This window comes from Maniola jurtina, chromosome 6 (assembly GCF_905333055.1).
Source record: "Maniola jurtina chromosome 6, ilManJurt1.1, whole genome shotgun sequence".
NCBI lineage: Eukaryota > Metazoa > Arthropoda > Insecta > Lepidoptera > Nymphalidae > Maniola > Maniola jurtina.
The window spans coordinates 10,962,034-11,250,391 of NC_060034.1; the positions used below are offsets into that span (position 1 = coordinate 10,962,034).

Here is a 288,358-nt window from a genome sequence, read left to right on the forward strand (position 1 = left end):
GAAAGTTATTAGCTCTTTTCTAGTTACTGTAACCTTCACTTGTCGGGGGTGTTATAAGTTTTTAATTCACACTTGTGTTATTTTCATGCGTATAGTTACGAAAATTAACTTTTTTCTTTTATAAATAATGCAGTTAGATATAATAAGGTAAGATACCTCATTCAGTAGCCTAGGGAGCCAACCACATAATATAGAAAAAGTCAGGATTTATAGGAAGTAAGTAGGTACGAAATAATCACTACCGTTAAGTAAATGCGTGTTTGTTTGTTGATTTGATAGAATCCACTAGTTTCTAAACTGCATTAAAAATTAAAATTCGCGCGTTTGGAACCCTCGTAGCTTTAGTTTAAGGTTTACGTAATTAATTATCACCATTACATTATTTTCTTACAAATTCAACAATTTACGATCAAAAAGTGTAAAAAATAACGTCACTATACCTAGGTATAATAACGAATGAGGCGTTTTGGAAGGCCGGCGGGACTTTGAGTGAAAACACTAGCAAACGTAAACGACCACATTATTTCAAGTAGGCATTTTACTCGTAGGCATGTCGCAGTTAAGCTTATATTATTACGGCATCAGTACCATTCCGGAATATATATTATATCTTAGATACCTATCAGGGAAGGCAATAACTCCCATGACACAGTTTTCACTGTTTTGGGAGTTAGGGGTCCTAAGTATAACTAAGTAATCATAAGTTTTTTGCAAATAAACATTTAAACATTTATCTTCTTTTATTTAAAGAGCTGTATGTTGATTTCAAGTAGGAAAACCGTTGGAGATGCTTGAGATTACCTCTGCAACTGCAATAGAGAATTAGAAATCAAATCCCAATTTCTTCACGTCAAATCTTTAGATAATATGACGAATACTCACGTCTGTCTTCAATAAATTAAGTACTTACCTGAGCTTGAAGCATCTTTGTTACCAATATTTCGTGACTAATTATATCGTTATTACACATCTTTGTTTATAAAATTATTGTGGCATTGACTTCGCAGTAGTAGGTACCTATATAATAATAACAAAATTAAACACTTGGGACTCTATTACGATGGGTGCAGACTGTAGAGGTTGCAATACTAGGCTTGGCATATTTTAACATTTTTTTTACATTTTGATGTTTTTTATGAGAATAATTTTCTGTCTTAGCTGAAGACTAAAAATTACGAGTGTGCCAATCTCAGCCCAATTAAATAATTGAAAGCCAGCGGCTGTTTTTGCAACATTGTAAAACCGGCCCGCTCCGACACGTGGGCTCGGTTCGGCTCCATAGGCTCATTAAAAAAATTATGTTACAATTTCGTTTGACTTGCCTATTTCGAGCAGTTCCTTCGCGAGGAAGAAAAGCTTTGTGACGTCATTTTCTTTTTAATTACTTCCGTTTTATGATGCCTTTCGTCTAGGAAACTTGTCATGGGTTTTTTGTGGTCTTCTTTTCAGACCAAGGCGCGTTTGGCACCCTCGGAGCTTTAGTTTTAAGTTTACGTAATTAATTATTATCATTAAAAAATTCGCAATGGTAGGTACCCAGTTTACTTCAAACACGCTGTTTGTATGTTTTCATTTCATAGTAGGTGTGCTAGTCTCCTATATGCTAACCTAACCAAGCAATGCTGTGACGAATCTATATGCATAAAAGAGTATAGTAGTGAGTATAGTAATATAATAGTTTAATAGCTATGAGGAATAGTAATACTATTAGTTTTTACTAAGACCAAATATAATATACTAATGATATGGTTGCCTGGAAGAGATCGCTAGGTACAAAAAAAGTCTATTCTTTCATTCATTCATTCATATGGGCCGATTTTGGTCACATATTATTCAACCTTTCATCACACATTTGTACATTTTCCTAAACCCTTATTCACGCGTCGTCGGCGATGCTGTCGAGTAACCAACGAATTGCGATTCTTATACGATAAAATGGTTTTATTCAACCTGTTGGCTCGGAAAAAATAGGATATCAATTGAAGATATGAAAAATTCTCTACATTGCTGTATTTGAGATAATTCTAATAATAATATTTTCTTAAACAATGAGTTACTGTGAATATAGGTATAATAAATGCATGAGAATAATTAAAGTGCCTATTTAATGAAATTATTGAAAAGATCAACCTCCTCAAACCATATCCTCGTTTGTTCGAAATCAACAGACAGTGAATAATTCCCTATTAGGGTATCGTACCCGAAGGGTGCCAACGGAACCCTATTACTGAGGCTCTGTTGTCCGTCCGTAAGTCAGTCAGCGGACTATATCTCATGAACTGTAATTTTTAAAGTCAAAATTTTCACAGAACGTGTATTTTTGTGGGCCACAATAAGAACAAACAATAAAAATTTCAAAAAGCCGCCATGAAAATTAAAAAAAAATGACGAGGTGTTATGTCTTGCAATGATACGGAACCCTTTGTGTGCGAGTACAACTCGCACTTAACCGGTGTTTATTCGATAAAATATCATATTTTGTTCAGAACACGGAATCCATTTCTGTATAGTCCAATTTTAATAGAATATCCCTTTTTGCATTCGTCTGGGCAGTAAAATCACAGTAAAATCATGTATTTTAGTATAACTAATAACAGCTCATACCTACTAAGTTAAAAAAATTACAAAATTGGAAATCCTAAGTATTTTGAAAAGACACTCCGTATTTATCGAAAGCGATGCATCGTCGACATGTCTAATCTGCGAGCGGACGCGCCGTGCCGCCTCGCTAAATAACTTCCGCACCTGCCACCGCATTGTGCGACATTCCAACATGCATTCACCGCACTGCATATACCTGAGCGAGCTACCTAAGCTCATCTAAGCCATTTGAGCTTCGCATCCTTCGTGCCACAAAGACACGAGCACGCTTTGATGTGCTACGAAACGCTACGAATGCTTGCTACGAAATGGGAATCCTAGTAAAATCTTCAACTAAATAGAACTTAATGCTTTTAGCATGGCTGATGTTGTAAACAAATGCTTTCTTGATGAATACAGGCTGATTGCTGATCCGCCTCGGCTTTGCTCGGTTGAAATTTCTAAATATCCTTCCTTAGTTTCTAAGTTATTTTTAAACAGTGATATAAATATTCCACTAGATGCGGCGCTTCATAGCAATAATACCATGTTCCGACGAACATCTGTGTCCGCACCCCTGTCAATCGTAATGTGCTTTAGACGCAGTCGAAATGTAAAAATCAAATTTGTGCGATAACTCTAAATAATCATTCACGTTATTTGAGTAGGTATAGGTACCTTTAGTATAGGTCTACGCGGACAAAGGCAGGTATCAGCTGGAAGGCTATAAATTAAATTACATATGTACCGCGGATAAAGTCGTGGGCTAGCATAACATAAATTGCAAGAAGTTAAGGACTTGAAAATCACATTTTGGGCGGGTTAAAAAGTAGCCGTTAAAAGTACAGGAGGAAGAAAGTTGAAAGTAGTGTCCCATTGTAGAGGCGTGGCGCACGCGCGACGCCACTCCGCGCGCCGTGGCCGCCGCGGCCGCTCACGCCTCGAGATCGCGCACTGCGATAACTTGCATTGCGTCTCGCTACTCTTTACTTATCGGTAATGGAACTCGAAAAAAGAAGCTAAAACTTTTAAAGTCGATGAGTGGACGGTAAAAGATGTAATGTGGGGAGAGATGTGGTGTCGGTGATCGCGCGATGCGGCGACAGCAGCGCGCGTCTGCCGCGCGATGAGCGCGCGTCGCAAGTCCTCCGCGCGTTCAGCTCGCCTGCACGCGCGTCGCCTAGCGCTGCCTATGTTTAAGCTCTTGCTGATCCTGTCCTTAACGCCAGTTAAGTAAGTAAATATAGAGCTCGACCAACGAAAATTGTATATAGTTCAACTTTTATCCACATTTTTACAATGTCCTTTAATATAAGTGAGATCAGATTTCTGATTTCGGCCAAGTTTGTTTGATCTATGAAGAAGTTTTTTTTTTATGTTTCGAAAGTCTTCAAAACAATGAAAGTAGATTCTTTAAAAAATAAGTATATTAAACTAGGGTCAGAGGTCAGGATAGGTCAGATAAATAAACTAAAATAATATTTTATAAGTACATACATAATATTTTGTATGTATTAGGTATTTTGTATGTATTAGTACGTATAATATTTTGTAAAGAAAAATCAACTTAAAACTCGTAACGTAAACATGATAGAAAATTTTTTCTTTTTGATTATATTCGCTTGTGATTTTTATACATATTTTTTTGTTTTTGTTTCTTGCCATGTTCAAAGATTCCTGCTTTTGATTTTCTATTTTCAAAATTAAATAAGTGTTGAGTGTGGGTTTAAGGGTTTTACTTGTACATAATTAGGTACAACTTATTACAATCAACTCTTCATTTTTAAATACATAGTTTTTTACGACTTTCATTTATTTATTGATGCCTACAGTTTAAAAAATTGGGACTGTCATGTTTTTATCTACAATTCAATAAATTTGCACCAAGCATGTCAGGTTCCTCGATATCTCATCACAATAAGAATTTGCTGAAGGTTTTTAAAATCGGTCTGCATAAGTTTTCCGTCGGCCGTCGGCATCATGTTCAGATACTTATCTAAATTCAACGCTTGGTTAAACTTTAGCCAATTTCAACTGTACCTACCTACATAAATTAATCCAGTATTTTGATATTTTAGTAGTTTTTAAAATACGTAATTAAGTTTGAAAAAAATATTTTCGTTATAAAGCACGGGGTTATTATTATCAAATATCTGTGCTTTCTCTTTTTATTAAAATATTTTTGGTCTTAGTGGACGTCTTTGCAGCTTATATAACTTTACACAAATCTCGCTGTCTAATAGCTTTTCCAAACGTCATCATAAGTTAATTTCATATTGGATTTGGGGAATCCTCACGCTAAATGGCAATTCTATCTAAGCCTGAAGGAATCCCATTTAAATAGCCTTCCGTCCTCTAGGCTGTAATTTAATACGGATTTGTTGGCTGTTTATTCATATTTATATTTCGATGATAATTTATTAGATGTACGAAGGTAACTTTGTAAGACGGAAATAACTAATTTGTAATTACATAATCTTGTACTTTAATTTTTTTTTTGTTTTTGTTTTAAAAAAAGAACATTAGTCATGGCTAATATTTTTTCCCTATAATTAAGCGTAAAGCTTGTGCCAGGAGTGGGTACGACAATAGTGCAACGGGTGGGTTTTGAACCGCCGACCTTTCGGAATTCAGTCCGCTTCTCAACCGTTGAGCTATCGAGGCTGGCATATTGGCATATTGGGCATATTATGTATATTATACTTTTATGTAATTTATAGCCTATGTTACTTCTAGAGACAGTAGATTTATAACAGTGAAAAAATTATTAAAATCCATTTAGCATTTTGAATTACAAACAAACAAATATTTCCATTTTAGATATAGGTAGTACCTATAGATTTGAAAATACAGGATTATACTATTACGTTCCTACTGTAAGCCGATTGAAATTATAATATCATGTCAAATAACTTTAAAAAACTTAATTACCTACGTACCTACCATGATGCCAATAAAAATATTTACTTATCGAAAAATCATCTTATGCAACACGAATTTAACTTTTTTACTTTATGTAGGTATAAGTACCTAGGTAGGTTAAACGAGAAAGTATCTAAGTATAATATTTTAATTTTGAAACAGTTTTCAAAGATTTGGCAGTAAAGATTTGAGATTATAAACGCCTCGTTGTTGACAGGAGTGATTATATTCGAGTGTTTATAATTCATCTGAAGTAACACTATACTTTAGAAAGAACTTCAAAAGCTTAAAGGCGAAAGCGTGATTTTATCATAACAGAAGGGTAAAATGTTTCAACTCTTATTAATATTACATTGGTGGACGGCACACCGCTTTTACCTACCGCTTAAAACTTTACTAAAACATTTAAATATAAATAATTTTCGGGATTAAACGTCATCATTATTAATCTACTTTCAATAAGTGCGAGAAGTAACAATTACATACATAAATAATTAGGTAGGCACTAGGCATACTACGCCTCTGCCACGAGTGCATCTTATGCTAATACATAGTAGCTGACCCGCCCTCGCAATACATTCCGAAAATCCTGAAACCCGTACTTACTTTAGCTCGAAAGCCCAAATACCTACCAATTTTTATAGAATAACATAGAATTCAATACAAACTTTCCTTTTTCGTCATAAAAGAGCCTACTGTAATTTTTTTTAGAGGCGGTTTAGGATGTGCATTGATAGATCAATTTGCCAGGACGACTTTTAATTTGTATAGTTTGGTTTCAATTAACAATGAAGTTAAATGAGCGGACTGAAATGTAAAGAAATAATTATCTTCCTGGGTTTAAATTGTTGAACCACGCTGAACTATAAACACTTTTAGAAGCGTTGATTATGTTACTTAGTACACAATATTTTTCGTAGCCTCGAGCGTACTGCTACGGTGGATCGCTTGGAGAACGTAACGCATACCGTTACGCGAATACTTGACGGTTACGACATCCGACTCCGCCCTAATTTTGGTGGTAAGTTCATGATCTATAGTACGAATTCGAAAGCGTATCTGTCTGTCTGCTAGCTTTTCACGACCTATCAGTTTAAGCGATTTATCGACCGACATAGGCTACTTTTTGTCCCTGAAAATCAAAGAGTTCCCACGAGGTATTTAAATACCTAAATCTACCTCGACGAAGTCACGGACATCATCTATTTGGTACAAAGGTAGTGTGCATCCCAGGGATGGGAGTCTACTATTTATCCTGGGAAAACGAAAAAGGGAATAATTAATCAGTTTGGGTGTGCTAAGATTGGCTACTTATTTTTGTATGGAATAGGAAGCTTACCGATTAAACATGAACCGGCATGCAACACAACCAGTACCTGCGAGGCACCTGTGAGTGAACTGCATTTCATCCAAGAATATTTCATATTTTAAAACAACAAGCAAATTTTCAATATAAGAAGATATTTTGTATGTAATACCGAATTTATATTCCTTCGAATGCATATTGCAGTCCCCGAAGCAAGAAGACTCGGTATAATATTGAATTCACCCAGTAAACATACTTTGATTCGTCGTATGTCCTTTTAACTCACATGTGACGTATTTCCTCGCTCAAATGTTATTACTCCACAGGCGACCCGCTCTACGTCGGCATGGATTTAACCATTGCTAGTTTTGACGCCATTTCCGAAGTAAATATGGTGAGTCGGTGCATACTTATTGGTAAATCATGTAGAAACGCTAGATACAATAGTAAGTATATCCTTGGCATATGATTGAATTTTTACTTTTGAAATTTTAGATTGGGTTTACGATACGCAGTTGCGTTATGAACTGTTTGGTTACACTAAGACTAATGTAAAAGTTATAAATTAGGTATACCTTACGAAGCATTAAAAAACTCAGTACCTTCTCTTGACTTAAATCCGTTTGGGCATTATTCCCTTAAATAATAAAACCAATGTTGTGCCTACATTCCATTACACATATTACATTAATTAGTACGTATAAGAATCTTACCAAATGGGTACATAGTGAAAGATTAATATCCTGCAAAAAACGTGAGCTATGCAAATGCTGTGTGAACGGGGTCCAACGTTCCACACGAACAAAAGGTCAATTTAGAAACTACCATCTTATTTTATTTTTAAGTTTGACTTACAAACTTCAAGTTTCCGTGGAATTCCGGCCAAGGACCCTTTATATTTTTGCTAACTTTGTTCAAACTTCAAACATGATTGTGCGAACAATCCACCTTCTCTCCGGTTTCAGAGGCATTAAATTGGACAAGCCAACACTTTGCTATCAAGATAGCTTTTGAGCCAAAACAGGGACGCACTCGATCGCTCGTTGTAATTCATAATGCTTTTAATAGCGAAATGAGACCAAGGCCGTGAGCACTTGACACATATCGGTCGTCGGTGACCGAGGTCTAAGCTGACTTAGCGTATCGATGGTCTTCAACTACTTTTGTTTTTTAGCCCTCACTTACCTAAACATGATTACTGGCAGCTAAACACCTCCAATTTTGTTTTGTGATCTGGGTCAGGACTCAGGACCCATCCAAATCATTCCTTACACGTAGGTGACTTCAACTTGTGATGTTATAATATGGTTGTACTTACCTAAAGCACATATAGAGCAGCGATGGTGGACCTTGGCAATGATCTCTAGACACTTGTACCCCCTTTAAACTTAGTCTGAGTCAATTCTAATAAAAAACGTCACAGAATAAAATTACAACTATGGTACGATCATTACATTACAATTATTACTTTACAAGTGCCCTTGCCATAAAAAGAAAGAACTTGTAACAATGACAAATTTATGAATATTTTTCAGGACTACACTATAACACTTTACCTGAACCAATACTGGAAAGATGAAAGATTGGGGTTTGGCTTGCCAGAAGAGGTTTTGACTCTATCAGGAGACTTTGCTGATAGAATTTGGGTGCCTGATACATTCTTTGCAAATGATAAGAATAGGTGAGAACTTTCAGTAACTTAGAATAAATCGAGTTTAATCGTATTGCTGCAATGGTTGTTTTTGTATAATTATTGGAGTGTCAGGTGGCATATTTATTAGAGTAATATTTAGGGTTTGTTGTATAAAATCCATTAGGTAAGTATCTTGGAATGGTTAAAGAGTATTGCAATGATTTGCTTGACGACAAAGTTTGAGGCACTGCCCATATTACAAGGCACATCGCCAGGATCACAAGTTGCTGTTTCTATAAGAAAATGTTTAAGACGTCCGTCACCTATTCAGGAGGTCAGGAATTCGATTTCGGGCACACACCTCTAACTTTTTGGAGTTATGTGCGTTTCCAGAAATTAAATATCACTTGCTTTTACGATGAAGGAAAACGTCGTGAGGAAACCTGCATGCCTGAGAATTGTTCATGTTCTCAAAAGTGTGTGCAGTCTGCCAATCCGCACTTAGCCAGCGTGGTAGAGTTCAAATCCTTCTCATTCTGAGAGGAGTCCCGCTCCCGTGGTCAGTAGTGAGCCGGCGCTGGGTTGATTATGATGATAAAACTATTCACTATGCACTTTTCTTCTAGTTTCCTCCACGACGTAACGGAACGCAACAAGCTGGTGCGCCTGGGCGGCGACGGCAGCGTCACCTACGGCATGCGTTTCACCGCGACACTGGCCTGTATGATGGACCTGCACTACTATCCGCTGGACAGCCAGAATTGCACCGTCGAGATTGAAAGCTGTGTGACTCTATACTCTCACGAATAGCTCGGCTTCACGCTTGCGTTGCCTCGTCGGGCTTAGCTTACCGCTGCAGCTCATTACATCGCGCCATCATAACCTCGTGTTGCCGTGCTCAATTTGAAGTGAACCTTTCTAGTTGTGTCTGTAAAGATTTGACCGGTAGGACCACAAAAACCTCGGCATGATTTACATTGGGCAACGAAACGAAGATAATTTCTAAAATTTTACATAGCATATTGACCTCTATCTCCCCCTTGTAAATAACAAAATCACGTAAAAATAAACGCGAGAACGCCCGAGAACTCACTGACATTCAATTTTTTTTGTACGAGAAAATTAGCAGGTATTACTCTTCATTTACGAAGTAAATAATAATTTAATAATAAATAATGATAGAAGTCAATGTAAAATTTTAGAAATTTCCTTCTTCAATTCGTGGCCAATGTTAATAATCAACTCTTAACTGGTGGCCCGAAAATGATAAATACTCTTAGAATACTTACTCACATTGATAGCAAGTGGCTTCGGGTTTTTATCTTGCTTTAATAAATTTAAACCAAAAACGATTATACGAAACTGATTATATTGATTATTATATTTTTATAAATGAACGAGAATTTTTCGTCAAATTCTCGAGACGATATCTAAGAAAGTTTCACTTGTAGTGCTCGTACAAAAGTACAGTGAAAATTTCCTACTCAAAACTTGTCCAAAAACACAAAAAGTTTTTGCATACTTCTGCTAACGTTGTTGAAATTCAAACATTGCATTGCAATAAGATTGATACTAGATTAAAATATATCTACTACTTAAGGCGTTGTGAGCGAAGTTTCTCTCTCGTACATTCTAACATTTTCGATGATTGTGTAAGAATCATGAAGAATCAGTACACTTTTAACAAATGTGGTCCAGTCAAGTCCTAAATAATAATGCTACGTTTGTTAGTCATGTTATTTTTATAACTAGTTTGGATAGAGAAAAATGGGGATAAAAAATACTGAATGTTTTTCCAATTTTTCTCCATGATACTACTGATATGACAGTAAAGGTATGTCTAAAATGATTGTAATTTTATTGTTTAGGACTCGACTGAGCCATATTTGTTAAAACTTTACTGATTCTTTCACAATAATTGAAAATGATAGAAATGATAGAAGTGAGAGAGAAGGAATCTTCGCTATTCACAGCGCCTTAACTGACAAAAATAAGTTATAATAAAAAGAATACTTTTACACGAGCAGTTTGTGTTGTTACATATTAAGGTGCCCACGCACTCGAACTGAACTGCAGCGGAACTGCGCGTCGCGGCAGCGCCCCGCAGTTCAGTTCAACCTTTAACCATGTTTTTGTCTACAGCTATTTTTGGTCGGGCTAAACTTTTAAAGAACGAATGGAACCTGATCAAATCAAAATTTATTACTAATTAATATTTTTAATGGGTATTTTTGGTTGAAGAAAATTTTGTGTAGTTTCATCGATCGTTATACTTGTTTGTAACCATACTAGTAATTTTTTAATATTACCAATTCATGGGTGAACTAGTCAATTTCATTATTAACTGTGTTGCTCCTGGGCCTGAATAAATGTGCCATGTAGATCTATACAGCAATCAATATTTTTACCTAGCTATAAATTGTAAAAGATGTCGCTTAGTGTTTTTAATATTTACGTATTAGCATGAAACCTTTAGCTTTAAAGCTTATGTAAATTCATAAGACTAGAGGAAAGGCATTCGTGGTGTGAGAGATTTCTCAAACGCTGCCATAAGGCCCGCATAATATGGATTCGTTCGTGTTTTACAATAATAATTGACCGCTAAAGCTAAAATTATTCTTAAACGTCTTCACCATGCAAGTGATTTCTATTTACCTACTAGCGGATTATGTTGTTAAACATAAACCGGCTAACTTTGTACTAGTTAGTAATTTTTAGTCCCACCTGCACAAAGTTCCTACAAACCATGTTTCGATTAAGTAATCGACCAACGAATATTGAGCCTCTATAATCCAATAGCATCCTAACGTTATACTCAATATGCAGATGGCTACACCGTGTCAGACGTGGTGATGTACTGGAAGGAGACACCAGTACGAGGTGTCGAAGATGCAGAACTGCCTCAGTTCACCATTCTGGGGCATGAAACTAATGACAGGAAAGTACGTAAAGTTTTATCAAAAGTCTAATCCCCAATACCGAATGTATTAACCCTTGAATGGAATATCTTCTTATTCTCATGAGTTATGATGAGCTGTTTTAGTCGGTGTAGCAGTTTTCACCCATGTCTGCAGTCCGACAATGAAACGGCTCCCTATTTCATCTCTATAATATGGGCTCCAATTCCTATCTATAGATAGTAAAATAATCCCGAAGATATATAATAATTATTTCTCTCTATTTGTCAACACGGCTAAACCTATTTTGGCCGAAATTTTGCAGGCAGGTAGATGACTGATCTAGGTTTTGAATGAGAAAATAAAGGCGTCCTATGGGATTTATAAACCGAAATTCGCGAACGACGACGCAGGAAAAGCTTTTAAAATAATTGATGTGTTGCGTAAAGTAATTTCGTACAATATAAACGCCTATTACAAGAACAATTACGAGTACCTACGAGAATTCCTCAACTTAGATTATAAAGGTGTCAGAGAAGCACACCTGTTAAGAGTTTTGTAACATTCCAGGAGAAGTTGGCGACGGGCATCTATCAGCGGCTGTCACTCAGCTTCAAGCTGCGCAGGAATATCGGCTACTTTGTGTTTCAGACCTATCTACCAAGTATTTTGATTGTGATGCTCTCTTGGGTATCCTTTTGGATTAATCACGAGGCAACTTCGGCAAGAGTTGCTTTAGGTAGGTAACGATTTTGTGCTAAGAAAGCTTACTGAAGCATTAGTTTTAATACATTACTTAATACATACTTTCTTAATATCATAACAATCTATAAATAAGTAGGTACTTCTAATCTATCTTCAGTTAATAATAATTCGCCATCCAGTTCGATAGCCAGTGAGTGGTACCTACTTATCTATATATTTCTATTCAGGTATAACCACCGTCCTGACGATGACGACAATAAGTACGGGAGTGCGTAGCAGCCTGCCTCGTATATCGTATGTGAAGGCTATCGACATCTACCTAGTGATGTGCTTCGTGTTCGTATTCGCCGCTCTACTTGAGTATGCGGCGGTGAACTATACCTACTGGGGCGCTAGGGCGAAGAAACGGGCCAAGTTAAAAAACCGAGAGCAAGTCTCTACTAGCGCTAGTGTGGATAAGGAAATGAAGAACTCTGGTGGTAAGTTATAACTTCACATAGAAGACATCCCTCGGATTTAATTTTTAGTTGAGTTATTAATTGCTCATAATAATTAAAATATTTTTAATTGATTAGTAAAGGATACTGTCAGATTTGAGAATTATGATATAGCTTTTATGAACTAGAGCCAGTGCGTGCCAGACATTCGTTATTTTATAAAAGCTGAAAGTTTCTCTGCGAATTGCCCCCAGCACAGGGAGGAACGATCAGCGACTATGAAGTTTGGATCAGGTTCAAACAATCACATCAACTCCGTAACGTCAGCGAATCGCTTCGCTTGGCTCGTCAATACAAAATATCTCGAATGTAAATGGGCTTTACCCATTGTTTAATAGTAAACCTACTATTTACATATTCGCAGGGCCCCATTCTCCAGAGGAAATCATAGCACTTCGAGAATACACCACTACCACCGGCAGGGTGTCTCCACTGCCGAGCCTGCGGTCAAGGCCCCTTCCGCCTAGCACTGGGGCCCCACCATCTCTTCGTCTTCAACGAGACTACTCTAACTTACGTTACAGAACTCGGCCACATTCCAGAAGGAGTAAGTATTTGAGTAATACGTTTTTAGTAGAATCCCGAATAAGCAACATCTTAATGAAGATATTAAAAGAAACAACACGAAACAGCAACGTGTGTACCGCCGCCGCTAGTACACGGAACTGTAGGAAGAAGTTCAAACTGTGCACTCCGCGTAACTCTTGAATTTGTACGCGACAGGTCAAGATGGCAATTGGGGTGGGGACGCCCCGAACAGTCCCTGCGCTAACCTGGTGCAGGATAGCGCGGTGACGGGCGGGTGTGCAGGGCGTCCCCCCGCCTCATACCCCGATTGCCATCACAACCTGTCGCGTACCTACTGCAGTAGCCACGTTACTGCCGTAGCACAACATCACCATTGCGCTCTTCAGTGGTTACTGAACACACACACACACACACACACACACACACACACAGTGTGACTCATAATAAATTAACCTTCCTCGCGACATTTTCTAAATGATGGTGAAAACAGCACTGAAAACTCTAAATGTTTTTTTAAATTTATAGACTAGCGCTTGGCTGTTATCAAAAAATAAAGAAACTTACCGACAGATTACGGATAAACTTATCATTATTATCGTCGTTAATAAGCTTTATTGTCTTTCAGACAGTGGCAACAGGCCGAAGATGATGCACGCCCTGAAACGCGGTGCTACGGTGATCAAAGCGTCCATGCCTAAAATACGAGACGTCAACGTTATAGACACATACTCGCGGGTCATTTTCCCCATCTGTTTTCTAATTTTTAACGCCGTGTATTGGACCTTTTATATATTTGACTAAAGAACACGTAATTATAATTATTATTATAGATTAAAAACTAATAATATAATAAATTCCTCAAATTCACCTATTTTAGGTATTAATGCAATTTATGACTCGATTCTGTGACCAGCAGCAAGCTCTAGCGACTGGAGACAGCAACAAGCGACCGTGCCGCCGACCGCAAGTGACACTACTGGTTTCTATACGTTTTCAATGGTTTTGTATGAAGGTATTATATTCTGAGGAGATACCTATCTACGGTGACACTGCTGCTGCGTTCCCGCGCTGATGCAAACCTATACTGGTACATAAAATACATAGGAACCAGTAGTATCATTTGCGATCGGCAGCGCGGTCGCTTGTTGCTGTCGCCAGTTGCTGCAACTTGCCGCTGGTCTCGGAATCGAAGCTTTAGAATTAAACAAGTGCTACGTTGTCTGTACTTCTATTATAAATATAATATTGCTTAGTATGCTGTTAGTAATTAATAATAATACTCGTAGGTAACTTAACTATTTACTTATCAGTTATTCTTATCTACAATTCAACACGATATATATATTTTTCCAGTAGGGATGATGACTATGAGTCAAATCAGAGACATTTTATCAAAGGTCAAAAGCTCTCGTACTTGGCAGCTTGTAGGTATGAAATACATAGATGTGCATTGTGCATTCATAAACATTCAATGTAATTTTCCGTACTTTTTTAATTTATTAATTTAAAATGGTTAGTTAAATTAAAACTACCAGTGGACGTGGATTTTACGAATTTTGGAAGATCCTGTATATAATAATTATGTACTAAGAAATAATAAATTTTTGACATAGGCATTATCCCAATCTTTAGTTATAATATTATAATTTAGCAACACTGTGTAAAGAATTGCAAATTTTCAAGGTACCTATTAAAATGTAGAAAAAAAGGTGCGCAGTATATTAAATTCTTATGAAATTAAATTATAAGGATAATGTCCTATAATTGTATTGATATAGCTTCACGAGTGAATGAAATAAATTATTTATTATCAATCCTACAGATAGGTAGGTAATCTATCGAAAGTTTACTTAGCAACACTGTTATATGGCCGAAAATAGGGTATTGGTCTATAGTAATGAAATGATGTGATGTTTTGTATAGCGGTAGTTGGCTAGAATTCATTATTAAAGAAAATATTAAAAAAAAAAATGCCGCAAAAATTACTCTATTTTTAAGTTAAAAAACTTTGTCGTTTACGCATTTTGACGTCATTGATCGCCTTTTGTACAGCACGACGTTAATAATAATTATTAATTATGTTAAACATTTCGAAAAATCTATATATTTTTTTAAATTATTTTCTCTAATAATGAATTCTAGCCCCATAAGCTACTGCTATACAAAACATCACATCATTTTATTACTACAGTCCAAGACCCTATCCTTAGATCCGCAGGATCCTTATCTATCGATAGATTACTTAGCAACACTGTTATTTGTCCAAAAATTGTGTTGTTTTTTTTTGACAGATAACAACGCCCCTCTAAGTATATTATCGACACATTGTTTAATTATTACTATGTATTGTTCTTAGTTTTAGCCGTTTTTTTATTTAAAGTAACTAGATAGCATTAGTTATAGCATTTATACCTTTGTTATGTTCATTTGCGAGGAATTATTTATAACAAAAGTTTCTATCATAAAAATATTTTTTATTCGTACCTATCGTATTTACAAAAACTGCCATTAAAATATCAATAATAACTACTTATCAAAAATTATAGCTATTGCTGCGTGGAATTGATTTGATGTAATTATAATTTTTCTAATCTTCCTGCTTCATCTGTTTAGCCATGAAAAGGTAAAAAACAAACAAATAGTTAATAGATAGTAAATACTTTTCGCACTTTTAATTATTACAATACGAATAGATAAATTGATTTTATTTTTTCGGTTTCTACAGTTTTTTATTCCTATATGTCGTCTATAGCTATTATAGTTGGTTAACGGGGATATAGATTAACGCTTCCTATTAAGTATGTAATATTCCGAAAAGATTGCAACTCAGAAGAAAATCTAATGTAGGGTAAATCTTCATAGCTAAAATATCTTTACGCCATGGTTAATTATTGTAACGGCAGAAACACTTGGCAAAATCGCGTTTTCTCTATGTGCTGAAATTTAATGTCGATAAGTTACTTAGCGATGTTATTTATCAACAATAGCAGTATGATCTTTTTTGAGAAACGACAACGTTGCTAAGCAAACTATCGACAGGTTACAGATAGGTAGATCGATATACCTACCTAATGAATGTCAGCCGTTAAATGAAATCCAATCCAAATCCAATCCATTTTTGACAGTTTTCGAGACTGAATGTCAAGGAATAGCAACATAGGCAGATATACCCTTAGCGGAAATTCGGTTTAAATATAAGTTCATTTTGATGTTTTATGCTTGAACTAAAACATCCAAAAAAAGCTAATCTTTTTCGATTTCCAATAAAATATTAAGGTTTTCTTTACTTAAAACGCATTCAAACAAAGTTAATTTTATTCAGTCACTAGGACTTAACTATGTAGCATGTCCTAAGTAGTTTATTGAAATGGCTCTACCGCCTTTGGTATTCTTAGTATATCTACTTTAGTATATTATTTTGTGTAGGTACTCCCACAATCAACACGTCACGTTAGAATTGACGCGTTGTTGGGCAGCATTGCTAATGTCTTTCTGGCAAAATACATATATTGATTTTATTTCGTTAGATTTCTAAGAAATCGTGTATTGTAAATAAATTTTAACTAGGTAAGGAAAATAAATATGCTAGATAATAAAATAGAAAATATATTGATGTTTCTTTTAGAAAATTCAAGCTTCCTAAAAAGTTTATTAAAATGTTGTAAAAATTAAAGTTTAATAACGAATGTATTGCTGCTTTTGATTCCAAGTCGTCCAGAAAAAATCCGATATGTTTTTCCTTTTCAGGATCTTTTGCGACTGAAATTAATAAAAAAATAATCAATCTATCTTTAATCTGTCCATAAGTAACTTAGCAACGTTGTTATTTATCGAAAACCCCATACAATTTTTGACAATTATCAACGTTGCTATTGACCGATTTCGGATTGATTGATTATATTATTAATTTCAGCCGTTAGTTCATAGAAGAAACTATGTTAGGAGCTAAGTTAGTTCTACATCTAGAAGTTAGAATTTAACAAGCAGGCAACTCAACTTGAGATTCCAACTTGTTTGGAAACAAACCACGATTTGAGGCTACGAATGCGTTGCTAAAATACATCGTAGGTTCGAATTGATAGAGTAGTTTCATGGTTCGTGAACTAATTCGGGCTCAGTAAAATGTTTAAATGAACATAGAGGAACATGTTTTATGGGATCAGGTTGAGAACAATTTAGTACCGCGATTTATAAATAGGTGTAGCTGTTAGCAAAGAAATGCCTGTAAAATAAATACAGCATCTCTCTATGAAATAGCAGCCGATAGCGACATCTATTGAGGGGTTGTTGATGTAGGTAGCTATTATACAAGTGAGTACCTAATATTACACACTATTTTTGGATGGAACTGTTTTAAAGCTTTGCTCTCCACTCATTTTGCGATTTTATTAACTCCGCGTGTCTTCTTCGTCGATTTAACGCTGTCCCACCCACCTAGGTGGGGTCCGCTTTCGTACATTTTAAAGTGTCATCATGTTATTAAATTCGCGTGTATGACAAAAACTATGTCTGGCTTTATTTATTTTTACTATCGTACCTAATTCCTATATTAGGTGCTCTCATATCCCATAGTTGACCATGATTGATATAATACGTTAATATGTCAAAAAAAAAAAACCTTTAATTTATAAAGTTTTGTAGTGATAGAGACACATTTAAATAAATATTTTGATGTTAAATGATTATATCGATTACCGATTCATAGTTATTACAATAATTGTAAAATTGACTCACGTCCATTTAAATACCTAAGTATAATATAATTAGTGACATTTTTATTTGTCAAAAATCGTATTGTCTTTTCTGACAAATAACAATGTTGCTTAGTAACTTATCGACAAATTAAAGATAGATTGATTATTATTATTAATATCAGCCCTAAATAAATTATAGGATCATCTAGGCATGCATACATTTTTTTAACTCAAAATTTACAATAGCGAAGGCTAACTTAAATACTGATTACTGAGCTACAATAATCTACCTATCTAATAAGAACCGAAGTAGTATCACTATCGAGTACAAGTAGGGGTTTATTCAACTATATATTTATAAGTACATCGTCTATTTTCATCGACTGTTATTGAGGAACCGATATAAGTAACACAAATGTAGGCGACTGTTAAAAGGGACTTTAAATAGGAGCTAGGTACGGGCAAGTCCATTCATTGAACAGGCGCAGACTGCGCGGGACGGCCGCGGTGCGGGGGGCTGTACCCAGGGTCCAGATCGCCTAGTACCTTCCCAATCGCGCTACGGGAACACATAATGTTACGCTAATTAACAATAATACATAGAAAAACATTAAGTGAATCCCAAAAGCTACAGTGACTGCTTTACTATTTCCAAAGACATCGTTTCAGTGCGTTATTCAGTGTTTGTGTTGTGTCGCTTGGAAAATGTTGCGTCGTATTAGCAATTGAAGTACGGTAAGCGATCTGTTACAATATCATTTTCAGTTTTCATCATTGATTTGTAAAGTAAATAGTGAAAATAGTGAGAAAACTAAAAACAAAACGCTATTTATATTTGATAAACTAGAAGAAACATTCATGTGTTTAACTAAGGTTTTTCAAAAAGACATTCGTTTTCACTGTAATCTAAATATATAAAAAGAAAAGCTGACTGACTGATTGACTGACTGACTGATCAATCAACGCACAGCTCAGACTACTGGACGGATCGGGCTTAATTTGGCATGCAGATAGCTATTACGACGTAGACATCCGAAAATCCGGATTTTTGAAAACTCAACCCGTAAGGGGGTAAAATAGGGGGTTGAAATTTGTATAGTCCACGCGGACAAAGTCGCGGGCATAGTAATGAGATAAATATTAGGAGGAAAGTAAGGTATTTTATTGATTTACGGTTTGACGTGGTAAAAGATTTCATGGTCGTGAGAGTAGGCGGCAGGAGGCAGGCGTTTAGTTTCAGAGAGGGTAGAGTGCGCGGGAGGGCGTGGGCGCACCGCGCAGCCCTCTCGTCCGTATTGATCGCCCAGTTTCCCAGCTACACGGTAAATATTGTCATTATAAACTTGCTTTATATAAATGAAATATTTACTTATCCCCGAATACTGAAACGCATCTTAAAAGTTAAGAGGATCTAGGACAGTTGTTAAAATATGCCAAAAACATCAAAATACATTACGATCTTAACCGTTGAGTTTTCGGTGTTCGACCAATAACATTGTACCTATATTATAATATCATATTATATTTTTCGTTAATAAGTCTAACAGACATAATAATTCTGATGGATAGTATTAGTGTGTGCATATTATTATCAATGGTTATACAGCCGTAGGTAAGTAGGTATAGCATAGTCGGTATCTGCTTATAAATAGACTTTTATCATTCTTAACTGTATTATAGGTATCTCAGTTAGTGCTAAAGCAAGTATCGTGCTTTGAAAATACCAACTTACTTAATATTAATAATATAAACCCAATCATGTCCTAATCTAATAGACGGCATAAAAGTATTTTGTTAAGTACCTACACAGGTAACTAAATACTTTATCTCTTTACTATGAATTGAATATTGTGTCCTGTGTATGTTTATTACAAGACCTCGCCTATTTTTTTGCCCACCAATAAAAAATATAGCTGTTACGAGTATTATAGTGGATATTAGCCTACAGTAAGTACGTAGATACATATTTTAATTTAAAAACATTTATTGTAACTCAAAGTTCTAATGCAATTCTCAGAGATGGTATTTAGCACACACACTTATATTTCAAGTTTAAAACGCTGTTTTAATTAGATATCGTATTTCTTTTGCATTTTATCATCCAGGTTAATTAATTGGTAATATCAGCACCTAGATCTTAAGCTATTAAGAGAATTGTTTCTTTTTCAATTTAAAGTGCGAAGTGCGAGGATGTCGTGTAGACAGATCTTATAATTTACGAGGTGAACCAACAGTAGAGTTGTTAATCGGCTTTTGTATGGTAAAATAATATGTTTGGATGATTTTGTAACAGGTTCATTTCTCAAGAGTATCCTGTGATAGTCAGTCAGTCAGTCAGTCTTTGAGATGTGTGTAGTGTGCGCGAGCCCTAAGTCGTAAATTGCGCGGCTCGGTGCGTGGTGAATGGAAACGGGATCAACAAGTAGCGCGTAACCATTTCGGCGCATGCGTTTACATTATCCAATAGAATTGCGAATTTTCAATAAGGCTGCGTCTTTAAAAGGATTGCGTCTTATTATTGTGATATTTACAACATTCGGCTTTGTTTATTTAACGAATAGCTGATGCCTGCGACTTCGTCCGCGCGGATTAAAGTTTTAAAAATCCTGTGGAAACTCTTTGATTTTCCGTTGCTCCGTTGCGGCGTGATTAAAGAACAAACCAACAAACAAACACCATTTTGCATTTATAATATGGGTAGTGAATAGTGATGTACCTCCTTATCTATTACAAGTCACAAACACAGTACCCTATGTATTTTCAAAAAAGAAGCTATCTGTTAGATATGGATAAAAATATTTGCTCACAAAAGACATAGGTAGGTACGTACCTACGCCTTCCAATTTTATTTTTATTAAAATTTTATTAATTAATCGGACATTAATTGTTAGAAGTAGCCGAAAAATCTGTTAAAAATTTCAACGGAATGACAACATACAAACCACGAACAAATCATTTATCAAATTAATAAAAACCTAATAAAAAGTAAGAAAACAATAAAGCGATAATATTGGTGGGTTTCAGATAAGCGATGTGTTTCAAGCATCCTGCTTTTTGCGATATAGAAGTGTGACAAAACAACTCAGTGCTCAATTACACAATGGAGCAATTTGCATCGGCAATAACTCTGTACCGAGAATGAAATTATCTATTCTGCGCCGTTTATCTACCTATTTACTTCTCAGTAACCTATTACACTATTTACAGTAGGTAGCGCCATTGGATCGCATCACGCATTGAATCGCACGCGGTAGGTACATACGTAGATACGTAGCGAATGCGCCAATGTGCTAAAGACATGAAAGTACAATTTTACTTTAATATCCAGAAAACTAAATAACAAGTTTTACATAAATATTTAAACATAGCCCAGTTTAGGTGGGTGGTAGATATTTCATACTTTGAGTAGATTATTTTTATTTCTTTTTAATTTCGATAAATATCTCTATAACTGGGCTGATACTCCAAAATACTTCTGTCCTCTTCAATTCTAACTCAAGAATAACTGCTTAGATAGCACCTTACCTAATATTAATCAAATAGAAACATATACTATCTAATATTAACCCTAAAACTAGACTGCTTTCCCGACTAAGCTACTGTGTTTTAGATTGGGAAAGCCTTGTGCAAACTTCTGTGTAACTGCGCTGTATAGTCGATTTTAGGAAAGTGCGAAAAGTGGGATGAAGAAAGCGCACTTAGCACATCGCCCAATTTATTTTCGTGAGCGTAGAAATTTATTGTAGTCATTTTTTCGTTTATGCAGATAAGTGAACGTGTAGAGCGTTGTAGTGTGGTGAAGCCATGCTGCAACCATTGAGGGTCATATCACGCGCGGAAGCAGCTCAAGTCACCTAGATGGAGATGCGACGCTTTCTGCGGCAGGCCCGAGCGGCCTTGGTGCCGGCTACGATTGCCGTCCAATTGACCCTTTTGGCAACTTGTTGGATTTGCGGTAAGAATTGGTAGGAATTTTAGTCCCACTTCAACACTTCAATCATAAATCCAACTAGTACTGCCAAATCTCAAATCCGCTTTGAAGCTTTGCCATCATGGAACAGATTTGACTACACGTCTCCAGAGGGGCGACGTAACTTTATCATAGTTTGTAAAGGTCATCTATTTGCGACTTGCTATCAGATTTTATCTTCAAAATGATGATTTGTGCTTTAGTTGCTTTCTTTAAGAGGATTTTGCCTTCGTCTTGTCATGACAGAGACAGAACCATTGCCTTTAGTTAACATAATATTATGACCGACGAGCGTATCCAAGTTTCAGAAGTGCGATCTTTTCGACGACGCAGCTCTCCACTTGAGGTCTAGTTTAGCGCTAACCTTGCGCCTAACTCTAGCGCTAGCCGTGTGGCTATTTGCCTAACGAGGCTGTTATTTCAAAAATAAAAGAAAACTTTAAATTACAACAATTTTACTGCGTAAACCAAAATACCAGCATTTTTTTACATTATACATATTTACACGCTTGACCACAATCGCACCTGATGGAAAGTGATGATGTGACCTAAGATGGGACGCGACTAGAAGATGCCTCAATTTACTCTTGTTTTAAAGATACCCGGATTATAATTGGTAGGAAACACAGATCGCGGAAGAGTATTCCAAAGCTTAGCAGCTATGCGTGTGAGGAATGATGACGCAAAACGTTTCGTGCGTGTAGATGGAATGTTAATACATGTACAAATACAAATTATGATATCCCTTAGTTCTCGCCGATCAACCACCACCACCAGCGCCACATCCCCGCCCGGGTAATGGCACGGCGGAACCTCCGGACACGCGCTCCGCCATCGGCCGCGTGCCACCGTACCAACCACCAGCAGGCGTGGCCGGGCCCATACAGGTGCCCGGATTCCGACCACACAGCCCTTACACAAGAGTTGACTCTTGGCACCGTAAGTTATTCACAGTTGTTAAAACTCTAGGTCAAGCTTTCCACCTGGGATAGTATGTAAGATGGGTAACGCAAGGATCATAGATAAAGAAGAATGTTTCCATATACTAACCAGCCTGTTTAATTATTTGGTAGATTATGTTCATGCTAGTTTTTAATTTTGAATAAAAAACAAGATAAAGATAAAAGACGAAACAACCTATAGACTCCGTTGCTCCTCCTAAACTATAATAAGAATATTTTTGATCGTACAGCAGAAGTGAAATAACCTAATTAACAATACCGTCATAGTAAATAAGTACAGTTTTGCTCATACGCCCTGTGTCAAATGTTTTATCAACGTTTTCTTTCTAGCAAACGGTCGTATACACGTGAATCCTAAGGGATCCTATGTTGTCGCCGAAGACGATCAAGATACAGATGATGGCGGCTGCCACATACCGTGCTCCAAAGAATTTTTCTCGTGCCAGGTAAAACCACAGAAAATTAACTTTGCATATTCCTATTTTTTTATTAAAGTAGGTAAGTTAAATCATAAAAAATCATGTGGTACCTAATGGATTGTTAAATTGAAATTTTCATAGGTTCAGACACTTCACCTAGTTATATAATTAAAATTTAGTTTTTATTCAATCAGGCATCCTGCAAATGTATACCGATGGAGAAACGCTGCGACGGAAAAGTAGAGTGCGTCGATGCTGAAGACGAAGCAGGCTGCACGCCGACTTGCGACGAGAACGAGAACCGCACCATATGCCACAGCACGAGCGTGTGTATCGCACTCGACTGGCTGTGTGACGGAGACAACGACTGTGGGGATTTCTCCGACGAAACTCATTGTGGTAAGCGACGAATTTCAAGTTTGTAGTATGAACTCGACGAGGATGAAAATGGCACCATATGCCACCTCACTCGACTGACTAGTGACGGAGACGACTGTGGAGATTTCTCCGACGAAACTCATTGTGGTAAGCGACAAATTTTAAGTTTGTAGCATAAACGCGACGAGCAGGAGAAACGCACCATATCCATATGCTACAGCATCAGCGTTTGCAACGCACTACACTGAATGTGTGACGAAGACAACGACTGTGGGGATTTCTCCGACGAAACTCGTTGTGGCGAGCGACGTTTTTTTAATATTTTATATTTTCGTCTTCACCGATTGTTCTATGTGTACCCTACTGAATTGTAGATACTGTAGGCACATAAAATATTCATTGTTAAACTCTGAGATCCTTGTGAGTAAGTGATCCTCGGTAAGGAAACACCGAACTCTGTTAATATTTAGCTTTAATTTTGTTCTAGGTATATTCAGTAAACATTTCTGTTATACAGGCACTTCAGTAAACTGCACATCGGAGCAGTTCCAATGCGCCAATGGACTTTGCATACACAACGACTGGATGTGCGATGGCGACAACGACTGCCGAGACAACTCCGATGAAAACCACTGCCCCAAGGGGAAGTAAGTAACCTTAATAAATATTTTTAATACATATCAAAAATTGCGGAACTGGCAGGGATTGAACTATCGCGGCCATTGAATGCCTTAGTCCGTTTAGACCACGGGCCCTTTACTGCCGATGCTGTTTCGATATGTATTTTTAACCATCTAAGCGACTGGCATGGACATTTAGTAGCGCCACGTTGCAGTTCATGATCTTCAAGCGTGAGTAAAGTTCCACCCCTAAGGGAGTGGGTTATAGAGGGTGAACCTGTGAGCGGGTTGTATCTCATGAACCGTAGTAGGTAGAGAGATGAAATTTTCACTGAGTGTGTACTTCTATTGCCACTATAACAACGAATAATAAAAATTTAAATATAGCCGCAATGTAATTATGAAAAAGTTACTTATCTATAAAATTGCTATTTGCCTTATACTTAGTTAAAAATTAAAAAATACCTGTTTCAGGGGTTGTAGAAACTCCATCCCCAAGGGGATTAGGTAAATAGGGGACGAAGGTTTGTATGAAAGTCCCTCATTTTTTAAGTAGGTATCTGTCGATGAAAATTGCTATTTGGGCTTTCCGGCAAAAATGTAAAAGATAGGTGCGCGTTTGGCATTTTTGGAAATTACAATTTACACTCTTCAGACATTTTCAAAAATTCCATTCAAGCGAAGCTGGAGGGAGCCAGCTAGTGAAATATACATTGATATATAGGTTCCACGATCAATACGAACGAACACTTATATCGAGCGTCATCATAGCAAAACAAAATGCTTGAGTACCGAGCTATACCTACGTACTTATTGTGAGGAGACTGCAAATTATAATAGCTCGCTCCCCACCTACAGTGATGCCCCTCACTGTTAGCAATTCGACCATCGAGTGTTTTTGTAAGGTTTTACTTTTGTTCTTCCTTGTTTATTGATGGAAAAAGTTTAGGCCTGGCATAGGTAGGTATTTAGCTAGTGATATTTCAACTCTTAATACAATAAAAGGCACTTCCTCGACATCTTCAAGATTTTAAACGATGAAATGAATTGTTTGTTTACAAAAAAATCCCACAAGCCTCGAGTTATCTTCACAGACTTCCACTATGCTAATGCGCGAAGTGATTGAAAGTTTATTTTACTTTTAGCATACATCAAAATCATATATTCATATCATTCTAAAAATCGAATGGAGTTTAACTCCAGAAATAGCAACAAATGACGAGCCTATTCAAAAATAAATTAAAAAAGTTTCAAAAAAAAAATGAGAACAAAACTATTTACTCTAAATTGAAACTTAACACTAAAATTTGAGTAATTTTGAATATGACCGTTGGCTCATATTTTTCGGGTCGCATTTGAAGCAGTTATTTTATTTCAATTCATGAACATTGTTTTTCTATGCATGCTATAGGATTTATCCCCTTGTGACGTAAATTGACATAATGGTACTTAACGAATTTACCATCGTCACTAGTTGGGATATCAAAATAAAACAAGGGACTGATGATGACGCACGCTTGCAATTTGCTTAATTTGATTTGCTGAATAACTTGCCTGGTCTTGACGTCAGCTGTGGTTATGTATTCAGTCTTAGATGATCGTGGGAATGTATTGTAAATTGTCATTTATATAATGCTCGTGGCCTCGAGGAAAATAATTAATAAATGCGCTTACGCATAAGTTTAGCGTATAAGTACTTAGGTATCTGAATGTAGATGTAATTTTGATTAGGTACTGATTCCCATTTAAATATACCCAGGTGTATTTAGAAAAAATATCTGCCCTATTCAAATAAAAAAGGATTAATAATAGTTTTACATTGTCCTGTAATAATGATAAATATTCTTCTGTTGATTCGGGACGAACCACTAATAGACTAAGAAAATTGGATCACGCATAAAAACTTTTGCGTTACATCTTCTGTCATCATAATAATAAATAATTAACTCGTATTAGTATTTCGTTTTTAAATACAACAAAGTTATTCAAAAGTAATAGCCTTAGGGATAAAGCTGTTTTTACGATAGACTCGAGACAAATGACACGAGACAAAAAAGAGCAACTTTTTATTAAAATCCAATCAATTCAATAGTCAATTAAGTAGAGTTTTTTGACAATATTTTGTGATTTTTTTGACGACACCCCACAACCCTGCGTTCATAAAAAAATAATATGTTTTTAAAAAAGGTTTTTTTACAACTTTTAGTGTCATTTTTCATTTAAATAAGTAGGTACCTAAACCAAAATTTGAATACAAGTCAATAAAGATTTCAAAGTTATATCCGATCTTGACCGCCTTTTGAGTGTGTCCCTAGCTTAGCTAGGTCGGCCGAGAGATCAATAAGCGGGCAGGCGACGGGCGGGGGATGTACGGGGCTTGCGCGGGATGTGCGGCTCGCAGGCGGGGGCGCCCGCTGCCATGGCTACGCGCCCACGCTCAAGCCCGTGTCTTGTGAAGGAGAACCGATATACTTACCCGACTTCCGTGGGCGATCGCTTCATACAACCAAAACACTTTTTACACAATAATAACTTATCAGTACAGAGGGATGATGTACCACGACAAAAATAGCTAACTAGCTTTATTCAGTAATGAATATTACGAATCAATACCAAATTAGCCTTAGGTCTCAAATCTCAATCAATGATCTATCCAACCATTCGGAATTTCCTTCAATTAGTGTAGATAAACATTTATAAAATACATAGGTACAAAATCTTCTTTTAGGTAAGACGCAAAGAAAATTATAATGACTTTATACACCCTTGGGAACATGGAGAACTATAAGGCAGGTTTCCTTCACCGTTAAAACAAGTGATATAATATATTTAATTACTTAAAACGCACATAATTAACTCCGAAAAGATAAAGTGCGTGCCCGGGATCGAACCCACTACACTACACCCACAAATAGGAGCCCGAAGTCTTAGCACTAGACTATCACCACTCAATCCATTGTGTATTTGCATTTACGTTCTAATTTTCTTAGGTGCCGAGAAAATCAATTCACTTGTGGATCTGGCGAGTGCCTGGCGCTTCACTGGCGTTGTGACAAGGAGGCCGACTGTCCTGACAACTCCGACGAGGCTGAATGTCGTAAGAATAAACTTTTTCTTTCAGAAAATTAGAAAGATTATATTCGACTAAAGTCTTATGCGAACATTACTGTAATTGGATTTTCTAGAACATACATAATATGCCCTCATAGTCATACACACACAAGATTATTGTGTGTGAGTTTTTAGTTCTGTAACTCTGTTAAAAAAAATATTTTAATTTTATATATAAGTTCGCCAGAAGGGCGTTCCTTATCTTAGCGGTTCGAATTAACAACGAGGAGGCAAATCGCTTCGTACGTGCCCGTGGAATTTCGACTACGTACGGGTGCAGACTTTGACGATACCTTGCAGTACAATTAAACACAAATAAAATAAATAATTCTTAGATCTTTGGGACCCTTATTATCGACATTCGTTCAGGATATGAAATATTAAAACCTTATTTTTTCTAATAAAACCAAATAATGTACTAACTTATACCTATTTATTTTATTCCTACAGCCATAGATCTTCTACAATGTGGTGAAAATGAAATCCAATGCAATAACAAAAAATGCGTGCGCAAAGATTTTCAATGCGACGGTGACAATGATTGCGGTGACTGGACTGATGAGGATTCATGCCCCATTATACCTGGAAGCTGTAATTCTGCTGAATTCAAGTGAGTAAAACTCCATATTGAAGGACACTTACGCTGAAATTTAGAGCGTATCTACTTTGACTATACATAGACTTAACTCTCATTTGAAACGGCAAGTTAAGTCTAAGTAAACTCAGAGAAGAGTTAAAGTACGCTAAGATGGGCAGCAATAAGCAGATCAGATACAGGGGCAAAAAAAACCTACTACCATCCTGCCTATGGGCTAGTAAGTCATATTATCCTAACTTAAACTCCTACTTATGATTAATTTAAATTCATTGTTTTGTATTCAATTTCATATTCACGGCCGTATTCACAAACAATACTATGAGGTCTCACAGTGCGCTCGAACGCATAGTGTAGGTTCCACCAATCAGATCATTGTAAATTGACGTGATACAGTCATCTGATTGGTGGAACGGACACTGTGCGTTCGAGCGCACTATGAGACCTCATAGTAACGTTTATGAATACGGGTATCAATGTTGTCGAATCAGGTGCAGCGATGGTAAATGCATCCCCGACCGCTGGCGCTGTGATATGGAGCGCGACTGCGCCGATGGTGACGATGAGGCCAATTGTGACTCCCACGGCATGAGGAACTGTACTACCGACGAATATACTTGCGCTGACAAGCGTTGCATATCCGTAAGTGACCATAGCAATCTTTTAGCGAAAAATTACTCGAAGAAAGTGATTTGGATTGATCAGATAGCGTCACTGAACTGAAAATCAATCTGCAGGAATTGTCAACAGCTAACTAATTAGAATAGGTGTTATATGCTAATGACATTACAGTTGACGATTCAAATAACTTTCAAGTTAACATTTATTATGATTTTGAATTAATGTAACCTTTCATACCACCTAATTGAAAATAATTCTTGTCCTCTTAGAAAACCTGGCTCTGTGACGGAGTCCGCGACTGTACCAACGGCGAAGATGAATCAGATTGCCAAATATTTTGCGAAATGGACCAGTACATGTGTAAGTCCATCTTCAGCGACGCGTTTAGAAATTGTGTCAATAGAAAACATGTGTGTGACGGTATGAACGACTGCCCTCAAGGAGACGACGAAGAAAAGTGTCCTGTTAAGAGAAAATGTGGAAAAGAAGACAAGTGCGAAAAGCAGTGTATTACAACTTTCGATGGCTTACCCGCTTGCTCTTGTCCTTTGGGTTACTTGTTAGCTGAGGATGGTTACAGGTATGTCCAAACTCCAATTCCCATATTACTTTAAAAGTTGTATGTTGTATTTCAAGGAATCTGTACTCAAATAATCATCATTTTAGTTGCAAAGACATCGATGAGTGCATGTACGAACAGGATCCAGTTTGCTCTCAGACATGTTCCAATACCCAAGGCAGCTTCTATTGTGGTTGTATGACGGGTTACGTTCTTAGACCTGATGGTAGATCTTGTAAGGCCGTTGGAGAATCACCCACACTTCTATTTTCTAATCGAATTGGAATTCGTGAGGTTAGTTTTAGACAGTTAGTTTAGCAGACATTTTTCTATAACGAAATTTTTTTTCTAAGTTTTTCATATTTCAGTTCAACAGATATATTTTATGGTGATCTGTAATTGATATTTTTTCTAACAATATGATAAATTTTGCTGTCTAGGTTTGGCTTACTGGAGACAACTACATGTCAATTGTTAAGGGACTGCATAATGCAGTGGCATTAGATTACCATTACGAAAAAAAACTGGTGTTCTGGACTGAAAATAATATGAGAGTCATAAGGGTAGTTCGGTTGGATAGTAACAACATGTCGGGTAAGATCGATCGAGAATAAGCTCTTTCATATTATCTTGAAATCAATACAGATCCAAAATCTTATACTAGGACAGTCCAGGTGGTATAAAATGTTTTGAATTTTCAGATGTAATACGATGGGGCTTGGAAACGCCAGGTGGTGTTGCAGTCGATTGGATTCATGATCTGCTATTCTGGACTGATTCTGGAACCAGAAGAGTAGAAGTGGCAACGTTAGATGGATCTCAGAGAGCTGTGCTGGCAGCCAGCGACGTGGATAAGCCGAGAGCTGTTGCTGTTCATCCTGGTGATGCGCTGGTCTTTTGGACTGATTGGGGTAAAAATTTCTTAAAGATATTTAGTTGACTGATAAAACTATAATTTTTATTTATCATCCATTTTACGTATTTGTAACATAGAAAATTAAAAAGACGAAACTGATGCATACCCATAATATTGAGTGGAAATTCATATTTTAACGCAACATGAGTAGGTATTTAAGATTTGCATAATATTGGTTTAGGTCCAAATCCGAAGATAGAGCGTGCAGACATGGACGGAAATAATCGGAAGAGTGTTATTGTTGATCGAATATTCTGGCCTAACGGTTTGACTATCGATTACATGGACTCCAAGATATACTGGGCAGATGCTAAGCACCATGTCATTGAAAGGGCTACATTTGATGGTCGTGACAGAAAAAGGGTAACAATATTTTGTAAATAGATTTATAATATTTTAACTGACCAGCTGAAAATAAATATACAGTTTAAGAAATTAACTATGGATTTTACAGAAGTAGGTGCCTAATAAATTCTTCACATTATAAGTAATTAATTTTCCTCTAGATAACAAACAAAGGACTTCCCCACCCATTCGCGCTAACATTATTCGAGGATGCGATATACTGGACTGATTGGCATACCAAAAGCATCTCTACTGTTAATAAGAAGACTGGCATGGGCATACAGACAGTTCACGCAAGCCTACATGTCCCTATGGATATTCGGAGGTGACTGTGCATTAAATCTAACACATTTTGAAGTTTTTATCGATCTTTTGCAGTATTTAATGTTATTTTGGTACTCATTTTTAGTTTTCACCCTCTACGCCAACTTCGTACGTACAAGAATAGGTGCGGCGCTAACAATGGTGGATGTACGCACTTGTGCTTGCCCAATTCCAGTGGGTTCTCATGCCGTTGTCCTGTTGGATTCAATCTCAATAGTGATGGGTAAGTGACATTCCTCTGCGCACCTTAATATATACATTTTGGAACTAAATTTGACGTTAAAACTGGCATGGACGCTTAGGTACGTGTAAGGATGCCAAATATCAGGCCAAATAGCGATGTAAAAACGGGAAAATGAGGAACAGAAAACAGGAACAGGTGCTGGCTTAAGACCGAAAACATGCTATTTCTTCTAGCTGGCAAGAAGTGCATGTTCGAACCATGATATTTTTAGCAATAATTTCCTCTGACAATCAACTAACAATAATTTGACCTAAAAATTTCAGTCGAACCTGTGAACAGACACCAGAAAAACTGTTGCTTTATGCTCGACGAAAGGACATAAGACTGAAACAACTCAATCCACGGAAGCAAATGGAATCCTTAGATATGGTAATTATCGAAAAAAATATGACGTTCCTTATGGACGTTCCTTATGGACGTTCCTTGTAACTAATTGTCCAATATACCTACTTATATTTATTTATATTATTTATCTGTTAAAGAATGGTATATTGTGCTAATAAAGAAAATTAATACTAGCAAATGTTTTCTGCTTAGGTGATTCCCGTGGACAACATCAAATCAGCTGTAGCTCTCGACTGGGATCACAATAGTAACTCGATATTTTGGACTGACGTTGAAAAAGATACTATTAACAAGGCTTACTTGAACGGATCTCATCAGACTGTTATCGTTGGATCGAATTTAAGTAAGAACGAATAAAATTTCTATTTCTGTAAATAACAACTCTATGGAACTACTTGAATAAATTTTAAACAAAGACTCTCTGAATGGATTATATGTGATAAGTATGCTGGTTTATTGCTAGATTTAAAAGATTATTCAAGTTATAGAAGAAATTAGAAATTAACGACAAAAACAATATTTTCTGAAGTGATGCAGAAATGTGTCCACATTTCTACTTTACTTGTCTAAAAGCCTGTCAAAAAAGTGACGACTTAGTAGGTATCTTTGATGTTTTGATTTTAGTTTCACCAGCTGGTTTGGCTTATGATTGGCTAACAGACAAGCTTTACTGGACGGATGCCGGAACTAACCGAATCGAGGTTGCCAACGCTAACGGTACCATGAGAACTTTGTTAGCTTGGGAGAACATTGATAAACCTAGGGATATTGTACTTGATCCTAAAGGTAATAAAGCAGTTAATTTAGTCAATAAACGATTCATTTGCACTAATTGCAAGAAACACTCAAATACTACTACACAAGAGATATGCTATGGTCTATGGAGCATTTAGAAATTAGAGAGAAGTTATCATTTTTGTTTAAAACTAAATTATTTCATTATGCAAAACAGGTGGCGTAATGTATTGGTCTGACTGGGGCTCAACACCTTGTATTGAGCGTGCTGATATGGATGGAGGTAACCGCAAACGCCTCATCTTTGGCGACATGACTTGGCCCAATGGTCTAGCCCTCGACTTACTTAACAACCGCATTTACTGGACGGACGGTGGTAATCGCACTATCGAATACGCCAACCTTGACGGCACAGGGCGAAATGTTTTGATAGGTAAGCTTTGATAAGCATTTGTTTCCAAACCAGTTCTTAGGACATAATAATGTAAATCTGATGCATTCGTCAAACAATGTGGCTTAAAATTTTGTAGGTCAACATCTTCCACATCCGTTTGGACTGGACTTATACGGGGAGGAAGTATTCTGGACTGACTGGGACACACAATCGATTCAAGCAGCAAACAAGTTTACGGGTCGAAATCGACGTACCTTAGGTGCTGAAGTTGAAGGTCTAATGGATGTCAGAGTATTTCACAAAGAAAGGCGAGGCGGCACTAACAGGTAGATACTAATAAAAGATTCACTAAAATTATAAATAATTAATTATATAGGTGAAACTAAATTCAGTATTAGTTTTTTTAGAGAACCTGGACATTTTAATTTAATTTGTGTTATGTAACTTGTCCAGATGCAGCAAGAATAATGGTGGATGCTCTCATCTGTGTCTTCTAAAACCAGAGGGACGGTCTTGCGCTTGCCCAATCGGAATCAAACTAAGTGTAAGTCAATTTGCTTACAATCTATCAGTATATTATGAAATGTTCTTTATATTTTTAACTTTAGTTGTAATTGAACGGTTCTGTTTGTTTTGCAGAAGGATGGAAGGACTTGCACAAATGGTCCTATTAATTTCTTGATATTTGCTCATCGCGTAGACATAAGAATAGTGTCGCTAGATGTACCCTACTTAGTTGATGTTGTTTTACCACTGCCATCATTAAAGAACGCACTAGGCGTAGACGTTGATCAGAAAACAGGTAAGAACAACCAAGATGAGATTATAAAAATATATTTTACTCGTGTCAGAAGATTTAAAGATATTTCTGTATTGTAGGTCTTATTTATTGGACTGATACTGGAGAGCGAAAAATTAAACGAGCAAATAAGGAAGGTAAAGAAAACGAAACTATAATTGGACGGGGTCTCCATACAGCTGATGGTATCGCTATAGACTCTGCAGGGAGAAAGGTAATGTTATCATTTAACCTTTTTGTTTGTGTATAAGATATTGGAAATATTAAAATTAAATATTCCTTTTTGGCAGATCTACTGGACCGATGGTGGCAGGAATAGCATTGAGGTGGCAGAATTAGACGGAAGGAATAGAAAAGTTCTGGTATGGACTGGTTTAGGTAAGCACTTGACGCTTTTGATATGCTATATTAGGGCACAAAAATAGAGATGTACTTACTGTCTTTTGTATATAATTTTGTAACACATGACTTTTTATACTGTTTTAATGATACGCAATATCTTAAAGTCAATTGATTTGTGCTTAACTCTTAATAAGTTTTAGCATATTTTATACATTTTAGATTCTCCAAGAGCCATAGCTTTACACTATGAAAATGGATTTATGTTTTGGTCTGATTGGGGAACGTCCGCTAAAATTGAGAGAGCTGATATGGACGGCAAAAACAGGTAAATATTTCAGTTCCTCGGAATATAATAATAATTGATTAACAAAGACATACTTACTATGAATACACATAATTTGTTATAGACGAATCATTGTTGATAATAACATCAAATGGCCAAATGGACTTGCTATTGATCGAATTGAAAGTCGCCTTTATTGGAACGACGCTAAAATGTATACCATAGAGAGTTCTGATTTCAACGGCAACGATCGTCGCATTCTCCTCAGCCAAGTCCCGTATCCTTACGGCATTGTTATAGTTGGACAACATATCTATTGGACTGATTGGAAAACAAAAGCTCTTCATAGAGCTGATAAATCGAATGGAAAGGAGCAAATGACGATTAGAGAGAACCTTGAAGGACTTATGGATATAAGAGCTATTCAGGTATCAAATCCAAATAACTCGTAAACATTATAAAATGTGTTAAAATAGGTTCTTTGGATGTTACAATTGATTTACTTTTCAGGGTGATCATGTATTAGAGAACGCATGTGGAACAAATAACGGTGGTTGCAGTCATCTTTGTCTAAGATCACCCCATGGGTATTCATGCGCATGCCCCACAGGCTTATTATTTGAAAACGAAACCGAACCTTTTCCAAAAATCTGCAAACAGCATCCTGATAATTTCCTAGTGTTTGCTGCCCGAGGAAACATTGCGCTGATATCTTTGGACACACCTGAGCAGTGGGATATAACTCTACCAATAAAGGATATCCAAAATTCTGTGGCAGTAGATTTTCATTGGGAGAAAAGGCTCATATTCTTTACAGATGTTAATAACAATGAAATCAGGTAACTACCTACCTAATTGAAATTTTTAAAGATAATTTTACTGATGTCGGGTATCAATGTTCGATCTATCAATAATAATTTGTCGATAAGTAACATAGCCACGTTGTTATTTGTCATTTCAAAAATTGTATGGTCTTTTACGATAACTAGCAACGTTGCTAAATAAATTGTCGATGGATTGAATATTGAAACGAGACGTTACAAGATAATGTTTTTGTTATTAGATCTATTAACATGGAAAATATGAGCGAAACTAATGTGATAGTAAATACAGGACTCGATACACCAAACGGTCTTGGCGTCGATTGGGTTGCAAATAATATTTATTGGACTGATAATGATTTTAAGGTATTAATAAAAATTCAATTTATTAAAATTTACTTGTTTAAAATAAAATAAAATGATAAATAAGGTACACTACGACATACTACTTATATTTTTCTTATAGGTTGTAGAAGTAGCGAGATTAGACGGATCATCGAGAAAGACGCTAATAACAGGATTGACTGAACCTAGAGCACTTGCTTTGTTCCCTGCCAAAGGGTACGTATGATTAAGGCGCAACTCCCTCTAAACCTCAATTTAAGCCCGATTCACACCAATTGCGTATACGTGACACGTGCGTAGTCACGCGCGTAAACCCCTAACACACCGAGTTACGCATACGTCCATGCCATAGTTTATACAGTTCCATACATTACAACGCAATGGTACGTGCTACGTCTACGCTTACGCAACGCTGACGCAGCCTGTGTGAACGAGCTATTATAGATTCATTATAATAAACTCATATTTGAATTTTAGGTTTTTGTACTGGAGTGATTGGGGTGAAAGTCCTAACATCGAACGAGCTGTTTTAGATGGTAGCCAAAGGAAAATTATTGTGAATCAGGATTTAGGGTTTCCTAACGGAATCACGATAGACTACAAAGAGCGAAGGCTTTATTGGACTGACGCTTTGAAAGATAGGATTGATACGGCAGATTTAAATGGACAGCATAGAGTGCAACTTATTCCAGAGGCTAAAAATCCATTTGGGATGACTCAGGTAAAAAATGTATACTTTCATTTCTTTATCCGAAAATCATTTTATAAACCTTTATATTCTCGATGAGATTCAATTAATGCATAATATTTAAAAAAATCGTATTATTGCCATTGGCACCTATGGGTTTCCTTCAAACAAAATCCATTTCTTACAATGAAAATTGTTTCAGTTTAAGCAGTTCATATACTGGACGGACTGGTACAAAAAGTCAGTAATTCGCGCCGACAAAGACTCGGGCAAGAACATCACCGCAATACGGACGGATTTGGAAATGGTCATGGAGATAAAAGCTGTATCTTCAGAGAAACAACACGGTTGGAATCCATGCAAGGAGGATAACGGAGGATGTTCTCATCTGTGTCTATTTAGGGGGCATGATTACGTTTGCGCTTGTCCTGATGCCTTTGATGATAGAACTTGTGTATCAAGTAAGTTTACTTATATTGAGAAAAGAATTATGACTGTCTCGGAAATCGCTGATATTATTGATGCACGATAGCTCACAAACGGTTTCCTTAAAAATTATATCTGTTGCAGCTCCAAAATTGCGCGTCGGATTGAGAATGCCAGCACATTACCCGTCATTTTACGATTATGTGGATAGTGCTGTCGGGAGCACAAAACAGCCTACACGCACGCAAGCACCAAAAGCAAACTTTGGTGTTATTGTTGTTGGTGTGATGGTAGGATTTTTCATAGCCGTCTGCCTCTTGGCGGTCGGTTTTTTCTGCTGTAAGTATCTAAGGAGTTCTCTATCGTAACTGCAGATTACTATTACAGTCATTTTTAAATTTTAAATTACTGGCAATTTTTAAACCCATTTTAAATATAAAATAACATACAAACGTACCAATCAATGTTTAAAGACAGTAGAATGAAATAAAATTAAAATTAAAAATTGCCCGCAAAAGGAGGTTTCTACCTACTAATAATAATTATTTATTTACGAAATCCCTTCTTTCTCGTTCAATAGTGTTGGTTAGCACGTAACTTCTCGGTTTAAATACAGTGCAGGTAAAACCTGCAGGGAAAACCATCATCTGCGTCTTTTTAACATTATATTTAAGGCTGTGATCTCTGGCATATTGCTCGCAGATGCTGACTAGTCGTCTAAGTCCCCTGATTAAGAGACTACCATAGGGGAAGTACCATAACATCAGCATAGTTGATATTATTATTGCATGTTGTACCTATAAGACAATCTACTCTAAAAATCAGATCATTAACATAAATGGTGAAGAAGTCCACAGAAGTCAATCCTCCTTGAGGCACGCTGCATTCTAATATAATCATTAGAGCCAGCGTCATTTCACAAAATTAGTTTGGTTCTCGCGCCAATATCTCAACAGATCCACCATCTTATGCGATACGTTAGACATAGTTTTTGTCTAACTTTAGTAACTGATAGTTTAGTAGGTCAAAAGCTCTGCTGTGAAATAAAACTGTGCTGCTACACTAATGACTTTCCTTTATTGTTCAAGTAGTCAAAATACGTAGGGCACGTCGAGGAGAACTGAAGGAGAACTACCGAGATACCACGGGCCACATTTCATTCCATAACCCAAACTACAGCTGTACGACTACACCAGGGGAACCGCTGGAGAGGCGACAAACTCGATTCCAGGGCATATTCAAATATGACAAAAGCCAGGTACAAACTTTTGATTTGAAATATTTGATTTGATATTTGATTGATATAGTTGTCAATTTAGTTAATTAATTTATCTCTCAATACCAGCAGCCCTTGCTATACAAAACCAGTGTGTAGTGAGTTGAGCATAATAAAAATATTAATGCCAAGGAATTAAATTTTTTGCACATCACAAATCAGTAATCTATGATGAAGATCGAGTCTGTCAGTGTTTTAATAAATTCTGGTAAAAGGTATCATTCTGCAAATCTGTAACAGGGTCGCGTAACGAATGTGTACATCCCGGAGGGGACGAGCCTGTTGCCGCCACCCCCGCCTCCGCCCCCTCCCCCGCCGCACCGACGCCCGCCTAAACCGGCGAACGATGACTTCGAGCCCGTCACATTGCATCCATTCGCTTGAAACCAAAACACGACACGACTTTTACGACGCGACAGCTACGATACGGCCACGGATTGGAAGACGTCAGACATTCATTCAAAGAATTGTGGAATACCTCATACATACTGTTAAATCTCGGATGTGTGATTTCAAAAAGTTTACCCATTGAGTGAAAGCCTCTCGTTTTCCAATAGATTCTTCGAGTTAGTGCTGGTAGCTAATGGTAGAAGGCATAGAGTAGATAAAACATCTACTATTGTTAATCATTACAAAATCTGAGTTGTTAGACAACACTGATCCGGAGTTAGCGTATATTGTAATATCACAACAATTGAAATTCATCACAATTGATAATGACGACTATTTGTGTTAGGTACCTTTTGTTTGTGTGTATTGGACTACACAAAATAAAATTTTATTCTACTGTAGGTACATGAAGAATTTTTTTAAGTCTCAAAAAACAATGACTTCATTATTATACAACAGGTACCTAGTTACACGAGGGACAAATTAACCCATTATTAAAGTCAATTCCAGGAAATGATACATTTTGATACCTATTTAATGTAACTATAGATATATATCGTTACATTATTACACCTTAATTGGTTATTACTAATAACATTATGATTTAAAGTAAACTTATAATTATCACAAAATATGTGTGGGTAGTCATGAAAATAAATAACCATATTATGACATTATATCCGACACTTGATTACAATTAACTGTTACGTATCTCAAATAGTGTAGGTAGTTATAGAAAAGTGAAATCAGTACCTATGTAAATATATTATATCTTATCGGTAAACGTTATATGAATGTCTTATTAAAAGTATAACAGAGATACCTATTCATTGTCCAATATTGAAAATATCCTACACATACCTATAATACTTAATATCAGTTGGCAATTTTTTCCTCAAGCCAAATAATATAATTATTGATCTTGCTGTCTTTGTTAGGGAAATGACTTATTATTATTAATTTACCATTAATTTTTTTAAAGGTATCATATGCCATAAAATTAATGATAATAAACTAACACATATGGTATAAAATAGGTGTGTAAGGAAATCTTTGTATTATTTTTATATCTGTCGACCTTCACTCGGCTTCCCGGGGCTCACGGGAAGCGGGCGAAGACGACCGTTGTTAGAGTGTAATGTTATAATAACTTTATAACAATTATATAGATTTAAGGGGTTGGGGGTGAAAGGAATATTATTTTTACTTAAGCTAATGTGTGGATGGTATCCCCACCTCTTTACTTCAGTCAGTGTTCCGTTGCTGAAATATAAAATTAAGTTTAGTTCTATATGTGATTAGAAAACGAAAATTAAAGCTCTTAGAGTTAATTCACCACGATCATTGGTGACAATAAAATATATCAATGTAAATAATTAATTAGTACTAATCATGACTTTTTGTCTGACAGAGTGTATATAATAGTTTATTTTTATCACGTTGAAGTGAATATTGTTTTATTTCGCTTTTAACGTAACCTAAATCGTGGGCTGCCCCGTACAATGGTCGCCTCATATCATCATGATTGGTTTAATAGGTTAATCTAGATAATTATGTACCTATATCTGTTTATTTGATGTTACTAAATAAGTAATTTATGTTACAGAATCTGATGTAAAGATCATCGGCATATAATATGTATAGGTTTAAATTGATATTTAATTTTCGATTTCACAAAAAATCATTGTCGCTACCAGGCGGCGTACATGTCACAGGGTTTTTATATCTAAGGTAGATTAGAACGAGAATCAATGGGTAAAGTCTACCGACGATAAATATGATTTACAACGCACATAAAATTATTTTAATAATATTATGCTCGTTTTTATATATATCCCGCATAGTTTTTGCATGCTCAATAGATTTAAATAAACTGAGATCTTATTGTGTTAGAATTTTAAGTTAGGATAATATTAGACCGTTCTGAACTCTGAAACAATATTAAAGTTCGGTTTCGGGATGAATACATTTATTGAGAATCAAATTCTCTTGGGATTTTTTTTACAAGAAAGATTGTTTGAATGGACGCGAGCACAAATAAATAGATAAATATCATAAAAATAAAATATCCATTTTCAATTCTATTTGATGTGTCATAATTTTGTTGTTAACTTCATAGTTTATAGGCAATGCAAATCTTGAGATAGTTAAGCACTGTTCTAAATATTATATAAATATTTTGCATTTAGGTACCTAGGGTACATTTAAGATTTATTATGGTTTCAATAATTATACGTATTTATTTATTAATGAAACCGTAAAGTACATACTGGTAATTCATGTTTTGATATCGTTTCAACAAGTCCTAAAAATAATATAATATGTAGATTGTAGGTACGTGCCTACAATTTAATATTTTAAAAATTGTTAATATACAACATACAAATGACTCGTGTGCATTAGATTTTTGCTACACCTGAATACAACGTACACAGCGAGTCAGCTTAAACTGAAACTATATGTGCACCTAGGTACTCTATTCAAAGACTTGGCCGATATTTATGACTTTTTTAAATGAATGCGAATAGCAGCAATTATAAAGTAAATGTTCCCACAAAGCTGTAGATTTCTAAATATAATATCGTTGGAAGACACTCCCTAAATGGCTCCTATTAACGATGATAAATCTCAGTAATTGTGATCTAAATTATTACTTTATGACTATCATCATTTTTACGATTTACTAATACTTACATAAATAATAAAATAATATATACCCTTTATAAACTATAGAAGTTAGTGAAAAAGTTTCAGAAGAGGTTCGTGTTACTCAAATATATAGGTAAATATGTTTGGAAAAGGCAGAACTACTTAAAATTACTTACATCGATTACATGAGAGGTCCCTTGTTAACAGGAGCCCCTAGGGCTGGCGAAGTAAAGAGGATTGTCATGGAAAGTTTTATATGAAGTTTCATCTTAGTTATAGGATAGTTATTGTTATCAAATAAACAGATTGTCTTTATTTACCTCAGAAAATTACAACATGTATAATTGTAAATAATATAAAAATTGATTGATTACTCATCCGTATGAACAAACCACTACCTCTTCAAATCGATTTAACAGATATCATTCGTTGAAATAGTGAAAGATTTTACTTAGGCGAATTTTAATTTTCAAATCTATGAAGATAGCAGGCGAGATTAAATTATTTTATTATTTATTTATTATTATTATATAGCCTTTAAATACAGATATTATACCTAGTAAGACATAAATAACAATAGCTGCAGCCTGTTTTAGTGGTTTATTATGCGGATGAATCTTAACAAAAAAAAACAACTTCACTGAATCGAAAACTTCCGATATTTTATTTTTACTAATAGTAGTTAGTAAGGGCAAGAACGTTGAGTGCTGTGATAAAGATGCTTTGGATATTGAGTGGATAATAAATGGCAATTTTTTAATATTTTTAAATTACTTTTTCCACAAGGGATTCGAGTGTTTTCAGATCTGATGTAAGGTGCTAAAAACGCACACGTTTATTTATTAGACTAACTTTTCGTTTTACATTTTTAAAAATAACTTTATTTTTAAGTAATATAAGTACAGTGCCAATCGTGTATTTAATTCTTTTTTAATATTTTTTTCCATAATATTAATATAATATTTATTAAATATATGACGATATTTATAAGGTAACATAGACAAACAGCTTTTACACCTTTCGCCTCCTTTAAAATGAGGTGTCAAAACTGTTGGCAGATTTATTATTGTACTGAAATTTAAAATAGAAATTATTCGAATAATTTGCTGTTTTATTTCTTACCAGAAATAGGTACCTATATAGGCAAGTATATTTCAATTTTAACTGTGCCGTCAAGGACCTAGGCAAGTCTTATTAAAACCGATCCAGCAAAACGAAATTAAGCTATTCGAAGAGTACAAGAACAGTGAACATTGATAAATCGATACATTGGCCATCTGTCTCAATCTTTATATATATGTCACCATCAATCTATATAATCCGGTATTGTATAGAATACCTAGGCATTGACCTACACAGACAGCGAAGCGTGGTCGGGTTTAGTAGTAAATACTATAAAAAGAAAAGACCCGGCCTAAAGTCTTGGGATCTAAGATAGCTGAAAGAACCCCAGGCCTAAAATATGGAAAATGTGGTTAAAGTTAAATGTCCCGGGATTTTGATATGTTATAGATTTCAGTGGCCTGAGCAAAAATTTCTAGGGTGCTACCAGTTTCTGAGACCCTTTCTGAGTTTCAACTGATTTTGTACCAGATGACAAAGAATTTGTAAGTATGCACTTTATGGTATTTACTATTTATTTAAATAATTCACATTAGTGTGAACCTATTTTGCGATAAGCTGAACTGAAACACATTTGATTTTTTAATGAATAACCTCAAATTCACGGTTTTCGGATTTATTCCTTTACTTGTGCTATAAGACCTATCTACGCCAAATTTCATGATTCTAGGTCAACAGGTAGTACCCTATAGGTTTTCTTGATAGACACGACGGACGGACCCTAAAAAAGGCTTCCGGCTGCATTTGTCTAACGTGTGTAACGTTATAATACTATTTAAATGTTATTATTTTGTTTAATTTATGGGAAGTAATTGAAATAAAATTTTATTTAAAACGTATTCAGATCTTTAATACATGCATTATAATGGATACATTATATTCCGTTTAGATTTTATACCTAGTCAACGCTCAAAATATAGTATAATATATATATAACACTTAATAAGTATTTTTCCAAAGTCAAGTTCCAAAATTATTAATTTTCAATATTTAGTACTTTTTGTATTAGCAAAAAGGGCAGATAGAAAGTTAATACATTTATGTATCTTACAACTATATCTATTTCTTATATTGTGCAATAGAAGACAGTCAATTTTAATATAACTAGTGACAACATTAGTTATACTTACTGTATCCACGGAGGGAAGTTAATATAGGGCCCTCTCTGTTACATAATCCCATACAAATGACAAAGACAAAAATCAGTCGGCGTTAACCATTTGGAGTGACAAACCAATCACAAAAAAACCTGTTTTCCTATTATTAACTTGTTTCCGTGGGTAGAGTATTACAGAAAACACAGACTCGTTTATGATTGGTTGATCACTGAAAATGGTGTACACTCACTGACTCTTTCTTTTGTATGAGATTACATAAGAGAGAGAGCCCTATTTTAATTTCTCTCCTTGTATATAGTATAGTACTCGTACGTTTTTCGAATTTTGAGTTTTATACAATTCAGACAGTTAGGCCAATTTAATATGATAGTGTGCTACGACTCTTGCGCTTTGGTTTTGTCAAAGTTTCTCTATTACAGTACCCGGTAGAAAATATTCCACGTCAAGAGTGAGATAACGGTTTCGTAGACGGTTGTCTCTGTCGTTGAGACCGACAAAACGTCACACAGGTATGAGTGACAGAGACGACGCTCTACGAAGCCGAAATCTCTTTCTAAAGTTCGATGTGCATTATTTCCTGCCGCGTACTGTAATAATTTACACTATACAACTACCTACCTACCTATACATTGCAAAGTTCAAGAGGTTTTAATTCGATAGAGAAGTACTTTTTATTAAAAAATCAGGTTGTTTTTTTGTTGGCATCATTAAGTTATTTTTAATATATTACTTTATTATTATTTTCATTGTAGCATGGTGGCAGGTCAATGGTATTCATTATTATTTGTCCCGTCATCAATATCCGGAATTCATTGTTGAGTGTGGCCTCCGTTTTTCGTATGTTCCGACTTAGCCCACCACCAGTAGACTTACCCAGTCCCACCATATTTTCTTTTCCGTTTTTGATCTTCGCAGCGTGGTTGAAGATTATTTTCTCATTATAAGCGTAAGTACCAGGTAGGAATTACCTGAATTCCGGATATCTCCGGAATTACTGGATATTCCAGATATCGGAAAAAACAATGCCAATGGCAATTATTATCCTGCTGAATCAAACGAATACGTCTTATGTCATTTTTAATCGATTCTAGACTCTGAGAATCGTAACTTGATTTTACTAATTGAAAGAAAGAAGGAAAGAAAAATCGTTTATTGCTTGAATGTTGCGCCACACATTCCTATTGGACAAACTTAATTTTATTAATCGTTATTTACGATAATTCGATTAAACTTTCTCTGAACTCTAGTCACATCAAATTCTCTCGTGTTAAATTGTAGCCAGATCCCAAGATGAAATGTTAGGCGATATAGTAACGTTTATTTCTCCCGAAAACTATTAGTTATTTGTCATGATTTTATTTCGTTTAAGTGTACTTCTTTAGAATTTCATTATTCACTTTATTAGGTATAGTTAGTACATTTTCGGACGTGGGCCGACATTAAAAACGCTTCAATATTGACGGAGCAAGACTGGTGGTTTACAACGTCAAAACTTCTTATTGATAGATAATACAATTTTAGTATCATGAGTTGTAAAAATATTTCTACTGAATTTATTCAAATCAAGCCTTATATTTTCTACTAGCTTACGCCCGCGACTTCGCCCGCGTGGATTTAGGTTTTTCAAAATCCCGTGGGAACTTTTTGATTTTCCGGGATAAAAAGTAGCCTATGTGCTAATCCAGGATACTATCTATCTCCATTCCTAATTTCAGCCAAATCCGTCCAGTGGTTTTTACGTGAAGGAGTAACAAATATACACACACACACACACACACACATACAAACTTTCGCTTTTATAATATTAGTGTGATATTTAAATTTAAGTCAAATCAGACTCAAATATTAATTTATGAAATGATAAACTAACACTTGCTTGTCACCCGCACCATGCTACAACGAAAAAACTATACCTACTTAATATAATATTCCAGAAAATACAAGTTTGCACAAGCGAGATTCTAAAGATTGACCAAACAGAACTACGTATTTCGATACTTACTTTTACTCTACCGAATTAAAATAATTACTATTTGCCTCCAACCTTCCTCTATAAAAATTAAAAGTTAATAAATAAAAAAAAGATAAATGCTGTTTCTTCATCTAACATAGAAATATACTGAACTATATTTAAAATAATTATTTCAGCCTTAAAAACTAAGAGAAAAGTGAATTTTAAAAGCTTTTCATAAAAACTAGACAATAAGTAATATGGTAATCATACATAAATAAGTACCTACATATATTCTTATAATCCAGCCTCAATATTAAGTTAAAATAAATTGCATATTATTACGCAAGAAGCATGCAACAAACAAATATTAAAACTAACTTTGTGTATTGAATCTTCTTTGCGTAACAACGTCTAATATGGGTATTTTGAATACCACCTTATTTCACAATAGAAGAGTACAGTCAGCATCAGACACGGCTATAAAATGTGATAATATTATTAAATAATACAAATACCAAAAATATTAAAAAGTTGGGAGGTCCAACATAAGCAAGCGCTAATGTTACTAAATATATACTTACTTTACCATAGTTTACACAAACATACGTAGATATTAAGACAAATCACTATATCAAAATAATGAATATGTTATGATATTATATAATAATGAAATATAAGTTATAATATGTTACCTATACCATCTTCGACTAGTTTTCTTTATTTATAACATAGGTACATGCCATAGACCAACAATACATCATACAAGTATATGCGATAATGAACCCTTGGATATGTATAAAATGGCTTTAGGTTCCGGTGATCGCGTGGCATTTTTTTAAATCTATTTATGCATATATCTGATCCTGACTGTTTCAATTTATTTAATACTTAAGAACTTTGGAATGTGCTTACATCTATAATAATCTGTATGTAACATACTCGCCTAAATTTTAATATATATTGAATAGATAGATGTACATTAATCTTCTATTCATTAGACAAAATTAAAGACAGTAGGTATCTATGTTTTTTATACTCAAACATATTATTATAATATGATATTAATAACTTAGACATCCAGTTGTTTTCTCAAGTCAATGCGTTATACACATACATATTTATATTTATTTATTACATTTATGATTTTATTTTAAATTTTAAAAGGACTAGAACAACTTTAAAACACTTTTTTTAGATTTTTGCTAATCCATTTGCATCATAATTTGTCGATTTATTTCCTTAATTGGTAAAGATTGTTTCTGAAATTGTTTGATTATGTAGTCGTACTAAAAGAATCGAAGTTAAAATATTTTGTCAAATGGCCCAATAACATACAACCTATCATCATAAGTAGAAAAATAATTACGAAACGTCTAAACATTATTATCAAAATTAGTCTCGGAACAATCCAATACACATTCATTCAATGTCTTAGTGTAACACTTTTAAAATGGTTAATTAGACTAAAACATTTCTATATTATGTGTAATGACGATCCTTATTAAAATTTCAGGTACCTAAAAAATGGCACTGGGTCCAACAAAACATTTGTGTAGTGCTTAACTTACACTAACTTAATAACCCAGGATCGTAAAATAAGTAGAGAGCATAAATCTTGGCACACAGCTAATTTAGCTAAAGCGATCACAGAACTCATAAAACTAAGCATTTAGCTACATCTACATAACAGATAAAATATGAGAGCGATATTGAGATCAAATCTTTGCTTTATAGTTTATACCCACTCTGGCTTTATACGACATTAATAAAATAATGGTTATTTCAATAATTTCCAAAAAAAAAAATGGAACCAGAAAGTAACATACGTAAATTGAAGCAACAATAATTATGTTTGAATTATTCATATGGAATTCAAAAACTTAGGTGGTTCAAAAATAAAGCTTGTTCAATATATAAACGGAATGTATGAAATTGGTTGTTTCAAGAGTCCCTGTAGATATATTTTTCTATTAAATCTATTCAATCTACTTTAACTCACATTCACTGATAGCGCTTCAGCTCTGGAAATACTTCAAGTAGGACTAGTTCGAAGATTTCCTGTAAAATAAAGAAATAAGCCCTTTAATATAAAACGCTAATATTATGTGCTTGTGCACGTTGTAGTTTTGAGACAGCTGACGAGCGTCTATGTTGATAACTAAAATCGATCAATTAGTTTAAAATAACTTTCAAAATGTAATTTATCAAAATTGGCTCATAGCATGCTCATGCACCGTAGTGCTGTTACGCGGTGTCGCATCCCATCAAGCGCGAATTGATTAATAGGAAATGACACTTGAGCGAAGAACATTTTAAGAGCGTGCCCACATATCACCTAATTTTAGCTTGTGTGGTATCTATATGATATCGGTGCGAGCGTAAATTTGCGGAAGAATGTGCTGTCCCTGAAAACGTTAACCGTCTCACAGATTACTTTAAAACATTGTGTCGAAAAGTTGTTCAAAAAGTTCTACCATTTACAAATAAAAGTCTCGACTTGAAGCTAAAAATAAATACCTAGTAAAAATAAACGGGCGATTAATTTAAAATGTAAACATTTTTATTTAAACTCCGCGATGCCGATTCTTTTTAGTGCTGTGGCACTCCGAAAGACAGTTTTGAATAAATATGCAACCTGTGATGGGAATTTTATAGAAATAGTGGACGAAGTGCTCAAAAAAATTACTAATTGCAATCATAAAATGACATATTCCCATGGGAAATACTTATTACACTATGTAATTGAAAGTGAATATTTTTTCTTTTGTGTTACTGACAGGGTATGTATTCAAAAAAATTTTTTAATAATATTTAATTGAACTCTGTATAACTTAAAACCACAAGATTAAAATATATGCAACATAAGTAGTTAGTATAGCTGCAATAAACTAGATCTCCTTGTTTAGTAGATGGTCCGCAAATTATTTCATTTTGGGAATCAAACCCGCTCGCTTAGCTTTAAATATTTACCACTGTGCCAAATGACAGTCAATCGGACTAAAAATACCTGATGAAAAGCTACGAATCAGGTTTAAAATTATATATAGTAGTTATATAAAACTTGTGATCAAAATTAATTTCAGTAGAGACTGCGTGGGGCTGTCCAATACAAGAATTTTGGCTAGATTCCACATTTGAACATTATTATTATTTATGGTGTACTTTATATATTCTGAATATTATAGACAGGATTCCCTTCATAGAAAATATAATATAAAATAGATTTATAGTTTATTAGTTTATGCGAATTTTACCAAGCATTTATTTTGTAAGCGATTTCGTCGACATGTTCTGTCGAAAAGTTTCCTACTACATTTCAAAAATATAGTAGGAAACTTTTCCGGGGATATAAAGTAGCATAGATCACTTCCAGGCTTTTTCATAATACTTCTGCTGCTTACGAAAGTCACCAAAATTGGTTATGCAGTTCCAAAGATTAGCTCGTACATACAGATAGACAAACATTTTAAATGATAATATGGGATTATATTTGTAAACATGTGATTTGTGAACACTTTTGGAGTGAAAGTCAAAAATACATTTTATTCATTTTAGCTTTGTCAACGATCAAGAGCATTTCTTTTTTTGAACGAAATTAAACGACGGTTCGAGAATAACACGGCCGACTTTACGAGTACTTTGGCAGAACAAATGTATTGCTATAACGAGGATTCCAGCCAAATAATTATAAGGAATGGAGAATTAGATGAAGTTAATAAGATTGGCGTTGATAGCAGCGGTAAGTAGAATATTATTGGCAAAATTATTAAGCGATCCAAGTTTTCTCGGTCGAAAGAATTTTTATAGTATAAAAAATCAGTCAAGTGCGAGTCGGACTCGCACACGAAAGGTTCCGTACCGTAGTATAAGAAATAACACTTTTTTTTTTTTTTTAATTATATAGACTAGCGCTTGGCTGCAATCAGACCTGCTAGCAAGTGATGATGCAGCCTAAGATGGAGCGCGCTTGCCTAGAAGTTGCCTATTCACTCTTGACTTGAAGGTACCCATATTATAGGTGGAAAGGAAAACTGACGCCGGAAGGGCGTTCCATATCCTAGCGGTTCGAATTAGGAAAGAGGAAGCAAATCGTTTCGTACGTGTTCGAGGAATTTCGACTACGTACACTTTTTGTGATGTAACCACAAATTCACTCTTTGCGGATTTTTCCCTTTACTTGTGCTGCCTATAAGACATTGCTACCTGCCAAATTTCATGATTCTATGTCAACGGGAAGTACCCTATAGGTTTTGATGTACTTGACGGGTCTTGACAGACTAGATAGACAGACCATTAGACAGCGAAGTGATCCTATAAGGGTTCCTTTTGAGGTAACAGATTACGGAACACTAAAAAGTGGCTTAAATGTGAGTCTCTAGGATGAAAGCTATTTCTGTAACTTTGGTCAAGGTCGGTTCAGCGGCAGAGCAGTAAAAAGTAAAATGTTAAACCCATGCATGTGGTGAAAATTACAAATTGAGAAGGAAAGATACCTATACCTAGTTTAAAACTATGATTTTTTTATGAGAACTTTTTGTGAGATTAGAAGTGTAAAATGATTTAATCTATTGATTAAATGTTTTGCAGACAGCATACTTGGCGAGAAGTTACTTATGGTCAGAAACAGCAGCAATTTAAGTTACTCAGTAAGTACTTTAAAAATTTTCATGTATTACATATTATAACAGCTCACAATATTTCTGTAACTTCTAATCGATTTCATTATTTTATTTTCAGACTGTATCCTACATAGAAGCAAGACCTGAACAAGTTGTAATATCATTCAAGGAATCGAAACGAAATATTTTCGTAATTGCAACACTCATGATAATAGCAATATCATTGAGTTTTGTCTTTGGTCCACTTTCCATTGCTTTTGTAACTGTTGTTTTTCTACTCTTTTCTATAGTAAGTAAAAAAATATAAATATACTTTTGGCTATTTATTTACAAGAAACTCGTTAAAAATATAGGTTTTTAAAATCCCGTGGGAACATTTTGATTTTCCGAGATAAAAAGTAGCTTCAGGTTTCCAGGTCTTTAACTATATCCATGTAAAAAATGACACCGATAATAAGGTGGTAGGTGACAAGTGCGCGCCCGCTCGCTCTCCGTTCAGGTTCAAACGTGTCGAGCATTTTGTTAAATGCGCCGCTCATTCCGTCAGCGTGGTGCGCCGTCACTCAGAACACAGACTTATGCAGTTGAGTACTCACATAGAAGAGTTGTTTGTTGTGCGTGGGGTTCTGCAGCGTGGCGAACAGCTTGTGCGCGCCGCGCGCCGCCGCGTGCGCGCCCACCAGCGACGACAGCGTGCCCACCACCGCCTCGCTCAGCTGCTGCAGCGCCAGCGTGCGCGTGTGCTCTACCAACAAATACTAGACTGAACAACAAGGCCATAAAACAAGCCATTTTTACCTGAGACGATTTAAGTCGAGAGTAAAATACGTTTTATGACTGATTTATATACTCTTCTTTTCACTTATTTATCCGGGTATCTTTAAAACAAGAGTGAATAGGCACCGTCTAGGTAAACGCGTCCCATCTTAGGCCACATCATCACTTTCCATCAGGTGTGATTGTGGTCAAGCGCTTGCCTATAATGAATGAAAAAAAAAATAGCTCAAACCGCTGTCTAAAAACCTGAGATTTAGCATGTGCATTTTCTCTATAACGCAGACTTCTGGCCCTCCTTGAACAAGTAGCCTTGCTTCACTCTGGTAGTTTCTAAAAATCCTTTCTTATCTATGTTATCGAGAAAAGCTAAATGCAAAATCTCAAGTTTTTGTACGCACTAACGGTTTACGTTGTACGTCAATATGTCAACCATAGTAAATGACAATATGTGACATGTCATGTGATATTCAACTATCGTGTGAGATTGTTTTGAAAGCCATTACAAAATCTAGACTGCGCAGTATTAGTCTATATAATATATAAAACAAATAGTTCACTGGACGGATTGCGCTGAAAGGCAAGCAGATAGCTATTATGACGTAGACATCTACTAAGAAAAATTTCTGGAAATTCAACCCTTAAGGGGGTAAAATAGGGGTTTGAAAGTGTAGTCCACGCGGAAAAAGTTGCGGACATTAGCTAGTTTTAAAATATAGCCTTACCTTTATCTCTAATATTTCTGTTGGTAATAGTCTCGCTAAGTACGCCTCCCGGCCACCACGACTTCAATACTATACTAATGTAATAATGCAGCATTTGCTCCGAGAACAGCCACGATATTGTCTCTTTGATTTGCCTGTCGAGATATAAACACTTAAATACTCTGTTTACCTATTTCTTAAAAACAGTTAACTACAAAAAAATAGTTTTTGAGTTATCGCCCAAAAAGGTGGAAGTTTTCAAAAACTGCTATTTCTATTGAAGAATGCGACATAGGACCATTCTAAACACCTTGAGTTTTAGAGTCCTTTTAGGGTTCCGTTTCTCCAAAGAAAAAAAGAACCCTTATAGGATCACTTCGTTGTTCGTCTAACTGTTAGATGAATAACGAAGTGGTATAAGTGAATAGCAAAATTGTTGAAGGAGTGTGTTAGACTCTAACACACTCCTTTAACAATTCTGCTATTGATACTAAATAAAAAGTTCTAAAATAAACTGGTGTTATACCTGTTAATAGTCCGGCCGTAAGTGATTTGTACGAAAGTGACCAGCGTTTTTCTGAGCCATCGGAATACGCCTCGCATGTCAAACACTTCACTGAGCAGTGCGTACAGTGGTTCCGCTATACTGTCTCGCTCCTCGCTTAGGGGACCCGCCCCTAAAAATTCAATTATTTATCTTACTTTGTCCAAGCAAACTCACTCGATAATACATGATAAATCAGTCAGATGATAATTATTTCAAAGCCTTTAAACAAAAACATTTCCGATTATTATCTAGGGCTATTTATTACTGGTTTGATTTAAACACGCCATTGTCTTATTGCTATTTCAATGTTGAAACCGATTGTCATGACAGTAAGACAGAAAATTGCAGAAAAATTGTTTTACTGACATTTCTTACCCAAAATGGTATTTTTTTTGCATGTAATTACATGCACTTTTTGCTCAGGGGGTTTTATAATACATTGCGATCACAGCAACAGTTATTATTATTTTCTTGCTACAATTGTATATTCTAAACCAATATTGGAAGAGCGTTTCCGGAGTTAGATATTGGGCACTCACCTCTAATGGTGAAAATAAACATCGTGAAGAAACCATGCCTGAAATTTTCTCCATAAGGTTCTCAAATATGCGTGAAGTGACTCAATCCGCACTTGGCCAGCGTGGTGGACTATGCCCAAACCATTCTCAGTGTGAGAGGAGACCCGTGCTTAGGTGACAGCTGGCGATGGGTTGATTCAAGTTATCAAGTACAAACCTACCACGCATTGAGCTGTGCACGTTCTTGGCGGCCGCGTCGCCGTTTCCGTCCAGGTACAGCGATATCTCGTCTTCGTCGGCCGACAAATGTGCGAACGCCTCCTTCTCCTGAGACGACCTACTTGTGGCGTCGTTACTCGTACTATAACAAATCACACTCTATTTAAAATTATGCAAAGGAAGGATTTCAATAACATATTTTCATTTTCATTTTATTTCGCTCCTTATTCTTAGTAAGTAACTAAATCCTAAGTACTTAGTCCATTCTGAACACAAGGTGTGTGCAAGGACTGTGCATTGTACAAAAACAGATCTCAGCCAAGCTGGTGTATTAAGACCTTAGTCTACTTTAGATTAGACTATTTGATTTGCACCAACTATACCAAACTATGTACTAAATACAATAGTACTAACTACTAGCCTATTTAACAACCAGTTGATTTTCGAAAAATCCAAAATACTTAAGAATGTACATTTTAACTTTTTACCCGACTACGGCAAAGCTGAAAGGAAGGGTTGAAAAAGTAGAGTCAATTATGATTAATTTTTTTAGTAAAATAAGTATGATAATGACAAATACCTTTACCTTTTAAATAATGTAGAAAAGGAAAATTTATTTTTCTTTGGTAAATCGCCTTGTTTCATATACTCAGAACTTGGATTGAGGAATGTGTACAATGCTTCACTTTGGTTCAATCTATCGTCTTCTAATACAAACTGAAAATTGCATTAAAATATTGAATACTGCAATATTAAAATATAAAAATAGAATTAAGGAAATAGATTCAAGAGAACATAATTAAAATAAATAACACTTACTTCTAAATATTTTTGTATTAAAATCTTAGCTTTTTCTAATGAATTTTTGTCATTCTTCCCAAAAATAAACTTAAAAGAATTTGACGGTAGTTCTAAATTTTTTAACTCTGAACACATAGGCCTCAACTTTCGATGGAGCTCCTGAAAAATTATATTGAAAACTCAGTGTTGTACTTGAAAGTTACTAAATGTAAATGAACTAGTTAGGGCAATTTTAACAAAATTGATTAATTTTCATCTTTATGATGAATAAAATATTATTTGAATGATATTTTCGGTTTCAAATTCTGCTAGAGGGCAGTTTGCTTAAATACTTAAAATAAAGATTTAAAATAGAAAGGTGCTCAACAGAAAGCGCTATACAGCCGGAATTTGGCTAACTATGTTGTGTGTCTGTCTGTTACCTTGTCACTGCCCATCCATTTCACCGATTTTGATGAAATTTGGTACAGACATAGTTTGCATGCCAGTGACGGGACTAGGCTTATTATGTCGGGAAATAAAAAGTTGTTTTTTTACGGGATTTTTACAAATCTGAATCCACGCAGACAAAGTGTCGTGCATTTCTGTTATTTTATATCTGTAACAATTACTTTTTACAGATGACACATAAAATATTTGACTCCTTTAGGAATACCTGAAATTCGTTAAGAGTCCTCAGTAACACCCAGCCGGTGGATATCTGCTCAGGTTTTTCATCCTCATTAGTCGGTTCCTGTTCCGCCATGTGCACTACTATTACAAATTGTGGTGGCTTGGATTCGTCTATAACCTGTGTGAAAACAAAGCATCACTTCCCATATTATAAATGCTAAAGTGTGTTTGTTTGTCGGTTTATTGGTTTGTTCTTTTAATCACGCCGCAAAGGATCAACAGTTCAACCGATCCACATTAAGCTGCATCATCACCTATCATTTAGTGTGATTGCAGTCAAGCGCAAATCTATACATGTACTTAGTTAAAAAAAGTTAAGTTCGACGGGGACTATTTAAGTGAAGGAAATATAATTTCATGTGCTGGTCTTATATTATTTTTGCGAGAAATAATACACTACTATCCAGGCCGGAAATAAAGTAATCGCCGCGCGCCGGCGGAGAAATATTGGACGAGGCAAAGCCGTGGACTTCCGAACTAATTGCGTTTTTAATGATGTTCGGAAGGACACAAGCCCTGACATTAAACATGAAGCAAACCCAATTACCTCGGCGCTATGCACAGTGGCCCGCCATCGTCCTAGATGTTCTGCCCATGTGTCAGTCCGGGCGAGATGCGCTTCGAGGCGCATCTGTTCGCCCGCCAGTCTCTCCACTTCATTCGCGAGCATCGCCAGCGCTGGCGATTCCGGTTTTAGTGACGCTCGGAGTGCTGCTAAAGCCTGAAAAATTATATACGTACAGACTGAAGAAGATTTGGTGATGACGGACCACACTCCCAGTGGGATCCATATCTATAGATATTATAAAAAAGACTGGCCTGATGAACTAACTGACTGATATATCAACACACAGCCTAAACTGCTGGGATTAGAAACTTGAAATTTTGACATCTATAAATAAAAAATAATTAAATAATATTTTTAAATAGATTTGGTTCATTAATTTCATACCTGAGTCTTGTTATTATGGCGTTCTTGCAACTGGTCTAGTTTTCTTCTTGCGTAAGTGGAGTGTTCCGTCAGATGTACGGTGCCCGCGCTTTCCGCTGACGATACCGACTCGTTCGAGAGCTGACGATCCTCGATGGGTGATCTCTCTGAACAAAGTTCTGTAACAAAATGCTCACTATGTAAACCTAAATAGAAAAACCTTTGCGGACTCATTTTCAAAAATAGAATTCTGCGTATGTTTTGTTTCTGTAATCGTCAGAGCTCAAGGTCGCAGGGGTTCAAGATCAGAGGGGCTCAAGGTCACAGGGGCTCAAGGACGGAGGGGCTCAAGGCCAGAGGGCCTCAAGGACGGAGGAGTTTAAGGTCAGAGGGCCTCAAGGACGGAGGGGCAAAAAGACAGCTAATTATTATTCATCAGTGCAATAGTTTAACAACTTAAACTTTCTGTCAGTGCAACAAGTTAAAGCATACTAGCTCATGCCCGCGACTTCGTCCGCGAGGATTTAGGGTTTTAAAAACCTGTGAAATAGGTATCTTTGATTTGACAAGTAGTCTATATCACTTCAATTATTTAACTACATCTATGCAGAAAATCACATAATTTCATTGCTCTGTTGTAGCGTGATTGAATGACAAACCAACTAACCAACAGACAAACACACTTTCGCATATGGGTAGTGATTTTAGTAGACAACTTCTTTATATTACCTTACCTTTATTAGCCTCTTCGGTAGCCAACTCAGCAACCAAAGCCTTGTACTGGTCGCTCAATAAAAAGGAATGATAATATTTCTCTTGAATCGTGTCAACCACTGTGTCCTGAACTTCGTAGAATACTTCTGGTCCCTTATCACCTAAAAGAAATGCCTCCATTCTTTTTCTAGTGTCCTACAACCAATTGAATTAGATAAGCCAAAAGTAATCAAATCCAATTAGCTAATTTGCGTGTATTTTTGTATTTTAACAGAACGCAACTTCAATAAAAATGCTGATTTGGAATACAATATTTGGTTCTCAAATCTCAAAAAATAAAATAAAGTTACGTGTTTTATATAATTTTTGTGATTCTATGGAAATAAATGTTTGAAAATACTAATTATTATTATTTGTCCATGAACACATTTTAATTTTGTTTTTTTTTTGTGATGTAACCACAAATTCACGGTTTTCGGATTTTTTCCTTTTGAGGTATGTACAGGTACTAAAAAGCTAAATTCTAATAAACAACATACTTTATCGACTTTTATTTCGGCACTGGGTGATCGGATGTAGGTGTAGAATATCTCGGCGCCGAGCTGGTGCCAGCTGCCGCGCGGGCTGTGGCGCAGCTCCTCCACGGCCGACCAGAACCCCACCAGGCCCTGCGAGCACAGTGTCTCGAGGAACATCGAGAGGTAGCGTCGACCTGTTACGCTTTCCATCACTTTGTGCAGCGGCATCGCCTGAAACAACAACAAGTGTAAATTAAAAATTTATAACACGCCCGACAGTGAAGGTTACAGTGATAACTAGAAAAGAGCTGATAACTTCCAAACGGCTGAACCGATTTTCTTGAATTATAGCTAAGAACACTCTCGATCAAGCCACCTTTCAAACAAAAAAAACTAAATTAAAATCGGTTCATTAGTTTAGGAGCTACGATGCCACAGACAGATACACAGATACACAGATACACACGTCAAACTTATAACACCCCTCTTTTTTGGTCGGGGGTTAAAAAATTAAACTAGCCTATACTACTTTTTTAGGATAAGTAAAGGGTAGAAACGGAGCCTATTAATGTCATTCTGCTATCTATCTCCAGCTCATAGACGAAATGAGAATGAAAAAATATGATGAGACAGAAGGGCTCATCAATTTTTTTTATAAAAAAATTAATATGAGCCATGAGTAATACGAACTAATATTATAAAAGCAAAAGTGGGTCTATCTATCTGTCTGTTAGCTTTTCACGGCCCATCTGTATAACCGAGAATGCTTCAAAACATGGCGACCTACCTAGTATAGGTTACCCTACGTTTTCCGTAGGCACTACTCTATTAGAGAAACTATGTTTTCAAAAAGCATCCGAAATTCAATTTGAAAACATAGGTTCGTTTGTGATTGGTTGGCTCCTCAAAATGCTTAACGCCCACTTAGTTTTTTGTCTTTGTCATTTGTATAGGATTACGTAATATAGAGAGCCCTATACTAACTTCTTTCCGTGGATAGAGTACAGTCTATGAAACTCGTTGTCATTACCTTGCTATCTGACTCAACGGCTGGGAAAGCCCCATCCCAGCCTAACTTCCACAAAGCCGCTTCACATTCCGCCTTGGCTATAGTCAGTTGGTCGATATATCTCTTCAACTTCTTAGCGTCGGTCACTTGCTGGCGGCTTACGTTGTGCTGGTTATTGCTCTTCTCTATCATGTCTATGTCAATGCCTTTCGCCCTTTTTATGTTTTGTAACGTGGTCGCTTGCATGATTTGCGTTACAATATCGTACCTGATTAACACATAGGTATACATTAATATTACATTACTATCCAGGCCTGAAGCAATTGACCTTGAATAAAGCAATTTACGGCCGAGACTTGTACAGTACTTTTCTCATATGCGAGGAAACAATAAACAAATCATTTCCGTAAAAAACTTACATTGCAGTTAGTTGCAGTGGCTAATTAGCCAAGTGCAACAGAATTTATTAAGTTATTAGTTACTGTTATTGTAAGAGAAAATATATATTGTTACACATATATCATTTTTGTAAGAGAAAATCAAAGAATTTTTACTGTACGTACCTACTTAAACAAAACAATTCTAGATGGACGAAGTCTCAGGGATTGTCTATTTGGTAAAGAGCTAGCTTGCTATAATATGTAGATAAAGTACTTTTTATTCCGAAAAATAAGAGTTCACACTGGATTTTTAAAAACCTAAATTCACGCGGTCGAAGATGAGCATCATATAGTACTTATGCAATAAGTAATCACACCACTTTTCAGTTTGTTGAGTCACTGTAAAGAACTTCAAGCTCCATTAATCATAAGTACCTAACGAAAGCAATAGTCAGTTACATCACTAACCGTAAACGCTTCAGTGTGTCAACATTATTGCAGCTATTTATCAGTCTAATGTAGTCCTCAAATGTTTTGGCATATTCATGGGTCCTTACATGCATGGCGTCCACTTCCTTCTGGGCTTCGAGATATTGAATTATCTTTTGGTTTATATAATCTGGTTCGGTGACGAGATCTATTGCTGGCTGTAATACTACAAATATTATGTTTATTTTAATCTAAGGTACTTCTGATCATACGTTCATTATAAATATGAAAGTTTGGATGTTTGTTAAATAATCCTTTATATCAAAATGACGGAACCAATATGGCTGAAATTTGGAATGGAGATATCCTGAATTAATGGATTATTTCGTAACATTGTACACTTTTTCATTGTCAATTGTTGGATATGAAAGTTAATGATGTAGTGGTGATAGGTAATTTCGTAAACATAAAACTAAAGCTATGAGGTCTGAGAATAGCCCACAACAAACACAGAATTGTAAGACAAAACTTTATACTTACTTTTGCATGCCAAAATCTCCCTTAGAAGATGTGATGCTGGAACAAGGGAGTAACAGCTAGGCATCAAGAACATAACAATCAGTTCACTCATTTGCCGTAAATAGTGTAACTCTGTGTCTGATGATATTAGATGTGGAGCCAGGGCAAACACTGGTGGTTGGTTTAGTTCCAATCTGAAAAGAGAAAACATTTTATTTTTTAATGTTATTAAATTATATTTAACGGCTTTGCCCATTGAATAAAAACGCCCGATGGGTTTTAAACTAGTTGGGCATACTATGACAAACAGTTAGTCAGTAGCCCAGGTGGTATTAGGTGCTTCTTGCAGGGCAGCCAGCATGTAGAGCACTCTAAATATTTACGAGAAATTGGAAGGAAAACGCGCGGACGCGTCGTAATCTTGAGTGGGTCCGACAGAATGGCAACGCGCCCGCCCCGCAAAAAAAAACATTATTTAAAAATTACTTAAGTCTAATTAATAATACTGAAAATAATAATTTCACTTACGCACAACTCCTAGCAATCCTTATGCGTTCAAAATGTTGTGTTATTTTTGTCACCATGTCATTGGCTAATAACTTCTCGGCATCCACTTTCAGTAATCTTTCATACAGATTCTGTATGGCATTCCAGATATGCTCTTTAAATTTGTCAATAACTGGTTCTGGTCTGTGAGAGAGCTCCTTGACCCAGCGAGTAACAAAGTCTCTTAGGAAATAGTCAATTAAAAGTTGTATTTGACTGTCCACTGTCCTACCAAAAAGCACTGGTAAGTGAGGTTTTTTGGATAAATATACCCAATTATTTTGGTCTTCCTAAAAAAAATCAAACAGTTTTAAATCGATAAGCAGGTACTTGTTGCAAATTTCAGATTTTGATATTCAATATTATTCCTTAGTTAGTAATTTCATAGTAGAGGGATTTTAAAAAATTATAAAATTATTACAGTATTAATTAATCAGCAAATATTGCTTTATTTCAATATATCTGTTTGATATAATGTTATACAAACAGCATTACTGGGCTGGGCTTTGAATAATTTGGGACAGTCTTGAATAAAAGTTGATTTACTCAGTACCCAAGTACTTGAAGAGGAAAATATTTTATAAATAAATTAATACTAACCCGTATTGTTGTCTCCAATATCCTAGCCTCTTTTTCTATATTATCCAACAAAAATAAAGACGTTTGGTGCGGCGAAGAAAGCGCGAGATGTCCCCACAGGGTTAACACAAAAACTCCACATATTAGACACACACTAAGAAGTGATAAATAAAACAAACTCCATATAAAAGGGAAATAATATATCATTGATAAAATAACTGGAACTAAAAAGTATACGAGGCATTTGAACATGATTTCAGCGCGTTATATTTTTAAGTGAAGCCTCAGTTAACTGTTTAATTATTTTATCTTTCCTTTAATAGTCATCACACTCATAGTTTTACATTGTTTATATTATAATCCGTAATTTTAAACAAAAACAAGTCTATTTTATTTTTTAGTAGGTACTTATTTATTTATTTCATTGATGTTTTGCTCGGTGACTGCTTTTGTGCTGCTTTTCTACTTTTATTGAAATGACATGTTGATGACATGTGACATGAAGATGCCATACGCCATCCATCAATCATTATTACAATCGCAATTGTTGTGGTTGGCTAAATTTAAGGTATCTTGCTGCAACAATGCTTTGTGACCAATAGTGAGCGAGCATCAAGTATCAACCAATCAAAGGTGATATAAGGTGATATTATAGCCGATAGATTTCTCTTCCAGCTTTACACAGATTAACTAATGTCAGGTGACCATAGATTGTCTACTATGGCTGTCATTCTACCGCAGATGTACGTGGCGCCAGCTACCTATATCTGTTTTGTGGTTGGTATGGTTGTGAGGTTGTGTGGTTGTGTCTTGTTGTGATTGGGTGAATTTACGGTATTTCTTGTTGCAACAAAGCATTGTAGCTAATAGTGAGCGAGTGTGATAAATTGTCACAAGGTTCAGTTGCCTAGCGATCATGCGATAGTCCTATTTCGAGTATCGATCAATCGAACAGATTAGCGATAGTCTATCGATAGTGTAGAACTACCGATACTATCGGTAGTATCAATTGTTTTTTTGGTACAAGTCACAGATCAGTAATACGATAGTATTATACTGTCGATAGTCTATCGATAGGCAAGGCAAGTTTAGCAGAAGCATCGATATAATAATAGTACATGAGCAGAAGCATCACAGAAGTGATTCCCAGTCAATTCCACCACCATAACGCAAAAACCAGCCACTTCTAACAAAAAAATACTTCAAAAAGTCACAACACGCGCGCCAGCAAACGCGACCATAGATGAAGTCCTCACAGAAGCATCGGCCATCAGTAATCAGTTTCTGAAACTTACCATATGTATATAGTCTATGTTCTGAAATGTTCTGAAAATCTCCCATCCCCTGAGTATATTTTGTTTATTCTGTGCTGAAATTTGAAAAATAAGTAAAAACTGTGATGGTGGTATACCTACCTAGTCTTGTTACTTATAATAAATATCGATAAAAATGAAATTAGATTAGAATAGAGAGCAGAAAATTATTATTCCTACTTTTGTAAGTTGCGAATATACAATCAGTGTAACTTCATTTTTGCGATTCTTCCTATTTCAACAATAAAACCAAATGAAACAAACTTACATTTTACAAAAAAAAGATACCTAAATTAACAAACAACTGGTAAAGTGCTAAAATAATTGTTAACTACGTTTAAGATTAGAAAATGTCGAATATGAAAGCTACATATTTGGTCGTCGGTGGTGGTATTGCAGGAGTAACTTGTGTGGAAACTTTATCCATTTTGCATCCAGAGGAAAAGCTTGTGATAATAACTGCTTCTTCATTAGTAAAGAATGTAAGCAATGTTAGTTTTTATGCAAAAACCATTGTGAAATTTGATGTTAAAGATACAGAAGCTAGTTCATTGCTAAAAATACATCCAAATCTTGAAATTATCTATGACTCTTTAAAATATTTGGATACAAAAAATAAAACAGCCACCACTGAAGAAGGTGTTGTCATTCAGTATGAGGTAATTTGCATTTGTACTGGAGGGATTCCAAAGCTTATTTCAGACTCAAATAAATGTAAAAGAATTCTGGGTATTAGAGATACAGAATCGGTCAAAGAGTTTCAAAAGAAATTAAAGAATGGTCGTAAAATGATCATTGTTGGTAATGGAGGTATTGCATCAGAAATAGTTCATGCTACTAGAAGCATACAGAAAGTATGGGTAGTGAGAGATGATTACATATCTGCAACATTTGTTGATCCAGGAGCTGCAGAATTCTTTCAAGAAACATTTAGAAATAATTCAAAAAAGAAAACTGACAACACAGTATTAAGAAGACATGTTTTTACTGAAGAAGACACTGTTGTATCCATTAACAAAAATTTAAAATCTGCAGCCTTGGGTCCAGATTGGTACCGTAAGCTAGAAAATAATAAAAATGAAAGTGGTGATCAAGAACTTGAAATCATATACAAGGTTGAAATTGAATCAGTTGTAGAGACAGAAAACAAAGAATATGCTTTAGTTGTAACTCTAACAAATGGTAGGACTATAGAGTGTGATTTTGTGATATCAGCCACTGGAGTTGAGCCGGCAGTTAATTTTGCCTGGGATCAATTACCTAATAGAGGGCCAGATGGTGGGTTAGCCGTAAATGAACTTCAGGAAACTTCAATAAAAGATGTTTTTGCAGCTGGTGATGTAGCTTGTGCTGCCTGGGAGCATGCTGCTCACTGGTTTCAATTACGGCTGTGGACGCAAGCACGTCAGATGGCAGGAATGGCAGCTAAAGCAATGCATGCTAGGATAACAAATGAAGAAGTATTACAAGATTTTTGTTTTGAATTGTTTACACACTGCACTAGCCTTTTTGGATACAGAGTTGTATTGTTGGGAAAATATAATGGTCAAGGGTTAGGTACAGATTATGAGATTCTTTTACGGACCACTCCTAATCATGAATATATAAAGTTTGTACTGCAAAATGGAAGGTTACAAGGAGCAATTTTAATAGGAGAAACAGATTTGGAAGAAATGTGTGAAAACTTGATCCTTGATCAAATAGACCTGACACCATTTGGAGATGACATACTTAATCCTGATATAGATATTGATGATTATTTTGATTAAAATATTTGTGTTAATTACTATCACTATAATTTACTATTAAAATATTTGTGTACTTAAATCGATTTTTTAAATTTGCCGCCAATTCTCACTCAGTTTTCACTAGATTAGACTAAAATGATTAGATCTAATGTGGTTGAGTATGAAATCTGAGCACCTTATTAGACTGTTTTTGTAAAGTGCGAAGCCAGCTAAGCGAGCCTGCAAATGCGAGTAGGAGAAGCTGAATAAAGGGGTGACAGAGCAAGTCGTCTGGCGCGGTTCTTTGAAGAATCCGAATAGAGATATCATATTATTGTGCCGACAACGGAACGTTATGGGCACGTTAGAGCGATCTGCCCGTTCACTAATACCGCTTCCGCTAGAATATCGGTAGAAATAACATCTATAATTAATAGCGGATCCACATGCTTGCGACAAACAGTAAGCGTGTGGACAGCTGATATAAACACGTAAGCATTAAGCAACACTTGGAAGCGCTCCGATTGGCTGCAAGCTAGGTATCTGTAGTGTTTACTAGTGCTTGCTGGCAAACAACACAACACAAAGTATTTTTTATACACAGTGTTTGACTTGCAGCCACAAGCACGCCCAAGCGTTGGCAAGCACAGGCAAGCATACGTAAGGCAACTTACATCCATCCACACGCTTGCCAGTGCTTAATGTATGCTGTTTGTCTCAAGCATGTGGATCCGCCATTGGATAATACGCAGTGCGTAGTGACCTTTCATCTTTAGTCTTTGATCGTTTTATGGTCAGTGTTGTCATCTGAGTGTATTTTATCCTAGATTTCGGGAATAGTGCATTCGGGTTAGCGCGCTCTAGGCTGCATCAACAATTGCTTGCAAGTCTGATTGCAGCCAAGTGCTATTTAGTGGAGTCAATAAAGCTGTAAAATAGCTATTCTTAGGAAGTCCTCAGAAATCGCTCCAATTTTGATGATTTTGCTTTTTATATATTATTTAAAATCAGAAATGTTTTGAAGCGAGGAAATAATTTTTAATATTTTTAATCCTTAATGTATGACATTTATACATGACTTCCAGTAAAAATGTTTATTTATTTCACATGGGGTAAAGTGAAATTAAGAACTAGCACCACTGATGTCTGGATTTTCCATTTTCAGTCTTGCGGACTTTGACGTTTCAGGGTCTGTCTGCTGTCTGCTGACATGAAGTGTCATGTCATGTCACATCACTCACTGTGTTATTTTGTGTGGTTACCTGCTGGTTGGTTCGTTTTTCTTGATTTAGTAAAAATATCAGGAGGTACCTACCTATTTTTATGGTAATTTCAATTTGCGCCAATCGTCAAGAGCAATTCAATTGAATTTTCATGCTTTATATTCTAACTGTTCGGTCAATTCTGTTTTTTACCTAGGACGTTGAAAAAAGGTGATTATAAAAGAATTTAGTCATATTGTCGCAAAATATATTTCTTTGTTTTGCAAAATGATTGTACAATAATTTATCTAATTGCAGGATATCATCACAATGGCTATAATGTTTAGTGTTGTTGCTCGCGGCACCGTTGTTTTGGCGAAATATGCAACCTGTGCTGGTAATTTTACTGAAGTTACTGAACAAATTCTTTCGAAGATTCCGCCCCACGATGACAAACTTACTTACTCGCACGGAAACTACTTATTTCATTACATAGCCGAAAATAAGTTAGTGTATTTCTGCATTACGGACGATGTAAGTACATTAAATGAAAATATATAATAAATGATCAATATAACCTCTTATTACAGAATAATTTATTTTTGGTCAATGGCTGCTTATATTTTAGCTTTTGTGTGTTCAATGGAAAGATCTGGCAGGATACTGATAATGAGATAGCATTTAAAAACAATATTCATAATATTGTTTAAGGGTGCTGGCTGAGGGTTTACATGTAATGTGGCATTAGGTACATTATAATGGTGATATTCAAAAATCCATGATTTTTCACCAGATTTTGAAATCCACCCACAAGTGATCAATACACACCTCAATGGTTAGGTACTGTAGGGATGATTTTAAATATCTATCTAAGAAAATATGATATACTTAAATAGCAGGTACCTACTTACCACAATTATGTATATATGATTTTTGGTTATTGATATTTCGACCCAGTTTCTTGGTACTAACTCACTTCTTACATTATATTATGCACTAAATTAACCTGAAATCATTAATATCTAGTGTCTTATTTAATTTCTAGCAATTCCAACGTTCAAGAGCATTCCTGTTTCTAAATGAAATCAAAAGAAGATTTGTATCAGCATTTGGAGATACAGCACAAACTGCTATACCTTACGCCATGAACAGTGAATTTGCAAGAGTACTGGCCACTGAAATGAAACATTATAGTGAGTCCAAGGATTTAGAGACCATATCAAGAGTCCATGGGGAGTTGGATGAACTCAAAAATATTATGGTGAAAAACATTGGTAAGTAAACTTTGGACTGATATCCTATTAATATCATAAAGTGATTTGGAAGTTGGGTACTCCTTCACAAGACATTGACAACCAATTTGGCTCAAAATGAAGATAGCTTATACTCTGGATTAACATTATTAATACGCTGTGGACGTATTAGTCAGTAGGTCCCAGGTTCAATTCCTAGCACGGGTTTGGGATTTTATAATTTCTAAACCTCTGGTCTGGTCTGGTGGGAGGCTTCTGCTGTGGCTAGTTACCACCATACCGGCAAAGCTGTGCTGTAGAATGTAGGTATACTGTAAAAGTTACAAAGCCATGTAGAAACGAAAGAGGGTTTAATAAAAACTGCCGTACCCCGTCCATGTTAGCCCACTTTAATCTTAGACTGCATCATCACTTACCACCAGATGAGAAAGCAGTCAAGAGTTCACTTGTATCAAGTTAAAAAAAAAGTTATACCGCAAAATGGAATTTTTGATTCGATAATTCAACCTTGTTTGCTAATAAATTCTTTTGGTCTTTTTTCTTTTGAGCCACATTATTATGTATTCATGCTTACATAAATAGCTACTGAACTTATATGGATACAAACATCAATACAGTGAATCATTATAGCTAGTTATTATTGCTTATATGTATATATTTTTATCTTACTACTATTATTTACTACATGCTTGGATGAGAAACTTTATCATTACCTTGTGGATAATTTCATTGACCTAAATGACTGGTAATGCAATGTAAAATACTGTATGCAACTTGGTGATTTTAAATCATTGTTTTATAAACTATCATAAGGTTTCAAGAACTTCCTTCAGCTTCTTTTCCCCTTTTTTTTCTTCCTTTCCACAGTAGGCTGAATGTTCAAGCCTTCCACCCAATTCCATGTATTAAGTATATCCTCAAACCTACCTGGTCCTGTTGCTTTCATTTTATGATTTACATTATCCTGTGTACTTCTGTATTCATGTAATGAATATTCATACTCCTTAATATAAATTATGTGAAAGTGTGTGTCTTTCCGTTACCTTTTTATGGCATATCTGCTTAGCAAATTTTGACACCATTTCGTACATAATATTGCTTTGATCCTGAAAATCAAAAATAGGTTACTTTTTATCCCAGAAAATCAAAAGAATACCCTCAGGATTTTGTAAAACACCTACTAGTCACATTAATATTATAAAGGGAAATATGTGTGTGTGTATGTTTGTTACTCCTTTACGCAAAAACCACTGGACAGATTTGGCTGAAATTTAGAATAGAGATAGATAATATCCTGGATTAGCACATAGGCTACTCTTTATCCCGGAAAATCAAAGAGTTCCCACGGGATTTGGAAAAATCTAAATCCATGCGGGCAAAGTCACGGGCATCGGCTTGTTATTGGTTAGTATTTGTCAACTCTACATTAATTTGTTCCATATATTTGTTTCTTGTTTTACCATTTTGCTATCTTATGTGAACAATGATTACATTAATTAGATATGACTTTATTGCAACTTTCACATATTCATATCAGTAAAGTCCCAAAAATAAAATAATACAAATAAGTCGAAAAAAGTGTTGATTTTAAAGTGATAAAAAATTGCAGTTACTATGGTCTTTACACAGCAAACAAAGTATTGAAGTATACTTTATTATTTAAATAATGCTACAGAAATGAAGTTTTAATAAGATCTTGTTTAGAATCATTATGTTCTTATTTATGTATGTATATTTTTCTGCAGTATATGTCTAGAAGTTATTTTCGAAAATATGTTGCATACTGGTTTATTTTACTATGTTATGGTTTTATGTATAATAGTCCAAAGCAGAAATTTGTATATCATATTACTTATTTAAATCATTTTTAATTGGTAGGTACAGAATAACAACCAAAAGGAAATATTTAATTTCTATTTTTACCAATTAATTAATGATGAAATGTTATCAGTATTTTGTTCTCTGTGAAACGTATTTAGTACTCATTAAAATAATGCCAGTAATTAGCACAATTATTTATCGGCCTCTAGTGTGAATTCCACTCATTATTGTTATAGTAAATGAATATTTTTATTGATTTGTTCTTACGTCTTCCCTTCTGTAATAGGCAGAGTTGAAATTTTCACAGAATGTGTATTCTATTGCCCCTATAACAAAAAATTAATCATACTAATATTAGATACGCGAAAGTTTGTAAGTATGGAATATGGATGGATGGATGTTTGTTACTCTTTCACGCAAAAACTACTGGACAAATTTGGCTGTTTGGAATGGAGATAGATTATACCCCGAATTAACAAATAAGCTACTTTTTATCCCGGAAAATCAATGAATTTCCACGAGATTTTTAAAAACCTATATATACGGAAACGAAGTCGCGGTCATCAGCCAGTAATAAAATGTTTCAAAATGGCCATTTTGCTTTTATTACTAGCTGATTCCGCCATGAAAAAAAAGTGTTATTTCTTATACCATGGCACGGAACCCTTTGTGTTCCTCACGAACGACTCACACTTAACCGATTTTAGTACAATGCGCAGCAATATAGTTCGGGTTCAGATTAGACTTTTTGTTTTGCGTGCAGTAAGTATACATAATTATACATCGATGTATTTATAGCATTAATTAGTCTGGTAGTTAAAATTACCAAGACAGCCCTTTAATGAGTTCAAAGGGCTTAATCATAGTAGAAAAACTTGTAACTTGGCTTTAGTTTACTTTCATGTACATTTGTACCTATTCTCTTGATGAAATTTCATAAATGGGTAGTTCTTTGAACAGCTGAAAAATGAGGCATGTTGAATTTGTCCCTGACACATTATATTGCAAATTTTCACTATATATCGTGTGCAAATAAAACATTGTATCTACATGGAAACTAAAATAACATTGGCTAGTACAAAATAAATAAGGAACAAAATGTTTCAGCCTTTTAGAAAATAATTTAGACAAATGGGTATTTGGGTTTTGATAGCATGTAAATAGTAGTACCGGGATATACTATGAGCTTAACAAAATGCAGTTATTTCGAAATAACTATAGCAATGCAAATTCAATTTATTTATAGGTATGAATGTTTGGATTGCGATAATCTCGCAGTGAGCTATTTATTATAGAGATAAGTATAAAACTTATGAGTATGTGTAATGCTAAACAAATCGATCACATGTTGAACATAACAAACACATTGTAAGGAAACTTGCATGTTTCAGTAGAAATTCTCGAAATTTTTGGATATTTAGAGCTACGTGGACTGTCTTATAATAAAAATTAAAGAAATTTAATTGATGGCTAAATTGTCAGTTTTGCATGGTATGTCTGTCAGGTTTAAAATAAACAAGAGTTTAACGCTTGTTTAATTTTTTTGTGCTTTTTTTTGCGCTAAGCAGCGAGTCTTCACCATCTAAGTTGCAGAAACTTTACTAATTCTTACAACATGTAATTGCAACTGTGATTCTTAACAATATCTTTAGTTCACATACTAGGTATAGTATATGAATATAATTTATAAAGATTAATGAATTTTTTTTTTCTTTTACAGACAATATGGCAATGCGTGGCGAAAAATTGGAGCTTCTTGTAAATAAAGCGGACAATTTGGCAACAAGTGTAAGTAGCTTTGATTAATTTTAAAATTTCACCCATCAGCCACCCGTAACAATTGTGATCTTTCTTCCCTGTGAAATAAAACTAAAGGCATAGTGTCTGCTATGAACCTAAACGTGCGCGTGGTTCCATTTTAGAAAATTAGCCTGCAAATATTTTTTTATCAATTATTATCATTTAGATATGTAGTAAGCAAAAAAATATAGCGTTTGGTAACTATTTTAAAATTCAATAAAAGATGGTGGCTTCGAAGTCGCTGCTTTGTTTGGTAATTTTAGACTCTTTTTCTATATAAAGAGCAACCGCCGAGATTCTTGCTGGTTCTTCTCGGTAGGAACGGCATTTGGACCAGTGGTAAATTATTTTGACGATTCAAAAGCACTTGTAAAAGTTTATTTGAATAAAAATCTATTTAATTTTTCCAAAGAACTGAGATACTCTCAAGTCACGTTTTACTTCAAAGACTTATAAGCTTTTTCTTCTTTTACAGTCAGTTTCGTACCGCACATCCGCAAGAACATTGCAACGCTCGCTATTTTGGAAGAACATAAAAATGTACGTCATCTTGGTATTAATAGCTGCATTGGCGGTATACCTCATCGGCGCGATGGCTTGCGGCGGCCTCGCCTGGAGGTCTTGCGTCGGCTAACCTGTGAACTACACCTATATTATATTACACAGCATATTAATGACACATATTAATGAAATCGTTACTCATGAGGCTGGCATAGGTATACGTCAAATAATATAAAAGCCCCTTGAAAATCAGATTAAAAAGAAAAAAAATCGTTCCTCTGTTGCCTATGCGCCACTGTCCATGTTATACCTATTACTTCACGAATTCGTAAGGGTGATTTCAGATTATCGTTTATTATGAGCGTTTTATGCTCGTTTTTGGTATACGGTTTAGTAAACCAAACGCGCCTGCACGGGCTCATTTCGAATACGGCCTCTGGATTGTCTTCAAAGCAATGCGCCTTCGGTTATTTTTATAGCAACGCCAATTTATTGCAATACTTTCGCACCCTTTTGCGCTCATTCATTACGGATTTTTGTAAAGAAAGTTAAAGCTGGTCGCATATTATCAGATATTATCCGTTAGAAAAAAATTGTAAGGCATTTTGATTTTTGAATAGCAAAAGTAGTACTATAATTATGTATCTGTGGAGAAAAAATTGAGCTCTGGTTCGTAATCCCATACAAATAATAGAGACAATGGGCGTTGACCATTTTGACTTACCAAGCAATCCAGTCCAATAATCCAATGGAATAATTCCAAACCTTTTACTTCCTAATTTTTCGGGCGTCTCAAACTCCATCTATCAGAGATCTAAGGGAATTTCTTCCGATTTGATTTACTTGTCAATTTCATAAATATAAGTACTTATATAAGTATCTCTTTTGACTTGGACATATCTATTTGTTTGTACACACTTAAAAGAACCAAATCCTGACTTAGTTCAGTCAATCACGTTTTTAAAAAGATAATTGCATTTTTTGTTTGATGATGGTGGTCATACCTGATTATCATTTGGTGTCATGTAAAATACATATTGGACGCGATAGTGACAATTTTGTTCTGTTTATTAGGGATAAGATGAAGTGCTCCACAGTCCAAATTATAAGGTGTTAATAGCTAGGTGACGCCTAACTTCTTGAATACTCTGAGGTGGTCGAGTAGGTGTCGCATCTGGCTTTAGAATTAAGGGTACACTTCTTGTTCGCTTCTCCATGTAACCATATTACACCTATTATTCTATTATTTGTTGTTTATATATCGATTTATCTTTCCATTAGTTATGCACTAAAACAATTAATATCGTAAAATTATACTTATTTTGAAAGTTATGACCCTTGAAACATCTCTATTTTATAAGCTTAATTTTTATGCAACTTCGTGCGTGAACACATTATGAGAGAAACTACAAAATGACAAAGCTACTGGCTTTATGAGAAATAATAATTACAAATGTCTTTAGTTTAAAAAAATGTTGGTTAAGTAAAGTTGGTCTTTAGGATGTCCCACCTGAGTAAATGTTGATTGCAATCAACTTGAATGCTCGACTTAGAGCGACCATGGATATCACTCTTAACAGATAGCGGTGGGAAACGGGACCAGAGTATACAGCCGCGCGGTTCACACTCGCCCCGTGTTTTCTTTGCGGGGCGGGGTAAAGGTCTTTGTGTTTATTGTACCGGCGTGAACAAATACGTCAGGGAATACAAAAAGTTTGGCATCATCTATGTACCTAATTAATAACATTAATAAATAATTATTATAATCCAAACTAATATTATAGAAGCGAAAGTGTGTCTGTCTATTTGTCTGCTAGCTCTTCACGGCCCATCTGTTTAGCAGATTTTGACGTTTGGTACAGAGATAGCTTGCAACTCGGAGACTGGTATAGGTTTTTTATTCTAGAAAATTTAATTTTTTTTTACGGGGTTTTTAAAACCGAAACTCACGCGGACGAATTCGCAGGCATCATCTATATATCGCTATATAACAAGAAATATTATACACATAACTGCTGTGTAGGAGCGTTATAGTATTTCAGTCTTTTTTGGTATTATGTCGTGATTACTATCTTCAAAATCCAGTTAAAATTAAATAATTGTAGGTTAAACATTAAGGCACTGTATCCTTTTATTTTTTTCAAGTTTGATTATTCAATATTTCACTATGTAAAAATATATTTGTATAGATAGTAGAGTTATGCGTTTGTTATTCCTTGCATAACATTATTATCGACAAAGAGTTGTAATGGCTCAGTGGTTAGAGCATGTAGATACTAACAAATCTGGGTTGCAGGTTTAGTTTTCGCGCATTTCTATAAAAAGTTTGTTTATGTGCCTGATAATAATTCGTATTTATACTATAAATGCGAGTATGTCTGTCTGTTTGTCTACTAGCTTTTCATGGCCCAATCGTTCAATCGATTAAAAAAAAATATGGACAGGCACTTTATGTTCCGAGAAATAAGATTCCCTTGGGATTTTATTGGCTCATTCGTTTAAACGATTATTATGTTTGGTACGGAGCTAAGTTGTATCCCGAGGACAGACACAAGCTACTTTTTGTCCCCGAAAATCAAATAATTCCCACGGGATTTAAAAAAAAACTAAATCTTCGCGGGTGAAGCCGCGGGCATCATCTAGTAAAATATAATAATGTGTTGACTAGCCAACCAAATCCAAGGGAAGCATTGGCGGAACAAAAGTCAATAATTCTCTTTATATTGAAAAGAAAAGAAAAAGCTTTTATTTTTGAAAGTTATTGTGTAATTTCATTTATTTATTTTACGGAAACATACGGTATAAGTAATTCTTAAATGATAGGTAACATATATAAAACACTTAAACTTTAATTGTCTCCAATGAAACAATAATAATAGTAAAAATATTTATTAAGGTCTTGATAATGCTTTTTTTCTTCAAATAGGGTTCGAAATTTAATGAATGTATGCCATCGATCTATCCATTGGTACAGAATTAACCAGTAGTTCAGTGTTTCCACTCAGAATGACCTAGGCGACTAGAGAAACACCTCGTATTGTTAATTATTACCTCTATCCAAATCGTTTATTTCTAAATCATATATTGCGACTAATTGTGTTGTACATAATCTCTAAACCAAACTTAATCGCCAAGTCTAAATAAATATAGTGGTATTTCACAGGGAGCATGAAATGAATAGCGATGTATATATATTTATACCCAATCCTCGGCAAGAATTTATTATAGCGCTCTCTCTGTTACGTAATTCCATACAAATGATAGAGGCAAAAATCTCAGTGGGCGTTAACCATTTTGAAACACCAACCAATCATAAACATGTATTTAGAAAACATTCGAAATTCAATGAGGAACTTTCCAGCAAACGTCCCATAAAGTTATCATAGATGTCTCTGAATGCATAGTAATATTTCTTCATCCAGGTGTCTAACCAGATCTTCATATGCAAGGGTAATTGGAATCCAAAGTAGAGCAGTTCGATGTAAAGCAGAAATAAATAAAAATGAAAACGAAAAACTGGCGAATAGCTGATGTAGGAATGATATGTCCATAAACTAAACAGTTACTCGTCATATTTATATCATTGATTGACTTGACCTAAAAAAAACAATCTAAAGGGCACAGGCAGTATTTTCTGCCTTTCGCAGCGAGCTATGCATTCAGAGACATCTATGATAATTTTATGGAACGTTCGCTGAAAAGTTCCTCATTAGGAAACATACAGTACAAATGCGCATAGAAATCTTCGTCACTGTTCGGCAACGGTCGTATGATACACATGATATTGACTCCTATTTGTTTATAACAAGGTGCAAAATGCAAGTGCATTGTTTAGGGCTCTTACGATTCAATGATTCGGAATACGACAATTAGCGAAGATCTGCATGCGCATTATTAATTTGGTTGTACTGTAGTTTCGTTTGTGATTGGTTGGTGTCTCAAAATGGTTAGCGCCCACTGGGATTTGCGCCTCTATCATTTGTATGGGACTACGTAACAGAGAAAGCGCTTTACTAACTTCTTTCCGCGGATAGGGTATAGAGATTTCATTGCATACAAAGTTAGCCACCTTGTTATCATAGATTTACTATAGCTTAGTAAGACGTATCCTACTGTCTATGATTGTTATCAATAGAATAGAATAATATGATATAATTATGTTCTGTCATTAAAAGATGAAGTACTCTTTCGGTGGAACAACTCTGCGAAATGATAACCGAATTAGTATACTTATATTATTTTGTTATAATATGAATGAAGTACATACATAGAGATAATATTCCTTGATATATTCCTGATCGATGCTGATGGTCTAAACTTGATTCCAATACTGTAGTTAATTCTGTTGTCCACAATCTTTAAATAAAGCAAATTAATTGAAAGGTCTACCATCTAGTGCTATCCTTTTTCCCAGAGAGCATTATGAAGAGTATAGCAATACATTTAGACGTCATTTTAGTTTAGAGATTGCGCACCAGAATTAGCCACAATGTTCAAAACTGTTTCTTTATGCACTTGACATAACAATAAATGTTATTTTAAAGATGGATTTAAGGTGAATTTTTCTCATATTATCAATTTCTAAGTTGGCGGCCATCGGACTATTCGCGATATATAATACGCATGAATGTAATTAAATTGTATAGACGAGTATGCGAGGAGTTGTTTTATTATATTGTCATAGATTTATTTCATAATATAAATAATATTATTAAAGACTTTTAAAAGTATTGTGATATCTTTATATTATAAGTATAATTCTAATTAATTGTTTACAATAATAACCATGTGGAACCATGTTATAAATTTGTAGATTATAAACCAGAGGTGTTTTATTTTGATTTTGTCCCACAAAATCCGCATCCGGAACCGTTCGAACAAAAGAAGCTCATAATAAAAGTTGGGGCTTATATTCATCGAAGTGGAGGAAGTAATAGCGATTCACAAGTTCCTCGCGGCACTCGCACCCTCCCTAGTCCCGAATGTGAGGCCATTCCGGAATTCGGGAGCGTCAGATTGATCCCGCACCATAGAGGGTGGGTCCCCTCCCTTCCTCGCCGCGTAAGTCCCGTTGTACAGCAATCGCGCGCCATCCTTTGCCGCGGGAGGGCGCCTGTGTCGCGGCGCGTACCACACGCTACTACGGCCGATATTGGTGTGTTTATTTCCGTGTTCGAAACGACGTACGCGGTACCGTGTGATGCGTGTACGGAATAGGAATCCTTCAATGTGTATGTAAACTCGGCGCTATTGTACGACACCGCTTTAATATTGTTTACGGATGCTCAATTAATTTACTTAGTGGTTGTTAAATTGAGCAATTAAAAATTAACTGTTAGTTAAATAATATTCGTTTAAGAGCTTTTGCAATTTAAGCTCTATATTTTATTTATTTTGTATCTTTAAAACACACTAAATAAGGATTTTGGTTGTAGGAAGCAAAGTGACGGTCGTTAATTCGAATAAGTAGATGTATCTATAGAATTATTAGTTAATATCATACATGAAACCGCAGGATGGCTTGACCGTAACAATGGTTACGATAGATCATCCGCTATCAATATTTATTATTTGGTAGCCTTTAATGGAACCGCTGTATGATTTATGGCTTAGCACAATTATTTCGGCAATGGTAAATGAGTTCTAATGCTTAATTATTTTTTAAACGGAACAACTTGGTCTCTTTAAATAATAATGTAGTTTTCTTATAATAATATATTCTTACTAGGAACTTAGTTTGCTTCTAGTATTTTTCTATACATATGCTCTACGATTTGTATGTCCGCATGTGCGTGTCCCGTGGCCGGTCGACTGTTAATGCTACAGGAAGCGGTGTCGATTTTAGGGAAGGCTCGTACTAGGAATGGCTCTTAGGTCATTGTTCTTTTTTTTTTACGCCGAAACGCTCTTTTTGTATCACGAAGATAAATTAGCGTTGTCTTCCCCCTAAACGATTTTTTCTCGTACCCTAATTCCAACATTCTGTTATCGCGGCTTGAGATTTTGATGGATAATATTGGATAATATACTGAATTATTTACTACTTAATTGAATGAATTGGACCGAAAATTTTTACACTTTTTGGATTTTCTCGAATAAAAAATAAATAGATAGGTATATTACGCGACAGGCCGAGATGGCAATCGAGGTGGGGACGCCCCGTGCTAATCCGGTGCGGGATAGCGTGAGTGACGTGCGGGTGTGCGGGGCGTCCCTCCGCCTCATACCCCGATTGCCATCTGGATCTGTAGCTATAGATACATACATATGACTAATTCGAAGTAGTTCCAGATAAAGCTTTAAAGATGGGTTAGTCGTAAATCGTACACACTAACAAAGACTGGCTATGCCCAAAATGGATTACAAAGAAGTGAGGAAATGGACTTTGTATTAGAGACAGTGTATCAAATGGAGGTGGAATAGAGAGTCGCAAAGATGGATGACAGTTCGCCCGATTTGTCGCTCAAGCTGCGACGGGGCTCGAGCGATTCCAGGGAGTCGTTTTATATGGACTTCGCTCAAGGCATAGACTCCGATATAGAAGAGGTGACTACAATTGAGCGGATAATTCCTGAGCATCCTGGCGGGAGGGCGGAGGGCGACGCGGATACGCTGGCTACGCCATCCGGGCTGGATGACAAGGATTTGTCGCAATGGTGAGGACATTTTAATACGCTATTTATATTAATTTATTATTGTAGCTAGCTCATAGCCCGGCGAGAGAAGTTGAAAATAACTTAGGCTGAGATCTACCTATAGAGTGAACTTTGACTTTACTCAAGACACTGTTACTTAAAACGATATCGCTGACATAAGACTGAGCAAAGTCAAATTATGCTCTATATTGTGGGTTGGGATGATATTTTTCTGCAAAATATGTTTGAAGCATACCTTATTAGCTATCCTACATAGGTATTTAACTAAAGGCTTCGGGTCGCGAGTAACTAAGTATTTTAATAATTCTAAAAAGCAGCCGCCAAGAGGTTCAGCTTACTGGGACTACAAGACGCATAAGGCCCTATAACCTAAGTGGAGAGGAGACAAGATGTGTTTATTCGACCAATGAGATTCAAAATAGATGACGTAAAAAAATTATCACGTCATCTTTTAAAAATCCGGTTAGTTGACTGTACACATCTCTACGCTCCGCTTAGGTGGATACCGGGCCTAAGATTAGAGAAATAAATAAGTAAAGGAATGGGCATAGATGTCACACGAAGGTATGAATTGGAAGGTACATATCACCACCTAACTTGTTTACCTATATAGGTACCTATGTAGGTACGATGTATCATATCAGGCCACCTGTTTTCCCCCACAAAGGAAGCCGCGTTATTTTCGTTAAGGACACGTATTGAGGACGTGACTGCCGATTGGCGGGCAACTGGCGAGAGTAACTTCATGATGGCATGCATCGTTTCACGACAACAAACATAGGTACAGGACCACAAATTCAAGGTAGGTAAACTTATTTTTTGATGGGAAATGTATAATGAAAGGCAAGGAAGGTACAACACGACTTCTAAAATTTATGGTATGGTAGTACAAGGAATTTTTCGAATGTATTCACATTGCTCCAGTCCAGTCGGTTGGCACCACACTGGAGTTAGACGAGCTTCACGAGCCACAAATCATACACGCGTACGCGCGCCTTCAGTATGACCACGTAATACGTAATAGTAAAGATATGACATCCTGCAGTGAACAACAGCTACTAAAATGATGGTACCAGTCTGCTGTCTGATAGGAGCTAGTAATTCATAGTACTATGGACATTGCCAAGTTGCACTATTGCATATTCGTTGGTAGCGTTTTATTTTTGGCGAGACCTTTGGCGACATTAATTCAAGGCAAATTTTAAAATGGTTCATGATGTTGAAGGTTGTCTACTCCGATAGCAAAATGGTCGTCGAGTCGGGGAGAGCACGATTGTGTTCCTGATGCGCTTCAGACGGTGTAGGGATATTTTATTGGTCCCGGAGGTATACCTCGGCAGACGCCTCTGGCTGGGCTGCGAATAAGTTCGGTCTCCTATAGCCCAGCCACCATGCGAGGCATGGAACACCGGCGTAGGGCTTTAGTCAGAGACTGACATATCCTTCGTGCTTCCCTGGGCGCGGTGGTATCCATGACGGATTTCCTTGAGTTGGAGTCGAAGGGCTTTCGAGATTGTGACTTTGAATGTAGGTGTTAGACGGTAAATGAATTAGGTATCTAGGTAGGTACCTATGAGCGCAAAATGAATATTCAGTAGGTAGCTAAAGTAGTAAAGATCAGTGCTGCCTAATTGAAATTAAAGAGTGTCGTATGCAAGGAATTTCAAATTAGTCAGAGTAAATCTGAAAAATAAAGAGTGGATAGGAACCTACCTACTTTCAGTTCATTGAACTCTACTAAACATTTGTAGATGTCAATCTCAATCTCTCTCATCTCATCTCTATTGGAGATTTCCCAGCAGCCCTAAAATGCGGATTTTTCGATAACGTTGAGTAGGTACCTATTTACCTAGTTAGGTAGCTGCTTACTGACATTTTTATCTTATAACCTATGCACTAAAAAATATATAATAGCCGACGTCGTTTTTGACGTAATCATTTGTACGGAAGATGTTGCGTACCCGTGAACCCCGAGTTCATTTAGACGTAAAGAGTTCAGTTGAAGCGTAAAATTCCATCCAGTTAATGCCAGGGGCGCGGTAATATCTTTGCAGTTCATCAATCTAAATCTAACCCATCTAGGGCCTAGGTACCTACACTTGCATTTTTATAGAGTAAATCTTTCTCGTTTCGCACCAGTGTCGTAGAGTGTAGAGACCACGAATAGTGACTTTATCGCTGAAAACTTGATTAACATCCGTTCAGCACTTTTTAAAATCAGGTACGTAAGTCCTACTTACCTCAGGACTCTGATGCAGCCAGCTAATTTTATAGAGCGGAAGCTTGACTTTTGAGGCATTTACCTACCTTACCTGGTACTCATATTTGAAATCGCACTGGAACTTGGCATAAAGGTAGGTACCTACTTAGGTATGTACGACAGTTGACAATTGACACAGGGGTGATTCCTCCTTCCTACATCAAAATATTGGCACTATAATAATGTTGACCGGAAACGTTTTACACTCGGACCAAACAACATTCAAAAAGATTGAAAAGAAAAGACCAATTCGTAATTCTGTCTAACGGGGATTCGAATTCACGACTAATAAGGTAATGAGTAACTTCACCACTGCACTAGATTTGACTTTGTATACCCACCTACCTTTTTAGAAACGTCCACAGTGCCTTATAGTGATGTGAGATGAACCTTACGAGCAGTGGTAAAAAGCTCATACGAGTAGTTCCTTGTCATTTATGTGTGATGAACCTTTAGTAGAGCGGCATCGGGGACAAAATGTATGCCAGCGGGCAGCGGCACCCGTTTGACGGGTCGCCTATCCGGGGCTTTCTCTTGGGGTCAGATAAACCACACGCGGTCACTATATGGGTTAAGCTTTTAAATAGTTTGGACTTTACATCGTTTTAATATAACAAGATGAAGTTTGAATTATAAAACTAAGTTGAATTTAGGCATATTTATTGTCTATGTATTTAAGTGGATTTTCCGATGTTATGATAAAAGCTTTTAGGCATTACAGTTACCTAACTGTAAGTTACTGCCTACCTACTTTTAAATTAAAGAACTTGGGTCAGAATTGGAAAAGAGACTTGCTTAGCGTTTTATTTAATGCCTTCAATGCCTACTTTGCATGTCTTCGATTCTTTACGCTTGTAAGCATGCTTATGGTCCAAGATCCCTCTGCCGCCATACGTTCCTTAATTTCTGAGAAACAAAATGTGTGGGATAGAATAGAACATATGAAATAAATAAATAAGTGAAAAAAGTGTACTTTTAATGTATGCTTATTTGCTAGCTTGTACCTTAGGCCGGCTTGCTAATGCTAATATTTTAATTAAAAAAAATTATACATAGACATATTATGTGGTAAGTAATAACTCAGAATACCGAAACTCTGCTTAATGTAATTACAGTTAAGTAGGTTTTTACGAAAGTTTGTAAGTTGTTTATAGAACACTGTAACAGGTGTTAACACAATAAATACTTACGCTAGCATTAACTCTACATAAAAAGAGTTCATTGTTATTCAATTATGTTGTTCTTATGAGGAACGTGATCAATACAAGATAAGTGCTTGTCACTCTTAAAGAAAGAAACAAATAATTTGGTAATTATCTATCGTCCGTTTTGTTTAGAACCGTAGCGCGTACCATGACGTTGTAATGTATGGAACTGTATGAGATATGACATACCGCTTGCGTGACGTGAACGTTTGCGTAGACGTAATGCGTGCTGTCATGTCTATGGATTCACGCGCGTCACTACGCGCGTGGTCACGTGTACGTGCTTGGTGTGAATCGGCCTTTAGGTGGGTACCTATGTAGCAGGTATCAAATGTTTCGTATACCTAAACATTACCTATTAATGTGAAAACGTGTCATGAAATTTGATTCTTTCCAACCGGGGCCGGGGACCGGAAAAAGATCGAATTGCTTTGATCCAAATTGTTAAAAACGAACTTATACAGGGTGTTTGGTAATTAGTGTGACGACACGTACCCATGCTACTTTGATCTACACAATGCTGAAATATAATGACGAAATAAAATTATAAAAAGTTCAATACAAAAAAAAAAAAATTATGTCAAAGTTTTCATGACCCTAACGTGCCCTAACTCACTGTGATCGTTGGCCATCTTTAGATAGGCCGAGGCCAACGATCTCAGTGAGTTATGGCACATTAGGGCCATGAAAACTTGGTCATAAAAAAAGTTTAAAATTTTGTATGGAAATTTTTATAATTTTATTTCGTCATTTTACTTCAGCATTGTATTTATCAGATCAAAGTAGCATGGGTACGTGTCGTCATTATATAGTAATTACCAAACACCCTGTATTGTAACCAATGACTTCTATGTCTTGATTGTGACACGCTACGCTACATGTGCAAGACACTCGTTATCGCTTGCCACATTAGGAAAGGTCTTAGGCTCGATAACCCTAGGCCCTATTAGGGTTTCAATAGGTTTTCGAATAGTAAAAAGTTCTTTCTAACGGACTATTGTAGGTTTGATCATTTTATTTTGTAGTTGTAGTATGTACCTATAGGTATCTGCTAAGACACGTTTAGTTATTTTACAATTCTACACTTCACGGAAAACTTGCCAGAAGCACGTGCCTGTATTTCATAATGTGAAAGTCGGAGTCGTATTTGATCCTATATATTTTATTGTTGTCGTTGAAAGAGAACAAGTTTCTATACTATTATTTAAAAACTGTGAATAAGATATACGGGTTGAGTTTAATGTATTTTTAACGACGCTCTATTCAGCTGAATAATCCTGTCATTATATACGAATGATACGGAAAGGTTTTTTTTTATTACGGTGTGTTCATTTTATTTTCGTTCGCGCGTCCTCAGGCTCAGACATTCTTCAGGGATTTTATCACACTATTAAACTGGAGCCGTTATTGTGTACGTACTAAAAAGGACGCCGATATCATGGGAGATAATGTCACAGACGTTATAAAGTATAGGAAGCTACAGGGAAGTAAGTTTATACTGAGTTATTCTGCGAAAAAGGACGAATCCTTTTAATCTTAGTTTAAATTTTGAAAACAGGTCTCTCAGATGTTGGATATGAAGAGAGATTATCAGTTGTTTACTAAATTATTTAATTAATTACTATAATTAAATAGAGATTAATAATTTTGACTGTTAGGTGAGTAAGTAGGTTTGACTTATGAAGAATGTAAGCGTGACGTTGGTTTCTTTCATTTTACTTTAATTAACTTTTTTTAGCGGGTTAACGAAGAAGTATTTAGGTATTAATTGGAACATCAAAATCTAGATTTTATCTTCCTTTGTATTAAAATAATTCATAGAGCACCTAAAACCTATTTGCTGAAGCAATTTCCATGCGTATCGCGCAATTTACTTATAAACGAAGAGAGCATGCTCCCGGAAACTATTTAGTATTCTCCCTACAATTTTCTAGCTAAGCCACGCACGTTTCGTTCGGAAATCTCGCTATTTGTTTACCGGGCGAGCATTATGCCCCGGGTCGCACCTGATCTGACGGTTTTGATTATGTGTATTCTACACAGAATAACAAAGGTAAATATGGATTTATTTGAAATTTGAGTTTACCGCTTTTGGTGTATTTTTTTATTAATAGTTATTCATCCTGCAATTCCGCGATGATGGTAACGCATAGAGCAAAGAATTTGAAAATATAGAAATTAGAAATGCTCAAAAACAGTGGTCTCTGATGTGTCGGAGTGCACGGACTAAATAATCTAAGAAAGAAGAAATACTAGTATAGTCTTTGTAATTAAACCCTTAATAATCTAAGTTGGTTGGTATAAAATTGAAGATTAGCTTCTTTATGTATCAAGCTTCCATGTTCATAGATTTTTAACCAAATTATTTCAACTACTAAGCACAGCTTATTCAATAAAATTATCATCTTTTTCTCATTCAGTTTATAAATTTAGGTCTTAGAGACGACATCAAACTATTTATTTCGTACTTTTTGTCCTCTGTAATAAAGCGGATAAAGAAGAGAACATAAAACATAAAGAAAATATAGTTAGCCATAAAATTTTAATTGTGACTCCCTGGAAAGCAAACAAAAGGTCCCCTGATGAGAGGTTATGGAGTGTGACGCTATTCCGTTTCAAAAGTTCCGTCGTTGTACAAATTATCAACGCTCTATATTATCCTTATAGCCTGGGGAACTACTTTAATATCTTCTTTTCCTCAGATTCCCGCTAGAAGCTGTACCTACTTACCTACTTACCTAATATCTAGATGGTGTTTGTCTATTCGAAAACAAGTTAGCCTTGACTGTGATCTCACCGGGTGGAAAATGATGATGCAGTCTAAGATAGTATGGCAGGGTACGGAGGTTCTTAAATCGCCCCTGTCTGAAGTCAAACCCGGCATCTTATAAGACCACTATTTCATCAGGAAGGTCGTCAGCCCTATCCGTCCACAAAACGACCTCAACCGTTGCAATAGTATACAAGATACAACTCCTAGAAGGAATTCATATCTAATGCAACGATGTTATAGTCGTGTGCTGCTGCCATTCGGTGCTAATCTATAGGATTCGCTGTCCCAAAACATCGCTGTAGAAAATTATTTGCGTGGAATTCTTCCCTACTGCTGTCGTCATGCATCGAGATCAGTGTCATATTTACTTGCACAATCTAATTACTTTTTCGTTTCTAGAACATTCTGTCTTTCCCTAAAAGTAAAGATCAGCTTTAAGTTGGCGGATGAAGGGGATGCCGAGAAAGTGATTCTTCAGCTATTTTGAAGAACGTTGGAAATCTTTCGAATATATGTGGAAAAGAAGGACCAAGAACTATTACATGGTATTATCAATTAACACGTGTGATGCGCTGGAACCACAGTGAAACGGATGCTACGTGTGAGGTCCGACTACTTATATTTTTATGATGTGTGTAAGTTTATTGCAGTTGTGAGGTAGTGGATGGAATTCAGTGAAGTGGAGTTCAGTGGAGTGTAGGTGCTAATTGTACCTAATATGGGCTGAATGTATTCCAATCTAATCCATCAGTCCACTGCTGTATATAGGCCTTTTCGAGATAACCGAAGGCCGATATGGTAGACGTGTTCTGAAGTCGAGACTGCGTGGAGTGTGGAGGTTGTCTCATACTGCACTTACTCCACTCCAGTGGAGTGGAGTGGAGTAAGTGCAGTTTGAGACAACCTCGAGGCTCCAGCCCGATGGCTGAGGAAGGCGGATGATCGTGTTTGGTGGCACGCTGTATAGGTAAATAAATGAAATATTTTTAATAAAATTACAGATCCTTTTGCAAACTGGAAATAATCCATATATATTAACTTTCCGCTTATTTGCACTTAACCACTTAGTTTTGTTTTAAAATACAAAGGGTATTATTAAATACTGTGTTAATTTGCCCTGTTTGAGTGGGGAATTAATGAATGTAATTAAGAGACTGCATTTCCATATTTGGCAGGCAGAAATCTAATTAAGCTTCATTTCATGGGCATGTTTATTTGTGGATGCAGTTCGAGATGATAACGCTCGCAGGCGCGATACAGCTGTCCTGATAATAACCTGGATTATATTTAATGTTGTTCATTTCCATTTTTATCAAGAGGATTTACTCTCCGTAAATACCTACGCAGGTACCTATTCCAGGGTTAAAAATCCTAAAAAACGGTGACTTGGAATATTCTTTATTGCAACTTAGTCACATCCAAAAGATTACTATAGCTTTTTGCTATGTTGTTGGCTTATTATAAAAACCCCCCTACTAGTGAAAAAGTAAGTAAAAATAAATTATTAGGAGTAATAATTGATGTCGTAGTCTGTTCACGTTGTGGAGATGTGCCAACGCTGCGGCTTCTGGTGCGAGGCTGTCATACCACTTGGAACCTCAATGTGTATCGGTTTTTCGTAGATTGCTCCTGAACTACACAGGTAGGCCCTGAGTCCTGACCACCTTAATAGCTGACCTCAGCTTCGCAACCCGTTATGTCGGTTACTCTGGTTCTTCTTCGGATTTTTCAGTCATTTTTGATTTGATCACGTAGCTCGTGGATCTAGGGGGACAGTTGGACACTGCATTTACGGTCCTCAAATCTGTTTATAGTCCAAGAACTGATCGCAGATGGAAGAGATATGAAAAAAAAAGTTGGACACTGGACAGATGACATCAAACGAGTCGTAGCCCGGACCCGCTGGATTCAGGCGGCGAGGCGGCGCAAGACCGTGGCGTGTGAAAGCCCCTACAGGCTACAAGAGATGTATATAGCAGTAGACGTCTATCGGTTGATGATGATGATGATGGGTAGTAATAAATTATGTTTTGAAAAGACACTCTAGATTTATACGTAGAACTCAGCAAGTACCATTGATCGCTCTGCGGCCGCACGGCAAACTAACGAACCTGATTATTAGGCAATCAGTATGTTGATCATCATAATAAAAGTATAATATGGTCATTGGTCATAGGGTACGTATTTTAAATTGTTTCATTACGTTAGGCTTTGTTTCAGTCCATGAAACACGCACACGCGGGTAAGTACTTAGGTACTATTATACGTTAGTGCTTTTATTTAAGTGGTAACTGCAATGAAATTGTTAGTTGTACCTACCTACTTGTAAATGCGACGTATTCCGAACATCAAGAAGGAAGGATGTAAAAGTAGTAAAGTATAGTACTGGGATATTTCCTTTGTAATTATTACGTTTACTGAGCCTACCTAAAGCTTCAAAATCTAATAAGTTTTTTTTTAAATCTAGACATCAATTTATTCACTACTTAGTTCTTATTAATTAGATGCCCGAAATAGGTTCCAGAGTCAATAAATAAAAGTTCACATGAGTGTATGGAAATTTAAATATTACGATAGGGAAAAAGGAACGTTATTTGTATGGTGGACTTTTTAACTTAAATGTACCTGTAACAGTAATTAAAAACTTTAACTGACTGCTGCAGCTCCGTTCCAGGCTAGGTATACCTAAGGAAAAAAACTAGTTGATATTTTTCATGACAATTCACATCACTAGTTAACATTCGTGTAGCATTTTAATAAAATGTTTTCTATAGAATCCCGGAAGTATAGATGTTCAGTGACCTGGACTCTAGAGCGAAAATAAAAGAATCCAGTGCGACGAATGACGACGTTACTGTAAAGTTTGCTGTAAATGTTTTCAAAACTTTTATTAAAATTCTGCTCGATGTTACTTCGAAGCAGGATGATGCAAAAACAGTTTGTATGCATTTTGTATGAGAAGTTAGGAATGTAATTTTGTTAATATTTTTATCTATCTGCATATTAGCATTAGCTAAAGGTATTCCTAAAGTAAATCTAATCCTCTTAGCAATTAACTCGCTAACTATTAAGAAGTATGTGATAAGACCATTATAGGCATCTCATTGCATTACGTACAATGCGCGGGACTTCAATTACTTTTATCATACAAATCTTTCAAAAGAGCAACCGCCGAGTTTCTTGTTGGTTCTTCTCGATAGGAAAGGCCAGTGGTAGATGCTTTTGACGATTCAAAATTAGGTACTTGTAAAAGTCTATATCTAAATTATTTTAAATTTTGAATTTTGTTTTTTTTTTAATAAGTAGCAACCTTTTGTAGGTATTGGTGCAATAACAAGGGGGTAGAGCTACTACGCTTTGACAAAGGTATAAGAAGCTTTTACCTTCTTATTACTTTATTTAATTAGCTGTATGTTTTTTTAATTTTATTATTTTATGCGTGGAGTGTCTCTATGAGACCCAGTCAGAAATGAGGTACCTACGATGTGAACCAGAGTAACCGACATGTGGTGAAGCTGAAGGGCAGGGCATATAAGTATTTGATCAATGTGGGGTGCAGAAAGGGTGACTTCACACCGGAAAACGCAGCGTTGGAAGACCACCACTAGGTGGATAGACGACATCAAACGAGTTGCAGGGAGCCGCTGGAGCAGTGGACGCATGACGGTCTATAATGATGATGATGATGATGATGATGTATTTCCACTCTTAATACAAAAGGATTGTTTAGTTTTGCGTTATAAGACTTTGTTATTAAATAGGTATAACCAGCGATCTAAACCTATTTTGCTTTGATAGATTGATGACTTTACAAGTGTAAATTAAAAAATTATAACACCCTCGACAAGTGATGGTTACAGTAGCTAAAAAAGCTGATAACTTTCAAATGGCTGAACCGATTTTCTTGGATTATAGCTAAGAACACTCTCAATCAAGCCACCTTTCAAACAAAAAAATAAATAAATTAAAATTGGTTCGTTAGTTTAGGAGCTACGATGCCACAGACAGATACCTACACAGATACACACGTCAAACTTATAACACCCTTCTTTTTGGATCGGGGGTTAAAAAATAAAACCCAACAGAAAGAAATATTGCAGCAAAAAAGAACGGTCGGTATTGAGTACCAGAAGTCCTCACCTGAACCTAGTTTCGCAATTCCTGTTGGAGTTAGGTGAATTACAATCCTTCATACAACTTTTCACGTAACGGGTCACAGAGCATCGCCAACTGGCCCACTTTTGGAGTACGTAGCGGACAAAACAAGTGCTTTTGAGTTTAACTACATATCGCTCATTTTCAGCAGGTATTTATCACTCGTAAATTCGTATAAAATGAATGTAAAGGGGTATATCTCAGTATACCTATATAAATCGATAGAAAAGTCTTGATTGACTATTTGATTGACTGAATGAATTCTAGCATCTCATGGCCTACACAGCTGGAGTTAGAAATTTGAAATTTTGATAGTAACTAGGCTCCTTTTATGAAGTAGGTAAGGTACTTAGATGCTCACTGCTGAAAGGGTTTTTGGAAATTCCGCTGCCGAAAAGTATGATGGGCAGTTTGTATGCAAATCCGTAAATTTTTCAGAGTAGATAAAACTTCAACCACTTTTTATTCTACATCTTCTACCACTAACTTAGGTATCAAACTCAACTTCACATGACCACTAGAACTTAAAAGCTCAATTTATCTTGCCAACTGCCAAACGATTAGTTTTTGTTGGAGAAATTCATGTTTTTGTCATAGAGCGAATTCTGAGCAATTTAACGACTGTGCTCTAGGGACTATGCAGGTTTTATCTAAGAATGGTTTGGTTGATAGCGCTAACTGCCAAGTGCCTGCCTTTTGCGATTTACGCTCCTAGCAAGTAAACGCTGCTCTAGCCTCTATTAGACTTCTGCTAATTAATTTTTGAATAGCCGGCTCCATTTAAGTCTTCCCGAGTCTCCGACCTAATGAGGCTTACAAATCTCGGCTTTCATTAAAGACAGTTTAGCGCTAGCTTGGCTACTAATTACGGTCTTACGTCACGTAAAAACAAAACGCGCGACAGCAGCGATGCATGATGGCTGAAAAAAATATTTCTGATTTTTCCTTTACATCTCCGTAACAATAGCAAAACGTACCTATTTTGTTTTGGTTTTTATTGAAGGCGTATTCGACAATTTGAATACATTTGGCGACACGAAAAAACCTGCCCTTAAACCTGCACAGTGTGTGATTTCTTTCGTCACTGTGTTAAAAATAGTGCCTATGCGTAGATATAATAATATATCACTTCCTTTGGATGTCGTCCCAAGCTTTCTATATATGAAAAGAGCAATCATGCAACCGTGCAAGGAACTCGTCATTTCGAGCGCCAGAGGCCTGAGCTCGATATTGAGCTAGACACGTTTCCGTCGGCCTCTCGTTGCCGCTGAGCGTTATTTGTGTCCAAGCCCTTATATCGCTAACTTGGACCTAAATACGATCGTATCTTACGTTTAGCGACGATGCAGAATACGAGACAACTATGCACACATTTATAAGCGCAAACCTTGAAAGGTTCACTTGTTTTAATACTTGAATGGTGCTTTAGTCATATTTTTAACTATAACTTTAAAATTAATAATACAAGTTATGGAAGAGCGGAGCTGCCTGTCATAAGAAGTAGTAATACAAGTCACTTACTGGAATGGCCCCAATTTCTGTGTAGGTACTATTTAAAATTGGTCTACCGATTCCACACATATTTTGGAAATTCCCCCCCCCCCCCCCCCCCCCCCCCCCCGTGCTGCCAAGTGATGTAGTATTCCGGCAGGTACCTACGATGCCGCGTAGACAGTTGACACCACTTGAATGGGTTTAATAAAACAATATCTCTTCTAAGTTAGCTCGTTTCATCACTTACCACCAGGTGAGATCGCAAACTTGGAACAGAATTTAAAAAAAATCGCGCTACAAAAAGCAGCGTGTGTGCTGGGTCTCCGTGAACATGCGAGTGGATGCCACTTGAAGCAGAGTGCGACGCTAATTTCACGCCAGACAGCTCAGCAGAGCGATCCCTAAATTGCACCGAAACTGTCTGTCGCGTTGGGTGTCGAACGTATGCATGATTAAAGGGAAGCGTTCAAATAACATTGACATTTGATAGTCGGCGCTGAATCGCGTACCCATGTCAATAGTAATTGGTTGGGTTTCGTCAATGAAATGCGTGAATAAAAATGCTTGTGCTTTCTATACATTGACTTGCAACACTGCAGAGCATTATGTATACAGTAGGTATTCTTTGCTCATACCTAAGTTTCAGTCGAAGTCAAAAAGATAAACATTTAAGTCAGCAATACAACCATACAACGCTGACTAGAAAGTCAATGTAGGGTACATACTAGGGACTTATATCTCTTTATGATTATCTAATTCGCTTTTATACATTTTCTCAAAGCTCGCATTTAAGTGCACTTATTAAAGAAATAAAGAGAAGAGAGAATTAGGTATTAATAACAAATCATTGTCACGCCATTCAACTTCTAGGGGGGTAAAATAGGGGTTTGAAATTTATGTGGTCCACGCCGACTAAGTCGTGAGCATACCCAACTTTATATATTACCTATTTTACTATCCATGTATCTACGAACAAAACACTGTGTTTTTAAAACTTGATATTTCGGATAGTATTACAAGTAGTTATCTTTGTCACGTAGACTCTCACTAAGAAAGGATTCGCAGAAATTCCACCCGGGCGAAGCCGGGGCGGGCCAGCTAGTCGATCAATAAACCCAGACTCCGGGCAAAGCTTCGGATACGAACATCAATTATTATAACAGGCGTTAATTGCCGCCCGTTCTTAACAAAACGATTTATCGGAGTTTATTGAAAATAAAGCTTCATTAAGGATGAAGAATGCTTAGACTTCTGTTCAAAAAGTAACGCAACGTTAAAACAATTTCCACTTTTATAATCTGCGGAGGCACAATTAATATTTTTTGCATGTCATGAAGATGTCATGTTGACCGGATTAAAATAACGCAATGTTTTTGAAAAATAGTGCAGTCAGATTTGTGAAAAAACAAGATATTTGTTATAAGTACAGCCTATATATTCCACAAGAGTACCTACTGAAAACTTATTAAAAAATTGAGATTTCAGTGTAGTATTTACGGTCGTTTATTTCAACAACATTTTTTCTCTTTCTAATCGCGTTAGCTTGGAAAATTACTACGTAATTGAATGAAACGTGCCCCGGTCCATACCTACTTCTAAATATACCTAGTTGCTGCTTTTATGAAAAATCGATTTTCCTTGTCGGTTGGCATGATTTTCATGTTTATTTTCAAAGCTTTAGCTTTGCGTGATTACATTTAATTTTGTAATCCGTATTTACTTTATCCGTATTTAGAAGGTTTACTTACTTGTAAACTTTACTTTACAACCTTCTCCATTTTCACCTTACCTACCTTTTAATAAGAGAAGGTTTAGCAACTTTGAGAAAATAGCTAACTACCCATCCACTTTTTAGAATTACGGTGTATTTAGTAAGCATCATGTGTATCAGAGGTACCTACTAGTGTAAATTTTTAAGTAGAAAAAATATGATTTACACATATCTGGACAACTGACTTGTCAAATCACCATGTTTCTTGACCCTCCTTGATTTTCCGTCTGTAGAGCACACTCCACTTTACTTTGCGGGGATTTCTTCGCATCAGTAGCCTGCTTCACATTATTTTATTCAGATAGGTACAAGTTAGTCCTGTCACTGTGTCATAATCTCAGCTGGTGGTAAGTGATGATACAGTCTAAGATGGAAGCGGGCTAACCTAGAAGGGGTAGGGCAAATTTTATTAAACCCATATACCTTTGGTTTCAATACGGCATCTTATCTGAACGCTAAATCGTTTGGTGGCACGGCTTTGTCGGTAGGGTGGTAAGTAGCCACCGCCGAAGCCTCCCACCAAAAACACATTTTGAACTAAGTTTCAGGCCAGGATATATTTTAAATCCACTTGACAGTAGCAACAAAGTCTAATATCTTCATTTTGACTTTTGTCAGGTAAAGGACGGTTTATCTAATTAATATTAGATGAATGCAACGCAAATGTGACAGACATTAGTTTATTTACTACAGCAGTTGAACAGTAAGTAATGCCTACAAGGCTCATCATCATCAAGTTTTCATGAACAAACCCACGAGAAAGCATTGTTGCAATTATTTTACCTGCATTAATTATTTGAACTGATTGTCGTCTTTAATATCTAGTCTCTACGTACCAATAAATAAATCATTCTATCCTATTATAACAAACAATGCGAATAGTCGTTAAGACCGTACAATCTATAGAGGCATAGCGCTCGGTAACTCCCATTTTGCATAGAGCGTCGAAGCTCATATCTCAGGCACACGGTAACAGATGCCGTTATACTGGCACAATTTAAGCCTTTATATTGCAGTGACTACGCGTCTTAGATTTTCCAGACAGTCTCGATCTTAGAAGTTTTTAAAATACATAAACAAAGCCAACTTTCAAAAACAAAAAAGTTTTCTTTCTTTCAATTTTATTATATTCATCTAATTTTAAATGATGGGTTAAGAATAATGCCATTTCTTTTACAATGTTGGGGAAAAGGACGGCACTATCTACTTTTAAATCTGTAATTTTCGTTCTACTAAGTATCTGTGTATAACTGTATATCTATATCTATTACTTGAGTTTAGTGTTAAATTAGCGGTTTAGTACCTAATCACACTATCACACTTAATAATATTATAAAGGCGAAAGTTTGTATGTGTGTGTGTTTGTTTGTTACTCCTTCACGCAAAAGCTACTGGACGGATTTGGAATGGAGATAGACAATATCCTGGATTAGCACATAGGCTACTTTTTATCCCGGAAAATCAAAGAGTTCCCACGGGATTTCGAAAAACCTAAATCCACGCGGGTGAAGTCGCGGGCGAAGTCGCGGCCATCAGCTAGTTAATTATAGATCTGCAACCCAAGCACTCTAGTATGATAATAATTGATGAAAAATCCAAATAGTGTTTTACTGATTTTACTACTGCCAGTTTATTTAAAATAATGCAATTTTGTCGAATATAAAGTATTTTTAGGCCTTTCTGTAACAAGAGTTTCAGTTGAAATAGATTTTACGATATTTTTTGAGAGTTCGAAATCAATGTTTTCCTGTACACAGCTAATAATTGACTGCTACATGCATGCTTCATGTTTTACATGTAAATACTACAGATTGATAAAAAATTAACATGTTACATTAATTTTATTCATGTCTCGTAATATTTTTTTTAAATATGGTCACCTTTTCTTACATTAGATAGCATAATTGAGGTCCCGAGCATTATCTTAATAGATTTGAGAAAGTAATATTATGAAAAGCAAAGGCAATTTCCAGATGCTAATTAAGCGTCTTGTAGCTTTCTTATCTTCACACGTCAGTAAATATCAACTATAGATAGGCGAAATACACGGCTATTAGCTAGAAATTACCTATCTAGCTAGCTAGTAGATTGACGCACTTGCATACTGCATAGTCTTTTCAAAAATCTAGTTCTCACAAAAAATGGTAATAATCTGACGATCTCCCTGGTACAGTGCTGATTGATGTGGTCCTATACTTAGCGAGAGGGGTCGGGTTCAATTTCCTGCAGGAACAATTTGAGAAATTACAATTTCTACTTAGCATCTACGTATCTAGTGTCTAGTCTGGTCTTCGAGGCGATTCGCTAACTGAATGTTTAACACTGAATAATAGCTCCGACCTCATTTGACATTTATTTTTAATACATTGAAGGTTTTCTACGAAAATCATTTTAATATCGCTCAGTAAAGCGGCAATGTATAATCAATCAATGTCAAATGAGATCGGTGGCTATCATTGACACTGAGTTAGCAAATGTCCGATGTTTCGGCTGTTATCAGTTACCACCCTACGGGCAAAGCAAAGATGTGTCAGCAAGCGTGCCGGTGAGTGCGCGAAAACAAGTAGAGTCCAACCAGGGGCCTTACTACCACCCCTTAGAGTAATAATGTTTTGATATTGTTTTGACATTTTCATACAAAGATTGTATGAAAATACGAAACAATATTGAAACATTATTACTTTAAGCAATGGTAGTAGCCCCTGAAGTGACAAGATTGCGGTTTGCGCACATTAGAGCCATTACACACGGTCGATAGTTGTCCGTGCAACTCAAGAATCTGTAATTTAATATGAAAGTCGCCGTGTTTATGCGCACGGAGTCGCCGCAACTACGTGCGTATAGACTCGGTAAATTCCATACAAATAACAGATTCTAACGGTCGCCGTCGACCGAGTTGCCGGGCAACTAATCGACCGTGCGTATAGGCTCTAATAAGGATTTAATTCACAAGCCCGACTGAGATCTGTTTTTGCACAATGCGCAGCCGTCAGTATACGCCACGTATTCAGACTAGACTACTTGTGTTGCGCACACTTTTATCACTGAAATTAGAACCTTAGCAAAAGTCTTTTTAAAAGTTTTAAACTCACATCGCTGTCTTATGGTCATTTTCCTACATACTTTTATAGCTACCTTATCTTCTCATTGTCTACTTCTACAGCACTATTTATTTTAGCTGCGTCTGCTAGGCCAAGTGCAAAGAAGATGCAAAAGAGTACCTACTCGTAAATGCATTGAACTTTAATTGAGATACATGCGACATAAGCTTTTACGACATTCTAAAACACTTAAGAAAAGTGCTCGTAACGGGTACTATTTTTTAAATAACGTTTAAGGTATAAAATTACAATATGCTACATGCTATTGCTCCTTTGAACGTTAAGGGCGCTCCGGCTGATATCAAAGGGTAACGGAGTCCCGGTAACAGATGTTGTTACGTCAGGTTAAACGATACTTCCATGTAGCAACGACCTATGGAATATTTAATGTGCAATACGTGATATATGGTCCTTATAGACAGTTTATGCCAACATTAAAGCAATTACCCAAGAACTAGCTTTTTCCCGCAACATCGTCCGCGTGGATTTAGGTTCTTTATTTAGACATCCTATTGGAACTGCTGCAAATCTTTTATTAGTGGAGATCTAAATAATTAACCTACTTGTAAAATCCAAACTTTCTAGAACCAGGGGTGTGAGCTGTATGTTGATTTTAATTAAGTCAACTTTTCCTTTTCTATAGAATTACTAGCCTTTTTCCCCGCGATTTAATTTGCTTAATTTATAGTCAAGGGCGCAGTATCTACAAAAGATAGTGTAGATATCTATCAGTGAAATAATTTTCAGAATCGGATCATTTAGTTCAGGAGATTACCCTCAAAATCCAAATTTACAAAACCTTTTGATAATATTAATAACATCAGAAGTAATAAACAGTTACAGACAGTAACTAAACTCAAACAGAGACAGAGACAAACAGAGAGAGAGAGAGACTCAGACAGTAACTAAAGTCAGTAAAGAAACTTGTGCTTTACCTATGAGTACATATATGGAGAGTAAGTTAAAAAAGCCCCTCAAACAAACAACAGAAATTGCAGCTCATAATAATATCCTTATTTAAAAATCACAACCGGCACATCTTCGTATCAAAGGAAGCCCCACACCATTCCCCTATTCTTGACACCCTCACGGGTAGTATTTTACTCAACAACCTATCACGCGTCATAAATCAAACATTGTTATTCTAGGTTCAGTATTTAAAGTGGGGAAGTCATCTATTTATGCATCGGCTTCGTGATACTGCAAGATTTTGGCCGTAAGTTTTTGTTCCAGTCACGTTCGACCCGTGATAAACGTGTTGGGGGGTGACGATTTGCATAATTTCGAAACGATGACGTGATGATGAATGATTGACAGAGATTGTATAAGAAGACGTCAACTTTTCTGAAGACTTGGGGCAATAAAATATGAATGGTAAATATATTCTTGAGGAGGGTGTTGATTGCTGTGGCCTAGTTTCGACAGCGTAAATAAAGTTATCATGGTTGTTAAAAGTTTGGACCAAGTTATTAATGACTTGGTTCAAAGTTGTGGTACTGTTGGTTGTTTACTTTTCCTGTTGTGATCAATGATAGTCTTGAACAATTTGTCGATATAAGATATTATGGTAGGTATAACATCTTACATAAATCCGTGTACATACTGGTAGAATTGTTGAGAATTAGGTAACTTATAAGCAAGTTCGTGGGAAATACAGACTGAGCAAAGGTCTCATTCAGATTTTTTGTAACGAAGAAATCAAAATTTTCGAGGACTAAAAAAATGATAGAAACTTACGATAAAATGGATCAATTAATTATAAAAGAACGCGGAAGGCATGCCAGAGGCTATTATGATCAATACAGAGCACGAAAGTGTATTAATCCAATTAGGTGAAACCGTTTTTCGTGTTTAGAAAGTAGAAGTGCTTTATTTTCATCAGCACGAAATCGTTTGGCTCACAGTTTTGATCCAAGTTTATTATGATCATTATCGGACAGTTTTTTTAAATAAGTATGTTTAAGAACTTACTAGACCTTCAAAATTCATTACTTTACAAGGACTATGATCAGAACTACTGCGATCGTTATTCTGAAATTCAAACTATTTCCATTGTGCTTCAACCAAAGTTGGGCCAAAAGTTGGGTCTTTGTGTGGCAAAGTTTGTAATTTTCATCTCTTGAGCTTACTAAGTTACTAATACGGCTTTTTTGATGTTAAAGCTCTTAGATTAGCGAGTCTAACTTTCTTTACTTAATCATGATTATTATTGGAGTTAGCAGTTCTTCACACTAATATTATAAAGGAGAAAGTTTGTATGTGTGTGTGTGTGTGTGTGTGTGTGTGTGTGTGTGTGTGTGTGTGTGTGTGTGTGTGTGTGTGTGTGTGTGTGTGTGTGTGTGTGTGTGTGTGTGTGTGTGTGTGTGTGTGTGTGTGTGTGTGTGTGTGTGTGTGTGTGTGTGTGTGTGTGTGTGTGTGTGTGTGTGTGTATGTTTGTTACTCCTTCACGCAAAAACTACTGGACGGATTGGGCTGAAATTTAGAATGGAGATAGATTATACCCTGGATTAGCACATAGGCTACTTTTTATCCCGGAAAATCAAAGAGTTCCCACGGGAATTTTAAAAAACCTACATCCACGCGAATGAAGTCGCGGGTATCAGCTAGTTGAATATAAATGTTTTAGGTTCTATTCCATATTTATTAGAAAATCATAAAACATGTCGTAGCTTTTTTTAAAAGATGTGGTTATAATTTACTGTGACATTAGACTGTAAAACAACCTGTGGTTAATCATTTTAACAAGTTTTGTTTTCGTTAGTTACGTATATTTTGTTATCTTGTTAAGTAAACGTCTTTACTGACAAGATGTAAACGCACACAATATGTCCGACCTCCTAATCCGGCTTATTCTCCATAGTTAGGGCTACAGGCTCAGATTTTCACACGGCGACCGTCTTCGGTTTGAATAGTTCGTGATTTCAGACCGTTGACGTTTACATTGCTTTATTCGCATTATTAGGCAACTTGGAGAAACTTTTGGCTAAAATTAATTATTATTAATCAATATCTATCTTTATCTTAATGTTATTTACCTACTTTATCAACGTCAAATATTTAATAGTTTTTTTAACAAACGTTTTTTAATGTCTGTTTTTTAGGTTCTCTCTATGACGTAGATCTCCACTCAGAAAGGATTCAAAAAATTCTAACGGATCTGAAACAAAAGCCAAGTCTCAGTAAAAACTAAGTTTGGAAATCAAAATGACTAAATTAGTACTTGTAGAACATGATTCTTTGGTACAGACAATAAAACCGAACAAGAGAAAGCAAACGATACCGTGCAAACTTTTCATAATGATTCGGTATCCGGTAAAAAATAAGGGATTCAAGCTACGGTGGAAATTACCCCACTTTGATTATAAAGAATTTAAAGAGTCGTTTGAAAGTAACAAAGAATAGACATGAAAGAGCTTCCGAATCAAAACAATGCAGCTCATGGGGAGCCTTGACTTCCGGCACCTAATGTCAGTGAGGGAGAGAATCGATCCACTCGCCCGATTATACCTACTAGGGTGGATGAAAACTTCTTTATGGTGCAGAAGCTAGATTAACTGAAGTTCGTCACAATTATATGATACAACGATGAATGCGTCAGGTAGGGACAAGTCATAGATAGGCTGTGTATACGAAGCTAAGAAGCGATTGAAATTATTAGGGTTGATGTGAATGATCTTTTCACCAACTTAGGGTTGGAATTAAAATATTAAGAATCATCTTCTTCTACATTCTAATTTTAGTAATATTTAGTTGTAGTGTTTATGTACGCTTACCCACAGCACTTACAGTGCGTAACAAACGATTGTTCCAAAGTACCTACATCTGTCATGGAAATATAACAGTTAGTCACGGAACCGCCGTTTTAATGCTAATACCTTTCACTGGCGACGAGGATTTAAATTCGTATTTTTTTGGATATTTACAGTATCTAGTGTAAAACAAGTGTAAATAATAAATGAATAATGTCGCGGGCGTTCGGGAAAATAAGCGAATACAATTTAAAATCGGGCAATTGGACCCTATATGTGGAGAGGTTAGAAATGTATTTCAAAGTGAACGCGATTGACAAAGATTTGTGGTTACCCATGCTGATAGCAGGAATAGGTGACGAGACGTACGAATTATTGAGCAGTTTGGCGAGTCCCAAGAAACCGGCAGAATTAACATATGATAATGCAGTGTCATTGTTACGTAATCATCTGCAACCTAAACCGTCCGTAATGGCGGAACGCTACCGGTTTAGACAACGAAGACAAGGAGCCAACGAAAATGTATCACAGTATGTCTCGGAACTCAAAAAACTAGCAAAATACTGTGACTTTGGTGGAAACCTAGAAGAGAATCTTCGCGACCAATTGGTTTGCGGGTTAAAATGCGACATGACACGTCAACGACTGTTCGCCAAAGATAATTTAAGCTACGCGGGAGCAGTGAGGTTAGCGACGGCGTGGGAGGCGGCGGAGCGGGACGCGGCGGCGATGGATCCGGCAGGCGGAGCGGCGGCGGCGGCGGCCGCCGAGGCGCCCAGCACCAGCGGCACGGGTGCGGGTGCGGTGCATGCGCTGAGTTCAGCGGGGGGCCGCGGCCGGGCGCGCGGATCATCGCAGCCAGGCCCGGGGCGGGAGCCAGGGCGTTGCGACGCCTGTGGATCCAGAGACCACAGGAAGGAAGGGTGCCGATTTCGTCATTTCGTCTGCAGCCGGTGTTCTGGCCTCGGGCACCTGAGACGCGTATGTCCCCAGCGGAGAGGTCAAAGTACAGTACGAGGGCGAGGGCGACGCGGGGTTAACCATGTAGCCGCTTCGCAAACCGCGGAGTCGGAAGAAAATAGCCCGTCGGAGCTGGAAGAGGAGCTGAATCAGTTATCATTGAACAGTTACAGACCGGTGAGCATACCAATGTGTATTGATGGTGTTAAAATTGACATGGAAGTGGATACAGGTTCGGCGGTGACATGTATTAGTGAAGCTACCTATTTTAAAAAATTTTCAAAGAGACCATTAGAAAAATGTCAATTAATACTTAAGTTTTACGATGGTAGTAAGATTAAGCCCTTAGGGATGATAAAACCGACAGTGAACTATCGAGGCACTAGTAAGAATTTAGAACTGTACGTAATAGGCGGCGGCACAACATCTCTGTTGGGTCGTCATTGGTTGGCCGAAATGAATATAAAAATTCCGTCATTGAGAGTCGAGCCTAATTTTAATTGTAATTTAGAAGAACCTGCCTCTGATAGCTTAAAATCGTTACTCGACAGACATGAGGAGTTGTTCAGCGCGGGGTTGGGGCGGTTCACAGGCGGGCGCGCCACGCTGCGGCTGCGCGCCGGCGCCGCGCCCGTGTTCTGTCGCGCGCGGCGCCTGCCCTACGCGCTCCGCGGCCCCGTGGACGCGGAGCTGGACGCCATGCTGCGCGAGGGCATCATCGAACCCGTCGACACTTCGGACTGGGCGACGCCGCTCGTACCGGTGCGTAAGGCGGACGGAGGACTCCGGATTTGTGCTGACTACAAGGTAACTTTAAACCCTGTCTTACTGGTCGATAGATATCCTTTGCCGAAGATCGACGATTTACTGGTCAATCTAAATGGGGCTCAGATTTTTTCTAAAATAGATTTGTCGCAAGCATACAATCAAATAGAATTAGATGACTCGAAGGCACTCACCGTTATCAACACCCATCGGGGTCTGTTTAAATATAATAGGTTAGTTTTCGGTTTAGCGTCGAGTCCAGGGATATTTCAGCGCATTATGTCGACGTTACTGAAAGGTATACCGGGAGTGGAAATATTTTTAGATGATATCATCATCGGAACTAAGGGTGACCAAAAACAACATTTAAAAATATTAGAGGAAGTATTACACAGATTGAAATTAAATGGCATGAAGCTTAAAAGAAATAAATGCCACTTTATGCTAAAAGAAGTCAAGTACCTGGGTTATATTATATCGAGCGAGGGAGTAAAGGTGGATGAAGACAAGGTGGCTGCGGTTTTGAAGATTCCCCGTCCCAGGGATGTGCCCCAACTACGCTCGTTCCTAGGGTTGATAAATTTTTATGCTAAATTTGTAAAGAACGTTAGTAGTGTGTTAGCACCCTTATATGAATTGTTAAAAAAGGGCGTGGGTTGGAAGTGGAGCGCGGAATGTGAACGGGCATTCGTAAAGATAAAAGATATTTTGACGAGTGCACCGGTGCTAGCTCATTATGACACAAATAAGCCGTTGGTGTTGACGTGCGACGCGAGCGCGGTAGGTATAGGCGGAGTGCTGACTCAGGCGGCGCCGGACGGTAGCGAGCGAGCGGTCGTGTATGTTTCGCGCGCGTTAACTTGCAGCGAAAAACATTATTCACAGATTGATAAAGAAGCGTTAGCGATAGTTTATTGTTTAAAAAAATTACACCAATACCTTTATGGTAGACGTTTTACTCTGCGCACCGACCATAAGCCATTGGTGTCCATTTTTGGGCCTAAATATGGTGTACCGGCGATGGCAGCGAGCCGTTTGCAACGTTGGGCGATAATATTATCTGCATATACGTACGATATTGAATATGTGAATACGAGAGATAACGGAGCCGACGGCCTTTCTCGATTGGTCGCGCCAGCGGTGAATGAGGAGTCTTGTGACGTTCCGGAACAGTCTTATTTACATTTCGCACAAGATGCATTGTTACTCGATTATAATATGATTAAAAATCAGACGATGCGTGACCCGTTGTTAAGCAGAGTCTTGTGTTATATTAGGGACGGTTGGCCTGGGGAGAGTGAAATAAGAGAGATGCAGCCTTATTATAACCGGAAAAAGGAACTGTATGAGGAATTAGGGTGTGTTATGTGGGGGTACCGCGTAGTCATTCCGGAGGGTTGTCGGTCTAGGGTGTTAGCGGAACTGCACGAAGCGCACATGGGCATCGTAAAAACGAAGGCGATGGCCCGCAGCTACGTGTGGTGGCCCGGCGTGGACGAGGCGGTGGAGGCGGCGTGCCGCGCGTGCGGCGTGTGCGCGCGCGAGGCGGACGCGCCGCCGCACCACGCCGTAGCGTCGTGGCCATGGCCCGGCAAACCATGGACACGCATCCATATCGATTTTTTAGGACCTCTATTCCATAAACTTTATTTAATAGTGGTCGATGCCCACACTAAATGGATTGAGGTATTTCCAGTTCCTAGTACAGCAGCGTGCCATACTATCGATAAATTGAAAGAATTATTTGGGAGATTTGGGCTGGTTAGGCAGCTGGTGTCCGATAATGGACCGCCTTATCAGTCCAAAGAAGTGGCGGATTTCCTAAAAAACCATGGAATAGAACATATATTTTCCGCTCCGTACCACCCGGCATCCAACGGTGCCGCCGAAAATGCAGTACGAACTATCAAAAAGGCTATTAAAAAAGCGGTCGGGCAAAATATGAATGTGATGTCCTTTGTAAACACTTTCCTTTTACACTACAGGAATACAGAACATTGTACCACGGGAGTTAGTCCCGCATCGTTAATGTTAGGTCGAAGGTTAAGAACTAAGTTAGATATAATTAGGCCAGATAAGGAAAATAGAGTGAGGGAAAGGCAGGAGAAACAAAAAGAGTCGCGGGGTGGTGTGGAACGCACTTTAGAACCGGGCGAGGAAGTATGGTTGCGACAATATGCGGGCCAGCAAAAATGGGTTCCAGGAAGAGTATCGCTAAAGCTAGGCACAACTGATTATCGAGTGGTAGACGATATCGGCAAAGAATCTCATAGACATATTGACCAGTTAAGACGTAGGGTGAGCAGCCAAATACGGAGTTCTTCGGAGCCATCGCATACCGTGGACGAGGCGGAGGGCGCCGTCCCCGTCCCAGGTGTGGAGGAGGCGGTGGCCGACACGTCTGCACTCTCGAGACGAGGTTCCTTGGCTGTCACTGGCGAAGCCCAGCCAGTTTCAGAAAACGACAGCGAAGGTCCAAGACTTGCGGTAACAGTCCCACCACCAATTGAACCTTCTCGGTCTCGTCCTATACGACAATGTCGTTTAAAGAATAAGCCATTGTTAAATACTAGTTAAGTAGGAATACTTTAGGAATACTTTCGTATAGTTAGTAGATACTTAAGATCGTTTTATTAGTTAAAGAGGTGTGTAATTATTATAAACATACTGTATCAGTTAGCTTATAAGTTTTCACTATTAGTTTAGCTTTTAAGTTTTCAATTTTAGATTTGTAACTATTGTTTTATATAAAGGATTAGGGTAGAGGTGTGTAGTGTTTATGTACGCTTACCCACAGCACTTACAGTGCGTAACAAACGATTGTTCCAAAGTACCTACATCTGTCATGGAAATATAACAGTTAGTCACGGAACCGCCGTTTTAATGCTAATACCTTTCATTAGTGTTTAATTTCAACAATAAGAACTAACTAACTTTGCTGTAGGTACAATCGGGATGAGATTTGTAAGCTCTGAATGTCAGTGGTATACGATAGAGATGTTATGGATACCGTAACGCAGTTATTTGTAGGAAATTGAGCTAACCTACAAATTAAACGTGCAGTGATAAGCCAATTGACCTGCTTCTTTATACTTACCTATATAAATAAGTACTAGAAACTACTTCGTCCGTGTAGCTATAGATTTTTAAAATTTCCCTGGGTTCTCTTTGATTTCAGGGATAAAAAGTGGCTTATGTCACTCTCCGGGTAAAAATCTGTTGCTCCGTTGCGCGTGTGATCAAAGGACAAAGCAACACTAAGTTTTTAATTATTTATATATTGTTACATTTCTCTTTAGTACCTACTGTATGTTTTTTTTCTTTTAGTTCATTCACTCTATCTACGCACTGTTTTATCACTCTGTACCGATTACCAAAGGTTAACTGGAAGAGAACACGTTAGGTATTAAATTCGCCTATGTTATTCTTTTTTTTTTATGTAACTTACAATAGGTTTGTGAGAAAAAAGCATATTGCATGGTGTACAGGCTTCTCCAATAAGCTACATCGTACGCGTCGTGAGTCGTAGACATCTCTAGAGCACTCTAGACACAATGGGCGTGAGCTAGACGACTTAACGACGTAACCGTCTTATTTTAATGGAATGACTTTATGCTTACGTGAAAAGGTTTTGTAATTATTGTTCAAAAATAATAAGTTTGGAGTCTCAAAAGCCTGAACCTTCGTAATTCATAACTAAAGGTAGCCGCAAAGAAGTTCCTCGATTTGCGACTGCTAAGTTATTTTCAGTCTAGTAGAAATAGACTGAAAATAACTTTTACAAGATCCATGTTTGGTCTTTTGCTAATCCAAAATGGATCAACAAAAGAATCTAACATGGTTCGGAATGTGCCTCCTTGAAAGTAGAAAAAAGCTGTCTTTAGTGGAGACCTGACCAAGCTTGAGGCTCAGCTAAAGTTGACCGCACGTCGCGATGTACCTATTAGTATTGGATACAAGTGTTATAAAAGCCGAGCTATGAATTGTCGTGTCCGTCTGAAAAACCGTGCATTAAGACGTGTGTAAAATGATGGTGAAAGTGTATCTATTTAAGAAGTTTTGGTTGGACTATAGCTGGTTAAAAGGAATGTTCTACAAACATGAATAATATGTACATCTAAGTATATAGTATTGTATAAGCTAAGCTCCATGGTTCGGCCTGAAAGCCTCGAGATCTCCAATATAAAAAGTCAGGACTAAGTCAATTCAAGTGGGGCAAGTGGCGTCAATCCAATCAAAGTGAGGACCTTTTTCTTATAAGGTGAAAATAGACTTCATTTTATCTTATTTTTATTGGAAAATTGTATAAGAGAAAGGGAAAGTTGGTAGTACATTGAGTATGTACATGCCTACGATTCGCTTGGTTTCCTTAAGACATGATACTAAAGAACTCTTTAGATTGTAGAATTCATAGTATGGTGCTCAATATTTTCTCTCAGCTATAGTTAAAGGCATCTAATTATAGCGGCTTAGTAACATCACGCTCCATTAAACTTATCTCCCAACAAATCACTATTCCCTACTTTCACACGACCACTAAACTAATACGCACACATGTGCCGTCAATTAAAGTAAAGGGGAAGATAAATATCTCCCATTTTGTCTTAATTCAATATGTACCTACCCACAGACCACAGTGCATTTTGTCAATGTATAAATTACTATATGATGGCCGCAACATTTAGGTTTATAAAAATACCGTGGAAACTCTGATTTATCAGAATAGAAAAAATCACATCCATCCTTTGCTCTTTTATGACGTGATTGAAGGATAAGCCAAAAAACTAACAAACTTTCGCATTTATGCGTATTGTGTAGGGAAGAATTTTCATTAATTTTTCAATTATTTTTGTTTGATAGAGACGTTTTGACTTTTAATAAGGTATAAAAATTTACCTCACTTATTCTAACGTTATATAGTTGGATTGCAATAATAAAACGTTCACAGTACACGTTCTTACTCATACATTATAGTAATAGGTACCTAATATGTAAGTAGGTATGCAGAAACGGCTAAGGAAAAATGTAGGAAGTTATTTAAGGGAGAAATATAGCTCTGAGCAATAAACTAAGCACAGAAAATGGTGTTTTTGTTTTTGTTAGATTCGAGAAGTTATGTTGTCTAGCAAAAATAACGAACTTAGCAAGCAGACAGAGGAAAAACATTTGTTTTTGTAATAAACTGTCGCGCCCGCCTTAGTTTAGCCCGCCGTCGTAGCATTAGGGGTGAAAAAATCGAGTTTCTTTAATTAGTTAGACTGTGAAAATTAGATCCTAGAGATCTGAGAATCACTATTTCTAGTAAACACTAATTTTAATAAACGAATGTTTATGGATAAATTCAAGCATTGTGTACGAAGAAAAAAACAATCTTCTTCTTTTAAATTTTTATATAATGCCAGAAAAAGAATAAAACATGTGTCATACACCAGCTGTTCGTTCTACCTTTTACGTTCACTGGAATAACGCTATCATTATTATAGAAAATCTTTAAACGACACTGAAAAAATAAATGCTGCTCTGCACGCATTTGACTAGGCTTTAAAAGTATAATGAACTTAAATAAAAATGAAACGCTTTTAGAACATCCGAGTAGGTACAAGTATATGGAGAGTAATCCAGCCAAGTTGCCAAGTAAACGTCTCTACCAATTAGACTATCATAATTAATAGATTCAATTATACGATTTCGACAATCGCCCGTATTAATCAATCCCAATCCCACTCCAGAGGAAGTTCCTGAATAGCATATTATGCAAATCGCCGCAGCTCCACAACGAATATATCCGTCTATTTCAGCCTCTACTAAATGGTACAATTTATGTGTGCAGAGCTATGGAAATTCACGCTATGTGTACAACTTAACAGTTACCATAGGAAAATATCGTATGTGTCATGAGATTATGGTTGACATTAGCTTTCTGTGAAGCCATGTGTTACTTAGCACTAGAGTGTACTTCAAACGAGACAGCGCGTCTGCTCTTGGTCAGCTACTTAGTCTAAACCCCTTTTATATGTTTCTGCTCGCACTTCATGGTTGCTACTATGTTGCTGACTTATTGGTTTAGTCTAGAATAGCTTATTCTAATCACGCGATTCCCTTCGGGAACTCATGCGATTTTCTTCCGGATTATAAGGAAATTATCTGTGAGAAGTTTCTTCATATTATATTTATCCATACTAATATTATAAATGCGAAAGTGTGGCTGTCTGTCTGTCTGTCTATCTGTCTGTCTATCTGCTACCTTTTCACGGCCCAACAGTTTAGCCGATTCTGACGAAATTCGGTACAGGGTTTCCTTATATTCCGGGGACGGACATAGGACATAGGCTACTTTTATCCCGGAAAATCAAAGAGTTTCCACGGAATTCCTAAAGACTCATTCACTTTACCAATTTGTATGAGATTTGGTACCGAGGTAGCTTGTGTCCCTTTAATTGACATAGGCAATTTTTTATCCCGGAAAATCAAACAGTTCTCACGGGATCTTTAAAAACCTAAATCCACACGGACGAAGTCCCGGGCATCCTCTAGTTATTTAAATTTCGCAATAACGTTGGAATATTTTAAGACGACAATTGCAAAATAGTAGAGTAAATTGATACTAGTCAACTGATAAAAATCTCTGCTGGCCACGTGAGCGACGAGTGCTGTGACCATAAATTCAGATTGACACTAATCTCCCGTAGCCGGTAGCCATGCATTGCGCAGTCCAACAATATCTCACCTTTTTATAAATTTATAGATTACTAGATGATGTCCGCGACTCCGTCCGCGTGGATTTAGGTTTATTTAAAAACCCGCGTGGATTGAGGTTTAGATAAAAAGTAGCCTATGTCCGTCTCCGGGATATAAGCTAACCCTGTACGGTTGGGCCGTGATAAGGTAGCAGACAAACAGATATACACACTTTCGCATTTATAATATTAAGTATGGATCAATATCGAAACAATTAATGTGGGAGAAAAATATCCCCAGGCCCAACCAAAATTGCCACTTTTAAAGAAACCCCTAATATTAGGTACGGCTTATGGCTTTTTATGATGACAGGGATTTAGGCTAATTTGGGGTAAAACCGGTAGTGATTTTTCATATAAATAACCCACCCAATGTCTAAAATGACATCTATCAGAATTCCATCGAATAAAAAATCAGACTAAGTATAGTATTTTTTTTTCAACATTTATTTTTTGTTCAGGATCATGGTCACACACTGTCTGCCGCAAAATCGACAATATCCGCATCCGTATCCATCCGACCCCTACGGGCTATGTACCTCAATTACAGCTCTTGCGCAAAGTGCTCTTCAAAGACTTGGTGAGATACAACGTGCAACCGTAGCAGTTCGGCAAAACGTTACACTGAATAAGTGTTCAACGTTGCAATCATGATCAACCCAGCAAAACATACATTTAAAAAAAAACATGATCAACCCATTGCCGGCCCACTACTGAGCACGGGTCTCTTCTCAGAGAGAAAAGGTTTAGGCCATAGTCTGCCACGCTGGCCCATTGCGGATTGGCAGACTTCACACACCATTGAGAACATGGAGAAATCTCAGGCATGCAGGTCTCCTCACGATGTTTTCCTTCACCGTTAAAGCAAGTGATATTTAATGCTCAAACTTTATGATAACTATGTTATAAAGAAAGATATCTGTTTGCAGCGGCACATAGGTAGGCATTTTAGGCAACAATAGGGGAACTTATTACCCTTAAAAGGGAAGTTGAGTGATACAAAGAGGACAATATTGCCAAAGTTCTCACGTCCCGCAGTCTATTCGCATTTGGTGCCATTAATAACCTATTTGTGCAATTTCGCTTGAGAGCTTATGTCCTGTCCCGCCCTCGTGCTTGCAATAATGGCAGAACAAAATTGCTGCAATCGAGTCGGGTATCATCGAATTAGATCCCCTGTAGCTCTTGTCTGATACAGTGTCGAGAGCGCGTCCGCGGCGGCCTGCGCGGTTTTATTCAAAGGCGAAATGATTTGACACTCTCAATAACAAAAGGATGTTTGTGAAGTGATTTGCAAGCAACGATGAAGATCATAGAGTCTTCAGCAAACGGTCCGGATACGGACGATACTCGGATATCACTGGATGATACCATTTCCAAACAAAGGTAGGATTCATCTCTAAATCCATATCCATACTAATATTATAACAGTGTGTCTCTGTCCATCTGGCCCATCTGTTCTACCGAATTTGTCGAAGTAGGTTATAGGTAGGTACATGAAAAGAAAATATGCATCCCCGGGGCGGATATAGGCTACTTTCATTCCAGAAAATGAAAGATTTCTCCGGATTTTTTTAATTTTTTAATTTCGTGTAAAGATAGCTTGCTTTCCGGAGACCATTCTAGGCTACTTTTATCCCGAAAAATCAAAGAGCTCCCACGGAATCATTTAAAACCTAAATCACGGTAGGTACCTAGCAAGTTGCAATCGCGTTTGTCTGTGTGTGTGCGAGCTTTTTTCACAGTCATTTCCAGCATTTTACGAGCCCTAGCTCGTTATATTAAATTAGTGTAATGTAATTTTGCTATAACCTACCTATTAAATAATAATCGACTTATTTAAGTGATAATTTACAACCTTACGTCTTGTTTTCATTGTAAGTAGTGCGTGGTTAATAAAATGAACTAACAAGTTTCTTAGGGTGGTGAATAAAGAGACGTATCTAAAGTCCCCTTGATGAATAATTTAGTTTAAGAAACTGACAAGGTGTGAAGGTGGGATACGAAACCAATGACGCTGCGTATACCCCTCGCCCTACTTCCTGACGTATTTGTTACAATGTTATAAACACCGGGTCGTCCTAAATAACCGGGGTCGTTGACCGGTTGCCCCGTGGAACGCCTGTTGACAAGGGTGGAGGCCGATTAAGTTTAAAATGCAATAGAATGTGGATATCTCACGCGAGCCTGCTAATGAAAACGTGACCGAAACGTTTGTCCAGTTGACGTGCGGTAAACAGCGAGTGATGTAGCGATTTGTTACTTTTGTCACTTTGGTCAAGACTCAAGAGCGGTACCTATCTGTGTCGATTTACGTAGGGTAGGGTAGGGATATACTGAAACGTAGACGTAGTATGTAATGTAGCAATAATGACGAGCGAAGCTAATGTATTTGCGTGACCATTATGAGAGGTGATAGCAATGCTACTTAAACGAAGATTGTCTGTGTATCGAATCAGACTACTGATTCGCAAACTCAGTGACTAACACTGAATGATAGCCACCGAGTTGTAGAGGTAGTTTATAGATACAACTATTTAACTACATATACATATCGACACCTCCCACGTAAGTTGTTGTATCCCCAAAACTACAACTTTTCAGTAGAGCGTTTTAAAGATATAAATTGAAATTAAAGCTCCATTTTTCAATATATTTTTGTGAAATTCGGTATTTAGTTATAGTTTACAGTACTTTCACATATTCTGAAAGATAATTCATAGAAATACTTCACATTTCTGAGATTTTGTTCATACAACATTTTACGGCGTGTTTCATCTTTGTAAAATGTTGTATAAGATACTTACAACAAATTACGCTGGAAAAAACGGGTTGAGTGTCATCGTATGTGTTAAATACAACAGTGTACGTCGTACAAAATTAAAAAAAAAATGTAGTATGTGTAGTCCGATTCATCATTTCCAACCAATGGAAGTCCACTACTGGACATAAGTCTCTTGTAGGGACTTCTATATGCCACGGTCTTGCACCACCTGAATCCAGTAGCTCCTTGTGACTCGTTTGATGTCGTCTGTGCACCTAGTGGGAGTCTGTCAACGCTGCGCCTTACAGTGCGAGGTTCCAGCACCTTGGGACCTCAACGTCTATGGGTCCTTCGAATTATGTGCCCCGGCCATTTACACTTCAGCTTCGCAACCTATTTATGCCGGTTACTCTGATTTTCCTACCGATATCCACATTCCAGATTCGATCACGTAGAGAAACTTCAAATATAGCTCTCTAATTGCCCGCTTAGTGACTCTGAACTTTCTTATGAATTCCATTATAATATGTGACCATATTATCTCGGATCCATAATATGTCATCACTGGTAAAACGCACTGTTCGAAGACTAATTTAGTTTCCGTACACTGCCGCCGAGTCGGATTCGTTGGCTGACCTGTTTCTTGAAATTGCACTTACCTACCTGGTCCAGGTACCTGTTCCAGGCTCACACTTTTCTATAATTTCGAGTGCAGAGCCCTCAACGATTACTGGGTGGGCCGAGACATAAGAATTAGACACAATTTTCGTCTTACTCATGTTCATTTTCAGGCCCATCTGTTGTGAAACTTTGCAAAGGTCATTGAGCTGTAAATGTAGAAACTGGGAAACCTAATGAGGTTTCCCAGAGTTTCTGCCATAGTGACTATGTCATCGACAAATCGAAGGTGAATTTCTTTTGATGTTAATGTCAAGTTCATTCCAATCCAAGCTTAAACATAAGGACGTCTTCCAAAGCAGTGGTAAAGAGTTTCAGAGAATTACGTCTCTATGTGCACCCTGTCACTGCAATTGGACTGGCCTAGTCTGGTCCTATATGTCGACTGACATGGTGTTTTCGTACAGGATTCTATTTCAGCATTTGTATGAACAGGCAGTTGTTTCAGCATCTCAATAGCGACCTTAATACAGCCCCAGTTTCCACCAAATCAAAAACTTTCTCATAGTTTACAAACGCTTAGCAAAGTGGCAGATTATTATAATAGCCTTCAGTTATATTATGCATAACATGTCGCAGCTTATGAATGTGACCTATAGTGCTTAAGCTTTTTCAGAATCAAGCTTGTTAGGGATGCTGAAAGTCATCGAACTTATTATTGTGACGATTCATAATGACTTACGATAACAACAGCTTATAGACATGGCTTAGCAGCGAAATGAGTCTATGAATCTTCTTGAGTAATGTTTGTAACTTTGTAATTTCGTTATGCAATGAACTAGATTAATTTGAATATAAGATTCACTAACCTTTTGTGCCCACATTGCAACAAATAAACCATTACTTATTATTTATTACGGCATTATCGCCATGACGGGATTGAAAATCCCTTGGAAAAAGATTGGAAAATCGCTGAAAGACCTTAAGTACTGGTTTGCCACCCGCTTTCAGGAATTCTACTGTGATTCTGATATCACCGAGCGAATTTTTATCCTTGGGTTGTTTGAGAGCCATACTTATCTCGTATAAACTGGCATCTGGGATATCTTGGGTATAGTGTCCCGTCAATTTAGCTCTGGGATCTTTAGCCAAATCTTCAACAAGTCTTTGTATTGTATTGTGTTGTATTGTGTATAACTGTCCATAGAACTTCTCCACTTATTTCAAGAGCTCAAGTTTAGCTGAAATGAGGTGTTGTCAGTTTTTTGTCGTATCAGCATGCCCTGTTTAGCAGACAGATCTTTCGTGAATACTTTTGAGTTCCTCTTCCGCTCTATGGTATCTTTAAAACGAAATTAAAGATCCATAAGTCACGTGTTTGTACAATAGAGATCTGCCAGTAGGAAGGTGCATCTGCTGAAGACTACAGTAGAAGTCATTTCTGGCCTTTTTCTGGCCATGAGCTTTAAAATCATAAAAAATATTTGTTATTTTTGGACGATAGGCCGTAAAGAAATTGGACTGCACCACCTGGCAGGTTCTACCAACCTATTTATTGGAAAGGTAGGCTCTGAAATTATATATTGTAGTAATGATTTTTTTGTTAATTATATAGTAACCTAGTGGTATGATGAGCCGATTAGTTATTTTATTGACTATCATGAGTTTACGTCGCCATCAAACTAAATTTTAACATAGTTTTATTGTATACAATGTCGTATGTAAGAAAAAAAACAATGTCATAGCAACGTAAAATATAGCATGTAATCATACAACAAAATTTTGAGAAATAAATGCCGAAGTAAAATGTTGTATGTATCACTTAACACAAAATTTATTATAATTCTGCAACGTAAACGGTTGTATGTCATCATACAATACTGTTTTTGGGTGTCCTCAACGACGTAAATTGTTGTATGTAATCTATACAATAGTTTAGCTTGGCATCACTATTAAATTACTAAAATACGATAATGAAATAAAAAAATGTAAACACAACCGTGACATATCAGTGTCTTGAGTTACAAACATTTCATCTGAAGTCCGGCGTGATCTGTTGTATCTGTTACATACGAGGCGCAAACGTGCGACTTCACCCCACATAAAACGTTGTAAAGGTCAATATGATATTTTACGTCGTCCTCGTTTGAAACATACAACATTATACGCCTCATAAGTACTTTAAAAAACAACATTTTTAGGATTTTTTTTAATTGAACATATAAAATACATAAAAATAGACATTGTTATGTAAAAAACGCAAAATGGCAATTTTGTGGCTTACAACAACTTACGTGGGAGGTGTCGATATATAACTACAACTATATGTATAGATTTAACTACACTTAACTATTTATAGATATAACTCAATGTCAAAATATGAGCTCGGTGGCTCTGATTCAGTGTTAGACACTGAGTTAACGAATCACCCCCCAGCTCTGGTGTAGGTTAGAGACTATAAATAAGGTAACGACATTTTGAAAGGGTTCTCTTAACAATGTCGGTGTAACCAAATGCAAGTATTGTAAACATGACCGGCTACCGCGGTATCGACCACATGCCGTGTTGTGGAACAAAATATTGTGTTAATTGTTTACTGCAGACTTCATACTGCCGTGCACTCCATAAAGGCAACGGAATACTACACTTTTCGAGCATGTCTCTGATAGCTAGACATAGTTTTCCATTTTCCTGAAATCTAAACCGGTTTATTTTGGTTCAGTTTCATAAAAAGTACTACATACGTATCATTATTATCATCATCAACCTATCGCTGGTTTCACTGGCGAGTTTCCCTCAGAATGAATAGGGCTTGGCCATGGTCCACCACTCTCTCCAAGTGCGGATTGACAGACTTCTCAAACGTTTGAGAACATTATGGAGAACTAGGTGGAGAACTCTCAGGCTTGCAGGTTTCCTCACGATATTTTCCTTCACCGTACGCAAATTATATTAATTTGCTTAAATGGCACATAACTCCAAAATGTTGGAGGTGCTTTCCCGGGATCGAAACCCAGACCCCCCAATAGGCCAATGTCTGAACCACTAGGCTATCACCTATTTAGATGTAGGTATACTATTATGTATGATAGCATAGGAACATAAACCATCGCTTTTCAATTAATTACTATCCATAGTTCATTCCAGATCTATAACTAATACAAGTGTAAATTAAAAAATTATAACACCCCCGACAAGTGAAGGTTACAGTAACTAGAAAAGAGCTGATAACTTTCAAACGGCTGAACCGATTTTCTTGGATTACAGCTAAGAACACTCTCGATCAAGCCAAGCCACCTTTCAAACAAAAAAAAACTAAATTAAAATCGGTTCATTAGTTTAGGCGCTACGGTGCCACAGACAGATACACAGATACACAGACACACAGATACACAGATACACACGTCAAACTTATAACACCCCTCTTTTTGGGTCGGGGGTTAAAAATATGACTTGTAGACTTGTAGTAGGTAGATAGATGTACCTAGGTACGTCTTCATTACACAGTCGCTCAAGTCTGAATGTAACCACATAATATGGGACGTCTTGTAAACATGTGCGGTTTGTGTGGTAACAGCCACACACGGTGTCAGCTCTTGTGTAACAAGCATATGACATTGTATGAGTATCATCACAGATTGACCGTGGTGTAGAGTAGTCAATTAGTGAGAAAAGCGCATATCTCCAAGTCATCATCTATATTGTGGTCTAATTTTTTTTAAAGAATATTAGCCATGCTAATCATGACTAACACTCCCCTTTCCCCTCCAATTAAGCGTAAAGCTTGTGCCAGGAGAGGGTACGACAATAATGCAACGGGTGGGGTTTGAACCGCCGACCTTTCCGTGGAACTCAGTCCGCTCCTCAACCGTTGAGCTATCGAGGCTCTGCATGCATTCGAGGCTAATTCAGCCTTAACCTTCCTGTACCTTAAGTTGTTGGTCTCTGATACTATTATCACTAACATCTGATAGTAAAACTATGAGTCGAACAAATAGACACAAATATATGAAAGGTTTGAAGTTGTCCGTTTAGACTTCAAAAAGGCCCATCTCAGTCATGACAGATATACAGATCGCTTATTTTGTGGTAGGTACTGGTCATGGACCATCGATGTACTTGAACATGTGTATTATTTTGCTAGACTCGTCACATCGCATTTTGTTGTAGTTCATTTCTACATGCACATTTTTTAGTGTCTATATATTTCAGGCTTTTCTTTCATTTATTTCGATAGCAATGTTTACGTTTTCAAGATTAAATAAAATACCTAAGTTAGTTCTTAAAATTCAAAACATAGCCGAGCAATTTAGTGTGGTACACAACAAGTTTCTAATTAGTAAAATTTAAAGTAGAGTCTTTCGAGCTGCCATCACTAGTCGATATCAGCATCACTGCTACAGTTAACTGTAACCCTGTCCCACAATATAAATGCTTGGACAAATCACCTTTTTCGTATATTTTGTAAAAACTAATCATTCCTTCAAAGCTCGACTTCACTTTTAAGCCCGTATAGAGAACGATCCCCGTAACTGATTCCTTTATCCTTTTCTCTTGGCATAAAAGTACAAAAACTACGTTCAACGTAAAAAGTCACTTACTACAGACGCCCATTGATCACTGGGCGGGCGGCCAACAGGCTCCAACGAAAGCGAACGCTACGAACCGTCTACGCTAAACCACTCTAGTTTTACAACCATAATAACCCTGCTAGCTTACCCGAAATCTACTCTATGCTTCGTCAAATTAAGTTCAATTTTCACTACCCAATCTTTGGTACTTTAGTTCAATTGCTATTAGACACCGATAGTATATTTTATAACGTTACATCTACTCGTATATAGCAAGTATACGTCTGATAATATACTGGCGCTCAAAGATTAGTAAGATTTTAGATAGTGAAAGTGATTTATGTGGGCGAATTAAATATATTTCAAACTTTATCGTTGTGGCTAAGTTTGGAAGTTAGTTCTTATTTACGTGACTTTGCACGTTACAGACAATATTTTATGACCCTGTGATTCTTCTACCTGATCTTAGCCGAAAAATGTCTTAAATTATGATGGTAATAAATAATAACTTTTTGATAAGATAGTCTCGAAGTCTTATTTTCTTCATGATATTTAAGGGCCCTAACACACACAATACTTTTAGCGTCAACGATCAGCGTTTTGACGACTTTCTGCGTTTGATTGCAATATTTAAATCGCGCGTTTTAGCGATTGTTTCGATGGCGTGTTGTGTTTGGGCGGCTTGCGGTGTTTGATTGTTTGAATGTGGTGATGTCAAAATCGCACGTTTTAGTTTTGCTGCGACAGGAAACTGTATGTTATGTGCGGTGTGGAGCGATCAGTCGCGCCAAAAAGCTTTTTTTTGGCGATGCTATAAGCTCTAAGGAAAACTGTCCGTGTAAGAGACAGTATAAGTATTATATAGATATGAGTAGTCAATAACATTTCAGTGGATGATGTCAGGATAGCGAGTCTATAAGATAAATCAATCTTTAACGGTAGAAATCGTGTTGTAAATAAGTATTTTTTAGCTTTAACTCATTAAGAGATTACAGTGGCTGCGACTTGCGAGGCGCTCATCCAATCGCTTTGACTTTTTCAAATAAGTAGGTACAAAGTAAACGAAAAGCTCCGGAACAACCACATTTGCATACTTGATTACCCTGAAAACACTGCTATATCAGGCTATACCTACATAAGTAGTACTAACAGTTATTTACTTACATATTATATGGTGGGCAACCTTATTGCCACTTATTTTCTTTTGGTTTCTTTGTGTAGCAAGCATTGATTAATCATTGAGAAAAATAACTTGATAGCTTTTAAGTTCTAGTAATAAAAAAGCCTTGCGTAATTAATTTTTCTATATATTTTCATGAATGAATTTGTCTTATATCTAATGTTGTCAGTGTTACACGTGCTATCTTCGAGGAATCCGATTTTCAAAACGGTCTGTCGAACTTGTTTCTTGGAAGGCCAGTTGGGTTATAAAAATGGGTATTACAGTTCTAATTAGAACTAAGACAGGCAGAGTTCAATGAGCCGTGTAAACTTCTACGGATTCACCTTTCCCTCTATTCTTACCGAGCATTAGGTACCGTCTCAGGTTCATTAAAAGCTAGGCATTTGAAATGAAAAACTTAAGTTTTTAACGCAGTAAGTAGTTCAAACACTTGCTTTAAAAATCTGCGATTTCAAATTAGTGGATTTACTATTTCATATTTTCTTTTAACATTAACAAAAGGACTAAAGGACCTATTTTTGACTTCTTTAAAAGTAAAAACACGTCTGCCAAGAACATGCCCATGAAGTCGCAGTTTTACTTAATAAGTAATAATTAGTCATTACACTTCTGATCCATATAAAATTACGATTTTGTACCCATCAGTAATTAATCATCATCACCGATCATTATACAATCTTTTCGCAATAAATACCTACCTAAGTGAAACTTGTGAAAATAGGTAGCGTGTGAGTCGCATTGTGTATGGCGCCTACCTCTGGTTTTGAATAATTATTGTTATTTGCTAAGAAAAGTATTTAAAGAAAATTTTCAGGGCTAATTAGGTTAGGTACTTATATCCACTAAACCGCATTAGATGCTTTATTGAAATAGGATACCATTTGACTCATTAACAAAGTGTCACTTCACGGTGTTCTATTACCATAATATATAGGAGCTTACTGCAATCTGATAAGGATAAATACTTTATAAACCAACTCGAATCGTTGAACGTTCAAAAAGTACCTATTTGTATTCTATTATTTTATTGTTCTAGATCTAAGTCAGATATCAATTTATATCTCCATTATCTATGCTTTTAAATTCCTAAATAAACTATACTTAAAGAAAAATATCCTTGCAAAACTTTAGGCTTTAAGAAAAACTTTGCTTATATGTAAATTCAAATATCTTTAGTTTGTGTTAAAAAATGTTACTTAATTTGCAATCGTAATACCAATCATTGATGATGATCACGCATCACGGTATCTCGGTTTTGAGTATGTCCCGCCCGTAATGTTGATTGCAATAGCATGCTCTCACACTCGAATTGGGTCGACCATGGAGAGCACTCTTAAATGCTTAAATACAAGCAGTTACTGCGATTATATACGCCAGCAGTCTCTGTAAATTGCAAAAATCGTAGCAGAAAATTGCTTCTCAACAAATTCATTGCATTCCATAATATAGAGAATTACGGGTCTCTTTCTCGTGACTGGGCCTCGTTAAAATTGTTTTTTGCCTTTGTACTGGTACATAGGGGTGAATGGATTTAGGCGACTTGCTACCAACCGTGCCACTGTTTCGTAGTTCCTGTTTTATAGATAAGTATAGTATAACATGTATTTTGAAGGTGAAGGACACCTTCCTTTTGTTAAACAATTTCTAGAAATCCCATGGAAACTCTTTACTTTCCGTGACCAAAAGTTACTTCTGTACCTATCCACCAAAATAAGTTAAACGGGTGGACCATGAAAAGCCAACAGATACACTTTTTTTAAATTATAATATTTGATCAATATGGATTATTGTGAGTTGCTTTAATTTCAATTTATTCGTTCTGTGAATAGGTTCATTAAATGTTTATCTACATATCGAGTCTACTGTAACGGAGGTTGATTAAAATAAACGTACCATGTAATCCAACGTAAACCGTTTACGCGGGAAACGGCACCGGAAATCAAGCACTGCCATATTGGATGCGGAAATGGTGCGCTCGTCGCCCGACGTTATTCGATTTCGTCTAGGAAAGTACTTTATTTTGACGCGATCATTTAATTAAACGTCATTTTATTGTCTGTGGTTCACTGAACGTAAACCAGAGATAGTCCGATTTTCAGTTCAGTGGAAATCTGAAAGATATCATTTTATATATTGGGTGGGTTATTTGAATGAAACACAGGTTTACCAGCTGAAGCTCTAAGCTGAATTTTAAAATTTTATTTTGTTTTGATTTTTCGCGGTAAAAAGTAGGTACCCTATGTCTGCCTTCAGGATACAAATTATCACTGTACCACATCAAAATCGATTAAGCTGATGGGCCATGTAAAGGCAGCAAACAGACAAACAAATCGTCGCATTTATAACATTAGTATGGATATGGACAGTATGGATTTCTCCTGAAAGTATTCTTTTAAAAGTATTCCTACTTTTTACTGCTACTACAAGGGATTACCTACCTACCACTATTCGTAGACAGATAAATCCATTCAAAGTATATAAAAAGAAGAACAGCTTAATATCGTTAACAGAAATGTTCACAAACGCCAAAGCTTTTGTTCCTTGTTAAAAGCAGATTTACTGTACAAAGGGGTCATTGTCTTTTGACAGGAATCGATAAGGAAATACTCCCTGCTGTTATTGTATGACCTGCTAATAGGCGGCAATTAGAATTTAATGAAACACTAGACGAACTTATAGGATAAAATCAGGTCAAACCTTAGTCGCGTCCCCTAAACGGTATTTGGCAAAAAGCATTAAATAGCCCTATCATTATCTTTGGGCACAGAGCATGAACACTACATGTAGGGATAATCATCATCACTTTAACTTTTGGCTGGCTCACTACTGATCATGGATCTCCTCTCAAAATGAGATGGGTGGGCCATAGGGCATAGTCTATGCGAGTAAAGTGCAGATTTGCAGACTTCACACACCTTTGGGAACTTTATGGTGAATTCTCAGGTATGCAGGCTTCCTCATGATGTTTTCTTTCAACCAAGAGATAATTAATAACTTAAATCGCAAATAGATATGAGTTCGAGATCCACATAGGGATTAAACTCCGAATTCCCCGAACAGAAAGCAGAAGTCTTAACCGATTTTGAAGGATATAGGCTACGTTTATTTCGAGAGATAAAGGAATCCACGCGGATGAAGTCGGAGGTAAAAGTTGGTTATTTTTGAAAATTTGTGATCAAAAGTGACAAGAATAAAGTGTACTATTACTTTGTAAGAGCTTATCGTAAAACAAAAACGACCACAAAACAATCTTATTTCTTAATTGACCACCCGAATTAAAATCATCAAAAAATACAGCATTCAATAATAAATGCCTTATTTTTTCAGCAGGTTTTATTATATCTACGAGAAACTGTTTACTGCTCTTATTTACTTCCAGTGTCGTGGTATAGACGACAGTGACAACACTGCGGAATTCGATCTCCGGAATATTAAGCAGTTGGCGTCTCTGAAAGCGAAGTTTGTCAACTGGCATTTCATTTGCAGCGGATGTCGGCATTTCATCGCGTCTCTCGGCATCTACGAGTAGCGGGGGCAATAAATCGGCTTATTATTACTTGTATCGCACCTATTGAATTCCGCTAGAAAGATGGCACGTGACTAAAAATATCTTATTTATTTTTGTGTATCCGTATTCCGTACCTACATTTATATCGCTGGCTTTCCAATCCAACTCTATTCAGCGACAACGGACCTGAAAAATATAGGTATTCGTTAATGAATAGTAATATAGCATCGCCAATCAAAAGAAGAAACAAAATGTAGGTATGTATGTGTATTATGAAGCAACGGATCGATGTGATTTTTTGCACGCATATAGTACGTAAAAGGTCTGAAGGGTGATTTAGCTAAATAAATATAAATAAATGAGCTCCCATGGGATTTTTAAATAATCTATTGTAAATCCATGCGTCCGAAGTCACGGAAATTAGTGACAGTTTAGGGTAGCAGCTATATTGCAAAACAATACAAAACTAACCGTGTAAACCAATTAGAATACTAATGTGAAGAAAAGCAGCAGGTACGAAAATCTGATCTGTTCACGTACGCAATTTAAAATTAGAATTGATTTGGAATAGCTTTAAAGCTTGGGATTACGTTCATTTGAAATGGAATTGAGTTTTTAAAAGCTTATCTATCACAGAATTCGTTAAACTTTAGACAGTTCCATTAAAATCGAAGAGTGAACAGAATACGTCTTCGATTGATAGACGGGAAATCTTGAGCCATCAATTTCTTCCCATTTCATCCTTATTCCATTTTATCCTTAGCTTCCATATTCGGAGTTCGTTGAGTTCCATCGAATCGTACCGAGACGTTGATAAGATCTCATGGGCTATTACTCGATAGCGAGTCTGAAATGTGTGCGCACAATATACGATGGTTGACATAAATTGATAGCATTATAATACGTATGCCTGACGCCAACAAAAATTATAGTTAGTCTTTTTTATTTCTACGATCTGTTGATTTGAGCCCCAAATTAGCTAGGTTGAGCTAGTTATCACAGATGGCAAATAGCTGAGTGAAGAGCTACCTAACCACAAGGATATATCTGGGAATCTTTAGCCTACTTAAAATATTCACCATAGATCACAAAAGAAAGTTTTAATTTAGAAACGATTTTGGAATTAAAGTTACTTGTAACAGGAAAACTTAGACGTTGGTATTAAATATGCACCTAAACTATTCTCCCTGTTATAAAAAGGGACTAAAGCTGTAAAAGCAATTAGTACCACGATCCTTTTAAACTCCTATGTTTTATACAGAATATTATGTTGTATCATTACACGCCCTTTTTTAATATTTTTCGATTCTCTGTCTGCGAAACTTTTTATATTATAACCATATTTTAATGAAAGCACACTTTATATTCCATGTCGACGTATTCGCAACTATAATAAATAGAACACGCGTACACAGTTTGTCTTCGATTAAAATAAATTTAAAGTCCATTGATTCTAGATATACAGTTTTTTATCTGCCCTGTAAATATTACTTAAAAACATACCTAGATAATAAAATTATCATCTTATTGGGTCTCGACCTTTAACAACCAAAAATGTGCAAATATGGAACATTAATAAGAGTTATAATTATAACTTGAACAATGTGTATATATTTGATTAACTAAAAAATAATATTTATACAGAGACAAATTATTTCTAACCAATTTTTTTGTTTCAGCTGCTACTCGATACCGGCGAACAACATGTCGGGAGGTTCCCACGTGTCCCGGGGGACGTACGTGGACTCCGAGATATCTGGCAGCAGTGCTCCGCCATTGCCGAGCCCGGCATCTCCGGGCGCCGCCTTGGTGTCTCCTGAAACCCTGAGCAGACACAGTAGTCCCCCTCCCATACCAGCTCATCCAACACACCAACCAGCACCGTCTTGTTCCTCGCACCGAGTCCATTTGGAGTCACCATTAAGGTTTGTATCTTGAATATTGCTATAACTGAAAGAATATCTGAAAAACACATTGTATTACACCAAAATCTTAGTCACTAATCTCATTTTCAGCAAGTTAACACCACAAGGATTATGTGCATAATGCATATTGTAATACCTTTTATTCAAAGCAGTGATCTACCATCTTAGCCAAATATTTAGGAATAAATCTTGATCTATTCGTAATTCTATTTCGAGTTTATGAATAAGCACATGGGACTGATGAGGTGTATCGGCACGTCCGGTACAAAAAGCGTCATCTCCCTTGTGAAATATCATTTACTTGCTATGCCACTTGTGCTATTTTCATGGAAACGAAGTCTATTTCCTGAACGTTGTAAGTCGCATAAAGCTTTTTTTTTCCCCAACTACGGCGAAACCCAAAATGAGGTTTATGTTTTTGATCTGTATTGTACGAGTATGTATGCATGTCTGTTCCTGTGTTCACTCGTAACTACTCAACGGCTTAACCGATTTTGATAAGTGATAGGTACGTAATTAGGTTCGCCTTGCTGGTTCGAGTGTCACTAGGTATATTAAATTCTGAGAAAATTGAAATGGTGGATTTTATGCGCTTTAATGTGCGGGCTGAAAAATATCCAGTGCAAACTGCAGTTGGGAGGTTTTTTGAAAACTTTTTAAATTACTTCTTTAGTTAATCCACTGGCATCAAAATTTCTATCATAATTTTAACTCATGTATTTACGAATACCATAGTCCTTAGCCTATGTTATTATAATATTATATACCTACCTTTTACCCGACTTCCACTTTGTCAATCATTTAACTTTTAATCTCATTGTCACAATACGGAAGTAGTGAAAGAACTTTAGCCATAATCAAATTAATTACTGCCCCAACTTGGTTCTGTAGCGCATTATGATGTTCATTCATCATTTGGTTGCTACTCAGCATTTACATAATTCGAGGAACTTTACAATGGCTTTGTAGCCGACCATTATTATGTAAATGAGCTAAAATTAGTTTGATATTAATATATTGGGTTATGTGTATGTTACTCTGTTTGTTTTAATGTGATTCATCTCACTATATCAGTAGAGATGAAGGGGTTCATATCCGAATTTATCTCAACTTCGTGTTCTTTTTTTAATTTTATTCCTTATGCCCGAATATTCCTTGTACTTAATTAGACTTTTTTATTTAGTTACACGTTGATCCTTGATTGTGATTTCACGGTAGATCATACTAATAAATAGTGATAGTATGTGTGTATGTGTGCATGTTTTTTACTCTTTCACGCAAAAACTACTGGATGGATTTGGCTGAAATTTGCAATGGAGATAGATTATACCCTGGCTTAACACATAGGCTACTTTTTGTACCGGAAAATCAAAGATGAGAAATTTTTGATTTTCCGGTATAAATCCAGGATTTTAAAAACCTATATCCACGCGAACTAAGTCGTGTGCTTTAGCTAGTATGTGATAAGTCTAATATTGAAGTGGGCTCACCTGGTAGTGGTATAGCAGTTTTTATTAAACCAGTTACACTAACTGTTTTATACGGCATCGTCGTACGTGAAAGCTAAATTGCTTACCAGGCAGGCTTTGCCGATTAGATGGTAACCAATTTAATGGTTTAATATCGTTAATGGTAACTAGCCACGAAGATTACCAGACCATGGCAAAGCTAATTTTTGAAATTATACCAAATTTCTTCTGCCGCGAATTGTACCCGGGACCTCCCACTGGGATAGCACACGGGAGGTCGTCTGATCATAATGACGATTGATTGATTTTATTGATACCAAATTGATAAAGCACGATTAATGAAGCGTCTAAATATTTTCATACATCTTCATTCAATGCTTCAATCATTCATCGTCTTTCTCTGCGATTGATTAATAATTTCGCTTTGCTCTAATCTCTTTACTTTAACTACAAAGCAAAAGTAGGTATTGAAGGTTCTACTAATTTGGAATAAGGTAGAGTTATTATTAGACTTAGACAGTAGAGTTTAGTCGAGCTATACCAAGTTTGAAAACTCAACTTCGTCAACCTGCCAGGTAAATTAGTTAGATTAGTCGTTTGGTTAAACTTCCCAAATTCATTTGAGTCGCGATCAGGCGCTAGCATGGTATTAGCAACTACTTCAGTGTGCCGAGTGGGAGATCCACAAAATTATTCGAATGACTTCACTACTGCGTTAACCGAGCTAACCTCAAACGCATCGAGAATCGCGAGTCAGCGAGTGTGAGATACCACCGAAGCTAACCAGCCCATACGCGTGTACTCACCGTGAATGGCGTTTATTATTTTTGTAATGTTGGCGTCGTGATATAAACCAACCAAATTTAGAATGAAATTTCTATGAAGTGATTGTATGGAAGCAGCTGTCTATCAAAATTTAACTGGTTATATCTACTCTCTATGTTTATGTTTTGAAATCATCGTCTTTGTAGGTAGGTATAGTATGTACGTCATCATTATGTATTAAAAATGAGTCAAGTGTGAGTCGGACTCGCACTCTAAGGGTTTCGTAGCATCGTACAAGATATTTTAATAATTTTACGTGGAAGACTATAAGTTAATAACAACAGCGCCATCTATATGTGATTTATAAAACTGATTATGTTTATGAACACATATTCTTTTAGAGCCTAGAAAAGTAAATTAAAAGTAGTTTTGACTAAAATACCGCCCTGCCATAATTTTTAAATCGTAGTCCTTTAAATTAAACTTGAAAAATGCAAATAAATGTCTTTAAAATTATCTCCTCACTCAACTTTCACTGTAAAAATCTATGCGACAACTTAACTATCGCGTTAGCGTCGTGTTTACTCGATTTACTTCGCGGATTGTCAAAATTTGATACTCGCACTCGCATAGTTCTTGAATCAACCAATCACGTGCGCTCACGTTGTCACTTTCGCATGCGAGTCGGTAAACAATAGTCGGTCCCGAGGACGTAAAAAACTCGCACTCACAAATTATGTTTCCACTTCTTGTCACTAGATGGCGCTATTTCAATTCCATACAAAACGCAGTTAACTTTTACGCGATCGAATAGGTTAAAAAACTCCGACTAGGCACACAGGAAAACATTTCGTCTGTACTTAGTTTATGTTTGTTTTAGTTTATAAGTGTGGTTTAGTTTAGGATAGTGTGGTGAAAATTGAAAATGTTGAAATCTATTGGAAACACCGTCGAAGGGACAACTTAGTTTTATCAACTGTTTAAGCAGATATGACTCATTTATATAAAACTCTCAAAATAAAAAAACCGACCAAGTGCGAGTCAGACTCGCGCACTGAGGGTCCATATTCGGGTATTTTTTTCCAACATTTTGCACGATAAATCAAAACTATTATACATAAAAATAAATAAAAATCTCTTTTAGGATGTACAGATAAAGCCCTTTCATATGATTTGGTATACTTACTTATCTTATTTAGAAAATTGAAACACATTTTAATATTTTTTTAAATGATGTAACCACAAATTCGCGGTTTTTAGATTTATTCCTGTACTTGTGCTATAAGACCTACCTACCTACCAAATTTCATGATTCTAGGTCAACGGGAAGTACCCTACAGATTTCTTGACAGACACGACGGACAGACAGACAACAAAGTGATCCTATAAGGGTTCCGTTTTTCCTTTTGAGGCACGGAAAAAGAAAAGGATCATGTTGTTTTGGTATTTTATGTCAATTAATGTCTTTCCTAATTTTATTCATATCCATACCTATGACGGATCATCTTGTTTCACGAGAGCTTGGTCAGTCAATTTCAATAAACTACGAGTATATTTGTAGAAAGCTTAAAACTTCTAACCTGTTACCTCACAAAGAATGTACGGCTCTAACCATTACCATCACGACTACCTTAATTTATGTCCTAAAGACACGAGTCACTCCCATATAGTGAGTAAACAAACCCAAAATAGGCATCCAAATATAGTTCTTGAAATTTAACGTTTCCGAGGATTTGTTTGCGTTTATTTTCTGCTCGAAATATAATATTCAGCATGGATTACCGTTGGAGTGTATCAGGTTCCCATAATATCCAGACAGGAGGAAGCGGCGCGGCGGGCACTGAATTACAGTGTGGTCTAGGTTTCACTAAACTGTTTAACCATTCTAATGGGTTCATAAATCAATAACGCTTGTGGCTTGTAGTGGCTACGATATTTTTGAGATTTCTTTGAGTTCGAATATTTCATTTCTATTTATACCTCTGTTGGATTATTATAAATAAACTAGATCTTGCCCGTGGCTTTATTTTACGTGATAGTTAAAGTCCTATAGTACTCGAGGAAAATGTAGAGATCTATCAATGAAATTATATATTTTTTAGAATCGGATAATTATAAGTTTTGGAAATTACTCCCTACATACGAAATAACAGATTTTCTCTTTATAATATTATAGTATTAGTATATAGTAGTAGGTAAAGCTGTTTCTAGTCCTTTTGCAAATAACTTTTTCCTACCATTTTCTCGCCCATGTCATTTCAGCAGCATTCCTCTTTCTTTGGCCTGTTTCTGCCTTTTCATCTTTACCCTTGTGTTACCCTTTCAGTGTTTTAAAAGATTTGAAAAGTGTAGAAAATTAGTTACTGAGCATTTAGCTAAAAGCACTGCGTACCAAAAAATTAATCGGAACGAAATACTCAATCCTACATGAGGACAAACCTAATACGAATATACGAGCAAACACGTACAGGTAGATATAAGTAAACCTGATTAATCAATCAAAATATGATAAACCTATGTGTAATGTATTCATTAAACGATAATGACGAATGATTCAATGAATAATAAATAATGCATCTAGTGGGGAATATAAATTTTCAATTGACTGATGAGGCTGTAAAGCTTTTTGTGTGATTTTAGGTAGTTACGAATGTTCTGTTGTGGAACGCGATTGGATTTGTACTGTTGTAAATCCTATTGTTTTATGGCATTATCGATTTACATTCTTATGTGTATGGACATAGTCAATGGGACAAGTTTGCAGTTTGCAGTATTAGTGACCTTGGTTGGTCATGTTATTTGATTTAGGTTTATATTTAACAAACATTTTTGCATATTATTTTCTCCTAGCGTTATGATGTTAATCATCTTTAAAGTGCAGGTTAAGTAACTACGCATTGAAAAAGTCTCAAATGTTGTACTACTAAATATTGTTACTACTAAGTATTGTTGTTTATAGCCTCAATAGCTCAACCGGTATAGGAGTGGACTGAAATCCGAAAGGTCGGCGGTTCAAACCCCACCCGTTGCACTATTGTCGTACCCACTGCTAGCACAAGCTTTACGCTTAGTTGGATGGGAAAGGGGAATGTAAGTCATGATTACTAATATTCTAATGACTAATATTCTTTAAAAAAAAAATATATATATATATATATTTTAATGTACTTACTTAATCATTGTTTTGGTTTGATTTTCAACATCCAAGACGCGATAAAAGAGAATGTCTTTACGCAATACTTTTCTGTCATACCTATTTTATTATTCTCCCTACGTTCTCATTTTCATATTATTTGTGAAGTACATAAACATAAAGCTTCAATGATAGTAAATGTAGATAGCTAATAAATTGTGGTAAAACAATAAAACTAACTTCATTTTCAATATCCTGCAGAAAATACATTTTCCTGAACCGTTTCAGTGTAATAGTCTGGTGTTGCGCAGAGATTTATGTGGTCACTGTCGTAACTCACATCGGCTTTCGCGCGACTGCCTCCGCCAGCGATCGGCTTTGTTTTGATATGTGCCTGAATTTTTGGTCAATTTGTCTTTTTTGGGTTCCGTATCCGAAGGGTGTCAACGGGACCCTATTACTAAGCCTCCGCTGTCCGTCTGTCCGTCCGTCTATCTGTCAGCGGGCTGTATCTCGTGAACCGTAATAGGTAGAGAACTGAAATTTTCACAGAATGTGTATTACCATTATGAAAACAGATAACGAAAATTTCAAAATGACCACCTGGAAAACTTTAAATAATCTTCCCGGCATCCGTTTTCCACTCCACACAGCCAAGCGCAAGTCTGAAAATTAAAAAAAAAGTGAAAATAACTTGGGAAAGTTGATATTATATTCTATTATACTTTCGATGTTTATCAATTTGCTGTTATATTACATTTACACACCCACAAAAATAATTACTTAATATACCTATTTTATAACGTTACTTCTACTTGTATATAGCAAGTACATAGTCTGATAAATAGGATAATTATTACCAGCCGATTTTTTTCCACTATTGGTAAAAGGTTTCCCTTTCCAAAGAAAATGTTGTTTAACTTAGACTAACTTTACTTTACTTACTACCTGTGCTCGCATGTGTTTAGACGAGAAACTGATCTATTTGTATCCAAACAACAATACCGGAAAAGAATTGAACTGCAAGTTATCTCTACGCGAATGAATTTGCAAGTCAAAATTAAATTAGTAGTTTGGTGTATACCTAAAATACATAGCCCGTTTATTTTATTGTAATAGCTATAGGAAATTCAAAGTGGTTTGTTCCATAGCGTCGCAAATGAATGGTGTGGTTTCGAGCAGAGATTTACGGGGCCCATGCCGTAATTCTCGACAGTTTGGCTCTAGGGAGATTGTACCTACCTACCAAAATTGCCGGATGAAAATCCTTACTAATATCATAAATGCTAAAGGGAGTCTGTCTGTCTTCTATCTTTTCACGGCCCATATGTTTAACCGATTTTAATGTTTGATACAGAGATAGCTTGCACCCTGGGGAAGGACATAACCTATTTTTGGTCCCGGAAAATCAAAGTTACCACGAGATTTTTAAAGACCTAAATCCATGCGGACATTATTTAGGAGAAAGATAATGTTATTGTAGAGTGGTATCCGTGTTGATCCCAACAGATTATATTTATCTTAGCCAAAAGCACCTATTTTTTTTTCTTACAGATTTTTTCTTGATGGATTACATCGAAAGAGACTCGACCTGCATAGTACTTAGGTATAAAATACTTTAAAGAGGATATCATTTTGTCGTTTACATAATATTATATGATTATGAACGTTGTGAAGGACTTAATTACGTACGCCGCGCTCATCTTCGTACTTAGATGATTCAAAGGATTCAAAATATCCTGAATTCGTTTCGGTCAAGGCTGTCCGTGTAGTCGAATTCCCGAATTTGGGTAAAGTTAGGTCACATTCATAGTCACATTACAATATCTACGTATCAATTTTCAGTTGTTTCATTCTTGTGTTACCTATTTTCTGTCTGACAAAAATATTATTTTACAACGAGAAAAGTCCTCCACTTTTTGCAGTGATATTAATTTAATAAAATAGGTTGAATTCGCAACCAATGCCAAGTTCAAAGCACTCTTGTTTCTCTCGGAACACGGAAAGCGGTGTTTCAATTAATTAACTTGTATTTGTGCTGAAATGGTTACCATTACACTCAGTGGTTTGTAGTTTCGAGCATTTTACTCCGTTCTCAATGTTAATTAATTGCTTGCGTGAATATTGATTCGTTTATTAACTAGGTTTCCAGCTAGATATGATAGCTGTTTGTTAGCTTATTACTAATATTATTATTGACGTTTATAACCTTTGAAGATAATAGGTATTTTCTAGTTTTATAACTGCCATTAAATTATAGCATATTATTTACTAAAGTGTGGCTTTTGCTTGAATTTAGTTACTAAATAATCAAAACTACTACGTTACTAAATAATTATGCAATATTCATGATCTCACGGGCGAAGTCTGCTGGGGATTATCATTGACACCTAGTGCTAACTTTATGTACCTATTGCTTTCTAAGGAATGGTTTCTATTCTACTTCCCTAAAACAAAATAAAAATATCGACTATAATAAAATTGTTAAAGTTTTTCTTCTATTAGTAAGAGATTACGGGACCCTTAGATAAGGAACATTCACATTTTACGAAGGAAACCTATTTGATTAGAAAAGAACCTGAGATAGAAAAGACCGAATTTCACTAAGAAAGCAGTTGGCAATTCGTTTTTTAGCAGGGCCGTCGTGTTTTTATTTATTTTTAAATTACGAGTTGTTAATTATCTAATACTAGCTGTTGCCCACGACTTCGTTCGCGTGGATGTAGTTTTTGAAAAATCCCGTGGGAAGTCTTTGATTTTCCGGGATAAAAAGTAGCCTATGTTCTAATCCAGAGTATAATCTATCTCTATTCTAAATTTCAGCCCAATCCGTCCAGTAGTTTTTGCGTGTAGGAGTAACAAACATACACACACACACACACATATAAACTTTCGCCTTTATAATATTAAGTGTGATTCTCTTTTGCGCAGGTTATCCAGGCCTCCGTCGATGACTCTCGGGGCAACGCTCTCTCTTCAGCCAATGCTGTACGGTCCAGGCGGCGGATCTGCGCAGCCGCCGCTCCCGCCTACCAGGCATATACGATCTTCTGTTGCAATACAGAACATGCATTTTATCAGCGCGTGAGTGACAAAACTGCTTTTGTTATCGATTTTTCAAAATGAAATTGTTGATTTTGGTCTGATCATTAATATCGGAGCAATCTAATGGTTTTACTATTAAATACTACATACACGTAGTAGTATTATATTGTAGTTGTACACATAGTAGTAGTAGGTATATCTGTACATAGTATTTATGGTCTGACATTAAGAATTTTCAAGCTAACGAAAACTATCAAAGTTTTAGAGGTGTGAAAACTCTTACTAGGGGTGCCTACGGACTATGTAAGTTTGACAAATCGAGCAGAAAATAAGGCGCGGAATTATTGGGATGTGACTTTAGAGATTTAGGCCAGGTTCAAATTACTGGCCTAAACGTGTCAAAAGCAAGCCCCTGGCACCATACGGTGTTGTGATATAGCTCACCTGCATCTCAACTAAGTAGTGTTGATTTACATTTTCACCTCTCGGAACTTTACCCCTGGTAAGTTGGCAACTTTATGGAGCTAGGTTAAGCGAAGCAATTTGTCCAATACGTATGCGCATAAATTTCGTTCTCCACTCCACATCTCCGTATTCAACTATAAATGTGTACCTACCATATAAATGAAATATTTGCGGTCGATCAAATGGTACCCTCGTAAAATGTTAGATGTACCTACGTACGAGTACGTCAAAATATTATTATCTTTCCTACGTTTTTATCTTCCGAGTCTTCCAGTACGAAGTAATTTTGGTAATGCTACATTCGGTATTAGCAATAAATATCATCTCGCCGGAATTGGGCAAGCCTTTTACAATATGTCTTACCATGTTTATTTCTATTATTAGATATTCTTTTATTTATTTGGTTGTGAATGAGACATTTATAATAAGTACCGTAAGTACCTAATGTAAGAAATTGTAGTTTTCCTATTTCACGTACTTAGTTTATTTTTATTGACCATTTCATTTTGATTTTGCTTTATGCCAGCGTATCAAAGCAGGCTGTATATAGATAGATATATATCTCAAGCTATAGATCTCAAGACCTTTTGGTTCGTGATGACCATTTCCGAATATGAGCACTTTCCAATACAACCATTTCCTGATACAGACACTTCCAAACACGACCGCTGCCTGACCGCTCTTCCCGACCAATATATGCATAATGCAACGAATATATGTAATAAATATACGTATTTATACTTACATCACTTACCTTTGAAATTGCACAAGCAAGGGAAATTACATTTCCCCGTGAACGTACACTCCACTGAAAGCATCTCCCGACCACGACAATGTACTCGAGTGCGTGGAAATTAGCAACTGTATGCATAAAACTTGAGCCTATTCCTGTAACAACAAAAACTTTGCCAACAAAAAATGTAATAGCGACCCTTACAAAGCCTGCGTGGGTCTCGCAACCGTAATGGGAATTCTCTCTTTATATGAGGCGCATAATTACTGGGACTGATTAAAACTTTGTCCTAAATACTTCCTAAATAGAGCGATGGAGTAATTCTTTAGGAAATGAGATGTTACAGGAATTCGTGAATAGCACGTGAAGTGAGTTGGTGGCTCAAACTCAGAAAAGCCAACAAAGTGTTTGAAGTATGTTTGTATCGATGTTTTAATCTTTAGCTTTTGAAGCAAAGTCAAAAGTAAAGTGTAAATAGGTACTACAAATAACGAAGCGACCTGCAAGCTTAAGCATTATTCAATACTGAAAACAACGGTGTCTGTAGCAATATTCAAGTTCATCAAATGCATTGAAGTAATGCTAATCACGTCAGCAAAGGTCAGTGAATTTTGCTCGCACATTTTTGGGTTGCGCCTAATGCTGCTGATTTTACTTATATTTTCAGATCTGAAAAATGCGACCCCTGCAAATCTTTACGCCGTATGAGAATCGTTACCTAAAAGGTCCTTGTCTCATAGAAAAAACTAACAGGCACTTGATCGTGCTTCATCTGCATTTAACAGTTTGTTGATCTCAGTGCGTCATTGAGTTTATTTTTATGATGACGTCAGTGATACAGTCAGAATTGTATGACGTCACTTCCCTTTTTCTTCCCTTGAGAGCAGCGTATTTTAGTGACTCAACAACCAATATACATTCAAACCCATAACAATACATTTTCCATCACGAGCATTTCATTGATAATAATAATTTAATCCATGGTATAATGCACCTATTCCTCGTTTCCTAATAAGACGGTAAACGTTCTCAAGCTAGTTCTGTTGATTTCAGAGTAATATATTCTAATCCAATTAAAGCTCTGTCATATCACTAAGGGCACACGGTTCAAAGGCTTACGGGTCGAATGATATTATTATCAAGGCGAGAGCATTTGAGTCTATACATACATGTAATAGTAAGCTGATATAATATAATAGAAATATAATAGAATCTGTACAAAAAAACTGACCGACATATCAACTCGCTGTACCTATAACTGCTGGTTCAATAATTTGAGATTTTGCGTGTAACCTTTTTTTATAACGTATACAAAGAAAGGGCTTTCTGGAATTCGATCCCAACAAATTCGGACCTAGTCAGCTAGTGTATGCTGAATAGAGATACTAATAACTTTCGAGGTAGGTGCGTTTCATCTTAGGAAGCATTATCACCTACTGTTTGGTATGATTGCCATCAAGCGCAACCCTCTATTATATGTAGTTTAAAATTAAAAGGCCCGTCAACCACAACTTTTTCAGAACTAAAGGATTGTTTGTAAACCTTTCGTCTGATTTTATTCGTGCATGGCAAATACATCTCATCAAATATTTGAATATAGAAACGGGCTAGGCATATTTGATTAAATTCGTTATTTCGTCTGAAAATAGTAAATTTTGTCAATCTTTGTTCTTTTACGAGTAGTAAAAGTTGGATCTAATATCTTTCCGATTATTTTCCGAGCGTCGTGTCAATAAAGACTCACTCTACAAAGAGAACGATTCGTAAAACGCACCTTCTACAGGCTTGGAAAGAAATAACGCGCTACGGTAGCGACACGTGATGGCCACTTCCCCACACGTAGACCGTTCACCGTACCTACTACGTACGGAAAGTGCTGCTGCCGTAAGACACCATCGCCTTCGCTATTTGCGCTACGAAATGTGATGTGCGTCATATAGTAATTTCTTGCATCCATACTAATTGCATAGAGTTATAACTATTTGCTAATAGTATGAATGCGAAAGTTTGCCCGTCTTATCATTGATTAGCTTATTATCTGCATTCAAAATTAGGTAAACAAAATATCATCAAAATTAGGTAATTTTGATGATATTTTGTACGGAGATAGTTTGCGTAACGGACAGGGTAGTTTTCCCGGGAAATCATAAAAGTCCCACGGGATTTTAAAAACCTAAATCCACGTGAAAAACGTCGTACAAATAATTCAGTGTGGCATTCTGAAGTGTTGCTGCCGACGCGCTTCGCTGCCATCGCGCGATGAGTCTGTCCAACCCTTTAGGCCCTCTTAAAGTGGATTTGCAAACAATTTTCAAGTGCGTACACTCAACTTGGATCAGAAATAGGACGTGCATGAAACTGGGGCCCTGTCATCTCGGACACTCCTCTTGACTGTGTAGCTATAGACATATTTGGAAGTTACAATAGCTGTGGGGAGCCAATAACACACCGTTGCCATGACAACGAGGCATACGAGAGGGGCCCGTTCCCAAAGGGAGCGTTAAGGGTTTCCAGAAACCAGGCGAAAAGACACCTCAGGTTTGAAATGTTTTGAATAATATTTTTAAAGGGAGATCGTGAAAGATAGTATGAACGGGTCTTAAGTTCCTGGTCGTATATTATTTAGTGCCTCTTGTTACATTGTCTTTGGTAGGTTATGCTAGTAGCTACCAACCTTCGTATCTATTTTAGAAAAGAATTTGTAAGTTTGCAAACAGCTAATTAACTTAGAGCCTATAATTTTTATTTATTAAAACAAGTAGACCGTACATCTGCGTAATTTTCTGCGCGTAAAACTGTTTTCATACATAAGTCACGAAAAGTTTATGCCGGGAGCAAGGCCAGGAGAAGGTTCGGCATTATAATGGTTCGGAAAATGGAGTTTGAAGTTGAACTGTAACGTTTCGAATTACAGTTCGCTTCTGACTGAGCTATTGACGCTTCATATTATACTTTGACTATAATATAAATATACCCATCTTTTCATTTCAAGGCAAAAGAAGCAACTATTTTTATTCATGAGACGAATATACTACTACTCAATGTTGATAATATGAAATGTCACACAATATTTTTTCACTATGACACGGGACACGGGGGAGCTATCACTATCCAAGGCCCTTGTCCCACCGCCGACGAGGAACAGACTAGCTGTCAACTATTTTCCTGCTCAAGAAACGTACAATCAATGCATGATTTCGTGTCAATAAAAGAGATAAATATATATAAGTTGTTACCTGTCTACGCACACTGACGGCGAGAACTCTCTCTCCACTATTTTATTGCAGCCACAAGAGGTGTCAAATAAATAAACTCGCTCAGCGAGTCTCTCTTGGCGGTTAAATCAGCCGCCTATCAGAGTGATCGCCCGTCCCACTCGCTAATAGCCCAGCGACAAAACTTTTTTTTTTTTTTTTAATTCACTATAGGTAATCGCTTGACCACAATCACACCTGATGGAAAGTGATGATGTGGTCTAAGATGGGACGCGTTTACCTAGAAGGTGCCTATTCCCTAAAACACTATCCCACTAAATTCTATAAAACTATCCCGACTACACATTCGCTTTACGTTGCTCGGAAACTCGTTTCTAGTTTTTAGCTTAACTCGTTTCTCGCTAATCGTCTGCGGTGGGACAAACACCTAAAATAGAATAAGATATCATATCGCAACTCGCAAGGAATATTGTGACACGAATAGTCTAACATCAACCTTTCAGTCACGACTCACGCCTACTGCGCCACGGGGCATCATACGATAACTCTTAAGAGTACACTACTCGCAAGTTGTGTATGAGACCGTGCTATTTAGGAGAGGGACATATTCAAGAGTAATATGCGAAATGTTTTTGTAACGCAAATCAAGGCCAAGCATTTTTGCAAAAGTAATCATTTATATGTATTTCAAAGGTAAATCGTACTCAAAGACACAATAATAGGCAAAGATAGGCAAAGCCCATAATTATTTCAAAACTATCTACCCGCCCCGGCTTCACATGGGAAGCTTATTACATCTTCGTAGAGATATCTAATTTTTTGAAAATAAAGCCTATTTTACTCAGTAATACTTAATGTAGCTTTATACTGGTGGATTTTCAGAATCGGTTCAGTCCGTAGTTCCAGAGATTACCCCCTCTAAGCAAACTTACATACTTTACCTCTTTGTAATTATTAATATAGATTTAAAAAGTGAAAACAAGCTCACATGTTTTCGGGTCTGTGATACTATACATGCCGTAGTGGCATCTAGGGTACATAGAGTGGCTCGGTGTTTGGCACCTTTGGGTAAAATGATACCTACAAGCATGCTTCAAAACATGACGGTCCGTTACCAGTTTATAGGAGTCGTTGATTTAAACGAATAAAGTTATATTTAAGTTATTCTAGGAAACTATGTCTATGCCTATTTTGGTTTAGTTTTAGATTGAGATCCATAAATGATAAAAGAACAATATTAACCACCATAATACCTTTGTATCGAGTATCGTGCGAGTAGTGTAACCTTAATATTTCATATTCGCACTATACCACTGAACATTCTGAACAACATATTGTTCCCGACATTTTTTACACCCCTAAGTTTTCCTTGAAAGGAGTAAAGTGCTTATTCAGAACCAGGAAGCTCAGTTATTATTGCTTAGTTTTGCTAGACAGAATATCATAAATAAAAGGTTTTTCTCTCTATTATATGCTGTTATAATAAATAGTTTTATATTGTTTTTATATGTTTACTCTTAATTTTTATGCTTTATTCTTCTTGACTAGTTTCCCCCGTGGAATTAGGTTATTTAAAGAATTCGTAGGGATTCCTCAAAATTCTCAAAATCCTAAGGGTCTATGTTGTAGACAGAACCAATACTACATGGAAAATTCTAGTCCCGGTCAGCTGTGGGTACCGACGCTAATGCGTCCGTCAGTCATGTTTCCTTTTATTATTTTAAATTAATACAGATAACATTCAACTTTGTTGAATTCTAAAGTAACACCTAGCTATTTCTTTTCCAAAGACTGCCTTTTGCCTTCCCTCTAATGCAGGCACTCACGAAATTCACATAAGAATGAAGCAAAGGGCATTGCGATAAAAGCTTATTCTAGTAACCGGAAACTTAGTGGTTTCCTCCTAATTAACTTTCATAAGTTCGGGCTACTTAATACATTTTGGGAAGTAAAAATTTGCTGAGCTCACGTCGTAAGTTACTTAATTGTTTATAAGCCATGTTTAGTTTGAGTTAAAAAAACTATGTACCTAAGTAGGTAGTTGGTAGTAGTATGTAGCCTCTATATTTGTAAAGTTTAGAGTTTGTTAGTAAAGGTATATTATCACCATAGAAAGACTATACTATTTCGCACATGCATGTTGTGGAGCTTCCATAATATTATGTGATGTTCCTTCAAAACTACGAGGGGTTATTTGAGAAATTTATTCAGTCAGTTATGGCCTACGGGCGACAGAAAGGTAGATAGACGACCTGTTCACTAATTAGGTAGGTAATTGCCAGGTGACCTGCAACGTCGATTGCACAGTAAAAAAAATAAGAAGTTTAAAATAAGCAACACATAAGTACTTATCTATTAAATCTCCCATCTTTAAAGTTTAGCGTATTTTGAACGAAATTCCGAAGAGTCTTCAAGTTTCAATAATAAGGCGCTCCATTTTCTGAAGCACGCCCGTTTTCATCCAGCCTTTCATGCAAATTGATGATAGGTAAAGCTTTGTGAAAAATCTATTTATAAACATTATTTACGGAACCATGGCTACGTCTGCCCTTATTCAACCTCTCGACCCAGTTGAAATACCTCATTATGCGAAACGATTTTAAACGAACACTAACTTTAAATAAAAATAAAATAAAAAATGCAATATGTAAGGCTAGCACATTCGAACAATATTTGTTTGGTAGTAAAACCCGAGCTTAGTTAGGAGCGGTCATAATATTCAAGTCTAATGGTTTGTAGTTATTCATGAATGATCTAGGAGACTTAGGTTGAAATCTAAGTCTCCTAGATCTTGACTTAAGTTTCAGTTAAAACGAGACAAATTTATGCCAGCGGTATAACCCTGTCTCGTTTTAATAGCAAAGTCGAAGTGCACTCTTTAGATCACAGCCTAGGCTGAGATCTATAGACCGCACTTTCACTTTCCTCAGATTTAAGGCACTGTTAAAGAGTGAGACAGCGTTATGCTGCTGGTATAAATCTGTCTCGTTTTAACCGAAACTTAAGTCTAAGCAAAGTCAAAGTGCGCTCTACCTTAGAGTAGGTTGGTAAATTTGTCTATAGTCTTTACATACCGACTGCATTTGGACTACAAACTGACTCAATCAGTCGAGATGCAGTTTTATTGCAGTTAGCAGTAACTAGTAAGTAGTAACAGTAAATTAGTCGGTTGGCAGTTGTGTCAACTGCAACCAAACTGCAATTTTGCAGCCGGTTTGCAGTCCATCTGTATAGATACTTGTGTTACTTTTTACTGTGCGGGACCATTTTGTTGAGCTACTTTACGATACGTTTCTAAATATAATTAGTAACTATTTACTTAATTATCTTTAAAAAAAAATAACGTTTTTTTGTCGACAGGGGTGATGCACTCGCAACGACGTTATCGGCTCTGTACGGAAAGCTGTTAGTTGTGATGGGTGTCGCATTTCCTATGGCCGAAGTCATTTCCACATACATTCCACCATCGTTTTATGAGGTATGTTGTCATAATAAAACCAATGTGTCTAAGTACATCATCCACAATTGGGCGTACATACCTACTTATCATTGGGGTATACTTTAACATTATCTGAATAATGTTTTACAATGCCTCGCCCTCACGTGCTATATTTTTTTGGTTTTGGTTCTGCTGTACACAAAATAAAGTTAAAGCGACACTTTTTCGGTCAGATTTTATTCTATTATTATTTTGTATGTATGATTATTATTATTATTTTGTATGTAACTATGTATTTTTTCACAAAGATAATAGAGATAAAGATTTTTTGATAAAAGAATTTTTTGCAATTGGTGTGCATGTCACAGTGGCATCAAAGTGCCGCTTAGCTTTATTTAAAAAGCTCAATGTATATTTTACAGTATAACTTTAATCAAAAGCCTGCCCTAGCTTCAAACCCTGTGTACACCTATTACCCAATATAACTGACAAAATAAATGGCCGGAAAGGTGTCTTGCGAGCCATGACAAAATATGAAGGTTTTATATCTTTTTTGTTTGTATACAGGGCTTCTATCTATACCTATACATCGGCAGCATGGTGTTCCTGCTGTACATGTACGCGGCCCTCCTCCGCGACAGGGCCCGCTCTGCAGCTGACACTACCGTTGTTGCCAGTAAGATTTTTGTTTATTATTTTCTTTCGCCAGATTTTGCAGAGACAACGTATTGCTATTTGCTATAGCGCAACGTGCAATTTCGCGCAAAATAGTCTCAACAAACTGGTTTAATATACCTAAGCCTTATAAGGAGACGAGTCGGGCTTTTTGTCCTTCAGTAAATTGGTGGTTTACCTGTTTTTAGTACTCAGAAAGACAGACTATCAACGATATAGATGTCTTCTTCATAAAATTAATATGACTCAATGTATATCGCTGGACTCAATTTTATACTATTGTAACAATAATTTGTTAGGCCTAGTGCCGAGATTTTCTGTCAAAAAATTCTCGACAATAACCCAGAGTTAGGCAATTGACGGTATTTCATCCCCTGATGCGGTATTCATAGGCTGAGATCTATGGAGCGCACTTTGACTTTGCTCAGACTTAAGACATTGTTAAAACGAGACAGCGTTATGCCGCTGACATAAATCTGTCTTATTTTAACTGAAACTTCGCGTCGCGTCGGTCCTTCAACTGATCTCTCTCCGATCGTCTTGGATTGCCATCCTATCGGACTGTGAGAGTAAGGAAATAGAGAATGCAATAATTACTATGTTTGCGCAGTGTGCACATACTTGTACACTGTAACCCCCCGTCCACACTATGCCCGTGTGGCATGGGAAGGAGCGAGGAACGAAGGCAGAGACGTAGTCGCGTGTTCCTCGTTCACGCCCATCGCTCCCTATTTTGTCGGTAAGTATGCAATAACGCGCATGCTGCCAGCGTTTCGACGTCCATCGCGTTGCAAAGGCAAGTGACCTAGTGCGGCGGGCGTCGCGATTAATTGTGCGAATAGAGCAGTGTGTGGACGGGGGGTAATGATACCTCCTGCGCGGATGGGTATCTCTTGTGGAGATTGACCGCTGGGGCCGAAAGTCGGATAGGAGGACATAATTTATTACTGTCCCTGCACACAAGATTGTGTTAACCTCTACCTAGTGTGAAAAAACTCATTATTCTCTTGTTCACAGTAATTTATAAATCAAGTAGATAAGTCCTCAAATAAACATGTCGGAGTATGGTCGGAACTTGGAAGGCACTTCGTTAAGACGGCAAACATGTTAAGCGTGTATTTACCATCTGCTTTAGAGGGAATCAGCTCTAGCTGTTTATTCATGAGATGAGAATGACTAAGTTGCGAAACAGTAGATTTTGCGGCCCGGAGTTAGCAAGGAACTATATGTTTTAGGGTTCCTCAGTAAAACAAGTAGCCTTATATGTAGTTTTATCCCTCCCTCTGTTTATCTGTCTATGTCACAGTAATTTTAAAAATAAATTATGTATAGGTAAGTGCTGCAACCCAACCAGAGCTGAACCTCTTGAGCTCCTTTATTTAATAGAAAATATTAAATCATTCTAAATTATCTTATTAGTGTTAGGATGTAGTAAAGAGATAATTTTAAGCTTATTATTACAAAAATTCAATTATTTTTGAAGTTTGAAGAGGAATGATCAAACTTTCGGATTTAAAAAGTAAATGGCGTCGACAAAGAAATCGAATTAAAACTTTTCAAAGAAGTCTTAAGACGAGTTTACATTTCAGATCACTTTCTAAGAATAAACATTAGGGCTTTAAAGGGGAATGACCCGTTCGAAATTAGCCCGATCTTATCTTAGACTGCATTTTCACTTACCACCAGGTGATAATACATAATAATATATCGCACCAATTCTTAAGTATAATAAATTTATGTACCTATAGCTATATACACTAATATTTGGTAGAAAGACGTAGATACTTGTGAGTTTTCGGGGCAATCTCTGGAACTAATGTTTCGATACCGAATTTTTTTTCACTGATAGGTGTTTATACTTCAATCCCCGAGTGGTCGCGGGCAAAAGCTAGTAAGTACAATATGATTGACAAGTCTTGTAAGTTAAATAATTACTTTTATTTTGAAAGTTTTATTTGTATAACAAAACTTAAATTAAAATCTTACGTAGTCTGTACGTACCCTTAGAGGTAAACACTGTTTTCATTTCTGAGCTTAATCGGTTTAGTAATTACGCCCTTTCCACGCTTAGCGCCCTTGATGTAAAGCTTAAGTACCTACCTACCAGCTGAGAGCGCTTAACTGATTCTCCACCTCAAAGAATCGCGGTTTCTCTATAACTTTCAAGTTTTGAGCCGGGCTCAACTTTAGCACTACCTATTGAGTTTTAGGGTTTCGTACCCGAAGGGTGCCATGTTATTACTTATCCCGCTGTCCGTCCGTCCGTCTGTCTGTCAGCGGGTTGTACTTATCTCGTGAACCGTTGCAGATAGATAGTTGAAATTTGAACAGAATTGCCGCTATAACAACAAATAATAAAAATATCAAAATGAAAATATTAAAAATAAAGTGTTACTTCTTGTAAGTATGAATGTAAGAAACCCTTCGTGTTTGAGCCCGACTCGCGTTTAACTGATTTTTTCAAGCAAAGCTTCTTTACAGACAATTGGACCTAAATGGCAAAAAAAGAAATGAACAAAGAAAAGAACAAACACGGTTTTTTATTCGATGACAGGTTAGCCCTTGGCTTCTCACCTGGTGGTAAGTGGAGATACAGTCTGAGATGGAAGCAATAACCTGGAAGGTTTAGGACGTGTTTATACGCTGAACAGTACTGTCAAGCTAAATAAATTGCTTGGCGGCACAGCTTTGCCGGTAGATATTATGACCGACGTTTTCACCAGACCAGACCAGAGGCTATTCAGAAATTATAAATTTCCAAATTGCTTTGCCGGTAATCGAACCTTAGATCTCTCACTTAAGACTACAGCACTAATCACTGCCCTAGGGAGCTCGTCAAGTGAATCAGTTAATAAAAAACTTCGCCTTCTAGGTACATGTTAGGATCGTGTAAAAGTTAGGTCCGTTCCGTAAAGGATAAAAGAATCCTTTTGTGAATAAAACCATGTAGGCACACTGTCGTACATGGGAACAAAATTAGACTTGTTGATGTGAATATATTTCCAGGCGTTCAGAAAAATTCCGATCAGATTTGTTTTGCAATAAGCTGTTTGCGAGAACAAACAGTATCAATTTGTGACAAAAGATTAAAGTTTTCCTCTTTATTTCTGTACTAGAGGATGCCCGCGACTTCGTCCGCGTGGATTTAGTTTTTTCAAGATCCCGTGGGAACTGTAGGAACTGGGATTCAGAGTGTAGAAAACGACTTAAGTATCTTCTAAAGTAACCTTCGTCTTGACTTTTGATCATGACCAAAGCTATGAATGTCTTTGAAGGCTCTCAGACATTGACCGACGTTTGCCCCTGAATAAGAACATACCATGATGATATGAAATCTAGTATAAAAACTTGCTTTTACCTACTCTCAAATTCAAGTTGGCAAAGCAGCTGGTGTCATAATATTTTTTTTGTTTGCAATTTATTATGTACCTAACCTTACAAAAACTTATTCATTCATTCAAATGTGTACCACGGTTCACGTAAATAATAACATAGTACCTAATCTGACTACATTACACTAAAATCCATCTTTTAGAATTCCATGAACTAACTCTTTATAAACCGACAGATAGATGTTACATTTTATAAATGGAAAAACTAGAAGGAATGCAGTTACATTTTCTTTAAAAAAATGAATTTCTGTAGACATCATTTGCATTTAAAACCTAATAAAATTTTATATTTTTTTATGTTCTAGCTCTGAAAGCTCTACCAACTAAAAGGGTACCTACTCCTTTTTAGCCGAACTTTTGATATTTAAATGAGACGAAAAATCCGAAGAGAAAACTACACGTATTCTTTACTGCTGTCTAAAGAACTTTTGCAACCATAATTTAAATAATATTAACATACCTACTTACCTACCTTATCGTACCTAGCTTTAGAATGCCTGCGGTGATCTATGCCCCTTAGCATATTCATTCAGGAAGCATAAAATAAAATCATTTTTTTCAGTGTGTTAACAATCTTTTATCTCAAGTAGGTAGTAAATAAAGTTGAAAACTAAAACCCGACTATGAACGCTGAAATAATATCATGTAGCGCGTATGAAGCGTCCAAACTGCTTTGCAAGCGCCCTTCGCAGTTTCTTATATTGCAACTTGCAACTAAATATTTTGCCCCGCTGATTGGCATGCCGTCAAGTCACGCTGCGTCGTGCCGTTGCGTACCTATTTAGTTTTTTTTTCGTTTTTTCAGCCTTTAACCTAGTCATTTTGTTTTGAAGCAGAATCAGACACCAGTACATCCCCTTCGGAATCAGATTCATGTTCGTCTCGCACGGAGCGCAGCACGACCACCGCAACGCATATGCCGCCACACCTGGCTGGGAAGAGGCTGTCACTTGGGTTCGCGCTCACCTCCCGAACACATCACTATGGTAGCTTCTATTTGAGGATGGGTGCTGTTGGTAAGTACCCTTCTTTGCTTACGTCTTTATTCGTTAACCAACCTCCTGATACCCGGTAGCCGGCAAAGCAGAGAATATTTAGGAGACCAGTCAGAGTATCTGCATCGCTTCTCTTCAATGGATAAGTACCCAAATCATCTGATTTCCTTAGATACAGGTGCCGTTAGATAGCGGACGCTTTAGTAATGTTTCAGTTCAGTGCCATCTATCAAAGCTATGACCGCTTTTTTTAACCGAATTCAAAAATGAGAAGGGTCTCAATTTATTTATTTAATTGGATACAGTTTTTTCTTAACATTTTCTTTTACAAAGCGTTAAATACAGAGAGTGCCGAGAATTATTTAATTAATAAGAGCATAATATACCATTGAAGACATTACAGTTGCCCAATTCGTCTTCCTGGGCTACAACGAATCGTATCTTAGGAAATTAGAGCTTCAAACTTTCGGAAATTCTCTCAATTCATTTCAGCTATAAACTAGTATTGTCACTCAGCACGTATACCTACCTTAAATTCACCCGGATTTAGAACGGGAGCTCCTAATACTCTTGATTCCATTGTGTCGACTTCAAATCCCATTTTTACTATCGCGAATATCCATTGTTGTTTTTGTATCCACGTGACATTTTACAATAATATGCCACAGGTTTACTGTTGCATTGCATGGTTGCACGCATGGTGTCGTGATTTTATGAAAAAACTTTTATATCCATTTTTCAGCATTCTACAATAGCATGAAATGTAAAAACTGTGTTAGTAACACAAAAGCTGGCTCCACAGATATATTTTTCACTGTATTGTTAAGGATTTGTGCGTTTCATTATAGTACGGTACCTTTACAGTTTCCAAGTAGGCTAAGTGGACTCTGTTCAGAAAAGCTGGACTAGCTTGCTTATTTTTATTTTACCCGAGTTTCTGAGAGGGTAAGGGAAAAGTAAAAGGCAAAAAGCATTTTGCGATCCAAGTTTTTCATTCATTCGACTGTTGGCGCTCGGAATAATAAATTGTGCATGTATTTCATCCCCCGAGACGAAGAAAAATGAGGGGGTTTTATAAGTTTGATGGTTAGGAATGTTCGTGAATTTATCTTCACACGTCAACTAATGCTGTCATTAATTTGATGCTCTCTTTTGCCTGTTACCGCATTTGTAATATGTATTACATTACCTAAAGTAGGTTTACGGATATACCTAATATTAGCTGTTGATTATTATCTAAAAGGTGTCACCCACAACTTCGTCCGAAAGGAGTTTTTGGCGTGAAGCTTTTTATTACTTTTAAAATTTTCTTTACCCGTGGGTATAAGATATCTTCATCGGTATGCAAAGCCCGTACGTGCAACTAGTCCGCACAGAGCCATAAATGGCTTTGTACCCTGAATACGGAGATAGACTAAGCATTATTAATTCGTCAATATCACTTCAGCTGTAGTTGAGCCATGGAAAAATACCGAACATACACACTTTAGCATATTTTCTAATTATAAGGATTAATGGCTGTTATATTTTGTCAGCCTTTGGCATTGGGTCCATGATCTACTCGGGTCTGGAGTTCGGGCAGTACTGGGAACTGGAGAGGAACACCAACTGCCACAACGTCCTGCTTGCGTTGACGCCCGCTACGAGAATGGCCTTCATCTTCATACAGATGTATTTCATCTTTCTCAACAATGAGGTTGGTATGCAGTTATTAAATGAACTTCTACGGAACCACAGCATTTTACTCTATGAAGTGTACCTACATGAATTATTATTTCTACATCCATAGATTTGGTTAGAAAAACAGGTACTATATTATTTACTTGGATAAAAATGGTTTATACTTTATATGATAAAAATAACTAAATATAAAACTAAACCAGACAAAGACTCTCCAAAAATGGAGATTATAAAAAATCGGAACTGTGTGCTATTAAGCCGTGTTTCCACTGAAGCATAGAAAAGCGGAGCGGAAACGTGTTCTGACAGACCAATCAGATTAGATTAAGAGATAACGTGATAAAATTATCACGTCATCCGTCAATAATTTGATTGGTCTATTCCTGTACGTCCGTTTCTGTCTCTGCCTCAGCGGATACTCACCTCAGAATGGTATTAGGTACTATCAGTGGTAGCAGTTAAATAGCGACCATCCATAATTTCCCCAGGCTAAAATGTAAATCAGTCTTTATTTCCTATCTCGTGGGAATTATGAAAAAACCGACCTTATAACCTACCTTGTCTACATTATATAAAGGGAATCTCTGTGCACAACTTTCTAGGCCCAAGGGTTTTTAGGTTGGGTGTTAGAGAGTCAGTCAATGAGCTAGAAATATTCTTTCTAAAAGTACCTATCTATACTTATTTAGATTTTATATACATATTTAGATCAGTGATCCCAGTGAAGCTTTATTTCTGAATTATTTGATGGTTTTGTGTTTTCCTGATTCATCATCGTCATGAATGAATGAATGAATATACTTTTATTGTACACCACAAAATTAGTACAGAAAAACACATACAAAGCTCAACAAAATATAGGTACAATTTGGCGGCCTTATCGCTACCTAGCGATCTCTTCCAGGCAACCAAAATGGTCCAAAGGATATAGCTATAGATATTAGAGGTAGGTGGTGTAAGTATACATTTATATATAATATTAGAAAAAATAAATATATAAATAAATACATAAAAACATGGTAAAATTTAAATAATGTACTAAATAATAAAATACATAATATAGACGTAAAAAATAATAATAAATAAATACGATATATAGATAAATAATAAATCCTTATACTATTATTAAGACTAGTAAAATATGTTCCAATAAATCCGATAATGCTAAAGTGATAGTGATAAATAGTGATCTTTCACCAGTCTCTTAAAGATATTGATGGACTTAGCCTCCCTGATTACGAGAGGCAAGGCATTCCACAATTTAATAGATTGAACTGTGAAGGATTTATTGAAAAAGGAAGAAGAATGTGAAGGCGTCCTTAAAATAAGCTTCCTAGAGGTGCGGAGAACTTCATCATCATTATAAACCGAGAGACTGTTCATAGCTGGACTTAGGTCTCTTGTAGGGACTTCTATACGCCACGGTCTTGCGCCGCTGAATCCAGCGGCTCGCTGCGCCGCCTCGTTTGGTGCCATCTGTCCACCTAGTGGGAGGTCTTCCGACGTTACGCTTTCGGTTCAGCACCTTGGGACCCCCCCGTCTATGGTTTTTCGAACTATGTATGTACCATGCCCACTTCAGCTTTGCAACCCGTTTAGCTAAATGAACCTTGCTATCCCTTAGGGGATTTAGAATTTCTTTTCACATAGATAGGTACCTACTTACCATATATCTAAAACAGTTATAGTAAACTATGTAGTACAAAAATCGTGATATCAAAAAGGCAAAGTGCAACTCTTTTTGCGGCTGATTTACTTTAAAAGTGTAATTACTGTAGGCTGCTCCTAATGCTTCATTTAAAATGTGCATTTCATTGCTCGCGGTATGGTGCGACCGGCAGTATTTCATTATTCATTAAGCCTCTTTAAATGAGCAGTCGAGGTGGAAAAATTACTACAATTGCTTTCCAACTCTTACTTTATCAAATGAATAATTATAATACCTATTAAATAAAATTCTTCAAACAGCTCATAAAATGCGATTCAGACATAATAAATAGGTTTAAAGTTGATGTTTCACATTTGTTAGTATTGGCATAATATTATGTTCGCAGGCATAATTAGAGAAAAACACTAACGTATGAAGTACAAACCATTTTTTTTTTGTTAATGTTGGTGTTTAGCAAAGCTTTGAGCATTTCGGCATGCTTCACAGTTCACGCTTTATTCCCAAATCACAAAAAAACCATTACAGGTAAATAAATGGTCGAATTAAAAACTTCGATAGGTAGCTTCGGTTGGGGAGTGACGAGATAACAATTAACTTGACATGGGTTCACGTTAACAAATCGAATTGCATCCAGACAGATATATTACCAGTATATACCTTCCCAACCTGTCACCAATTAAATCAGAAAAATACGTATCGACTCTTATTTTTGCTGATCGGACACCATTGTGTAGAGTTGCTGACTAAAATACTGATTCATGTTATATTTAATGACACATTTTGTGGGGAAATCTTTGGTAAATAAAAATAGCTCTTCTAACAAAACAAGTCAGAACAGAAAGTTTTTCCTTAATAAGAGTATCTAGTCTAAAACATGATCCTGCTGATAATTCTATATGGCTTAATTGGAATAGATGTTTATTGTAGGCGAAAGTACACAGTGGGCAAATAAAAGTTAATTGTGGGATTTAAATATCGTGCAGTCTGTTTATATCGTTTACTTGTTTAGCTATCATAAAACAATACCAAAACCTATTATTATATATGTCCCTATTTATCTAGTTTACTAAATTTTATATTATAATATTCAAAAACCTTGTCGTAGTAAAATGCATCGATGTAACCCGCCACCACCACCGGCGGGATTTTCTCAAAATTTATTTTCTAGGTTTCCTATGTTCCAAATTTCAATTCAATCCGTTTAGCCTTCGGGGATCTGTTTACATCATCGAGCCTTTTGTTTTGTGCCAGTATTTTGTCGGAGCTTTAGTTACCTGATAATAAAACGTAAAACGACTGTCTTTTTAGAGGCATAGGTAATACAGCCATTAATATAATATTTCAGATGAAAGTGTACAAGCACAAGATAGTAGCGCGGTTCGGGCTAATGCACATGGTTGGGACGAACCTCAGCGTGTGGTTGAACGTCCTGGTGCAGGAGACTAAGCACGAGATCCTCACATTCTACGACCCTGAGAACAAAACCATTGGAATATCCCACAGACTTGGTAAGGACCTTCCATTTTGAATTATTTTGACATATTATGTAATTTTGTAAATGTAGATAAGTTGCTACCTGCGAGGCACGCCTGGAAAAGTGAGTGCGCTATGACTGGCTAAAGTGCACGTCTTCATATAAAATGTATCACTCCTAATACATTTTGTGTTAAGAGATGCACCTGTCGCATTACGACACACAATAAGTTTGGCTGAAGCTTTCGATTTAATCATGGACAGATAGCAGCTATGCTCATGCAACGATGCTACATATTATAATACTCTATATGATAAATAAATAGCTCAGCTGCTAAAAAACCGATCGTTTAGGTGGTTGTAGCCCAATCTTAGTTCGTGATGAAACCGGCAATAATAATTATTTAATCACCAACTCAATGGCATCACCCCAGCCCAGCTAGCATGGGCAGTAGATAAAAATTATATCCCCCGTTTATATCCACTGATGTCATAGAAATCAGTGGATATAATCGGGGATATAATTTTTATCTACTGCCCATGCTAGCCGGGCAGACGTAGTACGCAAGGCGTACGTTGCAGCAGATAAAGCAGATTTTTAACTTTCGTGGTTCGTAGGTACTGTAGGTAGTTCTGGGTTGGGCTACCCGTATGTGCCTTTCATTTCATTCCAAAAACCTATAAGGTTACCCTTTTTAAAAGAGCTTCAACCAAAAGTGACAAATAAAGGATAATGTTATTCGTATAGCTGGTACGTGTAGGTATGGAATTCTTGTTCCTTAATCGTGTGGTACGCCGACTGCGACCGAAATAGGACCCCTGCAGTTTTTGTCCCTCATGCCATTGCCACGTACGAATTTAACATAAGAATGGTAGACGGAAAATCGAAATAATGATGTTTGGCTCTGAGCGTATCAACATTCTTAAGTTGAATTGAAAGTGTGAAAACTTTTTCTATTATTTAACTTTTTATAGATTGCTTTTTAAAATAAAACTAGAACTAAAAAGGTATAGAAGTGGTACTTATCTGTTTCTTTACGGAAAATGCGTGTGGCCTATTTTGAGCAACTTACTCATTTCGAATAGCTAGGTAGGTATGTTTGGCATGCAAAACAATGTAAGCGAAACTAAATATCATCGTCATCATCATAATCAACCGATAGACCGATAGACGTAGGTCTAGGGTAGGACATAGGTCTCTTATAGAGAGTTCCACATGTCACAGTAATGCGCCGCCTGAATCCAGCGGCTCTCTGCGACTTTGACGTCGTCTTCTCCCTAGTTAGGGGTCTTCCAACGCTACGTTTTCCAATGCGAGGTCGTCATTCCATCACCTTGGGACCCCCAAAGTCTAACTGTTTTTGAAACTAGCCCATTGCTACTTCAGCTTCGCAATCGTAAGAAATTAAATGTTTTAACATAACGCAATGATGGCTCACTGTCCATTTCAGGCATCTATAACTTATTCTGTTGTCTGTGGTTAACCTAACTACCTTTGCCAAAGAAATATCAAACGTTTTCCATTCCCATAAACAGGGCAACCTCATTTTTTATGCACTACCCTGACCACGTAATTTGCTTTCACGCGAAACTCTTTGTTTCAATTTATTTTTGTTTGACCCGACTTGCGTAGCTTGAAGGAAATTTGCAATTCGCTATAAAAATTTCACCCTAAATATACAGAAGGGGATAAAGATATTATTATTAACGTCAATAGCATATCAAACAGATTTCGTGATTTTAATTTTTTTGAAGTTATTTTTCGCACGTAGGTAAACCCATATTTTTTAATTTTTCAGAAATAAATTGCTCTCACTCGAAATTTTATAAGAATGTTTTGAAGGATTTTCCAACGTGAAATGGTTTAATACAGTAAGGGTATTAATCTGTTTGTATAAATCCCTTCTCCAAAGCTGTACCGAATGGTATGGGAATGCTGTTTGGGTTTTCAATTTGACCTGTTTTCGATAAAATTGTTACGATTTTTTCTGTAACAAAATATTTCCTCTATGGGTTTACAACAGCAAACTGGCCTCGGCTTCGCTTATCTCTTAACTTTGAATGCTTTTAATTTAAATAACATTATACCTAATAGTTTATTTGCTCGGATATAGACTTCTTTGTAAAATGATGGTATGAAAACATCATCGAAATGTTCTAAGTTTAGAAGTTATAAAGGAACAGACAAACGCACATTGCGTCTTTGTTGTATAACTACTATTGAGAAAGTGAACAGCAAGAAGGATACTATGGGAAATTTAATAATGAGGATCGATAACATTTTATGTATTAGACAATGACTTTTAATTTGGAGACCCTTATCACGGTCAGACATCGAAGTTATGTCGATAGCATTCCTGTCTTTATTGACCTCGGAAAGAATGGTGGCCTAAATTCTATAGCAAGAAACTAGGTCGATACTAGAGAAAATACCGCTAAAGGATAAATGATATTCAATTATACCTACTACTGAATATCGAAAGATATCTATTATAGTTAATATGAATTGAAATTGATTGATTAGGGCTGGTGATAATAAATAGGTTTAAAAGGATGAATAAATGAACTGAATTGACATTATCTTTAAAAAATGATGTGAAATAATGAATAAACCCTTTTCTTGTTTTCAGCATTCCAAAAGGCATTCGCTTCCTTATCGACAGACGTCCCGCCCTCGCACCCGGCAGCTGCACATCTTCGCGTACCCCGCGGCCTGAAGGGACCTCACCATATCTTCGAATGCCGTCGAACCAACATAATGGGGTCGTTAGTCCAAGATGCTTCACCATTCCTCTTCCCCTGTACTATAGAATACTCGCTAATATGCGCAGCCATTCTTTATGTGATGTGGAAAAACATCTCGAAGTATCCATCCAAAAACGTCGCAGAAGCTATAGCCAAAGCCCGCCTCCTAGAAGGATTGGCCTACAAGAAGTCGCCGCACTTATACAGCGTCGATTGCGCCAGAGCTCACAAAGGCCTATTTTTTGGCATTCTAGTCCTCGTTTTAACAATTATATCGCTTATACTGTTCTTCGTTTTGATTTCGAGAAAAGAATACGCTACTTTAGCAGTGGTGGAAGTGAATGTTTGCGAGTTAGCACTCTACGCGATGACCACGTTCGCGAGTTTGGCGGGAATGGTCTGCGTACGAAATCTCAAGTACGACGGAAACAGAAATCTGGAGCTCGATAACATCCTCCTCGTTGGAGCTCAGACTGGAATGTTTATCTATGGAACGTTCACAATCATCGGCGGACATTTCACGATAGAAAAGAACACGATACTCATATTGATAACGGCTCTATCGTCGTTAGTCCAAACGACTTGCCAAACAATGTTCATACTGGACGCCAGCCGAAGATCTGCAAAGACGCCGGAGCAATTGAGGAAGAAGCCGGGCCGAGAGATAGTCACGTTTCTCCTTGTGACTAACCTAGCTATGTGGGCTATCAACACGCTCGAGAAATCTCGGGCAGAATCGCATCCCGTTCAGTTGCATTTCTACGGCTTATGGGCTTGGACTATCATAACGCACGTCTCGATGCCCCTCGCGATATTCTACCGGTTCCATTCTACTGTCTGTTTGTGTGAAATATGGAAAAGGGCGTACAAGATGAAACCCGCTTACATGTAGCGAATAGCGCCAAACGTCGGCAATGAATCATGTTATTTTTGATCTGAACTATGATACTTTGAAAGTATAATATACTTGGGAAGTAAGACAGTGTCGTAGATAGATGTTAGTGCCATAAATTATATAGATATCTTTATAGGAATTTTAACCCTATTGTATAGCTGTATTTAAGGACATTTACCAGCCTGTACATTGAGATGTTAACACGCGATAAACTTTCTTTGTTTCCACTTTGAGTGCTTTGCGCACTTGTGAATATTGCTTGTATTTGTTCTGAAGTTGACTGCTCTAATGTTAAGTTATTGTATTTAGATATTTTAATGTGTTATTTATTTGTAGCTTTATACGATGCTTTAACTATCGTAACGGAAATAATGTGTTGAATAATTAAATACAGTATTTTTCAAGTAGACGGGTTTGGATTACATTAATTTTAGCGCTTAATATTTTTGATGTTATTTTTTTGTTCCATTGTATTGTTATGATAAGTGGAAGAGTAAACTTCTCGTGTTCATTTTGTCAATCCTGTTTAGAATACTTAGATTAGAATTACTGTTAGGATAGTGATACTTTTATATCTTTAGAAATTTCGCATCCACATTCCACATTTTTTTGTAGAAAGCATTGTAACTCATTGATATCATGAATTCACGATTTAATAAAGAGTCTTCCAATAGATTATATTTTATAACTACCTTCGTATATTTTTGTCGCAATGTTTATGTTATTTTTACGCTTGTGCCCGTATGTTAAATAACCATTTAGCAATATTGCTCTTTATTTTCGATACGTCATTTTAATAATACATTAATAGTTAGTTAGAAAATCATTTTTTAGAGTTGAAAACAACCAGTTCAATAAAAATATAAGTAGATATGTATTTCAAACGGCATGAGCAATTTTTTAAATCCTCATTATAACGGGAACAATAATATCGACCTAATAATATTTTTTTGAAGGGTTTTAAATGTAGGAAAAGGAAATACTCATGAAGTCAGTAATAACTCTACCGGTTAATAGGTACGTATAGTCTGATCAGATCCTAGAGATTTTGTAGCGATATTTTTGCGATATAATGAATGTAGTGTCAGTATTTTGGATAAATTTTAAAAATTGTAGCAATACCTATTACTTACCATGGACCCAGTAGTTAGGTAAAATGAGACACCAAAGTTTTTATAATATTATTGGTAGTAAATATTTGGAGCTTATTATGTAATAGAACTCTCGAAGTGAATGGTTTTGAAACTTTTAGAAACAACAATTTAATAGCTGATAGACTTAGTTATTACGTCCAGTTTTTCTTTCATAATAATATGAATTTGCTGTGATAGGCGAATCTGTTAGTCTAAAGAGTGTTGTACCTAGATTTCTTAGTAGGAATGTACGGAGAATGGTTTGCAATTTGCATGCATCTATAATGAGTAGTTCATATAAAGACTTGTATTAACTAACTCTTAAATAAATTCACACAAACAGAATGAATATGTTGGTGCATAAGTTCGTCCGTTTTCAATACACATTATAAAGCCAGCCATAATAAAGAAGATTGTGATCATCTTTGGATAGATAGCAGTTTTTTACGTATATCTGCGTCTCCCACTCTGATGACTACTGCCTATTTATTTGTTGCCTATTAATGTACCTACGGATACCATCACAGGACACCCTAGCTTCTCCCAACATCAATGATACCATAATCCTATAATGATATTATATTATATCCCAGTAAGTAATCAATTGCTTATAGACGGGTATTTGTAAATGGTTAATAGGTATAATAACTATTCATAATAAAAATACAGTTGTCGAAAGTGTAACATTGTCATCCCTTTTCCTTTCGTTTCCAAAAAGTTATATAGTACGATTTTCATAATATTATGTGGGAAACAGCCAACGAACTTATTCACCGACCAAATATGACTATGTAGGTATGACAATTTAAATTATGCCGTCATAAAATTCGCGGGCTTTAGCCAGGATGCTTTTGTCCTTTTTTTTCGGTATTTAATTTTTTTCCACATTTTAAAATTTTAAATTATTGATCGTGAAAGAATCAGTACACTTTTAATAAATGTGGTTCAGCAAAGTCCTAAACAATAAAATTACGTTTATTTTAGACATATTTTTATTGTAATATCAGTAGTATTTCGTAGAGAAAAAAGCTAAAAACATTCAGTATTTTTCATCCCCATTTTCTGTATCAAAATTACGTAGGTATATTACAATAAAATATGTCTAAAACGAACGTAATATTATTGTTTATCACCAAATCACATTTGTTAAAAATAAAAAATCTTTCACAATTATTGAAAAAGTTAGAATGTGCCAGAGGGAAGGAAACTTAGGTAACCATGCGCCTTAAGGCCCGGTCCTTAAAAGTTGCATGTGATGATATAGGCAGTTAAAGTTATATTACGGTTATCGTCTAACTCTAAGCGTCAATAAAAGTAAAATGCGTTGCACAAATTATGGTTTGTTAACTTTGGACCAAAACTTTACTTTCAACCTTAATCGTGGAAGTAAAAATGCTGAATTGTAACCCACTTTGGTTTACAATTAAGCATTTTGGTTTATATTTACGGTCAAAAATTAACGGTAACCGTAACGTAACTTTGACCGCCTCCAACTGGACTTTATTATCTAACTTGAACAGGTACGCTCAAACATTTAAAGGATTTTCGTCTATTTACTAATAAACGCGTTACTCAATATTTTATTGCTCAAACTAAGAACTATTTGCATACTATAAAGTAACTTTTTCAGAATTTTTCAGAAAAGTTTTTGTAACTATACATTTTCTACACTATTTTAAATATTTCATGCAATTTTTATAGTTTTTTATTTGTTTCGAAAAACGAAGAATTACAATACATTTTTAATTAGTTAATAAAATATGTATAAAATATAATCGTTTTATTGTAATAGAAGGCGTCAATATTATCCAAGTCATTTCTACTTCTCTTTATCTGTAACTGTAATGATATTTAAACTTTTAAAATTATTTTACTAAAAATTTGCATAACCAAAGCGATTGTTCTCATAAACACTATGTAATGATTTTTTTGCCATGTTATTAATAAGAGCTCTCAAGTCATTATGTTCATAATTATAATTTAATTTTGGTAACAAGTATAGTGGCGTGCATAGGAGTTCTTAGATCAAGGTCTTCAGCAAGGCGCATAATATACCTATTATAGTTCTGTATAGTTACAGTTTCTGTACACACATTGAAAGTTTGTTTCTTCGTCCATGCAACGTCCTAATTTTTTTAATCAGAATCTGTTGATAAATAAATCGGCATCATTCTTGGGGACGGATATTTTTAATATGCATTCTCAAGTCAAAATTAGATGTGATTGCTCTGGCGTTAAAGGTTAGAAGCTGATTAAATGATTGCTTAACTAAAATACCTACTTTGTTGAGAACCCAAGGCATTTATAAGTCGACAAACATATTATACAAGCTTGACGTCTAGTATAATAATGAATGCATGCATGCCACTTTACTTTTTTTTAATTAGGTATCTACTACTAGGTACGTCTATTCAAATTGAGACTCAGTACCTTCTGCTTAATAAAAACCTATTGTATAAATAAAACAGTGGCTCTGGCCACCATAAAGCGATGGAAACTAAAGAGATCTTTAAAATATTATATTTTATCGAATAGAAACGTTTAGTACGTATGAAATGTACGTAAAGACATAAGGTATAAATTAGTAAGATGTTGGTTTGTAACTTTAAGTTTGCTGTTCTGTAAAATTGAACAAGTTAATTATTATTATTACTATCTAACCGTGGCATTATTTTGGTACAATTTATGATTTTAAATCAAATATTATTTTAGCTTCAAATATAGCCCTTTTTGATACAATCAAGGTAAGTATGGACGTACAAGTACATTTGTAAATTGTTATATTTTTCTGTTGTATTGTTCTACAATACAGTAGTCCAATATAATATGCGTTATAGTACGATAATGCCTACTATTTTGTGAAAATCTGATATAAATAAATACTTATTTATCTTTCAATCAGAAGGCGCCCACTTTTTTCAGCTTTTAAATTTTCAAATTATATAATTAAACCTTACTACCTATACCTAAGTAGTTTTTGTTGTCATATTATTACTTGAGTAGGTACCTACCTGCCCACACAGTGTTTCTCATTTTATTAGAATTTAGGATTGTTTTAATATTTTAATTTTTAACCTACCCTGAACTTTTACGTTATGTCTACCACTCTATCCTTGTGGATGATTCGTAAATTATTATTAGTAACTTCGCTTTTATAAATAATGTAAAATAGTGCATAAAAATATAATAATTTTCACAAGTAATTTTGTTTCAACATATTTATATTTATTTCCTTTTACAATACCAAAAAACTGTTTGTTATGCCTTGTATTTTTAAGTCCACTGCAGCGGTATTATGAAATATTTTAAAAACTACCTACTTAGTTTAAAGTGATAGTGATATTAGAATAATGTTTTCGATTACATATATTTGTATACTATTTATTTGTTTAGGCGAGATTGTGAATAGCTATAAGAATATCTTCTTGGATGTTTAACGTTTACAAGCAAATAAACTTTCTTGAAATTATCTTACACCTGTGTTTCTATTGAAATACATACTTGAACGTTTCAAACAGCACTCATTTCATATCGTATAAGTAGCTTAGTACCTTTTTAATTATTGCCGTATTGTCCCTAACAAGTTGTTCAGATGTAAATACCTAGGCTCTTAGCAATTGAGTAGGTAGGTACCTACGTAAATACATATAAAAGAAACTTGTTTGTAACTAGAAGATGCTCTGACTTCGTCCGCGTGGATTTAGGTTTTGTAGAAATCCCACGGGAACTTTTCAAATTATATTCGTATAGGTACGGGATGCAATCTATTTTTGTTCCTTAAATTAACGATTACTCTGTCCCAAATGTCCATGACTTCATCAACTCTGAAATTAGGTTAATAAAAAATCCCGCGGGACCTCTTTAATAATTTTTCGGGACAAAATGTAGCCTATGTCTTTGAGGAAGCAAGCTATCTCTGTATCTTTCACCAAAATTGGGCCGTAAAAAGCTAGCAGACAAAGACTCTTTCGCATTAAATATATAGAATATGTATAGAAGTATGAATTTACTAAGCCTGGTTCCAAAAGGCTTTCTGATCGGAAAGAACAGCCAAACAGACATACATACAAACACACTTTCACATTTAATATACATATTAGTATAGAAGTATGATTCTGGTTCCAAAAGTCTTTCTGATCGGAAAGAACTCACCTAGGCGGTATTTTTTTTAATAGTGAAAAAGTACATGTAAACAAGATTCAATTATTTGTTTATTAAACAGATGTACGAGTACACCTAGGTTATCATTAATTATAATAGCAAAACCTTTTTAACCCACAATAATTCCAGAAAGCACTCTTGGCATACGAGTATGCATTTAGATTGCAAATGGATTGCTATGAAGCTCTTTGGTCCTCTCGGGCACTTTTTCTCTTCCTACGAGTATGTAGACAAGGAGTACCTGCAAAATGACTTCATAAGTAAGCGCTGGGTAACTTTATATGAAATTTCTATTTAACCGAATTTAAAAAAGGAGGTTAGGTATTCGATCCATATGCTTGTAATATGTAAATGTCCACGATTATTAACCCCCGACCCAAAAAGAGGGGTGTTATAACACAGTTACACAGATACACAGACACACAGATATGTGTGTCTGTGTATCTGTGTAACTGTGTATCTGTCTGTGGAACCGTAGCGCCTAAACTAATGAACCGATTTTAATTTCGTTTTTTTGTTTGAAAGGTGGCTTGATCGAGAGTGTTCTGAGCTATAATCCAAGAAAATCGGTTCAGCCGTTTGAAAGTTAGCAGCTCTTTTCTAGTTACTGTAACCTTCACTTGTCGGGGGTGTTATAAATTTTTAATTTAAACTTGTTTTAAAAAGTAATGAACAGATTTTTTCCTTATTTGAACCTAGATATAAGTCAAGATTTTGTTTTTAGTATCTAGATAGAAAAGCTACAGTACTACGCTTTTTTATAGTTATTAATATAATGGTCTATTACAGGCCGTGCTTGGGACCCGAGTAAAATGATATAAGAACCAAATCGATTGAGATTAAATGCATTCAAACATTGAAATCTCAAGCGCGTAATCTGGTTCCATTGACCTTATTTCAAACGGTATTGAATGTCGATTAGTTAGGGTTGTCACTTTTCGCTTTAAAGTAGAAAGTCATATCGATAGTTTTAACTGAAAAATAGTATTTGAAATATTTATGAAGAAAATGTTTTGCACTTAATTTAAAAAAGACGATTGCTAAAAAGTAATAACTAAAAAGGTAAGAGCATAATTGAAAACGTCTCATAAATTTTTTGTCATTATTTTTAAAGAGTTTTGTAGAATTTAATATTTTGGGCAGAATAAGCCTTATTCTTCTCTTTCCACTGCTGCATTTGCACTTAGGCAGGTATCTCATTACTTTCATTCACGACAGGTCATTCAGTAAGTAAATGTTTATATTTCATAGAGGCATTCTCTACTTCAATTGCCTTGCTCTCCTATAAAGAAGAATGGAAATGTTCACATTGAGAAGGACTACGGTATCGAGCAATTAATCTGGGGTTGCTCGTTATTTATACTTCTATTTTATAGTGTTTATATTGCTCATTATCTAAATTTATACACTCATATGACAAAGAGGTAAAATTTTCTATCTAGTGAATTTATATGTTGTAAGGAGCTAATGATCCGATTCTCAAAATTGTTTCACTGATAGGTAGGATTAGCTGCTATAGCCTATAAATCTATAAAATAGGCTACAATCATGTAACGCGGACGTAGTCGCGAGCAAGAGTTAGTTTTATTATTATATTTTTAAGTTCAAAAGTCGCAAGCTTGACATCCCTATTAAGATTAAATGCAAGACTAGGGCCTTAAGGCGCTACGTGAGCGTATGAATGTGTCGCCTACACTATGGGAAGTGGAAACCTACTCACCATTATGTGCACCTTGGCAACCGATTATGGCTTTATCCTAATTTTGAACTAGGTACCTATCTTGAAGTTTGAACTAGGAATTAATTTCATTATCAATTGCATGTGTAAACGTCTTATTTCGTATTGCATGTAATAAATTCCGCTTAAACCTATACTTTATATCTATTCAATTAATATAAAAAATACTAAGTATAAATAGTTAAATATAAAAATTACAAATCAAAAACATGGTCCAAACCACGTAACGAGGCAATGTGCTCAGAACGTTGCAAATATAACCAAATTATAAGTAAGTACTAGTAAGTGATTTTGAAATAATATTCTGAGAAACATCACGCGATCAATACACGATGTGCACAGGGTATAGGAAGTGCAATGGCGGTTGCTTGAGCCACCATTCAGCCATACATTGCTTATACTTATGGAGACGGTTTATATTTTGTGGAAATTAAAGGATAGATAAAGTTTAAGATATGATCTGCAACATTTCAAAATACCAAGATGCTTTGCTTCTTTTCAACTCTGCAGTAATGCCAAGTGCCTATGAATTCACCTACCCTTCTTATTATGTACCTACTCAAATTATTGAGACCTCTAGCCGCGTTTTGGACCCTCGCTGCTTTAGTTTTAAGTTTACGTACTTAATTATCACCATTATCTTACAAATCCAACAATTGACAATCGAGAAGTGTACAATTTATACCTATTATGAATTAATGACTGAGCTCTCAACATAATTTTGACAGAAACCAACCATCTATAAAGACGTAAAATTGACACTCTTTAGGTAGATACCTAAATATTTTGTGATACTATCAAGAATAATTTCAGGATTTGATTAAAAGAAAAAGATAATTATATTATTGAGGACTTTGGAATTTGGAATTCTGTCACGGGTCATAAAAATAAAATTCTCATTGAAAAATTCTGTTCCAGAGTTAAATATCAAGGTTTGCTTTCAAGAAAAAAATATTACCTTATCCATAATTAGTGATAGAGGAATGTATTTCTTCGATGCGTCTCTTCCTAACCTACCCCTCGCTATGATTCGGTCCACCCCACACCCCAATATTTGAGCTTACCTCACAACTCTATTTAGTTTCATGGTTTTATCAGGTCGTGCTTATTTGGTCACGTGATCCGAGATATATATGTATATTTATCGTTCAAGACCTCGGATGAAATCAAGCAGACTGAGAGCTTTCGTTGAAAATGCTGTCTATTGGAATAAAAAATAACCAGCGAAACGGGGACGGGCCGCTAGTAATGTTAATAAATGAAAATATTTTAAGCCTTATATTTTATTTTCTAAAAATTTGAAAGTAAGATATAATTTCTTTTACATTCAATTGTTGGCACGTTTTTTGCATTCAATTCACTGATATCTATTATTAACTTTAATAGTGGCGCCACTATGACTACTTTCATTTCTTGATATCTAGGGCGTAGGAATAGCATTTTGTTCGATTTGGATACAATGTACTTAATAATAATCGGTTGGGTGGAAGGCAAGGAAGGCATATCAATTTGACTGTCATCATCATCATCATCATCATCTGAACCTATCGTCTCCTGTCAGAATGCGAAGAGTGCGGATTGGCAGAATTCACACACCATGGAGATTTCAACTATGCAGATTTCCTCACGATGTTTTACGTGATGTAATGATCTAAATATATAAAAGGAAAGAAGAAATGACTGATATATCAACGCACAGCTCTATCAGTATAATATCGCTGCACAGCTCAAACTATTGGACGGATCGGGCTGAAATTTTGCATGCATTACGACGTAGACATACATTAAAATTTTGGAAAATACAACCCCTAAGGGGATAAAAAAGGAGTTTGAAATTTGTGTAGTCCACGCAGACGAAGCCCTATAGAGTAAGGGCCTATGTTAGTTAAAATATTATACCAATGGACTGAATTAGTGTAAATCAGCGACTAGATTCTCCACTCAATTCTGTTAGATCTTGTTTTTAGGGTTCCGTATCGAAGGGCCCTATTACTAAGATTCCGCTGCCCGTCCGTCCGTCTGTCTGTCAGCGGGCTGTATCTCATAAACCGTAATAGGTAGAGAGTTGTTCAAATTTTCACCGAATGTATATTTCTATTGCCGCCATAACAACAAATACTAAAAATTTCAAAATAACCATTACGAAAATTAAAAAATAATTAAAAGTGTTATTTCTTGTACGATGATAGGCACCTACGGAACCCTTCTTTTTATTTAAAAACATGTTTCATATTTAATTCATTAATTAATCATTATCTTAACAATTGAAAATGGAACGGGTTTATAAAGTGTACTTAATTAAAAATTCCTCCGCTGTATCAATTTACTAGCTAGGCCCTTTCACTGAGAGCAGTCGTTCATAACGGTACACCTGATATTAACAGACAAACACTGCCTATAAGTTACTGCCTACATCATATTTCAATCAATCTATGGAGCAGTTACCTACTTACCCAACAAGTCCTTCTACTCATACATTATCATGGAATTGAAATTTCAAATGGCACTAAAAATGTAAAAAAAACAGAGACCGTTATTTGCGAATAAAGCACAACATCATACAGAACTCTATTGTAATTTTGAAGTGAGTAGCAATACTTACCTATTTAGCTTACCAGCCAAAACCGAAGCCTGAAATGCCGTTCCAAATTATGAAGGTTTTTGATATAATGTTAATATAGTTCACTGGAAAAATAACAAATATCAACTAAACCCAACGATATGATAATTCTATATCAATGCATAAACCATTTTTACAGTCGCTCGGGCCTTAGTAAGTAGGTACATAACAAACGTTGCAAAAAATATTATTCTTTTTATTAGATAGGGCCCGCGACTTCATCTGCGTGGCTTTAGGTTTTTAAAAACCGGCCAAGTGCGAGTCAGACTCGCGCACTGAGGGTTCCGTGCTCGGGTATTTTTCCAATATTTTGCACGATAAATCAAAAACTATTTTATATAAAAATAAATAAAAATTTGTTTTAGAATGCACAGGTAAAGCCCTTTCATATGATACCCCACTTGGTATAGTTATCCTACTTTGAAAATTGAAACACGTTTTTTTTTTTTTTAATGATGTAACCACAAATTCGCGGTTTTCAGATTTATTATTTGTGCTATAAGACCTTCTACCTGCTAAATTTCATGATTCTAGGTCAACGGGAAGTACCCTATAGGTTTCTTGACAGACACGACGGACAGACAGATAACGAAGTGACCCTATAAGGGTTCTGTTTTTCCTTTTGAGGTACGGAACCCTAAAAATGCCGTGGAAACTCTTATTTTCCGGGATACAAAGCAGCGTAGGTCGTTTTCACGTGCCAGCTATCTCTGTACTGGGCCGTGAAAGGTAACAGACATTCAGACAGACATACACACTCCCATTTATAATATTAGTATCAACATCATCATCATTATCAACCGTTAGACGTCCACTGCTAAACATAAGTCTCTTTTAGGGAGTTCCACACACTACGGTAATACTTATACAAAGGATTTTTGAAATTGAAATCTAAAAAACGAATTGAATAGCTAATATAGATAGAAATTAATAACAAATAGGTATTTAAAATCCCAAAGGTACTCTACTTTTGTGAATCGTACCTAAAGGAATTGTGGGAATAAAAAATTACAGTTAAAAATATAAAATGTAAAAACTCTTTTGAATAAACAGGCATCGGCATCAAAACGTAGGTACGGAGTTTTACTCTACACGTGGAACCTGAATGGACGAAAATCGATGGGAAATAGAGGGAAGCTATAGCTATAGAGGAGTTTTAGTTACGGGAGGAGGGTTCGCGTGTCTGGCTTCCACGGCACAAAGGACCCCATAGGTTTGTAGCTATAGATCCGTAGCAACAAACAACGAGAATCAACCGCGAGTTGGCTCCGAGCTTTGGTCTTGAACGCGCGCTAGCACCACGAATTGGAGCGCGCATAAATAAAACGAATTTAAAAATATAATCACGTATAAACGCGGCCATTACCGGCCGTCAGTCTATGATCTTTTGTTAAAAGTGTGCCAGCCATAGACAAGCAATTTCGAATTCGGAACATTTTCGCGTAGACAGTGAGTTCGCGGCTTTACAACGTTGAATGGACAATGGGACTTTTCTATTAGTGAGTTTTGAGTCGGGAAAATGAAAACGTAAGCATTGTGTTTACTGTTTGTTGATTTTTTTATCTTTTCTTAGCTAGACTTTTAGAATGTTGTATTGAGAATGATATTTCTTTCCGAAATTTGTCTAGTTTAATTTTTTCAGTTATTTGGTACCTACTTAGTTAATAAACGTCTAGTATCGACACCTAATTATTATTATTTTTAACCCCCGACCCAAAAAGAGGGGTGTTATAAGTTTGACGTGTGTATATGTGTATCTGTCTGTGGCATCGTAGCGCCTAAACGAATGAACCGATTTTAATTTAGTTTTTTTTTGTTTGAAAGGTGGCTTGATCGAGAGTGTTTTTAGCTATCATCCAAGAAAATCGGTTCAGCCGTTTGAAAGTTATCAGCTCTTTTCTAGTTACTGTAACCTTCACTTGTCGGGGGTGTTATAAATTTTTAATTTACACTTGTAGTTAGATGGTGACTATATATTTGAATTCTATTATGATGTGCGTGCTACTTTTAATTTTTTATTTACTTATCTATCTGCAACTGTATTTTTATAGTTAGTCCTTTTATTTGTTTGTGCGCTTATAACTCTAAAACCATTTTTATTGATCGTAATTATAAGCGTCGAGAGTAAGTTTTTTAATAGGTTTAGAACTTTTGTATAGTGGGTAAACTTATAAGTTATGAGTTACGACTCAAACGCCTTGAATTTTGTTATATTAGCGCAAACAACCGCATTTAGTTACACCAGTTTTTATCCGACATCGACATAGTTAGATTTTAGGTTGTTGTATTTTTGTGGGACGTCTACAGCTGTACTGTCTTCTGTTTATACTACTTACCACTGTTTACAGACTATGATTGTCTCCCACTGGCGTCGTGGTAGATAGTCTCTTTTGTATCTGTTAGTCAGTAATTAGTTACATGTGAATGAATAGTGAAGTAAATAAGTTGGTTTTATTCCTGTGTTAGGAATCCTACTCATCTGGCGGTCACTGTAACCGCAGACTGATATAGACACTGGTAGTGGCGCCCCACCGCAGAACGTCGATTTGTGATTAAGATGTCAAAGCGAACATTTATCATAATAAATATCAAATCATAATTAATCAAGTTTCTTCAAGCTAGGATATGGAACGCCCTTCCGGCATCAGTTTTCCCTTCCACTTTTAATCTGGGTACCTTCAACGTCTAGGCAAGCGTGCTCCATCTTAAGCTGCGTCATCACTTGCTTACAGGTCTGATTGCAGCCAAGCAACATAGATGTAATGATCACAGTAAACTATGATGTCATGTCACTCTCTCTTGGCTGCAATACATTGTTACAGAAAGAATAACCAAAATTCGGTCAACCACAATTGAGATTGAAGCAATGTGATAATTACAACTTTCGCTATAGATGAGCAGGTTGGTGTAGCGCTATTAGAATGAGATCAGAGTGCTTGACCATTATTTTGTCTAATCTAAGCTGACGCTAAGCCGACAAGCGGATCCCACATTGTAAATAGCACCAAACACCTGTTACAAAATCAATCAATCAAATAAAATACAGCCCAACAAATACCCAAGCATGCATTGCATGAGACAAAGATTTCAATCAATGCATGTAGGACTGTAGCAAGTTTTAATTGACTCTTGACCGAATTGCCACTTCGCATTTAAATTGCGTACCTATTGTTGTCTTGTCTCATAGTCAAGGCCCCTAGTCCAAGGCTGGCTTCACAGATTTCACCTTTATGGTTCCATTGTAAAACAAGAAACCCTTCTAGTTTCTATCCTTCTGTCTGAGTGTCTCAGTCATTTGTATACAGCTGAAGAAACTAGAAATTCAATACCGCTAAACAGAGGCATTTATAAACACAGGTGATATTATAAAATTCAAGGTTCGCAATTTACTGAAGGTTTTTAACCTAACTATCCAAGAGGTTCCCACAATTTGTATAAGCATTGTTTCTTTATTTTTCTGCCACAGTGAGCCATGCATTCTATTGTTTCATATCATAATCGTTTTAATTCACATGTGACACGCCATGTTACGCTTGCATGTTCTTAATGTTACACGTTTTTTATTAGCTGTTTAAAGCACCTCAGAAGTTGGAAATCAGCACAAGTAATGCCAAGTGTCCACTAGCAATAAAAGTTGCAGAAGCTATCTCTGGCAGTTAGCCACATCGTGATGTCACTGACACTGACATCACGATGTGGCTAACATCATTGGCGAAGTAAATAGCGCCCAACTGATGGAAACTCCAAAAAAATTGAATTGATTTGGCTAACGTCTGAAATTAATGTAGTCAACCTATGTGTAATCTGTCAATAAGGTACGTAGCAATTATTTGCTAAATAATACCATATAATTTTAGACAAATAGCAACGTTCGGTGACAATAACAATTTCAGTCATAATTCTGCTGTATATTAAAATCTTGAAATTAAATTAAATTGACAGATCTAATTCTAGTGCCGTCCTTTTCCGCAGGGAGCATTATCTATGAGATAAGAATAAGAGATCTGTGGTTTAGTTTATTTTGAGATCGTGTACAACAAAATGCACAATGATAGCTTCTACAAAAAAACTTGCCAGTGGACACTGCCTTAGAATTATAAGGTATAAGATTTTTTATAAGGCTATTTATTATACGGCAAGCTGAAGGCAATTATCACCAGGTGCAGTGTGATGATTGCATATTTATTATTTTTAATAACATCTGATGCTGCAATAATTTAGTTTCTTCTTATCTAGTCTATGCCCGTGTCTTCATCTATACCTATTTACTTGAGATTCGGGTAAGCTGAATATCCGGTTTAACTCAACAGAATTTTAACTTAGCACCGACATCTGCCAATAATTTAATAATAGGTATTTTGAACTGCGGAATTATTATTTTCATTCAGTTTATATTTAACGTGCTTTATTACAAACAAAATATTTATAATAAAGCACGTGGAACTCACTCGCAGCTCACTTCAGCAATGCGCAGAACTGTAATTACATACTTACGAATATTTGAAAAGAGCAACTACCGAGTTTCTTGCTGATTCTTCTCGGTAGGATTGGCATTCCGAAACAATGGTAAATTCAGTGACGAATCAAAAGCACTTTTAATGTAAAAGTTTGTTTGAATAAAAATCTTTTTATATCTAAATAGACAAACTGATGTAGATTTCTTAAGTGTCTTTGATTTTAACTGTAGATATCAAGTTCAAGTTTATGTGGTTAATATGAAAATAATTGCGGATATGCCAGTACGTACCTACGTAATACTACAACGAGAAACTTGTTCGACCAGTATGCAAGAATTTGTGAATCTAACGCAAACAATAATAATACCTAGCCTGTCTCAACTGGTATTGCAACCAAGGCTGAAGTTCATGGTCTGCTTAATGATGTCTTTGGTGAGTTAGTGACATAATAACAAACACTTATGTTTATATCGTGTTGAATGTAGGTAGGTAGGTATATTATCAAACGAGCTCCCAGATGCAATAGTTAGCGCCATGGTAGGCCCAGTGTAGTAAAGTAAGGTCTAATGTAGCTACCAAATTATTATTGACTAGCTGATGCCCGCGACTTCGTTCGCGTGGATGTAGTTTTTTATAAATCCCGTGGGAACTCTTTGATTTTCCGGGATAAAAAGTAGCCTATGTGCTAATCCAGAGTACAATCTCCATTCTAAATTTCAGCCCAATCCGTCCAGTAGTTTTTGCGTGAAGGAGTAACAAACATACACACGCACACACACACACACACACACACACACACATACAAACTTTCGCCTTTATAATATTAGTGTGATTTTAGCATTAAGTTTGATAACCTTGGTCCCGTAATTTACATTTAAGGCCATTACTAAGTATGTCCTTTCTCTTGAGTGAGATACCTTTATTTAACCAATAAGTTGTTAACCACTGTATAACTAATTGTAAATGTCATGGTTACGCATATTATTGACTGGTTCAAATATACTAACTCTGGTTTTGTTAACGTGTTTTATTTATAGTTTAGAGTTTACTACTTCTTACACAATATAGGTACCTAGGTCTGCTAACAGGGAATAGGTGTATCTATGCCCATCTTTCTTAAAAGTTTCATTTCGACGTACCTACAAATCCTGTCTACTCATAATATCATATATTAAGATATTATCGTTGATTTTATGTTTTCACAATAGATATAAGTATTTTTGTACCATGGAGCAAGAATAATATGTTTTTACTATTTACTTAACTACCCCTGCTTAGCTTTAATAAAAGCGCAGTTAATGCAAATTGCAAAAGCAACACAAGGTAGATACATATTTTAAATGAAGTGGAAGTCATCTTTGTTGAACAAGAATAACTAAATCGTGATAAAAAAAATAATAATTATTTTAAAATTTTAAAATGCTTATACATTACTTTTTGTCTGTAAATTAAAAAAAATAGTTACCAAGGTATGAAGTATGAACATTTGGTCTGAGTATAAAAAGTCGTATTCATTGCCACCAATGCAAGTAAAAAACACTCCTTCAATGGATTCGGCAAATAATGTAATTGCTGCTTAGCCAACTACTCGGGAAACTGAATTTGTTATTGGAATATGAACTTTACTATTTTGTTATTTAAGGGTTATATTACTGTCATTGGAATCGTGTTTAAATATTGTATAATATGATGTGCCCTCGTTTTATATGCACAGAGAGTTGATATTATACTAGAGCAGCAGTAGATATAGGTATTACAACATGTACGAAACTTGAGTGGGGTATATACAGTTTTTACCAGTGGTTCTTATTGTCATTCAGTTTTACTCTGATCATCAATAATAACGCTATCTTAATCATATTAAAACAAATAACGCAAATATAATAATGTAGTTCTACAGACAACTTAACTACAGCGATCTAAAGAACCACGTAGTTGAAATTAGAGAGAAAACAACACCTTTTCAGCTCCGAAATCAGCGGTTTCAAAAACAAACTTACCTTATTATCGGAAAATAAATTATGCTCACAGCCTCACCTGCGTGGATTTAGGTTTCTAAAAATCCAGTGGGAACTTTTCGATTTTCCGGGATAAAAAGTAGCATATTTCAAGTTCGTCTCCGTCTTGCAAGCTATCTATCTCGGTTCCTCGTCAAAATCTGGTAAACGGACGGCTGTGAAAAGCTATAATATAGACAGACACACTTGCGCATTTATAATACTAGTCCGGATTAGTTTATTAAACCTACTTGTAGTATGTATTAATTCTAAGCACACCTTTTTTAGCATTGATAATTATGCCCGACCCCTGAATACCTGACCACCTAAGTTTTTATCCAAAGACGTGACACCGTAAATCTGCCACGACTGTACGGAGATTAAATAGCAACGTACGACAGACTAGAGGATGCCCGCGACTTCGTCCACATGGATTAAGGTTTTTGGGAATCTCGTGGGAACTCTTTGATTTTCCGGTAAAAAAAGTAGCCTATGTCCGTCCCCGGGATATAAGCTGAACCTGTACCAAATTTCGTCAGAATCGGTTAAACTGTTGTACCATGAAAAGGTAGCAGACAGACAGACAGAAAGACACATTTTCTCATTTTTAATATTACTATGGATTTACGTACAGATTCCTTGAAAAGTTACACTAGTAACTAGCACCTCTGATGCATTAGGTCTGCTGCTCCATTGTTTAACCAGATATAACTCAATGACAGTACAAGTGCGAGGTTGGCGTCTCGCTGCTACTATCGGAGGCGTCTAATTAATCTGGCTTGGAATCGGAGGGTTGTGTGGGGAGCGCTTTTTGTTCTCTCTATTTCGACTGCTCTTGTTGATAAATTAGTGAGTAACGCGTAGGGGCAGGTCTTTTAGAGTTTAATGATGAAATATAAGCGTGTTATCCATACTAATATTAAAAATACGAGAGTATGTCTATCTATTTCCGATTTTGATGAAATATACCGAATTAACCGAGATAGCTTGCATCCCATACATAGAAATAGGCTAAAAAGGGAGCCCACAGGATTTTAAAAACCTAATCCACGCGGACGAAGACACGGGCTTCATCTAGTTCTAGTCTATGATAATAAATAAATCTTATATTTGCCGGTACAGCTTTTGCGTTCGGTCCCGATTTTGGTCTTTATTTCCAAAACGATTGTTACTTACCTATTGAAAAAAATGGTTAACTTCAATAAACCAGTTGCATGAAAAGAAAGCTTTCATCTCGGATTACCTTTTATACACTTAATTTATTTTATATCTACAATAAAAAAGCTCTGGAATCATATTAACCGCATTAAATGTTACCGTATGCGATATATAAATCCAAATCGAATGTTTAAAAAAGCTGCCATAAAAACTTTTCTCCCAGCGCGCAATAAAATCTTTTTAGGTCATCGTTCATGCAATACTACAGTTCTGAATCCTGTTACGCTTCGGGCGCTTCCAAACTAATTTTAAGCTCATACTGCAAACTGAATGTGATAATGTCTAAAGTAAGAATAAAGTTTATTTACGTATGGAATAGGTTCAAAGTGTTTTGAATGGTTAAGTGAATCTACCACTGCAGGAACGGGTAGTAGTCATTGTAAATCAATACCTATCCTTTCAAAAATCTCTGCGTATTTCTATTTTCTACTCGCTAGTGTAGTATAGGTCTTAGGTACGCTGCCACGGCTTTGCCGGTTGCCGGAGGTTGTGAGCGCGATCAGTTCAGGTGAGCAGGATGCTCCCCGTACCGCAGAAGATGACAGGGAAGAAGGAGAGGCGTTAGGCTCACCTTCTTACGCCATAGAAAATAGGTGCAAACATAGCCAGTTCAATGTCGGGACGTCTCAGTCGCATCCGATACCCGGGATCCTAAGATATCTTATGCATGACGCGGACTGTGCCACTGGGTTTTTTAGTTTATAGGTATCTTGGCAGAGCCAGTAAGTCCCACATACCCGCTTTGGTGCGGGATTCACTATGTAAAAGCAGATATCCCGTACAATGGTGCCGATTTTGCAATCATGTAAAGCCGGTGGCTCTGATGTGTATAGTCCTTGTATTTCAGTACAAGGTTAGTCAATCAATAAAGGAGTTCGCTTAGAAATTAGAAGTGGGTATTGACAAAAATGTGTAGGGTGCTCTGATGAGGGTCAAAAAACAAAAGGCGAACCCTACTCACCTTCAAAAAGGAGACCTTTGAAAAATTAAGATCAAATTCAAACACGTACCAACTAAATACCGAAAAAAGACAAGTGTTTTACACACTTTACTTTCTTTTATCACATGCGACAAAAAATTGCTTTATCTCTTTTTGTACATGGAAAAATATGAAGAAGTACCTACCTAGATGTAGTTAGTAATAGAATTGCAGTCATGTTGCAGTACTAAGGTTTCATCAAAGTATAGACAAAAAGTTACAAAAAGTTACTAAACACAAGCAGGACAAAATGTTAAATGTCCTATTTTTCAGCTTTTTCTTTTTAACGTCTCATTTATTTTCTATTCTGAAATGTTTTGTTTTCCGCGTGTCATTGACGACAAATGCACCGGAAAGCGACAGACCAACTTAGTTAACCAATTAAATTTTAGAATGGAAAAAAAGGAGAAAAAAATCAAAACTCTACTATAACTGGTTTGGAAGGAGATTTAACTGAAAAGAAACAACGGGGAAATGCAGCTCAGTAATATTTTTTGATAGCATTCCACGCGGGCATTAGTTCAATAATTACATAAGGCTACTTTTAAGTTTTACTGTAACATTTTCAGAAAAAGAAACCAGGTAGTTTCACTTTTCATCAACATTTTACAACATACAATAACAATAAATCAATCAACGCAACAAATCATTATTCTATCTTGTAGCCTATAAATGCATGCAAAGTCAATTGCTTCCATAAAACGTTAGTATGTAACTACGTATAATATTATGTATAAGAAATTCACACATTTAATTCACAAATTCATCATCATCAACCCATGGGAACCCACTACTGAACACGGGTCTCCTCTCAGAATAAGAAAGGTTTAGACCATAATCCACCACGCTGGCCAAGTTCGGATTGGCATACTTCACACACCATTGAGATCATTATGGAGCATGCAAGTTTCCTCACTTTACCAGCCTTAACGCAAGTGATCTATACTTAATAAATAAAATTGGAGTGTCTGTCTGTAATTTCGAAATAATTACCTCATATTAAGCTCATATGGTTATTTGAACGATACCAACACTGAATCACACGTTTTTTAAATTTTTGTCTGTCTGTCTGTCTGTTTGAAAAGGCTAATCTTCGGAACGGCTGAACCGATTTTGACAGGGTTTTCACAGACAAGTAGAGAATTGACCAGGGTATAACATAGGCTACTTTTTTAACCGACTTTCAAAAAGGGAGTTGTGTTTTTCTGCCTATTTACACCGAAATCTCCGAGATTTCTGAACCGATTTGCGTGATTTTTTTTAAATCGATAACTTACTAAACTAAACTTTGTGAAATTGTTTCATAAAAAAATTGGGTTCCAACTCCTCAATCCTGATGCTGCAGGGGACCTCACCATCAATACTGATGGGATTTAGAAACTGTCGGTTATAAATTAATTGATATTGAAGGTATCTGTACCAAGTAAAGACTTTGTTGTTGACTTCGAGGACCCAACTCCTCAACCCTGATGCTGTAAGGAATTGCATTCCGAAATCCTGATGATCCCTCGGGATTTTTTAAAGGATCATCCGTTTCAATGTTTTTACGTGGTACAGAAACACGTTGCATCCCAGGGACGGGCTATTACGGATAGTCTACTTTTGTCCTGGGAAATCAAAAGTTCCCACGGGATTTCAGACCCTAAATCCACGCGGGCGAAGCTGCGGGCATCATATTTAATAACTCTGTAAAAGAGATGTGATGCTCAGAATCGAAGCTCTGATCTTCCGGATTGGGGACAGACGTCCTAACCAGTGATAATACAAAGATCAAACACCGCATTTTACTGTCTTTTATGGTAATGCCACAATAGAAGTAAGTAGGCTGTAATAGTCATCGATCGTTTTAAATCCCAGCAACAAAAGGCCGTATCGGGCTACAGGTGGCGGCGTTGTTTTGGTTCGGTCGTTGACCTCGGGGCGGTTTGCACCCTTGCACTTGCCAAAGGGTGTGCGTTGCCAAGAATTTGATTACGACGCTCTTGAATTTAGATACGGGCAGTAAGTATACTGTACTCGTTCCCATATTTTTGTAATGTAGGTATCAACTTACCAATTTTGATTGAGAAATATTTCGATAGGTACTTACATAAGTATAGAGATGCAATCACAATTCCAATATACCTTCCCTGCCTACATATTTTTTAGGCTAAGCTCTTATAGATTTACTATTCTTTTATTTTTTCTTCTACAACCATTCTACAACTAAACTTTAAGCTTATAGTATAGTACTCGTAGGTGGGTACTTACAATATAACCACGTTAACCTATCTTATATTTTACACTAATTGATTACGGTGTAGGTCTGTTAGGTGGTAGGTGGTGACGTGGCATGTCCGTGTCGGTCAAAAGTCCCATAAAAATTAATAAAAAAAAATATATGACAGAGAAGTTAGGTATAAATGATAATAATTATGTTTGAAACTACGGTAGTCCAGGTGTCAGTCCGTTTTTATAATAAAATCATAATTGGTACCTAAGACTTCTACAAACTCTGAGGCTAATTAAAAACATGGCAGTACACGGAATCAAAAACTTGTAACTGATCATACGTCCTCCAAGAAATGACCGCACACATGCATCCTTCATCAATAACATGTTGTTAGTCAATAACAAGTCAATACACACCACTCAGCTGTAATTTAAGATGACGAGATTGAGAACGTTTCAAACTTGCGCAATCCATTTCTTTAGAGTTTGGCTTTAGTTTCTTGAAGGAAGCTGATATGAACCAGACACTACGTATTTAGCGGAAAAACGAAAATAGAATTCCGCGTGCGGAAATTCTCTTTATTATTTTGTCCGGGCAAATGTGGCGATTTAGGTAGGTATAACAATTATATACGACACATTAGAACCAAATCCGTGCCTGTTTTTCGCAGATTTGTCCCCGGCCTTAGTCGGACAATTCGGCTGCGAGTTAAAACATCTGCTATACAAGATCGAGCGTTAAATTACTGTCATTGATTAAAAAAGCCATGGCCCATGCAATTTACATAGCTATGAAGCTTTGAAAATGATTTGCTTGCGGCAATAAACTTGCAGCATGAGCTGTCAATGGAGTATCAATATGCGACATGTCGGCACGCCCTGCCGGATATTGCCCCGCGCACCGGTACGTGTACCTACATCAGACCTAATCACACCTGTACCTCCATAATATTATGTACAATATTCATACATCCTATATTATGGGAGGGAGGAAAGAGGATTTTATAATATTATCCTGTTATCCTTCGTAAACATTGGTTATCACATTTCTTTGACGTCTATCGAACCTTTTTGCGAAGGGTGACTCCCTTGCCCTTGAAGCTAATCGTATCTGCTGCTTTCTGGTTTCCGTTTTGGTAAAAAAATAGACCATCACTACCCTTATTATAAATACAAAAGTGTTTGTATGTTGGTTAGTCCTTCAATCACGCCGCAACTAAGTAATGGACTAAGTTTGTGCAAGGATATAATTGAAGAGCTAGAGAGCCACATAGGCTACATTTATCAAGTAAAATCAAAGAGTTCCCACAGGATTTTGGAAATCTAAATCTACGCGGACGAAGTCGTGGGCGGCCACAACTAAGACCTTATATTATAAAGCTTGATTATTATATAATTCACGAAACTACCCCTAAAACAATATATCACACGCACGAATTCGTCCAAGGCTAATAGACAATTGTCGCGTCCGAAAATTCAATTAAAGTCGAATAAAATCATTTAGTGTGTTGCATAATTTAATGTGCATTCATCTTATATCGCACTCTAACAGCGGGGGCGTAAAACTTCGTTAAGCTAACGTAGTAAGTATTATAACTATTAAGCGTTTTCATATAATTTGCATAATATCATGTCGAAACAATGATGCATGGTATCCACCTACATTGCGTTTTTATGTAAGCAAAAAATTAAAGACGCTGATATGACGAGTTTACTGCTGCTGAAATGAATCAGACAAACGAAGACAATAGATAGATGATGAAATAAAAATCAATACTGTTTTCTCCACCTTCTCTTTAAGTATAGCCTACATAGACCTTCGTTGAAAAACGGTTTTCAGAATTTCCACCCGAGTAAAACCAGGGCGGGTAAGCTAATCTCTATTATAGTAAAAGGAAAAACGAAGACGTTGCGTCCAGAAACTTGAGAATTTGCAAATAGGTTCTCTCTATAACGTAGACTAAGAAAGGATTTTAAGAATATTTTACATGAAGCCACGCGATCCAGAAACCCACGCGAAGTCGCGGGCGTGACATAATTGGCTAGGTATAAATATAAATACATAAAAAAATACTGTTCATTTTAGTTCTCTTATTTTCCTACGCAATTTGAAAACCCTATCTAATTTGCTTTATTCCAATCTAATCAAGTTCTCCCTTCCACTTATTTTATTAAAACCTAACTATGACGGTTGTATACTTACTGTTACTGTTGTGTTACTTTGAGGACTTCCATGATAACCTACAAGAAACCAAAAGCTTAAATTAAGCTTTTAAAATTTAAACGATTGTAAGGTTATTTTTAAAAATTGATTTGAGTTGTCAAAAATAATATAAAATTATTAATTTACCTAATGCAGGTAGTTTGATAAAATCGATATTTGGCTCATTCGATGTCATACAATCTGTTGCTAGGAGGCCAACAAGATTGAACTTGCATAAATACGGGTGTTTCGAAGGTTTTAGTTCAGTCTCCTTCTGAGATTCGGAGCGATATCGCATATTTTCGGTATTTGGTTTGTGAACTGAATAATTAGATGTTGTGATAGCAATCACGCTCTAATTAAATTATTTATTTTGGCATTAGTTTGTTAAGATTAAAACTCTCGGATAACCTTACACATTAAACTTGTGTTTTTTTGTGTTGGTTTTGGAGAGGACATTCCAATAATTCGATAAAAATATTTAAATAATACCTGCTTTTCTGAGTGACGCTAATAATTCAGAAGCGGGACGTGTCTCACGTTGTCTTAATTTCGCTTTGGTATCTTTTTGTAAACAACCCACATTCGATTAAAATTTTTATTGAGTTTGATTTGGTGATTAAAATTTTTAGTTTTTTTTTAAATAATTTAGTCTTTTGTGAATTGGAAAGTAATTTGCAATGAGTGGTTCAGATTTTGTATACATCGAATGAGAAGTTAGTCGTTTGGATTTATTGTTGACTTGATATTAAAACTGAGAGTTCGGCAGTTCAAGGGTAGGTTTTAATGATTTGACGGAGGGCAGGATAGCCCATGATTTGGATTTGACTTAGGGCAAGGAAGCCCGCGACTGACATGACAAGATTATTTAGAAACACGAGGGCGTGTTAAATTCAGGACGGCCGAACTGTAAGGTTATTTTTAAAAATTGATTTGAGTTGTCAAAAATAATATAAAATTATTAATTTACCTAATGCAGGTAGTTTGATAAAATCGATATTTGGCTCATTCGATGTCATACAATCTGTTGCTAGGAGGCCAACAAGATTGAACTTGCATAAATACGGGTGTTTCGAAGGTTTTAGTTCAGTCTCCTTCTGAGATTCGGAGCGATATCGCATATTTTCGGTATTTGGTTTGTGAACTGAATAATTAGATGTTGTGATAGCAATCACGCTCTAATTAAATTATTTATTTTGGCATTAGTTTGTTTAGATTAAAACTCTCGGATAACCTTACACATTAAACTTGTGTTTTTTTGTGTTGGTTTTGGAGAGGACATTCCAATAATTCGATAAAAATATTTAAGTAATACCTGCTTTTCTGAGTGACGCTAATACGATACACAGGACCTAACACCAAACGAAAATAAGTAAATACCAGCTACCTACAAAACAGAGTCACCTGCCGAGCCAGGGTATGTTTTGGTTTTCTTTTTAGTTAATCAAAGATGTTATCATACAGCCAGGCGCATTTCATTATGATTATATGAAGCGTTCGTTGATTTGCTTCCGGTGTCGGACCGACTTATGTTTGTTCCCTTTGAAATGCAGATAAACTAATGTTATTACTTATTAGTTATTAGTAAGGGCACGTAGGGGTGATTGTAAGTAATTTATGATATTATAGATGTAGATATTAGCCCCTGTAGGGCCCGGGTGCAATCCATATCCTTCTAAGTACTAGGCGCGTGATCAAAATGAAATACTCACGGTTACTTATATTTTCACCAGTGCAGGATCGGGAATTCGCGTGCAAATGCTGCAACTGGAAGCAATAGCCAATACAGTACCTTTACCAAGTGGCGCTTGGCACTCCCTAAGACCCTCGCTACACACCATGCACCATAGCTAGGGATTAAATTCCAGAAACCAGCAGTACCGGCTCATTTTGGTACCTACTGGATCCTAAGTTGCGGATGCAGACAGGATCCATAACTTTTAGCGGATCCGATTGTTTTTTGAATGTTATTTTTTTTGCAAAACACAAAAACAATCAGCCACCTCAGTGCTATTAATGAATCTCTAGAATATTCTAAGAAAGAGAAGTTCCGGTATTGGGCCGTAATATGCTTACATGTCAGCCAGTTCAGATAACATTGCCCCGAAGTGATAATATGACTATAAAGTAGTCGTGTCATTAATGCTACTGTTATGGCAGCCGGTCACGTAAACTTTACGTGCCACGCGAGGAACTGTTTGTTTGTATCTGCCGACATCGGTCAATGGGTTTATGCTAGATGGCTCTAAAGGCCTCGACAGACAAAACGCGCGACTGAAGCGAGCGCGACTGAAACGATGCGTTACGGTGTCACACTGAATTGAACGCATCTTCAGACGTCTGTCTGTCCTTGCAGAGATCAATTAGCCCAGCACTCTGGCGTCAGACGTAGATAGACTACTTTAATCCCGAAAAATCAAAGAGTTCCCATCTTCAGACTTTAAAAAAAATCTATATCCACACGGAAGAAGTTGTGGGCCTTAGCTAGTTGTAATGTAAAGATTTGGGGTTCTTAACCCGTGCGAACTCTTTGATTTTCTGGGATAAAAATATGTCTGTCCTCAATGTTCGTATGTCGTATGTCCGTATCCAAGATATAAGCTATTTGTACCAAATGTCAAAACTGGATGGACCGTGAAAAGCTACCAGACGTTTATAATGTGTATTAAGTATGGATTAAGAATGAAGCACGTTATACGCTACGTGTACTTTCCAGTATGAAAGCCTTTATACTCGTAAAGTTTCTTGAACAAATGAAAAATCTCTAGACGCGCGTTTCACACGCTGCCGTCGCAAATTTTGTCTCACTAGGGCCTAAACATAGATGTGAGCGAGATAATGCACCGCGATAAAAATGGATCCGTAATGTGTTTCTAGCTCAGATAAACATCTGCCCGTTTCCTGGTAGGTATAAGACGTTTCACAAAAGAGTGACGAAAGGTTAGGAAAGGGTATTATTTTTATTACACTACTAACAAAAATATTTATCACTAAATGATGTCCGCGACTTAGCCCGCGTGAATTGAAAATTTTGAAGGATGCAAAGCAGCCTATGTCCTCCGCCGTAATGCAAACCATCTCTATATGTAGAATATATTTACCTAAGTACTTATCTACCGAATTTAGTCAAAATCGGTAAAATTTATGGGCCGTGAAAAGCTAGCAGACAGCAAAACACACTTCTGCATGCATTTATTTATAATGTAGGTAAATATATAGATTAGTTTTTAGATATATCTCTTTTTTTAAATTAGCTATCTACATAAAATAATTTTAGATTTTGCAAAAAAAAAAACCTTTACGGTCTACCTGCACATATGAACATTTGACTTTTTACGATTGGGTTATTGTTGGCCGAAAAAGGTAAAAATGATCAAAGCGATGTGCACCTGCACTGTCGAGGATTTTTAATACAGCAGGTGCAATCGCAGCAACTCCAAACAAAATAAAACATCGCTTTATTTTTAAACGATGCGTTTTGTAAGTTTTTCGGCGAATGTTCAGCTTGCACAAGTTAATAAATTAAATTAAACAGGTGTCTGAGACTCTGAGGAACCTAAGGTTCTTACTGCACAGAAACAAATGTTAAGGATTTTAGGAGATGTAACAGAGTAAGTTAGTTAGTCAGTAGTGCTAGAAAGTACAACGATTGCAATGATCACAATTAGGATTTGGAACTAGGTGATGAATGCAGTGAAATATGTCCACACTCCACTGCTGGACATAATATGTTCAGTAGGGGCTAAGATAAGCTAAGATGCCAGCTTATCATAGTGTGACGATCGCAATCACCTCTAATTGGTTGATCGCTGACATTTCTCTAGCTGAAATGTAGGTATAGTTGCAGCAAAAATACCATTTGAGCCAATCACAACAACCGATAATATAGCATTAATTGATGGAGCTTTTCCGTAATCGACCAGCTGGTTTGATAGAACAAATTTATAAAAAGAACCATTAAGATTAGGACAACAGCTCTGGGGTGACACACCACCAATTTTCCAATTCTGAGTTAGTTATAGGTGCTGAAAACTTCTTGGCAGAAACCCTCAATAACTTTTTTGGCTCGTCTTGGGACTCCAACCCTTGCCTTCATATTTACAGGCAACCAGGTAAGTACCTAGATCTATCCGTAATCTGTCGATAAGTTGCTTACTGTCAAAGAGATCATACCAGTTTTTGACAAGTAACAATGTTGCTAAGTAACCTATCGACAGATTACAGATGGGTTTGATTATTAATATTTATTTGGGCCGTTACATAATAAGCTTTGATAATAAGTCATCGGTTGTGTGACTTTTATTTCAGTGACAGCGTGCGACGTGAGCCATTACGAAACTATGGGACAGTCGGAACCCCACACACGCCGCCCCCATCTGTTTCCTATGGTGCATTACATCTTACGTCCGACGATGCTAATGTGGACGGACTAATTAAATTTATTTATTTTTTCTTTTTAATTTATTCCATCTAGATATAAATACATATGTTTGAAAAACTAAATCGAAATATGTCAGTAAAATACCTTCATATTCTCGCTAGTATTTTTAGGTTAGAAAGTTAAGTTTTCAGTTATGTATGAGCACTTGTAGGTACGATATACAATAGTATAATATAGCATGTTTACTAAGATTTTTAAAATATTTTTAAAATAGTTTCTTACTTAGATTACCTTCAAGTCAAGAGTGAATAGGTATCTTCTAGGCAAGCACGCTCTACCTTAGGTTGCATTATCAATTGCTAGCAGGTCTAATTATTGCAGCCTAGTGCTAGTCTATAAATTTAAAAAAAAACTTAGAAATATGATGTTTACTTAGTAATATGGTGTAGTACCTAGTAAGTATATCCATGTTTTACTCACGTCTAGACTCAAAAGGCAACGCCTCACGGAAGGAGCCGACGTCGGCCGAAAGTTTACGTTGTTTTTTATTCCGTCTCGCTTACTCCAACAAAAACAGAAAGCTCAAAGCTGCAAAGTTCCCATAAAGTATAAACACTGTAGTAACACAGCCGTTTTTACTCGTAGTTCATGTTTGTTATTAAATAATATTATCAAGAACATTGCATTTGTAGCGATTTATTTTGAGGGTAAATACCTTCGGTACTATTTCTGTTGTGAAGTAAAACGTGTAAGCTCTGTGCATTTTGTTACCATACCACGTTGTGTGGATACAGTTTGTGCCTCCTAAAGCCTTTTAGATCAGAAAAGTGGTTGAGTTCACTGACATGATGTAAGTTTATTTTGATTAAATTATAATTACTTAAAATGATTGTTATCAATGGATTTAGTTAATCTACCATTTACGTACCTACTTTAAATGTCAACTCCTATAAAATGTTACTGGTAAAACAAGGGTAAAACTGTTAGAGTTCCCTTTCAGTGGTAATATTAAGAATGGGTCATAATTAGTTATCTACATTTATTATTGTAGGTATCTTTTCAGCGTTTTTAACCCCTGACCCAAAAAGAGGAGTGTCATAAGTTTGACGTGCGTATCTGTGTATCTGTCTGTGGCATCGTAGCTCCTAGTCCTAAACTAATGAACCGATTTTAATTTAGTTTTTTTGTTTGTTTGAAAGGTGGCTTGATCGAGTGTTCTTAGCTTTAATCCAAGAAAATTGGTTCAGAAAGTTATCAGCTCTTTTCTAGTTACTGTAACCTTCACTTGTCGGGGTTGTTATAAATTTTTAATTTACACTTGTAACTAAGTAAGTACGAAAGTACCTTAGTATAAAGCTAGATGATAAGTACCTCGATTTCCTCCACGTGGATATAGGTATTTTAATTCCGGGAAATTAAATTATTTAGTTTTCTGGGATAAAAGTAGCCTAAAAATAAAATTGTTAAGTAAGGGGTTTAAAAGCTACTCCATTCCAAACATCCAAATTCGTCCAGTAGTTTTTGCGTGAAAGAGTAAAAAACATACACACATACGCACATAATATAGGTACAAACTGACACAAGAATGTATTATAGAAGCAGGCGTTATTTTGCGGAAGTCCATGATATACAAGGAACCAAAAGCTTCATTTGTTATAATCCGCCAAACCAACGAAATCTGTATGGTGCGCAGCACCACACAAATTCCAACACCACTCGACGCGCGTTTCGCCCCGACACCGGAGCATCCTCAGGAGATGTAGACCTTACAATGTCTAATTGCATTTAGACATTTGATTAGAGATTGCATAGGCTTTGCAATTAGACATTGTAAGGTCTACATCTCCTGAGGATGCTGCGGTGTCGGGGCGAAACGCGCGTCGAGTGATGTTGGAATTTGTGTGGTGCTGCGTACCATACAGATTTCGTTGGTTTGGCGGATTATAGCAAATTAAGCTTTTGGTTCCTTGACACAAGAATGACGAGAATTGATGTTGGAATTCATCGTTATTAGTTATTTGATAATGGTCTTTGACGATCCGAAAAGCTTTTATCTTTAAATAGATTTCGACTTTAAACACAATTGAAGTAATTTTACGATTAAAAGTTCATCTGAAGCTGGATCATGTTCGCGGCAATGGAGTTGTTTATTGTGGTTGTAATACAGTCAGAGACACGTGTCACCATAATAGTTTGGACGGCAGCCAACGTTTACCCGGTGATAGTATTAGCAAGTATAAATCCGCTTTTACCGGACATTCCTACCACGCTCTTTTATGGAATGGGTATTAAATTTTTTAAACACCACAGTCCACAGCACGACCCTACGTTATATGTAGTAACCTGTCTATTTGCAGCGCATTGGATAGTTTGAATGTCTTTTTGCTGTCTACCTTCTTATAAATAAGCTAATTTGAAAAACAAAAATCAATATCAATATTTAGGTATTTCATGTAGGGCTAGTGTCTCTGCACTAGGGAATGCAGATTATCCTATCCTCCGATGTTAACCCGCTTGGCATCTTAGATTACAACATCACTTACCACCAGGCGAGATTGCAGTCAAGGGCTTGTATCTAAATAAGCAAAAAGATCCATCTCCGCAGTCGTTCTTTTCAAATCATATAAAGTTACTATATTAATTTAACTATTCACTATAGATACCTACTATCTAGTTGACCACAAGGTTATATAAAAATTATTTCATTGAATCGTCAACAATTTTTTGGCTTTTGGTTGGTGATAGCTTGGCGTGCGTCAAGATATTTTTCCAATCGAGAACAATCAGCAAGAAACCTGCTATTTGTCATTTGCGAATGTATACCTACCTAACGAAAAGTCCTGGACGTAGGATAAAGTATCAAATTCCTGGAAAATCCTGAACATTTCTTACAACTGGCAACCTTACTTATCTAGTTTCATGGCGGACAGCATAATTGCCTCTGTGATTTAACTGTAGCTTGAATTTTCTCCATTCCTCGACTTTTCTCTATAATGTCCGTCATTATTTTAATATCTACGCGTGTTGCCAAGGGCTTCTCTATCACATTCGATATTACGAGTAAAACTACAGATTCAAAATCTGTTTATTTTTTCTATCTTATCTCTTAGCTTCTGGATGGTATCCACAATCGAAAATACAAATTAAGTACATTTGTTTTCTATGACACCATCGATATGTACTAAAATTATTATAAAAAGCGGAAGTGTGCTTGTCTGCAAGCTTTTGACGAATTATGGCCCATCCCTTCAACCGATTTTGACTGATACAGGGGAAAGCTTGCTTCCCGGAGACGGATATAGGCTACTTTTTATCCCGGAAAATCAAAGAGTTTTCACGGGATTTTTAAAGACCCATCCGTTTAACTGATTTCAATGTTTAGTATAGATATAGCTTACCTTCCCGGGGATGGAAATAGGCTACTTTTTGTTCCGGAAAACCAAGGAGTTCCCCTGATTTTGCATTTAGCAAAGATATAGCTTGCATCCTGAAGAGTTCCTACTAGACTTTTAAAAATCCAAATCGACGCGAGTAAGGCTGCGGGCATCGTCTAGTAGTGAATATATTTTCTTCCTTCTTTTATTAGATAAGTATAGGCAAGAAATAGGTCAGTGCGCTCCGTTTTGTTGTGTATACTTACCATTTCCGGATATACCTAAAACGCATCGAGAAAAGGGGGACACGCAGTCGTCATTACTAGGAAGCGAATTGTTTGCCGACGATCGACATTTTGCTGCCTGTTGACTGTTTACAATTTATCGCAGCGGACTATACCTACTCTTTATGCGTTCTTGAAATAACTGAGGACAGTTTCTACTCGTAATATGGCGGTGACGAGAATTAGGTCAGGTACGAGTAATGTGCTTTTTATAAGATGTATGATATCTAGTTTATTGTCCATGGATATTTCTAGAGTGATGATGGATATTTCCCCGTGAAACTTAGGGTTGCAGGAGTTGTTTTCCATACTCCCCCCCTCCGCCCAATCTTTGGCTACTGCCTTGCCATGATTCTACGACAGTTCCACTATTATAAGGTCTGCCTCAATGCACCTTCTGTAGGCATAAGTGGGTATACCAGGCCTCATTTGACCGCCAGGCTGCCATTTGAATGCCACTTGAGCAGCATCTTCCTCTCTTCGCCACCGCTTCTCTGTTACGTATCCAGATACCAACTGGGGTCAAAAGTGATAAGCGTTGTCGCACTAAGTTATAAGTACCACCCTCAATTTCTTGTTAACTTATAAGTGGAATATAAGTACACTTTAGGATTTTTCGAGTAGGTAAGTACGAGGAACCTATAATATTTTTTAAGCGCAATTATAATTTAACTAAGCGCAAATCTAATAACAATATAATGAATTATTCTACTCAACTTATTCGTTTATTTATGTATTTACTATGTTAAGCAACTATCACATGATGTTAACGAGGAATTGATTAGATATCGACATTTGGCAGGAAGTTTTCCATTGTACTCACGCTAATACCTACTATTAGCTTATATATTAAGCAAATCCTCATCCTCGCGAAATTAAGTAAAGTATCTGAATCCGGCGTTATACCTACGATTGTGCAACACGAGGCTAAACTACTTTTTTGTACCGAAGTTGCGCACATCTTTAGTGTCGTGAGGCAACAGTTCAGTGTATCGCTGGCGCTGAAAGGCGCACGGTTGAATAGTGGCCTAGCCCTCACCGCTATTTGCAGAACAATACAGGCTTGATGTGCGCATGCCAGTGGGAAAGCGCGGGAGGGAAAACGCGCGAACAGTACGACCGCGCCAGTCTAGGCCCGCGAGCGCGATCGGCCGCGCGGCGAACCAGCCAGCCACGCCTGCGCCCTGGCGCACGACGTACGCCGCGCTCGACGCGGCGTCACGTTTTCCGAATCGACCGTAGATAACACAGCCACCGTGACTGAATTTCAGTGTCAAAAGGTTGGTGACCCACATAGTGCAGTCCAAAATCGACCCAATACATACACGTGCAAAGTCCTTTCTGATATCCCGAGAGAACTATAACCACTTCCAGCGCGCAAATTCCTCGTGAGCCTTAAATGTCAAAGTAATTTTGTAGTAAAAATGCGTGATACCACACCAGATACCACATAGTACGACTACAATCTGTTTATGATATTTGATAATATCATTCAATAATAACATTTAGGTAGATACCAAATTTTTTTATCCATAAGAACCATTTGAACTTTCACAAATATTATTAAGTATAAGCAAATTAATTTTTCTTCCTATAAAGGCGTGTTACTAACTCGGTGTTCTAGTAAAAGATCGTCTCGAATATGATATTTAATCGAATAATGAATAAAAAGCTCTGCGTGTAGGTATTGTTTTGTTATTCGTCCGCAGCTTTCAGGATGACCTCATTGTGCGTAAAGCTTCCGGTGGTCCTTGTAAACTAACATTTAAACGTATTTGGGCCACTCATTGATATCGATTTCCCGGTTTTCACTTCTTGTTACTTCATCCAAACATTTCGTACCTACCCACTATAAATTACAGATTACTTGGAATATAAACCATCATACAGATTTATAAAAAGCGATACGCCGCGACCTAAATGTCAAGTCTGAAACTGAATTTAGAATGCATATAAAACGGAGTAAATAGACACCAAGGGATATGTCATCTACTAAAAACGTAATGGTTGAATGCGAACTATGAATTGATGAGATCACCGCGTGTTTCGGGGCTAAGAAAATATTGTCATCGATGTTTATTTAGATATAATGCATCAGCTTGACTTGGCTTTTGACGTTGCGTTGTACCTAACTCTTTATTTACTAAGTACTGATATTAACTAGGCGATGCCCGCGACTGCGTCTACGTGGATCAAGGTTTTTAAAAATCCCATGGGAACTCTTAATTTTTCGGGATGAGAAAGTTCCAGGATGCAAGCTATCTCTGTAACAAATAGATGATGCCGTGGATTTAGGTTCATTTTCCCGGGACAAAAAGTAGCCTATGTCCTTCCCTGGGATGTAAACTATTTCTGTATCATCGTCAATGGGCCTTGAAAAGTCGAAACAGAGACGCACTTACGCGTTAATAATATAAGTATGGATTAAGTTAGGAGCGATACTAAGCGCGTACCTACTTCATGGTACCTATCCATCGGTCGGTCGGTCGGTTTACACTCCAAGATGCGTTTGGAAAATTTCGAAATACTCGGAGTTGTACTTGGTCTTTTCAGGTTTCAGACGGATGGAAGTTCGAAGATGTTGTTTGATTCAATTCTAAGACTTCTTTCCAGAAGATTTATAATTTCTTATTCTCCAAGAAATAATAATAATTATTTATTTGCCTTCTTTGTTGGATCAGAAACTTGCTATTCTTTTTGCAAACAAAAAGCTAAACCAAGAAATCAAGAAATGTGTTCTTTTTGCATTGATCCTTGATTCTCAACTCTCACATAGGTACTTAAACGACATGAAGAATTTGGTACCTACCTACCTATTTAATGCTTTGTAACAGCCTTTCTTATGTTCTGTTCTGTTCGTGCGTAGCTACAGTTACTTATTTAATCAATTAGGCAGCTAGTTAGTTACCTATTCACGTAAGTAATTATTTGTTGTGTAAGTATGTACCTACCTATTGTTTGTTTCACTTAGTTCTTTCTTCGGGTGAAGGTCTCTTCTATTATATTTTATCGTAATCGAACATTTTTCATAAGGGATTGCTACAAAATTTTCAATTTGTATTTATTTTTTGAAAACTCCATGTTCATATTTGTATTATACCTACCTATTGTGTCGTTATTTGGTGGGAAAATTTCGTTATTTATCCTAATAACAATAACCCAATTCTCACATGTTTATATCATAGCAATGTAACAAAAGACCATAATCCAATGCGAGTAAATAAAACAAGTACCTACATACCTAATTATTAAAGTTTGAGTATTTTTTTGCCCTTTGTAATTTTTGTCGTCATAATTAATTTGGTAAGTAGGTACAAGGACGTTACTAATAAAGAATTCCTACATAATTAGTGTCAATTGGATTAAAATATTAGCTACTATTACCTAGTCGTAACTCGTAGTCACATTGACGAGTTGTTGGTTAATAGTAACAAAACCTTCTTGAAATTCTATGGTATGCTTAGTATTTTTAAGTAAGTTCGTAAAAGCAATATTTTTACCGTGGGCATAGCTTTTGTATTTTGTGACATAAAACAGCTATATTGTCCAGCTATTCTAGTAGATACATAAATGAAAACTTCACGTAAAACACATAAAAAGCGTTTTTTAGCTTTTATACAAAAGAAAATTTCAAAACTGTCGCTTTGATATACCTAGACTTATTGTTGAAAGTCTATATAAAAGCATCTTTTGTTTCAATGCACACTATAGGTACCTACATACTCATGTTTAGTCATCTAGATAGGTACCTATTACTTTTTAAACTGCAGTGAATAGTGATGATAATAAGATGTACCTAGATGATAGTCTAACGCTCTACTTTAGGCACTTGTCCCACCGCGCCGATGAGATAGCAATGGAATCAATCAATCGAGCAATCTAACTATCGATTAATTTTCTCGCTTAAGAAACGTAAATCGATATGTATATAGATACATATCGATTCGATATGTATTGATCGCTTCCGTGTTAATAAAAGAGGTCATTATATTATTAAAAGTTGATGACTGACTGTGCAAACTGACGGCAATCTGATTCTTCTCCACTAGTTTGTCGCAAACTCGCTCAAAGCCTAGTAACAAAACTATGCCCACTCACTTCTCGTTATTCGCCAACTCGTCTCTAGTTTTTAGCTCAACTCGTTTCTCGCTAATTGTCGGTGGTCGCCCAACTGCTTCGATCTTCCTTACAATTGGTTTATTCACTCTTGCCTTAGAAGAATTTTGTGAAAAGGCATCATGTACCAAGCTCAGCGTTTTAGGTCAACTGCTGCGACACCTTTTGAATTCTTTCTCCATAACTTGCAAGTAAAAGAAAGATCATAGATTGTTTTACTGGTTAGCTCTGTTGGACACCTTTTAAAATCCTTAGGTAACTACGTTCTCAATGTCTGTACCTAAGTAAAAGACCACGGGTTGTGTTATTATTTATTAGTTACCTTAGGTCATCAATTCAAGTCGTCAATCAGTATACTTAGACAGTAATAGCAACTTTACCATGACATAATAAGAACCCATTGTTGCCGATTGATGTTCCAAGCGTAACCGAGGATTAGCAAGCGGAAAATTGAGGCGTAAACATATTACGACGCTCTAATAAGCAAAGCTTCACTTTGTCCCGGAGAAAATTGTTCGTAACTACTATCTAATGTGTTCCATGGTGTTATAATTAAAGTAGCTTTCACTTTAAACCATCTATAGAAGAGAAATTTATTCAAGAAAAAAGATGAAAATTCAATAACATTATTATTACCTAACTAGCTGATACCCGCGACTTTGTTCGCGTGGATGCGCTCTTTGATTTTCCGGGATAAAAAGTAGCCTATGTGCTAATCCAGGGTATAATCTATCTCCATTCTAAATTTCAGCCCAATCCGTCCAGTAGTTTTTGTGTGAAGGAGTAACAAACACACACACACACACACACACACACACACACACACACACACACACACACACACACACACATACAAACTTTCTCCTTTATAATATTAGTGTGATTACCTACTGCAATATACAACTTTCAGGTGAACAGAATCGGTAACAATTTAAAACTCTGTAAATTAACGATACTTAGTACAATATTTCACCTACGTAAGTACGACACAAAAAGGTAAAATTTTAACGTAAAACGGAATTAAAATATGACGAAGTCGACCGTGAAATTAAAGCGACGGAAAAATAATGAACACCGAAGTTCCGTAAGCAACAGGCAGTTTCAAAAGCCAGCCTCAAACAAACTCAAAGTAGAGGCAGATTTGTTGCCGACAGAAATGATTTTCAAATCTCCTTTTAACTACAGTTTTGCGTCGAGTTTAAATTTAATTGTCGTGAAAAACGTTTTGATTTTCGAAGTAGTCTAGATAGGTACCGACAATTTAAATTTTTAAGTTGAAAACTACCTACAAAATAAGTCGCGATCCGCTTCTATTTTTTGTTTCAGTTACCTACTTAGACACTTTCTTACATCATTCTATACCTATTGTTCTCGGATGACGCATCCCAGGTCCACATCATCAAATCTACGTAGGTATTACGATGAACCTATGACGACCTATGTAATGTGTGTGCAGTAAATAAGTTTGCAAGTTGGGCAGTTTAATTTCATCACAACAACAAAAAATGTGTGATCAAAATTAAAGTTATTGAAGTACTCCAAAAGCTATTAGAGTGACATATACCTCAAAGTGCCTCCGTGGTTCTCTGAAGTCTGAATCTGAATGAAATGCAAAAGAAGGCGTTTTTTTCAACAATGGGACATTTAATAGTCTCACTCAACTTTACCTCATCGTCAAATTAGTTTACTAGAACGCAAATGTTATGGGCATTTCAAACATAATCCTCCATGAATCATTGTCATGCATCGTGATTGTATACAATTTATGCACCCAATTCCGTTATGCAATGTGTTCACAAATTCGATAGGTAGAAAGGTTTAAATTGCACCAAACGTCATTGTACAATGTACACTGTACAGCCTACAAGTAATGGTACCTAATCCAAAACAGTTCCCAGAAACAAGTTAACAATCGCCATATATGTCATCATCATCAACCACTCATCATCGTGTCACTACTGAGTACGGGTTTCCTCTTAGAATTAGAAGGGTTTGGCGTAGTCTACCACGAACAAATTCATAGAGCTATTCGTTGGGTGAGGATAAAATGTGTGCTATTTTATACTGGGGAGGAAACGTTAAATACATTAAAAACGAATTTAATATTATAGTACTTACCTATTCCGCGTTTTGTAGGGACGAACATAAAATCAGATTAATAGTACCTACAAAACTCATTAGTTTCCTCACAATTTACCGGAAAATAACAATATTTTAACACGAATAACACATTCGTATTTATAATAACCTAATTCTACTTCCTATCTCTACGCTGTGCTATTTACGTAGATTTAAGGTTCGGAAAAGTGAGTTTCATAATCAAAGGTTTCACATAAATAACAGCCTTTGATGTTAAATGCCAGTTATTTATAATAGAGTGTCAATAGGCTATTTCAGACACATGTTTTTATATAAACAGCTTTTGTATAAGTGGGTACAAATTTTTTATCTACCAACTTGAATGTTTCGGTGAATGGAATAGCTTTGAAAAAAGCTAATTTAAATAATTTTAAAGCTGAATGTAGACTAAATTTTGTACAATAGGTATAATAAAGTAGAGGATACCCGCGACTTCGTCCGCGTGTATTTAGGTTTTCAAAGATCCCGTGGGAACCGTTTGATTTTGCGGGACAAAAAGTTGCCTATGTCAATTACAGGGACGCAAGCTACCTCGGTACCTTTCATACAAATCGGTCAAGCGGATGAGTCTTTAGGAATCCCGCGGGAACTGTTTGTTTTTCCGGGGTAAAAAGTAACCTATATCCTTCCCCGGAATGTATCCTAAGTCTGTACAAGATTTCATTAAAATCGGTTTAGCGGTTGAGCCGTGAAAGCGTAGCAGACAGACAGACAGACACACTTTCGCATTTATAATATTAGTATGGAAGTATTGATCACACTAATATTATAAAGGCGAAAGTTTGTATGTGTGTGTGTGTGTGTGTGTATGTTTGTTACTCCTTCACGCTAAAACTACTGGACGGGGCTGAAATTTAGAATGGAGATAGATTATACTCTGGATTAGCACATAGGCTACTTTTTATCCCGAAAAATCAAAGAGTTCCCACGGGATTTATAAAAAACTACATCCACGCGAACGAAGTCGCGGGCATCAGCTAGTATTGTATATGGAAGTATGGATTGAATGAGCTGGCCAACGAAACGGTGTATGTTCGTGATTTCCAGCAAACGTAAATTCGTGTTTTCAAAAGAATACCTACCTATTATTACCTACTTAGTACTTAGTACAATAAAGTTTTAACCGCTTTCATGCAGTTTTTTGTTCTTGTAATATTTTATATCACGCACTTACACCGTTTTGCTCATTGGCTCCTCAAATGATCATTTTCTTGATTAATATCGCCTCTCAAGTACCTAGGCACCCAATTAAATATATTGAACGGCGCTGTTAGTTTTCATCGTATTATCTTACCGAGATGTTTATTTCTTAACCTCCTGAAGGACTTTTGCTAATTGCCTATATTTATATGTATACTACATTGTAGTAGACCTCATAACATAATCAACTTATATCACCATATTGCAACACTGCTATTTCCGATATATTTCCACGCTTCACAAATCGCATAAGTTATATCAAGAAATTCGTAGTGCATAGTTGAAGTGTATTGAACTTAAACTGGAATACCTGTTGATACTCAGTCATCGGGCGATCAACAAGATATTGAACTGTGGGCGTTCATGTTTACAATGGTATGGATGAGCGCTATTAATGGCCGTTATTTCACACCTGACCCAATTTCTTTATAGCTCTTTATATTTTTATTGGTTACTACACGAGCTATAAAAAGTACGAAAATATTTCAACTCTATCAATAACTGTCAGGTGGTTCGCTGTTGTTGGGCCTATCACGTGGAAATGGCTGTTTTTACAACCTATTTGCCTTCAAGTAATAAACAGCGATTTCCACGTGATAGATTCCACGTTCATTATTTTGACGGGTTTGTAGATAGAACTTATTTTATGGTTGAATTGTGGCTAGTATAAATCATCTTTATCTCGTGGGAATTCCAAAAAATCCTGTCTTATTCCTTTTTTCATTCAAAATATATTTTTCAATATATTTCATTTCACTCTGCGCAAAACTTCATTCTTTGGCAGGGCGTTCATCATTTATAGGACTCAGGAGTCAGGATTTTTCTTTTTATGTGTCGATGATAAGCTAACTGAAAGACTGAGAGCAGATTTTCTTGCCAGTAGGATGCAACATGTATATATAGGTATGAATAGTGATAGCTCAGAATACATAATATCTAGTAGGTAGAAAATAAGCAAATAATCTACTTCTGCTACACTGACAAGAAAATCTATTTAAATTAAGTTACGCATAAGTACACAGGAAATATTAGGGGAAAAACCGACTTTTCGTAATCGTTCCAAGCAAGTAAAAAATAATGGACATAGAAAAAGTAAAAGTGCCAAACCGACAAAAAGAAGGTCAAGAGAAATAAGTAAATAGGATTAAGCAATTAACCACCCACGCATAAAGCGGCAGCATATTTTCGGAAGTAGATACGTAGTACGTACCCAGTAAAACCTTGTAGCCTATATTGTTTGATCGCGATTGTTAATCAAGTACCTGTTGCTATTGCCGACACAGCGGGTTTACGCATCGAAGCCTGCTTAAGAGCTTAGGCCTTGAAAAAGAATGTCAAGATGTCCTTAAGTGGTTTGTCTCCGTTCGAGATACTTTGGCACAAAAAATGTTCAAATCTTCGCTTTCAATGAGCTTCCTTTTATGGAGTCAGAACTAAAAAGCTTACGATGTGATTCGAAACAAAAAATCCCAAAATACTTCTCATATTGTGTGATATCTTACTTACTTTTTAGTTGAAGCCTGCAGCTTAATATTCTTTAAAAATGCTTATTTTTTGCAACTATCACTCCACTCTCGTCCGTCTATCTTAGTATTTCAGTTTCTCGTTGATGATCCGAAGCGGATTAGTTCAGATGAATTGGACGTTTGTATTTTTAATGCTTCTTAGATTACTTCATCTCAATTGAGTTCTTTGTGTTCGGCATCACTAGATCAAATTTCATTCGCCTTGACTGTAGATTAGAAACTGTCAGCGCAAATGATCATTTTTCTTCCAGCTACGTACACACCGCCAAAACCTTTGCCCACAGTTAAACTTCATCATTAGGCCTATGAATTGTTTGCCCAACGATTGAACCAACAACTGAATATCCTATACCAAAGCTGAACATATATCATTGGCCCAGACATTGGCACCAACATGTGGAGTCGTGTTAAGTTTCTGTCACTGTGCAGTCCAGTGACCCATTGGCCTCATTTTACTGAATCGATTGTGTTGTCCTACAACTAGTGTGGTAGCAAAAAGCAAGTGTGTAGCATAAATCTTTCGCAGAAATAATTTTTATCATCTATTAATTATGTCGCCATGTTGTTTTGTAAAAGTATAATTTTTTATTCATAGTACCAATTGGAAAAGAGAATAACATGACACTTTGCCTAATAACTGGTTCCAGTGTTCTAATTGGACTGAAAATTCAGAGATACGCGCACTTCCGGCGACAAATTAAATCACTTTTCGGTACCTAGGTATCACGAACGCGGACGATCTAATAATAAAACTGAAAAGCTGGCACTAGCTCATAATAAATAGATTCGCAACCATAACAATAATAACTGCATCATTAAATTTGTTTCATATAGTGTAGGATATAAAATTAACACATTATTCTTAGCATTTGATAACATGTATTTACATACATATCTATTCACGGAAACATAAATTAATTTCAATTAGTGCACATTTTTACTAGCATACGTGTAATATTTTAGGTTGACTTAATTAAATTCAGTGAAGTCAACTATAAAGTCTCTGTAGTTAATATTTCAGGAGTTATCCTCCTCTTTCGAGAGTGACGATTTTCTATGATAAGGTTTTGAAAAACAGAGAACTGAGAGAAACTGGTCTATCAAATTCATCGACTTTTGTCCCGCTTTAAACTTTATATCACTAGCCGGCAGCTTGGCGTTATCTAGCGCATACGATTTCAAGCCGCCGACATACTTCCTCATAGGGTAGGTAATAAAGTACATCATCGTAGCTCAAATCAGACTCCCAGAGTTATTCATCGTGGGGTAGATAATATAGATTGTAACCAAAAGAAGACTCCAGAGTTAATATAAAGTCCCGTAAGGTAAGGTACACTCTCTCTTTATTCAGGCAGTGACTACCTTTTGATCAAATACAAAAACGTTAACAGCATTTTGTTGCACATTTAGTCTTGGCAATAAAGTAATCATTAAATTAATGCGTCTTTAGCGACAATTATGCCATGTACGGTAAGAGTAAGCCGCCACCCACATGAAGGCGGATGGGACTGTCCTAGAATTTGCTTTCATAAGGTTATGTTCACACCCACACAAAAATGTCGTAGAAATGAAAACGTGACGCTTTAGAATTTGAGGCATGAGTTTGATCACAGTTATTGACAAATTAGCTTTGGTGCAAGTATGTGAGCACTTGCAAACGAACAACTATAAACTTTAAAATTGTACGAGTTTTAAACTTAGTACCATTTTGAGGTTACACTAATGAAGAAGCCAAACTTGACCCGCCGTTTTTATGTCTTCTCTAGTACCTAGTAATAGTAGGTACCTACTTCTTTAGAAGTACGATAATTCAGGATAATTCCTATGGATTACCTTCTCTTTTATGATTAGGCTATGAAATCTTCAGAAGTTTTTGAGTAAACAAAACTGCTCTCTGAAGCTTGCCTTTAAAACAAAATTTTCACAACGGTCCATCAGCGGTGCATTTTACTTCACATTTTGAGACATCCTCGTCTGTCTGGTATACTTTGACCAGCCATTGTGCTAGCTCTTTTCTTCTACGCACATGAAAATTGTGGAATCAACCCTCTTCGGCGATGTTCCTGCTAGATTTTAACATGGGGTTATTCGAGGGGCGGATCAACAAATTTTTGAAACGCCCGCAACGCATTGGCGTTTCCTCTGGTGCTGAAAGAGTTCATGGGCGGTGGTAATCACTTAACACCAAGTGACCCGCTGCTATTTGCTTGCTATTTATTAAAAAATCTGACAAGCAGAAGGCACATCTTAATTCAGTTGCATGGCCGTCGCTACGGATCTGTCATTACATGTGGATATATCTTTACGTGGAGCGTTTCACTCCGCAAAAACAGCCGCTGTCCGCGTTTCTGTTCAAAACGTTTTATACCCTCGGTAGAATTAGAAACGTGTTGTTTTTTAATCAACTTCAATCTTCCTCATGCTTTTGTTGCCTCCCTGTTTAATCAACGGGAAATATGTAACCGTTTCTATAGTGATATAACGAGTGAAAAGTATGTATTATTTACTTCATTTCTCTTCTATATTTGTATTTTTAACTATGCGTTCCTTCGGAGATATAGTCAGGTTGCTTTATAAAACATAAATTACAATATTTCGGTAGGTATAGTTTTTTTTGAAAGAAAATTCATCACTTCAATCATAACTAAATAATATTCCCCTTTCCCTTCCAAGTGGGATTTGAACCGCCGACCTTTCATAATTTAGTCCGCTCTTGTACTGTTGAGCTATTGAGGCTTGAAATTAATGATGATTAAAATATATTAGTTATTAATATCTTCTATATTATCTGCTAATGTATTGTGACTTACGAGGATAAAGTCGCGACTAGAATCGTTTAACTTATTATTACTGGCCAGTCCAGTAATTACTAGTTACTAAGCACTATTCTAGCTAGTGTCGCTCAACAGGTTGTGAGCTTATCTATTGTGCCGAAATGAGCAGCTATTTGCATTTGTACACAGTTAGGTTATTAGCTTATGTATATTTACTTATCTTGAAGTAGTTAAACAAATATCTTTGCTTAGCGAATTATTGTTCTAGGTATTAATTTTAAAGTTCGTCTAAAGTTCACTTGTATGTATGACGAGCGGTTAAAGTTACGGTTATGGTTCGACTTTGACCGTCAATCAAAGAAAATAAAAACCTGTCAAGTGCGAGTCGCACACGAAGGGTTCCGTACCATCGTACAAGAAATAACTGTTTAATTCCACATCTAGCCCGCCGTGCACTCGTGCAAGTTAACGACCGCACAGCGCCATCTATCCTGTGGTTTAGTGTTCAGGAACACATTTTAGTTTTTTTGTGATGTTACCACAAAGATTTCGGATTTTTAATTGTGCTATAAGACTTACAAGTTTTTTGACAGACACGACAGACAGACAGACAACATATTAACATCTACATAATTGTTAAACCTACATTGAAATATGCTAATTTAATATCTACCAGTAGGTGGGTAGGTAAGGTATTCAAGTTACGACGATGCTTGTAATTTAAATTTTGGATCGATTTATTAATTTCTTTAACGACTATAATAATTATTTATTGGTTCTCATTTGGCGCTCGGCTTGTTCTGCACGCGTCATCTCTATTAAAATAAACACATTTCTCAAAGCTAAATCGAATTCGCAATCTAAACGCACATTATCGACATATTCATTTATTATTGTGCATCTTGTAGTTTCAATAAAAGCTCAGTTCATCGTCTACTATTATTGGATTGATCTGGTCCTGCCGTGTCTGGTTACTAATTACCCTACCGGTAAAGATTTAGCGTTCCGATACGATTCCACCTAGAAACCTAATAGAAGTAGGTACGGGTTTTCTTAATTTATTTTGAATCTTCTAATGAAACCTAACTCTAAGGGGAAAACTTACTTATTTCTTCAACTAAAGTTGAAGAAATCGAGTCATAATTTTTCAGAGTTAAGTCGAACGGGCTGACTTTAAAGTGAATCAAGGGCTATAATACCTATCTGGAAGATTCTGTGATAATATTTTTTTTTCATTAATAATATTAACTTAATTTTGGTTTCAACAATAAACATTCAATAAACGAGTTATCGATCAAAGATTCCGAGGTTAGGTTTTACAGGCGTTATAGTCACGTCGCCATGAGGTCGGTAAGGAATCAATGTCACATTTGTACCTAAGTACACACATTTGTATAGGCAAGTCTACATCATAATAGGTGATTTGCCTTGTAAATAAACGCCCTAGAGACCGTACTGTTAACGTTGAATTGTGAATATAAGTCAGTCGTGCGTTGGAAATGACTTATTGATAGAAGGAAATCGACGTTTTGGCTTCAATTGGAAGTGACTTTGATTGGGAGATACATTTTTTTTTTTAAATACATAGACAAGTGATGATGCAGCATGAGATTTCCTTTATTTCCACACATAACTTGAAAAATTACTGAATTAAAATTCAGCCATAGATTCCTTGATCAAAAACACTGTCAATGATTGTCGGTCTGATGTTCCGACCTATAAAGATTTCCTGTTCTGGGTAACCATAACGGGTTACGGAAATAAGAAGACAATTGCTCCGTGTAGAAGCTAGTAACATAATAAACAGGGTTTGGTTCATATCATTCGCATTTACGAACTAATGACTCATCCATGTTAGCTCGGTTTATCCTCTCGCCCCGATATTTTTGGGAGTAGGTAGTTGAACGTCTCTCGCAGACGATCGATAAACAGTCCGACAGTCGAAAAACTTTAACAGGCCTTTAACGCAGATGTTCCACAAAAAGTCGCCGTGAAATCGGAGTTCAGAGTTCAGACAAAGCAAAAATCGGTCTCAGACCCGACAAAATTAATCGTTTTCTACTCTTAGCTCTATTCGACGTTAAATTCCATTATGTGAATAATGGAAGAGGATACGACCCTAAGCAATATAAGCTAGCAGCATCATCGATGGATAGCAGAAATAGAGGGCGATGCTGCTGGCATTTGTATAAATTCATTACCTATAGTAGTGTATAGTAAGAATGGGAAAAGAACATAATTTCCTGAAGACTAAATTTCATCTTTAGAGTAATTAACCATATTCAGTATATATTATAGTGCATATGCACAAAGGCCACAAATACAGTTGCACTCTGTATTCCCTCACTATTATAGCTCGATGGGACTGCATCCCGTCATACTGGAGGAAGATCTGGCACAGAACCGACGGCTTTACGGCTAGACATGGAGATGAAACAGCGCCAACTTCCTAACTTCGGCCTAATACTAAGAATTCCTTGACAGAAAACCCAATACCCAATTATTTTCTGTCCAACCACGGAAATGAATCCAGGTCCTCATCATACGTACTCCAACATGCTAACCAATAGACTAGTGAGGCAGTCAAAAAACTATTAAGTATTCAGCAATCAAGCCGACCTCATTGGCTCTCGATGATCTAGTTCATTAGTTTGAATACCTAGAATTCTCCACGGAAGTACCTACCTAAATGTAAATATCTTTTGTCCTAGGTGCGCGTCCGCGAGTTCTACATCGCGATGCAGCGTTGCCCCTACATCCACGAGATGAAGGAGCGGCTGCTGGGCGCGCCAGTCGACGGAGTAGAGCGCGATCAGCGCACACAACACGAGCCGGTCCCCGACCCACAGGTCGGCACTATCGTCAAAGTTGGTACCACGTATAAGTACACTTCACAATCGCAACACTAAACGATCAACCTCCAACCTCCCATGGCTCCATCAACCTCGCAGTTATCCATATCCGTTATCCACTTCCTTTTGTTTCCTCCTCACTATCTTCTCTCCTGCTCCCCTCCTTTGCAGTCATCGCAACTTCCTTCTCAGTTCCTTCTTCCGTCTTCAGTTGTCTTCGCCGTGCAAGAAAGGTAACCGTCAAGGACGAGTGGAGACGGACTGTCAAGCAAGCCACAGCTGAAATGACGACCACGATCAGCCTATCGAAACTGTACCTAGCGCGTAAGAAGAAATTCCAATATACCACTAGGTTGCTCTTCTACCAAGGTTTACGAGGGTGTGTGTAAAACGCACAAATAGGGTCGTTTGATTGTCCAACTCGTCTAGTTCTGAAATAGAAATACGGGCACTACCTAGCTCCTAGTTAGTAACTTACCTTGGTGGAAAAGCAGCCTTACACTACTACAGCCACATCTTTATAAACTTCTACAAGGGCATAATAGTCGTGCCTTTAATAAAACAAGATAAATAAAAAGTCCTTAAGACAAAGCGATGGATTCTAGGATACCTATCTAATGCAAAATAACTTTTATTTTCAGAAATACTTAGCTAAAACTGAAAAAAAAAAAAAAACAAATGTTTTTATATCAAGTGGCGACCTTTGGGACACTGACCCATTTCTTTCGCCTATTTTACTATAATCCATATTCATCACTCACTCACATCACTCATATTAATTACTAGCAGCATGCGAAGTCATTCAATAACACTAGAATTTTCATCTCTAAAGAATAAATAAATTTGAACAGTACTTAACCTATTTTTGCACTTAACCGAGTTACTTTCACAGAGTTCACGTAAAAAATTTATCATAAAATTTTAGTAAAAAATTCAAGATTATTTAATTACATGTACATATATTCAAGAAGGTTAACTACATTGTACATACCAAGTCAACCTGCTTTTTTATTAATTGGGCTTAATTAATTTTCTCCTCACCTCTCATGCCATGCCATAGGTTAGGTAGAAGACATTACGCGTCCTTATCACTGTCTCTTGCAGGGAACTACAATAATTATTTTTTGATTATGGTATACTCAGTGGCATTTGTTGGATAGGGATTTTAAACATAAGATAGTACTCGTATTATTACCGAGTAGTTTCCCACTACAATTTACTCCTAAAGGTACTCCTTTTTGCTGGTTTGCCACGAACAAAGACTAAAAAAGCAATAATGAACTAGATTATACTAAGTGTGCAATTTTATCCTTTTAGCTGAATTCCGACGGGTACGGTTCACATACGTCGCCGGCGCGTGCGCCTCTCGTCGCTGACGAGTGCGAGGCGCCGGCGGACGAAACAGATGCCCTCACCCCTACCGAAGCAGTGCTTCGGTACCGCGCCTGCTGTCAACCTGACACCAAACCTAAAAATGCCAAGTAAGTTCCTTCACCTTTCTACTATTGTACCGTAAGGCATCGCCAAGATCTGTGCCCATACATAGCCGAAATTCCAGAGACACTTACGAAACGATTTGCCTCCTGGTTTCTAATTCAAACCGCTAGGATATGGGACGCCCTTCCAGCATCAGTTATGCCCTCCACTTTTAATACCTTCAAATCAAGAGTGAATATGCATTTTTTAGGCAAATACGTTTTATCTTGGGCTCCATTATTATTTTCTAGCAGATCTGATTGCAGCAAAGTCAATAAAAAAAAAAAACAGTATCCATCGTCAACAATTATAATAAATATCGAAAATTGCACTTAATTTCTAAATTATTTTTGACCAGCTCGTCGATTCCAGAAAACCTGCTCCAATAAATAATTATTACAATCTTAATTTTTGTAATTGGCTGAATTATTTATGGTAGGTATTCTTGTGCCAACAATGCATAGTAACCAATATTTTAACCAAATAGCTTATAACTTCATTAAACCACAACTCGCGATAATATTTTTTACGGAGTATTTCATGCACTTAATTTATTATAGGCCAGCGGTCAAGCAAGGCATAAATTGACCTATTTATTCATAGGGGACAAATAAAACCGTCACAAAAACCTTCAATAGACAATTTAAAAATAAATAAAGGGGAGGAAGTTGTAATCAAAGCACATCCACGTAGAATGGATGGTCAATCGATTAAATGGTTGCTACATACCTACATCAAAAGAACACGTGCGATGAGAGAAGATTATTCAGAAATGTGTTTAAATTAGAAGTTGTAAAGTTCATTTTGCAAAAGCAATAAAATGTTGAATACTTATGCCTGTCGAGGTGTAATCTCGAAATGGATGTCCCATGATAATAAGGGATTGGTCCCAACGTCATAACTTAGGTAGAAGTTTACCATTGTTTTGATACACATGGCCTGGCATTCAAGGCAAGAAGCTAACAGTTTATTCGCTCACTCTACTGAATGTTCTGCGAATTTAATTTCATCAAAGATTATAATTCAGTTACAAGTTCTGTCAAGTAAAAAAACCGAAACTGGTTACCTACAGATTTCTAAAATATTCTTCTATCAGATTCCATACAATTTTGATTCTTTTACATAAATACCTACCTATACTTTATTCCTGCTTCTACTTTGCACTTCTGTTTCAGTGATTTGAAAGTCAAACGTGTGGCGAATTTTTGACTCTATCAGAAATCAGAATATTATCTACCTACTCTAACAAAATTCTTCACATCAACATCATCATACATTTTTCATGTTTACGTCATTGTTTCTCATGTTTCATTAATGTTATGTACTCAATACTCATCCATAGTAATGAAAGACATGAACCAATGTTTATCACTCAATCGTTTTACAATCGCATTATACATATTATATCTTGTATTATTTTTACGAGAGGGTTATTTTTTCTTTTGCCAAATAAACTGTGAAATTGTTGATATTTTCCACGCGGTTAATGTACTATTAGATGATTTAGTAATAGACATAAAACCTATTAAATGGTAGAACTACGGGTTTTAAAAGAAATGTGAACCATTAAATTACATATTGTAAAGCAAATGATTAGATACACTTACTTGAACCCATGACAAGCCTACTTGATGATCAGAGCGATAAAAACGTGATACCTTATTTTGCTCCGCCTGTCTGTATACGGATTTAGAGCCAGACACTATAAAGTGTTGTAATGGTGCATTGTATGCAAGAAACCACAAGGTCACCGGTATTATGTCATTGACAGGACTGAACTTAATTAAAATGACTACGACGTAATAGAAACAATTAAAATTGCTATCAAGTGTGGGTATTTTTATTGATTAGCTGGTGTTAAGTTGTTGGCACTGCTTTGTTATGTGTTAGGTTTATAAATTAATTTTATTCTTAGATCCTTTCAAACCATCTTGATGCTATCTAAGTATCTTCGTATACAACCCTCTTATATTCGTTTGACTCTTCCACTCATAGATAAAAGAAAGTTTATCTATGCTTCTACTCGTTCCCAAATTATGAAATTATGCCCTATCTCGTTTACATCTTTTGTAAGCATTCTTTTTATCAGTGTTGAGAGTTGACCTGCCCTCTCTTAGTTATAATCAGACTTATCAGGGCCCGTCAACAGCCCTTTTTGATTTTCCATTCCACGCAATTTCATGGTCGAAGAACTTTGTAATTTAACTTTTAAAAAGGTAGGTATGACTTTATATAACCAGCACATTAAAAATGCGTTAGAGGCAATTGTTCCCATATAGTAAAATAGTCTGTCATGACCTCGAGCGACTAGTCATTCTTCCTCTTCTTTCCTTTTTTTTCCTCTACAAATTAAGTAGGTATGGAATTACTGCATCTTCATTTGATGAATGCAACTCATTTCTTGTTCAAGCTTTAACCATATAAAGTTAAACAGGTTTCACAAGTTGCTGTTTAGAAGGCATGTGACGATATTAACGTATCGACTGAAGAAGTGGAGCACTGCTAATTAAACTAATGCTCGCTTGTAACTAAATACCTACGTCATGTTGCACAAGAGTTAACAACTAGATACTTCAATTTTGGCCTTAGGCATAGCATTTTATAATAACGAAAATGAGTTTCGCGGTTGGGTTGGTGAGAGATGATGGAAAGTTCCTCACTACATAGGTACTTCATGTAATATCATAAAATATTCTTCTGATTTCTTAAATATCAGCCTTTGAAAAAAATATAGTTTTACTTATGATATATTTTAAAAGACAGTTTTCTCATCTTACGATAGATGACGGGTATTTTTAAGATAATAATATAATTCGGGCTATATCTAAAGTCTATTGATGAAATTTTTAATATGTTTACTGTGCTATAGTAATATTATGCTTAATTTCGCCTCTTTTCCCCCTTTGTCATATCATGTCCAACCTCGATAGCAACAGTATGAATGGCCTGACGGACAAAAGACTTCACCATTACAAAGATAGGTATAGTAAATAACCTTTAGTCCGCGAAAAAAGGACTCTTTTAGCAGTAATTCTCCAGGATAGCGACAAGCGACTAGTTTCTTAGAGCATTGTGATTCTAGTAAGTATAGTCATCTTTTATGGATATTTTATCGGACATGATTTGATCATCTCTATTTCACAAGGGGTATTTTCGTAATATATTAGAATCCTCAATGTCCTGGAAACGCTTTCCTAATTTAACCTTGATCTTATAATCTTCTGTGGGTGGGTTCATCTGGTATCAACTCTTCCAGCTGTAGGTACTGCTAGGAAAACAATTCAGTCGATCTTTTTTCTTCCTAATTACCATTCGTCTGCCATATAGTCGATTAGGATCATCTTTCTGTCCATACTGATATTCTTTCCTGTTAAGCTTTCCAATTGCAATTATAGACATCACTGAAGATCATTGAATACAGAAAAATTTGTGCTCGATGTTGTTACGATTACCTGCTTATTTAAAAAAAAAGGCATAGCATAGGCAATTTCGTTTTTGACCTCCGGCTATTATGGCTTAAGTGGGTGAGAGTTTTACGTGTGTTATGCTTGCGATCGAGTTCAGCGACCCGTTACGGTCACTATTCAATCTGGATCGAGCATGCGCGACGCTTTCATCCTTTGAGACACCTATTATGTGATTTTTAGATGCGACTAATAGTCGGACATTGAACTGTGCGAGTGCATTTTATGAGATATCAATTAGGGTTGGCACGCATTCGACAGTTACTACTAGACAGACTACGAACTGAGGGTGTTTTGGGTGTTTCAAACTTAGGCCAGGTCAGTGGGTCGCGCAGCCTCCCGAAGCGACTGGGAGAGACGCGCCTCTATCGACCGCGTGCCGCCGGATTTAGGGCTGTCAGTTTTGACTTCCGCGTTTCTGTAGAGAAAATTTTTGCTAGTGCTTATGTATCATAATTTTTTACAATTTAATTAGGCTCTTTGGCACGCCTCAGGTCGACTCCAGGCGGAAAACAGTACCTATTGTTATGTGTGCCTTAAGAGTGTATAAAACTCATGTCAATACAAAATGTGGAGTAAAACTTTTGTCACAAGAGACTATTTAGAAAAAGATCAATAATATTTTAAAAGAGCAAACTTCTTTTAACTCTCAGTGTTCATACCTCTTAGAATAATATACAATACACGTTCCATGTATTGTCCAAGTGTTCCCCTCATGGCCACCCCATGGCTAAACAATAAAAATCCCTCTCGCTATTAGGAGTGCAATTTATAATATAGGGGCGTCGTTGCCGCCCCTGGTTTTGGTGATCTTGCGCGCAGCATCCATTTCTGCGCAACTCCCGGCGCAATTCAGCCGCGGGTACGGACCAAAGCCGCACCTTCGTACTTCCGGAGTCTCTTGCCTAGAAAAGGCTCCTCGCGAACCCTCCTTAACCTGCTTCTTATCCCTAACCTAGTACCCTGTGCTATGTCCACCTTTTTGTGAAGTGTCCCCGAGTTTTTGTGAAGAGCCATGGGCAAGGATAAACACCAGCCCACTGAGGCTGAAGTGAAGGTGGCCACAGTGGAGCTGGATGTCGTGGATAACATGGCGACGCTGCCAGTTGGCCAACATCGACAACAGGGTAGTGATATTGCCATCGCCGAAAAACATAACAACGCTAACAAAGAGATGGAGTTGAAATGCGTTCAGCCGAAGCCGTCGAAGAAGTAGGTCTTGATAATAGAAATTTAATTTCTAATCGAAAGTCATGATCCGCGAGACGAATTGGTTGTGATTAATTATTTTATTAATTAACGTTCAGGTACTAATTAATAAACGTTAAGTTATCAAATTTATTTTCCAAAATACAATGATAAATAAAATAATTACAAATATATAAAATTTGGTACATGTAATGGTAAAAATGATTTACGGTTAGGTACTGTTTGCAGTGCTATTAAAATTTCCATAGCGGAGCTCTCATCTCGCGCTCGACTTTTCACCTTCTTTTGTCCATGACCCACTATTATAATACCGCAGTTTAAGTAAGCAGTGATTTCAAAGATATGAAAATGTTTTCACCTGTGTTAGAAATCTTAAAGTAAAAGTATTATTTGACAAAGTTTGATTAATATGAAGTCTAAAACATGAAAAACATCAAATTGTGTTTCTTACTTAATAAGAAATATTTAAGTTTTATTATGTTTTATTTGTTTCAGAACCTCGCTGTTCATCATTTCAAGTTTCATCTACGCGAAACTTCTGGTGGTCGTGTGTATTGCATATGTTGTCAGTGATGTGATTACACATAACTTGCCGCTTTACTACTATGAAGGATTTTTCACATATTTATATGGCATGAGTATATTATTCTTGCTATATGTGTTCTGCTTTCTTTTACAAGGTACGAGTATCAGTCAAAATTATTTTATGTATAAAATCATACTTTGTTCCTTTGATATCTCGTGATACATCTATGGAGTAATTTTTGTTTCTAGAAAGCGCATGCTGCAACGGAAGTCCTCCAAAACCCAAACCTCCTCCAAAAGAAAAGAAACCGAAGAAAGAAAAAGAAAAGAAGACCAAAGACAAAGAGGGTAAAGACGGTAAAGATGGAAAAGATGGAAAGAAAGATGGCAAGAAAGATGGAAAAAATAAAGATAAAGACAAGAAAGAGGATGCTGGAAAAGACAAGACCAAAGAAAGCAAAAAGCAGAGTCAATTTCAGGTATGCCTTTTTTTAAAGCGTGGTCAACAGCACATCACCAGCACATCCAATACATTGTTTATAACATACATATTTATCACATTATTTGTCTTTTCTATTTATCGTTTTGTGTTAAATAAAATAACTAATTTATTTATGAATCAAATTACGTGATTTTGTCCGTTTTGTGACACATTAGCACTCGGTCGCAATTTTTTATTGGCTTTCCACTGAATCCACGTTTTCGTAAATGCTTTGTTAGGAAGTTACTGGCGCATGACCCCTTTTTGTTTATGCTGCCTACTTTTTGTTTTTTCCATATCATTTGGGCAGGAGGTGTATCCCCGTAAGATGCGTGATAAAGTTCGACAACAACAATTGCAAATGCAAATGGCGCAATATTATGCCTCCGAACAGGTGAGGTTATACTTACCAGAATCCCGCTTTATCATTTACGTATTTTATGACCACCGAACGCTTTGGATGTGCTGTTGTACTTTGATTGTTTGAATAAACATGTATTCAATGCTTTATACGTTAGTCGCCTATTTCACTGTTTTTGCTTCGAAATTGATTAAAAATTAAATCATTAGGACTATGATATCAAGCCTTTTGAACCAAGCTGTTTTTTTGCAATTTGATTCAAAAGCACTTGTAAAAGTTTATTTGAATACAAATCTATTCTATTCTATTCTATTTTGAACAGCTCCTTTTTTATTTTAGTCCTGATTTTGTTGCATTTTGTGTACCCCAGAGTTATTGGCGTTTACTGGATAATAAATCAAACAACTTATTTTTATGCTCTTGTCATAATAACAATAATATATCTATCATTCCAAACAAATGCATCTTCACACTAAGTATAATTGAACGGTTGAACCATTCGCAGTGCCAAACTATATAAGACAGACTGATCAACGAATAATTCTTATTTATTAGTTTTTGTTTGTGCCTGTTAAATATAAATTGAATTTTCATTTATTCAGCATTTTCGTAAGAGAACGTGTATTTGATGATTATCAATATTTTCTAAATGCTGTTTTATTCTATAGCAACAAGATGTGGTGGAACTCGAAGCGGGTCCTGTTGCACGACCTATGCGCCGTCGCAAGACTTCCCAGAATGAACACAGTCACGGCAGTTTTTTCCTTAGAATCGGTGCTATTGGTAAATAAAAGTTTTAGTCATTCCAAAAAGAAATATATTAACGGTGCTTATTCGTATTTGTATTAATATTGTGTATGTTAATTTCATTTACAGCGTTTGGGCTTGGGACTATGATTTATAATGGATTGGAATTCGGGACGTTCTTTGAGTTGCCACTTGAGTCCCCGTGCTATCTAATTTTGAAAGGTGTAAACCCGGTTCTACAAATGGTTTTTACATTTATGCAAATGTATTTTATTTTCATGAATTCCCGAGTAAGTAGCCACATCTATTTTAACTACGCAAATTAACTAAGTATTTTACAAATATACTAATATTATGTTATCATTACAGTTAAACATACATCGATTTAAAGTTATCGCCCGTTTTGGTTTGATGCATGTTGTTGCTACCAATATTTGCGTATGGATACGGACACTGGTGCTAGAATCCTTAAAAGAAATCACTGATTATCATGTGAGAAATCCTCAAGGTGTTCCTGGAGAAGGCGTACTTGGAAGTATGTATTTTTAATATAGTATGTTTTTTAAACTTAGATTCCAAATTTTGAAATTAATAAGCATACTTTTTTGTTCAGAAGTTATCCGAAAACATACCTTAAGGCATTCAGGAAAAGTATTTGGGGCTGTTGCAACTGCCACAACAACAATAGCTAATACAGCTGCTACAATTGCCAAATCAACTGGAGATCAAATATTGAATGCAATATCATCGACAGCTGTGCCTACAACTACTCCAACGACTAGTAAGTATAGGCTTAAGAAACTTTTATCTTTGTTAGATATGACAGAATTGTCCTTATTATACTCGTTCTAACCCTTCATTTTACTGCATGTATGTTATTAAAAAACCTTGGACTAACTTTTCAGCGACTACTTCCTCGCCATATCATAATATCGGTGGTGGTTACGTTACTAAATCTAAAGTAATCGACTCTATAAAGGCTACTTTAGGGTATGACAATGGAGTACCCTACGATCGGAATTTCAAAAGTGCATGGCCAAATGATAACCCATTCACAACTACCTCCACTATATCACCAATCACAGTCGAAGCCGACAAAGTAACACCAACACAAACAGCAATGTTGGAAGTATTCCAATGGCTGTATTCATCGACTATGAAACCGATTATAAGCACAATGTCCACTTTGGTGGCATCCACTACTTCTGGATCACTGCCCGAAAGAGATGAATGGGGCAATAATATCGGAACATATCGTGTAGATGAACCACCGCATTCGCCAGGTTTGTCGACGGAGTATCAACTTCATACCATCTTCACGTTTCGTTCCCCGCCGTAGAAAATTTGTTTTGCGTATTCTGTCATTTGTGTTTTTCACTAGTTCGTCTAGGTGCACTGTTAATTAATCGAATCGATTGGATTTCACATTAGCATGTTTGTGTTTAGTTTTAATTGCACAAAAGGGTTTCAAATACTATGTATATTTGATGATATTATTTTAAGAGGCTTAAATATAATTCACAATAATTATAGATACTTTTTATTTATTTTTACAGTAAACAACTCGACAGAGATTTTTGAATCTTATGACTCTCTTAACCCTGCTGCATTGATTGCCAACATTGATAACACTACAGTTTGTGGAAGAAATCCGATAATGGGCACAATAGTTTCGGATTCAGCTCCATATCTCTATCCATTTATAATTGAATATTCGTTAATTGGAGCGGCTGTAATATACGTTATGTGGAAGCACATCGGTAGATATCCCAGGTAAATATTTTTATTGATATCTCAAAATGGCGTTTAAACTAACGTAGTTGAAACCATTTAACTTTTAATATGCATAAATTCATAAAAATCATTCATTTAAAAAAAAACGCAATAATTTGTGATGTATATAGTTAACTGTAGTTTCATCAGACATTGCACGATTAGTATAGCATTAACACCAAAACCATCGCATACGTTAATGACGTGTGCGTTCGCGTTTGGTTGCAGCGTGGCCAACGATGAAGATCTGGAAAGACGTCTGGAGGCTGTTCTGTCCCGCAGGGCAGCGGCGTTGGCGGCGGCTCAGCGCGGCAATCGAGTTGACTGCGCTGGTGCTTCGAAGGGACTCTTCTGCGGACTTCTTCTCCTCGTCGCTTCTCTCATCTGCTTGATCCTGTTCTTCGTCCTGATAAGACATCAAGAACTGAAACGCCTATCTATTTACTTGGCTGATGTTTCTCATTGTGCTCTGATGGTGCTGTCCATTTTGGCTATACTGATCGGATTTATTCGGTAAGATAAACACATTTTCTACGAAAACCTCTCGCTTCTCGCTTTATTATATACATGTTGTATAAAAAACGCACCGAATTGAGAACATCCTCCGTTTTGGATTTTTTTTTAAATCAGCAAATTTTAGTGCACAGATTCACTGCACTCTTGTCCGCAATTTCGGTGTGAGCACGCACTTAAATTTACAAAATATTTTTAAAGGCTAGTGAAATTAACAAATTATTTTGAGATAATTCAATTCTAACTTTTTTTAATATCATGAATGTGTATTACTTTAGTTAATTACTATAAAAATTATGAAACTATAGAGTTTAGAAATTATAAAGCGACCAAATTTTATTTTGTTTTGTTGAGTTTTAACATTTATGTTTGTTTATCGTTATCATAGTGTTGTGTTGTTTAATTAATTTGTTTAGATTTCCTTTTCTTATGAGAATTTTTGTTTTTTTCCTTGACCCTATCATTTCCTTTCACTTTGACTTTCCCGGCATTCTTGCAACAATTCAAAATGCTCCACCCACTTCCTGCGTACTTCATGCATTTCACAATTCACACATGAAAATACAATTTTGTGGTTAACCTTTATGTTTACACTTATTATTTACATTTGAACATTATTGTTTTTCCTTGTTTTAAACTTTATGTTCACCATATCTGGTTTTTCCCTTTATCACCAAGTAGTGGTAGAAAACTGAAATGGAGCTCAAACCCTTCCTCCTGTACCGAACCTCTTCGCAGGGTGCAATCGTTGAAGTTCCGCTCAGAAGAACAGTCAGATCTAAATGATATACTGCTACGTGTCTCTGCATTTGGACTCTTCGTGTATGCTGTGTTCAGCGTGATCGCTGGTGGAATGGGAGCTTTTACTCATGAACCCAATCTCTTAGTCATGATTACTGGATGCTTGAGTGTTTTTCAGGTTAGTATTATTTGTTTCACTTATAAAAACTTAGATGAGGAACACTTTGTTTGTTTTAAAAATGCAAATATTTTTTTATGTAATGCAACTAGAAATGCGCACAGTTTAACGGGACTGGTGCAATTAGCATTACACACAAATGGATTTTTTTTTCAAAAGAAATTATAATATTTTGTCTGTGAATAAAATAAACCGTCAATGCTGAAGTTATTTGAGCAAACTATTAATTTAAATATTTCATTTCATTTTTCAGGTTGTACTGCAGCTATTATTTATTGCGGATGTATCCCGTCGTCGCGTCCATCTTCCAGAACAGGAACGCAGCAAGCCTGCTCGCCAAGCGGTTACCTTTTTGCTGATTTGCAACGTCACCATGTGGCTGATTTATACGTTTGAAGCTCAAAAAGTCCTCGCCAATCCGGTAATTATTTTGAAACATTATTTTCATTAACTTTCGAAGATTTTTATCATACATCATAAGTAACCAATAACTTCAAATTTTATTAAAGTTTTTTTAATGGCTGTTTCAGGTTCAACTAGATTTCTACGGGTTTGTCGCTTGGTCTCTCGTCCAACGCTTCACTCTCCCGCTTTGCATCTTCCATCGTTTCCACTCAGCTGTCACCCTCGCTGAGATTTGGAAAACCAGCTACAAAGCGCGCTTGGAGTGAATTACGTCGACTACTGCGGGGTAAAAATTGATTTCGTCCTGGTCCGGGACAGCAATTTAAAATTAGGATGGATATTTTGCTGCCAGTTTCATATTTACGATAGTTGATTTTCCATTAATAGTTCGTAGGTAATAGTAGGAGGCTATAAAAATAATGTTTGATATATTTTACGATAAATCGAACTTATCCATAATTGCTCTCCCGGAAAGAGTCGTAGGCGACAACAGAACAAGGCGAATAATATGAACCTAGCAATCGAATATTAATCGAGGTCATTTGAATGTATTTTGGATTTTGTTTTTGTTTTATATCACATTCCACAATACAATAGTTTTGCATTACACTTAGTTATTTTGAAGACTGAATGAGCAGATCGACATGGAACTTACCTAAATACGTATTACCTAATTGCTCACGGTGAAACATATTATATTTAAACAAAATTTTATAATCTCCAGTTGTGAAAAGATCCCTCCTTTTTTAGACATAATTTGAGTGCCATGGTTATAGAATTTAAGAACTTTTAAAAAAATTGACAATATTTTACAATTTTGTTTACACGACAGTTAGGTTCACGAACACAACACGCAAGCAATAGACTACCTTTGAAGCCTTAATTTAATATCGTCTTTAGTGTAGAATAAATAATTTCCACAACTATAAAGAGTTTCCGTATTTGAGAAGCGTAGGATATTTTTAAAATTAGGATTAATATTGCTATGAAAGTATCAAAAGATTTATTAGAGCTACTAATTACTTGAAATAGTGTAGGGTAATTAAATACGAATATTATATAGTTGACGTGTCGAAAATTAATGTCTTATTATAATGTACTTAAAGTTACAGAAACACCAGGTCGTATGATACTTATACAAGACATACAGATAGCAGTAAACTGCTGGTTACGGATGAGGATATTTGATTTTATTGCCAGGGGCCATGAAAAGTCTTAAACATTTAAATCACTGTCGCACTCTTCTGCGTTGCGTGTATTTTTAGCATTTTTGGAATAAAGTTTATTATTCTAGATATTATAGGACTTTTTGGAATGAATGTAAGTCAGAGTTAATAGGTGTGAACAAAAATTTAGCTCCTAATTTCTTACCAGATGGTTTCTCTGTAATGTTTGGTGTTTTATAACTATGTCTACCTACTTTTGATTCACTTTTGTTAAAATCTCACTGCAAATATTTTCGTAACGAATTTTACGTGCAATCTATTTTTATAGGCTGACTTATTTTACATGAAAGGTGAATACTTGTGTGTATCAACGCGTTAAGCGTAATATCAGTTCTACTTTACAGATTTTGTATAAATAGGTCATATGAAATTATTTATAATATATTTATTAATTTTGTAATTAACTTTAAGGTTTAATCGTATCTGATTGCTCTGGAATCAGAGAGTGAAGTGTGCTCACTTTGTGAGGTTTTGAGTGAATGTAGTGCGGAATTTTTGACTGTGTATGATTAATATTATTGTATTGTTGAAATTTCGTCATTTAACAAAATTGAATAAAGGCATGTTCACACATATTACTGAAATCACGGTTCCGGCACAGTGCCACCAAATTATTGTTTCAAATAATATTATTATGGTGTCCATACCATTTCCACATTCGTCAGTGAGCCTCTGCTTTGAGTGCTTCAATGTAAGCCTGAGATCTATAGAGCACACTTTGATTTTGCTCAGACTTAGACACTGTTAAAACAAGACAGCGCTATACCGCTGGCATAATTCTGTCTCGTTTTAACTGAAACTTAAGTCTAAGCAAAGTCAAAGTGCGCTCTTTAGATTTCAACCTTAGGGCCGGCGCCGACAAGCACAGATTAATTTGGCGACGACGATATTTTTTATCGTATCACTAACGCCGCCAAAGCGTCACACTTCTAGTCTGAAGATCCGCAAAACTACTAAGAAATCACCGACATTGAAGGTACGGTGTCGTCGCTGTAGTAGGTACCTACAGCTACTGATATGTAATTGTGGATATAGTGCCGGAATAGGGAACTGTGAGCTCACTGTTATGTGTGAATAGGCCTTAATTGTTTGGTGATCTCTACAGTCTTTGGGTATTAAGGTACATTTTTAAAGTGCATGATAAATGTAAATTTAAAAAATAGACAGAATGTCTTGCAGAGACAAGAGCTGTAAATAAGCAAGGGTTGCCACGCGACGTCGTGAGTCATCTTGCAGCCTTTGTGGGAATTAGCAATCTGATTTATATAATGCGCTTCTGAAACCGTACCTTTATAGTAACAAATTGAACATTAGTTTCAGTGTTCGGCGGTATTCAGATCAGAATGTATGTTTGGCTTGTTCAATCACTGCCGTATTTAAAACCACTTTTAATTGTAAGTCTTTGATAAATCTATACTATTTCTAACTTGTTCAATTTTGTAGTGATATTTACTGTGTACCTAAATGTTTGGAACAAAGTGTACCGATGTTTGTATCTTTAGGTTTAAACATTATTATGTGGATACTCAGTCAGTGTTATAGATACTTACCAAAAATTAAAATTTGGAAACTCTACATACTTTAAATATATAATTAATATAAATGTCTATTTGAGTAAATTAAATATCTAATACTTATGTGATTGTGAGTTTTATTTACACAGTTGTGCTGGATAGTGTAGGTATCCACCAGGCACCTATCATAATATACTTAAGGGAAATTATTAAAAAGGGTGCCTTAACTCACTAACTGTATAGCACTACAACTAACATACCTAACATCTACTTACTGCCAAACAATCCTGGGATCTAGGACTTTAAATACTTGTATCACTTATATAATATATTTATGCCACAAATTAATATTTAATCTATATGTAATCTGTTGATAAGTTAGGAACTTAGATACATTGTTAATTGTCAAAAAAATACCATACAAGTTGTGAGAAATACAATATGTAGATAAAGTAACTTAAGCTATTAATTTCGGCTGCTAGTCATTATGGACTCCAGAAACCAGTATGATCAGAAACTAAATGAGAAGGTAGGTAGGTACTACTAGGTACTTATAGAAGAGCTACTTCAAATAGTACATACTTTTGACTCAAATTTAGATTAAGGATCGGTCTCCGGGGTCTCCGGGGTTTCCGCAGCGCTCCGATAAGATACTGCTGTCGGAGCGCAGCGCTGAGTGGAGACCTTGATCTAAAATCTGAAATCGATTATTTAGGTAGGTACTACCAACCAATTTATTTGGTGATAACAAAATATTGTTACATATTTATTATTTTAATACCAAATTAGTTATTATATATTTATTTATTTGGTAATACCAAAGCTGTTTACACTTAGGCTGAGATTTATAGAGCGCACTTTGACTTTGCTCGGACTTAAGACATTAAGACCGCTGGCATAAATCTGTCTCGTTTTAACTGAAACTTTAGTCTAAGCAAAGTCAAAGTGCGCTCTATAGATTTCAACCTTAGATTACAATAAAATTTTGTAGACCTTACCTAGGCAACTGTTTCGGCGCCCTAAATAACTTAGCAAGTACTCTTTTTTTTGTTAAGGCATATGCACTGAATGCTGATCAATCGTCTCCAGTAATAGGTAAGCTAGGTACTAGGTGTAGTCTTTGTAGTTAGGTACACAATAAAGTAAATACATACCCATTTATGGTATTGAGCTATTATAGGTAAGTAATCAGCACCGCCCGTGTCGGTATGATTCAGGAAAACAGCACTAATAGGGAATTTTCAATTTTCAAGTGTTTTTCATTTCGTAGAAATTAGAAAAATAGAAACTTTAGTGGCGCGAAAATCAAAATAGCATACAAAACAAATTACAAAAGTCAAAACTGGTCAAAACAGTCTGTTGCAAGGTCAAGTGTCAGTTAGCTGCCAAAATTTTGTTAGAATGCGTTCGAAATACAGTGTCTCACCAACTGAACTGTAAAAAGTGGTGAAGAAAGGAACTAGTTACAGTAGAATCGGGTAACATTGGTGTAATAGTGCGGGTTTTTCTAATGTCAATTCACGACAGCTCTTATGACACTTGTAACATTTGAGACTACCTAGATTGGTAGGCGTAAATAAAAAATATATAGGCTATGAAACAACTAGGTATATGACATGTGCCGTCACGCGTCATGGCCACCGTACCAAGAGTTTAAAATTTAAATACTGTAATATTTTTGAATCTTTGATTGCAAGTCACCCCTAGTGCTCAAATACCTAGTAATTGCAGATGTAAATTTGGGAGTTTTGTGTAAATGTAGTATAATAATAAATAATAACATTTTGTTAAAAGATGTTCCCAGCGGTTACTAAAAAAATGTTACACATGTTTCTAAAGTCGTGACCAGTGACGACAATATTTGAACGCAGCCAAAAGATTTTGTACTCTGTGGGCTATGGTAAATCATTGTTTGTCAATTTTGCGTCATTCATTGTCAAATGTCATCGTGCCAATAAGAAAAACATTTTATTTTCCTATAAATTACTCATTATTTGGTAAGTACTAAATTGCGATTATTCTATCACAATTTCCTGAATATCAGTAAATATTTAAACAATTTCATTACGCACTAGCTATTTACATATTTAATAGAACTATTCCTTTTGATAATTTCCAGAAGTCCTGCAAGCAATCTTGTGAAGTGGTATGAAGTTGTAACATCCCGGTGAACTACGTACATAATAACTATTAACTATCATTACAAGCGTATGCAAAAAAGATAAATTAGCACTAATTACATAAATATAACTTTCTACAGAATAAACCGATGCATCGGGAAAATATTCGTCCAACATGATTTTAGGCACTGGTTTTCTGTTGCTCCTGTTTACTTATGTACAAACATCAAATTTTTACAATGATATCGAACATAGTGCATATACAGCGAATGATGAGCTACCGATTTACTCTCAAGGTCTAAAACTTCGAAAACGCGAGGCTGTTCCGCTACCAGTTCAAATAAGTGACAGTAAAAATGATACAGATATAAGGAAGGATATCCCAGAAATACCTAAACCCGAAGGTGTCCCGAACGCTATTGGCCCCAGTGAAGGGGGAGGCGCTAGTGTGCCGTCTGCAAAGCCAGAGCATAATAGCACTACTACTAAACCTGATAGAATTAAAGTTGATACTAAATTAGACCCTCAAAATGGTAAGGGCTATTCTATATATCAAACGATTTTATTTCTTATTGTGCATCTACATTATTTCTCTGTGCAACATTACTATGTTGTTGTGTTTACTTAGAAATTAATTTCTGCTTTATAAGTATGTAAATGAATCTAAATGACCAAATCCTGGAAAAATTACTTGATAACTGTGTGTCGAATTGGACTAAAGGTTTGGTACAAAAATAGCTTTCAAGGTGAAAATTAAATTTTTAATATATTAGGTACACAGAACAAAATATGAGAATTCTGTGCAGAATTCTTTATAGTTTATACTTAAATAACTAACCATAACATAGACCTACCATTTTCCTTCACTATAGAAAGCTTTTGTTATAGAATGAGTATGAATGTATGGCTTTAAATAAAGATAAACCAACCAATTCAAGACATAATGTTTTCACTATAGACATAGAGAAGCTTTTTATAGAGAATTTGCACTCTATAAGATTTGATTCATTTTGTAAACAAGTGTAATAATATTTACATTATAGTCTTCCCATCAAGAATGGCATTGGTTGCACCCACACTACATTATTGTAAACTGACTCACAGCTATTTTAACAGCTATCTCTCAATGACCTTTCATCACTGACCTCTGACTAATACATGTACGCTGGATCTGCAAATGCTGACCCGTTTTTGAAGTACATAACTTGATTTTTGCCATTTTGGTGCTGATAGCAGCACTGAGCATACGCAAATGTTAGTGATGAGACATCTGTCAACATAGTGTCAATACAAACTGTCAATATTATTTTCCAGCATGCTTAGTGCATTGCTTTATATGTTGGCACAAAAAGAACATATTTTGTATGTTACACTTCCGGTGTATTTGTATACATTCATTTCAGTGCCTTAAAGATACATATTTAATTAATATTTCAAAACAATTTGAACATGTTTGCTAAGTAACATTGACTCTAGTCAGTAACTGGACTCCAAACTTAGTCAGTTTGGAGGTCCGAATTCAGCCTTTTCATTTCCTCTGTTCCTTAAAGAGAACTTTCAGCCATTGATCCCAGTTATTATTCATCATCGTACCAGTAGCTTATTTTTGTTAAGTGTTCATAGTATATCCTAATTATCTTCATAGACAATCCCTTGTTCTATTGATGAAAACTGTAGTGTACAGTAGTTTCTGAGATGAGTCTGAAGCAACAGGGGAATTCAGTTTGTAATATGTAGTGGTTTGTTTTAAAAATATGTACATATCAAAGAATACCCAATGTAAAAATTGTTAATATTTCTATTTCAGGCAAAAACATCACATCAAACAGCACTATCAATGTATTAAAAAGCAACGAAACATTGGCAGCTATCCCTAAACAAAATGAAACTGCTGTCACCACTTCCAGTTCTAGTGATGTGGAAAGTGCTCTCCAGAACCCTGGTGTGGTGAAGCGAGGACTTATTGTTTTTGGTGGTTTTGCCCTCCTTGCTGTTGCCTACTTCGTGTTTTACAGGTACAAGCCTAAGTTTATTAAACCCATTTCATTTTTTTTTTTTTTGATATTTCTAGGCTATCTGCAATCAGTCATTTATGTTGACTATAATCAGATTATATGAGTGTGTTATGGGTTAGGAGAAGGTCTTCATTTTATTTATTTGCATAAATTGAGGAGTTTAATAGATGTTATGCTACTTAGAGTTATGCTTATGGGTACTTTAACTACAATCTGCCATGGCATGAAAAATAACTTCTTATTCTAATTTTGCAATATTAAAATTCATACAAAAAATATCAGATTAGCATATAATATATCCCTAATTGGAAGCTGTGGCAGCCTAGTGCAGGGATTCCCAAAGTGTGCACTGTGGCACCTTGGTGCGTCATAGAGAGTAAAAAGTGTTAAGAAGAAGAGTTAATAATAAGAAGGAAGTGGACGGTCAGTGTTATAAATGGAGTAACTTACCTGGACTGAGGAACACGCTCCAATGCAGGGGGCAGTCGTGGTCACTGACAAGGTCCAAGATAGTTTTTGTGGTTCCAGATGCTATCCAAAAGCTGTTAGAGGTTAGACCTATTTGTGTGTCGCGTTCGCGGAGTGAAGAGAGTCAAATTGCAAATTGACAGCACTGTTGCCACTTTTGGTTGACCATTTTTAATCCTCGACCCAAAAAGAGGGGTGTTATAAGTTTTATGTGTGTATCTGTGTATCTGTCTGTGGCATCGTAGCTCCTGAACCGATTTTAAATGCCGACTAGACCAGATACAATTTAAACAAGAAAAGGAAGGATAAGTTAACTACAAAAATTAATTTTAATTTCTATATTTTCAGGAAAAAGGCCAAGAAATATGATGCAAATAATTCACACAACACCAACGATACAAATCAATTTAGATATGGTGTCCTCCAATCGGATGATCGGAGAGACAACCTGGAACTGTCTCGAATACCCTTAACCATGGAATCTGACGAGGATGATGAAGAGGATTTGGAGATCTTTGACTTGGAGCAGAAGAGGAAATCCCTATCCTATGTTAATCTTCAGACAAATGACGAAGATATTGTATTACACAGGTCAAAGGACGAATCAAAGAACAATCTCTTATTAGACATAGAAGATGGGCCGTCGGACACTTTGATTAACTGGTCTAATACTGGTAGTAATTCAATATTATAATTGGGGTTTGAAGGTTACGTGAGGGCTTGTACAAAGTTAATACATGATTGTGTATTAAAAGTTGAACTTGACTGTTAAAGATGAGATGGGGAGGGAGGGGGTATAATATCTTGACAACGAGTGAGGGGTGGCTGCTTTCAAGTTTTGATATACAATCTGTATTTTTTCTATTTTTAAAAATGCAGACTTAATTTTGTTTACTTATCGAAAAGCTGGCGTTTAATATGACAAATCGAATTTCTATGAGATAGAAATTAGTTATTGCATTAATTTTTTTTTTAATAGAGTAACCTAAATTAGGTTAGGTAAAGCCGGGTACTCACTAGCGAGCTGTAACTGTAACCGTTCTAGATTCAAGATTCAAGATTTTTTATTTGCAGAAACATTTATTACAGTGAGATGTTATTATTAAGTACATATTGTCCATATTCATATGAATAGGTACCATCAGTACATATTCTCATATGAATAGGTACCATCTCACCAAAATCCATAGCTGCTCAGAGGGAGATGGTATTTGTTTTAGTTCTTTATCTTATATCAAAAACTGAAACAAACATTGAAACTGTATTTACACAAGGACAACTTAACCTACTTACGCAAACCATCCCATCAACACATTGAGTTTGAGAAAAAGCCGTTTTTGTCTAAATTGTGTGTAATTTTTTAAAACTATTTTTAATAACAATATGTAAATATTAAACATTTTTTTCTACCCACAATTTAGATAAAAACTGCTTTTTCTCAAAACTATTTCATTGTGTGGATTGGTTCTGGTTTAAATTAATGTCTTGAGTAATTGGTATCTCTTAAAGAGATTTTTTAATCAAAAGTCATAGCCACATATAAATAAGGCAAAGCGCAAATTACGAAGCCATCTTTACGTTACGACTGCAGTGTACCGTGTTTTTTTTTTACAACCACCGTATATTTCACGATAGGTGGTTATAAAAAAAATACAAAAAAAATATATATATCTATATAACACTAGGGTTTTCCGATCACCTTTTAAGATTAAAACATAAGCTCAATGCAATCTTTTTGACGGCTGAGAATAACGCACAAGTCGTGGCGGAATAACATTTTATTTTCACTGCTTATACGATACGGTATAAAAAGCGATACATTAGTCCAACGCCTTTGATCTCATGGTAAATAGCGACCACGACGTCCCTTCAACACGGGCCCTAAGCCACTAACTACTAGTCTAGACTAGATGGGTTCGTCGAACCTCTGGTAATATCATACACTTCCTTACACTTTTCAGTTAAAACGAGACAGATTTATGCCAGCTGTATAACGCTGTCTCGTTGTAACAGTGTCTTAAGTCTGAGCAAAGTCAAAGAGTGCTCAGCCTTAGATGCCAAAAGGATCGTATCATACAATACTTCAAACGGTTATTGTGACGGTTGACGCATTGAATCATACGAGTAACCGGCTTTATTCACTAGGGTTGTAACAAACTTAAGTTGTTCACACTATACAGGCTGTAATTAGAACGCTAGCGAAAATGAAGACAGGTGATAGTACTGATGATTACTCATAAGATACCAATAAAAAAAACGGGGAAAAATATCCTGTACTTATTTTTTAAAAGTTCGCGCTGTATTGCAAATAAATAGATGACTGACGCTTGAGCACAACGAATGTTGCGTAGATAGATGCCGCGGGGTCAGTGCATTGATCTCGAGTTTTGTACGCTATACATTGCGGGTTTGAAAATACTAAATCACTAAAACTACAAGTATAAGGCAAATGGTTGTTGTTATTGGATTGTGTTTAGATAGTAGAGTAATGACTAATAAGGCTAAGTTTTTTCTTGCGTTCTAATTACGCCCTGTATTAACCGATTAAACAATCATGTGTGTTATTGGTACATTAAAATATCCAAGCAATAAAAAATATTGACTCAGACTGAAATGTGATATCATATTATATTGGATAACAGGTATAGATTGAATATTTTTATAAATAAAATACGTCTTAAGTCAATATTTGGCGATATTTCCTATTTTACAGTAAGAGTGTATTGTTACATCCCTAAAGAAATCCTAAGAAAAAGTTCTATATTTTTAGTTTGAACTAAAAATCACAAGTTAATTCTAGCTTTCCTACTTTAAATTGTTATGTTGTGTAATATTAAGATTCTCTATTATTAATAATGAATACCTAACTTAATGTTATGGAGAAATTCTAATAACTATCTAATAAGTAATAACCAATAAGCATAAGTACCACATTTATTTCTTTATTTTGTTAAATTCAAGATAATATTTTTAATTTTATAAAAGTGCGAATTCTTTTGTACATAAATACGAAAATATAGGTACTTTTCTAAAAGAAATATATGGAATATCGTTATAGAAACGGTATAAGGTTGAAATCTTTAGAAGCGCACTTTGTCTTTGCTTAGACTTAAGTTTCAGTTAAAACGAGACAGATTTATGCCAGCGGTATAACGCTGTCTCGTTTTAACAGTGCCTTAAGTCTGAGCAAAGTCAAAGTGGGCTCTATAGATCTCAGGCTATCCTGTCAGGTCCTGTTAATTTAGTTTTCCTTTTGTTTTGTGTTCAACTAAATTAGCACCATTATGTTATGTGACCATTGTAAAATAGTAACGAATATTATACTACTACTAAATAGGCATCAAAATAAATACGGAACAAGTTAAAATTAATATTGGCTCAAAATGATCAAAATAATTCAGCTGTTGATAACAAACCAGACATTTATTTGCATTTATATTGTATGTATTTAAAAAAAATTGAAATATTTTTTATTGGAGTGAAAAGTCTAGTGAATATGTGACGTCACATAGATATGTGATATTATCACATCCACGCGACGGCTCTAAGTTATTCTACGTGATTTAGTACAATGCTTTTGTAATGACTAATGACGTAGCGTATAAAAGCTCTCGTGCAAATGTGTTCTGAAACTTATTTTTCCATGTAAAAACAATAGCACATTGTAAAAAAAAATGGCACTATCCAAAAATTACATTTGATTTACAATTACATCAACAAAACACTATCACTATCACAATCTATATTGAAAATCTGAGATTTTGACAGGGTCAGTTTTGTTTCCAATGTGCGAAATGTATAAAATAACATATCAGTGAAAACAGTTTAAAGTGGGTTGATTAACTTTAAAATAAATCTCATCGGTTGTTGAGGTATTTATTTTACAGATAATAATAATAATTATTATTATAATAGCTATGATTCCACAGTTTACAGAATATAATGTAGATAAAATAGCAATACTTTATAAGGCCTAATATTTATAAGCGCTTTATATGTTGTGATACAATAGCATTCTTCGTGTATTGGTTCCTTCCTCACTGTTGACTAATACTTACTTTGTATCATACGAACCGATCCAACGAGTTGCAGCCTGTATTTTTTTTTCGTTCAGAAACCGTCTAGTACGGAGTATTAAGATTGATCGTAGTCTCACGCTCACCGTCAGCGCTCATAGCTCAGCGCGTAGTTCGTCAGCGCGTAGTTCGTCAGCGCGTAGTTCGTCAGCGCGTAGTTCGTCAGCGCAGAAGCTCATCGTGGCTCGTTTAGTAACCGACCAAAGAAATAGAAACCGGCGATTCGCCATGACTGTACACGCTGACTACATCCGCTCCGCTCGACACTAGAACGCTCACTGAAGGCAGAGGCGCTCGTACAATGGTCAGCACCGACAGCTACGCGGCGCAACGCGCGACGCGTGCGGCCGCGTAGCTAGGCGCTGACCACCGTGCGCGCTGATAGCTACGCGTCTTTCAAAAACGCTTCCTAGAAGTTTATATACCTCAGCCATCAGCGCCGACGCGACGGTGCGCGTGCGGTCGGCGTGAGACTAAAATCAGCCTTACATAGAGATCATTGTGGAGACCTTTTGCCTTGGTCTGTAGAGTAAAAAATTAAAAACAAATCTTTTGTGTTCTCGATCTGTGTGGTGTTTAAACAGACGGGTATGCATTTCGAATGCACACGGAATGCAAAATTGTAGTTTGGATGTAGTTTCATTGCACCTGCCGTCGAAACCATCGAAAATGGCTGATGTGTAGACAGTACGATGTCGTGCGTGCAATTCGCCTGTCGCATTTTTAGGTACGACAGGTAGATAAGTCTAGATGGTGATAAATTAATAAGCACTGAACTTTAATACATTTATTTGCCTACTAATAAGAACACTTTCTAAACGATTATGCCTAACATTTCAATGACTATGTGCCATCTTTGTAAGGGCAGAATTCTTTCTTCGCCGACCTCGTTTGTGAGCGACTCTGACAATAGATAGGAGACTAGGAATAGAAGTAGCTCGATATCGCAAGACAACAGGTTGCTTTATTAACTTATAACGAATCCTGAACTGAATTTCTTAGGGTTATTAACTATTGGCTTCAGATTCGGCCAGAAATCGACCTTTGGTCGGATACTAGAGTAGGTAATTATGTGAACTGCATCCAAACGGCAGTTTAGCGCTGATTTCGCAGTAATGCATGCATAAATGCAGCCTGTCTGTATACACACAATAAGCTGGTCTGTGATAGTAGAAGAGAGACTATTAGATGTATTGTACAAAGTATATTTTTTCATGACTCAACACTTGTTTGCGTATTGTGATTACAATCTACATGGTTAAGTATAGTACGCGACAGTTCGGTATGAGGCGGGGGGAACGCCCCGTACACCCGCACGTCTCCCGCGCTATCCCGCACCGGGTTACGGGGAACTGTACGGGTGTGCGGGGCGTCCCCACCCCGATTGCCATCTCGATCTGTCACGTAGGTACTATAAGTTCGCTCTACTTCTTATGTCTAATTGTTAATTACTTCTAGGATGTAAGAGCTTATTTACATTTGCTTTGTTACCGTCGATCGAATGATTTATTTTGTGAGCCTAAAGGTCATCACTCATTTATTTCGCACTGTTCCAGAAGCTATTTCACCTTGTCCGTGATAAGTGAGTGTTGCGATGTAAATCAGCGACGACCTTTATGGGCGCTATGGCTTGCCTAGTAAAAGGCAAGTGTAAATAGTTGATAAGGCTGTTTCTTAAGATTAAAAAGATGTCTAATATTTCAACATATCGTTTTAATTAAGTACCTACCTACTAATTTTCGCTTGTGAACGCTGAATCACCTAATCACTATCTCTTCGGAGAAATACACGTCGCCGGTCAGAGACGAGCAATAGTGTCACAACCTAATTTACCGTTGTAAACGGTTAGATCCTGCACTTTTGACTATCCACATTAAAGTAATTTAAGCCATTAAACGCTCCAAAAACTTGTCTACCTATGTACCTGACTACACTTTCTAGATGTATCATGGATCTCTACATTTTTCGTAGGTTATATTATTTTTATTTTACCAGAACGAATGGCGAGGCACGTACGCATCGTGTCCGTTCGTTGTATGGAGAGATAAAGGAACTTTTACACTAATCTGCAAGAAATTTATTTACCTAATTTAAAAACGTAGGTGCCATATAAATTAGTTTTCTTTCTTACTTCTTTCTTTCAATATTAACATGAGCTTACCGTTCATTGGATTGTTGTGTCCGTCCTCATGTATGGCTCTGAAACGTGGATACTGGCAAAATTGCAAAGAAACCGTTCAGCGAGAGGGCTATGTCAGGAGTTTTCCTGAGAGATAGTCCTAAAATAAAGAGATCCGCAGGAGAACCGTGTTTACTGACATCACAGAGTACTTTGTTAATATATGAAAACTGACAAACAGGTATGTACCATTAGTAACCAATTCTGTGGTTGAAGTGGCAGTTGGCAGGCCAAGCTTATTTTAGGAGTAATAGCTGTTGGAGCCGAGAAGTCCTAGAGTAGAGACAGCGTTCCTACTTACTGCGGCTTTCCAGTACGATGGCTCGATGAGAAAGGCTGAGGACTGCACGTGATGGTGCTCTTTAGTTAGAAGAAAATTATTTATAAAAAAATATGACTCTAAATAGCGGTTCAAGTCTCTCGGACTTCCTCCTACCTACCAGGCTACCTACCTACTTTATGACTCTATCTATAAATAGGTAGGTAGGTAGGTAGGTATGGCTATATGTGTATTTGACTCCTCAGTCCTCATATAGGACACCCTGTTATGAATATAAACAGGCTGTGTACACAGTTGATTTGGTAAGTGTTAAATGACATAGAACATGATTTCGATAGGGAATGAGAAAATTTATGTGTTTCGTACATTTCAGTGATTTTTCAAAGAGCTTTCTCTACCGATATCTATAAAATAGGTAGGTACTAAGGTAGATGGGTAACAAAACGCTCTCATCTGTTGCTAATATTCCCCTTTCCCCTCCAATTAAGCGTAAAGCTTGTGTTAGGAGTATGTATGACAATAGTGCAACGGGTGGGGTTTGAACCGGCGACCTTTCGGTTTTCAGTCAGCTCCTTTTACCGTTGAGCTATTGAGGCTATGATGGTTGCTGCTTAACTTATTGCTTAAAATATTACTAATGTCTTTTTTTCGCACTGGCCAGCTACCAACGTATCTATGTATTTACCTAGGTACTTAATTATTTAATGGTTAGGTTAACATTGTTCACACTGTCGAACTTTTCTTTTTCCCCCACACGGTCTTGCCACATCTTTAACTAGGTACCTATGTGTACATCGGTGTTAGGCGTGTGTCCCAATTAGCTAGATATAGCGTGTTTAATAAAATTGGTCCCTACCTATCTAGTCTTAGTACTTTAAGTTAAAAGTAGGTAGGTAAGTAGAGATCTCTCATGCTTTTGCCTGCGACTTCTCCCTCATGGAAGATTTGCACCTTTTTTCCGGGTTTTGCGCTTGTTGAAAGAGGCTCGCAGCGCTCCACGACATAGCGTCTTTACTTTATTGATACCTAACTATATCTCTAAAGGTCTCGTGAGTTGTAACGGAATCTCCGAGTCCGTCCTTCACAGAAACCACGAATCTGCCAAGATGCAAAAACCTCTTTCAGTAAAACGTCAACATTACTTATTTGCAAATACATTAGATACTTAATAATAATTATTGAAAGCTGCCTGCTCACGTGTACAAATTATTTTTCAAGAAGGAATCGGTAAGTAGGTAGGTAACTTTTTGTGCGCTTATTAAAAACGACGGTTTGACCACAATAGGAAACTATCGAAAGAAAACATCAAAGTCAAAGCCCACAATTTTATTCAAAAGAAAATCCCCTAGTTGCCTAATGTAGGCATTACATGAAGCAGCAACTGTGCGTTTTGCCAAAATTGTATGTAAAAATACCGTAGTTGTGTGTAAAAATACCGTAATTTTGGCTTTTCCATAAAATTCCCGTAATCTCCATACTAAAATACCTACAACAGTCACGCTTATAACTTGCACCTTCCCACATAGATTCCGTATTTTATAACTTGCACCAACAAGGGAGGCCGCGGGCCGGAGGGTTCGCCGGACCGGGCGGAAATGAAAAATAAACACGTCCGAACGTCGCATGGCGCCGGCCGCGGAAAATGAAGGGGCGTCGCGACTGCCACTATGAGCAGCTATGTGAAATATAACTTGTTGGTTGTCACTCACAGATTTCCTTGGTTTTTTCTTATAGTAGCTAACTAGGTAGTTAACTAAAGTTCACGACAGGTCGAGATGGCAATCGAGGTACATCATCCGCGCTATCCCGCACCGGGTTAGTGCGGAGGCTCTGCGGGTGTGCGGGCGTCCCCATCCCGATTGCAATGTCCACTATATGGTTATCTATATGTCGACTATCTAGGTAAGTAGATACCTACCTATAGGCTTCTAGATAGTTGTGTGGAGAGGCATGCCTATACCTATTAGAATTTTTCCCGAAGAATAGGTTTCGAAATGAAGGGATCCGCAGAAGAACCGAAGCCACTGACATAGCCCATACTTACCATAGCATACCATACCAGATGAATACGGAAGTGGGTATGTGTACCTACGAGGAATTAATATGTAATAAATGCAAAAGTGTAAGTTTGTTGGTTTGTCCTTCAATCACGTCGCAACGGAGCAACGATCGACGCGATTTTTTTGCATGGGTATAGTTAAAGACTTGGAGAGTGGCATAGGTAGGTAACTTTTTATCCTGGAAAATTAGAGATCTCACGGGATTTTATAAAACGTAAATGCACTCGGATGAAGTCGCGGGTATCAGGTAGTAGGCAATATTAATAGTTTTGTACAGTCTATTTAATATCTCAACCCGGTATCTGATATCTTACAATCTTGCTTGTGTTTGATGAAAGCGCACGATTAATTCAGTCAGTAGGTACCTACCTACTTGTATCAAACACGGGAATCGGCGGCGATCAATTGAGTAATCATTGCAATTAATTTGCTTTGACGGAACACGGTCTTTGGTCGGTTGTTGTTAAGCTGGTTAAATTAATTGTAGTTCTTGTCCAAATTACAAATTATTGATACCAGGTCAAATTAATCTTAATAAAGGTAGTTGTCAAAGGTGTGCAAAGTCTGCTAATCCGCACTTGGCCATCGTGGTAGCACAGTGGTAGTATGGCCCGGTCACAGCAGAGAGCCGGCAATGGGTTGATCATAACATAATGATTGGTGTTCGGAATGGTTTCCCGTAATACTTATTGCAACTACTTATAGACAATTCTGTAACAGGGCTCTCTCCGTCACTCGTTTCCACTCGTTTCATACAATCGTAGTTCCAATTTCATTTGAATATTAAGCAACCAAAGTTCATGAAATTTTGCAGATATATTCTAGAAACTAATATCTGTGGTGTCTGTGGTGTTTTAGATTTTTCTTAAAATATGTAGTTTTAAAATTACAGGGGATCAAAGATTTGTATGTAAATTTTAAAGACCGCGTAACTTTGAAACCGAATATTTTAACAGAAATCTGGAAAACCACAGACATAGATATTAGTTTCTAGAATATGTCTGCAAAATTTCATGGACTTTGGTTGCATAATATTCAAATGAAATTGGAACTACGATTGTATGAAACGAGTGACGGAGAGAGCCCTCTTAAACATGTTTAAAAAAAATAAAAAATTGGTACCTAGTCAATGGGGACTGCCGAGTTACCGATAGAAGTGAAAACTTTAAACTATGAAATAGCAGTGGTTTTTTGGATTGTAAAACTGTTTGTCGGTGACGCGACTTTGAAATTATTGTTCATCTCAAAATCCTGATCTGTTTTTAACCCCCGACCCAAAAAGAGGGGTGTTATAAGTTTGACGTGTGTATCTGTGTATCTATCTATGGCATCGTAGCTCCTAAACTAATGAACCGATTTTAATTTAGTTTTTTTGTTTGAAAGGTGGCTTAATCGAGTTCTTAGTTATAATCCAAGAAAATCGGTTCAGCCGTTTGAAAGTTATCAGCTTTTTTATAGTTACAGTAACCTTCACTTGTCGGGGGTGTTATAAATTTTTAATTTACACTTGTTAATCTTGTTTTAAACAGAATATTTTGTTCTAAACCAATTGTTTTTTCGAACCTTGCTTATCGGTACCTATCTACTGTACCAGCCTAGATTTTCCATGCAAAGCCGGGACATGTCCGCTAGTTTATATTTTATAATGCTCGGGTCGGTTTTAACGTATTATTATACCTACGTTTGCTCTACTGGAATTTCATACTCAATGTTGGAGTAGCGCTGTTTGTCGAAGGTGTACGCCGCAACTCGTTGAGTTTGTGTTGCTAGCAACTTTGATTGAAACTCTCTTTATTCTGCGAAATTGGTAAAACTTCCCCAATTGCTTTTCTCTGTATATTTTGCGGTATAGAATGGCCTTGTTTAGTCTTAAATAAACAATAAGCCTTTATTTTACTGAAAAACTGTAAAATTTTATTAGGTAACTAGGTATGACCGAGCTCCGTTCTTCGTCTTTCGAAACCTAGAAAGCAAAACATTATTTAAATGCAAAGTTTCATTAAAATCATTAGATCCGTTTCCGAGAAACCATAAATAGTTACTTACACATTGGCCAGCACTTTACAAATCAATCCTGCTGCATCTATAATACTCGAAACTGTAATTGAAATCTGATCCTAGGAACAAAAGACAGGATAATAATTAAAAAAATATAAACAAACAGCGGACTTTTTGCATGGCTGGCCTTCGTCTGCTATTGCAAGCATTTTAATTATCTTTCGATATACGAGCTTAAGAGCTATCGCAGACGATCGATAAAATTAAGTATTTTGTGACGGAAGAAAATATCTGCAGACCAGAAGAGTTTTACATTCGAAGACCTTTCCAGTTGGTCAATCGACGCATCGATTACGTTGCAAAAATCGAGAAAAACTAAAATTGGATGAAAGTAAATACAATCATATAAATCAAAAATATAGGTATACACTATACATAATTACATACATATTATATTAGCCCCGAAATGGGCTATGTCGGGTGTCTCTGAGTACAAAATCCGTAACGAAGAATGAGAACCAAAGTGATCGGCATAGCCCAACGGATTAGCAAGTTGGTGACAGTGGGCACGGGGCTGACGATGACTGTTCCAGTACCGATGACCGTTGGGACAGACGCGTTTTGGAGTGAAGAGTGGGTATACTGGCAAGTGCGGCATCTCCAGCCCGATAGGCTCAAGAAGAAGAAGATAGAAATCAGGTGGATGAGAAAGGCTGAGGAACTTGTGTGGTCTCGAGAAAGCCTATCTCCAGCAGTGAATGCAAAAGTATTGATTTATTGATTGAAAGAATATACATACTTACGAATGCATACGCGTTAAATCAAAGTCAGAGTGCATTGAATCGGCGCACAACAGTGACTTAGTCTTAAACCAAAGTCAGTTGTCTGCGTTAACGTTTAGCGAAGAAATGTGCAAGAACGACTCACAATGAGAAAATAATAGCGTGCGGATTAGCATTGCGTTCTTCAGTGCGCGGGAACTATGGCATTATTCTGTTTTTATTGAGCAATGCCGACTCGTGCATTTCTTTCTTTGAATTTGCAAACACATTTTGCTATAACTTACTAAGTATTTGCTTAGATTATTTACGTTTGCGTGTCTAGTCTATTCTTTCTTCTCTGCCTAACGATATATCACTAAATAGATCAGTTATACTTAGGTACAATTTATATTTACTGTAAAAGGTATGAAAAATGTCGATTTTTGGCGCGTACAAAATTGCTCATTTTTAAAACTTCCAACGCGACAAGCTTAATATTATATACAGCCTCTTATGTATTACTTTAGTGTAGATGCACGTTTACGCGCGCGTTAAGTGTGACGTTCTGAAGAGTAGTTGCTGCCAAGCCGCGCTAGTAAGCTATAGCTATTGTATAAATAGATCACAATTCTATTCAACGTAGCAACAACATTATTAAGAAGTAGACAGATTTCTTCCATCTTCCACAGGTAGGAAACAAGCTGCTTCGTTAAAACTTCTTAGAAAATGTTCTAGATGAAAATCGTAACAAGATACTGGCCGGGAGCACATTAAAATTAACTTTTCCATTTTGCCTGCCTCTTAAACCCCTACATTACCTCTGAATGCGACCACGGTTGAGCGTCGCTTAACATTGCTTTGTCTGGATTTGTATGAAACGAAAGTTAGTTGTTCAGTTAAAATTTTGATCGCAAAATGTAGTTGGATTTAGGGTACTGTTTCTAAACTGATTCGCATCGCTACGCAAAAGGTAACTTTACAATGCGGAACTAAAGCGAAACATCAAATGAATACTCGTATTTGTAGTGTTCGTTTGTTGTACGAGGAGGTAGGTACTGCCAATACTATGTACCTAGTGTTTAAAAAAATAGTGAGCTATCGAGCAGGCGGGTCATCTAGACTGAATATGACCACCTCGAATTATTGAGAAATAATGATAAGCGAGTCAATTACGGTAGGTACAAGTAGCTATCGCTAATCATCATTATTTCCTATTCAGTTATTTTTTAATAAATCGAGGTAGTCATATTCAGTAAACAGTTACCTACCTATAAGTACTTACCTCTTGGTGAATACCTAGGTATCTTATCTTTCTACAAATTTAGGCCACTGGTACAGAACCTTTTGCAGGTTTCGTAAGTTGCAGCCTTTTTATAGCATGTATGCACATACTAGGTAAAATTCACATATAAACATTTGCAATGGTACGACGTTATGGTCGCAATATATCAAACGGGACAAAAAGTAGCATATGTCCTTCCCCGGGATGGAAGCTATCTTCTGTACCCATGTACCAGATTATGTACGTCAACATCGGTTAATCAGATGGGCCGTGAAAAGCTAGCAGACAGACATAGCAGACATACTTTCACATTCAAATGTATGGATGATGGCCTTAAACTTATTGTAATATCGATGTTCTTAAAAGGTTTTAAAACAATAAAACAAAGGAAATTAAACGTATAAATCGGAATACTATGTTTTTCTATTCTATCAACTGATATTGATAAAGAAGAAGGATAATAATATTTTATGAGAACCGTTCAATGGTCCTCGGAGTCTTTCACGTCGATTACGTCGGAAGGACACACAATTTTTACTGCGGCCGATAAGTTAAATGCTCGATTGTCCGGAACTAAGTGGTCAGCTTTTCAAAATGCCCCGGATCCAACCAATAATAATGAAATCGAGGAAAAAATAACAATCAAATATATTATTATTATTATACTTATTTCATAAATATTTATTTGGCAGATAGATAATGCATGTACCTAACTTATTAGATGTAGAGAGGCTTGGTCTATATATCTAACTAAAAAGCTTTCGCTGCTTTCAGAAACACCATAAGATAGGATAGACACTAGGTAGCTTCTAATATCCCTTTATCTAACTCTATCTAACTTCTCTCATAATACATCATAATCTTTGGTCATAATACATCAAAATAATAAAATATCTAAAGATACCTGCCCATAATTTAACTGTACTGAGAACTGAATAAAGAATGCTCTAAAGTCTAAATAATTGATTATATTATATAATTGTAGTTTAAAATTTTCTGGTTTTAGACGCAAATATACCTCTGAACACAGAAATGTTTCTTAGGGTACCTATTACAATAATATTATGTCGTCAGTATTGTCGGTAGATCATAAGATTTCTAACGGTGGCATATTGTCGAACGTCCAAGGAAACTTAAACTATTATATCAGACAAAAAAGTTGTCCGAAGTTTGTCGACCCGAGAACTAGCGCTCCTCGTTATTGCCTTTGGACAATATTTTTGTTGCGGATAAACAGGAAAACATTGTTACAAAGCTATTATATCAGTGACAAATTAGTTGAACCATTATGAACGTTATTAGATTTTCTTTCTTTTATGAAACCACAAACAGGAGATTAATATTTATGTTCAGTGTAGTATTTTATTATGAATAGAAAAAAATAAACACCTAGTTTATAAATCACTGATTAAAATTCCTAGTCTATCTTAAAATAAAATCCTTTCATTTGACTAATTAATGGTCTCTTAACAGTCTTTTTCTTCTAATCGTCAGTTTTGTTCCCATAACACAGAGCTCTCGGGTCTCAGGACGGTACAACGGCTGTCAGCGTCAGGTTAGAATAGGTAAATTAATCTGACGCATCCAAGCTGTAGAGTTGAGTAGACAACTATTTATTACCGTAGATTTATCCGCAGCTGTAAAATGTTTTACGGTAATGAAGTAAAATTTAATCTAAGCTATTTTTTCTTAACTTGCGCAAGTTACTCGTAATCCAAATACGCAACAACCAAGTTTGTTCTAAACAGAGAGTATTTAAGCTTAACTGACATAACAAAAACCAACCTGGATATAAAAACCTCAAAAGAACTTAACAGATTTCACTCAAGTTTTCAATTCGTCTCATAGTAGTACTATTACGTACGTATGTATGTACTAAGGTGATAAGCCACAACAACAATGAGATAATAATTGGTCACGACCATGTTATCACGGAAAAAACATTGAATGTCATATATTTAGCGAAAGTGATAGCCAGGCTTCGGATTTCCCCATGTGTATCATATCATACTGGTCAGGGTTTGAAAGTGAGTCTTTGTAAAGAAAAACAAGGGTTGAATCTGCTCATTGATTCCCGCCTCACGAACTCACTTTGTTAACAAAACACCGCCCGCCCTTTGATCTGCAGGGCGGGCGGTTTTTTAATGCATTTCTTGTTGGGAATTATTGATATCGGTTGGATAATCGATTTAGCATCCTTGACTTTTTATCCGTCAATTCTGTTACTCTATTTTAATATTCCTTCAGTTGAGAAAGCTTCAGCATTTCAAGGCCTATAGACGGGATTTACCTTTTAACATGGGACTTTCAACAAAAGTTTTATAAATGAGTTTTGGTTTTAGTACTAGGTACAAATCAAAAGAACAAAGACTATCAATCCCAAAATTAGTAGGTACCTACCAAAAACCGTTCACCGAGTTCTTGCTAGAATTGGTTTAAAGGTGTTTTTTTCACGAAATTGACCTATCTACTTTGAATTACACAAGCTAACATTACCTTTAGTAAACAGCAATTAAAAAATAATTTAAATGATTGACTTATAATTTTAAACAATATACCTATTTTAAGATAAAGGAGACTTAAAGTTCTGTATTAAATTTTTATGAACAAGCTTTGAATAAAGGTCTAAAAAAGTTTGCGAAGCGAGAAAAGTTATATTCGTAATGTAAATTTGAATATTCGCACCATTGTTTGCTTAGTTAATTTAAAAGTTGCGGATTTATTCAAATACTTTAACCGGAGGAAATTTTGCTATGACCTACCCACGAACTTTTTTTAAGCTGTGAGCGAAATCTTATGGCGGAGCGGCGAGTAGCAGAAACAGAATAACAAACAGTAGGTAAATAATGTGGAAGTAAAAATGATACTTAGTAAAAAATTACATATTTTGACTATTTCAATATTTCATAGAAAGAAAATAATAATTTATTATTAATAGGCAAAGTTACGTAACCTGAGAGGGATTTGTGATTTTCTGGGATTAGTGTTTCAAGCAGATGATTTAACCAACTTGTGGGATTGTGGAAATAGATTTTTTTAGGTTTCCCGGTTTGATGCTTTTTTCCGGGATCAAAAAACTAATTTTCTTTCTCGGAATGTTTGACATCTCTGTACCTCTGTACCTTTTAGATACTCTGTGTGGTGTGAAAAGCTAACAGACAGACAGATATACTTATTTATCTAATATTAAATGAAAGTATGGCTACTCAACACCCACCATAGTCGTTGCCGCTATCATATTATTTTTATCTACAAAGCATAATTATAGATCGCATTGCCCAACGCTGCTTTGCACACCCAACCAATCGAATAGACGGTAAGGTATCGAAAACTTAACTCATTTTTCAAAAAGTAACACCCTCCCTTAGAGGTATTACGAAGGTTCGATTCCTATTCTTATTCTTCATTCATTAGCAAGTTCAACCAGAAGGCTGCAGCCTGTGGTTATTTATATCCTTCTATGGGCCCTAACAATTACGGAAAAGGAAAAAACTTTCTCCATTACTAGCCCTTGGGAAGGCTTTCATACAAAAACGAAATTGTACACGTTACCGTGCGCCGCGTAATGGATTCCCAATCTCGATTTCTATTTCGCCTGTAATCGATAACCGGTACAGTGAAATATATTCATTGGATTTTCCACATCAAAGATTTATATTTTTAAGTGCGATTTGTAGCCAAATTGGGAAAAAGTTAAGTTTAAAAATCACGTGGAAATGAACTCACACAGAATTAAGTATACCTAAGCTAGTTGCCTTCAAGTTAACTACTGGATTTAGGTTTTTTGAAATACCGTGGAAACTCTTTATTGTCCGGGGTAAAAAGTAGTCTCGAGGACACAAACTATTTTTGTGCCAAACGGCAGAATCGGTTAAAAGGAGGGACTTTTAAAAGTCTCGTGGGTTTTTATATTACTTGGTCTATGGTGAAGATATATGTATTCTGCGCCACTCTATGTCACTCTTCGTCACTGGCCAACTCTGGCTATACACTATACACGCATATTAAACCGGCTGCACCACTAAATATTTGACTATTGTTTTACTCATAGACATACGAATTTTCGCTATGGTTTTACTACACCTTTGTTCAGATGTGAGTCTACTATGATTACATTTTGTTCGACACCTGCATCAGTCGTTAGGTGAGGAAACATGTAACTGCTTATAAGAAATGGCCTAAGTCAAGCAAAATACAAAAATATTATGGGCTGTTCAGAAATGGCGTTTCAGCTGACTGCTTATTCTGCTTATTTATTTTCTGTAGATTAGTTTAATATAACAAGCAGTAGGTAGGTAAATTATAACTCTGTAATTGTTTTCTCTTATTTGTTTTGCATCATCGGGGTAACAATCATCTCATGTGGTAGGTATCTAGTAGTTTTGCTTTCAATTTTTTTTTAGAAACATTAGAGGTTTCCTACGTAGAAAATGTAGGTATACCTTCTACATTTTAAAAGATAAGAACATCGTTAGAATTCCCACGGAGCAGATTATCACGTACCTACTTTATTCTGCGCAGAAATTCTCTCAACGCAATTTTACACAACTGTAGGTGTTCCGTATTACTTTACTAATGTAGTCGGTACATCTGCGGTGTTTCAGCCTCCGGGCACGAGTAGGAGTCTAATATTTAGGGAGTGGAGTCTTGCGTGATGTTATTATCTCATTAGGAGCCTTTGCCTTGCTGTTATTTGGTGCAAATACCTGTTTTAACATAATTTCTCTTAATCTCTCCGGAAGGAGCAAATTCGCTGAAGAACAAAAGCAACCGACATAGCTCAAAGGATTCGCAAGCTGAAGTGGCAATAGATAGGTCATGTCTGACGCAGAAGCGTAGTGCAGGAGGGCCACCATCCCGCTGGACCGATAAAATCTGAGGAAGATGGCGAATAGAGGAAGGCGGAGGACTGTGTTTGATGGCGCGCTCTTTATAAAGCCTATGCCAAGCAGTGGACGCATACAGGCTGATTGATTGGATTAAATTGGATAAATTTTATGGTTACAGGTTTTTTAAATCTCTAAGGTACTATTTTGTAACGCCTTTACATTTCGTTTAGCACGTACCTACTTTGTTTATTGCTTGATTGAAATTTTTTCACGCACCTGAGATGTAGGCTCTCTTAATTATACCAAAGGTACCTATCCCATAACAAACAGAATATCCGATTGAATTTGTGGGCTCTTCAGTCGAGGGCGCGTTGGGAACTCTATTATCTCTTTATATTTACTTCAACTAGATGACACTTGTGACTTCATCTAGATGGATGGATGTAGGTTTAAAAAAACTCTTGTTTTAACTTTTTGATTTTCCTGAACAAAAAGTCCATCCCCTGAATGCAAGCTATCTCTGTACCAAATATGTAGATTAAAATCAAAACGAATGTGCCATGAAGACACAGACAAACAGACACACTTTCTCTTTCTAATATTAGTGTTTTGCATTTTCAAATTTGTAAAAATATAAAAATTATCTATACGGTACAATATTACCGGTACAATATCAACAGAAAAGTAAAACATTATTCAAACCCTACGGGTACAAAAAGTCAATAATAACAAAACACCAGTGATATTTACAATGATTGCTAGGGCCCTTATTGTCGTAAGTTAGACAGTTAAAATTGTTGGTTTAAATTCGTTTATGCGTCCCAATTCGAGGCAGGGTGAGGCTCAATCGCTCCCGTGACGATCCGAGTTTCAGGTGAACTGTATACTGTTTACAATTGAGAAAATTAGGGCAAGTGTATACGACGCTTAATAGTACCGAGATTTCATTCGTATGAATACCTATGTGTATGTAGAAATAAACATTATTCTTATTTGTTTTGTTTTTACAAGAAGGAAAATTTGATGGAAATGTTGTAATATATAATGTTGGAGGTCGTCTCGGCTGAAATGCATGGAAAGCTCCGTAAGTTAAGTTTTAGGTATTTAAGTTTCATTAGTATTCATTCTGTGTACTGTGTTTGCACTATAACCATAGTCCCGAATAAAAGAATATTTATTTATTTATTTTTCTTTATTTGATAGATGTTACGCTAAACAAAGCTGCCTGCTCGTCTTTGAAGTAACAATATCTTTGGGCGCGTTGGGCGATTTTGACTTTAAGGTCGCATAACTGACATGCTAGTGCTTGGACTGCTGATACCTAGATGCACAATTTATAAAGTTCAAATTTTTGGGAAAACAGTTAACTTTAAAAAAAACCCCGTTATTTCATACTTTTAAGTTTTCACTCCTGTCCGAAACCCTTTCTTTATTTATTTCACTCCATTAGGTGACTACTCGTAATTAAATGAAGTATTTAGAGCCTATCATTTTGGTAGCTATCAGTCCACCCACTTTCTCGATTGGCTTGATCTGCCAAAGTATTTGAGATATGCACGTAATCTTTCGTCAAATTGAATGCAGGTAATAAAGCATTTTGTCTAACTTCTTGAAACACCGCATTCAACTGAAAACTTAAGATCGGCTATTAAACTTTACGAGCCATAGCTTCGTGTCGGTAAACTTTTTAATAAATTCATCCATCCGAGCTCAACGACATTTCCCACACACTTGGAACGACAAAGCTGAAGCCGTTTGAAAGCCATTTCTTCATTATCAGATTGACACACAATCAAACAATAAAATAAGGCGTGTGGTTTTTTAACTGCAATAACCCTTTCAAGTTTGCCCGCTTCTATCTTAGACTGCATCATCAGTTACCACCAGGTGAGATTGCAGTCAAGGGGTTAAGTATTTGTAATGGAATAAAAAAACCTCTGCCAAAAATACTTAAAAATAATTCTTCATTTAAATTCAGGAGGGACGGAGGCTGCTAGTGTTAACAAAGACTCCGGAGGTAATAACTGCTGGCTTCCTGTATTGTGCACGTTTCGAAAAAGGTTGGAGTAGCAGAATGAAACAGTTAAATGCATCGAAAGCACTTTAGAGAAGGATTTATTTCTGGAACTCACGAGATGTTTTATTGTGAACCGTCTATTATAGAGGTCTGGAAAGCGTTCTTTGCTTGTCAGTGAAAATTGATGGTCTAACGAACTTACCTGTAAGTGAAGTTCTATCAAAACTAGTTCGAAGCGATTTGGAACTATTGTAATAGATACCTCTGGAATATATAATACTTGTCTGATAATATGAGACCGAACACAATTTATACATAGAGTTGTTGTATGCTCTACGTATATTGTGCTCTAAGTAATTTGAAAAAAATAATATTATTCATGTTAATTACTACTAATATTCCCCTTTACCTACCAAGTAAGCGTAGTTTGTGCTAGGAATAGGTACTACAATGGAGTAAAAGGTGGGGTTTGAACCACCGACCTTTAAAATTGCAGTCTGCTCCTTTAACCGTTGAACTATTGAGGCTATGCTTTATTGCGCCTCCACTCCACTCTATACCGCCTGTGGGCGTTGTGCCAGTTTAGCCTATAGGCTCGGCCTGAGGCTGCTCAAATGGATTTAAAGGAAGTACTTATTGTACAAGCAAAGGCTCCAATCGCAGATGTCGACGTCGTTATCCTTCAGAACTCATAACGTTAAATTGATCTCATCATCACAGTCATTACTGTTATCACTTTAGGCTTGCTTCACTTACGAGTATGTACCTATGTTACTAAACTATTTCTTGTAAGGTAAGATAGTTTTTCATATCACTACTTTAACACTAAACTTTACAATAATTAATATCTATTAGTAATAGTACAGCCAGAAACAAAGCTATCTTTGCAGTTGCACCCGCCAGTACAAGCGACTATAGACGGGTGCAAACCTTAAGCTTTGTTGCTGACTGTACCTAGATACCGTTATTAACAGGTACGTTTTACGTATTTAACGTTAATATGTCAGTACTTTAGTGGCTACAACAAAATACCGGTAATTTGGTCCCCCAACGAAAATAAAAGGACTCAAAGATAAACATACTCCCTTACAAATCACTTACACAAGAAGTTACGTGTACATAAGTTCTATTCTTTCCATCATACATGTCATTATGCCACTGGGTCGTGTCGAGTTCCGTTCCATATTAATGCCATTTCCGGTACCAAGTGGAACGATCCCTTGTGATTCATATCCATTGCCGCTGTTCCGGCGATGGCGATGATAATCGCCAGCGTATGCAGATTACCACGATTGTTCTGGGAATTATGTACGTGGATCATGTACCTACATGCAAATTACTACTTAAATATTCTGAGCCCACATATTTGGTGAGATTTTAAGTTCTCTTCGCTTATCTCTAGCGTATTTTGTACGCTACAAAATACGCTAGAGATAAGCGAAGAGAAGAATTTGTTGTTTAAGCGGCAATAGAATACGTATACCTACTGTGAAAATTTCAGGCTACATTATGGTTTACGAGATACGGCCCACTGACAAACAGACGGACGGACGGACGGATGGATGGACGGACGGACGGACGGATGGACGGACGGACGGATGGACAGACGGATGGACGGACGGATAGACAGACGGATGGACGAACGAACGGACGGACGCACAGTGGTGTCTTAGTAATAGGGTCCCGTTGGCACTTTTTGAGTACGGAACTCTAAAAATAAAATAGAGGACAAGGGGCTCGTTTAGTGATGACGCCCTGAGTCTCGGAACCCTAAAACAAATTAAAGAACAGGGGTCCCGGTTAGTGATGCTGCCACTCCGAGTCTCTAACGGGCTTAGTCCGCCGCTCATTCTACCTATTGTCTATTTTGGAAATAAAATAGCCTATCCAGCAAGATATAGTGCATGTATGTATACTCACTTGTACCTATGTGATACTGATAGTGTATGAAAAGGTGTAGACGGTGTTCTTGTTTCATCTTGAGAGTTGAAACTACGTTCAAGATTGTAAGAGCTCTTAGTTTCACGTCGAACAAAGGCTTCCTCCACTTACCTGGCTGTGAAAAATCTATGCTTCTAAAAAAGGTTCATAATATTATTTAATATTTTATTAGGTGATACTAAATAAATTATTAGGTTTTTGTATTTAATTTTTATTGAATAAAGCACTCTATCTACGATTATTTTGGATCGCAACCATGTCTTTAATCAGGGGGCACGGCAGTGCCCCCGCCAAGACGAGTTAATAATTACCTAGGCATGATTTCTAAAAATCTGTGGATACTTTTGCTACTCGTGCAAAGCCGTGGCAGTACGTTAATTTTTTTTCATAACCTATTACCTATACTGAATGTTATTCTTCTAAGCAAATGTCAAAAGTAAGTATATTGTATTGAAGATACAATTCCCAATCCGATTTCAAACGACTCTCTCTTGAGAATCGCTAGAAAATAGACGAGCCTACTTAAAGTACAGCAAGTAACACGCCAAACTATTATTACTGTGAAATATCTTATTTTTTACGCAATAGAGCTCAAAATATATCAAAAATTTAAACATTGTGACGCGTTCGTAGGGGTGGTCGTAAAATGATAGCTAATAGAAAAGGCGATTACAAGTAATGACGCGATTCCGATCAGATCTTGGAAGACTTTTGTTAGGAGGCATTCAATGCTCTATTAATAAATAATTAAATTAGTCAGTTGAGAGTAGTTCTATACTAATAAAAATGTAGATAGAAGTACTAACTATATTTTACAGTACTCATAAAGTTCAGGAGCATGGTATTTTTGAGTGTGTGTACGTACCTAGACTCATTTATATGTATATGGATATTGATAAAAAATAAAACGACATTTAAATAAGTAAGGGTTATAATTTAGACAATTCAAAAGCATAAAGGTATTTTTACAAAACTAGATAAACGTTCTTTGAAAGAAGAAAAATAATTCTTTTAAGTAGCATATTTTGTGAAAAGAAAAAAAAAGCATAAAACAAAGAGCGCTTTAAGAATTTCACCTACTTTTTTAAATAGAGCTCTCCCAAACGGCGAGAGCGTTTTAATTTAGAAATACAAGAGAATTTTACAATTGAAATTACAAAAGGTAACTCTTTTAGATTCTTTTTTGTTCAGTGTTAAATTTAAAGCAAATACGTGCTTATTTTAAATATCTACTTTAAAAATAATTCAGTCAGTCTCTGTAAATATTGTTACTAAGCATTTTGTGGTAAAATTAAAACAATTAGAAAGAAAAGAAAGATCACACTAAATACTTATTATCCCGGAAAATCAAAAAGTTCCTACGGGATTTCAAAAGCCTAAATCCACGCGGACGACGTCGCGGGCATCGGCTAGTAAAAGATAAGAAGAAAATTACACGAATTACGATTACATACGTAAAGGATACAATGGGAATAAAAAATATTTATTGTGTTACAAGAAATAGCTACTGTTTTCGTTCACAGGCTGTTACTCGTAGGCACATGTCGACGTAAAAATATTATATTTCATGGTTCTTCCCCTCTGTAGTGCATATTGAATCTGAAATAAACCGCTCGAAGGGGAAACGGGAGCCTACAATGGTGAAAATGACAGCGTGGGCCCAAACCAGCCTCTCAGGTGGGTAGGCCTTTTTATTATTTACATCGCATTTTCAACGAGTGTTTGCCATGAGCTTTACTTTGATTTTGGGAAAGTGGTGAAATGTAAACGTGTGATCTGAATACGTAGGGCCGCTATTATTCCGTTTTTATGGTAAGTGCTTGCGTTGTGTAGCTCTGGTTTGTTTTAGTGCTAGAACAAGGTGCTTGTGGTAATATCCACTTTCGGAGCCTGATTGTTGGGTGTAGTCAGGTGTTTTTTCTTTTGTTTCTCCCCGGAGCTCATTACCGTGATTATAAATGGGTAGGTATTGAATTTGTACTGAGGAATTGTTAGTTACATACCTAGCTACATGCTAAGGCTAGTGTTTAAGTAGGTAATTCATTCAAGGGCTATGAAGCTTACACAAAATTAGCTTCTTTTTAATCAAAAAAAAAAGAGGAGGTTCTCAATTCGGTAACTTTTGAGTTCGCAGTAGTTGGTATTATTACTAATTAATTAATCCATAGCACAGTAGTCGGTCAATCTGCTAGCTTTTCACAGCCCAGCCGTTTAACCATATAATGTCTATAATATGTGTCTAACTAATTTTGACGAAAGATACAAAGATAGATTGCATCCTGGAAAAGGACCTAGGCTACTTTTTCTCCCCAAAAATCAAAGACCTCCCGCGGGATTTTTAAAAACCGAAACTTCGCGGACACAGCGGATTCTATTCACGAACATAGGCCGTATTCTAGCACTGTGAATTATAAGCCCCAACTCGCCGTGGTCTAGCATGAAATAAACAGATCAGCAGCTATGATTAAAAAAAGAGAATTTACACGTTAAAGGATAAATTGGAGATTCATAAAACCATAACATTATTAAACAAATTGGAAATACAAGTGAAACCGACCCGAGTGAAAGTCAGACAGCACGCTCGTTCCCGCAAACTCACTGAACATATTCAGCACAAATCGAATTAGTGAACGCGTGAAATCATGCAGTTATTTATCACGGCAACTTTGCTGGAACACGATGTTAAATTCCAAATGAATAGGCGAAGTAAGAGAGCAATAAGGCTACGATTAGACGCCTATATTTTATTTTCAGAATACAGATTACAGATGGATATAATAAAATTAATAGTTCTTCTCGATAGGAACGACATTCCGAACCGGTGAAAAAAAGTTTATTTGAATAAAAATATATTATTTTCTATTATTTTTTCTTACAAATCAAAATATATAAGATAGAAGATATCCATCCTGGACTACAACTCCAGATGTTTTTGCCAGCTATTCTCAGTAGAATATGATTTCTAAATCAAAGGTAGACTTGTCCAGTCATAAGAACATGATCTGAAATTAAATTAATTGCTTTAGAGTCCAATTAGTTAGTAATTTTCCTAACAGTGCTGTGGCTCTCATCAAGTTTATTTTTATAATTTTATTTCATAAAATATCACTTGTGATAGCTAAAAAAATGTGTTACCGTCTGTATAAAGCCTATTTGACGCCGCATGAAGTACGGAAACGCGCTTCAACGCGCCGCAATAATTGTCGGGAGATTAATGAATTTCGCCTTTTCGGTTAATGTTTTGTATTAATTGTATTTTATTTTATTACTTTTTGACTTAGTGGGCTTTTTAACATGATGCATCAAAACTAACAACTGAGCTTTCTTGTCGGTTCTTGTGTTGTGGAATGAGTCTGCTATTTGACAGAGTCTGGACTTGTCGTGAGCATAATATTGTAAAGGTCTCCAGCGAATCTAATTCCGGGGATTGCGGGGGGAGGGGGGGGGAGGGGTGTTGGGGAGGGGGGGGGGGGAGGGACAAATCACGTCACTTGTTCATTTGCTACTGAAATAACAAAATGCTTGCGGTCGGTCGAAGCGCGGCTGCCGTGATGCTCTCTGAAAACGTTATTCAGAAAAATTTTCGCAGCAATTAATGCTGAAAGTTTCCACGTCTATTAGTAGAGTGCTAAAGCGTTGTATTTAATTGAGATTTTCAGTATTATTTTATAATTTTGCAAGGATTTCTGTATCTTTTATCGAAAAGTGTGGCAGATCTGCTTTAATTGATAGATGCAAGGTAGATTTGATATACACTATGCATAATGTGCCTGGTCAAGGCACGTATTGCAAAGCGATGCCGCGCACCCGTTAATATGCCGATGAAAATCAGCGCTCTGGATTGTATGTACATTTGTTCGTATGATACAGACCAGATAGCTGAGTTGAGCCGTACAGTGTACACTCATTCCGGATGGTGTTACAGACAAACATTATTTTTGTATAATTGTATTATAAGCATTTGTTTTGATACTATCATCGAATAAATTAATTTTTCTTTCTTTTTTTTTCTTTTTTCTCTCTTTCGACTATCTCTCTCTAGTCAGTCTAGTATGTCTCTCTCTCTAGCCGTTCTTTCACTTCTGAAGATCATGGTCCTAGTGTTCTTACAACATTGTGCAGATTAATTCCATAGATATGTCTTCCATCAGCTTCTATCGGAGGTTAGTCTTACAATTGTGTTTGCAATTGGAGTCCTTAAGCTTGTCCCTAGTTATTTTTCTGTAATGTACCTATTGTTCTATTTTTGATCTTATAATAATACTTATGAAGAAACACATCGAAAGAGTATGAAGAAGAGATGAGAACTTAAGTACACAATTTGAGTTGTTCCAATTATATGATAGGGGGACTTATAAGATAAGTTTTCCGGGAACAGTCATTTATTATGGATAGAAGTTAATATTATGACGAATACCGTGTCTCCACGGTATGGTACTGTACGGGAAAATAGATGGTAATAATGTTAAGGCATTATATTAGCGGGAGCCTGGCGCCAACAAGGCTTTCCATAATATTAGAATTGATCTCATCAACGTAATAATACTTACATATTTATAAGAATATTATTATGTTATTAGAGCCTTTGGATAAATATGAAAAGCAAGCTCTGATTGCTTATAGATTTGATGAATATTTTAATATCGTCAAGATAATATTGTTTTCAGAGTTATTTCATCTAGAAAATAACAGTGCTTATTTACTGCATTTATGGGTTTCATTAAATAATCCACAGTAGATTAAGTTAAAATTTTCATCGAACCTATTTCTCAAAATTCACTGTGCTAAGATGTGTAGCTAAGATAAGCTAGGAAAAGCTCGGATTGTGAACATAATAATCTAACAGGTAATGTAATGTAATTGAGAAACTAAATAAATTCATTCATTCATATTATTTCAAACAATAAATGAAACTTTACTATCGTAAATTGTTTGTTTATTTATTTTTCTGCTGATCATACAAAACTCGCTGTGTTTAAGTATACCTATTGATATTGTAATTACGTTCTAAACTTGCATACCTAATATGCTAATTAATAATTCGAGTTTTAGTACATTTTAGCACCATAGAACCCAAGATATAGTTTGAAGGGTAAAGTCTACGACAAAGGCAACGTAACTCTAATAAATAAAAAGCAAAGTAAATATACAATCAGCTAAATAAAGAACTTGGCTAACACTCATTAAATCTACACAGCACACATGGTTTGTAGGATCTGTAATGAGAAAATGGGATTTACGTCGTTTTAGAGTCAAAGCACACGTGATAACTTTAAGTTGCATCGCGGTAAATAGGTATAGATTCATCAGCGATTTTGTGACTGTATCGTATTTCGAAAACTTGCAGTTTTTGAACAGATACTAAACCTTCCTAAACACGCAAGTCATGAGTCGAAAAAAATAATTGGTTTATCTCAAGTTACTTTGTTAAATCCATATTTTAAATTTATTGAGTACAAATACTGAAAGTTTTTCAAAAAAAAAAAAAACAACCGTTTGAGAAATAATATGACCGCTAAAAGCTTGGCTAGTTCTGACCAGTTTTTTCGATATGTAGACGGTCTACATATCGAAAAAAGCAAAAAGTAAGTAAAGTAAGTTTCTGAAAACGATAATAGCCGATAGCCAATGCATCGTGTGTATGGTGGCTCTTAGCCTTAGGGCAGGCGACTATGCAGTGCGATGCAATATTTACAGAAACAAGGATTATTCGATTCGTGTTTATTTGAATAGAGTAGTGATACATGTTGTTGAGCGATTAAATCGACTGTGGAATTAATGAAAATGTTTTACTGACAAAATAAATTTATTTCGTATAATATTTAGTCACTTTTAACCCCCGACCCAAAGAGAGGTGTTATAAGTTTGACGTGTGTATCTGTCTGTGGCATCGTAGCTTCTAAACTAATGAACCGATTTTAATTTAGTTTTTTTGTTTGAAAGGTGGCTTGATCGTGAGTGTTCTTAGCTATAATCCAAAAAAATCGGTTCAGCCGTTTGAAAGTTATCAGCTCTTTTCTAGTTACTGTAACCTTCACTTGTCGGGGGTGTTATAAATTTTTAATTTACACTTGTAAATGTATAAAGTTGTCATACATACCTACAACTCGCTTTATTATTAGATATTATTATCATCATGATCGAACCATTGCCAGTAACTACTGAGCACAGGTCTTCTGTCAGAATGTTTATTAGTTAGTAGGGCAAAATAAATGCTAGGTGTACTTATTATTATTTATCTATAACTACTTATACCATAGTGGCTTATCGACTGAGCCGTAATAGCTGTTTAGTGTCTAAAACAACCTAAAGCTTGTTTTTTAGCATAGGCGTATATGTGGAAGCTTGAATGTAACTCCATGAAGAAGAGTGAATAGGCATCTTCTAGGCAGGCGCGTTCCACCTTACGATGCATCATCACTTACTATTAGGTGTATTGCAGTCAAGCGCAAGCCTATCTTTACATATAGTAAAAAATAAACTATACTATCGATTTAGTTGTTTAGTACCCAATATGCAACTTGCAGCTTGAGATTCTGTTTTGACCCAACGTCCGTTCTTCCCTTGAGTATCTATGGAAACCTAAGCTGTTAAAAATCTGCCGCTTGAGCTGAAAAGAAGCGATGACTCAAGCAATAGAATTTAACGCCCGAATTCCTTTAAAAAAGTTAGATCATTATTAAGTAAGGTATATTAAACAACAGAATTAACTTTACACGCTTCACTTTAATTTTGCATGAAACTAATGTCACTCACGAAAATTAATTTTCACGGTCTGAATAACTACTACATACAGCTGTGCGCTAAATTGTCGGACAATTCTTGGCACTAACCGGAAAGGGTGCCGACAATTTCAGCAATTTCAAAATATCCGTCCCGTATGGTAATTTTCCGGCCGGCGTCAATTTATTGTCGCTCTAAAACAAGCAGTTCGTCCCTTCACATCTCCCTCCAATTAGCGGCTGGTTCTAACTGCTTTTATGTCTCAATACGACCTTTATATCTGATAAGCACCGCCATTCAAACCGTTTCATACGGATAATGGGTGCTATTGATTGTAATTGATTGGATTGAACCGTCTATTTAAAAATAAAACGCCTTTCAAATTAGGTTGATGTCACTTTAAACGGTTTTGATAGGTTCTGTAAATCGTACATCAGTAATTACATGTTCCAAGGAATAGAGGGGAGTTTTCCGTTGAAAATTAAATGCTATATTTGTTTAAAAAATTCTATGTACGTTTTAGGTGGATGTTATTTTAGTGTAAGTTTAAATTTTAAAAATCGTTTGAGTAAGCAAGGGAATGTTTTTTTTTAAAAAAACGTAAATAAATATGCAAAAGTGAAATTTCAATTTTTACTAACGCAATTTCAAGGGAATCTTCCCTGCATTTAGAGCTTTGAAACGAAGCACCGGTATTCTGTTAAAAGATTAAATAATTCAAGCAAGTTCAAAGGAGATGCGTCATGCGCTTTCACAAGTAAAATGAACCAAATAACTTTGAGAAAAAAAGGGAGACATAAACGCACTCGCTTTACCGTAGTTAAGGGATGGGAAATCAGTTTGTACGTATTTTATTATTATCAACGTACAATATTTTTAATATTGTATTACTCAAAAATAGTTTTGTTTACTTATCGAAAGGACAATTTTTAATCGTCATACGTATATAACTTTTATCTTAGGAATTTTGGAGGTTTTGACAAACTATTTTGTTTAGGAAATCTGTAAACATATCCAATTTGTTAAGTTTATTTGGCTATGGAAAATAAGGCCTAAGTAAATTCAAAGCCTTTTGTTGACTCAAATATATAAATATGTACATCTAATATGTATATAATCTATAAATATATATACTTAGTTATGCCGAGTGAGGTGAAGCCAGAGTGAATTATGACTTACATTAGGGACATATTGTGTTTAATTAAACAAAATATCGACAAAATACAACTCTAGTCTGTGTGGGCTTTGAAGTTAAAAGGCCCGCGTGGAATAAGGTGCACAAATTAGAGCAATTTAACTTGTGAACGTGTCTCACCAGTCATCATGCAATTCATACATTCCGCATGAATAAGGAGGAAGAAGTGAATAACACGAATTAGTTTGAAAAGGTTCTTCGTTCAAATGCCTTCATGAAATTATATTGAAATAACAGTTCTGTAAATCTAAGTTTTATAATTGAGAAATGAAACATTCTTGTTCTTTTCCTTTGGTTTTTTTGCTTTTGACAGAAAAAGTATACACATTTATAAAATATACAAATATTAACAGATAAACGGTTCTAAGTACCTACTTGCTATTTTTAAAGGGTAGCATTTGACGATTCAAAAGTACTACTTTATTTGAATTAAAATATTTCTATTTCTATCGTGTATAACATTAACGAAGTTTTATGAACATAATTTTTATATTTTTTTGTGTTATTAATATTGTTAACTTATTATTGATTAACTGATTTACTTGTATAAATATAATATTAAATATAATATTAAATATAATATTAGGATTTACGTATTTCCACAGTAGGTATGCCTACATCATACTTAGTTAAAATATGATTAGTCTTCGCTACCGAAAATCAATACCTAATTATTATATTTTTATTGGTTTAATTATAATTTATCTATGATCTACATAGGTATATAACTACGTAAAACTGTAAAACAACTTCTAAAAACAATGTTATTTGTCTACATAAAGACAGTCTGAAGCCATTATCCTACAATTCATATTCAAAGTGGATTCAAAGTTAATTTGATTTTTGTCGAAGTTCACAGACGGCCTGAGCTTTTTTAGATTCAGCGTTTCAACTTTCAATGGCACTTTTATCTTTGTTAAGAGTTCGCTTCGTAAGTCAATTTGGCTCGGTATCTTTTAATCACGACTTTCAAAACAAAAGCAGAATTTTTTATTATCTAAGCGCGAAGCAGCAAAGAAAACTTTTGAACTAACATTAAAATATAGAGAACAATATTTAATATAGGTATATTAACCATCACCAGTAGAAAGTTACATTATTCCTGAGTGACATAGGCTAAAACTAGAGATCCTTGCGAAATTGTACTTGTAAAAGTCTAAGTGAATATTTTTTTTTTGAATTGTAATAACTTAAGCTATTCGTGCAAAGCCAGGGCGGGCCGCTAGTTAGCTACAACTTTTAGTACCTACTTAACATAAAAAATGGTACTCTGTATAGGACGCGAAAGGTCGAGATGGCAAAAATATTAACCCGGTGTGGGATAGCGCGGACTGAGGTGCGGACGTTCGGGGCGTCCCCGTGCCTCATACTCCGATTGTCATCTCGACCTGTCGCATACTATACGTAAACTTATTGTAGGAATGAGATCTACCTATCGAAATTTTTCCAGTCATGAAATTTAACTTTTAGATTAAAACAAAACGGTGTAACTCCGTAATTTGCGGCTTAGCGTTGTATCGGATTTCGGAGCCCCAGAAGTTTTGCAATGTTTCTGAAATTTTTCCCGAAAGAATGTTCGAATTCTCGGTAACAGAATTTAAAGGAAAGTAGCTTGACCTCGTTTTTTAAAAGTTTTCTTTTTCAAAAGATTGATGTTCGTGGAAATGGTTTTAGGGAGAAAGTTTTAATTCTTGTTGCGGTTGAAATCTTTCAACTTAATATATCAAGCGTAAAGCGAGTTCGAAGTGGCTGCAAAAGTGAAATTATGTAAGTATATAAGTTTGAGATAAAATACAAAATGTAGGAAATAAACTTTGAATAGAAATATCTAAGTATTATTATATAGTGGATAACTAGCTAGCATAATTTTTATTATAATGCATACTCAACTGACCAAGTGGCCGTGTTTCAAGTAATTTTTGTGTATTGACGCACCGGTTATTTTCGACGATTTTTGGATTAGAAAAAATACGTGAGCGGATTCATGGCAATCTGGACGTTTTTTCCAGTGTATCGATGGAACATGGTTATAAAAACTATATTGGAGTACTTTTATACCATTGAAATACTTATGCTAGATCCTGCACATCACGGGCATAATATCACGCTGGTAATTTCATCATCGTCATTATATTATTTTGACCAACTTAACTAGCTGTCATGGCTTGTCTTAATTAAATCGACCCTTACCTTCCTAACGTATACCAGCTGGCATTGTTGCACTTAATATTTCATGTAGAGTCAGCGAAAAAAAAAGGACGGGTGCAAGGTTTGCACCCGTCCATATTTGCTTACACTGGCGGGTGCAAAACCTAGCTTTGTCGCTATTTGTACAGTGAAATTAAAAAACTCCATGCAGTTATAAAATAATGAATTATTATAACATTGTTCATTTATTAGTTAACGTAGCGCATGACCAAGCAATATCTAATCCGACATTAGCATCTCATTACTAAAACAGATATGAATCGGTAAACACAGTTTATTTTACTGCATTTGTAATTTGCCAACTCATCATTAAACAATATAATTTTCATATTTCAAATTTGCAACCATAGCATATATAAAAACACTAGCAAATAATTTTGATAATTCAAACCGATCTAATCAACTAACAATAATTAAATACATTCATGAAAGTTTTGCAAATGCGATAATATAATATGTTATCGTAATCATTATTATTAGTGCCCATCAAATTAATGCATCTCTGAATACTACTGAAATAGTAAAATTGTGGAGCATAAATCGTATTGTTATTTATGTGGACATAGAAGGTTTTGTCGTTTTGTTTACATAATAGCCTACATATCAGTAGTAATCCTACAAGTTTGATGATTTTTAAAGTTATGTCCGTGTCAATTACGTTTCCAAAACACTGATTTGCAAATTAGTATCTTTTGAACACATTTTTCTTTTCCACCATGTATGTTACGTCTATCTTTTACTATGTACCAACTATGAAGCTTTTGCTTTTTTTATGTTACTTGTATAATGAGTACACGCTAGTCCAGAAAATAAGAGAGAAAGTACTGGAATGTATAGGATAGGCAATAATTGTCATCAAGAGCGTACGGAACCAAAGCAAAGGTAGAGAGAAAAGAGTACATCGACAAAAAAGAAAATAAACATTAAATCTCAATGGATTTGTTCGCTGTTTGCAAACAGAAAAAAATACACAAAGAAAGAATCCAATTAAACAAATTGATAGATCGCTGCGTTCGGAACGTGATTCCCATTCTTCGATATGCTTTGTGATCGCCACATCTTCAGCTATCGTTCGGTACAAAGGATCTCTGGGACCTTTCTGATTGTATCGGCAAATTCGCATTATTTACCATTGTTTTTTAAAGTCATCTCGATGCTGTAAATTGAAAAATTGTTATGTCAATTGCTTAGAATGGCGTTGGGAATAAGTACCTACTTGGATAGCGGTGTTTGACACAGTAAAAATCAAACAGCATTAAGTACCGCCATTTGCGGCCGTTATAATATGATGCTAAATAGTGTTTGAACTTTTTTTAAAATACCGGTGAAAAATCACATACAAATTGAGCAGCGAGGATGACGAAATCTTAATATTTTTTTAAGGATTCACAAAGGAATTTTCAATAATTAAAGGTCTGAAAACTAAGAAATGCTAAGTTTAAACAAAAATTGTCATATATTGTATTAAAAAAATTAAAAAGCGACCCTCAAGCTACACGTACGGTAGTGCTGATGGAACTTTCCACATGCCATCAAAAATTTCATTGGGACTAACTGTGACCTCAAAAAGTAATTTCTACGTAAAAAATAAATAACATTTTGGTAAGTAACATCTGTGGCAGATTATATCAAATTTGCTCGAGCTGACACGATGTACGTGATCTTGGAGCAAGGAACTGCGAAAATGTTTCACTATCCCATTTATTTTGTGGAACGAGATTCAAGCTTGTATTTTCGCTTTTTTATATTGACAATCATCATCAACCACGTTTCAATTTATTTGACAAAAAAAAAAGATATCTTAACGATAAAATCGAATATATACTTAAAATAATTTCTCATCAACTACAAATCAGTAAAAAACTTAGTTCAAAGTTTTATCGGTATGAAGAAATGATCCAGTCACTTCAAAATAAAAAATTCAACTTTTTTGTAAAATCATTTTCAGTAGATCAATCTTTCTCAAAAGGAAACTTCTATAAAAAATAAAGTCAAACGACTTCCCTGTCGCTACCGTTGTCGACATTTTTGTGGACCTAGCTATAGTTGATAGTTGTAAGTAATATTATTAGTTTTATTTATTGGATAAAAATAGCTTTACTTAAGTGAAATATCTGAAAATCCTTTCTTTTAGTGGTCATCTAAGTACGTCTTAATAATGAAAACCGTCATGCGAAATTTAAAGATTAGGTATAGACCCTAAATTAGATATAATCAATAATTAAAATGCTTCTATATCGATGTTAAAATGACTGTCACTAGGTGGATAACATCTATTTTCAAATTCCAATTATTATATAGTAGGTACAACATTGCTGCCTTTTACACAATATATTATTGAAAATATAAAAAACCAGGAAAAAACGAAGTATTTGTAAACAAAATTATGACGCTCATATATTGGTGAAAATGTTTCGGATACAAGCGGGTTCAGCTCACGCGTGATTGAAAAATGGGTAACACCTTGCGATGTTACCGCTTCGCCTATCCATACGCATTCTTTTTTTTTTCTGTAAGTACCATAAATCTAAATAGGTACAATATTTTCGTAATACTCGTAAAATAATAGCACTACATTAGATTAACATCCATACTAATATTATAATTTGAGAAAATCTGTCTGCCAGCCTTTCACGGCCTACGGGTTTGATTTTGACGAAATTTGGTAAGATTGACTTGCATCCCGAGGAGACGGATATAGGCAATTTTTCCTCTGAAAATCAAAGAGTTCTCTGGCGAAGAGAGTCCGTGTGTGGCCAATTTAATAAACTCCTATATTTCTATCGCGTAAGCTATTATATCTCTTATTTATCTCTGTCATAAGAGATAGCGTCATCGAACCGGGCGTAAGGCTCTATTCCTTGGGTCACGTGAAAAAGTGAGCTAACCTGCTTGTACGCTGAACGTCAAAAAAAGTAATTCCATAAACCTTCGTCCCTATTTACAAAAACAAAACACATTGTGGTGTAATAAACATTCCCGGGCAAGTTACAAGACCTTTTACAGGGAAGCCAGTGTAACAAGTTCTTAGCCCGCGGCGCGACGTGCTGGGAAAACTTGCGGTTTTCGGCCTAATTAACCACACACAACTTTCAGGAGCCTCCTGAAGTTTACTATAAAAACATTTACGTGATGCTCATGTACAATACAGTGAAAGGGAATAAAATAGCTACAGATTTTCTACGTTAAAATTGCGCTCTGTATTTCAATTTTTTTCACCTAGATGACCTGACCTGGCTTTGGGTATAGTTACTGAAAATCCTTTCTTCCTACGTTATGAAGAGAATCTACATGCAAAATTTGAAGCTTTTGGACCCAACCGATTGAGCTGTACATTAGTCAGACAGTTTTCCCTTTTATATTTTACTAGATGCAGTCGAGATACCCTCGACTGCATCTGTATCGGTTTAGATTTTTAAAAATCTCGTGGTAACTCTTTGATTTTCCAGGATACCCAATGTCCGTCTCCGGGAAGCAAGCTATCTCTATCTAAACCAATTTTCGTCAAAATTGGTTAAATGAATGAGCTAAAAAATCCTGTGGGAAATCTTTTGTATTCCGGGATAAAAGCTAGCATTCAAGCTTTCACACTAAGGGCCGATTTTACAATCAACAAATAACTTTTATCTGAAGAATGAATTTGAGGATTTGACAGTTTTTGTATAGGAAATCTGTCAATACGTCTTTATTCCTCAGATAACAGTTATTTGACAATTAAAAAATCGGCCCTAAGGCAGCTTAAACGAATAATCAACAGTCAATTAATAATATTTTTATTCGAATATTTTCCGAAATATGAAAATCTTGCATTAATGTTATTAATACATAATCCCACGTAAGCTTTTAATCGAGTAATAAAATAAATTGTCCCATATGACTCCCATGGCGGCAGCGAGCTCGTTGTGAGCAAAACGTCAATTTTAATTTGGCAAGCTACGGGCCACAATATGTTTACGAGGAAAAGCTTTAAAACTAATTGACGTATATCGACAATGTTTCTATTTAAATTATTGTTTAAAAACAATTGGGAAAGTAAAAAATGTATGTGTCTGAACGTAGTTTCACCCGGTAAAAATCTACATGGACATGGACGTAGCCAGTATCTTCCAAGGATTTTTACAGAATACGGTCTCGTAACACTTGTGTCCGTCCAATGCCTATAGGCTACTTTTAAAAAGGAGTGAGGTTTAAGTATGGACCCTGTCCCATAGTCTTAGATCAATTTATAGTGGAAGCATATAGGAAATCAGCATTTATATATATTTAGATACTTATTAAATAATATCACGAGCGAAGAGCTTAATTTTATAGAAAATAGGTATAATACAAGTCATGAAAAATAAGCGCGAGCAAAACGAGCGCAAGAATTTTTCTGACCATATACCTGCACAATTCACAACGCCGCTGTTCCAATGGATGCCGCAGACCTTTACGTTATATCAAGGTCTTAAATTGCGACCTTTTAAATTAAGCATCCTTTTTGCATTCCAATGCAAAAAAAAACCTCAAATCAAAAAAAAAACCGAAGATGAGGCGATTTTATAGTCTGAAAGGATTTCTTAAAATCATTGACCCAGACTAAATTCGACGACCAAACAGTAATCATAGCGGCTAATAAAAGTTAACATAAACCAATTGAAACTTCAACTTTCTACTTCCTTTAATTAATTATAAGAAGCCTTTGATAATAGATTAAAAGTTTCCCGCCAACGTCATCGTGGAATGCGTAAGCTCATAAAGTCATAATGAATAAATTATGAGTTCATTTTCTATTAAAACAGGGAATCACAGAAGATTTCTGATTAGAAATTCTGAGGCGTCAAATTTTCTCTTCATGAACTGTTGCTATGGCAACTACCACAAAGAGATAAGTTGGATCTTTCTATACAATCTTAATCAACTGAATAGGATGTTAGGAACTAGTTAAACATTTTCAGTCTGAGTTTCGAATTTCTGAGGTATTTCAATTACCATATAACTACCCATATTATAAAGACGTCTTTGTCCTTTAATCATAATCAAAAAATGAATCAACGTGATTTTATGTACATATAGTCAAAGATCTGGGGAGTGACATAGGCTAGTTTATATGACGTAAAATTAAAGAATTCATACGGGATTTTTAGTTCCGTACGGGCAGGGCCCAGTTATTAATCAATAATTACGTGACGTACCATTATAACGGTTCCAACAGCAAGCCATCTCGGTGTTTAAATGTTATTGGGGGTACTCATCCCATAATTTTCCAATTTAATTTCAATCGAAACAAATTACAGGAATATTACAAGCAATTTGGTGATGTCAATTGGATTAACAATAGCATTTATGCATATTATATAATATATAAAATATATACATTTAATTATGATTATTAGCTAATGTTACATGGAACATGCCTATCAGACATTTTTTTTAATTCACCATAGGCAAGCGCTTGACCACAATGACACCTGTGAAAGTGATGATGTGGCTTCAACAGGGCTCTCTCCGTCACTCGTTTCATACAATCGTAGTTCCAATTTCATTTGAATATTAAGCAACCAAAGTCCATGAAATTTTGCAGACATATTCTAGAAACTAATATCTGTGTCTGTGGTGTTTTAGATTGTAGAGGTGTTTAGATTTTTCTAAAAATATGTAGTTTTAAAATTACAGGGGCTCAAAGATTTGTATGAAAATGTTTAAGACCGCGTAACTTTGAAACCGAATATTTTAACAGAAATCTGGAAAACCACAGACATAGATATTAGTTTCTAAAATATGTCTGCAAAATTTCATGGACTTTGGTTGCTTAATATTCAAATGAAATTGGAACTACGATTGTATGAAACGAGTGACGGAGAGAGCCCTCTTAAAGTGGGACGTGTTTACCTAGAAGATGCCTAAAAAACTGCCATACCCCTTTTAGATTAGTCCATTTCTGGGCATCGTTCTGCATCACCAGATGAGATCGCAGTCAAGGGTTAATTTGCCATCGAATAATAGAAATGTACGAGATATTTTTTAAAGACCTATAAAATACCTTCCTATAAGTACTTACCACTGTCTGAAGGAAAGAGAAAACAACATCTGCTACAAGTGTAAATTAAAAATTTATAACACCCCTGACAAGTGAAGGTTACAGTAAATAGAAAAGAGCTGATAACTTTCAAACGGCTGAACCGATTTTCTATGATTATAGCTAAGACCACTCTCGATCAAGCCACCTTTCAAACAAAAAAAACTAAATTAGAATCGGTTCATTAGTTTGAGAGCTACGATGCCACAGACAGATACACAGATACTCACGTCAAACTTATAACACCCCTCTTTTTGGGTCGGGGGTTAAAAACATTATACCTAAGCCAGTTGTTAGCTGTGTTCGGATGCTAGCACCGTGCGCCTTTGTTAACTTCTATTCATTTCAAACGCCTACGGTATGAAAGCATGTTATTAGAAGACTGACAAAGCAGACACATTTCGATAAAACTAGCTCAGCTATGTCAATCAAAATGTAGAACCGATGAAAGACCGTATAAATTATTAACGTCGTTTGGTAAACTAAAAAGTCCTACTCAAAGCTAAGAACGAAGAATGGTAAAAGCTGATGTTTAAAAATTACTACTTTGTAAAGGAAACGCTACTACCTTTTTGCTAGACGTTTTTCCCTTTTTCAGTGAATACATATTTTATGATATTATTTACTTACAGCACAGTTACCGCCTTGGACCGAGTGCATTTGGAAAAGAATGGAGTTTGTTTAGTTTTGATTTTCATTCTTCATATTTTTAATGGTTCTATTATAAGTGAAGTGTGGAACTTGTGACTTTCAGTTTTGCCAAAGCACATTCAGTGCGACTATAAGCTTTCTCGCAGCCCGGTGGTAAACACTTTTTACTCGACTGCGGCAAAGCCAAAAGGAAGAGTAATGATTTTAGCAGTCTATGTATGTATGTGTGTATGTTTGTAACCAGATTAGGTGTGCCGTAGCGCCTAAACGACTTGGCGGATTTTGATGAATGAGATGTCAATTGATTCGTCGTAAAGGTCCGGGTGACAAAGAGGAGAAAATTCTGAACTCATAAATATAAATGTACTACAACATTAAAATATACCAAGCGACGGAAAAACAATTTTACTATAATATTTCAGCGTTTATCGCAGTCGGGTTTTTTGTTTCCAACTTTATCTTCATTCTGAGAGGAGACCTGTTCTCAGTAGTGGCATTCGATGAGTTCTGATGAAGCTTTCTTGCGACTTTTATAATGCGTTGGGTACTGGAGGTGATGTGTACCCTTAAAACGGCATTATTGGTTTTGTGTTATTTACAGGGCGGATAAAAAATCTCGAGCGGGTAACGCTTTTGTAGTTCTTATAGTGAAGTTGTAGTGCTACAAATGTTTATAGGCCTCGCTAATCATTTAACATCGTGACCCGTATGTTTGTTTGCTCTCTATTAATAAGAAAAACTTAGGGAGTTAGTAGAGAAACCTTGATGTCTTCTACTGAGTCTAACTAAAATATTCTTCCTCAAATGCTGCAGCTAGTTCGTCCAAATTTGTCAGTTTCTCAAAAACTTTAAAAAATGAATTTTTCCCCTCTTTAAAAAGCGCAGAAGTTGTGTCACAGCCACTTAATTAATTCCAACTTGATAGTATGCGCGTGAAGATGTACTTAGAAGCTGTTAGGTACAGGCTTATCAAGTGATCAATTTTATCCTTTGCTGAAAAAGCTTTGAGAAAATCAGCACTTTCTTAAAATGAAAATAAAAAATATTAACGGTGTCATGTCACATGTGTTCCACGTTGATTTCAGGCGCCGTTTGAGATAATGCCGAGCGATGATAGCGCTGCATTATTGCCAGGGGACGGACGCTTAACGACAGAGGAAACTCATTAAATACGCGGGAATTTATGACACGCGAGGGCATGTAACGCTATAACAAAATTTAGGCTGTATCACCCCCTTAATATTTATTTTAAGGAAGGCTTTTAGGAGATATATGCAACGAGTGACGGCAGTGACATAAACCAGCAGCTAGCTAACTCATACTTACTTACTCTAGGTGCTTATACTTAGCTCCGTCATCAACGGTGGGATGGAACTTCGTGAGGTTTTTAGTCGGTAGGAGTCCGACATAACCACTGTGCTCCCCCGTGGCCGGTGGTATCCATGACGGATTTTGCTCACGAAAAAATAAAAAAGGTGCTTTTACTTAGCAGTATAGAACAATACGAGAAGAGTTCTGTTCTTGGTATAGTGGCCGCAAGACAAGAAGCCCAACCTGAAGTTACTACATGGTGGTTTGCGCATGTCATGTACTAAGGATTAAATACACAAGCCCGGCTGAGATATTTTTAGGGTTCCATACCTCAAAAGGAAAAACGGAACCTTCATAGGATCACTTTGTTGTCTGTCTGTTCGTCTGTCGTACTACCCGACTTAACTACTTAAGTACTTCCCGTTAACCTAAAAACATGAAACATATTCACAGATGTCTTATAGCACAAGTAAAGGAAAAAATCCAAAAACCGTAAAGTGGTTACATCACAAAAAAAAATTAAAATGTGTTTCAATTTTCAAAGTTAGATAACTATACCATGCGGGGTATCATATAAAAGGGCTTTACCTGTACATTCTAAAACAGACTTTTTGTTATTTTTATGCATATTGGTTTTCGATTTCTGTACTTTAGGCATTTATTCTCCGAAGTAGTGCGCAGGAGTCGCTAGTACTAAGTAGTTATCAATTAAAATAAAAAAATTAAAGGCAAACAATATTTTGATTCTGTTGATAAAAAAATCTCATAAAGAAACACAAATAAACACAAAAACAAAGAGTTATTTCCGCTAATTAAACCAATTCAACTTAAATCTGGCAGCGAAATCATGATACCAATTATTTTCCTTTATAAAAATCTTAAAAGAAACGAGTTCGTTATTTACATCAACGATCGGTAAGCCGAAGATAAAAATCTTTTATCTGCCTCTGAATGGGATGTTTTTTTTTACGATAATTTTAAGGAAAATTTCACCTAATTACTGGATATCTTCCGGGGCTCGGGTTTTCTTTGAAAGAGAAATATTTTTAGAGCTTTTACAAGTTCGACTTAAGAATTGGATTCTGTCTTAGCTTGGACTTACAAAACAAGTAAGAGAAAAGTCATTGTTAAGTTTATTCAAGTTTTTGTTCTATATTTTTTGTGTTGCTTCAAGCAAGTGATGCCAAAATCAAGCAAAATATTGAGAGAAGGATAGATTTATTCACAGTAGTATACCGAGAAAGGGATTGTAATATAAAGCAATGCTAGCCAGCACGAGATCAAAAATCAAATTTTAGTGTTATTAAAAATAATATATTTTAACAGTAAACAAAAACCATTACAATTTTTTTTGGAAATTGTAATTATCACAGAAAAAACACAGTGATCACAGTATCTCTAGTAGAGTTCCGGTAGAGTTTCACTGAATTTCAGGCATCCCCTTGATTGTAGAACTTCCATTATTAGTTCAATGAGAACTTCTTCTTTCCCAATGTGTAATAAGTGACGCCAAATGCGACACGTTCAAAAGTTAAATTGCTCTAATTTGTACAACTTATTGCACACCGGCCTCTTCGCTTGAAAGCCGTTGCAGAGGTATTTTCTTTAGGGATGACCATTTTGTCAGTTAAATAAAGTCTGAACACATAATATAATAACCAAAAACTGACCCTGGGACCTCTTGATTTACCAATACGTACCCCTCGACGATACCAATAATGCCAGTTGTTTTTGTAGCTTTGAAATTGAGTTGTAATTTTATATTTGTACCTACTATTAATACGAGTATGTAAAATTTTTGGAATTAATGAAGAGTCGTTAAGGGTCTCATTATAATTAATTATTCATTACTCACTAGGCATTGTTATTCTACTAGCTATTTCTGATTATATGATTTTTCCATAACATTATCCAGTATCCATGCATAAAAAAAGGGTTTCGTTTAGTTTACTTTTTAAAAGGTGTCTACTTTTCATTAAGGTTAGTAATCAACTTAGAATGAGGCTATGTACTTTTGGTATGTATTGCGTTCGAGAGCACTAGATGTGAACTTCTCTTAAAAAGTTCGATGACATTCTATATAGATATTATTATATAGTTTACTGGCTTTCGCATCTCTTAACCACGGCTAAGCGAGAGCGTTTAGGTCTCCCTTTTTCGCGGGGGCTATTTGATTCGTTTTGCTTGTGGAAGCGCATCTCCTTTGAACTTGCTTGAATTATTTAATCTTGTAATAGAATAACAGCGTTTCGTGGCATGGCCCTACCAGATGCGCATTTAGAAACATTTCCCCTAATAATATTACCTACGTTATTTATGATTTTGTAATAATTGCCTTAAAAATTTTTTGAATAGCTTCGAACTTCAATCTATACTAACTCTACTTCCGACTAAATTATGAACCCGAAAGTGTGTCTGTGTGTCAATCTATCTACTAGTTTCTCATGGCTCATCCGTTTAACCGCCTATGATGACGTTTGCAGAGTTAGCTTGCATCCCGGAGATGGGCATAGGCCACTTTTCAAATCAAAGAGTAAATCAAATAGTTCCCTTGGGATATTAAAAAAATCTAATTTCAGGCAGGCGAGGTCGCTGGTATAATTTGTATTATATTCGATATAAAGATAGCTTGCATCCTGCTATTTTGACTTAGATATCCGCTAAAAAGGATTTTTGAAAATTCAACTCCTAAGAGCTAACCCCCCTAACCCCCTAATGGGTAAGATAGGGTTTGAAGACGCGGGTATAAGCGAGTCATTAATAAATTACCACTTAGTGGCACCAACGTTATCAAATATTTTGTCTGAATTATCGCAAACAAGCTATCCATTTATTCATAAATTAATCCAATTAAATCAATTAGGGCCAATAGCACCCGTTATCCATTTTAAATGGCTTGAATGGTGGCTTATTAAACACAAAGGTTTTCAGACTTAAAGCAGTTAAAGGAGGCCCTAATTGGAGGGTGATGTGAAGGGATTAATTGCTCTATGATGAAAACACGTTGACATCGATTGGAAAATTAATGTTTGCTGCTCAAAACTTTCATAAAAGTCAAAAAAAGTGTACATCAGTACTTTTTTTATTAATTGTTAATTAGTATATATTTAGGCTTTATTTAATATTTATTTCTATATAATATTATTTTCCGTTTATCTAAAATTCCATGATTACAACCTGCACAGTACGAAATACTACGTGGCGTATACAATATAGATAGATTGATAACACACAATCGTCAAGGCAGGTGTGCTAAATTCAGCCGATTACAAGTTATACAAAAGCAAGGGTGGACCGCTGACACAAAATTGGGGTTATTTGAGCGTGACTATAAATTAATTTCGGTGCAGGGCATTGCAGTTAAGCCTCCATACATTTTAATTGCTTCCATTATCGGCTGTTCAGCAAAATGGCGTTTTGGTGACAATGGGCTTAGGTTACCCTTATTCAGTGCCCTTATTTATTATGACATAGGAACAGCCTTTAGAATATTATAAGTAGACCCTGGTAGACCCAATTTAGTCGCATTGACAGACGTCAATACACGCGATTGGGTAGACGAGGGACAAAATTTCACACTTACAATAATTCAAGAAAATTACGACAAGCTAGAAAAATAGCTGACAGCATCTGTATCGTCGGAAAGCGAGTTATTGGTGAATCAAGAGGATTCAGGGTCAGTTCTTGCCAAGTTACTTCGCTACCATTTTAATTATTCTGAACTGGATGAAGCTCGTGCCTTCATCCGCATGGATTTAGGTTTTTCAATATTAATTTTTATGGGACTTTTGTCCGACGCGGACATAAAAATGCCCTAGTTTCAGTAGTTTATGCTCCTTTCCAGGATGTAAGCTTTTCTTATTTGTACCCAAATATCGAAAGAAACGTCTAAAGCTTTTTGGGCTTTTGTTCGTAAAATATAAAATATCAAAAAAGAGACTAGTAATTATGAAGCTGGTAAGCACAAATATGTTTCAGGGGGCACGGCAGTGCCCCCGCCAAGACGAGCCAAACGGCGGCCGGGGCGCTACGTACCTTTTTCTCGAAGTGTTTCGCCGTATTTTCGACCTGTCATAACTTCGGTCTGGATGACGCTAGAAAGCTGAAATTTTCAGTATAAGGTGTCCTCAGCAAATTTACCAAATATACCAAGTATCAAATATCTAGCTTTTATGGTTACAGATTTATTGATACCTAAAATACGCCGATTTCGTCCCTCACTGATGATCATCAAAACCTCTACTCAAAACCTCTAAGGTACTTCCCGAAGTCCTAGAAGACTGAAATTTGGTATGTAGACTAGAAATTGACTACAAACTACAGGAAAATTAAGAAATTGGAAATGCCCCCCCTCTACGCCTCTTATGGGTGAAGCAAATCTGTAAATTCTGTCGCTAGAATGCTGATATTTTCAGGATAAGATGTCCTGGGCAGATTTATTAAACCCATTGAGTATCAATTGTCTAGCTTTTATAGTTTCAGATTTATTGACAGTCAAAACTTCTAGTCTGTAATTCTAGGGTACTTCCCGAAGTCCTAGAAGACTAAAATTTGGTGTGTACACTAGAAATTGCATACAAACTACAGGAAAATTAAGAAATTCAAAATTTTCCCCCTCCACTCCCACGTATGGGAGAAGCAAATTATTTGTAAAGTCTATCGCTAGAATGCTGATATTTTCAGGATAATATGCCCTTGACAGACTTATCGAACGTACCAAGTATCAATTGTCTACCTGTTATGGTTTCAGATTTATTGCCATTCAAAACCCCTCTAGTCAAAAATTCTGAAGTACTTTCCTAAGTCCTAGAAGACTGAAATTTGGTATGTAGGCTAGGGATTTCATTCAAACAACAGGAAAATAAACTTTTCCCAGTCTGTACATTTAAAAAATGTGTTTCCTGAAGTCCTAAAAGACTGAAATTTGATATATCTGCTTTAAAATTGAGTTGCAAGATTCCACCCAAACAAACATAGTTACATACATTGCAAGTGGAATAAAAGCTTTTAAAAAAAGAGGTAACGATAGAGAGCGGGCCATGAAAATGATGTAGGTACCTACAAATAATAGATCCAAAAAAAAATCTAGGGCACCTGCCAAAAAGAAATGAAATCCCACCAAAAACATTTCATGTAAAATGTTGCCAAGACTCACAAGTTCATAATGCTTTCACTGTTAAAAAGTTATGAGATCTCTAGTAGAGCCAAGCCCCTAGCTGAGCTTAGAATTGCGCTGCCCATGGGACCTATCCCAAGTCCAAAGTATATAGCTCTTAAATGCTCTTGAGTATATCACATTTATAACAATAAAGAACAAATAACTCTACTTACAAGCTCTGATTTTACAAACCCTAAATCTTGGTTAAAAAAGTACGGCTTGGCCGTTTAATGTTCGTGAAACTATTACATGACATAACATATTATATTAAGGTCATAAGGAATAGTTTGTTCGACAATTACTAATTTTTATTATACTTCATGATTGTCGCACAAGCTATTCCGGGCTTAAATGTCATATCAGATAAAAGTACCACGAACATAAAACGGCCAAGCCGTCCTTTTTTAACCAAGATTTAGGGTTTGTAAAATCAGAGCTTGTAAGTAGAGTTATTTGTTCTTTATTGTTATAAATGTGATATACTCAAGAGCATTTAAGAGCTATATACTTTGGACTTGGGATAGGTCCCATGGGCAGCGCAATTCTAAGCTCAGCTAGGGGCTTGGCTCTACTAGAGATCTCATAACTTTTTAACAGTGAAAGCATTATGAACTTGTGAGTCTTGGCAACATTTTACATGAAATGTTTTTGGTGGGATATTGTTTATCCAAAAATGAAATTTTTAGGTTTCCGTACCTCAAAAGGAAAAACGGAACCCCTATAGGATCACTTTGTTGACTGTCTGTCCGTCCGTCCGTCCGTCCGTCCGTCGTGTCTGTCCAGAAAACCTATAGGGTACTTCCCGTTGACCTAGAATCTTGAAATTTGGCAGGTAGGTAGGTCTTATAGCACAACTAAAGTAATAATTCCGAAAATCATGATTTTGCAGTTATACAAAAATTAAAATGTGTTACAATTTTCAAAGTAAGATATCGTTTACCAAGTGGGGTATCGTAGGAAAGGGCGTTACCTCTATATTCTAAAAGAGATTTTTATTTATTTTTATGCGGAATAGTTTTTGATTTATCGTGAAAAATGACGAAAAAGTTACCCAAGTACGGAACCCTCAGTGCGCGAGTCTGATTCGCACTTGGCCGTTTTTTATTAAATTTCTTCCTGTTTACCATTAAATTTTGGGAAAACAAAATCCTTGTGAATAAAAACGTTTCAATTATAGCCCCTAAAAATTTATTCACTCAACAAAATGTTTCACTGTTTTATTCAAATAGACAGGAATGGGATAATCCTTTGTTCCTGTAAATATTGCATTGTTTTGCATAGGTTTGTCCTGAGGCGGGCAAAGCAACGCAAATGACATTTTCTCATTGTAGCCCCTCTACCTACCTGTCTGTTCGGAGGGTGAGGTGTTACAATATCATTTGACTGATTTGTTTTTCTCTCTACCCACTCTGTTGCATAAAAATGTTCAAAAGTTAAAACAATTAATTAGTATGATATAGAAGCAGTCAAGGAAGCAGACATGGGTGACAGAGTGAACGACGTGGTTAAGCCCAAAGTTATTATTCCTAAAGCTCCAGATAAGCAAAGCTCATACAATTGCATTTCAAAAAGTGAAGCCAAACTCGTAAGCTTAGGTGTATATATAGATATTGGTATGGGGCTTACCATGGGTTTACAGACTTTTTACACTTAGAGCGTCCTTCAAAAAATGGAGGCCCGTTACCAGGGTTGGTTAATACCATCAAAAAGTAATTATATTTTTTTAAGTACCTACTTAAACTTATAAATCTTCGGAAGTAACGTTCAAATGTGGTAACTAGGTACGATTTTCCGCCGTCAAAAGAGTTAAATTGGCGTTAAATTATTTATGTAAACATAATATTTATAATACTTACGACATTAATGAGACATATTATTACCAGCATGAAACAATATCTTCCTGGCGCCAGCCCCCTAATACACATTGATACAAATAAAGTTCTTTATTTTGTCTCTTTCTATGTGTATCTTTTCTTAAACACCGCGTTTGCTATGTTAACTTTCATCCATAATAAATTACTGTTCAAGGAAAAAACCAATAAATCCCCTCCAATGTAATTGGAAGCAGTCAAATTGTATTAGTTCTTCCCTTTTATTATGAAACTTAGTGTATTAATGTACAAACATAACATTTGTATACTTCTTATGTCTTTTCCCTCAACAGTTTGTTAAACTTTATTAATAACATTGTGTCAAGTGAAATATAGCTACAAAAACCCTGTATGAAAATTGGCTGAAATTCTAATTTTAGGGACGGATTAATCCATATCTACTTATCCACATTATGTCTTACCTTTTCTCGGCCTATTATTATCTTTACCGATTATTTCTGAATAAAAGTACAGACTTAGGTAGTTTGTATCCCAAAGACGAATAAAGGCTAACTTTTATCCCGGAAAATCGAAGAGTTCCCACAGGATTCTTATTACCTACCTACCTAACCTATATTCACGCGGAAAAAGATGCGAGCATCATCTAGTGTTACATAAAAGGCATATAAAGGCACATGTCGTACCTACACGTAGTAATCATAGGAAACTGAATCCAATACAAAAACCAGAGCTATATCAATACTAAGGTGGTTTCATTTAGTTCACTTCAAATACACGCCCTTATCCCTTAAAGCGGAAAAACTTGATAAGACTGAGGATACAGTTTATCTTTTTCCGTTATCCGAAATGTGTCACGGAGTGCGGAACCCTTTTCCTTTGACAAGACAAACTAAGAAAGATAAAATGTTCCTTAACGGACATTAAAGAGCTGTTTCCTCTGAAAAAAGCCATAAAAAGGCGGAGATCCGTGGCCCGCAGGGACCTTGGTACTCTCTGCTTATTCCCGCTGAGACAAATTGATAGAAAAACTCATAAATATCTACTACGAATAGCTGTACTGATTAACTACATTTTTACCAGCTTTTTAGTGACCACAACCACTACGCGCCTCTTACACCTTCCTAAGGTCAGCGAGCAGACATAAAGTTTTTATGATTGTGCAATAAACTGAAAAAAAAAAGTTCATAGTTGTTACGATGGAAACCTATCAAATGTAACAAATAACAATAAATGTTGTCATAGTCTAATCAAATTACTGTCCAAAGTATTCGTGCCCACGTAAAAAGCTAGCAGACAGACAGACAGACACACTTTGGTTTTTATAATATTATTATTAATATTTAATACATACATCTATATAATATATTTAAATATTATATTTATAATGTTATTAATAGGTAGTTTTAACTTTGCAGTAATTTCAGTCGAGAAACAGACTCGGACTTCTACAATAAAGCTCGTGAGCTGTATCTACAAATAAAACCTGTACTGAAAGCGCCCTAGACGAATTTAGTGTTTCACTTCACTATACAGCCTTTCACGAATTCGATAAAGGAAGCCAGCAGTTATTACCTCCGGAGTCTTTGTTAACACACTAGCAGCCTCCGTCCCTCCTGAATTTAAATGACGAATTATTTTCAAGTATTTTCAGTAGAGAGGTTTTATTGTATTGTTTGATTGTGTGTCACTCTGATAGATGAAGGAATGGCTTTCAAATGGCATCAGCTTTGTCGTAACGGGTCTGTAAGTAATGTCGTTGAGCTCGGATGGATGAATTTATTAAAAAGTTTGCCGTCGCCCCGAGAAGTTTAAATCGTTCTCAATTTTTAGGGGGAGAAAGGAGTTATAGTCTTTTTAGCTTTATGTATTTTGGCGCAATCTCTTGCGCAATGTTATACTAGCGATATTAGAAGCTACTTTTGTATCAAGGCATGAATAAATGGGCAACTTTTAAGCAAACAGACTTTTACTATAGGTTGCGCATGATTACCGCCAAGCAAGTCTCGCAATGAAAAACTACTTCCCCAAAGGTAAGCTTCGTCTATCCAGCATTGTCTGGGGTATATTCCGAATGAACCAAGTATGCTTTTTATCACAGCACAAGATTCTACGAATTTAGCATAACAATTTGAATCTGTGAGATTTTATAAAGTAAGTATATTCACGCTATTATCGGCTTTACGTACCAGATCGTAAATCTGCTGCGAAGGAAGTCGGTAGGAGAGTGTGTAAAGACTGATCCACATCTGCGCAAGCGCACGAAACATGCACACAGCGCGCTTCACAAGAATATAATGTAAACGTGTTCACGAATGGTTTGCGAGCAGTTTGCATGCACGTTATAGGTAAACAAGTTACCGCGTGCACAATATGTTCGTGAACTTTTGGGAGTGAGTGCAAACTATAGATATTATATGCGTTTGCAATACGCACGTTCGCACAGAGACAGTGACGGTTCCATACGCGTTCCATGCGCGTGTGCATGGTATTTGCGCGTGCGTAGGTGTGGTTCCACCTTAACATCCAGAGATGATTAAATTGCTAATGTAATTCGACAAACTAGATAAAAACTATCTTGTTTGCCGAAGTTGAAAACAAAAGCTTTATTCTACCTACATTTTCCGTTTCCCTCCTATGAAATTCGATACGAAAATCTCAGTGTTATTACACGGGCATGCTCTAATTTTCTCGATTGTTAGCAACGTACGGTTAACCTGAAACTCAGATCGTCACGGGAGCGATTGAGCCCCGCCCGAGCTCCAAATGGGAGGCATAAACGAATTTAAGCCAGCAATTTTAACCTTCCAACTTACTCGTAACGTAGAATTCCGAACAATCATTGTAGAAATGGCAGTTGTTTGTGTACCTAACTTATATAATAGTTTTGTTTGTTATGGTGTTACAACAAACAAAATTATGTTCTATAATTTGTTTGGTTTGTTTGTAAGGTTCAGAATATGCATAAGTCAGAGCAAAACTAGTTGGAGTACGAACCTGTAAGTACCTAGTATGAATGTGAAAGTGTTTTTGTTTGTTGGTTTGTCCTTCAATCACGTCACAACGGAGCAACGGATCGACCTGCTTTTTGCATGGGCATGATTAAAAACCTGGAGGAACCTTTTTTTATCCCGGAAATTCAAAGAGTTTATACGGGATTCAAAAACCTAAATTCACCAGTTACCATTAAAGTGACCAAACATTACCTCAATAGCGCAGGTTTTTATTATAAATTTTATAAATTAGACTGCTGTTTCAATAATTTTATCGAAAGAAAAGTACCTAGTAGTAATCTGAAAAACATTGATTGTAGACTCGCTACCACACATTATATCGAGTGTGATATCATTGTAGGGAAATTGTATTTTACAAAACAGTAAGCTGTAAATTAAATAACACTCATCGTTATATAACAATATATAAAACTGTGCCTCCGTCTCAGGTGCGGGAGGAAGTTTTCAATCAAATGAGCAAAGTGGGCGCTGAACGAAATGTACGGGCGTTGACTGATTGACAACATTGTAAGGAGAAAACATTTCCTCCGCATTTTCTTCTAAGTAATTCAAAAACTCTCAAATACCCATTTATTTCGAGTGATGAAAGTCTGATGGATTTTTTTCTTGTCACAGATTTCACGCGTTACATAAAAGACACAGTATCTAAAATAATATGTGAATTTAGTTTTTAAAATCCCATGGGAACTCTTTGATTTTTCAGGATAAAAATGAGTCTATGCTCATCTCCATGAGGCAAGCTACGAGTATCTTCATAATAAATAGATGATTTTGATGATTTTGTCCACGTGGATAAAGTTTTTTTTTATGTCTTGATGGAACTTTTTGATTTTCCGAACTCCTTCCACTTCCTCAGGATACAGGCTATCTCTGTACCCATCCTAATTGGCCAAGCGGATGGTCCGTGAAAGGCGAGCATACAGACAGACGGACACACTTCCACATTTAGAATATCAAGCATGGGTAATGGGTATACGACAAGATTAATTTCATTTCAAAATTATCAAATGGCATAATTTTAAAATAACCGAGATATTACATTCGCAAGCCAATTCTCATTTTAAATATTACTCCCCATTTATTTATAGTCTGCAGAAGCTTTAATACCGTGCTATTGTTCAAGCTTATCGTATATCCGGACACTTTTATTTTTAGCAGCGCTGATTAAAATTTCAGAACAAAGCGAGAAGCCTTGCACTTTGTACGTGAGCGGGAATAATTTAGCCGCGGGCATCCCCCGTCTGTCATACGCTTTGACTCGATGATTACCGGACAAGGACTTTAGTGATGGGTTAAAATAATGAACTCCGTTACATAGCTGTCACGTCATTTAACTGTTCATAGACATGGCATTGGGAAAACTTTATTACAAGTAGCGAAAGTTTATGATTACAAGTGAAAATTAAAAATTTATAACACCCCCGACAAGTGAAGGTAACAGTAACTAGAAAAGAGTTGATAACTTTCAAACGGCTGAACCGATTTTCTTGGATTATAGCTAAGCACGATCTCGATCAAACCACCTTTCAAACAAAACAATATATTAAAATCGGTTCATTAGTTTAGGAGCTACGATGCCACAGACAGATACACAGATACACACGTCAAACTTATAACACCCCTCTTTTTGGGTTGGAGGTTAATAAATGCATTCTTCTTTCTTCTTCTTCGGTCTTTATTTATCCTTATGTGCACGCCATCCTTCTCGATGTTGGGGCAAGCCTCATCCAAGTTTTTCCGCGAGTTTGAAATCTGTCATTGTACCAACGAGATGGTTGTCTTCCAAGGTTTCTTTTTTCGATACGTGGTCTCAATTCAAGTAGTAAGCGGGTCCATTCGTCATCGGCAGGGACATGCCTTGTCTATTTCCATTTCGATTCGGATACTTTCAAAACAATGTTAGTAGTCTCTTCTTTCATGTATTGTGGTGTTTATTACACGATCGATTGTATGGTGAGTTAAAAACTAAACTTTTCTTTTCAAATAAAGTCTTTATTTTTATTCCGCCTCTAATTATTATTATTATTTGCAATAATTCCTCGTTATAGTTTTCCAAGCTCGCTCGAATAATATCTGGATACTTTTAGCAGTAGTTGCTATGCAGCATTGAGTAAAAATTTCGGAACAATACATGAATCCTTGTATAATTTGCTAAGTCACGGCCATGTTCCCTCTGTAAATAATAATACTGAATTACTAAATGAGAACTTTTCTGAGTTTAAAATTTTACAGTCCAATTTTCCAATTTAAGAGACCGGGACAAAATTAATCTAAAACTTCTAATATTAGTGTCATGTCTATCCCGTACATTCTCTAATCCTGAAAGAGTAATGTCTATTGAAATCTCCATAATATAATGGAAAATATCTTACAATTCAAGTGTGCACTCACGCTAACGTTATGATTTTTGTGCGCCAACCCGAGAGTGCAACACGGGGTGAAAAGTACTCTTTGCGTATGATCCTGCATAGTTATAATGACAACACTCCATCTATGCTTTTATTTTGTGCAAAAATTCACAATAAAACTTGGAATTTTTGAACTCTTTCATTTTTTACGTCCTAAATTTCAACGGTTTATACTTACTTAAATTAAATGCGGGTTATTTGATTGTGTCTTGAATTGGCATACAGAAATAATGCAAAAAACTTTGATGAAGAGGCGCAGGAAGTAACAAAATATAAGGGAATGAGTTTACAAAGAGTTGCAGAATTGTTGCGTTAAAATAAACCATGGACAAGGAATGTTAAAAAAACTTACAGCTGACTTTGGAATCAGGAATGGTTTTTGACAAAGAGAATGTTTGTATGTCGGTCTGTCGCTAGCTTTCACGACTCATCTGTTTAACCGATTTTAACGAAAATAACCTACAGTGATAGCGTGCAACCTGAGGATGAACAAAGGCGTTCTGTCCCGGAAAATTGAGTTCCCACGGAAATTTAACACAGTGGACAAAGTCACGGTCATTATCTATTAGGTACAGAGTAAGGTGGATAGCTTGCGTCCCGGACATGGATATAGGCTACTTTTTATTCCGGAAAGTAGTATAATTCCCTTGGGATTGTTTTTTAAAATCTAAATCCACATCACATCATCTAGTATTATTATGATTATTATAATTTGATGAAGTGTGAACGCATAGTACCTACTCTGTGACAATGTCATTGTATAAAATATGTTCTGTGGCAACTGTCATTTTTTCTCTTGTTGGCCGCGTCCGAATAAATTGCTGTCTGTCATAAGTGTTATTTTATTTAAATAATATAATATTTTGAATTTCGCCAAAATAGTTCCTTTAGGTTATGGGCCCAGGACGGCCACTGCGCGTAATAAATTAAAATCAAATAAATACAGTTTATTTCGGCGGATTAAGACAGATTTCGGACGAACGCGTAGGGCCTTTACTTTTCAGGACATCATGGCGTCAATCAATCCACTTGCCTTTATTGAGAAGCTCACTGGTCGAGACAACTACAATACATGGAAATTCGCCGTGAAATCATATCTCGAGCACGAGGATTTGTGGGAATGTATTGATCCGGGCGCTAAAGATGCTCAAAAAGATGTCAAGGCAAAGTCAAAAATCATATTGCTTATTGACCCGGTAAATTATATACACGTTCAAGAAGCACGGACAGCACGCGAGGTATGGCTAAACTTACAGCGCGCATTCGACGACTCCGGCCTGTCACGTAAGGTAGGACTTTTGAAAGATTTAATTACAACAAGCCTAGATAGTTGCTCAAATGTTGAGGAATACGTGAACAAGGTGATGTCCACTGCACACAAACTCAGAAATATAGGTTTTGCTGTAGATGATGAGTGGTTAGGCACTTTGCTTCTGGCAGGTTTGCCGGACACCTACAAACCTATGATCATGGCAATAGAGAGTTCGGGTGTGTCTATTAGTGCAGATTTTGTAAAAACTAAAATTTTACAAGATGTAAAGTCCTCTGACTCAGCTGCATTTTATACTAATTATAATAAAAGGAATGTACACAAGTTTAGTCGGAACAAGGGTCACGGAAAGGGACCCAGGTGCTACACCTGTAACGAATATGGTCACAAGAGCACAAATTGTACTTCTAGTAAGAAGAAAGAGAGTAAATCTAAAAGTAATAATAGCAATTCTGGATTTGTAGCTGCTTTTTCTGCTTTTTCAGTTAGCGTTGACAATTGCTGGGTCATCGACTCCGGTGCGAGTGTGCATATGACCAACCGAGAAGATTGGTTATATGATCGCAAGACAGCAACAGTGGCAACGATAAAAATGGCAGACAGTAAAAGCTTACAAGTGAAAGGATGTGGCAATTTAAATCTACAAATACCAGGATCCGGCAACAACACTCAAGTCATTCAGGTTAGAGATGTTTTATACGTGCCAGGACTAGCAACCAACTTGCTGTCAGTCAGTCAAATGACTCGGAATGGGTGTCAGTTAAAATTTACAGAAAATGAATGCAGCGTCTATCAAAATCAGAAATTAATTTTGACAGCTAAATGCATAAATAATATGTATGTGGTGAATGATGCAGCATATGCACTTTTTACTTCTACTTATTTATGGCATCAAAGATTAGGTCACCTAAACTTTACTGACCTTGCAAAAATTAAAGAATTTACTACTGGTACCGATTTACCACAGTCCATAAATACAAATAATGTACTTTGCACTACTTGTATTGAAGGAAAGCAGACGAGACAGTCGTTTAAGCATGAGGGCACGAGAGCTTCTGAAATCCTCGGTTTAGTTCACTCCGATATATGTGGACCCATGGAAAAGCTATCTCTGGGAGGTGCCAGATATTTTATTACATTTATTGATGACTGTTCTAGGAAAGTTTATGTTTATTTTTTAAAATCAAAGTCTGATTCCTTAGAAAAATTTAAAGAGTTCAAAAATCTTGTTGAAAATCAGTTAAATAGAAAGATTAAGATATTAAGAACAGATAATGGCAAAGAATATGTAAATAATGAGTTTGATAACTTCTTAAAAAAGTCAGGTATCCAACATCAAACAACCAATCCTTACACGCCTGAGCAAAATGGTTTAGCCGAGCGAATGAACCGAACTTTGGTCGAGAGAGCTAAATGTATGCTTTTAAATTCCAGTTTATCTAAACAATTTTGGGCTGAGGCAGTGTCAACAGCAGCATATGTCATCAACAGAGCTCCCACGAAGTCGCTACAATACAAGACTCCTGAGGAAGTATGGAGTGGAAAGAAACCAGACATAAGTAATTTGAGAATATTTGGTTGTAAAGCTATGGTGCATATTCCCAAAGAGAAAAGACAAAAATGGGATAGTAAATCTCAAAAATTAATATTTGTTGGATATTGTAGTGACACAAAAGGATATAGGTTATATGATGAGTCAAAGAAACAAGTTTTAAGAAGTAGAAATGTCATATTTTTAGAAAATGATATTAAAAAGGATTATGCACTTATTCCATTGACTGAAAAGAATACTGACAGCTTACAAGATACCTCAAAAGAGTCCTGCAGCACAACTGCTGATGCAGCAGATCTGAATACAAGCTCTCTTATAGATAGCTCTGACACAACTTATGGTGCTGATGAGACCTATGTACCAGAGGAGCCAATAAAGGAAGTTACCCCAAGGCAGATATCTTTGAGACCTAGACAAAACATCAAGAAGACTTTTTTATGTCAGGCGGTAACCAGCTCTGTTACACCGATAGAAGAGGATACCGAACCGACGAATAAAGGCTAACTTTTATCCCGGAAAATCGAAGAGTTCCCACAGGATTCTTATTACCTACCTACCTAACCTATATTCACGCGGAAAAAGATGCGAGCATCATCTAGTGTTACATAAAAGGCATATAAAGGCACATGTCGTACCTACACGTAGTAATCATAGGAAACTGAATCCAATACAAAAACCAGAGCTATATCAATACTAAGGTGGTTTCATTTAGTTCACTTCAAATACACGCCCTTATCCCTTAAAGCGGAAAAACTTGATAAGACTGAGGATACAGTTTATCTTTTTCCGTTATCCGAAATGTGTCACGGAGTGCGGAACCCTTTTCCTTTGACAAGACAAACTAAGAAAGATAAAATGTTCCTTAACGGACATTAAAGAGCTGTTTCCTCTGAAAAAAGCCATAAAAAGGCGGAGATCCGTGGCCCGCAGGGACCTTGGTACTCTCTGCTTATTCCCGCTGAGACAAATTGATAGAAAAACTCATAAATATCTACTACGAATAGCTGTACTGATTAACTACATTTTTACCAGCTTTTTAGTGACCACAACCACTACGCGCCTCTTACACCTTCCTAAGGTCAGCGAGCAGACATAAAGTTTTTATGATTGTGCAATAAACTGAAAAAAAAAAGTTCATAGTTGTTACGATGGAAACCTATCAAATGTAACAAATAACAATAAATGTTGTCATAGTCTAATCAAATTACTGTCCAAAGTATTCGTGCCCACGTAAAAAGCTAGCAGACAGACAGACAGACACACTTTGGTTTTTATAATATTATTATTAATATTTAATACATACATCTATATAATATATTTAAATATTATATTTATAATGTTATTAATAGGTAGTTTTAACTTTGCAGTAATTTCAGTCGAGAAACAGACTCGGACTTCTACAATAAAGCTCGTGAGCTGTATCTACAAATAAAACCTGTACTGAAAGCGCCCTAGACGAATTTAGTGTTTCACTTCACTATACAGCCTTTCACGAATTCGATAAAGGAAGCCAGCAGTTATTACCTCCGGAGTCTTTGTTAACACACTAGCAGCCTCCGTCCCTCCTGAATTTAAATGACGAATTATTTTCAAGTATTTTCAGTAGAGAGGTTTTATTGTATTGTTTGATTGTGTGTCACTCTGATAGATGAAGGAATGGCTTTCAAATGGCATCAGCTTTGTCGTAACGGGTCTGTAAGTAATGTCGTTGAGCTCGGATGGATGAATTTATTAAAAAGTTTGCCGTCGCCCCGAGAAGTTTAAATCGTTCTCAATTTTTAGGGGGAGAAAGGAGTTATAGTCTTTTTAGCTTTATGTATTTTGGCGCAATCTCTTGCGCAATGTTATACTAGCGATATTAGAAGCTACTTTTGTATCAAGGCATGAATAAATGGGCAACTTTTAAGCAAACAGACTTTTACTATAGGTTGCGCATGATTACCGCCAAGCAAGTCTCGCAATGAAAAACTACTTCCCCAAAGGTAAGCTTCGTCTATCCAGCATTGTCTGGGGTATATTCCGAATGAACCAAGTATGCTTTTTATCACAGCACAAGATTCTACGAATTTAGCATAACAATTTGAATCTGTGAGATTTTATAAAGTAAGTATATTCACGCTATTATCGGCTTTACGTACCAGATCGTAAATCTGCTGCGAAGGAAGTCGGTAGGAGAGTGTGTAAAGACTGATCCACATCTGCGCAAGCGCACGAAACATGCACACAGCGCGCTTCACAAGAATATAATGTAAACGTGTTCACGAATGGTTTGCGAGCAGTTTGCATGCACGTTATAGGTAAACAAGTTACCGCGTGCACAATATGTTCGTGAACTTTTGGGAGTGAGTGCAAACTATAGATATTATATGCGTTTGCAATACGCACGTTCGCACAGAGACAGTGACGGTTCCATACGCGTTCCATGCGCGTGTGCATGGTATTTGCGCGTGCGTAGGTGTGGTTCCACCTTAACATCCAGAGATGATTAAATTGCTAATGTAATTCGACAAACTAGATAAAAACTATCTTGTTTGCCGAAGTTGAAAACAAAAGCTTTATTCTACCTACATTTTCCGTTTCCCTCCTATGAAATTCGATACGAAAATCTCAGTGTTATTACACGGGCATGCTCTAATTTTCTCGATTGTTAGCAACGTACGGTTAACCTGAAACTCAGATCGTCACGGGAGCGATTGAGCCCCGCCCGAGCTCCAAATGGGAGGCATAAACGAATTTAAGCCAGCAATTTTAACCTTCCAACTTACTCGTAACGTAGAATTCCGAACAATCATTGTAGAAATGGCAGTTGTTTGTGTACCTAACTTATATAATAGTTTTGTTTGTTATGGTGTTACAACAAACAAAATTATGTTCTATAATTTGTTTGGTTTGTTTGTAAGGTTCAGAATATGCATAAGTCAGAGCAAAACTAGTTGGAGTACGAACCTGTAAGTACCTAGTATGAATGTGAAAGTGTTTTTGTTTGTTGGTTTGTCCTTCAATCACGTCACAACGGAGCAACGGATCGACCTGCTTTTTGCATGGGCATGATTAAAAACCTGGAGGAACCTTTTTTTATCCCGGAAATTCAAAGAGTTTATACGGGATTCAAAAACCTAAATTCACCAGTTACCATTAAAGTGACCAAACATTACCTCAATAGCGCAGGTTTTTATTATAAATTTTATAAATTAGACTGCTGTTTCAATAATTTTATCGAAAGAAAAGTACCTAGTAGTAATCTGAAAAACATTGATTGTAGACTCGCTACCACACATTATATCGAGTGTGATATCATTGTAGGGAAATTGTATTTTACAAAACAGTAAGCTGTAAATTAAATAACACTCATCGTTATATAACAATATATAAAACTGTGCCTCCGTCTCAGGTGCGGGAGGAAGTTTTCAATCAAATGAGCAAAGTGGGCGCTGAACGAAATGTACGGGCGTTGACTGATTGACAACATTGTAAGGAGAAAACATTTCCTCCGCATTTTCTTCTAAGTAATTCAAAAACTCTCAAATACCCATTTATTTCGAGTGATGAAAGTCTGATGGATTTTTTTCTTGTCACAGATTTCACGCGTTACATAAAAGACACAGTATCTAAAATAATATGTGAATTTAGTTTTTAAAATCCCATGGGAACTCTTTGATTTTTCAGGATAAAAATGAGTCTATGCTCATCTCCATGAGGCAAGCTACGAGTATCTTCATAATAAATAGATGATTTTGATGATTTTGTCCACGTGGATAAAGTTTTTTTTTATGTCTTGATGGAACTTTTTGATTTTCCGAACTCCTTCCACTTCCTCAGGATACAGGCTATCTCTGTACCCATCCTAATTGGCCAAGCGGATGGTCCGTGAAAGGCGAGCATACAGACAGACGGACACACTTCCACATTTAGAATATCAAGCATGGGTAATGGGTATACGACAAGATTAATTTCATTTCAAAATTATCAAATGGCATAATTTTAAAATAACCGAGATATTACATTCGCAAGCCAATTCTCATTTTAAATATTACTCCCCATTTATTTATAGTCTGCAGAAGCTTTAATACCGTGCTATTGTTCAAGCTTATCGTATATCCGGACACTTTTATTTTTAGCAGCGCTGATTAAAATTTCAGAACAAAGCGAGAAGCCTTGCACTTTGTACGTGAGCGGGAATAATTTAGCCGCGGGCATCCCCCGTCTGTCATACGCTTTGACTCGATGATTACCGGACAAGGACTTTAGTGATGGGTTAAAATAATGAACTCCGTTACATAGCTGTCACGTCATTTAACTGTTCATAGACATGGCATTGGGAAAACTTTATTACAAGTAGCGAAAGTTTATGATTACAAGTGAAAATTAAAAATTTATAACACCCCCGACAAGTGAAGGTAACAGTAACTAGAAAAGAGTTGATAACTTTCAAACGGCTGAACCGATTTTCTTGGATTATAGCTAAGCACGATCTCGATCAAACCACCTTTCAAACAAAACAATATATTAAAATCGGTTCATTAGTTTAGGAGCTACGATGCCACAGACAGATACACAGATACACACGTCAAACTTATAACACCCCTCTTTTTGGGTTGGAGGTTAATAAATGCATTCTTCTTTCTTCTTCTTCGGTCTTTATTTATCCTTATGTGCACGCCATCCTTCTCGATGTTGGGGCAAGCCTCATCCAAGTTTTTCCGCGAGTTTGAAATCTGTCATTGTACCAACGAGATGGTTGTCTTCCAAGGTTTCTTTTTTCGATACGTGGTCTCAATTCAAGTAGTAAGCGGGTCCATTCGTCATCGGCAGGGACATGCCTTGTCTATTTCCATTTCGATTCGGATACTTTCAAAACAATGTTAGTAGTCTCTTCTTTCATGTATTGTGGTGTTTATTACACGATCGATTGTATGGTGAGTTAAAAACTAAACTTTTCTTTTCAAATAAAGTCTTTATTTTTATTCCGCCTCTAATTATTATTATTATTTGCAATAATTCCTCGTTATAGTTTTCCAAGCTCGCTCGAATAATATCTGGATACTTTTAGCAGTAGTTGCTATGCAGCATTGAGTAAAAATTTCGGAACAATACATGAATCCTTGTATAATTTGCTAAGTCACGGCCATGTTCCCTCTGTAAATAATAATACTGAATTACTAAATGAGAACTTTTCTGAGTTTAAAATTTTACAGTCCAATTTTCCAATTTAAGAGACCGGGACAAAATTAATCTAAAACTTCTAATATTAGTGTCATGTCTATCCCGTACATTCTCTAATCCTGAAAGAGTAATGTCTATTGAAATCTCCATAATATAATGGAAAATATCTTACAATTCAAGTGTGCACTCACGCTAACGTTATGATTTTTGTGCGCCAACCCGAGAGTGCAACACGGGGTGAAAAGTACTCTTTGCGTATGATCCTGCATAGTTATAATGACAACACTCCATCTATGCTTTTATTTTGTGCAAAAATTCACAATAAAACTTGGAATTTTTGAACTCTTTCATTTTTTACGTCCTAAATTTCAACGGTTTATACTTACTTAAATTAAATGCGGGTTATTTGATTGTGTCTTGAATTGGCATACAGAAATAATGCAAAAAACTTTGATGAAGAGGCGCAGGAAGTAACAAAATATAAGGGAATGAGTTTACAAAGAGTTGCAGAATTGTTGCGTTAAAATAAACCATGGACAAGGAATGTTAAAAAAACTTACAGCTGACTTTGGAATCAGGAATGGTTTTTGACAAAGAGAATGTTTGTATGTCGGTCTGTCGCTAGCTTTCACGACTCATCTGTTTAACCGATTTTAACGAAAATAACCTACAGTGATAGCGTGCAACCTGAGGATGAACAAAGGCGTTCTGTCCCGGAAAATTGAGTTCCCACGGAAATTTAACACAGTGGACAAAGTCACGGTCATTATCTATTAGGTACAGAGTAAGGTGGATAGCTTGCGTCCCGGACATGGATATAGGCTACTTTTTATTCCGGAAAGTAGTATAATTCCCTTGGGATTGTTTTTTAAAATCTAAATCCACATCACATCATCTAGTATTATTATGATTATTATAATTTGATGAAGTGTGAACGCATAGTACCTACTCTGTGACAATGTCATTGTATAAAATATGTTCTGTGGCAACTGTCATTTTTTCTCTTGTTGGCCGCGTCCGAATAAATTGCTGTCTGTCATAAGTGTTATTTTATTTAAATAATATAATATTTTGAATTTCGCCAAAATAGTTCCTTTAGGTTATGGGCCCAGGACGGCCACTGCGCGTAATAAATTAAAATCAAATAAATACAGTTTATTTCGGCGGATTAAGACAGATTTCGGACGAACGCGTAGGGCCTTTACTTTTCAGGACATCATGGCGTCAATCAATCCACTTGCCTTTATTGAGAAGCTCACTGGTCGAGACAACTACAATACATGGAAATTCGCCGTGAAATCATATCTCGAGCACGAGGATTTGTGGGAATGTATTGATCCGGGCGCTAAAGATGCTCAAAAAGATGTCAAGGCAAAGTCAAAAATCATATTGCTTATTGACCCGGTAAATTATATACACGTTCAAGAAGCACGGACAGCACGCGAGGTATGGCTAAACTTACAGCGCGCATTCGACGACTCCGGCCTGTCACGTAAGGTAGGACTTTTGAAAGATTTAATTACAACAAGCCTAGATAGTTGCTCAAATGTTGAGGAATACGTGAACAAGGTGATGTCCACTGCACACAAACTCAGAAATATAGGTTTTGCTGTAGATGATGAGTGGTTAGGCACTTTGCTTCTGGCAGGTTTGCCGGACACCTACAAACCTATGATCATGGCAATAGAGAGTTCGGGTGTGTCTATTAGTGCAGATTTTGTAAAAACTAAAATTTTACAAGATGTAAAGTCCTCTGACTCAGCTGCATTTTATACTAATTATAATAAAAGGAATGTACACAAGTTTAGTCGGAACAAGGGTCACGGAAAGGGACCCAGGTGCTACACCTGTAACGAATATGGTCACAAGAGCACAAATTGTACTTCTAGTAAGAAGAAAGAGAGTAAATCTAAAAGTAATAATAGCAATTCTGGATTTGTAGCTGCTTTTTCTGCTTTTTCAGTTAGCGTTGACAATTGCTGGGTCATCGACTCCGGTGCGAGTGTGCATATGACCAACCGAGAAGATTGGTTATATGATCGCAAGACAGCAACAGTGGCAACGATAAAAATGGCAGACAGTAAAAGCTTACAAGTGAAAGGATGTGGCAATTTAAATCTACAAATACCAGGATCCGGCAACAACACTCAAGTCATTCAGGTTAGAGATGTTTTATACGTGCCAGGACTAGCAACCAACTTGCTGTCAGTCAGTCAAATGACTCGGAATGGGTGTCAGTTAAAATTTACAGAAAATGAATGCAGCGTCTATCAAAATCAGAAATTAATTTTGACAGCTAAATGCATAAATAATATGTATGTGGTGAATGATGCAGCATATGCACTTTTTACTTCTACTTATTTATGGCATCAAAGATTAGGTCACCTAAACTTTACTGACCTTGCAAAAATTAAAGAATTTACTACTGGTACCGATTTACCACAGTCCATAAATACAAATAATGTACTTTGCACTACTTGTATTGAAGGAAAGCAGACGAGACAGTCGTTTAAGCATGAGGGCACGAGAGCTTCTGAAATCCTCGGTTTAGTTCACTCCGATATATGTGGACCCATGGAAAAGCTATCTCTGGGAGGTGCCAGATATTTTATTACATTTATTGATGACTGTTCTAGGAAAGTTTATGTTTATTTTTTAAAATCAAAGTCTGATTCCTTAGAAAAATTTAAAGAGTTCAAAAATCTTGTTGAAAATCAGTTAAATAGAAAGATTAAGATATTAAGAACAGATAATGGCAAAGAATATGTAAATAATGAGTTTGATAACTTCTTAAAAAAGTCAGGTATCCAACATCAAACAACCAATCCTTACACGCCTGAGCAAAATGGTTTAGCCGAGCGAATGAACCGAACTTTGGTCGAGAGAGCTAAATGTATGCTTTTAAATTCCAGTTTATCTAAACAATTTTGGGCTGAGGCAGTGTCAACAGCAGCATATGTCATCAACAGAGCTCCCACGAAGTCGCTACAATACAAGACTCCTGAGGAAGTATGGAGTGGAAAGAAACCAGACATAAGTAATTTGAGAATATTTGGTTGTAAAGCTATGGTGCATATTCCCAAAGAGAAAAGACAAAAATGGGATAGTAAATCTCAAAAATTAATATTTGTTGGATATTGTAGTGACACAAAAGGATATAGGTTATATGATGAGTCAAAGAAACAAGTTTTAAGAAGTAGAAATGTCATATTTTTAGAAAATGATATTAAAAAGGATTATGCACTTATTCCATTGACTGAAAAGAATACTGACAGCTTACAAGATACCTCAAAAGAGTCCTGCAGCACAACTGCTGATGCAGCAGATCTGAATACAAGCTCTCTTATAGATAGCTCTGACACAACTTATGGTGCTGATGAGACCTATGTACCAGAGGAGCCAATAAAGGAAGTTACCCCAAGGCAGATATCTTTGAGACCTAGACAAAACATCAAGAAGACTTTTTTATGTCAGGCGGTAACCAGCTCTGTTACACCGATAGAAGAGGATCCTGAGACACCAGAGGCAGCTTTGTCAAGCGTTAACTGTCTTCAGTGGCAAAAAGCTATGGAATCTGAGTATAATTCACTAATAGAGAATAACACGTGGACACTCACCGATCTTCCATCAGGTCGTCGAGCCATACCTTGCAAATGGGTTTATAAAACGAAGCTGGATGCAGAAGGCAACATAAGCAAATATAAAGCAAGATTAGTTATCAAAGGCTATGCACAACGGCGAGGTATTGACTATGAAGAAGTGTATGCGCCTGTTGTCCGTCATACCTCAGTTAGATACTTGATCGGCTTGGCTGTTAAATACAAAATGAAAATAGAGCAGATGGATGCTGTGACTGCCTTCCTTCAAGGTGAAATTGACGTGGAATTGTACATGGAGCAGCCACCATTATATAAACAAAATGAACAAGTATGTAAACTTAATAAATCAATCTATGGCTTAAAACAAGCAAGCAGAAGATGGAATATGAAATTAAATGATGTCCTACAAAATATTGGTTTGAAAAGGTCAAAGGTCGAACCTTGTATCTATTACAATATTTCTAAGAAAAATATATTAATAATTGCAGTATATGTGGATGACTTACTTTTGTTTTACACTGATGAAAATGAAGCTAAAAATTTAAAACAACAATTAAAGGAAAATTTTAAAATGCAAGACATAGGAAGAGCTAATTACTGCATTGGGTTCAGAATTACATACCTAGAAGATGCTATATGCATTGATCAAACAAGATATATTGATCAGATCTTAGAACGTTTCCATATGGGTGAATGTAAGCCTGCGAGTACACCCATGGAACCAGGAATGATACTTACAAGCTCTAGTAAAGATATCTTGACAGACGTACCCTATCAAGAAGCTATTGGATGTTTACTTTACTTATGCCAAGGAACTAGGCCCGACATAACCTATGCAGTTAACACTTTGAGTAAATTTAATAATAAACCTGAAATTAATCACTGGCAAGCAGTCAAGAGATTAATGCGTTACCTGAAGGGTACAAGAAATATGAAATTAATGTACAAGCCAAATAACGAATCAATCATTGGATACTGTGATGCTGATTGGGCTTCAAACTCTGAAGATCGTCGTTCTTGTACTGGTTACATTTTTATATTTCAGGGCTCTGCCATATCATGGAACTCAAGGAGGCAACCAACAGTAGCCTTATCCACCACCGAGGCAGAGTATATGTCTCTGTCTGCCGCAGTTCAAGAAGCCTTATGGTTAAGGCAGCTGCACACTGAACTTTGGCCGCAAGAAAAACTTTTTCCTTTGAAATTGTACTGTGATAACCAAAGTGCAATCAAGCTAACGTGTAATGAAAGTTTTCAGGCTCGCAGCAAACACATCGACGTGCGGCATCACTTTGTAAGAGACAAGGTAGCCAATGGAGAGATTTGTGTCGAGTACGTTGAAACCAGCTCGATGACTGCAGACTCGCTGACCAAAGCCCTGCCAAAGCCAAAGCATCAACACTTCCTTGGAGCTATGGGTTTGCGTTCAAGGGAGGATGATGAAGTGTGAACGCATAGTACCTACTCTGTGACAATGTCATTGTATAAAATATGTTCTGTGGCAACTGTCATTTTTTCTCTTGTTGGCCGCGTCCGAATAAATTGCTGTCTGTCATAAGTGTTATTTTATTTAAATAATATAATATTTTGAATTTCGCCAAAATAGTTCCTTTATAATTATAAAGAACAATCAAACGTGAATTAATAGAAAAGAAACTATGGCCAGTGGCCAGTCAGTCAGTATTATATTTCAATAATAGCAGTAACAGAATACGTAAAGAGAGTCAAAGTTATACAATGTTGAAGGTAATAAATTCTGAGGAATTGCTTTATAGACATATCGAATAACGCACTCCGGTAAAGTGTACCCTAATAAACGTCAAAGGTGGACTGGACGTGGGTTCGCATCCGGTTTCACGCCGTCCTTCGTTAGTTGGTTAGGATGAAGGTAAACATTGTTTATTGTTTTACCATAAGCTTGGAGGAAATTTTCTTTTAGCAATATTGTCATACTAGGTGATGCCCGCGACTGCATCCGCGTGGATTTAGGTTTGTAGAAATCCCGAGAGAACTCTTTGATTTTTCGGGATAAATAGTAGTCCATGCCCATCTCCGGGATATAAACTAACTCTGTAGCAAATTTCAAAATGCTAGCAGACAGACAGACACATTTTCGCATTGATGGGTACTTAATGTTGGTATGGATTTTACTTCTTCAACTTATAATAACACTGTAACTGGACGATTTCTGTACATTAAATAATTGTTTTGAAAATTTTAATCGGAGCGAACATTATTATCGATATTAGATCCCAAAACAATTTTTTTTTTCATATTTCGACTGTGCACGCTTCACATCAAAACTACTAAAGGGATTTGAACGAAACTCGGCATACTTATAGTTTCGGGTTAATATTTTATTTCCATAGAAACGAAAATTAAATACATTAAAAACGAATAATTACAAAATATATAGAAGCGGTAGGTAATTCTTTTCAACTGGCGCGCGGTGTAAATTGCATTTTGTTATCTGCGAAACGTCCTGCGTCCACTTGAACTGAAAATGTTATCTAGGCATCTAAATGTAGGGGATTGAGAAATATTGCACGGAAAATAGCTCAGGATTGAAATATAGAGATAAAATGCGCTCAGTGAACCGAAAAGATAAATGCTATACGGAAAGTTTAACTCATTTATGTTGGAATCTTATTTTATTTCCAACTAGATGATGCCCGCAGCTTCGCCCGCGTGGATTGGTCAGATTTCCTGCAGCATCAGGATTGAGGAGCTGGAATCCAAATTATTTATGGAACAATAACGAAAGTTCCTCTATGCAAATCGGTTCAGAAATCTCGGAGATATCAGTGCATAGGTAGAAAAACACAACAACGATATAGCTTTAGAGGAAGTGTTCTACTATAGGTAGGTTACACTGTTTTGTAACTTAAACATGATGGGAAGATTTTTTCCACCGGTAGCTTATTTTCACAAAAGGTTCATAAATTAAGATCTTCTTAAATAATTCCTCTTTCTATTTATCTCAATACCTATTTTTAACGAGATATGACTCACTTATTACGAAAGGCTATATCTGGCGATTGTGCTGGTTAAGCAAGCTTGTCCCAAGTCATGTCTGGATGGGAAACGTACTTTGGAGCTCCTAATTATCTACGTGTTTCGAAGAGTCCCTGAAGCAGAATAACACAGTTATTATCAGTCGAGTCATATGAGAAAGTATAGCTTAAATACTTAAAAAATAGGTACCCTATTAGGTATAGATTAATGAAAGCATTCTGGATCCTTAGTAACAACGATTATGTTCACAGATGCGGTATGTAGATTATTATTATAGTTGGTGAATTTTCTTAGGTTTAATAGGTACAGTCAGCAACAAAGCTAGGTTGCACCCGCTAGTACGAGCGACTATGGGCGGGTGCTGCTTAGCTTTGTTGCTGACTGTACAATCACACTAATATTATAAAGGCGAAAGTTTGTATGTGTGTGTGTGTGTGTGTGTGTGTGTATGTTTGTTACTCCTTCACGCAAAAACTACTAGACGAATCTGGCTGAAATTTAGAATGGAGATAGATAATATCCTGGATTAGCACATAGGCTACTTTTTATCCCGGAAAATCAAAGAGTTCCCGCGGGATTTTAAAAAACCTAAATCCACGCGGGCGAAGTCGCGGGCATCGGCTAGTAAGAAATAATAATCAGGTAATCTTTAACAATAAGGGTTATCGATTACCAGTGAAATAAAAATCGAGATTGGGAATCCGTCATATAGCGTACAGTAACGTATACAATTTCATTTCTGTATGAAAGCCTTCTCAAGGGTCAGTAATAGAGAAAGTTTTTCCTTCCCCGTAATTGTTAGGGTAGATGCAAGGTCATAAATAACCGCAAGCTGCGGCCTTGTGATTGAACTTGCTAATGAACGCAGTATAAGAAACACGGAATCGAACCTTTGTAATACCTTCGACGAGGGGATCGATCCTTGAAAAATGACTAATGCAGGTCGCACACATCCGCAACGTCCGCAAAAGATCCTAGTGCCACCCGAGCTACAAAAGTCATAAGAGGTGTATTTTTCATTACTAAAAATGCTTTTAGTGTAGGTACGAGTAGGGGTGTATCACAAAAGTGAGATCTTCAATTTTGACCGCATTGTTCGCATGAAAGAAAACGCTAGCAATGTCAATCGAATATACCAATATATAAAACACATGTTTTTCATCTTGGTGTAAGCGCAGTGGATTGTAAAATGCACCACAAGATCGCAGTCAAGAGTTATCTTGTCAAACAAAAAAACTAAATTAAAATCGGTTGACTCGTTTAGGCGCTACGATGCCACAGACAGATACACACGTCAAACTTATAACACCCCTCTTTTTGGGTCGGGGATAAAAAATAATTGAGGCTTTGGCGGCTCTTGCGCCTCTCGCAGCTGGGCTGTGTGCGAAGCTTTTAATGGAAACTTGGAAAAGTTGTGGAAAGAATCGCAACATTTAAGGTAGCATTTGAATAAATCTGAAACTTTTAAATTAGCTAAACAAGTACCTACTGTTATGTGACTGGCGGTGGAGGGACATTTTTGACGTTAATTTGGACAAAAAATGTTTCAATTTAAAAGTTGCGTTTAGTTTATAGGAGTTGGAGTCTGGAGACGGGGGATTGAATGGAAAATATAAGTAGACACGTAACTTTTTTAAAGAGGTGAATGAATTGGCACTTAGCATTATTGCATTCATGAACCTCGATAGCTCAATGGTTGAGGAACGAACTGAATTCTGAGAGGTCGGCGGTTCAAACCCCATTGCGCTATTGTCGTACCCACTCTTGGCACACAAGCTTTACGCTTAATTGGAGGGGAAATCATAGGGGAAATTATACGCTTAATTGCAAGGGAGGGTATTAGTCATGATTATAGCATGGCTAATATTCTTTACAAAAAAGCTTTTAACGCCTTTCACTATACAAGAGGGATTAAAAAGCTTTATAAGTACAAATTTCTAGATCAATGGTGGGTGAAAATTAAATAAAAAAAAAATATAAAAAACTAAAGGCTTGCGCCTACTGGTGGCGCGGTACGGCGGGGGATCCTTGGGCATGACTACATGCAAGCTATGACGGCAACTATGCCGTGGTATGCCGCGACGGCGTTAGGGAAGCTGCGGTGTCCATGAGCACTCCGAACATATTGTCACGATATCTGCTCGTGCGTGCTGTAATCTTATGACAACGCAGGGTGCGGCGCAGTCTCGCATCCCCCAAAGGCCGCCGAAGCATTCCGATGGTCGCTGACGGACTGATGATACGTACGATGATCATCAATGAAATTTCAATTTCATAAATAACGCTGTCTCGTTTTAACAGTTTCATAAGTCTGAACAAAGTTCTATAGACCTTAGACTAAGATAGCCGAATATCGATTTGATTTATACAACCGCTATCAATTCCCTAGACAAAAGAAACGCGTTAAAACCTCTCGCCCACACATCAAGGGGTAGGCAGTGTTCTCTTAACACATTCGGTTCGTGGGTTGGGCGCTAACTAGAAGGTCCTTTCTTTTATTTATAACAACTCACTTTTAATGTTTGCTCAGTTAGATACATAAGGGATTACGGGACCAATGTTTTTTTTTAACTTTTGGTGAGTATGTGACCTAAGTAACTATCAAATTAGTTGTGATATAAAAAAATTGAGTTACTTATTGGACGAAAATATTTCCGCTGCAATTATTTTGTTTTCAGTCTTTATATTTAAGTTGTATGAGAAAGTTACTAACTAGACTTTCCTTGGTTTTTTATATTGTACTTAAATGAAACATTAAACGAAAACAATTTATGTAATGAAAAAAATTACAGTTTTGTTAATTTTTACCGAAAGTTTACGCTTGACCAAATTTTAACTATGCTAATATTGTTTTCGTAAGAAATTAGCTAGGAAAGTTATTCGACTGTCTCCTTTCTTCTTCCCAATGGTCTTTCCCCTAATGACCCAGTTAAATAAAACCCTGTGATAAGGAAAAAATTGCTCTAATTTGCGGTTATAAAATAATAATAAATAAAATCATATCCATACTTGTTATATTACATGAAAAAAGATTTAACTTTTCCATTCACAACAAAAATATTGTCCAACTAAGGCAATAACGAGGGTTGTTAGTTTCCAAGTTATCCAACTTGGCCAAACTATTTTTCCCGGTCATAACAACGCAAGTTTGGTCTGGACATTGGACAATCTTACTATAGTAGAATTTCAATAGAAGCTTTATTATATTACTAGCTGATGCCCGCAGCTTCGCCCGCGTGGATTGGTCAGATCCCCTGCAGCATCAGGATTGAGGAGTTGGACTCCAAATTTTTTATGAATCAATGTCGCAAAAGTCCTCTATCGATTAAAAAAGAAATGACGCAAATCGGTTCAGAAATCTCGGAGATTTCGGTGTACATAGGTAGAAAAACACAACTCCCTTTTTGAAAGTCGGTTAAAAAAGTAGCCTATGTTACTCCCTGGTCAATTCTCTACTTGTTTGTGAAAATCCCGTCAAAATCGGTTCAGCCGTTCCCAAGATTAGCCTTTTCAAACAGACAGACAGACAGACAGACAGACAGACAAAAATTTTAAAAACGTGTGATTCAGTTATAGTATCGTTCAAATAACCATATGACCTTAATATGCGGTAGTTATTTCGAAATTACAGACAGACACTCCAATTTTATTTATTAGTATAGATTACGTCGCGTCGTATTGTCACTTTATGTAAGTATTTTTTTTTTTTTTTTTTTTTTTTTTTTATTGAAAATATTACAATAAAACTTAAAGCTAGCCTTATCTAATTACTATACAAATCATGCCCGCGTGGAATGGTGCCAAGAATACTGGCTGCATTTCCGCGTTGGACAGCCAGGCTGATCCGTTGCGCATAAGTAAGTATGTAGGTATTTTAAAGAAAATGAAGTTGTTCGAAAAAATAAAACAAGCGAATTAAGAAAAACTTTTTAAAATCAAACTTTTATTTACGCCTTCTACTAAAACGAATAAATATCACTTGAGGAGTTCCCATTTCCGGCTTTATCATGAGACTCTGGACATCATGTTGTCTAGGTCTACAGTTCTTTCTTGAGCCGAAACACGACGAAGTCCATGATGGGTACTTGAGGCGTTCTTATGACGACTTCGCGGCTCCATATTGAGATCGTGATAGCCACCGAGATCATATTTTGATATTGCCTGCTTTTACATTGCTGCTTCATTGAGTGATTATAAAATAATCTTTCGTTGAAGAACTTCAATGGATTAGAAATAAATGTCATAATTATGACATTTAGACACTGAGTTAGCGAATCAGTAGGCTGGATATCATCTACAGATACTTGTATGATGAACTTAATCTCATTTCCACTAGTATTATGTACGAGTAGGTACCTAAGTGTATTATGTTTTTAAATATTTTATTTAAATCTCTTGTGATTTACATTCCATCATTTCTTTGAAGAAACATCAAAATAAAATCCTCCGTGGGATTGATGCCTTGTTGATGCCACTATGTTACTCCTACTGGACGTTTGATATATGACACCAAATCCTTTCGCGACCCGTGTCGCTCAATTCAAACTATAAATAATCGTGAACGCTGTGAAGGAAGCGAGAACTCGTATATTAGCTTTGTGCCTTGAATATAAGAGGAGCCGACAAATTCGAATCACATACATTTTATCATAAGGATGTTTTATTCCTAGTAAATTTAAAGAACAGTAAAATATGTAATTAGCTGTGCATTGTAGACATTGAAACATTTTAAGACCATCTACCATTTAAATTATTAACTTTAAAGACCCTCACAGAGTGATTGAAGACAAATTAGCAAAATTGATAATAACCAATGTTTGATGATTTTTCTATAATGTACACTAATACTTAACTAAAGGATTTTCAGCACTCGAGCGAATCCTGGTGAGCTAACCCATGAAAAGATAACATTATAAGTGTGATAAAAATTAAATATTTTGACTTTTTAGGGTTCAGTATTTTATTTTTTGTTACAAGCGACGATCGTCCGATAAATTCTTAGTGTGCTGAACCGGAAAAAGATGATCTTCATGGAGCTCCAATGTTTATTTGCTATAAAACGCCGAAATCTTTATGATTGGCAATGCCTACAGTATTTTATAGCTCCAATTTTACGGTAGTACGTGACTTGTGCGGTTAAATAACAAGTTTCTAAAACAACTTTGTCGACTAACTGTGTTACCGGGCACCTAAGTTAAAATAAAAGAAGAAATATTATTGGAATAACGAAAAGTAGGTAAGTATGTACCTAATCACAAGTTCACGAAAAAGTAATCCATAGTAATATTATAAATGCGAAAGTGTGTCTGTCTGTCTGTCTGTAAAGCTGAAATTTGGAATAGAGATAGATTATATCCTGACTTAAAACATATTATCAAATCGTAGTCATAATAACCGAGATCATCGATTTAACGTAGGTAGGTACTTTCCGATGTACCTATGAAGAAAAGCTCAAAACTTAATTCAAACCTTCAAAGTTGATCACCCATCAGGTAACTGACTTAGGTCAACGTTGCTTATGCGCTTCAAATATATTCTATGTTATACACTGACTTGGCCACGCCATCCTCAATTTATTCTACTCATTCTACTTACTGCTTTAAGAAGCGACAGAACTTTTACGTAGGTAGGTACCTTCCTAATACACCAACATTCTAGGCTAACAAACTTTTAGCACTAATTCGAAAAGGCAAAGAGTTTTCATTCATGATATTCAAGGATATTCAAAATGAATGTAACAGGTTAAAACTGACGGCAAAATGGAAAAGTTCATTTTGATTCGCTAGTCCCGGCCACTATCTTTTACTGCCAATGATATTATATTTGACAGAAGATAATATTATTATCTAAAGAAAAAGTACCTATTAGCTAATTAAGATTTTTTCGTATTTTCTTTGAGTGTTGTAATTAATTGTAGTAGTAAAAGTAAAATGATAACTAAACAAAAACTCGATTGTCTTATAAGTAGGCATGAAGCTTTGTAAACCGCAAACTGATATTGAAAAGAGCTTGTAAGTATACACGTGGCTCAGATGTGCAAGTTTTTTGTTAAACTTCCTTATAAAAGGAAACTCTCCTAGAAGTTTTGACGTTTAATGTTGTCATAGATGTTAAACTATACGAAGCTAAAAAAAAACCGCATATGTTTTAGATGAAATGATTGGAGTCTAGCCTAATGATTAGCTTACTTAGTTTCTAACTTCTCCGAGCTCATTTGACATCTATTTTTAATCCATTGAAGATTTTCTACGAAAAAATATTTAAATATCAGTCAGTGAAGCAGCAATGTAATACCAATCAATGTCAAATGAGCTCGGTGGCTATCATTCAGTGTCAAGTATATACTGAGGTAGAGAATCACCCGGCAGATCTAATAATAATAATTGGACAAATAAACAAGTGTAAATTAAAAATTTATAACACCCCCGACATGTGAAGGTAACATTAACTAGAAAAGAATTGATAACTTTCAAACGGCTGAACCGATTTTCTTGGATTATAGCTAAGAAACTCTCGATTAAGCCATCTTTCAAACAAAAAAAACTAAGTTAAAATCGGTTCATTATTTTAGGAGCTACGATGCCACACACAGATACACAGAAACACAGATTCAAACGTCAAACTTATAACACCCCTCTTTTTGGGTCGGTTGTTAAAAAATATATTTCGGAATGATGTTGTTTATTGTGTAGGTACATGTCATAGTACTTATGGCGGTGTACATCTATACAATTGAGAATATCGATGTGAAGGCCCAGTCTCCCTGAGCCTTTTCCAAAGGCTCGGTGAAGCTCGCCAGTATGGAAGGTAACTAAAAGTTTATAAGCCACAAAAGTTGCTCGGTGCGGTAAAATGAAGTGAATATTAATTTGTAAGATAAAGTTTAGGTTAAGTTTAAGTTACATGAGATAAACTTTTGCTTTCAGTGGTCTGTTGTAAACACAGTTTTATCTTTCTTATTTCACTTCTTATTATTAGCGGATGATTAGCGGCTGAAAATATCGGCGGCAGATCTATATTAATATTATAAATATGAAAGTGTGTCTCTCTGTCAGTTACGTTTTCTTATTTTCTTATTATCTACATACCTAGTCTTTCTATAATAAGAAAATAAGAATAAAAGCAATTTAACTTTAGGCAACTTTCAAGAGTAAGCTCGCTCGTTCAGCATTGGTAGGGAACGAGAAGATTGGAACAAACAGTCTGGTCCAAATGTACATACCGTTGGAGTAGCATTGAATGAAATGGTTTCAGTAATCATAGTGCTTTTAAATATTCTAAATACATACCTACCTAACTAATTGGACCAAGTTATGACCTTGTTATGACAAAATATACCAACCCCCAAGTTGTTAAACAACTTTTAGAAAATCATAAAATATTAAAGTGATACAACTTAAATAATATCAAAACTCTAAATAGTACAGGTAAAATAAGACCTTTAAAAATACAAGCGTTTTGCGAAACTTTGTAAGTATATATAACTTTATCTTGGCACTAGAAATAAAAATCAGCCGAGTCCTACCAAAGTTTAGGGGTCCTACCCCCTCCTAGGGGATGGGGGGGGGGGTTAAAAAAATGCACATTTTACAAAATTCTTTTAATAATTATTCTTTGTGTTTTTTTCAGTTCTTCCTAATCAGATATTAAATCCAACTTTCTCGCTCTAATGATTCTTTAAACACTCAACGAAAGTATTTACTTACAAATGTACGTTCCGTTCGCCGTTTCTCAGGTTTATGAGAAAACTAAGATTAGGAACGGATTAGGAAAGTTTCTGTTCGAATTCCGCCTAATGGAACGGGGGTTTGTTTCTAAATTAAACAACGGATTGAGTCTCGATTGGATATCTGGTTAAGAACACGCTCTAAATGTGATGAATTTCTAGATCCTTCTGCTTACAACTTGACTAAGAGAACAAAATAAGAACTCTTAGGTTTTTCTATCCTTTGTACATAAAGTACGTATTTACACACGTAGATTTTTTTTTATGTGTACAAAAATGTTTCTACCTTTGTCCGTTACAGACTTTGAAACATTCAACCGATATGCCCAAAACTGGTTTCATTAGAAAGGCAATAATGCGAAGATGGTTTTACATCACTAAAACAATGCATTAGGCACATTCTTTTTTCAGCGTAGAAGCACACGCAGGGTATCAGCTTGTTATTTATAATGTGTTAGTGAATAGTATATTTGCGGCTTAACGTGCTCTCCCAGGCACGGAGGAAATGAAATAGTCAAATTCGAACCTTCAAAGTTGATCACCCATTCCCACGTCCCACGTCCTTGTATAATCTTTTTTTTTATTTTTGGCTCAAAATTCTTGGAGACGTTTGATGCGAAACTCTAACTTCTAGGAAGCCAGTAGGTATTGCACGTTCGTTCGGTGTGTTTCAGGCATTAGTGTAGACTCACCTTAGCGCAATTCCCATTGTTCCTGAATGTGTATTTAAATATGATTTAGTTTCAGTCCATACAACGGGTGTGGTTTTTGTACACTCGACTCTATTTGCCCGCGGTCAAATTCAGTTTCGAAACCCTCTAATGTTTCTCTTTGAGCGAAATTAACAAAATGTACAAATGTTGGTATTAGCGACAACGAACGGT

At 36.2% G+C, this 288,358-nt stretch overlaps 9 protein-coding genes and 1 long non-coding RNA gene across 34 annotated transcripts; 9 read left to right on the forward strand and 1 right to left on the reverse strand.

The window, feature by feature from the left end:
- The first annotated feature begins 3,499 nt into the window (after window positions 1-3,499).
- On the forward strand, window positions 3,500-14,567 carry LOC123866343 (gamma-aminobutyric acid receptor subunit beta-like). Its single transcript, XM_045907861.1, has 10 exons — window positions 3,500-3,813; window positions 6,423-6,523; window positions 7,135-7,202; window positions 8,344-8,489; window positions 9,068-9,225; window positions 11,268-11,383; window positions 11,909-12,077; window positions 12,271-12,522; window positions 12,905-13,087; window positions 13,694-14,567. Exons 1-10 carry the CDS (start codon window positions 3,707-3,709, stop codon window positions 13,867-13,869), a joined length of 1,476 nt encoding a protein of 491 aa, XP_045763817.1. The 5' UTR covers window positions 3,500-3,706; the 3' UTR covers window positions 13,870-14,567.
- Window positions 14,568-18,243: 3,676 nt separating this feature from the next.
- On the forward strand, window positions 18,244-41,421 carry LOC123866324 (low-density lipoprotein receptor-related protein 4). Of its 4 annotated transcripts, none has more exons than XM_045907801.1 (35): window positions 18,244-18,497; window positions 21,529-21,717; window positions 22,483-22,671; window positions 23,025-23,140; window positions 23,308-23,512; window positions 24,009-24,138; window positions 27,102-27,208; window positions 27,673-27,832; window positions 28,309-28,459; window positions 28,708-29,018; window positions 29,105-29,291; window positions 29,438-29,591; window positions 29,699-29,908; window positions 30,095-30,276; window positions 30,420-30,583; window positions 30,668-30,805; window positions 31,090-31,195; window positions 31,364-31,514; window positions 31,796-31,957; window positions 32,124-32,339; window positions 32,437-32,626; window positions 32,754-32,844; window positions 32,940-33,102; window positions 33,180-33,313; window positions 33,390-33,477; window positions 33,661-33,766; window positions 33,849-34,152; window positions 34,235-34,563; window positions 34,788-34,911; window positions 35,012-35,110; window positions 35,372-35,611; window positions 35,781-36,039; window positions 36,149-36,343; window positions 37,093-37,262; window positions 37,521-41,421. In XM_045907801.1, the coding sequence occupies exons 2-35, from the start codon at window positions 21,621-21,623 to the stop codon at window positions 37,662-37,664; spliced, it is 5,772 nt and encodes a 1,923-aa protein (XP_045763757.1). In that variant the 5' UTR covers window positions 18,244-18,497; window positions 21,529-21,620; the 3' UTR covers window positions 37,665-41,421. The 4 variants fall into 4 exon arrangements, with proteins under 4 accessions (XP_045763757.1, XP_045763756.1, XP_045763758.1 ...); XM_045907800.1 differs by having other exon boundaries at window positions 35,012-35,106; window positions 35,368-35,611; XM_045907802.1 differs by having other exon boundaries at window positions 35,012-35,106; window positions 35,368-35,611; window positions 37,096-37,262.
- Window positions 41,422-44,313: 2,892 nt separating this feature from the next.
- On the reverse strand, window positions 44,314-59,446 carry LOC123866328 (sorting nexin-25). Its single transcript, XM_045907813.1, has 17 exons — window positions 59,014-59,446; window positions 58,396-58,703; window positions 57,889-58,061; window positions 57,388-57,574; window positions 56,561-56,807; window positions 55,552-55,761; window positions 55,033-55,207; window positions 54,320-54,477; window positions 53,915-54,088; window positions 53,351-53,485; window positions 52,714-52,854; window positions 52,481-52,611; window positions 51,897-52,036; window positions 51,137-51,287; window positions 50,632-50,765; window positions 49,729-49,877; window positions 44,314-46,571 (listed from the first exon to the last, which is right to left on the reverse strand). The coding sequence occupies exons 1-17, from the start codon at window positions 59,242-59,244 to the stop codon at window positions 46,515-46,517; spliced, it is 2,901 nt and encodes a 966-aa protein (XP_045763769.1). The 5' UTR covers window positions 59,245-59,446; the 3' UTR covers window positions 44,314-46,514.
- Window positions 59,447-60,354: 908 nt separating this feature from the next.
- LOC123866358 (vesicle-associated membrane protein 7) lies at window positions 60,355-71,487 on the forward strand. 3 transcript variants are annotated; one of them, XM_045907879.1, is made up of 5 exons: window positions 60,355-60,489; window positions 63,553-63,768; window positions 64,280-64,508; window positions 68,029-68,096; window positions 68,584-71,487. In XM_045907879.1, the coding sequence occupies exons 2-5, from the start codon at window positions 63,565-63,567 to the stop codon at window positions 68,740-68,742; spliced, it is 660 nt and encodes a 219-aa protein (XP_045763835.1). In that variant the 5' UTR covers window positions 60,355-60,489; window positions 63,553-63,564; the 3' UTR covers window positions 68,743-71,487. The 3 variants fall into 3 exon arrangements, with proteins under 3 accessions (XP_045763835.1, XP_045763833.1, XP_045763834.1); XM_045907877.1 differs by lacking the exon at window positions 60,355-60,489 and adding an exon at window positions 63,256-63,465; XM_045907878.1 differs by lacking the exon at window positions 60,355-60,489 and adding an exon at window positions 63,256-63,461 and having other exon boundaries at window positions 63,549-63,768.
- On the forward strand, window positions 60,482-62,092 carry LOC123866344 (pyridine nucleotide-disulfide oxidoreductase domain-containing protein 1). The gene has a single exon (XM_045907862.1). It carries the CDS (start codon window positions 60,656-60,658, stop codon window positions 62,072-62,074), a length of 1,419 nt encoding a protein of 472 aa, XP_045763818.1. The 5' UTR covers window positions 60,482-60,655; the 3' UTR covers window positions 62,075-62,092.
- A 1,039-nt stretch (window positions 71,488-72,526) lies between the features above and the next one.
- LOC123866334 (proton channel OtopLc-like) lies at window positions 72,527-150,220 on the forward strand. 10 transcript variants are annotated; one of them, XM_045907841.1, is made up of 10 exons: window positions 72,527-73,861; window positions 74,895-75,265; window positions 118,559-118,804; window positions 127,103-127,255; window positions 134,990-135,107; window positions 135,636-135,744; window positions 139,969-140,151; window positions 141,666-141,826; window positions 144,825-144,987; window positions 147,583-150,220. In XM_045907841.1, exons 2-10 carry the CDS (start codon window positions 75,045-75,047, stop codon window positions 148,587-148,589), a joined length of 2,361 nt encoding a protein of 786 aa, XP_045763797.1. In that variant the 5' UTR covers window positions 72,527-73,861; window positions 74,895-75,044; the 3' UTR covers window positions 148,590-150,220. The 10 variants fall into 10 exon arrangements, with proteins under 10 accessions (XP_045763797.1, XP_045763796.1, XP_045763794.1 ...); XM_045907840.1 differs by having other exon boundaries at window positions 72,527-73,840; window positions 74,892-75,265; XM_045907838.1 differs by having other exon boundaries at window positions 72,527-73,840.
- On the forward strand, window positions 95,783-97,317 carry LOC123866353. Its single transcript, XM_045907872.1, has 2 exons — window positions 95,783-96,910; window positions 97,285-97,317. The coding sequence occupies exons 1-2, from the start codon at window positions 95,987-95,989 to the stop codon at window positions 97,288-97,290; spliced, it is 930 nt and encodes a 309-aa protein (XP_045763828.1). The 5' UTR covers window positions 95,783-95,986; the 3' UTR covers window positions 97,291-97,317.
- A 9,297-nt stretch (window positions 150,221-159,517) lies between the features above and the next one.
- On the forward strand, window positions 159,518-208,696 carry LOC123866329 (proton channel OtopLc). Of its 11 annotated transcripts, none has more exons than XM_045907815.1 (16): window positions 159,518-159,771; window positions 193,815-193,970; window positions 195,273-195,436; window positions 200,600-200,784; window positions 200,879-201,108; window positions 201,421-201,504; window positions 202,140-202,254; window positions 202,348-202,508; window positions 202,588-202,753; window positions 202,832-202,999; window positions 203,124-203,501; window positions 203,775-203,991; window positions 204,220-204,504; window positions 205,186-205,423; window positions 205,677-205,844; window positions 205,954-208,696. In XM_045907815.1, exons 2-16 carry the CDS (start codon window positions 193,842-193,844, stop codon window positions 206,092-206,094), a joined length of 2,829 nt encoding a protein of 942 aa, XP_045763771.1. In that variant the 5' UTR covers window positions 159,518-159,771; window positions 193,815-193,841; the 3' UTR covers window positions 206,095-208,696. The 11 variants fall into 11 exon arrangements, with proteins under 11 accessions (XP_045763771.1, XP_045763772.1, XP_045763773.1 ...); XM_045907816.1 differs by lacking the exon at window positions 159,518-159,771 and adding an exon at window positions 176,475-176,540; XM_045907817.1 differs by lacking the exon at window positions 159,518-159,771 and adding an exon at window positions 180,354-180,628 and having other exon boundaries at window positions 202,835-202,999.
- A 1,786-nt stretch (window positions 208,697-210,482) lies between these two features.
- LOC123865977 lies at window positions 210,483-214,212 on the forward strand. The gene is made up of 4 exons (XM_045907236.1): window positions 210,483-210,565; window positions 210,688-211,221; window positions 212,496-212,703; window positions 213,520-214,212. The coding sequence occupies exons 2-4, from the start codon at window positions 210,864-210,866 to the stop codon at window positions 213,863-213,865; spliced, it is 912 nt and encodes a 303-aa protein (XP_045763192.1). The 5' UTR covers window positions 210,483-210,565; window positions 210,688-210,863; the 3' UTR covers window positions 213,866-214,212.
- Window positions 214,213-244,779: 30,567 nt separating this feature from the next.
- On the forward strand, window positions 244,780-255,488 carry LOC123866123. The gene is made up of 3 exons (XR_006796135.1): window positions 244,780-244,832; window positions 246,774-246,775; window positions 255,478-255,488. It is a non-coding gene; the product is annotated as an uncharacterized LOC123866123 (long non-coding RNA).
- The last annotated feature ends 32,870 nt before the right edge of the window (window positions 255,489-288,358 follow it).

What these genes read in the sequence shown, in the direction of transcription:
- LOC123866343 (XM_045907861.1), top strand. Translation starts at nt 3,707, where the DNA reads ATGAGCGCGCGTCGCAAGTCCTCCGCGCGTTCAGCTCGCCTGCACGCG. An exon ending in ACTCCGCCCTAATTTTGGTG is followed by an intron (nt 6,524 to 7,134) that starts GTAAGTTCATGA and finishes ATTACTCCACAG; the next exon opens with GCGACCCGCTCTACGTCGGC. An exon ending in GGAAATGAAGAACTCTGGTG is followed by an intron (nt 12,523 to 12,904) that starts GTAAGTTATAAC and finishes ACATATTCGCAG; the next exon opens with GGCCCCATTCTCCAGAGGAA.
- LOC123866324 (XM_045907801.1), top strand. Translation starts at nt 21,621, where the DNA reads ATGGAGATGCGACGCTTTCTGCGGCAGGCCCGAGCGGCCTTGGTGCCG. An exon ending in AACCACTGCCCCAAGGGGAA is followed by an intron (nt 24,139 to 27,101) that starts GTAAGTAACCTT and finishes TAATTTTCTTAG; the next exon opens with GTGCCGAGAAAATCAATTCA. An exon ending in ATCCATTTGGGATGACTCAG is followed by an intron (nt 35,612 to 35,780) that starts GTAAAAAATGTA and finishes AAATTGTTTCAG; the next exon opens with TTTAAGCAGTTCATATACTG.
- LOC123866328 (XM_045907813.1), bottom strand. Translation starts at nt 59,244, where the DNA reads ATGTTCAAATGCCTCGTATACTTTTTAGTTCCAGTTATTTTATCAATG. An exon ending in TACCGAAGAGGCTAATAAAG is followed by an intron (nt 54,478 to 55,032) that starts GTAAGGTAATAT and finishes ATTTTGTTACAG; the next exon opens with AACTTTGTTCAGAGAGATCA. An exon ending in CCACTGTGCATAGCGCCGAG is followed by an intron (nt 53,486 to 53,914) that starts GTAATTGGGTTT and finishes GTTTTCACACAG; the next exon opens with GTTATAGACGAATCCAAGCC.
- LOC123866344 (XM_045907862.1), top strand. Translation starts at nt 60,656, where the DNA reads ATGTCGAATATGAAAGCTACATATTTGGTCGTCGGTGGTGGTATTGCA.
- LOC123866358 (XM_045907879.1), top strand. Translation starts at nt 63,565, where the DNA reads ATGGCTATAATGTTTAGTGTTGTTGCTCGCGGCACCGTTGTTTTGGCG. An exon ending in TATTATGGTGAAAAACATTG is followed by an intron (nt 64,509 to 68,028) that starts GTAAGTAAACTT and finishes TTTCTTTTACAG; the next exon opens with ACAATATGGCAATGCGTGGC. An exon ending in CGGACAATTTGGCAACAAGT is followed by an intron (nt 68,097 to 68,583) that starts GTAAGTAGCTTT and finishes CTTCTTTTACAG; the next exon opens with TCAGTTTCGTACCGCACATC.
- LOC123866334 (XM_045907841.1), top strand. Translation starts at nt 75,045, where the DNA reads ATGGATGACAGTTCGCCCGATTTGTCGCTCAAGCTGCGACGGGGCTCG. An exon ending in CATTTGGAGTCACCATTAAG is followed by an intron (nt 118,805 to 127,102) that starts GTTTGTATCTTG and finishes TCTTTTGCGCAG; the next exon opens with GTTATCCAGGCCTCCGTCGA. An exon ending in TCATCTTTCTCAACAATGAG is followed by an intron (nt 141,827 to 144,824) that starts GTTGGTATGCAG and finishes ATAATATTTCAG; the next exon opens with ATGAAAGTGTACAAGCACAA.
- LOC123866353 (XM_045907872.1), top strand. Translation starts at nt 95,987, where the DNA reads ATGTCGCGGGCGTTCGGGAAAATAAGCGAATACAATTTAAAATCGGGC.
- LOC123866329 (XM_045907815.1), top strand. Translation starts at nt 193,842, where the DNA reads ATGCAGCGTTGCCCCTACATCCACGAGATGAAGGAGCGGCTGCTGGGC. An exon ending in GTTCTGCTTTCTTTTACAAG is followed by an intron (nt 200,785 to 200,878) that starts GTACGAGTATCA and finishes TTTTGTTTCTAG; the next exon opens with AAAGCGCATGCTGCAACGGA. An exon ending in AAAAGCAGAGTCAATTTCAG is followed by an intron (nt 201,109 to 201,420) that starts GTATGCCTTTTT and finishes TCATTTGGGCAG; the next exon opens with GAGGTGTATCCCCGTAAGAT.
- LOC123865977 (XM_045907236.1), top strand. Translation starts at nt 210,864, where the DNA reads ATGATTTTAGGCACTGGTTTTCTGTTGCTCCTGTTTACTTATGTACAA. An exon ending in TAAATTAGACCCTCAAAATG is followed by an intron (nt 211,222 to 212,495) that starts GTAAGGGCTATT and finishes TTTCTATTTCAG; the next exon opens with GCAAAAACATCACATCAAAC. An exon ending in GCCTACTTCGTGTTTTACAG is followed by an intron (nt 212,704 to 213,519) that starts GTACAAGCCTAA and finishes CTATATTTTCAG; the next exon opens with GAAAAAGGCCAAGAAATATG.